The 288,358-nt window shown below is 41.2% G+C and overlaps 4 protein-coding genes across 7 annotated transcripts; 2 read left to right on the top strand and 2 right to left on the bottom strand.

Annotated features, from left to right (window-relative positions):
• Nucleotides 1-42,066: 42,066 nt before the first annotated feature.
• On the bottom strand, nucleotides 42,067-47,515 carry LOC112649450 (uncharacterized). The gene is made up of 2 exons (XM_025431779.3): nucleotides 47,451-47,515; nucleotides 42,067-43,972 (listed from the first exon to the last, which is right to left on the bottom strand). Exons 1-2 carry the CDS (start codon nucleotides 47,513-47,515, stop codon nucleotides 43,318-43,320), a joined length of 720 nt encoding a protein of 239 aa, XP_025287564.2. The 3' UTR covers nucleotides 42,067-43,317.
• Nucleotides 47,516-56,535: 9,020 nt separating this feature from the next.
• Nucleotides 56,536-168,517, top strand: RAB9B (RAB9B, member RAS oncogene family). 3 transcript variants are annotated; one of them, XM_049107112.1, is made up of 4 exons: nucleotides 56,543-57,024; nucleotides 163,830-163,894; nucleotides 165,033-165,101; nucleotides 165,196-168,517. In XM_049107112.1, the coding sequence occupies exons 1-4, from the start codon at nucleotides 56,633-56,635 to the stop codon at nucleotides 165,678-165,680; spliced, it is 1,011 nt and encodes a 336-aa protein (XP_048963069.1). In that variant the 5' UTR covers nucleotides 56,543-56,632; the 3' UTR covers nucleotides 165,681-168,517. The 3 variants fall into 3 exon arrangements, with proteins under 3 accessions (XP_035567963.1, XP_048963069.1, XP_025287363.1); XM_025431578.3 differs by lacking the exon at nucleotides 56,543-57,024 and adding an exon at nucleotides 158,767-158,980 and having other exon boundaries at nucleotides 165,033-168,517; XM_035712070.2 differs by lacking the exons at nucleotides 163,830-163,894; nucleotides 165,033-165,101; nucleotides 165,196-168,517 and adding an exon at nucleotides 83,702-83,853 and having other exon boundaries at nucleotides 56,536-57,024.
• Nucleotides 168,518-189,357: 20,840 nt separating this feature from the next.
• PLP1 (proteolipid protein 1) lies at nucleotides 189,358-206,017 on the bottom strand. 2 transcript variants are annotated; one of them, XM_025431579.3, is made up of 7 exons: nucleotides 205,871-206,017; nucleotides 196,216-196,402; nucleotides 195,234-195,495; nucleotides 193,998-194,166; nucleotides 193,430-193,503; nucleotides 192,582-192,647; nucleotides 189,358-191,469 (listed from the first exon to the last, which is right to left on the bottom strand). In XM_025431579.3, exons 1-7 carry the CDS (start codon nucleotides 205,872-205,874, stop codon nucleotides 191,398-191,400), a joined length of 834 nt encoding a protein of 277 aa, XP_025287364.1. In that variant the 5' UTR covers nucleotides 205,875-206,017; the 3' UTR covers nucleotides 189,358-191,397. The 2 variants fall into 2 exon arrangements, with proteins under 2 accessions (XP_025287364.1, XP_025287365.1); XM_025431580.3 differs by having other exon boundaries at nucleotides 195,339-195,495.
• Nucleotides 206,018-256,627: 50,610 nt separating this feature from the next.
• Nucleotides 256,628-282,950, top strand: LOC112649363 (glycine receptor subunit alpha-4). Its single transcript, XM_025431583.3, has 9 exons — nucleotides 256,628-257,014; nucleotides 259,829-259,959; nucleotides 260,238-260,305; nucleotides 260,934-261,157; nucleotides 261,289-261,371; nucleotides 265,360-265,500; nucleotides 268,450-268,664; nucleotides 273,613-273,762; nucleotides 279,947-282,950. The coding sequence occupies exons 1-9, from the start codon at nucleotides 256,944-256,946 to the stop codon at nucleotides 280,235-280,237; spliced, it is 1,374 nt and encodes a 457-aa protein (XP_025287368.1). The 5' UTR covers nucleotides 256,628-256,943; the 3' UTR covers nucleotides 280,238-282,950.
• Nucleotides 282,951-288,358: the final 5,408 nt, after the last annotated feature.

Here is a 288,358-nt window from a genome sequence, read left to right as displayed (position 1 = left end):
TATACCATCACCCACCCACCTCCCTCCATTAGCCCTCAGTTTGTTCTCTATCCTTAAGGGTCTCTTATGGTTTGTTACCCTCTCTCCTTTTGTTCCTTTTCCTCTTCCCATGTGTTCATCTGTTTTCTTACTTAAATTCCACAGGAGTGAGATCATATGCTGTTTGCCTTTCTCTGACTGACTTAATTTCACTTAGCATAATACACTCTAGTTCCATCTGTGTCATTAAAGAAGGCAAGATTTCATTTTTTTTTTGATGGCTGAGTAATTGTCCATTATCTCCTTTTTATCCATTCGTCAGTCGAAGGACATCTGGGCTCTCTCCATAGTTTGGCTATTGTTTATAACGCTGCTAAAAACATTGGGGTGCACATACCCCTTTTTTTTCCCTTTGAATCTGTATTTTTGTATCCTTTGGGCAAATTCCAAATATGCAACTGCTAGATCTGAGGGTAGCTCTCTCTCTAACTTTTTTAGGGACCTCTATCCTGTTTTCCATAGTGGCTGCACCTGTTTACATCCCCATCAACAGTGCAAGAGGGTTCCCCTTTCTCCACATCCTGGCCAACATCTGTTGTTTCCTATGTTGTTAATTTTATCCATTCCGACAGATATGAGGTGGTATCTCATCGTGGCTTTGGTTTGCATATCCCTGATGGTGAGTGATGTTGAGCATCTTCTCATGGGTCTGTAAACCTTTCGGGTGTCTTCTTTGGAAAAGTGTCTATTCATATCGTCTGCCCATTTCTTAACTGGATTTTTTGGTTTTGGGTTGTTAGTTTGGGAGTTTCTGGAAACTTGTCCATTTCTTCCAGGTTGCCCAGTTTGTTGGTATATGATTTTTCATAGTAGTCTCTTATAATTGTTTGTATTTCTGTAGTGTTGGTTGGGATCTCTTCTCTTTCCTTCCTGAGTTTATCTATTTTGGTCCTTTCTCTTTTCCTTTTGTCAAGTATGGCTAGGGGTTTATCAATTTTATTAATTCCTTTTTTAAATGATTTTATTTACTTTGTCATGAGAGACACTGAGAGAGGCAGAGACATGGGCAGAGGGAGAAGTAGGCTCCTTGTGGGGAGCCTGACACAGGACTTGATCCCAGGACTCCGGGATCATGGTCTGAGCCCAAGGCAGATGCTTAACTGACTGAGCCACCCAGGTGCCCCCTAAACACACTTTTATCACATGTCACCTATTAAGGAATTCATCTAAGTACATGACTGAGGATACAGACACAGTATGGAAGTAGCTAAATCAAAATGATAAAAAAAAAAAAAACAATACCTACTCCAGTCTCTCTGGAAACTGAAGTTACTGTTATAACTAGTTTGTATTTCTCTGATTCTTTTCTTTTCCAGGCTATTATCCTTTGTTTTTGAAAGGTAGACCTTCATGGCCGGCAGTTATGCATCATTAGAATGATGGCAGGTTCCACTGAGGGCAGCCAAGTCTCACTCTCCTCTGAGCTAATGAACAACTTTCAGGCCCTTACCCGCAGCCATTGACCTAAAGTTTGAGTAGGTGGACCTTGAGATGAGCCCATAATAGACTTCCTGGTGTTCATCCTTGGAGATCAAAGAGTAGATTGGTATGTTTCTTTGCCTGTTACTAGCTTTTCAAACTCTTATCACTTGTTTGCTTTTAATTATAGTGATTCAAACCCATGTTTCCAAGACTAAGGTGGACGTGTCTCCTGTCTTCTCCATCAAACTAAGAAAATGATAGAAATGAATTAAGAGCCATAAGGTGATTTGTACCTGCCCATCTTTTTCTTCAAGCTGTCTGAAGTTGAATTAATTTTTCTTTTCTTTTCTTTTCTTTTCTTTTCTTTTCTTTTCTTTTTTCTTTTTCTTTTTTTTTTTTTTTACCTCAGGTGCATGAGCATTAATACACAACCCACCCCATTGACTTGGCAGGATGAAAACCCAGTTGCCCAGTTGACTAGATCTGGGCCAATAAGATGCAGTTAATCCTAGTTTCATGAAGACAGGGTATCACTGAAGAAATGGGGAAACAATCTCTGTTTCTCATTGTAATCTTCATTACAAATGATTAAGTTTCCATAAACTAAAGGCTCCTTTCCTGAGATGCAACCCACCACTTGCTCAGGTCACCGTTTGGTTCCTCTTCACATTCTCTGGTGGAAATAGGGTTTGCGAAACCAATGCAAAAATCCTAGTGCCCTGGGGTACCTGGAGTGGGTTAAGCCTCTGACTCTTGGTTCTGACTCAGGTTGTGATCTCAGGGTCCTGAGATGAAACTGGGTTGGCTCCAGATTCAACAGGGAGTCTACTTGAGATTCTCTCACCCTCTGCCCCTCCCCCTGCTTGCTCTGTCTCTTTGTTAAATAAACAAATAAATCTTTAAAAAAAAATGGGGTTGGTCCTGATTCTGGATCCATCGTAGCCTTCCTCCTCTTTGATCATGGCCTGTCACTCTTGGATAAGAGCAGAATGAGTGTTAGGAGGGGAGGAGAAAGCTTGAAAAAGTGGCCACTTACTCTTTCTTCTTATTATGAGGTACTTTAAAAACAAATCCAGGATCACAGGTGGGTTTTGGTCAGTCCATGAGAGGACATTAGTGGGACAAGAGAGCACTAGGACTCATCTCCACAGGGTCATCAATTCAGTCCTTGCCATGCTGTCTGGCAACTATCTGAGGGTTGTGACATGGTCAGACTTGTCCCTCACAGCCTCTGTTGTAACCCATGATTCTTGTGAACATGATATCCAGAAACCTGTCCACAATTTAACTACCTCTGTCTCTAAGATCTTACTACAAGAGGTAATAGTGAGCAGCCCTTGGGGTACCGCAGTTAGATGGGGACCATAGGACCATGTGTGGACTCGATGCCAGACCAGGTATTTTGTCATACACAACTGGGAATTTTTGTTTTAGGAATGAATATCGTATGCATTGTCTTTGTGCTCATTAAAATAATGGACTGGCTTAGTGAATTCTATCCCTTCTAGGGATTCAAGTGGAGTCTTCCCAGAAAAGTGAATGGCCTTACCCAAGATCACATAGCAACTCTGGTTGCTGGTCCATCAGATGTGTTGAAAGCCTTTGAGTGTTTGATCCTATCAGGGGTTCACAGAAACCCTTCTTCTCTGGATTAACCTGCTCGACAGGAAATACATAAATATAAAATGAAATGCAGCATTGATTACTTTACCTACCTCAATTTCCATTGTGTGATTAATTCAAATCAAGATTTGTAAGCAAGTGCTTGCCTTGAACAAACTCCAGAAGATTGGGATGGCTTATGTATGGGGCTGCTTATGCTTCCCCGCTCCCCTCCCTGAACTCTTCCTGTGGCCTTAACCCTGCCCTATTTATAAGTCTCTGGATATGTGCTTTTGTAGGCATATGGAGAGGGATGGAGTACAGTTGAAATGTCAGGTTTTAGGGTATTCCTAAAGGAATACCCTACGCAGGCACTGTGTCTCAGATTGGAGGGATCCACTACATGGGCCAGGGGCAAGAGGAGCAAGAGGAAAGGAAAACAATTCCAGAGTTTACCACTCTGGAGTAGGGAACCAAAGACTTTGTTGTATGGGCATGCCCAGTGTGTGGCCCCCAGCAGCATCTCGAGAAATGTGTGTTGCATGACGCTACGTGTCAGGTTCAGGAATCCTGCTGAGTCCTTAATACTTCCCACTGAGATATCCTGTGTGTTTTCCCTGCCCCTGCTCTTGACTCTGGGTGGGTGTGTGATTGCTTTGGCTAATGAAACAAGGTGGAAGTGATGCTGTACAAATTACAGATCTACTCTTTAAGAGGAAAAGTGTCTTCTGTCTTCTTTTTTTTAAGATTTATTTATTTATTCACGAGAGACACACAGAGAGAGGCAGAGACAGAGGCAGAGGGAAGAGAAGTAGGCTCCTCACAGGGAGCCCAATGTGGGACTTGATCCTGGATCCTGGGATCACGCCCTGAGCCTAAGGCAGATGCTCAACCACTGAGCCACCCAGGAGTCCCTCCTTCCTTGTTTCTTGAAGGCTCTGAGCTTCCATATAGCAAGTTTGCCTATCCTGCTGGAAATATAATTACGGAAAGGCTCTGAGACTCTCTGAAGAGGGACAGAGGCCCAGCTGAGCCATCCCTCTAACCAGCCCCTCCAACGCAACAGGCATGGGAGTGCAAGTTGTCTCAAACCTTGCAGATCAGCTTTGACATCATCTGACTACTGCTGAGTGACCCTGGTCTGATTTATACACTTAAGGGTCACTAACACTTTTCATTTGGACACTATATGGAATAGACTAGTGAAACAACTCCCATTCCAAACAAACACAAATACTTAAGAAAGATTATTATAAACATCATTTTAACTACTTGGATGAGCTGGAAAAAAGCCAGCAAATAACAGACAAAGGAGACTTTTGTATCAGTCCCTGATGCTTGTTAAACAAGGCCTTCAATGAATAGCTGGCCTTTTTTTTTTTTTCTACAGGGACAGGGAGATGACAAGGGCACATGTATCTCTTGGCCTTGGGTCTGGCTGAGGTGTGGCAACGTTCCTTTGAGAACCTGAAATCACAATTCTGCCCACATGTGGCTTTGGAGTCCCAACAAACACTATCAGTATGGCTCAACGAATTCTGGCAGAATCCCAGGCGTAAGGCGAATGCAAGTCAAATCCTTTCTGGAGGAACCCACCTTTAATGGAGGCTTCAAGAAGGTTCCCACAGATAAAGCCCTTTCTAACATGCTCATAATTAAAAAAAAAAAAACCACAGGGACACCTGGGTGGCTCAGCAGTTAAGCATCTGCCTTCAGCCCAGGGCATGATCCTGGGGTCCCCGGATCAAGTCCCACATCAGGCTTCCTGCATGGAGCCTGCTTCTCCCTCTACCTGTGTCTCTGCCTCCTTCTCTCTCTGTGTCTCTCATGAATAAATAAATAAAATCTATTTAAAAAAATAAAAATAAAACAAACAAACTAAACATGTACACCTCCAGAGACTTATCCCCAGGTGCCAACTATTTAAAAATGGTTTAACATGTTTGAGTAAAGGAGAGGATATAAACAATCTTTGGGAAGACACAACCAAATCTCAGAATCAAGTGAAATATCTGAAAGTGAAAAACAGAACCACTGGAAGAAAAGGTTCATGTCATTTTGCAAGAGCTGATTAGACCCACCAGAATAGAGAATTAGCATATGGAAAGAGATAAAAGAAATTATGGGTAATATCTCCTAGAAAGAGAAAGAGAAAGGTAAAAGAAAGGTGAAGTGACATAAGGCATGGACCAAAAATGTGAAAAGTATATCCTGTGGGAGTTTGTGAAGGAGATACAGGGCAAATTGCAGAAGAATGATATTCAAGGAGGAATTATCCAGTAATTTTCCGGGAGGGAGGAGAGCCATGGTTCCCCAGATTCAGGACACACACTTGGATGCATCACAGTAAAGCTACAGAACAATGAAAACATAGGTTCATAAAACAGGGGTATATAAAGGCAAACAGTGACTCTGAAACAGTTCCAATAATGGTGAAGGGTATGGGCCACGTAGAGGAGATTCTATGGCTTCACCACTTATTAACATTAGGAAGTCTTGACCAGGCATTTTACCAAAAGAGTAAGCATACAGGTACCAAAAAAAATTACACAGGAAGGGCATCATCTTCCAAGTAGTCTGAGAATTGTCAACTAAAACCACTATGAGATCCTATTTCACAGCATTGGAGCCACAAGGAATAAAAAGACTGACCATCCTAAATGTTGGTGAGGAAATACAGCAACAAGGACATCACATGCGTTGCTAGTTGGAGTGCAAGGTGGTCTGACTCCTTTGAAGAGCAACTGGACAATATTGATTAGTGTGCAGGAGATGGACACACTGCTGGCTGCAGCACTTGCACTCCAAGGCACCCAATCTAGAGACCTGAGTACAGGGAGACATGTATGAGAGTGTTCTTAGCAGCTTTGTAGTCATGAACCAGAAATTTAGAAAGCATCTCATGGTCATCAACAGTAAAATGGATGAGAAACATATTCATACAATGGAAGGCTATTCAGCAAAGAAAATAAGTGAACCAGAGCTATCAATATTGTTAGGGCTGCATCTCACACAACAGTGAGAGAAAACAGCATGTTAGAGAAAAACACCTCCATCGTGATATAATTTATATAAAGCTTGGAAACATGCAGTACAATGCTACCAGTACAATTGTTTAGCAATTAATATCTATGTGGTAGAAGTTTGTGGAAATGAGAAACATCAATGTAATCTAGGCGTCACCTCTGGGAGGGGGTTGAGGAGAGGTACAGGGGGTTTCAATGGTATCTATCCTATTTTATTCCTTAAGCTGGGTGGATGGTGGGTAGATGGATGTTTGGTTATATTTTTTCTATGTTTTCATTTATCCAGAATGTGCGTAAAGTTTTTCTAAATTGCAGTGATCACCGTCAACTCTGCTGTCCCTCTCTCCCCATGTCCAGTTAGTCACACTACGCTATCAGTTTTACTCATCAAGCAGTCCCTGAATCTTTCCTCTCCACTCCATCCCTACTGCTTCTTACCAGGCCTTCATCATTGTCACCTGGATTAAGGCAACCACCTCCTGCCTCCAGTCCTGGCCCTTTCAAGTCCAGCTTCTATATTACTGACAGAGTGATCAAATGAAAACACAAACCTGGCAGCCTGTCACTTCCCTGCAAGACTCCCCACTGCCTAGAGGACAAGGTACTGGTTCCTTAATATGGCACACCAAGCCCTTCATGATCGGGTCCCTGCCTGTCTCCCCAGTCTCATCTGCCACCACTTCCTATCTTGCATTTGAAGTCCCAGAGATGCTGAGCTACCTACAGTTCCTGCAAAGGTGACCAGCTCCTCCCTGTTTGCCTAGAGCTTTTCTGATCTCAGTATGGACAGTCCCGCATCATGGGAGCCCCTCATTCATAGGCAACATGGGATTGACCTGGTATTAAACCTGAAAGTCCTACATCCTAGGAAGCCCTTCAGGAACTGGCCCGCTGGGACAGTTGGTCGCCTTGTTCCCCAGCCTCCAAGCTGCTTCTTATAGCAGAAAGCTCCTGATGTTTTCACTGCTTGAGACGTGTCCCTTTCCTCTTGTCTCCTCATTCTGAAAACAGGACGTAAAGCAAACAACAAGCAAAGTATGATGTGAAACATGAAAAACACTACAAAACCCACATCATTTATATTTTACCTCTTCCAGAAAGAGTTTCCTAACTAGCCCCTGGGCTGGGTTCGATTCCCTTCCTCTGGGTTCCTGAAATAACCTGAACACCTCTCTGTTATATCATTTCATGTATTATAAATATCTGACCAAAGCGTCTGCTTCCCCCTTATAGACTCTAACCAGGTTATGGGCTCTCAGCTTATTCATCTGTGATTCTCAGCACCTAGCAGTGCCTGATGTAGTGGGGACTCAGCAAATGTCTATTGAATAAATGAACAGATGAATGCAGGCTGTGCTGTAAACCCTAATAGGAGATTTCCTGACCCTTCTTGAGGATAGCATGGCTAAAATATTGTGACTAGAGAACTGAAAATCACTTGAAAGTGGCTGTTCCAGGTTTTCCTCCCGCTATCCATCTTAAGGGGAAAAGGGAATTTTTATCCTGTTGCAGAGAACAACAAAAAATAGTGTTCCAGGTTTGAGGTGTACAGTTTAGCTGGATGACTTCCCACAGATTTGACAGTTTTATTGCATTTCTGACAGTAGATTTTCCTCCCTTCTGGGAAGCTGGTGTGTCTGGGCTTGGGGGCACATGATAACATCCTTTATGGATCTCTAAAACCCTATGAGGTAAGTACTGTGTCTAACCCGACAAAGTATAAACCCATTACTAGAAAGTTGAGTAAATTTGCCATGCCTCACATGGTGCAGGAAGCAGGTGAGCCAATATTAGACCTCTGTTCCACTTAACACCCAGCCTAGCTTCTTGCTGCTTCCCTGAATGGGGTAGGGGACAGGATGGAGTGAATAAAAGCAGATAGTGCAGTTGGATACTGCTGCAGTGGGCCAGTTGAGGCAGGGGGAGAGCCTGGATATCCCAGGCTCCCTCGCTGAGGCTTCCTGAATCCTAATACCTGGGAGCCAGGGTGGAGTAGAGTTGGAAGCCCTGGAGGTCAGCCAGAGAAGGGCTTTTCCCTCTGGCCCAAGTGAGGCCTCTGGAAGACACAGCTCATGAACCCCTGAAGCACTCACCTGTAGGAGGCCTAGCTCTACTGGACCTAGGTGAAGCCTGGCTAAGCACAGTCCCACGACCCTGAAGTGCTCAGGCCCCAGGGCTGGAGGTTTAGGCAGATTACTAGCCTTCTAGTCTGCTGTGTGAGGTCATAGCCACAGGTTTCCAGGTCGGTCTGAAGTCCTACCAGATTTAAGGTCTGCTGAATTAAATGGCCAATCCCCTCTGCTTTCCCCGTCATCACCCCCTGATGCTAGAGTGCAGCAGATCTTATCTCCACACCTAATCATAGGTCCCATGACTGGCATGCTATTGGAGTGAAATGCTCAGCCTTGACTCCAAGGGAATTCAAAAACTTCCTAGGTTAATAAGCCTCTTCAAAGACACGTCCTTATTCACTGCCACCACTGCTAATTTTTGGGATCTTGGAACCACTGTGGAATTTCTTGTGGTTTAGCTTGGCCCTTCACTCCACCCCCCACCTCTTTTTTCCTCAAGAGGGACCTTACCTGGGCTTGGGGACCCTCTGAATCCTGTATCTTTACTACCTATAGGTTCTTCTCAAGCAGGCCTCCCTCTGTTAAGTAAAAGTTAAAGGTGCAGGCACTCCTATTCTGGTCTCTACTTCTGTCTATCCTCCCATCCACCCATTTGTAGGCATTCATTCATTGGAGCACAGGAGTAATCTGTGCTAGTAATCTAGCACAGGAGTCAAAACTGGATTTGATTCCTGGCTAGGCCACTCAAGAGATATGTGAGTTTGGGCAGTGGATAACCCAACCTCTCTGTGCCTCTTCTCAACAGAAAAAGTTATGTCTGCCTCTCCTGTAAAGAAAATATGGGGGCAAACACACACACAAGAGCACCTGCCACACAGAATCTTATAGAGCTCAATTTAAAAAAAAAGGCTATTATGGTGATTTGTGTAGTGCTGGATACTAGAAGGTGAGGAAGGATAAGATGTGGCCCCTAACTTCTGTGACATTACAATTGAACATGGAGCTAGCACGGGCATACTCCCAAATGACTACCAGTAGAAGGCTGCATCTGGTCAAGACCAGGATGCACACATTATGGGGGAGAGGGGGGCGGGGGCAGGGCGAGGGTTCAGCGAGTAAGAAGAGACAGAGGCAGGTAAGCCCCCCAGGTCTGTACCAGACATTGTACCTGGCATGCTACATGTGTTCTCTCAGTCAGCCCTATTCATGGCCCTTCCATAAGGGCACAATAAAGAATACATCCTGTTCCACAGTTGGAGGTATACTACTGAGGCTTAGGGAGGGAGAAGTCACTGCAGGTTGGGATGGTCAGGTAATCTTCAGAGAGGAGGTAGGATCTAAGCCAAGACTTGCAAGGTGAATGGGCCTTGGAGAGGGAGAGGGTGAGTGGGAGTGAGGAGGAACAGTTTGCCAACAAAACCCTGAGTCATCAATGCCCAAAGCTAGCAAGGTAACAAGGCACTTTCCAATTGCTCCCTAGCAACTTCCCATCACAACTGGGAGCAGTGTTATCTCTGCAATTTTACTAACAGAGTCTCAGGAAGGAAAAGTCAACCTCCCTTATCTCATTGTCAGCCTTAAGCAAACAGATAGGGCCAAGGTAGCCAGGAGAGCAAGTCCATACAACTGTCTGACATCAAATCCTACCCCTACACCTCCAACTGCCTGAGGGCATGAATCTCAGGCCTGAGAATAAGTATAGCCACTGTTCACTGAGCACTATGCATTATCTCACTGAATCCTCACAACAGTCTTGTAGACCCTATTGTCCAGAGGAGGAAACTGAGGTTCAAAGAGGTCAGGTCACTTACTCAAGACACCACAGCTAGTAAGAGGCACAGCTGGGGTTTGAACCCAGGTCTAATCTGATTCCAAAACCTGTGCCCGTAATCACTCTTGCTGTAGAGTCTGGTCCCAGTAGCTCACAGCTCTTATAGGACCCAAACAGATGCCCATGTTGACCATGTTGCATCTCCTTTCCCTGTTAATGCAGCCTGGTAACACTTCTTGTCCCCAGAAAACTAAGGCACCCTAACTGCGAAGAGAATAAATTGTGAAAAAGGTGATGCATTCTCATTTTCCTCCTAACCTCTGTGCTCTACAAATCCCTAAGCCCCAAGAGATATCCTTATTCTATCCCCAGAACTTTTCCCTAGAAGGGTGTCCTCATGTCCTGATTTTGCCTGATGTCCCAGCGCAATTATGCATAGCATCCTTTTGACTTTCGAAACCACCTGCATCATTTGGAAAAGAAGTGATATGGTCACCCTACCTATGAAGAGACAAGAAGCCTCACACATCAGGTCCTTTTGCAACCCTGACACATGTGCTGGACAATCATCTGCTGGGTAAGGGTGGGGTCTGACCTTATGGGAGTAGTAGCCAGCCTCTCCTTGAGGAGGAAATAAGGAATAAACAAAGTTGGAATGTGATTTGCAGGGGATTCTGAACATAATCCAGCTTATTGGGGCTGGAGTGGTCAAGGAACAGAGGTAGAGTAATGCCTGGAATACGGAATGTTCCGTAGTTGGGGGCAGGCAGGGTTGAGCACAACTGGCTCTCACAAACACAGCTGTGCCTTACATACGAGGAGCATGGAGAGCGGGACACCCAGACATAAACAGGTAAAGGAAAGACTAACTAAGGGGTCAAGCCCATTCCACTAGTGCCTGGTTTGCCTTCTATGTCCGTCTAGGTTCTTGCTGCAAATGGAGCCCAAATAAGCCTTGGGCCCTGGCTGCTTCTGGGAATTTGAAACTCCTAGGACACAGTAAGACTTCAGAGACAGTTGAAAAAAGCAAGTGGCCAAGAGTGCAGAAGTCATGAGAAACCTGAGCTCTAGTCTGTTGCTGACTATACACAGGAACAAGCCCAGGAAAGGACCCAAATGATGTCTAGGGAAAGCTGTCCAGGAGGAAGGGATTTACTTCCAAGAATGCCAGCAGGATTTACTACCGGGAAATCCATAGAATACTATTTATGTGAATAAACCAAAAGACAAAATACACGTTAATCTCAATAGCTGCTAACCAGCATGTGTGAATGTTTTAGATACATTATGTAACCGAAAACACTTAGAAAACCAAAGAGGTTATCATGAACACATAGACCTCAGGTGAAAGCCCAATATCATGTTTGCTGATAAAATGTTACTGTCATTCCTATTTGAGTCAGGAAGGTGACAAGAAAGCTTTCTGTCAGCATTATGATTTGAAAGCCCCTCTTCCTTTTTTTTTTTTTTTTTGGCTGTACCTGTGAGATTTAATTCAATACAAAGGTGCAGATAAACTAAGATTACTCACTAATTACTCCCTCAATTTTGCATTAGTCCAAGGAGCCAAAGTCAACTGAGGATTATATAAAGTATATTTCAGTTAGCAATATGATTTTAAAGTTTTGATAAATATTTAGGCATTAGATTGTTTTGGAAAACTTGACCATCGAAAAGAGGCTATTTTCAGTTGATCAGATTGCACTGGAATGAGTAAATCTCTAGACTCATTTCTGGTCTCAGGACAACTTTACACCTCTAAAAATTAATAGGAAGCCAAAGAAATTTTGTGCCAGTTATATCTGTCAATGTTGACTGTAACAAAACACCAGAACAGAAATTTTAATCAATTTATTTTAAAATAATCTTTAAAAACCCACGACATCATGCTAGTATAAATTACAAACACACGTGAAAAAAATATGTTTTCTAAAAAATGTAGAGAGAAGATTGATGTTGTTTCAGATATCTGAAAAATCTCCTTAATATCTGGCCTAAAGGAAGGGGGCGGGGCAAGATGGCAGAAGAGTAGGGACCCCAAGTCACCTGTCCCCACCAACTTACCTAGATAACTTTCAAATCATCCTGAAAACATACAAATTCGGCCTGAGATTTAAAGAGAGAATAGCTGGAACTCTACAGAGAGAAGAGTTTGCACTTCTAACAAGTTAGGAAGGCGGGAAAAAATAAATAAATAAAAAAGGATCAAGTTGGGGAGGGGCCCTGTGAGGAGGTAGGCTAAAGCCGGGGGGTGAAAACCTCCAGGACAGGAAAGCCCGGTTCCGGAGAAGCGGGAACTTTAAAAATCTGCACCGGATTCTTCACAGACAGAACGGCACTCGCAAGGAACTCCGGCAGGATCCCAGGAGGGGAAATGGAGCCTCCAGGTTACCGGGATCACTAACAGAGGAAGTGTGCCCTGGGGCAGAGCACACCACACCCTGTGGGCAGAGTACGGTAAACGGCTGGAGGACACATCTGGCGGGGACTCGGGAGAAGCTCTGGCGGCAGCTCCAGGAAGAAGGGGCTGACAAGCCCCAGGAGTGTGATTCCAGCGGCACAGGACCCGGATCCCAGGGCAACGGGGGACACAGCCCAGGATCCGACGCTCCCCCAGGGATAGCCGGAGGCTGGGAGGGCACAGAACAGCAAGGACACATCTGCCGCCAGTGCCCCCGAGCTATGCAGATCAGAGACCCCACCCCCGGGAGCATCCAGGCCACTGCGGACTGGGAGACTGTGGTAGTTACTGCGGGAGCTGACTCCAGGGCTGGAGAGCTGGCCGTTGCCAGTATGGTTGTTCCTCCTGATGTCACCCTGTGCCTGAGATGGTGTGGGGCCAACAGGGAGCAAGGGCCTCACAGGATAAACATTTCTCACTGAGCCCGGCACCTGCCAGGGGGTGGGGCAGCTCCCTCAGGTGCACACACCTGAGAATCAGCACAGCAGGGCCCTCCCCCAGAAGACCAGATGGAAGGACAGGGGAAGACCATTCTTGACCAAGCAGTGCTGGGAAGCTCCAGGGGAAGTCCAGGGACTTACAGTATATAGAACCACAGGATACCCCTCCTTGTTTTTGTTGTTGTTGTTGTTTGTTTTTCTTTATTTTTCTCTTGTTTTTCTTCCTTTTCCAGTACAACTTTTTAGCCACTCTGCACTGAGCAAAATGACTAGAAAGAAGAATTCACCACAAAAGAAAGAATCGGAAACAGTACTCTCTCCCACAGAGTTACAGAATTTGGATTATAATTCGATGTCAGAAAGCCAATTCAGAAGCACAATTAGAAACCTACTGGTGGCTCTGGAAAAAAAGCATAAAGGTTCAAGAGACTTCATGACTGCAGAATTTACATCTAATCAGGCCGAAATTAAAAATCAATTAAATGAGATGCAATCCAAACTAGAGGTCCTAACGATGAGGGTTAATGAGGTAGAAGAATGAGTGACATAGAAGAAAAGTTGATGGGAAGGAAGGAAGCTGAGGAAAAAAGAGAAAAACAATTAAAAGTCCATGAAGAAAGGTTAAGGGGAAAAAATGACAGCATCAGAAGGAAAAATCTACGTTTAACTGGGGTTCCAGAGGGCGCCGAAAGGGACAGAGGACCAGAAAGTGTATTTGAACAAATCATAGTTGAGAACATCCCTAACTTGGGGAGAGAAACAGGCATTCAGACAGGAGATAGAGAGATCCTCCCTCTAAAATCAATAAAAACTGTTCAAAACCTTGACATTTAATAGTGAAACTTGCAAATTCCAAAGATAAAGAGAAAATCCTTAAAGCGGCGAGAGACAAGAGATCCCTAACTTATATGGGGAGCAATATTAGATTAACAGCAGACCTCTCCACAGAGAACTGGCAGGCTAGAAAGGGCTGGCAAGATATATTCGGGGTCCTAAATGAGAAGAACATACAGTCAAGAATACTTTATCCAGCAAGGCTCTCATTCAGAATGGAAGGAGAGATAAAGAGCTTCCAGGATAGGCAGAAACTGAAAGAATATATGAACACCAAACCAGCTCTGCAATAAATATTAAGGGGTACTCTGTAAAAGAAAAAGGAAATCGAAAGAAATAATCCACAAAACAGGGACTGAATATGTATCATGATGACACCAAATTCATATCTTTCAACAGTAACTCTGAACGTGAATGGTCTTAATGATCCCATCAAAAGATGCAGGGTTTCAGACTGGATAAAAAGCAAGAACCATCTATTTCCTGCCTACAGGAGACTCATTTTAGATGTAAGGACACCTCCAGCCAGAAAATGAAATGTTGGAGAACCATATACCATTCAAATGGTCCTCGAAAGAAAGTAGGGGTAGCCATCCTCATATCAGATAAATTAAAGTTGATCCCAAAGATTGTAGTCAGAGATGAAGAGGGACACTATATCATACTTAAAGGATCTATCCAACAAGATGACCTAACAATCATGAATATTTACGGCCGTAATGCGGGAGATACCAAGTATACCAATCAATTAATAACCAAAGTTAAGACATACTTAGATAATAAGACACTTATACTTGGAGACTTGAATACGGCGCTTTCTGCAAATGACAGATCTTCTAAGCACAACATCTCCAAAGAAACAAGAGCTTTAAGTGATACACTGGACCAGATGTATTTCACAGATGTTTACAGAACTTTACATCCAAACGCAACTGAATACACATTCTTCTCAAGTGCACATGGAACTTTCTCCAGAATAGATCACATACTGGATCACAAATCAGGTCTTAACCAATACCAAAAGACTGGTATTGTACCCTTCGTATTTTCAGACCATAATGCTTTGAAACTAGAACTAAACCACAAGAAGAAGTTTTGAAGGATTTGAAACACGTGGATGTTAAAGACCATCCTGAGAAAAGATGAATGGGTCAACCAGGAAATTAGAGAAGAATTAAAAAGATTCATGGAATCTAATGAGAATGAAGATACAACCATTCAAAATCTTTGGGATACAGCAAAAGCAGTCCTGATGGAGAAATACATCACAATGAAAGCATCCATCCAAAAACTGAAAAGAACTCAGATACAAAAGCTAATCTTGCACCTACAGGAGCTGAAGAAAAAACAACAAACAGACCCTACACCCAGCATCAGAAGAAAATTAATAAAGATTCGAACAAAACTCAATGAAATAGAGATCAGAACTGTGGAACAGATCAACAAAACCAGGAGTTGGTTCTTTGAAAGAATTAATAAGATAATTAGCCAGCCTTATTAAAAACAAAAGAGAAAAGAATCTAATTAATAAAATCATGAATGAGGAAGGACAGATCACCACCAATACCAGGAAAATACAAACTATTTTAAAAATTTATTATGAGCTGTTATACGCCAATAAATTAGGCAATGTAGAAGAAATGGACGCATTTCTGGAAAGCCACAAACTACCAAAACTGGAACAGGAAGAAATAGAAAACCTGAACAGGCTGATAACCAGGGAGGAAATTGAAGCAGTCATCAAAATCCTCCCAAGACACAAAAGTCCAGGGCCAGATGGCTTCCCAGGGGAATGCTAGCAAACATTTAAAGAAGAAACCATACCTATTCTACTAAAGCTGTTCCGAAACATAGAAAGAGATGGAATACTTCCAAACTCATTCTATGAGGCCAGCATCACCTTAATTCCAAAACCAGACAAAGACGCCATCAAAAGGGAGAATTATAGACCAATATCCCTGATGAACACAGAAGCAAACATTCTCAACAAAATACTAGCCAATAGGATCCAACAATACATGAAGATTATTCACCATGACCAAGTGGGATTTATCCCTGGAATGCAAGGCTGGTTCAAGACTCGTAAAGCAATCAGTGTGATAGATCATATCAACAAGAGAAAAAACAAGAACCGTATGATCCTCTCAATAAATGCAGGGAAAGCATTTGACAAAATACAGCATCCATTCCTGATCAAAACTCTTCCGAGTGTAGGGATAAGGGAACATTCCTCAGCATCTTCAAAGCCATCTACAAAAAGCCCACGGCAAATATCATTCTCAATGGGAAAACACTGGGAGCATTTCCCCTAAGATGAGGAACAAGACAGGGATGTCCACTCTCACCACTGCTATTCAACATAGTACTAGAAGTCCTAGCCTCAGGAATCAGGCAACAAAAAGAAATAAAAGGTATTCAAATTGGCAAAGAAGAAATCAAACTCTCCCTCTTCAATGATGACATGATGCTGTACATAGAAAACCCAAAAGACTCCACCCCAAGATTGCTAGAACTCATACAGCAGTTTGGCAGTGTGGCAGGATACAAAATCAATGCCCAGAAATCCTTGGCATTTCTATATACTGACAATGAGACTGAAGAAAGAGAAATTAAGGAGTCAATCCCATTTACAATTGCACCCAACAGTAAAAAATATCTAGGAATAAGCCTAACCAAAGAGGTAAAGGATCTATACCCTAAAAACTACAGACCACTTCTGAAAGAAATTGAGGAAGGCACAAAGAGATTGGAACAAATCATCTTCAGATTTGTGTGGAAACAGAAAAGACCCCGAATAGCCAGGGGAATATTTAAAAAGAAAACCAGAGCTTGGGGCATCACAATGCCAGATTTCAGGTTGTACTACAAAGCTGTGGTCATCAAGACAGTGTGGTCCTGGCACAAAACAGACACATAGATCAATGAAAACGAATAGAGAATCCTGAAGTGGACCCTCAACTTTATGGTCAACTAATATTCGACAAAGCAGGAAAGACTATCCACTGGAAAAAAGTCTCTTTAATAAATGGTGCTGGGAAAATTGGACATCCACATGCAGAAGAATGAAACTAGACCATTCTCTTATACTATACACAAAGCTAAACTCAAACTGGGTGAAAGATCTAAATGTGAGACAAGATTCCATCAAAATCCTAGAGGAGAACACAGGAAACACCCATTTTGAATTTGGCCACAGCAACTTCTTGCTAGATACATCCATGAAGGCAAGAGAAACAAAAGCAAAAATGAACTATTGGGACTTCAAGATAAAAGGTTCTGCACGGCAAAAGAAACAGTCAACAAAACTAAAAGACAACCTACAGAATGCGAGAAGATATTTGCAAATGACCTATGAGATAAAGGGCTAGTATCCAAGATCTATAAAGAACTTATTAAACTCAACAGCAAAGAAACAAACAATCCAATCATGAAATGGGCAAAAGACATGAACAGAAATTTCACAGAGGAAGACATAGACATGGCCAACAAGCACCTGAGAAAATGCTCTGCATCACTGGCCATCAGGGAACTACAAATCAAAACCACAATGAGATACCACCTCACCCCAGTGAGAATGGTGAACATTAACAAGTCAGGAAACAACATATGTTGGGGAGGATGTGGAGAAGGGGAACTCTCTTGCACTGTTGGTGGGAATGTGATCTGGGACAGCCACTCTGGAAAACTGTGTGGAGGTTCCTCAAAGAGTTAAAAATATATCTGCCCTATGACCCAGCAGTTGCACTGCTCGGGATTTACCCCAGAGATACAGATGGGACACCTGCTGGAATACCTGCACCCCAATGTTTATAGTAGCAATGTCCACAATAGTCAAACTGTGGAAGGAGCCTTGGTGTCCATCAAAAGATGAATGGATAAAGAAGATGTGGTATATGTGTACAATGGAATATTACTCAGCCAGAGTAATGCCTGACAGAATATGAGAGACTCCTAACTCTGGGAAACGAGCAAGAGGTGGTGGAAACGGAGGTGGGCGGGGGGTTGGGGTGACTGGGTGATGGGCACTGAGGGGGTCACTTATTGGGCTGAGTACTGGTTGTTATGCTATATGTTGGCAAATTGAACTCCAATAAAAAGATATTTAAAAAAGATGATGTGGTATATATGTATATAATGGAATATTACTTAGCCATTAGAAATGACAAATACCCACCATTTGCTTCGATGTGGGTGGAACTGGAGAGTATTATGCTGAATGAAGTAAGTCAACGGAGAAGGAAAAACATAATTTGGTCTCATTCCTTTGGGGAATGTAAAAAATTGTGGAAGGGAATAAAGGGGAAAGGAGGGAAAATGAGTGGGAAATATCAGAATGTGTGACAGAACATGAGAGACTCCTAACTCTGGGAAACAAACAAGGGGTGGTGGAAAGGGAGGTGGGCGGGGGGTTGGGGTGACTGGGTGATGGGCACTGAGGGGGGCACTTGGCGTGATGAGCACTGGGTGTTATACTATATGTTGAACTCCTATCTGGCCTAAAGAAGTCAGATGTATTATTATATCTACTTCTGCATGTTATTTGTTGCCATGTCAGACATAGTGAACTTCTTGAAAACTCCACCATACACTAGTGAGAGATTGAGAGTGAAAAGGGTAAATACCATTATGAGAATATCCCCATAAAGTTGACTTACAGAAATAACTAACAGAAATGACCATTGAGGAGAGCCATGAAAATCAATGTGGATAGGAAAATTCCAATTTTCCTCAGAAAAAATTGCACTACAGACATATATTAAAGTTGAATGGTAAAGTTTGTTAATGTTTCGTTGATGGTACAAATGAGTTAAAGACCAGCAGAATGGCCCAGGTCCAGTAACTGAGAGAAATGGCACTTTAGGCAAGTAAATGAAAGCAATGTAGTTAAAGTAAATCGATGATTTTGCTTGGAACAAATTGCACTAAAGAGACACAATAAAGTAGAGCGGATACATTTGGTAATGTTTAATAAACGGTAAACATGCTTTAAGGATGGGCAGAATGGCATAGGGCCAAACGCTGGAGTACGTTGCACTGTGGAGAGCTACAGGTCTTTTCTCACCAAATGAGGTAGCTCTGAAAAGAGCCTTTGGTTTGTGGGGTGGTCAGAGGGCCCTGAGGCAGGTGTTCATTGGTGGTGTCCAGTGTACCGGATAATGGCCTTGGAGGCCTGGGACATGGTGTGTTTGCTAATCCCCTGTGCCACCCCACCCCCCGCCCCGTACTCCCGGCAGCATCAGGTGCACAGCGGTCTGGATCTCCCTGAGGGTGATGGTGGAGTGCTTGGTGGAGCAGGCCAGGTGAGAGGCCTCGTCAGCGATGCGCTCAAAGATATCCTTAAGGAATGAATCCGTGAATCTCAGGGCCTTCTGCGAGAGGCTCAGGCCCTCGTGAACCTGCTTCAGAATCCTGGGGGAGTAGGTGGCAAAACCATCTGAGCAGGGACGGCAGCAGTGGCAGTGGCGGCAACGGCGGTAGCAGCAGAGGTGGCAGCGGTGGCGGCAACAGCAGTGGTGGTGGCAATGAAGGAGGCGGCAGTAGTGGCATTGGCGCCTTGGCTGCTCCTGCTGAGGGCTCTCCTGATAGGCTGTCACCTAGCTCCTCTGTACCCAGGCTTTCCTCCCAAGAGGTCTCACAGCTGGGCTCAGCCATGTGGGGCTCACCTCCCCGACAGCTCAGAAGAAAGGGCACTGGCAGCAGCTGAAGGGCAAGGGCTCTTTTATAGCCACTGCATGGCCCGATGTCACCGACAGCTCCTCTCTGATTGGACAAAATGCAAAGCCAGGAAGTGAGCAGGTCACTATGCCAGGCCATGTCACATGTGCATATGATTGCATACCCTTCTGCATCCCATCAACCAATCACAATGGGATTCTGGCTTCCTCTAAACTTCGTGTTGCCTCTATCAGAAAGATGCCAGATAGAGTTAAAGGTCATCTGGACCACAAAATGATTTTGCCGGCCGCAGGGAACAACAAATTCTACCCCTTTTGGAGTGGCTTAACATTAATTGAGGCTTTAACAATATTCCTATAGATTAAGTTCTGAACAAGGACATAATCCAAAACCATGTCACTATCAGTAGTATCAATAAGCCAAACGGGGCACCTGGGTGGCTCAGTCCGTTAAGGTCTGCCTTCAGATCAGGTCATGATCCCCAGGTCCTGGAATGCAGTTCCGCATAGGGCTCCCTGCTCGTCAGGGAGCCTGCTTCTGCCTCTCCCTCTGCTGCTCCCCCTGCTTCTGTGAGCTGGGTCACATTCATTCTCTCTCTCTCTCTCTCTCTCTCTCTCTCTCTCAAACAAATAAATAAAATCTTTTAAAATAAAAATAAAAATATAAATAAAATAAATAAAATAATAAAATAAAACTATCTAGTAATGGCTTATTATCAGACACAAACTATTAAAAATGTGTTTAACATATATAAATAAATGATACGATACATAAAACATGAGGAAGAAATATCTAATTACTTAAAGAAGCAAATTATTTTTCTAGAAACAATTATGTTGTAGACCAGAACATCATAACCACTGGAAGAAAAGATTGAAGAAATTTTAGACAGCATATGATACACAGCTGGATAGAGAATTGGTAAGTTAGAATAGACGGAAGCAATTGTGCAGAACACCTTATAGAGAGACAGAGAGAAAGGAAACTTTAAAGAGAGTCCAAGAGACTTAAGAAATGGACTGATAAGTCACAAAGTACATGTCCTAGGAATCCCAAAAGCAATAAACTGGGTGAATTTTGGAAAATGTCATACAGAAAAAGGTCATCTGTCACATTGGCTGATTTATGCCTACACCATTTGCACTTTAAGATGTCACCCAAAGCAACCAAATTGTAATTATTTCAGTTTCAGGTCCTGGAGAGAGTCAGGGCCCCATAACTAAAGTTCCTACTGCCACCAGAATGATTCTGTCATGGCCCACTGCTGGGTCATTTTCATCGCTCCCAACACCTACTGGGTGTTTTTGTCTGTGCCGAGCCACTCTGGTTTGAGCAGGAATACTCTTACCTGGTCAGCAACTGCTCTTGGAAAATCATGTGACATAACTGATGAACCATTGCCTCCAGTTCTGATAAAAAATGGATCAGAAAACAAGAGAATGGTAAAATCCATTTCCTTCAAAGGCAGAATTCAAATAGAAATGGTGATCCTTATAAAATCTTTAAAAAATATAAAAATATTTAAATATTTACCTAAATTTGAAATTGTTTTTTAAAATTAGTTTCAGAGGTAGAATTTAGTGATTCATCAGTTGCATATAACACCTGGTGCTCATATAATATCAAGTGCCCCCCATTAATGCCCACCCATCACCCAGTTGTCCCTTCTCCTCACCTACCTCCTCTCCAGCAACCCTCAGTTTGTTTTCTAGAATTCAGCGTCTCCCTCTCAGTTTTCATCTTTTTTTTAAACCATGTACCTATTTAATTTTTTTATTTGTACCATTTTTTTCTGTCACATTTCTTAATTTAAATTCAATTTGCCAACATATAGTATAACATCCAATGCTCATCTCATCACAATTTTCATCTTATTTTTCCTCCCCTTTCCCTGTGTTCATCTGTTTTGTTTCCTAAATTCCACATGAGTGAAATCCTATGGTATTTGTCTTTCTCTGACTTACTTATTTTGCTTAGTATAATCCTTTCTAGTTCCATCCACATCATTGCAAATGGCAAGATTTCATTCTGTATGATGGCTGAGTCATATTCCATTGTGTGTGTATCTATATCTATCTATATCTATATCTATCTATATCTATATACATATACATACCACCTCTTCTTCATCCATCCACCTGTTGATGGACATCTGGGCTCTTTCCATATTTTAGCTATTGTGGACATTGCTGCTATAAAAATTTGGGTGCATGTGCTCCACCCTATCACTATGTTTGTATTCGTTGGGTAAATACCTAGTAGTGTAATTGCTGGGTTATAGGTTAGCTCTATTTGTAACTTTTTGAGGAACCTCCATACTCTTTTCCAGAGTGGCCGCACCAGTTTGCATTCCCACCAACAATGTAATGTTCCCCTTTCTCTGCATCCTTGCCAACATCTGTTGTTTCCTGAGTTGTTAATTTTAGTCATTCTGACTACTGTAAGGTAGATTCTCATTGTGGTCTTGATTTGTATGTCCCTGATAGTGAGTGATGTTGAGCATTCTTTTCATGTGCCTGGTGGCTATTTGTAGGTCTTCTTGGAGAAATGTCTGTTTTTGTCTTCTGTCTATTCCTTCGCTGGATTTTTTGGTTTTTGGGTGTTGAGTTTGGTAAGTTCTTTGCAGGATTTGGATACTAGCCTTTTATCTGATAAGACATTTGCAAATATCTTCTCCCATTCCAGGTTGCCTGTTAGTTTTGTTGACTGTTTGCTTTGCTGTGCAAAAGCTTTTTATCTTGATCAACAAGGAAAGAAGGGCTTTGAATGACATACTGGACCAGATGGACATAACAGAGACATTCAGAGCATTTCATCCTAAAGCAACAGAATACACATTCTTCTTAAGTGTACATGGAACATTCTCCAGAATAGATCACATACTGGGTCACAAATCAGGTCTCAAATGGTATAAAATTATTTTCTGAATATTACTTAGGTCCCCAAAGTTCCCCCATATACTTGAATTGGTCGATAAATACAAGAGGTGTTGTTGAAAAAACAGGTTGGAAAAAAATGACTACCCTAATTCTCAAAGAAACCACCATAGGAGGAGAAAAGTAGAGTCAATAAATGGGAAATACTTTTAAAATTTAAGGCACATTCTTTCAAAAACATAATAATACAGGTAAAGGCATTTCTTAAATGTATTCACATACAAATACATTACAGAAACTGAAACAAAAAAAAGGGACTTAAGAAGAATTGAAGAAATTGGGGGGGCCACTGATGTGTTTTGATCCCAAATGGTCAGGCAACCAAAGTCATTTCCATTTGGACCTTTAATGAACAGCTAATTCTACTGCAAATAGCACAGTTCCAATTATGAAGGGGGGAGGGGAATCTCATTTTTTTTTTAATTAGGAAACACAATATGACAATAAAGCCAGTAAAGAAATCTTGCTATTCCTTATTTTTATAGAGTCCCATTTACACAGGAGGATACGCAAATTTTACTTAAATTATTAGCAGTCAAATACTTCACTTAACTGGATGCAAGGGAAAACAGATATGTCCACTACAACCTATGAATTTATATCATTAAATCACGATGATCAGAAGCCAGCTAGCAAACAAAGGACAGAGAAGGAGCCCTGTCAATTTCCTTCACAATCCTCAAGACTGAACCTCCTAAGAATCCTCTCATTGGCTAATCTTGAATCACCTTCCCAATCTTTGGGCCAATGGCTGTGGCTCAGGGGAGGTAAATGTGTCATAGGTTGAGCCAGTGAAGCTTAAGGTATGAATTGTTCTCATCACCATCTCCTTAACCGTATTCTTTAGATGCTCCTCTAAAATGGTATCAGATGAAACACTGTTCTCAAATGTCTTTTCTTCTGAGTCCAGTTTTTAAAGTAGCCAGCATTGAGATAGGGTTGGGTGTGCAGGGCATTTAGTCAGGATTGATAACTGAGGAAGGCACCAGACATGTATTAATGACCTTTCCTTAATCAGACATAAAATGTGGCCATCGGAGAAGTCCCAGAGCTTGGGCCAGGCAGCTCTCTGTAGCTGAGGAAATGCCTGAAAGGTGTAATGGTTATGGACTTCCAGCTGACCGCATTCTAAGAGGCCAAAGCAGAAAGTCTTCATTGAAGAGGGTTCTGGGTAGTCCATCTTTAAGTCTCTCACAGCCTCATTATTAAATGATACTTTGGCGAAGTATCCAACTGCAGGTTGACAGGCATTTTCTCTCACCACATGCTTTTCTTGATTTAAAAAAAGGAGGTATACTGTCACACTGTCTAGTATTCTGTTTTCAGGCATCATGTCCTTTTGTCTGCTATTGTGCTCTCTATGCTTACATCGTAGCCTTACAATGATGTTTCCAGGTGTGCTTCCTGAACCTAGAAATTCATGATTTCCCTAAATTCTGGGGAACATACAAGACATTTGTCTTTGAATATATTATTTTTCCAAAATTCACTCAAGTTTCTGCTTCTGGAATGCCTATGAGATGCACTTCATAACTACTTACTCCATTCCCTAAGCCTCTTTGCCTCACTTTCATCCTATTTTTCTCTTTATCCTCCTATGGGGCGTTCTGTGTTATTTTGTTCACCTTTTAACCAATTCTCTCTCTCCAGTAGGTCTCCTTTGTCATATAAACTTTCGTGGATCTTCTAATCTAGCGGTTACGATTTTCAAGACCAGGAAACCATTTGACAAAATTTTTGCTAAGCAGACACTTCTTACTCATATTTTACATGTCTTGTAATTATTTATATAAATGCGCTAAACATTTTTTGAAGTTGGCATTTGGTAATAATACTTTAGAGCTTTTCAGTTTGGTTTCTTGTTTGATTTTGATGAGGGTGGCTTGTTTTTGGATTGTATGCTTGCATAGGAGGACTCTATCTGCAGGAAACTTGTAAAAACCTCAATTAAGGTTACTCCTCCAGAAAGGATTAGATGTGCATTTGCCATGTGCCTGGGTTTGTGACCAGAAACGGTTTTCATCATGCTGGTAGTGCCAACCTGAACCCCAGAACTACACCAGGGCACTTGCATGGCTGTACATTCTCAAGGAAATGCTTATTTCCTCCCTCACTTGGAACTAAGCACTGGCAAAAGAATTTTCCTTGGCATCTCCTTTCCCCAGGAGGAAACAGTCCAGTTTTCTCACAGGTTATAGCACCACTCCACACAAAGCTGAGTATGTAATGTGATGGGTCTTATTTGCCCAGGCCCATGGAGCCAGAGGTAGAAAACAAAACACAAAACCAAACTTGAACATTCAAATAGCCGGAGTTAAAAATACATGGTCAGCATCAAGGTAAATCATTTTAATGCTATTAATCTGAACAACTCTCCTCTGACCTGAATGGAAGTGGTGACCTGAGCTGGACTCATATCCTTCTCATCATGTTTAAAAGCATACAACTAGTCAAAAAAAGAAACAAACAGCAAGCAAAGTATAATACTGGATTCCCCCTTAATCTCAGAGGCTGAGTACCCAGTAAGACTCTTACTGGTTCAGCCTGAGACACCCAACTACACACTGGGCCCATGCCTGTGAGTCAGCAGTTGCATGTCCCTGATTGGCTAACTCAGAGCTGAGTGAGGCCTAAGCAGCTTTGACTGGATGCCTCCATCATCCCCATGAAGCAGATGTGCAATTCCTGAAGGTTTGCATTTTCCACTTGGAAGAAATACAATCGGATAAGTAGGAGCGACTTAAGAGTTGTCGCCAGTTAGTAGGGAGCCTGGTTTAGGTATTCTTTCTTGAACTCTTTCTTTAGAGACTTCTGTACTAAGTTTGGGTTCTCCCTCCTGTTTTTCAATGAATTCTATAATGAGGATAATGTTGAATAAGTTTGATTGAGGTATATTTGCCTTACTAATACTATTTTTTCATAGGGTTGTGGCTTACAATGTGTTACTTAAGCAACGAATCCATTTCACTCCAGTAGTTTCTTTTTTTTAATTTTTTTAGATTTTTAAATTTATTTATTCATGAGAGAGAGAGAGAGAGAGGCAGAGACACAGGAGGAGGAAGAAGCAGGCTCCATGCAGGGAGCCCGACGTGGGACTCATTCCCTGGTCTCCAGGATCACGTCCAGGCCGAAGGCAGCGCTAAACCACTGAGCCACCCAGGTTGCCCCACTCCAGTAGTTTCTACTATTAAGTATGCTGTTAGATAATGATGCTCACCAGGTGCTCTTTGCCCCCAATCACCTTCTGAAGTGAATAATCAGATGTGCTCACTTTCCATCCCTGTCTTCAACATCAATCTTTTCTCTCTCCACCCTAGATTTTATATCTGTCACTTACCGCCACTCTCCCAGCCTTTAGAGCCTATGTGGTGCATCTTCAACCTTGTTTTATTCATGCGTCTATTCAATTTCTGAGAATACTGATGCAAAACCCAAATGAAGTACAAAAAACTCCACACAGATTCAATTTCTTAAGACGATTTCTCACATAAAACTATATCTATATCTATCTATACCTATATCTATCTATATCTATATCTATATCTATATCTATATCTATATCTATATCTATATCTATATCTATATCTATATCTATCTACACGACCAGTAGGTCAGACCAAGATTGGCAAAGCACTGGTATGTCACATGGACAAATGCTGAGATTTTGAAATAGCAGCAATGAGCATGATAGAAATTAAGTGGCTTAGTGAAATGCTGTTTATGCAAAACCGCTCAACAATACTATCTTTCGAAATGAGCATGGTTTGTAAACAGCCTTTGGCATTCCAAATTTTGTTTCCTATGTGTATGGCAATTTGAGGCTCTACCAAGGGCCGTTTACTTTTAGTTGATTTTATGACAACTTTTCCTGATTTCCCTGCATACATCCTTTTTCTCAAATCCTTAATGATATCTTTCAAATATTTCAGAATAATAATACATAATAACCATTATGACGATGTGTCCCTATTCTAAATCCTTACTCTAATGATCCTAAGGTGAACTCTGACATTATAATGGCTCAGCAGAGATATTCCACATTGAACCAAAACAAAACAGAAACAAGACTTTGTACCCAGTACTAGAGCAGGCATTGCACACCTTCACCCCTTTGCTACTCAGAAAAGCCCTCTCTAGTATCCTTCCCTGCCCACCATCTTTCTCATGAACTTGTCTTGTTCTGATGGTACTAAATAAACTTTGTGATCTATCTCTCTGGGGGCGGAGGGGGCAGGGTTCCTATCCCTCTTCTGATAGGTTAAAAAATTGTTTTGTTTTGTTTTGACTTTGAGAAATGGCTGTCCTTGTTATCAACTGGCAGACCATTTGGCTGAATCATGTTCTAGTGTTTCATGCAGAGTAGAACTCTTACGTGATAAACTGAGACTGTAAGCTGAGGAGATTTCAAAGCACAAGGTTCCAGAAACAGCCCAGTTTATCCTTACTGCTATAATAAATGCCAGGGGAGATCAATTAAAGAAGGGACCTTAAAACAAAAAAAATGATCACATAATATTTGCAACCTTCTCAGCCTATCTAGGTAGCCTGCTTTAGGAAAAGGGCCAAGGGTGTGCCTGGAAAACCATTAGTTGGGAGCCTAGGTATGTGACACGTGGGTCCAATTGACCATCTCAGCAGAAGCCAGGAATAGAGATACAGCTGTCCAAGAAAGATGTGTGGAGGACCTTCCTGTGTGATGGCTTGAAACCTTTGAATCTAAGGGGAAGCCAACAGGTGTTTTATTTTGTGAATTTAATGCCAGCATAAATGTGGTCAGCTTGGATTGAAGGGGAAACAGATGGGACAACATGAAGGAAGACTGTTGGACTGCTGGGATTCTGCAGTCAAGAAAAGGGCCCACAGATACATCTCACTGGGAACATGCACTTTCTTCAGGAAAAGGGGCAAATGACCCCACAGAAGCCTCAGAGGCTGTCAGGGCTGCCACTGCCACTACAGACCCAGAGGCCCAATGGCAAGGTCTGTAGAGCCACCTTCTCCATGATTCCTGAGACCAAGGCCACCTCCTGGGTTCCAAAGGTTCAGACCACCTGTGGTGTTCAGAAGAATGTACTGTAGCAGCCCTGGACAGGTGGGAGGTCACGGCAGAGAATGTGGGGCTGTCACCCTTGTGGGATCAGAGGTCAAAGCCTAGATTCAAGGAGGATTCTTTCCAGTCCTTAAAGTCTAATATAATTTTCCCTACTCGTTTTAAACTTGTTCTGGACCAATGAGCCCTTGTTTCCTTCTGATTTCTCAATTTTGGAATAGTGATGTCTATCCTGGACCTGTCCAGTCACTGTGTGACAGAAGACAAGAAGTTATCTGCTTCCGATATACATTCTCAGTTGGAAAGGGATGTTGCCTCAGCATTAATCAGAGATGGAAGCAGACCCTTATCTGACGTACAGAATATTTAGATGATATTTCACCTTAGCATTGATGTTGGGCTGGGTGAAGCCTTTTGGTGATATTTGCATGGGATGAATGTATTGTGTATAGAGAACATGAATTTTGGGGGTCCAGAGGCTGACTACTATGGATTGAATTTTGTGCTCCTAAAATATGTATGTTGTAATCCAGATGACCACCACCACCACCACCCACCCCCAGTCCTTCAAAATGTGAGATTATCTGGTGATAGACAATTTACTGAGGTATTCATGTTCAAGTGAAATCATTAGAGTAGGCCTCATCCAACATTACCAGTGTCCTTATAAAAAGGGAGCATTTGGGGATCCCTGGGTGGCTCAGCGGTTTGGCGCCTGCCTTTGTCCCAGGGCACGATTCTGGAGTCCCGGGATCGAGTCCCACATTGGGCTACCGGCATGGAGCCTGCTTCTCCCTCTGCCTGTGTCTCTGCCTCTCTCTCTCTCTGTGTCTATCATAAATCAATCAATCAATCAATCTTTAAAAAAAAGAGGGGGGGAGCATTCGTGGAAAACTGTGTGGAGGTTCCTCAAAGAGTTAAAAATAGATCTGCCCTACGACCCAGTGATTGCACTGCTGGGGATTTACCCCAAAGATACAGATGCAATGAAACACCGGGACACCTGCACCCCGATGTTTAAGATACAGATGCAATGAAACACCGGGACACCTGCACCCCAATGTTTATAGCAGCAATGTCCACAATAGCCAAACTGTGGAAGGAGCCTTGGTGTCCATCGAAAGATGAATGGTTAAAGAAGATGTGGTTTATGTATACAATGGAATATTACTCAGCCATTAGAAATGACAAATACCCACCATTTGCTTCGACGTGGATGGAACTGGAGGGTATTATGCTGAGTGAAGTAAGTCAATCGGAGAAGGACAAACAGTGTATGTTCTCATTCATTTGGGGAATATAAAAAATAGTGAAAGGGAATAAAGGGGAAAGGAGAAAAAATGAGTGGGAAATATCAGAAAGGGAGACAGAACATGAGAGACTCCTAACTCTGGGAAACGAACAAGTGGTTGTGGAAGGGGAGGTGGGCGGGGGGTGGGGGTGACAGGGTGATGGGCACTGAGGGGGGCACTTGATGGGATGAGCACTGGGTGTTATTCTATATGTTGGCAAATTGAACACCAATAAAAAATAAATTTATAAATAAATTTTAAAAAAGGAAAAAAATTAAGAGGGAGCATTCGGAGTTGGAGACATGCTCAGAGAAAAACAAAAACAAAAACAAAAACCAAACAAATAAAAACCATATGAATACACGGCTATTTCAAGCCAAAGAGTGTGGCCTGTAAAAGATGCTTGCTTCATAGCCCTGAGACTCGCCCATACATCTGACCCATGATTTCGGACTTCTAGCTTCCAGGGGTATGAGGCAGTAAATGATATGTTATTTGAGTTGACCAGTCCCTGCTATTTGGTTTAGCAGCCTTAGAAAACTAACATAATATAACTAGAAAACTAATATAATATCCTTAAATTTCCATGATTAAAAACCTATAACTAATCAAAGAACAGATAGCATGGAAAGAATCACAGATGCTTAATTAATTTATAACATAGGAGGCAAGAATATACAACGCAGAAAAGATAGTCTTTTCAGTCAATGGTATTGGGAAAACGGGAGAGCTACAGGCAAAAGAATGAAACTGGACCACTTTCTTATACCATGCACAGCAATAAACTCAAAATTAATTAGAGAGCTAGGTGTAAGACTTTAAATCATAAAACTCCTAAAAGAAAACATAGGCAGTAATCTCTTGGACATTAGCCTTAGCAACATATTTATGGATACGTCTCCTCAGGCAGGGAAAACAAAAGCAAAAATCAAAAGCTTTTGCACAGCAAAGGAAACCGTTAACATAACAACAGGTCAAACTAGTGAGTGGGAGAGGATATTTACAAATGATATATTTGTAAAATATATATATTTAAGTGGTTAAAATCCAAAATATATAAAGAACTCAAACAACTGAAAAGCAAAAACACAATCTGATTAAAGGATGGACAGAGGACCTAAGTAGACATTTTTCCAAAGAACACATACGGATGGGCAACAGACACATGAAAAGATCCTCAGCATCATTACTCAACAGAGAAATGCAAGTCAAAACCACAATGAGATATCACCTTACACCAATCAGAATAGCTAGTATCAAAAAGCCAAGAAATAACGAGTGTTGATCAGGATATAAAGAAAAGGGAGCCCTTGTGCACTGTTCTTGGGAATAAAAGGTGGCACAACCACTGTGGAAAACAGTAGGGAGGCTCCTTAAAATATTAAAAATAGAACTATCATAAGATCCAGTAATTTCACTACTGGATATTTACCCAAAGAAAACCAAAGCACTAATTCGAAAGGACATATGCATCCCTATGTTTATTGCAGCATTATTTACAATAGCCAAGATATGGAAGCAGCCCAATTGTCCTTCAATAGATGAATGGATAAAGAAAATGTGAGATATATATATCACATAGAATATTGCTCAGCCATAAAGAAGAATGTGATATTGCCACTTGCAACAACATGGATGAACCTAGAGTGTATTATGCTAAGTGAAATAAGACAGAGAGAGATACCATATGATTTCACTTATATATGGAGTCTTTAAAAAGGTGAGATAAATGAACAAACAAACAGACTCTTAAATACAGTGAGCAAACTGGCTGTTGCTGGAAGGGAGGTGGGTGAAGGATGGGTGAAATAGATAAAGGAGATTAAGAATTACAAACCTCCAGTCACAAAATAACTAGGTCATGGAGGAGAAAAGGACAGCATAGGGAATATACTCAATAATAATACATTGAGTATATTATATTGTATAATATATTGAGTATATCATACAAATAATGTTGTATGGTGACAGATGGTGACTACATTTGTCGTAGTGAGCACCGAGGAATGTACAGGATTGTCAAGTCAATATGTTGTACACTTGAAACTAATATAGCACCATATGTCGATTATACTTCAGCAATAAAGAAAAAGATGTTCACTCTCACACTTTTACTCCACATAGTACTGGAAGTCCTAGCCACAGCAGTCAGACAACAAAAAGCAATAAAAGACATTCCAAATCGGCAAGGAAGAAGTCAAACTCTCACTCTTTGCAGATGCCATGATATTATATATTGAAAACACGAAAGACTCCACCAAAAACTGCTAGAACTGATACAGAATTCAATCCAGTAAAGCCGCAAGATGCAAAATCAACATATAGAAATCTGTTGCATTTCTATACACCAATCATGAAGCAGCAGAAAGAGATATTAAGAAAACAAATCCCATTTACAATTGCACTCCAAAATAATAAGACGCCTATAAATAAACCTAACCAAAGAGGTGAAATACCTGTAACCAGAAAACTATGAAACACTGATGAAAGAAATTGAAGATGACACAACGAAACAGAAAGATATGCTATGCTCATGGATTGGAAGAATAAATATTCTCCTTACTCTGGGAAACGAACAAGGGGTGGTAGAAAGGGAGGTAGGCGGGGGTGGGGTAACTGGATGACAGGCACTGAGGGGGGGCACTTGATGGGATGAGCACTGGGTGTTATGCTATATGTTGGCAAATTGAACTCCAATAAAAAAATTAAAAATAAAACGAAAAAAAAAAAGAAAAAAAATGTCCTGCCGAAAGCAATCTACACATTTAATGCAAAATACCTATCAAAGTACCCTATCAAAATACCACCAGCGTTTTCCACAGACCTAAAACAAACAATCCTAAAAAATTGTATGGAAACACAAAAGATCCCGAATAGCCAAAGCAATCTTGAGAAAGAAAAGTAAAGCTGGAGGCATCACAATTCCAGACTTCAAGTTATATTACAAAGGCGTAGTAATCAAAACAGTATGGTACTGGCACAAAGACACAAAGAGCTAATATTACACTCTATGTTTACTAACTGGAATTTAAATAAAAGCTTGAAAAAGAATAGACACATAGATCAATGGAAGAGAATAGAAAGCCCAGAAATGAATCCACAATGTTATGGTCAATTAATCTTCGACAAGGGAGGCAAGAACATGCAATGGGAAAAAGCCTCTTTAACAAATGGTGCTGGGAAAACTGAGCAGCTACATGCAAAAGAATGAAACTGGACCACTTTCTTATACCATACACAAAAGTAAATTCAAAATGGATTAAGACCTAAATGTGAGACCTGAAAGCATAAAAATCCTAGAAGAGGGCACAGGCAGTAGTTTCTCTGACACTGGTGATAGCAACATCTTTTTAGATAGGTCTCCTGAGGCAAGGGAAACAAAAGCAAAAATAAACTACTGGGACTACATCCAAATAAAAAGCTTCTGCACAGCAAAGGAAACAACCAACAGAACTGAAAGACAACCTACTAATGGGAGAAGATATTTGCAAATGACATATCTGATGATGGATTGGTATCCAAAATATATAAAGAACTTATAAGACTCAACACCTGAAAAGCAAATAATCCAATTAAAAATGGGCAGAAGCCATGAACAGACATTTCTCCACAGAAGACATACGGATGACCAACAGACACATAAAAAGGTGCTCAATATCACTCATCAGGGAAATGCAAATCAAAACCACAATGAGATACCACCTCACATGTGTCAGAATGGCTAACATCAAAAACTCAAGAAACAACAGGTGCTGGCACAAATGTGGAGAAAAAGGAACCCTTGTGCACTGTTGTTGGGAATGCAAATTGGTGCATCCACTGTGGAAGACAGTATGGAGGTTCCTCAGAAAATTAGTAATAGAACTACCCTACAATCCAGGAATTACATCACCGGGTATTTACCCAAAGAATACAAAAACACTAATTTAAAGGGATGTATGCGCCCCTATGTTTATTGCAGCATTATTCACAATAGCCAAACTGTGGAAGCAGCCCAACCATCCATCGATGGATGAAGGGATAAAGAAGATGTGATATAGGGGCACCTGGGTGGTGTAGTCAGTTAAGCATCCAACTCTTGGATTTGGCTCAGGGTGTGACATCAGGGTTGTGGGATTGAGTGCCACAAGGGGCTCTGTGCTCAGTGCAGAGTCTGTTTGGGATTCTCTCTCCCTCTCTTTCTGTCCCTCCCTACCCCACGTGCTCGTGCTCTCTCTTGCTCTCTCTCTCAAATAAATAAATCTTTAAAAAATACAGAAGATGTGAAATAAAGATATAGATAATGGAATATTATTCAGCCATAAGAAATAACAAAATCTTGCCATCTACAACAACAACATGGATGGATCTACAGAGTATAGGCTGAGCAAAATAAGCCAGTCAGGGAAAGATAAATACCGTATGATTTCACTGATATGTGCAATTTAAGAAACAAAACAAATCAGCAGAGAAAAAAAAATGAGAGAGAGAGAGACAGAAAGAGAGAGAGAAAGAGAAACCGAGAAACAGACTCTCAACTGTAGAAGACAAAGGGATGGTTACCAGAGGGGAGACGAGTGGGGGATTGGTGAAATAGGTGAAGGGGATTAAAAGTACACTTACCCACTAAGGGGTGCACCTGATGGGTGAGCACTGGGTGTTATGCGATATGTTGGCAAATTGAACTTCAATAAAAAATATGCAAAAAATAAATGAAAAAATAGAGTACACTTACCTTGATGAGCACTGAATAATATATGGAACTGTTGAATCACTATATTGTACACCTGAAACTAATATAATGCTGTATTTTAACTATACTGGAATTAAAGATTTAAGAAAACAAAAAAAATTAACAATTAGCTGAAAATGGGTCAATGACCAAAATAGGAGTTTAAAATATAAACTGATTAGGAGGAAACATAAAGGTAAATCTTCATGATCTGGGATATGGCTATAGAATTTTAGATATGATACCACAAGCAATAAAAAAAATAGATAATGTGAACCTGATTGAAATGTAAAAAGCCCATGCTTCAGAAAACATCACCAAGAAAGTGAAAACCCACAGAATGGGAGAAAATATTTACAAATATATGTGCATATATCTGATACGGGACCTGTCTCTACAATAAATGAAGAACACTTAAAACTCTGTAAGAAAGTGACAATAACCAAATTAAAAATGGACAAAGGATCTGGATGCACATTTCTCCAAAGAAGATGCACAAATGTCCAGTAAGCACATGAAAAGATGTTCAACATCATTAGTCACCGGGGAAAGACAAATCAAAACCACCGTGAGATGCCACTTCACACCCACTAGGATGGCTACAAGCAAAAACACAGACAATAACAAAGTGTTATTGAGGATGAGAAGAAAGTGGGACTGTCATTTGTTGCTGGTGGGAAAGTAAAATCACACAGCCACTTTGTAAACCAGTCAGGCAGTTCCTCAAAACCTTAAACAGAGAGATAACATACAACCCAGCAATTTCATGCCCAAATATATACCTAAGAGAAATAAAAATCTATGTCCACATAAAATGATAGAAAAGAATGGTTATAGCTACATTGTTTGTAATATCCAAAGAGTGGGGGGAAACCCAAATGGCAATCAATTGATGAATGGATAAATAGAAGTGGTATGGATGGAATATTATTCAGCCATAAAAGTAAATGAAGTACTGATACATGGCGAAACATGGACGAACCTGAAGACAACATCCAAGTGAAAGGACCCAGTCAGAAAACACTAAATATCGTATGATTCCATTCATGTGAAATGTCCAGAACAGGCAAATCCATAAAGACAGAAAACAGAATAACGGTTGCCTATAGTTGGGGATATGTGGAGAATGGGGAGTGATGTCTCCATTGCTGTGTCTGAAGGACTGCTACTACCCACCTCAAGGACCTCCTTTTGTCCATGGTTACAGGGGAAGAAAAGCTTCAGGTAGGTTCAGTGGCAGGCTCGCAGGGGGAGCAAGTCTTTCTGTACCTGGAGTAAGAAGACCTGGGTTTGATCCCCTCCTCAGATGCTCACAGCTAGCATCTTTCAGGCAATCGCTTCATCTTCCATCATATTGCTACTCAAAATGCGTCCCCCCTCCCCCGGGCTGGTGCTGATCCACAAACTGTTACCCTCTCACAACAGCGTAAACGCAAAAATGGAAAGAAGCATTTAAAAACCTCAACAGCGGGAGCAGCTCGGAGGGGCTCGGGCAGAGGAAGAGGCTCCGTGCGGAGGGGCCTGCGCGGTTCCAGGAGCAGCTCGGAGGGGCTCGGGCGGCGGCTCCGCGGAGGGGGCTGCGCGGCCCGGGAGCGCGAATCCAACAGCGCAGGCCCCGGAGCACAGGGCGCCGGGACACAGCCCAGGATCCCGCCTCCCCCGGGACAGGCAGAGGCCGGGAGGGCCCAGGACAGCGAGGACGCTCCTGCCCCAGCTGAGCAGATCAGCGGCCCCGCCCCGGAGCCTCCAGGCCCTGCAGACGGAGTTCCTGCCGGAGCTGAATCCAGGTTTCCAGAGCGGCCCCGCCACTGGGGCTGTTCCTCCTGCGGCCTCACGGGGCAAACAACCCCCACTGAGCCCTGCACCAGGCAGGGGCACAGCAGCTCCCCCAACTGCTAACACCTGAAAATCAGCACAACAGGCCCCTCCCCCAGAACACCAGCTAGACGGACAACCTCCAGGAGAAGCCAAGGGACTTAAAGTACACAGAATCAGAAGATACTCCCCTGTGGTTCTTTTTTTGTTGTTGTTTTGTTTTTGTTTTGTTTTGCTTTTTGATTTGTTTCCTTCCCCCACCCCCTTTTTTTCTCCTTTCTTTTTCTTTCTCTTTTTCTTCTTTTTTTTTTTCGTTTTTTTTCTTCCCCTTTTTTTCTCTTTCTCTTTTCTTTCCTTCTTTCTCTCCTCTCTTTTTCTCTTTTTCCCAATACAACTTGCTTTTGGCCACTCTGCACTGAGCAAAATGACTAGAAGGAAAACCTCACCTCAAAAGAAAGAATCAGAAACAGTCCTCTCTCCCACAGAGTTACAAAATCTGGATTACAATTCAATGTCAGAAAGCCAATTCAGAAGCACTATTATACAGCTACTGGTGGCTCTAGAAAAAAGTATAAAGGACTCAAGAGACTTCATGACTGCAGAATTTAGAGCTAATCAGGCAGAAATTAAAAATCAATTGAATGAGATGCAATCCAAACTAGAAGTCCTAACGACGAGGGTTAACGAGGTGGAAGAACGAGTGAGTGACATAGAAGACAAGTTGATAGCAAAGAGGGAAACTGAGGAAAAAAGAGACAGACAATTAAAAGACCATGAGGATAGATTAAGGGAAATAAACGACAGCCTGAGGAAGAAAAACCTACGTTTAATTGGGGTTCCCGAGGGCGCCGAAAGGGACAGAGGGCCAGAATATGTATTTGAACAAATACTAGCTGAAAACTTTCCTAATCTGGGAAGGGAAACAGGCATTCAGATCCAGGAAATAGAGAGATCCCCCCACTAAAATCAATAAAAACCGTTCAACACCTCGACATTTAATTGTGAAGCTTGCAAATTCCAAAGATAAGGAGAAGATCCTTAAAGCAGCAAGAGACAAGAAATCCCTGACTTTTATGGGGAGGAGTATTAGGGTAACAGCAGACCTCTCCACAGAGACCTGGCAGGCCAGAAAGGGCTGGCAGGATATATTCAGGGTCCTAAATGAGAAGAACATGCAACCAAGAATACTTTATCCAGCAAGGCTCTCATTCAAAATGGAAGGAGAGATAAAGAGCTTCCAAGACAGGCAGGAACTGAAAGAATATATGACCTCCAAACCAGCTCTGCAAGAAATTTTAAAGGGGACTCTTAAAATTCCCCTTTAAGAAGAAGTTCAGTGGAACAGTCCGCAAAAACAAAGACTGAATAGATATCATGATGACACTAAACTCATATCTCTCAATAGTAACTCTGAACGTGAACGGGCTTAATGACCCCATCAAAAGGCGCAGGGTTTCAGACTGGATAAAAAAGCAGGACCCATCTATTTGCTGTCTACAAGAGACTCATTTTAGACAGAAGGACACCTACAGCCTGAAAATAAAAGGTTGGAGAACCATTTACCATTCATTCAAATGGTCCTCAAAAGAAAGCAGGGGTAGCCATCCTTATATCAGATAAACTAAAATTTACCCCAAAGACTGTAGTGAGAGATGAAGAGGGACACTATATCATACTTAAAGGATCTGTTCAACAAGAGGACTTAACAATCCTCAATATATATGCTCCGAATGTGGGAGCTGCCAAATATATAAATCAATTATTTACCAAAGTGAAGAAATACTTAGATAATAATACAGTTATACTTGGTGACTTCAATATAGCTCTTTCTATACTCGATAGGTCTTCTAAGCACAACATCTCCAAAGAAACGAGAGCTTTAAATGATACACTGGACCAGATGGATTTCACAGATATCTACAGAACTTTACAACCAAACTCAACTGAATACACATTCTTCTCAAGCGCACATGGAACTTTCTCCAGAATAGACCACATATTGGGTCACAAATCGGGTCTGAACCGATACCAAAAGATTGGGATTGTCCCCTGCATATTCTCGGACCATAATGCCTTGAAATTAGAACTAAATCACAACAAGAAGTTTGGAAGGACCTCAAACATGTGGAGGTTAAGGACCATCCTGCTAAAAGATAAAAGGGTCAACCAGGAAATTAAGGAAGAATTAAAAAGATTCATGGAAACTAATGAGAATGAAGATACAACCATTCAAAATCTTTGGGATGCAGCAAAAGCAGTCCTAAGGGGGAAATACATCGCAATACAAGCATCCATTCAAAAACTGGAAAAAACTCAAATACAAAAGCTAACCTTACACATAAAGGAGCTAGAGAAAAAACAGCAAATAGATCCTACACCCAAGAGAAGAAGGGAGTTAATAAAGATTCGAGCAGAACTCAACGAAATCGAGACCAGAAGAACTGTGGAACAGATCAACAGAACCAGGAGTTGGTTCTTTGAAAGAATTAATAAGATAGATAAACCATTAGCCAGCCTTATTAAAAAGAAGAGAGAGAGGACTCAAATTAATAAAATCATGAATGAGAAAGGAGAGATCACTACCAACACCAAGGAAATACAAACAATTTTAAAAACATATTATGAACAGCTATACGCCAATAAATTAGGCAATCTAGAAGAAATGGACGCATTCCTGGAAAGCCACAAACTACCAAAACTGGAACAGGAAGAAATAGAAAACCTGAACAGGCCAATAACCAGGGAGGAAATTGAAGCAGTCATCAAAAACCTCCCAAGACACAAGAGTCCAGGGCCAGATGGCTTCCCAGGGGAATTTTATCAAACGTTTAAAGAAGAAACCATACCTATTCTCCTAAAGCTGTTTGGAAAGATAGAAACAGATGGAGTACTTCCAAATTCGTTCTATGAAGCCAGCATCACCTTAATTCCAAAACCAGACAAAGACCCCACCAAAAAGGAGAATTACAGACCAATATCCCTGATGAACATGGATGCAAAAATTCTCAACAAGATACTGGCCAATAGGATCCAACAGTACATTAAGAAAATTATTCACCCTGACCAAGTAGGATTTATCCCTGGGACACAAGGCTGGTTCAACACCCGTAAAACAATCAATGTGATTCATCATATCAGCAAGAGAAAAACCAAGAGCCATATGATCCTCTCATTAGATGCAGAGAAAGCATTTGACAAAATACAGCATCCATTCCTGATCAAAACTCTTCAGAGTGTAGGGATAGAGGGAACATTCCTCGACATCTTAAAAGCCATCTATGAAAAGCCCACAGCAAATATCATTCTCAATGGGGAAGCACTAGGAGCCTTTCCCCTAAGATCAGGAACAAGACAGGGATGTCCACTCTCACCACTGCTGTTCAACATAGTACTGGAAGTCCTAGCCTCAGCAATCAGACAACAAAAAGACATTAAAGGCATTCAAATTGGCAAAGAAGAAGTCAAACTCTCCCTCTTCGCCGATGACATGATACTCTACATAGAAAACCCAAAAGCCTCCACCCCAAGATTGCTAGAACTCATACAGCAATTCGGTAGCGTGGCAGGATACAAAATCAATGCCCAGAAGTCAGTGGCATTTCTATACACTAACAATGAGACTGAAGAAAGAGAAATTAAGGAGTCCATCCCATTTACAATTGCACCCAAAAGCATAAGATACCTAGGAATAAACCTAACCAAAGATGTAAAGGATCTATACCCTCAAAACTATAGAACACTTCTGAAAGAAATTGAGGAAGACACAAAGAGATGGAAAAATATTCCATGCTCATGGATTGGCAGAATTAATATTGTGAAAATGTCAATGTTACCCAGGGCAATATACACGTTTAGTGCAATCCCCATCAAAATACCATGGACTTTCTTCAGAGAGTTAGAACAAATTATTTTAAGATTTGTGTGGAATCAGAAAAGACCCCGAATAGCCAGGGGAATTTTAAAAAAGAAAACCATAGCTGGGGGCTTCACAATGCCAGATTTCAGGTTGTACTACAAAGCTGTGGTCATCAAGACAGTGTGGTACTGGCATAAAAACAGACACATAGATCAGTGGAACAGAATAGAGAATCCAGAAGTGGACCCTGAACTTTATGGGCAACTGATATTCGATAAAGGAGGAAAGACTATCCATTGGAAGAAAGACAGTCTCTTCAATAAATGGTGCTGGGAAAATTGGACATCCACATGCAGAAGAATGAAACTAGACCACTCTCTTTCACCATACACAAAGATAAACTCAAAATGGATGAAAGATCTAAATATGAGACAAGATTCCATCAAAATCCTAGAGAAGAACACAGGCAACACCCTTTTTGAACTCGGCCATAGTAACTTCTTGCAAGATACATCCACGAAGGCAAAAGAAACCAAAGCAAAAATGAACTATTGGGACTTCATCAAGATAAGAAGCTTTTGCACAGCAAAGGATACAGTCAACAAAACTCAAAGACAACCTACAGAATGGGAGAAGATATTTGCAAATGACGTATCAGATAAAGGGCTAGTTTCCAAGATCTATAAAGAACTTCTTAAACTCAACACCAAAGAAACAAACAATCCAATCATGAAATGGGCAAAAGACATGAACAGAAATCTCACAGAGGAAGACATAGACATGGCCAACATGCACATGGGAAAATGCTCTGCATCACTTGCCATCAGGGAAATACAAATCAAAACTACAATGAGATACCACCTCACACCAGTGAGAATGGGGAAAATTAACAAGGCAGGAAACAACAAATGTTGGAGAGGATGCGGAGAAAAGGGAACCCTCTTACACTGTTGGTGGGAATGTGAACTGGTGCAGCCACTCTGGAAAACTGTGTGGAGGTTCCTCAAAGAGTTAAAAATAGACCTGCCCTACGACCCAGCAATTGCACTATTGGGGATTTACCCCAAAGATACAAATGCAATGAAACGTCGGGACACCTGCACCCCGATGTTTATAGCAGCAATGGCCACGATAGCCACACTGTGGAAGGAGCCTCGGTGTCCAACGAAAGATGAATGGATAAAGAAGATGTGGTTTATGTATACAATGGAATATTACTCAGCTATTAGAAATGACAAATACCCACCATTTGCTTCAACGTGGATGGAACTGGAGGGTATTATGCTGAGTGAAGTAAGTCAGTCGGAGAAGGACAAACATTATATGTTCTCATTCATTTGGGGAATATAAATAATAGTGAAAGGGAATATAAGGGAAGGGAGAAGAAATGTGTGGGAAGTGTCAGAAAGGGAGACAGAACGTAAAGACTGCTAACTCTGGGAAACGAACTAGGGGTGGTGGAAGGGGAGGAGGGCGGGGGGTGGGAGTGAATGGGTGACGGGCACTGGGTGTTATTCTGTATGTTAGTAAATTGAACACCAATAAAAAATAAATTTTAAAAAAAATAAAAAATAAAAAAATAAAATAAAAAAAATAAAATAAAAACCTCAACAGCAATCAGACAGAGTGGCTTTATGTCTGCTGAATTGAATAATAAACACGTTGAGCTCATTAAAAAAAAAAAAAGAAAGAATCGCAGATGCTTCTTCCTCAATTTCCCATGTGGAATAACCAAGGAAGACACGTATTGGCTCATCTTGAGACACTGCCTCATATATAGAGCCAATGGCTGTGGGTCAGAGGCTGCAGGTCCATCAGAGGCTGATTCAGAAGCGTGGGGCTGCACTGATTGGACGCTCCATAAGACCTGTAGTGTTGTAAGTAATTAAGTTCTGACTTTTCAAGAACAAAAGTTTATAGCCTGAAAAGAACAAAGTCAGATAAATCTGAATGGGTTAACAGTGGCAGCTTTAGTTGGGAGGGGTCCTGAATAGGTGTTGTTTTTTGAATTTTTGGATTTAGACATTTATGTACTGAGTTTGGGTCCTTGCTTATGGCTTTTCAAAGAACTTAATAATATGAATACCATTGAAAAAGTTTGATTTGGGTATGCCTGTCCTATTAATGCTATTTCCCCCCATGTTGTTGCTATAATTTGTTAGTGAGGCAGTAGCCATTCTTTTATTTCATCTCAGTAACCACAGCATTACATCATGATTAGTCACTAGGTGCCTTTCTCCTCAATTACTCACTCATAGGAATAATCAGATGTAGTCAATTCCCACTCTGGACTTCAACATCAAATGGCATTTTCCTTTCTCCTTCCCAGATTTCATGTGTGTCTCTCACACTTCCACTCCAAGTGTCCCATCCACAGCCCAATTATGGTGCATTTTAATGTTGTTTTACTAGCACTCCCATTTGATTTCTGAAATTACAAATGAAAACCACACACATACACACACACAATCCTAATGAATCCAGGTTCTTAAATAACTGTTTACATAATACAACGTGTATGAGGCCAATATGCATGAATAACTTTGAAAAACATCTGCATGTCATATTGACACATGGATTGTGAACAGCAATAAGCATGATAGAAATTAGACTTGTTGAAATGCAGTTTTCTTTTTCTAAATGGTCCACAGTTCTTTTCTGAAAAGGCAACGGCTCCGCAAAGAACCTTTGGCTTCTAAAATTTTCTTCCCGCTGTATATGGAAATTTCTAGGTACCACCCACGAGAATTTATTTGCACTATATTTTGTGGTAGCTTTTCTTGGGATTTATGAAGCAAGCACTTTGTGTCCCCGCTCCAAATACCTTTGGCTTATTCTGTCTTTTAGTGGGCGCCAGAAAAAGTTGTATTTCCATAGTTTACCCAGCTTATGTCTCACTGCTAGGTGCAGAGTAACATTCTTTACAGGTTTCTACATTCAAATAAAAGGTCATTTAGAATTTATTTTAAAAGTTCACACGGAACACATAGCAAACTTGATGAAATCGTGAGTTTTAATGCAACTCCTAACACATTTCAAAGGATTGAATTCTGTCCCCCCCGCCCCGCGTGGGTTTTCTCTCCACAGATATAGGAAGCTAGGAATCAATGAAATAAAACGTACTTGGATAATCACGAACTGCTTTGAAATTCAGCATGTACCTATAGGAAAAGGAAAAAAAGGGGTGGTGGTGGAGAGCCCGTGCAAGAAGGAAAAAACACAGTGGGTAGTAAAGCGCATTACCATTATCCTAAGTCCTCCGACCCATCAGATCACTTGAGGTAGAGGAAGGAATCATCTTAGTTCCCTTAATTTCCAAACAGCCTCTGCCTATCTGGATGCAAAAAACGATAGGGACTTGTCCCACCGTGACATCTGGATGTTTATACTCCAACCACACTGGTTCAAAGCAAGAGCTTGACCAGAAACCCCCAGGCAGACAATCATGCCACCTTCCCCCTTCAATCTCCAGGCTGGGTGTCCGAGGAAGGCTGTTATTGGTTCAGCCCTGGTCACCCCACCACCCTTTGGGCCAATGGCCACGGATCATGTGCTGCCAGTTGCTGATTGGCTGCTGCTAGCAGCGGCTGGGAGCACAGCTGCTCTCATTGGACGATCCCATCAGCCATGCGTAGTCGTGGTTCAGGAAGATTTGGGGTCAAAAGTGCAAGAGTATAGGCTACCAAGGAACGGAATCAGATAAATGTGAGTGCAGTAAAATCGGCCTTTCCCAAGGTGGGGAGCTCGAGTAGGCCACGATTCGAGGTCGTTTGATTGAGTTTTCGGCACAGTGTTTGGGTCCTCTTGTATGTGTGTAGTTGAATTTGGACGAGAGGCTCTGTTGGGGGAGTGTGAATGCGCTATGTGTCAGTTCGGGATCTGCTACAGCACTTCACTCATTGCTGTATCACAAACTCAAACAAATCTCTTGATGATACCACTCGACACAAGAGGGAGAAGGAGAATACTTAAGGCAAGTCAAATCACTGTGGACACACAGCTGTGACCAAAAAGATACCAGAAGAGGCTGGCCTGAAGGAACGGGCCATTTAGGAAAGTGACAAAATGCAACCCGGCCAAGGAAATCCTAACGGTCCACACCACACACGTATATTAAAGTGGACTTGACAACATTTTGTCATGTTCTGCCCACGGTGAACGTGCTTTAAGGATGGGCAGCATGGCATAGGGCCAAACGCTGGAGTAGGTGGCGTTGTGGGGAGCTACAGGTCTTTCCCCGACAAGTGAGGTAGCTCTGAAAAGAGCCTTTGTTTTGTGGGGTGGTCAGAGGGTCAGCTGTTCATTGGCGTCTGTTCATTGGCGTCTGGCGTACCAGATGAAGGCCTCGGAGGCCTCAGACACGACATGCTTGCCAATCCCCCCTGGCAGCAGCAGATGCATGGCGGTCTGGATCTCCCTGGAGGTGATGGTGGAGTGGGCCAGGCGAGAGGCCTCGTCGATGATGCGCTCGAAGATGTCATTAATGAACGAATCTGTGACTCTCAGGGCCTTCTGCGAGAGGCTCAGGCCCTCATGAACCTTCTTCAGAACCCTGGGAAATAGGTGGCGAAACTGCCTGAGCAGCGGACCCGGCGGCGGAGTTGGTGGTGGTGGCGGTGGTGACTGCAGCGGTGGCGGTGGTGACGGCGGCAGCGGCGGTAACGGCATTGGCGCCTCGGCTGCTCCTGCTGAGGGCTCTCCTGATAGGCTGCCGCCTGGCTCCTCCGTAACCAGGCTTTCCTCCCAAGAGGTCTCACAGCCAGGCTCAGCCATGTGGGGCTCACCTCCCCGATAGCTCAGAAGGAAGCGCACTGGCAGCAGCTGAAGGGCCAGGGCTCTTTTATAGCCACTGTATGGCCCGATGTCACCGGAAGCTCCTCTCTGATTGGACAAAAGGCAAAGCCAGGAAGTGAGCGGGTCATTCAGCCAGGTCTTGTCAGATCTCGTGGCACACCTTCGAGCTTGGCATCTCCTCAGTCAGAGCGGGAATCAGGCAGCCTCTAAGTTTCCCATGAGGGCTGCCAGAAGGACCTCTAAACATTCCACAGGAAGCCGTTGAGTACCTCTAGATTTCCAACATGAAAATTTTCTGGAGAGGGAGAGAGTAGGAGAGAAGGGGGAGGAGCAGAGAGCGAGGGAGAGATTTCAAGTAGGCTCTACACCCAGCGTGTAGCCCGAAGTCTGGCTGTATTTCACAAAACCTGAGATCATGACCTGAGCCAAAATCAAGAGCCAGATGCTTAACAGACTGAGCCACCTAGGCACCCTTTTGCAATACTTTTTATTCCATAGTAGTCCTCATCTCCACCTTACCGTTGCTGTGATTATAAAAGAGGGGCACACAATGGGATGCCTGGGTAGTTCAGCCATCTGCCTTCTGCTCAGGGCGTGATCCTGTGTCCGGGGATAGAGTCCCACAGGGGGCTCCCTGTGAGGAGACTGTTTCTCCCTTTGTCTGTGTCTCTGCCTCTCTCTGTGTGTCTCTCACGAATAAATAAATAAAATCCTTAAAGATAAATAAAGGTCGGGCACATTGATTCCAGAGCATCAGAGTATTTGTAGCACATCCTAAGTCAATCACATTTACCGCTTATAAGAAATGATGCACTAATGTGGAATCAAAATTATTCCAATAAAACTACCACTCTTCCACGTTCCGTTATGTTGGAATGCAACATGTTGGAAATCTGGAGTTACTCTATGCCTTCACGATTCTAGGTTGTTTGATTGAGTTTTTGGCACATTGTTTGGGTCCCCTTTTATGTTATTTGAATTCAGATAATGGGATATACTAAAGGGGTGTGAATGGGGTAAGTGTGATTGTTATATCTGGTATTGCACTTAAATTGTTGCTATACCACACATTTTGAAAAAACAAAAATCTCCGGATGACACTATTGGACACAGGTAGGAGAATAAGAATAGGTGAGGTAAATAAAATTATTTTGGAAATAGTTTTGACCATTAAGATCCCTGAAGAGGCTAACCTAGGGAAATACCTAATAGAAATGACCATTTAGCAAAGTGATGAAATGCAGTATGGTTAAGAAAAATCATAGCCAATAGCACTAAAGACATAGAAAGTCGAGCTGATACTGTTTTTTTTTAAACATTTCTTTCACACTAAGAATTTATAAAGATCGACAAAATGACAAAGATCCAAACACTAGAGTAGACTGCACTCTGGAGAGCTTCAGGTCTTTTCCTGCCAAGTGAGGTAGCTCTGAAAAGAAAAGGCTCTTGCCTTTGCTTTGCGGTGTGGTCAGGCGGTCCTGAGGCAGCTCATTGGTGTCTGGTGCACCGGATGACGGCCTTGGTGGCCTCAGACACAGTGTGCTTGGCAGTCTCCCCAGGCGGCCACTGACATATGGCTCTCTGGATCTCCCTGGAGGTGATGGTGGAATGCTTCCTGTATTGCTATGAGGTGCTCTCCTTGGACACAACCCATCATCCAAGTGATTCGTAATACTGTATTTAGTTCCGTCTTGTTAACTTTTTGCTTTAAGTCGCCATAATCATTATAAATATTTTATGCCATCGATATTTCATTTACTTCTATTTGCCAATTCATTCTATTATCATTCCTCTGGCATCTCAGATCATTTTCCATCTTCTAAGTTACATTCTTTAAAATCTCCTTTCATATGGTGTTCAGTGGGTATAAGTACTGAGTTATCATTTTTCTTAAATGTCTTTACTTCTGAGTTAAAGTCTTAAGGTAACCATAATTGAGATGGAGTTAGGTATGCAGGGCACTAAAGAGGCCTTTAAATCCTGAAATCCTGAAAGCTGTCAATTAGGTACCTACCCTCCTCTTAGGGGAGGTAAGATAGTACCTCCAGCTTCACTCCAGCAGAGGAGTGATATTCCTGCAGAGGCAATGGTGAACAATGTTAACCCATGGGAGATGTAGTTAGATAGGGACCATATTGCTTTAGGTGTCTTTGGTGCTTACCCAGGTGTATTGTCACACATCACTGGGAATTATGTTTAAGAAAAATCATGTGCATAATTACTTGCTGAGTATAATAACTGGACTGGCCTCATGAATATTATTCCCCTTTTATGACAGGAAGTTTCTCAGACTTTGGAGAAAAATAGGGATGTGGGAGTCTCCACTTCCCCATTCCTTGACAGCATCAATGATTAGATGGTGGTCCATGAACAAAAACAGTCTGGGAGACCTCTACATTCCACTTAGGAGGCTCTAGCAATAGTGTCAAGCAAACAAACAAGCAAAGCATAATTGCACAAGAAGTGAAGGAAGACAACATCCTTCTCCCTGCATCATTCCATCCCTCAAGCCAGCATTGTTCTGGACCAGGAAAAAAAATTTCCCAACTAGTAAGAATTCCTCTTACTAGGGAAGGAAAAAGTAGAGTGAGTGAACAACTTGTCTAGACTGTCCTGGCACTGCATGAAGGTCTAGCTTCAGTTTCACCCCACTCATAACAGCAAAGACTTGACTAGGAAGAAGGAATAAAAGCAGAGGCTATTATCAACACATATGCAGCAGGAGTGATTTCAGTTTACAGAGAATTTTGTGGCATACAACTCAGCAGCTTCCACCAACGATGAAGTCACTGCCTGGGTGCATAGATCCTGACAATGGTCCTAGAAGTATTTAAGTTTCCTAGAGCCAGCCATTCCTCAGTACCCACCCCCAGGCCCCAGACCACCCTCCTGCCAACACCCCTACCAAAACCACACCCTTCCAGAGCCAGGACCCACATGAGTAACCATTCAAATACTCTGTGGCTGCACAGGTGTAGAACACCAGCCACCCTGGTCCCTTCCTACCTCCACCAAGACCCAGGAGTTAAGCTTACAGCCAATCCGGTTTTCTCGTAGGTGTGCAAGAGCAAGACACCAGCTTAAGTACCCTGGGCTGACGCACCAGCTTGCCTGCACTTGGGGGCACAGATAGCCCCTCTAGCCATGGCCTGATCCTATCATTTGCATCTGCTACAGCGGGTACACACACAGAGGAGAGTGTGCAGTGATGGGTGAATTCTCTGACAGCCAGGCCCCCAGCAACAGCTGCTTATGGAAAGCATGCTCAGCCTTCTGTCACTGGCCTGCAACACCATGCCCACCTATAGATAGCATCTCCAGCTTCACTCCAGCAGGACTCTCACCACTGGCCCTCACTATACTGCATAGGCACAGGGGAAAGATCGTGTGGCCACAGGACAGCATACTGACACCTAGGGCCCCCTGATGTCCTTGTGAGTCTGTATCAGGCCCAGTCATTTGTCCCTGGCCAGCAACACCACACTCACCTATAGATAGTCCCCGCAGCTGTGAACCTGTGAAGCCCTAGCCTGATTCCCATCACTGGCTTTCAAGTCCATATGCATGCCTAGGGGAAGAAAGTGCAGCTGTACAAGAGCACACCATCATCCAGGGCCCCCTGTAGCTGTCTGTGGGCTCAGATCAGGCTCTACCTCCTGTCACTGGCTGACACCACCATGCCCACAGGTGGCTGGTTCCTCTGGTTGTGGACCTGCATGACCCCCAGCCTTACCCCCATCACTGTACTCCACTGCAGTCTGCATACCTATGGGTAGAGTGTGAAGCCATAGGAGAGCACACTGGCACCCAGGTCCCCCACAGATTCCAGTGAGTGCATAGATGGCCTTGGCCTCTGTTACCCACCCTGACCCCCATCACCACAAGTGTGTCTGCAGGTGACCACTGCTGCCACATAGACACCTGCACTAGGCCCTCACAGCAGAGTATGTGTACACCACTGGCTCTGGCCACCATTACTGCCTGCCCTGGTCCCTAGCTATGGGTCCTGGAGTCACCACTCAGGAGCCCAACAGCCCTTGCAGCCACTGCATTCTCTCCACCATGCTCACCAACATACACACGGTTGTTGATACTGTGGACCTCAGTGGCCTGAACTGAAGAGACATTACAGCCTCCTTGGACCCACTGCTGCCGTGTGCCCCTGCCCTTAGTGCCCTGCACCAGTAGATGCAGGGTCATAGCACAGCCCAGTGTGCTGCACATCCACACTGCAGAATCACTCCATAAAGTCTGGAAGAGGTGACTGCTCCTTGAAATGCATAGATACCTACACAAGGCAACAGTGATCCGAGAATCAGGGAAACGTGTTCACCAAAGGAACACAGCAAACCTCCAGTTGTGGGCCCCAAAGAAATGGAGATCCAGGAATTTTCTGACAAAGAATTCACAAAAAAAAATTGTTCTACAAATGCTCAGAGGGTTATAAGAGAACACAGATAAGCAAATTAATGATATCAGGAAAACAATACAAGAACAAAATGAGAAGCTCAACAAAGTGTCAGAAAACATAAAAAAGGACCAACCTGAAATTTCAGAGCTGAAGAATACAAGCAACTGAATAATTCAATAGAGAACTTCAACACCAGACTTGAACAAGCAGAAGGGAGAATCAGTGAGCTAAAAGACATTATCTATTGAAATTATACAATTAGAAGAGCAAAAGGAAAAAAAGAACGGTGAAAAGGAATCAAGAAAGCCTATGTGAGTTTAGGGACACCATCAAAAAGCAATAATGTATGAATTACTGCCACCCCAGAAGGAGAAGAGAAGGACAAAGGATTACAAACTTATTTAAAGAAATAATGGCTGAAAACTCCCCAAAGATGTGGACATCTAAGTTCATGAAGCTAATAGGTCACCTCAAAATTACAATCCAAAACATGCTTCACCAAAACACATACCAATAAAATTGTCTAAAACCAAAATCGAAGGGCAGGCTGGGTGGCTCAGTGGTTTAGCACCGCCTTCGGCCCAGGGCGTGATCCTGGAGACCGAATATCGAGTCCCACGTCAGGCTTCCTGCATGGAGCCTGTTTCTCCCTCTGCCTGTGTCTCTGTCTCTCTCTGTGTCTCTCATGAATAAATAAATAAAATCTTTAAAAAAACAAAACAAAACAAAACAAAAATCGAAGAGAGAGTTTTAAAAGCAGCAACAGAAAACAATTTTTCTCTCATACAAGGGAAGCTCCATAAGGCTATCAGTGGGTTTTTTGGGAGGGACCTTAAAGGCCGGGAGAGAATGGGATGATATATTTAAACTGCTAAAAGAAAGAAATTGCCAACCAAGAGTTCTTTACCCAGCGATGCTGCCCTTCCAAATTGAAGGTGAAATAAAGACTTTCCCTAGTAAACGAGAGCTGAGGGAACTCGTTGTGACTAACCCTATGTCACAAGAAATGCTGAAAGGAGTTCTTCAAGCTGAAACTAATTGGTAACACCAAAACATATGAAAATACACAACACGCTGTTAAAGGTAAGCATACAGTCAGACTCAGAATACCCTAAGACTGTAACGTGGTGATGTGCTGACTAGGTAACTTTAAAATAAAGAATAAGAGACAAAGGTATTGAAAACAATTTGTTAACGGACACACACACACACACACACACACACAAAATATAAACAATGATGTAAAAACAGTAAATTTGGGTGGGGAATAATAGGATAGAGTTTTGGTATGTCATCAAAGTTAAGCTGTCAGCATAAAATAGACTGTCATACCTACAGGATGTTGTGTGTAAACCTCATGGGAGCCAAAAAGTAAAAACTACCTAGATACACAAAAGATAAAGAGAAAGTAATCAAAGCATACCACTACGAAAAATATTCCATTTACAAAGGAGGGCATCAAGAAAGGAATAGTGAAAAGTGGAACTAGAGAACAGCCAAGAAACCAGTAATAAGGCGACATTAGTAAGTCTTATCAATAATTACTCTCTTAATGGATTGAATCCACCAATCAAAGGGCATAGAGTGGTTTAGTGGACAAAAAGCAAGATCAAACTATGTGCTGCCTACGAGGGACTCACCTCAGCTCTGAGGACATACATAGATCCAAAGTGAAGGGATGACAAAAGCTATTCCATGCAGGTGGAAACCAAAGAGAGTGGGGTTAGCTATACTAATGTCGAGCAAAATAGACTTTAAGCTAAAATGGTAACGAGAGACAGAGATGGTCGTTAGGTAATGATGAGGGGGGTCAATTCTTCAGGAAGATGTAACAATCATAAATATGCACTCAACACTGGAGCACCTAAATATATTAAGCAAATACTTAAAAAACTGAAAGGAGAAATAAACAGCAATAGGATAATACAGGGAGACTCCAGCACCCCACTTTCAATATTGCATGGATCTTCCAGACAAGAACATCAACAAGGAAGCACTGCACTTGAGCCATACTTTAGACAAAACGGACTCAACAGACATATATAGAACATTTCATCTGGCAGCAGCAGAATACACGTTCTTCTCAAGTGCGCATGGAACATTCACCAAGATAGATCACAAAACAAGTCTTAGCAAATTTAAGAGCATTAAAATCATACTATCTTTTTTGACTGCAAGAGTATGAAACAAGGTATCACTAGCAGGCAAAAAGGTAGAAAATTCACCAGTATGTGGAGATTAAACAACATGCTTCTGGATAACACTTGGGTCAAAGAAGAAACCAAAAGGGGAAATCCAGACACAAATGCAAATGGAAGCATAGCATATCAGAACTGCTTTTGCAGCAACCTATATGTTTTGTTTTAAGAGGGAAATTTACAGTGACAAACACCTACATTAAGAAACAAGAATGATCTCAACCTAAATTTTCACCTCAAGGAGCTAGAAAAAGAAGAACAAACTAAGCACAACGTCAGCAGAAGGGAGGAAGTAACAAAGATCCGAGTGGAAATAAATGTGCCAGACACCAGAAAAAATGATAGACAAGATTAATGAAACTAAGAACTGGTGATTTGGAAAGATAAATAAAAGTGATGAAACTTCAGCTAGGCTACCTCAGGAAAACAGAGAGAAGACTCAAATAAAACCAGCAGTGAAAGAGGGGACATTACAACTGACACCACGGAAATACAAAGGACCACGAGAGATTACTACAAATGGTTATATGCCAACAAATGGATAACCTAAAAGAAATGGATGTATTCCTAAAACACACAATCCACCAAGACTGTGTCATGAAGAAACAGAGAATCTGACAGGCTAATATCAAGTACGGAGATTGAATCATTACTTAAAACCTGCCAAAACAGAAAATCCCAAGAACATATTATTTCACTGGTGACTTCTACCAAACATTTAAAGAACTAGCACCAAAAAAAAGAAAGAAAGAAAGAAAGAAAGAAAGAAAGAAAGAAAGAAAGAAAGAACTAGCACCAATACATCACAAATTCTTCCCAAAAATTGGAGAGGAAGGAATACTCCCAAACTCATTTTACAAGGCCAGCATTACTATGACACAAAAGCCAGGTAAGAACGCTACAAGAAAAGAAATTGACAGACTAATATCCCTGATGAATACAGATGAAAATATTCTCAAAAAAAAAAGAAAAAAACATGAGCAAACTGAATTCAACAGCACATTAAAAATAAATCATCCACCATGATCAAGGGGGATTCATCCCTGTGTTGCAAGTATGGCTCAACATAGATCAAGGGGGATTCATCCCTGTGTTGCAAGGATGGCTCAACATATGCAAATCAATAATTGTGATACACTGCATTAACAAGACACAGGATAAAATCATAGAATCGTCTTAGTAGATGCAGAAAAAGTATTTAACAAAATTCAATATTCGACTCTCATTTAAAAAAAAAATCTCAAGAAGTGGGAATGGAGAGGACACACCTCAACATAGTAAAGGCCATGTGTGACGAGCTGACTCAATGGTGAAAAGCTGAAAGCTATTGCTCTGAGATCAGAAACAAGACAAGGACGCCCACTTTTGCCACTTTTATTCAACATACTATTGGAAGTCCTAGCCAGACCATTTAGGCAAAACAAAACAAAACAACCACGGAGAAGAAATGAAAAGGCATTCAAGTTGTAAGGGAAGAAGTAGAACTGTCACTATTTGCAGATGACATAATATTACTTCTAGAAAGCCCTGGAGACTCCACCAAAAGACAGTTAGAACCAATAAATGGATTCAGTAAAGCTGCAGGAAACAAAATCAAAATTCAAAACTCTGTTGCATTTCTGCACACTGCTAACAACCTATAAGAAAGAGAAATTAAGAAACCAATCCGTTTACAATTGTATCAGAAAGAAGAAGATAACTGAGACTAAATTTAACTGAGGAAGTGAAAGATCTGTACACTGAAAACTATAAGACAATGATGAAAGAGATTGAACAGATGCAAATAAATGGAAAGATATTCCATACTCAGGGAGGGGAAGAATTGGTATTATTAAATGTTCATCCTACCCAAAGCAATCTAGAGATCAGTGCAATCCCTACTGAAATTCAATGGCATTTTTCACAAGAATAGAAGAAACAATCCTAAAATTTGTATGGAACCACAAAAAAACACCCCCCCCCAAAAAAAAAACCCCAAGTAACCAAAACAGTCTTGAGGAAGAAGAACAAGGCAGGAAGCCTCATACTCCCTGATTTTGAACTATTTTACAAAGCTATAACAATCAAAACAGTATGGTATTGGCATAAAAACAGATGCATAGATCAACAGATGAGACTAGAGAGCTCAGAAATAAACACAGACATATACAGTCAATTAATTTACAAAAAGAGCCAAGAATATACAACAGGGGAAAGAACAGTCTCTTCAATAAATGGTGTTGGGAAAACTGGACAGCCACATGCAAAAGAATAGAACGGGATCACTGTCTTACACCACAGGCTAAAGACTGAATGCAAGACCCAAAACCATAAAACGCTTGGAAGCAATCATAGGTGCTAAGCTCCTTGACATCAGTCTTGGAGATTGATTGATTGATTGAGTTTTTGGATCTGACACCAAGAGGAAGGATAACAAAAGCAAATATAAACAAATGGGGCTACATCAAACTAAAAAGCTTCTGCACAGCAAAGGAAATCCTCAGCAAAATGAAAAGCCAACCTACCGAGTGGGAGAAAATATTTGCAAATCATGTATGTGATAAAGGGTTAATATCTAAAATATATAATGAATTCCAAAAACTCAAAGGCAGAAAAAAGAAAAATCAAACAACTTGATTAAAAACTGGGCAAATGATCTGAATAGACAGACAATTTTCCAAAGAAGACATACAGATGCCCAACAGGTACATGAAAAGGCCTTCCATATCACTAATCAGGGAAATACAAATCAAAGCCACAACAAGGTACAACTTCGCACCTGTTAGAATGGCTATAATTAAAAAGACAAGGAATAACAAATGCTTGTGAGGATGGAGAGAAAAAGGAAGTCTCATGCACTGTTGGTAATATAATGTATGGGATGTAAATTGGTGCAACCACTGTAGAAAACAGCATGGAGGCTCCTCAAAAAACTAAAATAAAAGTACCATATAATCATCTAGTAATTCCACTACTGGGTATTTATCTGAAGAAAATGGGTACAATGAACGGGCACCACCATGTTCATTGCAGCATTATTTACCATAGCCAAGATATGGAAACATCCTAAGTATCCATTTCTGTTGGCATGATATGGCCTTTTTTTTTTATGTTTAGGATTTTCATTTTATTAGCTTTTTTTTTAAAGATTTTATTTATTCATGAGAAACAGAGAGACAGAGAGTGAGAGACAGAGACACAGGCAGTGAGAGAAGGAGGCTCCATACAGGGAGTCTGATGTGGGATTTGATCCTGGGACTCCAGGACCATGCCCTGGGCTGAAGGCAGGCGCTAAACCGCTAAGCCACCCAGGGATCCCCCATTGTCAGCTCTTACATTTAGGTCTTTGATCTATTTTGAGTTAATTTTTGTATATGGTGCTAGGTCAGAATCCAAACTCCTTCTTTTGCATACGAATATCCAGTTTTCTTAGCTTCATTGGTTGAGAAGTCCATCTTTTCTATTGAACTCTTTGGTGAGACATCTGTCTTGAACCAAAGTATCCTCAAAGAGGGCTGATAGCTGAGGGGTGTCTGCTGGCAGCACATTTGATATGCTTTGAAGTCAGACCCACCTGGGTACAAATCGCAGCTGGTAAATAGTAATATTTACCAGTTGTGTGGCGTTAGGGAAGTTCTCTGAGCCTGTGTTTTCTCATCTGTAAAAAGGGAATGATAGTATTATCCACCTCATAGGGTTGTTGTGAGCATTAAATGAGATGACGGAAGTAAAATGCTCAGCACGACAAATGTAACAAGCACTCCGTAAATTTAGGCTGTATCATTTCCTCCCACATGGCACAGGAAGTCAGCTCATTTGCCCAACCCTGGCCTTTGTCTCCACAGTCTGGTTAATTGTCTTCAACTACGTACCTGTGACATGATTGTAACAAGGGCTTTGTTATAACCTGCTAAGCACCCTCATACACTCCTTTTTCAGTGAGGTTTTAGCCTTGGCAGTAAATCGGACATGGCTTGCTTTTGCACTCCTTGCCACACATGTTTTACTGACAACTGCTGTGGGTTGAGATCACTGACATGTTTTTTAAGGATCCAAAACTATCTTGCCACCTCCAAGCATAAAATAATTTTAGGGGATCCCTGGGTGGCTCAGCGGTTTAGCGCCTGCCTTCAGCCCAGCATGTGATCCTGGAGTCCTGGGATCAAGTCCCATATCAGGCTCCCTGCATGGATCCTTCTTCTCCCTTTGCCTGTGTCTGCCTCTCTCTCTGTCTGTGTCTCTCATGAATAAATAAGTAAAATATTTTTTAAAAATTTTAAACTTGGCAAATCCTGATGAAAACATTAAAAATCTTGCTGTTTTTATCAGTATGACTTCTTTGTTGTGCTATGTTTGGAGACTGTGGCTTTTGCAATTTTTCCTGAGGGTCTTAGTCAGAACTTGGGGCAGCTGCTTGTTAGTTATTTCTCTTGATTTGCACCAGCACTCTGCTGGCCATGTGAGAGTTCCTGCCCAAGCTACAGTGGCTTAGCCCAGGACAACAGTCCATTCTGATTAGTAGGAGAAATGGTCCCAATTTGGACAGTTGTTCCCCTGGAACTATAGGCTTGTTATATAGAGATCAGACTCCCTCAAAAAAGCCAAAGTTGAAAGGTCTACAATTTTTGGTGCTTCTGGTGAAGTCTTTCCAAAGCTCCCCTGTTGGGACATCAATGAACAAACATTGGTTGACCTTTCTATGACTGGTATGTTTTTGTAGTATTTCTGAGACAGGCAACAGGAAGCTTAATACCAACTTTGATTAGTTGACATGATACCTGGAAAGCCAGAGGAGGGCAAAGGATCTTCAGAGGGACCCATCTGTGGTAGCTACAGGTTCCAGGCTGTCAGTCCCTCTGGGGCTGGTCCTTCTCCCTCTCCCTTCCTGTAGTGGCACCTGTTGGGTTAGGCTGAGCATCTGACAGTGATGGTAGTTGCTTGAAAATGTAAGCAAACTGGTCCTGAAAAACTGGCCAGTGTGCCCAGATCTATTCTGATTTATTTGTTAGTAGTGGTTTTGCCCTCTGCTAAGATTGTCATCTGGTTGCTTGACAAGAAAGAAAAAAGGTATTCTAGTGACTGACTGAATGGAGGCTTCTTGGGGACTCTTGGTTGCTTGTGTTTCTCTCCATTCTATTCTAGGCACTAGATGTGTCTTGCCCCACCAGGGCAGGCCAGGCATGCACATGAGAGCTCTGCTTGAGAATTTCTGGCATCTCCTGTTATCTCTTGTGGACAAACCTTAAGGTTCACAGGGCACCAGGCATTTTCAGCAGATCCACAGCCAACTACCCCAATCTCATATCCTCACCTCTTGCTTTGTGCAGAAAACATGGGGAAATAAGATTCAGCTCTGGGATATCCCATTCTGCAGGTCCTTCCCTATAGCATTTACAAAGTAGCACCACGAGTCATCTGTGCGTGACTATCATAAATAAATAAAAAAAAGGGGGGGGAAGGTGCTCAAGAAGTGCTACATCCTGTTATACATTCGTTAACTATTTAAACACAGGTGTCATTTTCTTCCTTGTCTCCCTATGTGCTCCTGTGTTTCTATCACCACCACTTTACCTTTGCTGCCATTTTAAGGGGTATACACATTGACTCTGGGTCTCCAGAGCATCCTGGTTTCTAGCGCATCCTGATCCAATGGCACTTACTGCTTATCAGAAATAAGGTGATGATGTGGAATATGAAGTATTCTGATAAAAACACGACTCTTCTAAGATCTGTTACTATTTTTTTATTTTATTTTATTTATGATAGGCACACAGTGAAAGAGAGAGAGGCAGAGACACAGGCAGAGGGAGAAGCAGGCTCCATGCACCGGAAACCCGACGTGGGATTCGATCCCGGGTCTCCAGGATCACGCCCTGGGCCAAAGGCAGGCGCTAAACCGCTGCGCCACCCAGGGATCCCAAGATCTGTTACTATTTTGATGTTGAAAAACAGCAGACAAAATGCACAATGAAATGGAATGGTTGAAAGTTTTTCTGACCGAGGTACCAAGAAGTTTAGAGGACACTGGATTCCCTCTCTAATTGTCTGATGTGATGTCAAACTCGAGGGCATGCAATCATAAGTGACACAGCCTGGCATAGAACCCCACTTCCCTGTATTGTATTTTGTCCAATCAGATACAGAGGTTGCCTGTGACGTCAGGAAATGCAGCGACTATAAAGGGGCCAGTGCCCCTCAGCAGCCGCCATTGTCCGTCCTTCTGAGCTGTTGGGAGGGTGAGCCCCACATGGCTGAGCCTGGCTGTGAGACCTCTTCGGAGGAATGCCTGGGCACTAAAGAGCCCAGGGAAGCCGAACCAGAGACCCCGAAGAGGAAGAAGCCAAGGCGTCAATGCCACCGTCGCTGCCGGCGCAGCCGCTCAGACAGTTTCGCCATCTACTTCCCCAGGGTTCTGAAGCAGGTTGACGAGGGTCTGAGCCTCTCACAGAAGGCTGTGAGCATCATGGATTCGTTCGTTAAGGACATCTTCGAGCGCATCGCTGACGAGGCCTCTCGCCTGGCCCGCTCCACCAAGCGCTCCACCATCACCTCCAGGGAGATCCAGACCGCCGTACGCCTGCTGCTGCCGGGGGAGATTGGCAAGTACGCGGTGTCTGAGGCCACCAAGGCCCTCATGAGGTACACCTTTAGCAAGTGAGCTGCCTCAGGACCACCTCACAAACCAAAGGCTCTTTTCAGAGCCACCTCACTTGGCAGAAAAAGACCTGTAGCTCTAAAAAGTGGGACAAACTCTAGTTTTTGTTCTTGTGGCATTCTGCAGATATTTAAAGTATTTTTTACCATGAACAAAACATGATCAACTCTCCTTTAAAATATATTTGAGTGCCGTTTATTCCTTGGACAATTGTGAACTCTCCTTAACCATGCTGCATTTCTTGGCTTTCCCCAACAGTCATTTCTGTTAGATATTTCTGTAGGTCAGGCTCAATGGGGTTTTTTTTCCAGTTGTAATGATGTTTACCCTTTTCTCTCTCATTTTCTCATGAGCCTATGGTGAGTTTCCCAGAGGCTCATAATCAGTGATACGGCAAGAGATAAAGTGCAGAAACTGATATAAGAATCCATCTGACTTCTGTTAGGTGAATTATTGAGGAGATTTTTAAAATCTGAAACGTCTCTCTCTTCTATGCTTTTTTTTTATTTTTATTTATTTTTTTTTCCTCTATGCTTTTTTAGAAAAATTTTTTCATATGCACTTATAATTTATGTTAACATGATGTAATTATGTTAAAATAAAATACATAATTTTATTACAATTTTAAATGGATCCTGCAATAAATTTCTTTAAATTTCTGTTATAATGTTTTGTACAGCGAATATTGGCAGATATGATTGACATAATAGCTTCAGCAGTTCCTGTTTACTTTTAGGAGTGTAAGGTTTCCCAAGACAAAGCTTTTCTAGATATTTACTCATTTGCAGTGCAATCAGATTAACAAAACTATTTAGGCCCTTTTTTAGTGTTTGAATCTTCTTAAAATTTAATTTCCAAATATTCACAAATACTTTTAAATCGTAATGCTGATTAAAAGCTTTCTTTTCATTTGCTGGCTCTAATAAGAATGATAGTAGCATTTCATCAGCAAAGGTGATATTAAGATTTTGTTTGAAATCTATGTGCTCAGAACAACAATTTTAGTTTTCTAAGCCATTTAAGGTAACTTACTAGGTATCAAAAGCGCCCTCTTGGTAGCTTTAGCAGCCATTGAGAACACTATTTTCTCTTGATTTATTTAAGTAAATTATAGCATTTCCAATATTAAAATTTCCTTAGATTTGTGTAAGGGAACCCCTTAATTGGAGGCACTTTGAAGTATCAGAGATACGTATTGTGTGATTTGTTTCCTGATGTTTAGGCCTACCTTCCTTGATTGGAAGTGATCTGAAAGCTGTAAATTAATCTGAGCTCTTTCATTACTCCCAATTTTATTGGCATTCATGTCTCTTTCTTAACCTGATAGAAATGCAGGCCGTACACAACTTGCCCTACTTCATTCTCCAACTCATTCCTCTTTCTTAAAAAGATGTTGTTGTCACAATACCCGAGTGATTGATTTTGCATCTTCTCACAATAAGGGCTCCAAGATCCCTGACTAAAATGAAGAGTTTCAATGTGCTGCCTGGGGTTTTCTGTTCTAACTACCTTTAGAAGGTGCTCAAACAGGTTCACCCTGATAACAGTTCTGTAAGTATGACCATAATGTGACCTGCTATTAGTCATATTCTCCATCATTGAGTAAACTGGTTTTGAGAGCACTCAGCAGATTCAATTTTTTGTTTTTCAAAATCACATGAGTTTGTGAAATAAGAGTATGCTCAGTGGAAGTACCTCTTTTTATTGGCAGTCTACTGATGATAAATCAAAGTCAACCTACTGGGTTGTTCTTTCTCTTCACCCTTTCATTGTATGCATACTCTAGAATTTTCATTTTTGCCCAAATGTCCTGTAATTGAATTAGGTTCAACTGGATTTCAAAAGTTGTTTGCTTTTAGGTTTTTTTCCTCACATTATTTTACATTCTTGTCATATTTTAAAATTCACATGTGAATTACTGTTTAACTGATCTTCATGTTCAATGCCTATTCGAAATTTTTAATACAGTCGTTTTAGGATCTTATTTTCCTTTGCTTGCTACTTCTGCATTGAGGTCTTCCTGACCACCTAATCTAGTACTGCTCTCTCCCCCATTATGTATGTGTGTGTATATACTTAGTTCTTTGTAGAATTATTTGGTTCAGATATCCGTTTCCTTAACTATTATCTTTAATTCACACTGGATAGTGAACTTCCTGATATGAGAGTCCTTGTCTCATTTGCTGTCATATATCAGGAGTAAGAACCATATTTGGCACTTGTTACAATCATGTCACAGGTACGTAGTTGAAGACAATTAACCAGACTGTGGAGACAAAGGCCAGGGTTGGGCAAATGAGCTGACTTCCTGTGCCATGTGGGAGGAAATGATACAGCCTAAATTTACGGAGTGCTTGTTACATTTGTCGTGCTGAGCATTTTACTTCCGTCATCTCATTTAATGCTCACAACAACCCTATGAGGTGGATAATACTATCATTCCCTTTTTACAGATGAGAAAACACAGGCTCAGAGAACTTCCCTAACGCCACACAACTGGTAAATATTACTATTTACCAGCTGCGATTTGTACCCAGGTGGGTCTGACTTCAAAGCATATCAAATGTGCTGCCAGCAGACACCCCTCAGCTATCAGCCCTCTTTGAGGATACTTTGGTTCAAGACAGATGTCTCACCAAAGAGTTCAATAGAAAAGATGGACTTCTCAACCAATGAAGCTAAGAAAACTGGATATTCGTATGCAAAAGAAGGAGTTTGGATTCTGACCTAGCACCATATACAAAAATTAACTCAAAATAGATCAAAGACCTAAATGTAAGAGCTGACAATGGGGGATCCCTGGGTGGCTTAGCGGTTTAGCGCCTGCCTTCAGCCCAGGGCATGGTCCTGGAGTCCCAGGATCAAATCCCACATCAGACTCCCTGTATGGAGCCTCCTTCTCTCACTGCCTGTGTCTCTGTCTCTCACTCTCTGTCTCTCTGTTTCTCATGAATAAATAAAATCTTTAAAAAAAAAGCTAATAAAATGAAAATCCTAAACATAAAAAAAAAAGGCCATATCATGCCAACAGAAATGGATACTTAGGATGTTTCCATATCTTGGCTATGGTAAATAATGCTGCAATGAACATGGTGGTGCCCGTTCATTGTACCCATTTTCTTCAGATAAATACCCAGTAGTGGAATTACTAGATGATTATATGGTACTTTTATTTTTAGTTTTTTGAGGAGCCTCCATGCTGTTTTCTACAGTGGTTGCACCAATTTACATCCCATACATTATATTACCAACAGTGCATGAGACTTCCTTTTTCTCTCCATCCTCACAAGCATTTGTTATTCCTTGTCTTTTTAATTATAGCCATTCTAACAGGTGCGAAGTTGTACCTTGTTGTGGCTTTGATTTGTATTTCCCTGATTAGTGATATGGAAGGCCTTTTCATGTACCTGTTGGGCATCTGTATGTCTTCTTTGGAAAATTGTCTGTCTATTCAGATCATTTGCCCAGTTTTTAATCAAGTTGTTTGATTTTTCTTTTTTCTGCCTTTGAGTTTTTGGAATTCATTATATATTTTAGATATTAACCCTTTATCACATACATGATTTGCAAATATTTTCTCCCACTCGGTAGGTTGGCTTTTCATTTTGCTGAGGATTTCCTTTGCTGTGCAGAAGCTTTTTAGTTTGATGTAGCCCCATTTGTTTATATTTGCTTTTGTTATCCTTCCTCTTGGTGTCAGATCCAAAAACTCAATCAATCAATCAATCAATCAATCAATCTCCAAGACTGATGTCAAGGAGCTTAGCACCTATGATTGCTTCCAAGCGTTTTATGGTTTTGGGTCTTGCATTCAGTCTTTAGCCTGTGGTGTAAGACAGTGATCCCGTTCTATTCTTTTGCATGTGGCTGTCCAGTTTTCCCAACACCATTTATTGAAGAGACTGTTCTTTCCCCTGTTGTATATTCTTGGCTCTTTTTGTAAATTAATTGACTGTATATGTCTGTGTTTATTTCTGAGCTCTCTAGTCTCATCTGTTGATCTATGCATCTGTTTTTATGCCAATACCATACTGTTTTGATTGTTATAGCTTTGTAAAATAGTTCAAAATCAGGGAGTATGAGGCTTCCTGCCTTGTTCTTCTTCCTCAAGACTGTTTTGGTTACTTGGGGTTTTTTTTTTTGGGGGGGGGTGTTTTTTTTGTGGTTCCATACAAATTTTAGGATTGTTTCTTCTATTCTTGTGAAAAATGCCATTGAATTTCAGTAGGGATTGCACTGATCTCTAGATTGCTTTGGGTAGGATGAACATTTAATAATACCAATTCTTCCCCTCCCTGAGTATGGAATATCTTTCCATTTATTTGCATCTGTTCAATCTCTTTCATCATTGTCTTATAGTTTTCAGTGTACAGATCTTTCACTTCCTCAGTTAAATTTAGTCTCAGTTATCTTCTTCTTTCTGATACAATTGTAAACGGATTGGTTTCTTAATTTCTCTTTCTTATAGGTTGTTAGCAGTGTGCAGAAATGCAACAGAGTTTTGAATTTTGATTTTGTTTCCTGCAGCTTTACTGAATCCATTTATTGGTTCTAACTGTCTTTTGGTGGAGTCTCCAGGGCTTTCTAGAAGTAATATTATGTCATCTGCGAATAGTGACAGTTCTACTTCTTCCCTTACAACTTGAATGCCTTTTCATTTCTTCTCCGTGGTTGTTTTGTTTTGTTTTGTTTTGTTTTGCCTAAATGGTCTGGCTAGGACTTCCAATAGTATGTTGAATAAAAGTGGCAAAAGTGGGCGTCCTTGTCTTGTTTCTGATCTCAGAGCAATAGCTTTCAGCTTTTCACCATTGAGTCAGCTCGTCACACATGGCCTTTACTATGTTGAGGTGTGTCCTCTCCATTCCCACTTCTTGAGATTTTTTTTTTAAATGAGAGTCGAATATTGAATTTTGTTAAATACTTTTTCTGCATCTACTAAGACGATTCTATGATTTTATCCTGTGTCTTGTTAATGCAGTGTATCACAATTATTGATTTGCATATGTTGAGCCATCCTTGCAACACAGGGATGAATCCCCCTTGATCTATGTTGAGCCATACTTGCAACACAGGGATGAATCCCCCTTGATCATGGTGGATGATTTATTTTTAATGTGCTGTTGAATTCAGTTTGCTCATGTTTTTTTCTTTTTTTTTTGAGAATATTTTCATCTGTATTCATCAGGGATATTAGTCTGTCAATTTCTTTTCTTGTAGCGTTCTTACCTGGCTTTTGTGTCATAGTAATGCTGGCCTTGTAAAATGAGTTTGGGAGTATTCCTTCCTCTCCAATTTTTGGGAAGAATTTGTGATGTATTGGTGCTAGTTCTTTCTTTCTTTCTTTCTTTCTTTCTTTCTTTCTTTCTTTCTTTCTTTCTTTCTTTTTTTTGGTGCTAGTTCTTTAAATGTTTGGTAGAAGTCACCAGTGAAATAATATGTTCTTGGGATTTTCTGTTTTGGCAGGTTTTAAGTAATGATTCAATCTCCGTACTTGATATTAGCCTGTCAGATTCTCTGTTTCTTCATGACACAGTCTTGGTGGATTGTGTGTTTTAGGAATACATCCATTTCTTTTAGGTTATCCATTTGTTGGCATATAACCATTTGTAGTAATCTCTCGTGGTCCTTTGTATTTCCGTGGTGTCAGTTGTAATGTCCCCTCTTTCACTGCTGGTTTTATTTGAGTCTTCTCTCTGTTTTCCTGAGGTAACCTAGCTGAAGTTTCATCACTTTTATTTATCTTTCCAAATCACCAGTTCTTAGTTTCATTAATCTTGTCTATCATTTTTTCTGGTGTCTGGCACATTTATTTCCACTCGGATCTTTGTTACTTCCTCCCTTCTGCTGACGTTGTGCTTAGTTTGTTCTTCTTTTTCTAGCTCCTTGAGGTGAAAATTTAGGTTGAGATCATTCTTGTTTCTTAATGTAGGTGTTTGTCACTGTAAATTTCCCTCTTAAAACAAAACATATAGGTTGCTGCAAAAGCAGTTCTGATATGCTATGCTTCCATTTGCATTTGTGTCTGGATTTCCCCTTTTGGTTTCTTCTTTGACCCAAGTGTTATCCAGAAGCATGTTGTTTAATCTCCACATACTGGTGAATTTTCTACCTTTTTGCCTGCTAGTGATACCTTGTTTCATACTCTTGCAGTCAAAAAAGATAGTATGATTTTAATGCTCTTAAATTTGCTAAGACTTGTTTTGTGATCTATCTTGGTGAATGTTCCATGCGCACTTGAGAAGAACGTGTATTCTGCTGCTGCCAGATGAAATGTTCTATATATGTCTGTTGAGTCCGTTTTGTCTAAAGTATGGCTCAAGTGCAGTGCTTCCTTGTTGATGTTCTTGTCTGGAAGATCCATGCAATATTGAAAGTGGGGTGCTGGAGTCTCCCTGTATTATCCTATTGCTGTTTATTTCTCCTTTCAGTTTTTTAAGTATTTGCTTAATATATTTAGGTGCTCCAGTGTTGAGTGCATATTTATGATTGTTACATCTTCCTGAAGAATTGACCCCCCTCATCATTACCTAACGACCATCTCTATCTCTCGTTACCATTTTAGCTTAAAGTCTATTTTGCTCGACATTAGTATAGCTAACCCCACTCTCTTTGGTTTCCACCTGCATGGAATAGCTTTTGTCATCCCTTCACTTTGGATCTATGTATGTCCTCAGAGCTGAGGTGAGTCCCTCGTAGGCAGCACATAGTTTGATCTTGCTTTTTGTCCACTAAACCACTCTATGCCCTTTGATTGGTGGATTCAATCCATTAAGAGAGTAATTATTGATAAGACTTACTAATGTCGCCTTATTACTGGTTTCTTGGCTGTTCTCTAGTTCCACTTTTCACTATTCCTTTCTTGATGCCCTCCTTTGTAAATGGAATATTTTTCGTAGTGGTATGCTTTGATTACTTTCTCTTTATCTTTTGTGTATCTAGGTAGTTTTTACTTTTTGGCTCCCATGAGGTTTACACACAACATCCTGTAGGTATGACAGTCTATTTTATGCTGACAGCTTAACTTTGATGACATACCAAAACTCTATCCTATTATTCCCCACCCAAATTTACTGTTTTTACATCATTGTTTATATTTTGTGTGTGTGTGTGTGTGTGTGTGTCCGTTAACAAATTGTTTTCAATACCTTTGTCTCTTATTCTTTATTTTAAAGTTACCTAGTCAGCACATCACCACGTTACAGTCTTAGGGTATTCTGAGTCTGACTGTATGCTTACCTTTAACAGCGTGTTGTGTATTTTCATATGTTTTGGTGTTACCAATTAGTTTCAGCTTGAAGAACTCCTTTCAGCATTTCTTGTGACATAGGGTTAGTCACAACGAGTTCCCTCAGCTCTCGTTTACTAGGGAAAGTCTTTATTTCACCTTCAATTTGGAAGGGCAGCATCGCTGGGTAAAGAACTCTTGGTTGGCAATTTCTTTCTTTTAGCAGTTTAAATATATCATCCCATTCTCTCCCGGCCTTTAAGGTCCCTCCCAAAAAACCCACTGATAGCCTTATGGAGCTTCCCTTGTATGAGAGAAAAATTGTTTTCTGTTGCTGCTTTTAAAACTCTCTCTTCGATTTTTGTTTTGTTTTGTTTTGTTTTTTTAAAGATTTTATTTATTTATTCATGAGAGACACAGAGAGAGACAGAGACACAGGCAGAGGGAGAAACAGGCTCCATGCAGGAAGCCTGACGTGGGACTCGATATTCGGTCTCCAGGATCACGCCCTGGGCCGAAGGCGGTGCTAAACCACTGAGCCACCCAGCCTGCCCTTCGATTTTGGTTTTAGACAATTTTATTGGTATGTGTTTTGGTGAAGCATGTTTTGGATTGTAATTTTGAGGTGACCTATTAGCTTCATGAACTTAGATGTCCACATCTTTGGGGAGTTTTCAGCCATTATTTCTTTAAATAAGTTTGTAATCCTTTGTCCTTCTCTTCTCCTTCTGGGGTGGCAGTAATTCATACATTATTGCTTTTTGATGGTGTCCCTAAACTCACATAGGCTTTCTTGATTCCTTTTCACCGTTCTTTTTTTCCTTTTGCTCTTCTAATTGTATAATTTCAATAGATAATGTCTTTTAGCTCACTGATTCTCCCTTCTGCTTGTTCAAGTCTGGTGTTGAAGTTCTCTATTGAATTATTCAGTTGCTTGTATTCTTCAGCTCTGAAATTTCAGGTTGGTCCTTTTTTATGTTTTCTGACACTTTGTTGAGCTTCTCATTTTGTTCTTGTATTGTTTTCCTGATATCATTAATTTGCTTATCTGTGTTCTCTTATAACCCTCTGAGCATTTGTAGAACAATTTTTTTTTGTGAATTCTTTGTCAGAAAATTCCTGGATCTCCATTTCTTTGGGGCCCACTACTGGAGGTTTGCTGTGTTCCTTTGGTGAACACGTTTCCCTGATTCTCGGATCACTGTTGCCTTGTGTAGGTATCTATGCATTTCAAGGAGCAGTCACCTCTTCCAGACTTTATGGAGTGATTCTGCAGTGTGGATGTGCAGCACACTGGGCTGTGCTATGACCCTGCATCTACTGGTGCAGGGCACTAAGGGCAGGGGCACACGGCAGCAGTGGGTCCAAGGAGGCTGTAATGTCTCTTCAGTTCAGGCCACTGAGGTCCACAGTATCAACAACCGTGTGTATGTTGGTGAGCATGGTGGAGAGAATGCAGTGGCTGCAAGGGCTGTTGGGCTCCTGAGTGGTGACTCCAGGACCCATAGCTAGGGACCAGGGCAGGCAGTAATGGTGGCCAGAGCCAGTGGTGTACACATACTCTGCTGTGAGGGCCTAGTGCAGGTGTCTATGTGGCAGCAGTGGTCACCTGCAGACACACTTGTGGTGATGGGGGTCAGGGTGGGTAACAGAGGCCAAGGCCATCTATGCACTCACTGGAATCTGTGGGGGACCTGGGTGCCAGTGTGCTCTCCTATGGCTTCACACTCTACCCATAGGTATGCAGACTGCAGTGGAGTACAGTGATGGGGGTAAGGCTGGGGGTCATGCAGGTCCACAACCAGAGGAACCAGCCACCTGTGGGCATGGTGGTGTCAGCCAGTGACAGGAGGTAGAGCCTGATCTGAGCCCACAGACAGCTACAGGGGGCCCTGGATGATGGTGTGCTCTTGTACAGCTGCACTTTCTTCCCCTAGGCATGCATATGGACTTGAAAGCCAGTGATGGGAATCAGGCTAGGGCTTCACAGGTTCACAGCTGCGGGGACTATCTATAGGTGAGTGTGGTGTTGCTGGCCAGGGACAAATGACTGGGCCTGATACAGACTCACAAGGACATCAGGGGGCCCTAGGTGTCAGTATGCTGTCCTGTGGCCACACGATCTTTCCCCTGTGCCTATGCAGTATAGTGAGGGCCAGTGGTGAGAGTCCTGCTGGAGTGAAGCTGGAGATGCTATCTATAGGTGGGCATGGTGTTGCAGGCCAGTGACAGAAGGCTGAGCATGCTTTCCATAAGCAGCTGTTGCTGGGGGCCTGGCTGTCAGAGAATTCACCCATCACTGCACACTCTCCTCTGTGTGTGTACCCGCTGTAGCAGATGCAAATGATAGGATCAGGCCATGGCTAGAGGGGCTATCTGTGCCCCCAAGTGCAGGCAAGCTGGTGCGTCAGCCCAGGGTACTTAAGCTGGTGTCTTGCTCTTGCACACCTACGAGAAAACCGGATTGGCTGTAAGCTTAACTCCTGGGTCTTGGTGGAGGTAGGAAGGGACCAGGGTGGCTGGTGTTCTACACCTGTGCAGCCACAGAGTATTTGAATGGTTACTCATGTGGGTCCTGGCTCTGGAAGGGTGTGGTTTTGGTAGGGGTGTTGGCAGGAGGGTGGTCTGGGGCCTGGGGGTGGGTACTGAGGAATGGCTGGCTCTAGGAAACTTAAATACTTCTAGGACCATTGTCAGGATCTATGCACCCAGGCAGTGACTTCATCGTTGGTGGAAGCTGCTGAGTTGTATGCCACAAAATTCTCTGTAAACTGAAATCACTCCTGCTGCATATGTGTTGATAATAGCCTCTGCTTTTATTCCTTCTTCCTAGTCAAGTCTTTGCTGTTATGAGTGGGGTGAAACTGAAGCTAGACCTTCATGCAGTGCCAGGACAGTCTAGACAAGTTGTTCACTCACTCTACTTTTTCCTTCCCTAGTAAGAGGAATTCTTACTAGTTGGGAAATTTTTTTTCCTGGTCCAGAACAATGCTGGCTTGAGGGATGGAATGATGCAGGGAGAAGGATGTTGTCTTCCTTCACTTCTTGTGCAATTATGCTTTGCTTGTTTGTTTGCTTGACACTATTGCTAGAGCCTCCTAAGTGGAATGTAGAGGTCTCCCAGACTGTTTTTGTTCATGGACCACCATCTAATCATTGATGCTGTCAAGGAATGGGGAAGTGGAGACTCCCACATCCCTATTTTTCTCCAAAGTCTGAGAAACTTCCTGTCATAAAAGGGGAATAATATTCATGAGGCCAGTCCAGTTATTATACTCAGCAAGTAATTATGCACATGATTTTTCTTAAACATAATTCCCAGTGATGTGTGACAATACACCTGGGTAAGCACCAAAGACACCTAAAGCAATATGGTCCCTATCTAACTACATCTCCCATGGGTTAACATTGTTCACCATTGCCTCTGCAGGAATATCACTCCTCTGCTGGAGTGAAGCTGGAGGTACTATCTTACCTCCCCTAAGAGGAGGGTAGGTACCTAATTGACAGCTTTCAGGATTTCAGGATTTAAAGGCCTCTTTAGTGCCCTGCATACCTAACTCCATCTCAATTATGGTTACCTTAAGACTTTAACTCAGAAGTAAAGACATTTAAGAAAAATGATAACTCAGTACTTATACCCACTGAACACCATATGAAAGGAGATTTTAAAGAATGTAACTTAGAAGATGGAAAATGATCTGAGATGCCAGAGGAATGATAATAGAATGAATTGGCAAATAGAAGTAAATGAAATATCGATGGCATAAAATATTTATAATGATTATGGCGACTTAAAGCAAAAAGTTAACAAGACGGAACTAAATACAGTATTACGAATCACTTGGATGATGGGTTGTGTCCAAGGAGAGCACCTCATAGCAATACAGGAAGCATTCCACCATCACCTCCAGGGAGATCCAGAGAGCCATATGTCAGTGGCCGCCTGGGGAGACTGCCAAGCACACTGTGTCTGAGGCCACCAAGGCCGTCATCCGGTGCACCAGACACCAATGAGCTGCCTCAGGACCGCCTGACCACACCGCAAAGCAAAGGCAAGAGCCTTTTCTTTTCAGAGCTACCTCACTTGGCAGGAAAAGACCTGAAGCTCTCCAGAGTGCAGTCTACTCTAGTGTTTGGATCTTTGTCATTTTGTCGATCTTTATAAATTCTTAGTGTGAAAGAAATGTTTAAAAAAAAACAGTATCAGCTCGACTTTCTATGTCTTTAGTGCTATTGGCTATGATTTTTCTTAACCATACTGCATTTCATCACTTTGCTAAATGGTCATTTCTATTAGGTATTTCCCTAGGTTAGCCTCTTCAGGGATCTTAATGGTCAAAACTATTTCCAAAATAATTTTATTTACCTCACCTATTCTTATTCTCCTACCTGTGTCCAATAGTGTCATCCGGAGATTTTTGTTTTTTCAAAATGTGTGGTATAGCAACAATTTAAGTGCAATACCAGATATAACAATCACACTTACCCCATTCACACCCCTTTAGTATATCCCATTATCTGAATTCAAATAACATAAAAGGGGACCCAAACAATGTGCCAAAAACTCAATCAAACAACCTAGAATCGTGAAGGCATAGAGTAACTCCAGATTTCCAACATGTTGCATTCCAACATAACGGAACGTGGAAGAGTGGTAGTTTTATTGGAATAATTTTGATTCCACATTAGTGCATCATTTCTTATAAGCGGTAAATGTGATTGACTTAGGATGTGCTACAAATACTCTGATGCTCTGGAATCAATGTGCCCGACCTTTATTTATCTTTAAGGATTTTATTTATTTATTCGTGAGAGACACACAGAGAGAGGCAGAGACACAGACAAAGGGAGAAACAGTCTCCTCACAGGGAGCCCCCTGTGGGACTCTATCCCCGGACACAGGATCACGCCCTGAGCAGAAGGCAGATGGCTGAACTACCCAGGCATCCCATTGTGTGCCCCTCTTTTATAATCACAGCAACGGTAAGGTGGAGATGAGGACTACTATGGAATAAAAAGTATTGCAAAAGGGTGCCTAGGTGGCTCAGTCTGTTAAGCATCTGGCTCTTGATTTTGGCTCAGGTCATGATCTCAGGTTTTGTGAAATACAGCCAGACTTCGGGCTACACGCTGGGTGTAGAGCCTACTTGAAATCTCTCCCTCGCTCTCTGCTCCTCCCCCTTCTCTCCTACTCTCTCCCTCTCCAGAAAATTTTCATGTTGGAAATCTAGAGGTACTCAACGGCTTCCTGTGGAATGTTTAGAGGTCCTTCTGGCAGCCCTCATGGGAAACTTAGAGGCTGCCTGATTCCCGCTCTGACTGAGGAGATGCCAAGCTCGAAGGTGTGCCACGAGATCTGACAAGACCTGGCTGAATGACCCGCTCACTTCCTGGCTTTGCCTTTTGTCCAATCAGAGAGGAGCTTCCGGTGACATCGGGCCATACAGTGGCTATAAAAGAGCCCTGGCCCTTCAGCTGCTGCCAGTGCGCTTCCTTCTGAGCTATCGGGGAGGTGAGCCCCACATGGCTGAGCCTGGCTGTGAGACCTCTTGGGAGGAAAGCCTGGTTACGGAGGAGCCAGGCGGCAGCCTATCAGGAGAGCCCTCAGCAGGAGCAGCCGAGGCGCCAATGCCGTTACCGCCGCTGCCGCCGTCACCACCGCCACCGCTGCAGTCACCACCGCCACCACCACCAACTCCGCCGCCGGGTCCGCTGCTCAGGCAGTTTCGCCACCTATTTCCCAGGGTTCTGAAGAAGGTTCATGAGGGCCTGAGCCTCTCGCAGAAGGCCCTGAGAGTCACAGATTCGTTCATTAATGACATCTTCGAGCGCATCATCGACGAGGCCTCTCGCCTGGCCCACTCCACCATCACCTCCAGGGAGATCCAGACCGCCATGCATCTGCTGCTGCCAGGGGGGATTGGCAAGCATGTCGTGTCTGAGGCCTCCGAGGCCTTCATCTGGTACGCCAGACGCCAATGAACAGACGCCAATGAACAGCTGACCCTCTGACCACCCCCACAAAACAAAGGCTCTTTTCAGAGCTACCTCACTTGTCGGGGAAAGACCTGTAGCTCCCCACAACGCCACCTACTCCAGCGTTTGGCCCTATGCCATGCTGCCCATCCTTAAAGCACGTTCACCGTGGGCAGAACATGACAAAATGTTGTCAAGTCCACTTTAATATACGTGTGTGGTGTGGACCGTTAGGATTTCCTTGGCCGGGTTGCATTTTGTCACTTTCCTAAATGGCCCGTTCCTTCAGGCCAGCCTCTTCTGGTATCTTTTTGGTCACAGCTGTGTGTCCACAGTGATTTGACTTGCCTTAAGTATTCTCCTTCTCCCTCTTGTGTCGAGTGGTATCATCAAGAGATTTGTTTGAGTTTGTGATACAGCAATGAGTGAAGTGCTGTAGCAGATCCCGAACTGACACATAGCGCATTCACACTCCCCCAACAGAGCCTCTCGTCCAAATTCAACTACACACATACAAGAGGACCCAAACACTGTGCCGAAAACTCAATCAAACGACCTCGAATCGTGGCCTACTCGAGCTCCCCACCTTGGGAAAGGCCGATTTTACTGCACTCACATTTATCTGATTCCGTTCCTTGGTAGCCTATACTCTTGCACTTTTGACCCCAAATCTTCCTGAACCACGACTACGCATGGCTGATGGGATCGTCCAATGAGAGCAGCTGTGCTCCCAGCCGCTGCTAGCAGCAGCCAATCAGCAACTGGCAGCACATGATCCGTGGCCATTGGCCCAAAGGGTGGTGGGGTGACCAGGGCTGAACCAATAACAGCCTTCCTCGGACACCCAGCCTGGAGATTGAAGGGGGAAGGTGGCATGATTGTCTGCCTGGGGGTTTCTGGTCAAGCTCTTGCTTTGAACCAGTGTGGTTGGAGTATAAACATCCAGATGTCACGGTGGGACAAGTCCCTATCGTTTTTTGCATCCAGATAGGCAGAGGCTGTTTGGAAATTAAGGGAACTAAGATGATTCCTTCCTCTACCTCAAGTGATCTGATGGGTCGGAGGACTTAGGATAATGGTAATGCGCTTTACTACCCACTGTGTTTTTTCCTTCTTGCACGGGCTCTCCACCACCACCCCTTTTTTTCCTTTTCCTATAGGTACATGCTGAATTTCAAAGCAGTTCGTGATTATCCAAGTACGTTTTATTTCATTGATTCCTAGCTTCCTATATCTGTGGAGAGAAAACCCACGCGGGGCGGGGGGGGACAGAATTCAATCCTTTGAAATGTGTTAGGAGTTGCATTAAAACTCACGATTTCATCAAGTTTGCTATGTGTTCCGTGTGAACTTTTAAAATAAATTCTAAATGACCTTTTATTTGAATGTAGAAACCTGTAAAGAATGTTACTCTGCACCTAGCAGTGAGACATAAGCTGGGTAAACTATGGAAATACAACTTTTTCTGGCGCCCACTAAAAGACAGAATAAGCCAAAGGTATTTGGAGCGGGGACACAAAGTGCTTGCTTCATAAATCCCAAGAAAAGCTACCACAAAATATAGTGCAAATAAATTCTCGTGGGTGGTACCTAGAAATTTCCATATACAGCGGGAAGAAAATTTTAGAAGCCAAAGGTTCTTTGCGGAGCCGTTGCCTTTTCAGAAAAGAACTGTGGACCATTTAGAAAAAGAAAACTGCATTTCAACAAGTCTAATTTCTATCATGCTTATTGCTGTTCACAATCCATGTGTCAATATGACATGCAGATGTTTTTCAAAGTTATTCATGCATATTGGCCTCATACACGTTGTATTATGTAAACAGTTATTTAAGAACCTGGATTCATTAGGATTGTGTGTGTGTATGTGTGTGGTTTTCATTTGTAATTTCAGAAATCAAATGGGAGTGCTAGTAAAACAACATTAAAATGCACCATAATTGGGCTGTGGATGGGACACTTGGAGTGGAAGTGTGAGAGACACACATGAAATCTGGGAAGGAGAAAGGAAAATGCCATTTGATGTTGAAGTCCAGAGTGGGAATTGACTACATCTGATTATTCCTATGAGTGAGTAATTGAGGAGAAAGGCACCTAGTGACTAATCATGATGTAATGCTGTGGTTACTGAGATGAAATAAAAGAATGGCTACTGCCTCACTAACAAATTATAGCAACAACATGGGGGGAAATAGCATTAATAGGACAGGCATACCCAAATCAAACTTTTTCAATGGTATTCATATTATTAAGTTCTTTGAAAAGCCATAAGCAAGGACCCAAACTCAGTACATAAATGTCTAAATCCAAAAATTCAAAAAACAACACCTATTCAGGACCCCTCCCAACTAAAGCTGCCACTGTTAACCCATTCAGATTTATCTGACTTTGTTCTTTTCAGGCTATAAACTTTTGTTCTTGAAAAGTCAGAACTTAATTACTTACAACACTACAGGTCTTATGGAGCGTCCAATCAGTGCAGCCCCACGCTTCTGAATCAGCCTCTGATGGACCTGCAGCCTCTGACCCACAGCCATTGGCTCTATATATGAGGCAGTGTCTCAAGATGAGCCAATACGTGTCTTCCTTGGTTATTCCACATGGGAAATTGAGGAAGAAGCATCTGCGATTCTTTCTTTTTTTTTTTTAATGAGCTCAACGTGTTTATTATTCAATTCAGCAGACATAAAGCCACTCTGTCTGATTGCTGTTGAGGTTTTTATTTTATTTTTTTTATTTTATTTTTTTATTTTTTATTTTTTTTTAAATTTATTTTTTATTGGTGTTCAATTTACTAACATACAGAATAACACCCAGTGCCCGTCACCCATTCACTCCCACCCCCCGCCCTCCTCCCCTTCCACCACCCCTAGTTCGTTTCCCAGAGTTAGCAGTCTTTACGTTCTGTCTCCCTTTCTGACACTTCCCACACATTTCTTCTCCCTTCCCTTATATTCCCTTTCACTATTATTTATATTCCCCAAATGAATGAGAACATATAATGTTTGTCCTTCTCCGACTGACTTACTTCACTCAGCATAATACCCTCCAGTTCCATCCACGTTGAAGCAAATGGTGGGTATTTGTCATTTCTAATAGCTGAGTAATATTCCATTGTATACATAAACCACATCTTCTTTATCCATTCATCTTTCGTTGGACACCGAGGCTCCTTCCACAGTGTGGCTATCGTGGCCATTGCTGCTATAAACATCGGGGTGCAGGTGTCCCGACGTTTCATTGCATTTGTATCTTTGGGGTAAATCCCCAATAGTGCAATTGCTGGGTCGTATGGCAGGTCTATTTTTAACTCTTTGAGGAACCTCCACACAGTTTTCCAGAGTGGCTGCACCAGTTCACATTCCCACCAACAGTGTAAGAGGGTTCCCTTTTCTCCACATCCTCTCCAACATTTGTTGTTTCCTGCCTTGTTAATTTTCCCCATTCTCACTGGTGTGAGGTGGTATCTCATTGTAGTTTTGATTTGTATTTCCCTGATGGCAAGTGATGCAGAGCATTTTCCCATGTGCATGTTGGCCATGTCTATGTCTTCCTCTGTGAGATTTCTGTTCATGTCTTTTGCCCATTTCATGATTGGATTGTTTGTTTCTTTGGTGTTGAGTTTAAGAAGTTCTTTATAGATCTTGGAAACTAGCCCTTTATCTGATACGTCATTTGCAAATATCTTCTCCCATTCTGTAGGTTGTCTTTGAGTTTTGTTGACTGTATCCTTTGCTGTGCAAAAGCTTCTTATCTTGATGAAGTCCCAATAGTTCATTTTTGCTTTGGTTTCTTTTGCCTTCGTGGATGTATCTTGCAAGAAGTTACTATGGCCGAGTTCAAAAAGGGTGTTGCCTGTGTTCTTCTCTAGGATTTTGATGGAATCTTGTCTCATATTTAGATCTTTCATCCATTTTGAGTTTATCTTTGTGTATGGTGAAAGAGAGTGGTCTAGTTTCATTCTTCTGCATGTGGATGTCCAATTTTCCCAGCACCATTTATTGAAGAGACTGTCTTTCTTCCAATGGATAGTCTTTCCTCCTTTATCGAATATCAGTTGCCCATAAAGTTCAGGGTCCACTTCTGGATTCTCTATTCTGTTCCACTGATCTATGTGTCTGTTTTTATGCCAGTACCACACTGTCTTGATGACCACAGCTTTGTAGTACAACCTGAAATCTGGCATTGAGAAGCCCCCAGCTATGGTTTTCTTTTTTAAAATTCCCCTGGCTATTCGGGGTCTTTTCTGATTCCACACAAATCTTAAAATAATTTGTTCTAACTCTCTGAAGAAAGTCCATGGTATTTTGATGGGGATTGCACTAAACGTGTATATTGCCCTGGGTAACATTGACATTTTCACAATATTAATTCTGCCAATCCATGAGCATGGAATATTTTTCCATCTCTTTGTGTCTTCCTCAATTTCTTTCAGAAGTGTTCTATAGTTTTGAGGGTATAGATCCTTTACATCTTTGGTTAGGTTTATTCCTAGGTATCTTATGCTTTTGGGTGCAATTGTAAATGGGATGGACTCCTTAATTTCTCTTTCTTCAGTCTCATTGTTAGTGTATAGAAATGCCACTGACTTCTGGGCATTGATTTTGTATCCTGCCACGCTACCGAATTGCTGTATGAGTTCTAGCAATCTTGGGGTGGAGGCTTTTGGGTTTTCTATGTAGAGTATCATGTCATCGGCGAAGAGGGAGAGTTTGACTTCTTCTTTGCCAATTTGAATGCCTTTAATGTCTTTTTGTTGTCTGATTGCTGAGGCTAGGACTTCCAGTACTATGTTGAACAGCAGTGGTGAGAGTGGACATCCCTGTCTTGTTCCTGATCTTAGGGGAAAGGCTCCTAGTGCTTCCCCATTGAGAATGATATTTGCTGTGGGCTTTTCATAGATGGCTTTTAAGATGTCGAGGAATGTTCCCTCTATCCCTACACTCTGAAGAGTTTTGATCAGGAATGGATGCTGTATTTTGTCAAATGCTTTCTCTGCATCTAATGAGAGGATCATATGGCTCTTGGTTTTTCTCTTGCTGATATGATGAATCACATTGATTGTTTTACGGGTGTTGAACCAGCCTTGTGTCCCAGGGATAAATCCTACTTGGTCAGGGTGAATAATTTTCTTAATGTACTGTTGGATCCTATTGGCCAGTATCTTGTTGAGAATTTTTGCATCCATGTTCATCAGGGATATTGGTCTGTAATTCTCCTTTTTGGTGGGGTCTTTGTCTGGTTTTGGAATTAAGGTGATGCTGGCTTCATAGAACGAATTTGAAGTACTCCATCTGTTTCTATCTTTCCAAACAGCTTTAGGAGAATAGGTATGGTTTCTTCTTTAAACGTTTGATAAAATTCCCCTGGGAAGCCATCTGGCCCTGGACTCTTGTGTCTTGGGAGGTTTTTGATGACTGCTTCAATTTCCTCCCTGGTTATTGGCCTGTTCAGGTTTTCTATTTCTTCCTGTTCCAGTTTTGGTAGTTTGTGGCTTTCCAGGAATGCGTCCATTTCTTCTAGATTGCCTAATTTATTGGCGTATAGCTGTTCATAATATGTTTTTAAAATTGTTTGTATTTCCTTGGTGTTGGTAGTGATCTCTCCTTTCTCATTCATGATTTTATTAATTTGAGTCCTCTCTCTCTTCTTTTTAATAAGGCTGGCTAATGGTTTATCTATCTTATTAATTCTTTCAAAGAACCAACTCCTGGTTCTGTTGATCTGTTCCACAGTTCTTCTGGTCTCGATTTCGTTGAGTTCTGCTCGAATCTTTATTAACTCCCTTCTTCTCTTGGGTGTAGGATCTATTTGCTGTTTTTTCTCTAGCTCCTTTATGTGTAAGGTTAGCTTTTGTATTTGAGTTTTTTCCAGTTTTTGAATGGATGCTTGTATTGCGATGTATTTCCCCCTTAGGACTGCTTTTGCTGCATCCCAAAGATTTTGAATGGTTGTATCTTCATTCTCATTAGTTTCCATGAATCTTTTTAATTCTTCCTTAATTTCCTGGTTGACCCTTTTATCTTTTAGCAGGATGGTCCTTAACCTCCACATGTTTGAGGTCCTTCCAAACTTCTTGTTGTGATTTAGTTCTAATTTCAAGGCATTATGGTCCGAGAATATGCAGGGGACAATCCCAATCTTTTGGTATCGGTTCAGACCCGATTTGTGACCCAATATGTGGTCTATTCTGGAGAAAGTTCCATGTGCGCTTGAGAAGAATGTGTATTCAGTTGAGTTTGGTTGTAAAGTTCTGTAGATATCTGTGAAATCCATCTGGTCCAGTGTATCATTTAAAGCTCTCGTTTCTTTGGAGATGTTGTGCTTAGAAGACCTATCGAGTATAGAAAGAGCTATATTGAAGTCACCAAGTATAACTGTATTATTATCTAAGTATTTCTTCACTTTGGTAAATAATTGATTTATATATTTGGCAGCTCCCACATTCGGAGCATATATATTGAGGATTGTTAAGTCCTCTTGTTGAACAGATCCTTTAAGTATGATATAGTGTCCCTCTTCATCTCTCACTACAGTCTTTGGGGTAAATTTTAGTTTATCTGATATAAGGATGGCTACCCCTGCTTTCTTTTGAGGACCATTTGAATGAATGGTAAATGGTTCTCCAACCTTTTATTTTCAGGCTGTAGGTGTCCTTCTGTCTAAAATGAGTCTCTTGTAGACAGCAAATAGATGGGTCCTGCTTTTTATCCAGTCTGAAACCCTGCGCCTTTTGATGGGGTCATTAAGCCCGTTCACGTTCAGAGTTACTATTGAGAGATATGAGTTTAGTGTCATCATGATATCTATTCAGTCTTTGTTTTTGCGGACTGTTCCACTGAACTTCTTCTTAAAGGGGAATTTTAAGAGTCCCCTTTAAAATTTCTTGCAGAGCTGGTTTGGAGGTCATATATTCTTTCAGTTCCTGCCTGTCTTGGAAGCTCTTTATCTCTCCTTCCATTTTGAATGAGAGCCTTGCTGGATAAAGTATTCTTGGTTGCATGTTCTTCTCATTTAGGACCCTGAATATATCCTGCCAGCCCTTTCTGGCCTGCCAGGTCTCTGTGGAGAGGTCTGCTGTTACCCTAATACTCCTCCCCATAAAAGTCAGGGATTTCTTGTCTCTTGCTGCTTTAAGGATCTTCTCCTTATCTTTGGAATTTGCAAGCTTCACAATTAAATGTCGAGGTGTTGAACGGTTTTTATTGATTTTAGTGGGGGGATCTCTCTATTTCCTGGATCTGAATGCCTGTTTCCCTTCCCAGATTAGGAAAGTTTTCAGCTAGTATTTGTTCAAATACATATTCTGGCCCTCTGTCCCTTTCGGCGCCCTCGGGAACCCCAATTAAACGTAGGTTTTTCTTCCTCAGGCTGTCGTTTATTTCCCTTAATCTATCCTCATGGTCTTTTAATTGTCTGTCTCTTTTTTCCTCAGTTTCCCTCTTTGCTATCAACTTGTCTTCTATGTCACTCACTCGTTCTTCCACCTCGTTAACCCTCGTCGTTAGGACTTCTAGTTTGGATTGCATCTCATTCAATTGATTTTTAATTTCTGCCTGATTAGCTCTAAATTCTGCAGTCATGAAGTCTCTTGAGTCCTTTATACTTTTTTCTAGAGCCACCAGTAGCTGTATAATAGTGCTTCTGAATTGGCTTTCTGACATTGAATTGTAATCCAGATTTTGTAACTCTGTGGGAGAGAGGACTGTTTCTGATTCTTTCTTTTGAGGTGAGGTTTCCTTCTAGTCATTTTGCTCAGTGCAGAGTGGCCAAAAGCAAGTTGTATTGGGAAAAAGAGAAAAAGAGAGGAGAGAAAGAAGGAAAGAAAAGAGAAAGAGAAAAAAAGGGGAAGAAAAAAAACGAAAAAAAAAAAGAAGAAAAAGAGAAAGAAAAAGAAAGGAGAAAAAAAGGGGGTGGGGGAAGGAAACAAATCAAAAAGCAAAACAAAACAAAAACAAAACAACAACAAAAAAAGAACCACAGGGGAGTATCTTCTGATTCTGTGTACTTTAAGTCCCTTGGCTTCTCCTGGAGGTTGTCCGTCTAGCTGGTGTTCTGGGGGAGGGGCCTGTTGTGCTGATTTTCAGGTGTTAGCAGTTGGGGGAGCTGCTGTGCCCCTGCCTGGTGCAGGGCTCAGTGGGGGTTGTTTGCCCCGTGAGGCCGCAGGAGGAACAGCCCCAGTGGCGGGGCCGCTCTGGAAACCTGGATTCAGCTCCGGCAGGAACTCCGTCTGCAGGGCCTGGAGGCTCCGGGGCGGGGCCGCTGATCTGCTCAGCTGGGGCAGGAGCGTCCTCGCTGTCCTGGGCCCTCCCGGCCTCTGCCTGTCCCGGGGGAGGCGGGATCCTGGGCTGTGTCCCGGCGCCCTGTGCTCCGGGGCCTGCGCTGTTGGATTCGCGCTCCCGGGCCGCGCAGCCCCCTCCGCGGAGCCGCCGCCCGAGCCCCTCCGAGCTGCTCCTGGAACCGCGCAGGCCCCTCCGCACGGAGCCTCTTCCTCTGCCCGAGCCCCTCCGAGCTGCTCCCGCTGTTGAGGTTTTTAAATGCTTCTTTCCATTTTTGCGTTTACGCTGTTGTGAGAGGGTAACAGTTTGTGGATCAGCACCAGCCCGGGGGAGGGGGGACGCATTTTGAGTAGCAATATGATGGAAGATGAAGCGATTGCCTGAAAGATGCTAGCTGTGAGCATCTGAGGAGGGGATCAAACCCAGGTCTTCTTACTCCAGGTACAGAAAGACTTGCTCCCCCTGCGAGCCTGCCACTGAACCTACCTGAAGCTTTTCTTCCCCTGTAACCATGGACAAAAGGAGGTCCTTGAGGTGGGTAGTAGCAGTCCTTCAGACACAGCAATGGAGACATCACTCCCCATTCTCCACATATCCCCAACTATAGGCAACCGTTATTCTGTTTTCTGTCTTTATGGATTTGCCTGTTCTGGACATTTCACATGAATGGAATCATACGATATTTAGTGTTTTCTGACTGGGTCCTTTCACTTGGATGTTGTCTTCAGGTTCGTCCATGTTTCGCCATGTATCAGTACTTCATTTACTTTTATGGCTGAATAATATTCCATCCATACCACTTCTATTTATCCATTCATCAATTGATTGCCATTTGGGTTTCCCCCCACTCTTTGGATATTACAAACAATGTAGCTATAACCATTCTTTTCTATCATTTTATGTGGACATAGATTTTTATTTCTCTTAGGTATATATTTGGGCATGAAATTGCTGGGTTGTATGTTATCTCTCTGTTTAAGGTTTTGAGGAACTGCCTGACTGGTTTACAAAGTGGCTGTGTGATTTTACTTTCCCACCAGCAACAAATGACAGTCCCACTTTCTTCTCATCCTCAATAACACTTTGTTATTGTCTGTGTTTTTGCTTGTAGCCATCCTAGTGGGTGTGAAGTGGCATCTCACGGTGGTTTTGATTTGTCTTTCCCCGGTGACTAATGATGTTGAACATCTTTTCATGTGCTTACTGGACATTTGTGCATCTTCTTTGGAGAAATGTGCATCCAGATCCTTTGTCCATTTTTAATTTGGTTATTGTCACTTTCTTACAGAGTTTTAAGTGTTCTTCATTTATTGTAGAGACAGGTCCCGTATCAGATATATGCACATATATTTGTAAATATTTTCTCCCATTCTGTGGGTTTTCACTTTCTTGGTGATGTTTTCTGAAGCATGGGCTTTTTACATTTCAATCAGGTTCACATTATCTATTTTTTTTATTGCTTGTGGTATCATATCTAAAATTCTATAGCCATATCCCAGATCATGAAGATTTACCTTTATGTTTCCTCCTAATCAGTTTATATTTTAAACTCCTATTTTGGTCATTGACCCATTTTCAGCTAATTGTTAATTTTTTTTTGTTTTCTTAAATCTTTAATTCCAGTATAGTTAAAATACAGCATTATATTAGTTTCAGGTGTACAATATAGTGATTCAACAGTTCCATATATTATTCAGTGCTCATCAAGGTAAGTGTACTCTATTTTTTCATTTATTTTTTGCATATTTTTTATTGAAGTTCAATTTGCCAACATATCGCATAACACCCAGTGCTCACCCATCAGGTGCACCCCTTAGTGGGTAAGTGTACTTTTAATCCCCTTCACCTATTTCACCAATCCCCCACTCGTCTCCCCTCTGGTAACCATCCCTTTGTCTTCTACAGTTGAGAGTCTGTTTCTCGGTTTCTCTTTCTCTCTCTCTTTCTGTCTCTCTCTCTCTCATTTTTTTTTCTCTGCTGATTTGTTTTGTTTCTTAAATTGCACATATCAGTGAAATCATACGGTATTTATCTTTCCCTGACTGGCTTATTTTGCTCAGCCTATACTCTGTAGATCCATCCATGTTGTTGTTGTAGATGGCAAGATTTTGTTATTTCTTATGGCTGAATAATATTCCATTATCTATATCTTTATTTCACATCTTCTGTATTTTTTAAAGATTTATTTATTTGAGAGAGAGAGCAAGAGAGAGCACGAGCACGTGGGGTAGGGAGGGACAGAAAGAGAGGGAGAGAGAATCCCAAACAGACTCTGCACTGAGCACAGAGCCCCTTGTGGCACTCAATCCCACAACCCTGATGTCACACCCTGAGCCAAATCCAAGAGTTGGATGCTTAACTGACTACACCACCCAGGTGCCCCTATATCACATCTTCTTTATCCCTTCATCCATCGATGGATGGTTGGGCTGCTTCCACAGTTTGGCTATTGTGAATAATGCTGCAATAAACATAGGGGCGCATACATCCCTTTAAATTAGTGTTTTTGTATTCTTTGGGTAAATACCCGGTGATGTAATTCCTGGATTGTAGGGTAGTTCTATTACTAATTTTCTGAGGAACCTCCATACTGTCTTCCACAGTGGATGCACCAATTTGCATTCCCAACAACAGTGCACAAGGGTTCCTTTTTCTCCACATTTGTGCCAGCACCTGTTGTTTCTTGAGTTTTTGATGTTAGCCATTCTGACACATGTGAGGTGGTATCTCATTGTGGTTTTGATTTGCATTTCCCTGATGAGTGATATTGAGCACCTTTTTATGTGTCTGTTGGTCATCCGTATGTCTTCTGTGGAGAAATGTCTGTTCATGGCTTCTGCCCATTTTTAATTGGATTATTTGCTTTTCAGGTGTTGAGTCTTATAAGTTCTTTATATATTTTGGATACCAATCCATCATCAGATATGTCATTTGCAAATATCTTCTCCCATTAGTAGGTTGTCTTTCAGTTCTGTTGGTTGTTTCCTTTGCTGTGCAGAAGCTTTTTATTTGGATGTAGTCCCAGTAGTTTATTTTTGCTTTTGTTTCCCTTGCCTCAGGAGACCTATCTAAAAAGATGTTGCTATCACCAGTGTCAGAGAAACTACTGCCTGTGCCCTCTTCTAGGATTTTTATGCTTTCAGGTCTCACATTTAGGTCTTAATCCATTTTGAATTTACTTTTGTGTATGGTATAAGAAAGTGGTCCAGTTTCATTCTTTTGCATGTAGCTGCTCAGTTTTCCCAGCACCATTTGTTAAAGAGGCTTTTTCCCATTGCATGTTCTTGCCTCCCTTGTCGAAGATTAATTGACCATAACATTGTGGATTCATTTCTGGGCTTTCTATTCTCTTCCATTGATCTATGTGTCTATTCTTTTTCAAGCTTTTATTTAAATTCCAGTTAGTAAACATAGAGTGTAATATTAGCTCTTTGTGTCTTTGTGCCAGTACCATACTGTTTTGATTACTACGCCTTTGTAATATAACTTGAAGTCTGGAATTGTGATGCCTCCAGCTTTACTTTTCTTTCTCAAGATTGCTTTGGCTATTCGGGATCTTTTGTGTTTCCATACAATTTTTTAGGATTGTTTGTTTTAGGTCTGTGGAAAACGCTGGTGGTATTTTGATAGGGTACTTTGATAGGTATTTTGCATTAAATGTGTAGATTGCTTTCGGCAGGACATTTTTTTTCTTTTTTTTTTTCGTTTTATTTTTAATTTTTTTATTGGAGTTCAATTTGCCAACATATAGCATAACACCCAGTGCTCATCCCATCAAGTGCCCCCCCTCAGTGCCTGTCATCCAGTTACCCCACCCCCGCCTACCTCCCTTTCTACCACCCCTTGTTCGTTTCCCAGAGTAAGGAGAATATTTATTCTTCCAATCCATGAGCATAGCATATCTTTCTGTTTCGTTGTGTCATCTTCAATTTCTTTCATCAGTGTTTCATAGTTTTCTGGTTACAGGTATTTCACCTCTTTGGTTAGGTTTATTTATAGGCGTCTTATTATTTTGGAGTGCAATTGTAAATGGGATTTGTTTTCTTAATATCTCTTTCTGCTGCTTCATGATTGGTGTATAGAAATGCAACAGATTTCTATATGTTGATTTTGCATCTTGCGGCTTTACTGGATTGAATTCTGTATCAGTTCTAGCAGTTTTTGGTGGAGTCTTTCGTGTTTTCAATATATAATATCATGGCATCTGCAAAGAGTGAGAGTTTGACTTCTTCCTTGCCGATTTGGAATGTCTTTTATTGCTTTTTGTTGTCTGACTGCTGTGGCTAGGACTTCCAGTACTATGTGGAGTAAAAGTGTGAGAGTGAACATCTTTTTCTTTATTGCTGAAGTATAATCGACATATGGTGCTATATTAGTTTCAAGTGTACAACATATTGACTTGACAATCCTGTACATTCCTCGGTGCTCACTACGACAAATGTAGTCACCATCTGTCACCATACAACATTATTTGTATGATATACTCAATATATTATACAATATAATATACTCAATGTATTATTATTGAGTATATTCCCTATGCTGTCCTTTTCTCCTCCATGACCTAGTTATTTTGTGACTGGAGGTTTGTAATTCTTAATCTCCTTTATCTATTTCACCCATCCTTCACCCACCTCCCTTCCAGCAACAGCCAGTTTGCTCACTGTATTTAAGAGTCTGTTACAACATTTTCTGGAGCCTATCAGTGAGACGTAAAGCAAAAGGGATGTTTCAAATGGGGAGGTGGCTTTCTTCATAAATACTGAAGATAATCTTCCAAAATATCCAGGGAAGTAAATCCATCTGTGTGGTGCCTAGATCTACCATATATATCAGGAAGGCAGTTTTGTAACCAAAGCCCTTTGCAAAAACATTTGCCTTCTTAGAGGATGAACTGAGATCTATTTAGAAAAACAAATCTCCATTTCATCCAGTCACTTAATTTCTATCATGCTAATTGCTGCTAGTTCAATATTCCCATGTTTGTCAATATGACATAAAGTTGTTTTTCTATTATTCATGCATTTTGGTGTCATTCCTGTCATTTTATGTAGAAAGTTATTTTGAGGATATAAATCCATTAGGATATTTGTGTGGGTTGTGGCACATGCACCCGTGTTTGGTTTTGGATTTTTTTTTTGTTTTGGTTATTTTTGTTTTTTGCATTTGTAATTTCAGAAATCAAGTGGGAGCACTAGAAAAACAAGTTAAAAATGTACTATCCCTGGGCTGTGGATGAAGACTGGATGTGGAAATATGAGGGACATGTATGAAATTTGCAAAGGAGAAAGGAAAATAAAGTTTAATGTTGAAGACCAAGCTGGAAATCGAGTGCATCTGATTATTCCCTTCAGTGGGTGATTGAGGAAAAAGGTACCTGGGGAGCATCTAATGCTGTGGTTATTCAGAAGGTGATATAAGAGAATGGATCCTGCTTCACTAATGAATACAAGCAACAATGCAAGGAAAATCATCTTAATAGGACAAGCATACCCAAGTCAATCTTTTTTCTACGCTATTCACATTATGCAATTCACTGAAAAGCATCAGGAAGGACCCAAATCCATTACAGAAATCTCTAAATCCAAAAGTTCAAAACAAAGTTTATTCAGGCTCCCTAGAATCTGTAGGTACTATTCTATCCTATTTAGATTTATCCGACTCTGTTCTTTTCATAATGTGTTTTTTTAAAGCTCAAAATTTATGACTTGCCACCTCAGCATAGGGATGATGGGAATGTCAGTTCAGAACATGTCATACCCCACACCCTTCTGAGGCATCCAATGAGGCCCTTACAGACTCTGAGCTACAGTTATTGGTCACTGTATGAGGAAGTATCCTTAGGTAAGCCATTAGGAGACTTCTTGGTTTGCCCCATTTTGGAAATTGAGAGGAAATCAACTGTGATTCTTACTGTCTTTTCTTTGTTTGATTAACAGCAGTTTTTAAATTATGGTGAATTCAGATATTTCTATATTAGTTTTCTAGGGTGATTATTCCAGTTACCAGGGACTGGTGAACTTAAGTAACATGTACTTCTTCGCAATTCTGAATGCTAGAGTTGAAAATCATGTGTCAGACACTTAGATGAGTCTGAGGTCTATGTGCAAAACATCTTTTATGGCCCACTTTCCTTATTGTCTTTTTCCACTTAGAATGGTACACTATTTCTCTTATACCACCCAGGGAGAGTCCAGAGAGATAAATTGGAGAGCAATGAATGTGTCCCACTTTTCTCTACATGTGGCTCTTCCCAATTGAGATTATCTCTATATATGGTATGGGGGAGTATAAGTATATAACCAATTTATTCCTACTATGCATTCATATGTAGAAGCAGCGATTATAGTACATTGAATTGGCCAAAAAGGTCCTATCCATGATTTTACATTAGCTTCCCTGCCTCACTATGAGCCCTGCCCAAATCCCATTAGCTGAATCCATGCACTTTTTTCCCAGAGGTCCAGGTAAGATAGTAACTTGAGCACCTATACCCAATAAGACCATTAAAATTTGAGTTCCACCCCTCCATCAAATTCTTTAGCATACTCATGTGAATGCGATGGCTTTCCCCTCTAGGCATCAGCCCCACTTCTGTTTTCAACTTTGAAACACCGAAGTTCGGCATGCATGGAGAGGTATTACAGACATGGAGGGAGAGAGTTCTATGCCATTAAACAAGACTTTGCATTACTTTCAGTTTTGACTGGCATGACAGCAGCTCATAACTCAACCAGATGTTTTCAGCATGCTTAATGCCTATATTGAGTGAAAAAGTCATCATGGTGGCACCTTTTATTTTAGCCTTGAGATCCCAGTCACTCAACAACCACAGCCATAGACATCCTGCTTTCTGGCTGAGGCTGTAAGGTTTCCTTGTTTTGGCTGCCTTGGGCTTCATTTATGTAGCAACAAATTGTTTTTAAAGAGTCCACTTTAATCTGGGTCATCTAATGTGCCATTGTCATAACATCTCCTAAATTGGGGTCCAGTTTCAACATTAGAGCTGAGAGTTTTCTAGGAAAACAATACTGATCACAAGAATTTATTTAGCTTCTTTTTGTCAGTTTCTCATTGTCCAATGGGTCACCCCACTGAAACCCAATCCAAGGCAATAAAAGCCAGTAATACAGTACTAGTCAATTCCTCACCTATGGCTTTTCATGGGAACTTGTCTGTCTCAAGAAAATCTCCCTGAGAATACCTAAGCCAAATCTAGAAGTGCCTTAGTGGCTCAGTGGTTGAGCATCTGCCTTTGGCTCAGGTCATGGTCCTGGGGTCCTGGGATCGAGTCCTGCATCAGCCTCCTTGCAAGGAGCCTGCTTTTCCCTCTGCTTATGTCTCTGTCTCTCATGAATAAATAAAAAAATAAAATCTTTTTTTTTAAATGCAGCCAAATCTAAGGTTGAAACAATAGACTGGATAGGATTGATCTAAAAGAACAGTGATTGCTATTTTTCTTTAATAAGCATTTCATATCCCACAAATCTCATCTCCTTTACTATCAAAGTTTTAAAAATTCACCCAGTTTCTCCCCATTGCAGTTGTGTAACTGTTGTCTGAGAAGGAGATCTTCCAGGCTGAATTCTAGTGCTATAGTTGTTACAGTGGGATAGACATTAAGGTAACCACCAAATGGGGGAAGACATCTGCTTTCTGTAGGGTAGTTAACAACTAGGGCACCATTCAGGAAGGCATCTTTGAGCTTACTTCCCACTTATCAGTTGGTAACTACCTCCTCAATTTCTCATTAATAGTAATTAGGTGGAGGGCCATTTATTACATAGCTACTTATACAACTTGGTCAATAGATTGCTATTGATTCACATGAACATTCCCAAAATCTCATTAATTAGCCTGTATGGACCCAACTCTTCCTCTTCTAGAAAATTTTATCTTGGTCAGCATCATTGCCACATAGTCACCACCTCATTGCCAAAATTTTCAGGAACTGTGAACTATAAAAGTTAGTTTGCCACAGTTTTATGCATGCTGATAGAAAACACGGGACTTCTGGAGCAGAGATGAAGGACTATTTAATACTCAAAGCAGTAGCAGTAGCCGGAGTGTCAGCATTTTGCATTGGTTTCTTGAGCCACAGGGAATAGAAATAGGGCAAGATGACATCTTTGCCTGCAATCAATTGTGTTAAAAGAGAAAACCTGAGCTTAGAAGGCACAAATATTTCATAATGTAAGCATGCCTGCCTTTTGTTCCAGAGGAAAGCACTATCTCTATTTTTCAGGTCTTTATGCAAGTTGTCCTTCACTCTTATGGGAGACATTATTTCTGTATTCTAAGGATTTCCCCTATATAGACATCCTTGAAAAGATTGCCTGGAGTAAAGGGCAGGTTTTTGCTTGCAAAACATGCAGAAACAAGAGAGACCCATGGAGAATTGTCTTTCAACACGTTTCTAGTGTAAAACAAAATGTAGGCTGTAAATGTGTTGTTTGATGCACAACAAATTGAAGTCTTAGATGAATTTGCATATACAAATGTTATAAATGGGTATGAGAGAAAGGGAAATTATTTAGAAACTATAGAAAATCCTCTATATTTTTGATGGTCAGTTGAAAAGTGTTTCTAAAATAAAAACAGGCAAGTTGAAAAAAATGAATATGGTCTTTGCAAAATTGCTTTCTATTTTGAGGTCTGTATTATGAAACATGTTATAAAATTGTGAAAAAATACCTTTGTGCTTGTCGGTAGGGGAAGTTAAGTGACACAGCTGTTGACATGCAGGGAAATCACTTTTATCTGATTGGGAAAATAACAAGGATAAGACACAAATGAAAATACATGCATGGGGGTATATAGAGATCATTTTTATCCATCCTTCCCCTGCTATCCTGGAGTCACTAGGCCTAGACCATGAGGTTTATTACCTAGGGAAGGGAAGTGTGGCATCAAATATCATGGAGTAGGAGAAAAGAAAATATGACACAAATAAATTTTCACATGACATAAGAGGAAATAGAAAGCTAGGTAATTTCTAGGAAATTATGTACAATTTAACCTGTCATTCCCATAACAATAAACATAATTAATACCCAGGTCTTGGTTTATAAAACCATTTTTGCAATTAAAGAAACCAAGATGTCTTCCTGAGGAATGAGTGGTACAAGCCCATATTGGGCACCTCAGCCTTAGTGTCTTGTACCAGGAATACAAGTCCCCACAATGTCTAACTTTGAGAATCTCTATCTCTAGGAGAATTAGAGGGTTATAGAAAAACCAAAACTCTGCTCTAAATCCCAGTGGAGAGGCAGGAGTTTGAAAAGTGCTTGGGGCCATATGTGAAGATCTATTGTCTAATTTTAAGGTGTCTACTTGAGGGGCAGAGATATGTAGTAAATTTCTCCAGGAAACAAAAATGGTGGTGGGAGCCATTTAAAAAAATTGCCTTCTAAAAAAAATTGCCTTCTACCTAGATGGCCCAGTGCTGGTAAGCACCATTTCTGACACTCTATCTACCTTGCTAACAGTGCTTGTCCCACCCCAGCATATCCCTGTGGACCCACTCCATGGATAGGTCCAAATGCCTACCCTAGCAGGTGCCACTCCAAGGCAGTTCCTGCCCATTTGCACGTACTACGTAGCCTCTGTGAGGACCAGCACCCCACCAAAATGTTGCCCATCTTGTCAGAAATATAAGGAAGCCTTGGCCAGACCTGCAACCCCCAAAGCAGCTTCTACACCAGCATACCTGGTGGGGACCTCAGTCTCAATCAGCATCCTTAACACTAGGGGAGCCAACCACACCAGCTAGTGTATCCACAATAGTTGTAGCTCAGCCACAATAGGAAACCACATGTATTCAACACAGGATACTCTTGCAGCACCAGGTTCTGATGACTAGGTGTATTGCACTTCTGGGACCCACAGGATACCTTCTACACAAGGTCACTCCTTTAAACTGGGAGACATAGTTGATCTTCCTAATACATAGAAACATACAGAGTCAAGCAAAATGAGGATATAGAAGAATATGTTCCAAAAACAGAACCATACATATTGTTTTCAAGTGCACAAAAATATTCTCCAGGATAGATCACATGTGAGGCCACAAAACATGTCTCAAAATGTAAGAAGCAGTTTACTGCCTGCCTTTGGCCCAGGGCATGATCCTGGAGTCCCGGGATCGAGTCCCACATCAGGCTCCCTGCATAGAGCCTGCTTCTTCTTCTGCCTGTGTCTCTGCACCTCTCTCTCTCTGTCTCTGTCTCTCTCTCATGAAAAAATAAATAAAATCTAAAAAAATGTAAGAAGATTGAAATCATATTGAGCATATTTCTTAACCATAACAGTATGAAACTAGAGATCAATCACAAGAAAAAAAAAAACTAGGAAAAAATGCAAACTATGGAAGCCAAACAATATGCTACTAAACAATGGATCAATGAAGAAATCAAAAAGAAAAATTTTAAATCTCTCTAGTCAAACAAAAGTTGAAATAAAACATCCAAAATTCAATGAAATACAGCAAAAGCAGTTCTAAGAGGGAAGTTTATAGTGATACAGGCCTATCTCAAGAAATAAAAATCTCAAACAGTCTAACCTCACACCTAAAGGAACTAGAAAAAGAGCCCAAAGTTAGTAGAAGGAAGAAAATAATAAAAATCTGAGCAGGAATAAATTAAATAGAGACTAAAAATACAATAGAAAAGATCAGGAAAACTACGAGTTGGTCTTTTGAAAGATAAACAAGATCAATAAGCTTTTAGCAAGACTCATTAAAAAAAAGAGGGCCCAAATAAAATTAGAAATGAAAGAAAATTTACAACTGACACCACAGAAATACAAAGGATTATAAGAAACTACTATGTACAATTATGCCAACTAATTGGACAACCTAGAATAAATGAAAATTTCCTAGAAACATATAATCTCCCAAAACTGAATCAGGAAGAAATAGAAAATCCGAATAGATCAATTGCTAGTAATGAAATTGAATTATAATTAAAAAAAAAAACCTGCCGACAAAACAAAAGTCAAGGACCAGATATATTCACAGGTGAATTCTAAAATTTAAATTAAAACATTTAGGGGTCTCTGGGTGGCTCAGTGGTTAAGTGTCTGCCTTTGCTCAGGGCGTGATCCTCAGGTCCAGAGATCAAGTCCCACATCGGGCTCCCTGCAAGGAGCCTGCTTCTCCCTCTGTGTATGTCTCTGCCTCTCTCTTTGTGTCTCATGAATAAATAAATAAAATCTTAAAAAATAAAATAATATTTAGAGGTGCCTGGGTGGCTCAGTGAATTGAGTGACCAACTCTTGATTTTGGCTCAGGTCATGATCTCAGGGTCCTGAGGCCAGGCCCCCATTTGGGCTGTGTACTCAGAGGGAAGTCTCCTTGAGGATTATCTCTCTCCCTCTCCCTCTGCACCTACCCCTGCTCATTCTCTCTCTCTCTCTCTAAGATAAATAAATTTTTTAAAAATTAAAACATTTAAAGAATTAATACATATTCTCCTCAAACTATTTCCAAAAAATAGAAGAGGAAGGAAAATTTCCACATACATTCCACAAGGCCAGAATGATTTTGAACCCAAAATCAGACAGACTATTAAAAAAGAAACTACAGTCCAATACCCCTAATGAACATAGATACAAAAATCCTCAACAAAATATTAGCAAACCACATTCAACAATACATTAAAAGAATCTTTTATCATGATCAAGTGGGATTTACTCCAGGGATGGAAGGATAATTCAATATTTCCAAATCAACCAATGTGATATACCACATTAACCAAATGAAGGATCAAAATCATATGATCGTTTCAACAGATGCAGAAAAGCATGACAAAAATCAACATCTGTTTATGTTAAAAATTCTCAGCAAGTTGGATTAAGAAAGAATATACCTCAATATAATAAAGGCCGTATATGACTACACGAATAACATTATACTTAATGGTGAAAAACAGAGCTTTTATTCTAACATCAGGAATAAGACAAAGATGTCCACTCTTACCACTGTTATTGAACATGGTACTGGAAATACTAGCAACGGCAATCAGACAAGAAAAAGAAAAGGCAACAAAATTGTAAGAAAGAAGTAAAACTGTCACAATTTCCAGACAGCATGATACTAAACATAGAAAATGCTAGACTTCACCAAAAAACTATTTAGAAGTAAAAAATGAATTCGGTAAAATTACAGGATACAAAATTAATATACAGAAATATGTTGTGATTTTATACACTAATAATGAAGTAACAGAAACAGAAATCAAGAAAACAATTCCATTTAGTATTGAACCAAAAATAACAAAATACCTAGGAATAAACTGAACCAAGGAGATAAAAGACCTAAACTCTGAAAACTATAAAATACTGATGAAAGAAACTGACATAAGTAAATGGAAAGATATTCCTTGCTCATGGATTAGAAGAATTAATATTGTTAAAATGTCCATATGAGAAAAATGTAGATTTCATCAATCTACAGATTTTATGAAATCCATATCAAAATAACAGTAGCATTTTTCACATAACTAGAACAAATAATCCTAAAATGTGTATGAAATCACATAAGATCCAGAATTGCCAAAGTAAAAATGAAAAGTAACAAAGCTGGAGGTATAGTACTTTCATATTTCAAACTAACACAAAGCTATAGTAAAACAATATGGTACAGGCACAAAAGCAGACACATAGGTCAATGGAACAGAATAAAGAGCAGAGAAATAAACCCACACTCATATGGTCAATTAGTCTACAACAAAGGATGCAAAAATATACAAAGGAGAAGAGACAGTGTTTCCAATAAATTGTGGGAAAACTGGACAGGTACATGCAAAAGAGTGAAACAGGATCACTTTCTTACATCAAAAATATACTCAAATTGAACAAAGATCTAAATGTAATTAATACATGAAACTAGGGAGGCCAGGCAAGATGGCTGGATTCTCCAAGTCACCTGTCCCCACCAATTTACCTAGATAAATTTCAAATCATCCTGAAAACGTACGAATTCAGTCTGAGATTTAAAGAGAGAACAGCTGGAATGCTACTGTGAGAAGAGTTCCCGCTTCTATCAAGGTAGGAAGATGGAAAAAAATAAAGAAATAAAAAAGCATTCAAGGGGGAGGGGCCCCCCAAGGAGCCTGGCTAAGGCCGGGTGGCGAGTGCCCCCAGGACAGGAAATCCCAGTCCTGGAGAAGCAGAAACTTTACCAATCTTCCCAGATGGAAAGGCGCTGGCAGGGAACTCGGGCAGGATCCCAGGAGGGGCAGGGATGCCCTCAGGCTCCCACGGGCACTAACAGAGGAAGTGCGCCTGGGGAGAGAGCACGCCACACACTGCAAGCCAAACACTCTAAAGGGGTGGAGGGCGCGCCAGCAGGACCTCGGGAGCAGCTCAGGCGGCAGCTCCACGCTGAGGGGAGTGTGCGGCCCGGGAGCACGATTCCAGTGGTGCAGGCCCCGGAGCCAGGGGCGCTGGGGACACAGCCCAATATCCAGCGCTCCCCCCAGGACAGGCGGACACCGGGAGGGCCCAGGTCAGCAAAGACACTCCTGCTGCTGGGAGCCCCAGAACTGCGAAGATCAGCACCTCCGGCCCCCGGAGCATCCAGGCCCCTGTGGAAGGGGAGCTGTGGTAGTTACTGCAGGAGCTGACTCTAGAGCTGAAGAGCTGGCCACCACCACTGTTGTTGTTCCTCCTGGTGTCACCTTGTACCTGAGACTGAGCAGGGGCCTCACAGGATAAACAGCTCCCACTGAGCCTGGCACCAAGCAGGGGGATGGGCAGCTCCTCCAGGTGCACACACCTGAGAATCAGCACAGCAGGCCCCTCCCCCAACAACCAGCTGGAAGGACAGGGGAAAAGCAAGTTATTGACCAAGCAGCGCTGGAAAGTTCCAGGGGAAGTCGAGGGATTTACAGTATATAGAATCAGAGGATACTCCACCCTTGTTTTTTGTTTTGTTTGTCCCCCCCCCTTTTTTTCTCTCTTTTTCTCCTTTTTCCTCTATAACTCTTGTTTCTGGCCACTCTGGGCTGAGCAAAATGACTAGAAGGAAAAACTCACCACAAAAGGAAGAATCAGAAACAGTCCTCTCTCCCACAGAGTTACAAAATTTGGATTACAATTCAATGTCAGAAAGCCAATTCAGAAGCACAATTATAAAGCTATTGGTGGCTCTAGAAAAAAGCATAAAAGATTCAAGAGACTTCATGACTGCACAATTTAGATCTAATCAGGCTGAAATTAAAACTCAATTAAATGAATTGAAATCCTAACTAGAGGTCCTAATGATGAGGGTTAATGAGGCAGAAGAATGGGTGAGTGACATAGAAGACAAGTTGATGGCAAGGAAGGAAGCAGAGGAAAAAAGAGAAAAACAATTAAAAGATCATGAGAATACATTAAGGGAAATAAACGACAGCCTCAGAAGGAAAATCCTACGTTTAATTGGGGTTCCAGAGGGCGCCAAAAGAGACAGAGGATCAGAAAGTGTATTTGAACAAATCATACCTGAGAACGTCCCCAACTTGGGGAGTAAAACAGGCATTCAGATCCAGGATATAGAGAGATTCCCCCCTAAAATCAATAAAAACCATTCAACACCCCGACATTTAATAGTGAAACTTGCAAATTCCAAAGGTAAAGAGAAGATCCTTAAGCAGCAAGATACAAGAGATCCCTAACCATTATGGGGAGAAGTATTAGGTTAAGAGCAGACCTCTCCACAGAGACCTCGCAAGCCAGAAAGGGCTGGCAGGATATACTCAGGATCCTAAATGAGAAGTACATGAAACCAAGAATACTCTATCCAGCAAGGCTCTCATTCAAAATAGAAGGTGAGATAAAGAGCTTCCAAGACAGGCAGGAACTGAAAGAATATGTGACCACCAAACCAGCTCTGTGAGAAATATTGATGGAGACTCTGTAAAAGAAAGAGGAAGTCCAAGGAAATAATCCACAAAAACAGGTGAATAGGTATCATGATGACACTAAATTCGTATCTTTCAATAGCAACTCTGAACGTGAATAGGCTTAACGATCCCATCAAAAGGCGCATGGTTTCAAACTGGATAAAAAAGCAAGACCCATCTATTTGCTGCCTACAAGAGACTCATTGTGGACCTAAGGACACCTCCAGCCTGAAAATGAAATGTTGGAGAACGATGTACCATTCAAACCTAGTGGTTTAGCGCCGTCTTCAGCCCAGGGACTGGAGTCTCGGGATCGAGTCCCATGTTGGTCTCCCTGCAGGGAGCCTGCCTCTCCCTCTGCCTATCTCTCTCCCTCTCTCTGTGTCTCTCATGAATAAATAAAATATTTTAAAAAACAAAAAGGAACAGAACAGTACCAGCACCCTGAAAGCTTTCCAAAGTACCCACGCCCAGTAATTACTTTGTCTAAGGATAACAAGAAACCTCATTTCTAACAGCACTGATTAGTTTTGCCCACTTTTTTGTTTTGTTTTCAAATTTTTAAAAATTTTAATTCCAGTATAGTTAACATGCATATTAGTTTTAGGTATACCACTCAACAATTCCATATGTCACCCAGTGCTCTTCACAAGTGCATTCCCTAATCCCCATCATGTACTTTATTCACCCACCCCCTCCCTTCTGGTAACCATCACACCTGTCAGAATGCCTAAAATAAACACACACACACACACACACACACACACACACACACACACGAAACAACAGCTGTTGGCAAAGGATATGGAGAAATAGGAACCCTTGTGCACTATTGGTGGGAATGCTTACTGGTGCAGTGACTCTAGAAAACAGTATGGAGTTTACTCAAAAAGTTAAAAACAGAAATACCTTATGATCCACTAATCACACTATTGGGTATTTACCCAAAGAATATAAGAAAACAATCAAAGGGATATATGCACCTCCGTGTTTATAACAGCATTATTTAAAACAGCCAAGATATGGAAGCAGCACAAGTGTCCCTTGATTGAAAAATGGATAAATAAAATTTGGTATTATATATATATATATATGAAATACGAATATTATTTAGCCATTAAGCCATGAAAAAGAATGAAATCTTGCTGTTTGCAATGACATGGATGGAGCTAGAGAATATAATGCTGAGAGAAATAAGTCAGGGAAAGACAAATACCATATGATTTCGCTCATATATGGAATTTAAGAAACAAAACAAACAAGCAAAGGGACTAAAAAGAGAGAGAGAGAGAGACAAACCAAGAAACAGACCTTTAATTTAGAGAACTGATGTTTACCAGAGGGGTGGGGGGGGTTGTTTTAAATAGGTGATTGGGATTAAGGAGTGCACTTATTGTGATAAGCACTGAGTGATACATGGAATTGTTTAAACACTATATTTTACACCTGAAACTAATAAAACATTGTATGTTAATTAACTGGAATTAAAATAAAACCTTAAAAAGTAAATTTAAAAAGTTTATTGCTTATGTTTTCTTTAAGGAGCTTTATAATTTCAAGTATTTATTTTTATTTTTTATTGGAGTTCAATTTGCCAACATATAGCATAACACCCAGTGCTCATCCCTAGTGCCCCCTCACTGATCATCACCCAGTCACCCCAAACCCCCACCCACGTCCCTTTCCAGTACCCCTTGTTCGTTTCCCAGAGTTAGGTATCTCTCATGTTTTGTCACCTTCGCTGATATTTTCATTCATTTTCTCTCCTTTCCCTTTATTCCATTTGACTAAATTTTATATTCCCCAAATGAATGAGACCATATAATGTTTGTCCTTTTCCAATTGACTTATTTCACTCAGCATAATACCCTCCAGTTCCATCCACGTCCAGCAAATGGTGGGTATTTGACATTTCTAATGGCTGAGTAATATTCCATTGTATACATAAACCACATATTCTTTATCCATTAATCTTTCGATGGACACCGAGGCTCCTTCCACAGTTTGGCTACTGTGGACATTGCTGATAGAAACATCGGGGTGCAGGTGTTCTGGCATTTCACTGCATCTGTAACTTTGGGGTAAATCCCCAGCAGTGCAATTGCTGGATCGTAGGGCAGATCTATTTTTAACTCTTTGAGGAACCTCCACACAGTTTTCCAGAGTAGCTGTACCAGTTCACATTCCCACCAACAGTGCAAGAGGGTTCCCTTTCTCCACATCCTCTCCAACATTTGTTGTTTCCTGTTTTGTTAATTCTCACTGGGGTGAGGTGGTATCTCATTGTGTTTTGATTTGTATATCCCTGATGGCCAGTGATGCGTAGCATTTTTTCATGTGCTTGTTGGCCATGTCTATGTCTTCCTCTGTGCAATTTCAGTTCACGTCTTTTGCCCATTTCAGGATTGGATTGTTTGTTTATTTGCAGTTGAGTTTATTTTTTTTATTTTTTTTTTTTTTTAATATTTTTTATTTATTTATGATAGTCACACAGAGAGAGAGAGAGAAGCAGAGACATAGGCAGAGGGTGAAGCAGGCTCCATGCACCGGGAGCCCGACGTGGGATTCGATCCCGGGTCTCCAGGATCACAACCCGGGCCAAAGGCAGGCGCCAAACCGCTGCGCCACCCAGGGATCCCTGCAGTTGAGTTTAATAAGTTCTTTAAGATCTTGGACTCTAGCCCTTTATCTGATGTGTCATTTGCAAAAATCTTCTCCCATTCTGTAGGTTGTCTTTCAGTTTTGTTGACTGTTTCTTTTGCTGTGCAGAAGCTTCTTATCTTGATGAAGTATCAATAATTCATTTTTGCTTCTGTTTCCCTTGCCTTCATGGATGTATTTTGCAAGAAGTTGCTGTGGCTAAGTTGAAAAAGGGTATTGCCTGTGTTCTCCTCTAGGATTTTGATGGATTCTTGTCTCCCATTTATATCCTCCATCCATTTTGAGTTTATCTTTGTGTATGGTGTAAGAAAATGGTCTAGTTTAATTCCTCTGCATGTGGCTGTCCAATTTTCCCAGCACCATTTATTGAAGAGAATGTCTTTTTTTTCCAGTGGATAGTCTTTCCTGCTTTGTTGAATATTAGTTGACCATAAAGTTGAGGGTCCACTTCTGGATTCCCTATTCTTTCCCTTTGATCTATGTGTCTGTTTTTGTGCCAGGACTACACTGTCTTGATGACCACAGCTTTGTAGTACAACCTGAAATCTGGTATTCTGATGCCACCAGCACTGGTTTTCTTTTTCAATATTCCCCTGGCTATTCGGGGTCTTTTCTGATTCCACACAAAATTTTTTAAAGACACACACAGAGAGAGAGAGAGAGAGAGAGGCAGAGACACAGGCAGAGACAGAAGCAGGCTGCATGCAGGGAGCCTGATGTGGGACTCGATCCCGGGACTCCAGGATCACGCCCTGGGCTGAAGGTAGGCGCTAAACCGCTGAGCCACAGAGGGATCCCTGATTCCACACAAATCTTAAGATGATTTGTTCCAACTCTCTGAAGAAAGTGCATGGTATTTTGATAGGGACTGCATTAAATATGTAAATTGCCCTGGGTAGCATTGGCATTTTCACAATATTAATTCTTCCAATCCATGAGCATGGAATATTTTTCCATCTCTTTGTGTCTTCCTCAATTTCTTTTAGAAGTGTTCTGTAGCTTTCAGGGTATAGATCCTTTACCTCTTTGGTTAGGTTTATTCCTAGGTGTCTTTTGCTTTTGGGTGCAATTGGAAATGGGATTGACTCCTTAATTTCTCTTTCTTCAGTGTCATAGTCAGTGTATAAAAATGCCAAGGATTTCTGGGCATTGATTTTGTATCCTGTCACACTGCTGAACTTCTGTATGAGTTCTAGCAATTTTGGGATGGAGTCTTTTGGGTTTTCTATGTACAGCATCATGTCATCTGCGAAGAGGGAGAGTTTGACTTCTTCTTTGCCAATTTGAATGTCTTTTATTTCTTTGTGTTGCCTGATTGCTGGGGCAAGCAATTCTAGTACTGTGTTGAATAGCAGTGGTGTGAGTGGACATCCCTGTCTTGTTCCTGATCTTAGGGGAAAAGCTCCCAGTGATTTCCTATTGAGAATGATATTTGCTGTGGGCTTTTTGTAGATGGCTTTGAAGATGCTGAGGAATGTTTCCTCTATCCCTACACTCTGAAGAGTTTTGATCAGGAATGGATGCTGTATTTAGTCAAATGCTTTCTCTGCATCTATTGAGAGGATCCTATGGTTCTTGTTTCTTTGCTTGTTGATATGAACTATCACATTGATTGCTTTACTAGTGTTGAACCAGCCTTGCATCACGGGGATAAATCCCACTTGGTCATGGTGAATAATCTTCTTAATGTAGTGTTGGATCCTATTGCCTAGTATTTGTAGAGAATTTTTGCATCTGTGTGCATCAGTCATAGTGGTGTATAATTCTCCTTTTGGGTGGAGTCTTTGTCTGGTTTTGGAATTAAGGTGATGTTGCCCTCATAGAACGAGTTTGGAAGTACTCCATCTCTTTCTATCTTCTGAACAGCTTTACTAGAATACATATTGTTTCTTCTTTAAACGTTTGTAGAATTCCCCTGGGAAGCCATCTGGCCCTGGACTTTTGTGTCTTGGGAGGTTTGTGATGACTGCTTCAATTTCCTCCCCCGTTATCAGCCTGCTTAGGTTTTCTATTTTTTCCTGTTCAGTTTTGGTAGTTTGTGGTTTTCCAGAAATCTTCTAAATTGCCTAATTTATTGGCGTATAGCTGCACATAATAAGATTTTTTAAATTGTTTGTATTTACCTGGTATTGGTGGTGATTTGTCCTTCCTCATACATGATTTTATTAATTTGAGTCTTTTGTCTCTTCTTTTTAATAAGGCTGTCATTGTCCCTTTCTCCCTTCCCTTATCTATCTTATTAATTTTTTCAAAGAACCAACTCCCAGTTTTGTTTATCTGTTCCACAGTTTTTATGGTCTCTATTTAAATGAGTTCTGCTCAAATCTTTATTGACTCTCTTCTTCTGCTGGGTGAAGCTTTTATTTGCCATTCCTTCTCCAGCCCCTTTGGGTGCGAGGTTAACTTTTGTATTTGAGTTCTTTCCAGTTTTTGGATGGATGCTTGTATTGTGATGCATTACTCATTTAGGTCTGCTTTTGCTGTATCCCAAAGATTTTGAACGGTTGTATCTTCATTCTCATTAGTTTCCATGAATTTTTTTTTTTATTTATGATAGTCACACAGAGAGAGAGAGAGAGAGAGGCAGAGACACAGGCAGAGGGAGAAGCAGGCTCCATGCACCGGGAGCCCGACGTGGGATTCGATCCCGGGTCTCCAGGATCGCGCCCTGGGCCAAAGGCAGGCGCTAAACTGCTGCGCCACCCAGGGATCCCCTCCATGAATCTTTTTAATTCTTCTCTTTTTTCCTGGTTGACCCTTTCATCTTTTAGCAGGATGGTGTTTAACCTCCACGTGTTTCAAATCCTTTAAAACTTCTTCTTGTGGTTTACTTCTAATTTCAAAGCATTATGGCCTGAAAATACACCGGGTACTATCCCAGTCTTTTGGTATCGGTTTCGACCTGATTGGTGACCCAAAATGTGGTCTACTCTGTAGAAAGTTCCATGTGTACTTGAGAAGAATGTGTAACATTTGCATTTAGATGTAAAGTTCTTTTTTTTTTGAAGCTTTATATATTTTTTATAATAAATTTATTTTTTATTGGTGTTCAATTTACCAACATACAGAATAACACCCAGTGCTCATCCTGTCAAGTGCCCCCCTCATTGCACGTCACCCATTCACCCCCACCACCTGCCTTCCTCCCCTTCCAGCACCCCTAGTTCGTTTCCCAGAGTTAGGAGTCTTTATGTTCTGTCTCCCTTTCTGATATTTCCCACACATTTCTTCTCCCTTCCCTTATATTCCCATTCACTATTATTTATATTCCCCAAATGAATGAGAACATATAATGTTTGTCCTTCTCCGAGTGACTTTTTTCACTCAGTATAATACCCTCCAGTTCCATCCACGTCGAAGCAAAAGGTGGGTATTTGTCGTTTCTAATGGCTGAGTAATATTCCATTGTATACATAAACTACATCTTCTTTATCCACCATCTTTCGATGGACACCGAGGCTCCTTCCACAGTTTGGCTATTGTGGACATTGCTGCTAGAAACATCGGAGTGCAGGTGTCCTGGCGTTTCAATGCATCTGTATCTTTGGGGTAAATACCCAACAGTGCAATTGCTGCGTCGTAGGGCAGGTCTATTTTTAACTCTTTGAGGAACCTCCACACAGTTTTCCAGAGTGGCTGCACCATTTCACATTCCCACTAACAGTGTAAGAGGGTTCCCTTTTCTCCGCATCCTCTCCAACATTTGTGGTTTCCTGCCTTGTTAATTTTCCCCATTCTCACTGGTGTGAGGTGGTATCTCATTGTGGTTTTGATTTGTATTTCCCTATGGCAAGGGATGCAGAGCATTTTCTCATGTGCTTGTTGGCCATGTCTATGTCTTCCTCTGTGAGATTTCTCTTCATGTCTTTTGCCCATTTCATGATTGGATTGTTTCTTGGGTGTTGAGTTTAATAAGTTCTTTATAGATCTTGGAAACTAGCCCTTTATCTGATACGTCATTTGCAAATATACTCTCCCATTCTGTAGATTGTCTTTTAGTTTTGTTGACTGTATCCTTTGCTGTGCAAAAGCTTCTTATCTTGATGAAGTCCCAATAGTTCATTTTTGCTTTGGTTTCTTTTGCCTTCGTGGATGTATCTTGCAAGAAGTTACTGTGGCTGAGTTCAAAAAGGGTGTTGCCTGTGTTCTCCGCTAGGATTTTGATGGAATCATGTCTCACATTTAGATCTTTCATCCATTTTGAGTTTATCTTTGTGTATGGTGAAAGAGAGTGGTCTAGTTTCATTCTGCATGTGGATGTCCAATTTTCCCAGCACCATTTATTGAAGAGACTGTCTTTCTTCCAATGGATAGTCTTTCCTCCTTTATCGAATATTAGTTGATCATAAAGTTGAGGGTCCACTTCTGGGTTCTCTATTCTGTTCCATTGATCTTGGTGTCTGTTTTTGTGCCAGTACCACACTGTCTTGATGACCACAGCATTGTAGTACAGCCTGAAACATGGCATTGTGATGCCCCCAGCTATGGTTTTCTTTTTGAAAATTCCCCTGGCTATTCAGGGTCTTTTCTGATTCCACACAAATCTTAAAATAATTTGTTCTAACTCTCTGAAGAAAGTCCATGGTATTTTGATAGGGATTGCATTAAACGTGTAAATTACCCTGGGCAACATTGACATTTTCACAATATTAATTCTGCCAATCCATGAGCATGGAATATTTTTCCATCTCTTTGTGGCTTCCTCAATTTCTTTCAAAAGTGTTCTATACTTTTTAGAGTATAGATCCTTTACCTCTTTGGTTAGGTTTATTCCTAGGTATCTTATGCTTTTGGGTGCTATTGTAAATGGGATTGACTCCTTAATTTCTCTTTCTTCCATCTCATTGTTAGTGTATAGAAATGCCATTGATTTCTGGCATTGATTTTGTATCCTGCTACACTACCAAATTGCTGTATGAGTTCTAGCAATCTTGTGGTGGAGGCTTTTGGGTTTTCTATGTAGAGTATCATGTCATCAGCGAAGAAGGAGAGTTTGACTTCTTCTTTGCCGATTTGAATGCCTTCAATTTCTTTTTGTTGTCTGATTCCTGAGGCTAGGATTTCCAGTACTGTTTTGAATAGCGGTGGTGAGAGTGGACATCCCTGTCTTGTTCCTGATCTTAAGGGAAAGGCTCCCAGTGTTTCCCCATTGAGACTGATATTTGCTGTGGGCTTTTCGTAGATGGCTTTTAAGATGTTGAGGAATGTTCCCTCTATCCCTACACTCTGAAGAGTGTTGATCAGGAATGGATGCTGTATTTTGTCAAATGCTTTCTATGCATCTAATGAGAGGATCATATGTTTCTTGGTTTTTCTCTTCCTGATATGATGAATCACACTGATTGTTTTACGAGTGTTGAACCAGCCTTGTGTCCTGGGGATAAATCCTACTTGGTCATGGTGAAAATTTTCTTAATGTACTGTTGGATCCTATTGGCAATTATCTTGTTGAGAATTTTTGCATCCCTGTTCATCAGGGATATTGATCTGTAATTCTTTTGGTGTGGTCTTTGTCTGGTTTTGGAATTAAGGTGATGCTGGCCTCATAGAACTAATTTGGAAGTACTCCATCTCTTTCTATCTTTCCAAACAGCTTTAGGAGAATAGGTATGGTTTCTTCTTTAAACGTTTGATAGAATTCCCCTGCGAAGCCATCTGGCCCTGAACTTTTGTGTCTTGGGAGGTTTTTGATGACTGCTTCAATTTCCTTCCCGGTTATTGGCCTGTTCAGGTTTTCTATTTCTTCCTGTTCCAGTTTTGGTAGTTTGTGGTTTTCCAGAAATGTGTCTATTTCTTCTAGATTGCCTAATTTATTGGCATAAAGCTGCTTATAATAAGTTTTTTAAATCGTTTGTATTTCCTTGGTGTTGGTAGTGATCTCTCCTTTCTCATCTGTGATTTTATTTATTTGAGTCTTCTCTCTCTTCTTTTTAATAAGGCTGGCTAATGCTGTATCTATCTTATTAATTCTTTCAAAGAACCAACTCCTGGTTTGGTTGATCTGTTCCACAGTTCTTCTGGTCTTGATTTCGTTGAGTTCTGCTCAAATCTTTATTAACTCTCTTCTGCTGGGTGAAGCTTTTATTTGCCATTCTTTCTCCAGCCCCTTTAGGTGCGAGGTTAGCTTTTGTATTTGAGTTTTTTCCAGTTTTTGAATGGATGCTTGTATTGCGATGTATTTCCCCCTTAGGACTGCCTTTGCTGCATCCCAAAGATTTTGAACGGTTGTATCTCATTAGTTTCTATGAATCTTTTTAATTCTTCCTTAATTTCCTGGTTGACCCTTTCATCTTTTAGCAGGATGGTCCTTAACCTCCACGTGTTTGAGGTCCTTCCAAACTTCTTGTTGTGACTTAGTTCTAATTTCAAGGCATTATGGTCTGAGAATATGCAGGGGACGATCCCAATCTTTTGGTATCGGTTCAGACCCGATTTGTGACCCAGTATGTGGTCTATTCTGGAGAAAGTTCCATGTGCACTTGAGAAGAATGTGTATTCAGTTGCGTTTGGATGTAAAGTTCTGTAGAAACCTGTGAAAACCATCTGGTCCAGTGTATCATTTAAAGCTCTCGTTTCTTTGGAGATGTTGTGTCTGGAAGACCTATCGAGTGTAGAAAGTGCTAGATTGAAGTCACCAAGTATATGTGTATTATTATCTAAGTATTTCTTCACTTTGGTTATTAATTGATTTATATATTTGGCATCTCCCACATTCGGGGCATATATATTGAGGATTGTTAAGTCCTCTTGTTGGATAGATCCTTTAAGTATGGTATAGTGTCCCTCTTCATCTCTCACTACAGTCTTTGGGGTAAATTTTAGTTTATCTGATATAAGGATGGCCACCCCTGCTTTCTTTTGAGGACCATTTGAATGGTAAATGGTTCTCCAACCTTTTATTTTCAGGCTGTAGGTGTCCTTCTGTCTAAAATGAGTCTCTTGTAGACAGCAAATAGATGGGTCCTGCTTTTTTATCCAGTCTGAAACCCTGCGCCTTTTGATGGGGTCATTAAGCCCATTCACGTTCAGAGTTACTATTGAAAGATATGAGTTTAGTGTCATCATGATATCTATTCAGTCCTTGTTTTTGTGGATTGTTCCACTGAACTTCTTCTTAAAGGGGAATTTTAAGAGTCCCCCTTAAAATTTCTTGCAGAGCTGGTTTGGAGGTCACATATTCTTTCAATTCCTGCCTGTCTTGGAAGCTCTTTATCTCTGCTTCCATTTTGAATGAGAGCCTTGCTGGATAAAGTATTCTTGGTTGCATGAGGAAGTTCTCATCTATGATTTGTTCAAATACACTTTCTGTGGCAGCCCCAGTGGCTCAGTGGTTTAGCACTGCGTTCAGCCCGGGATGTGACCTGGAGACTCAGGATGGAGTCCTACGTCGGGCTCCCTGCATGGAGCCTACTTCTCCCTCAGGTGCTCGCTCTCTCTCCCTCTCATGAATAAATAAATAAAATCTTAAAAAAAAATACACTTTCTGGTCCTCTGTCTCTTTTGGCGCCCCCTGGCACCCCAATTAAACGTAGATTTTTCCTTCTGAGGCTGTCATTTATTTCCTTTAACCTATCCTCATGATATTTTAATTGTTTTTCTCTTTTTTCCTTAGCTTCCTTCCTTACCATTTATTTGTCTTATAAGTCACTCACTCTTTCTTCTACCTCGTTAACCCTTGTTGTTAGGACCTCCAGTGTGGATTGCATCTCATTTAATTGATTTTTAATTTCGGCCTGATTAGATGTAAATTTTGCAGTCATGAAATCTCTTGATTCCTTTATGCTTTTTTCCAGACCCACCAGTAGCTTTCTAATTGTGCTTCTGAACTGGCTTTCTGACATCGAATTGTAATCCAAATTCTGTAACTCTGTGGGAGAGAGTAGTGTGTCTGATTCTTTCTTTTGTGGTGAGTTCTTCCTTCTACATTTTGCGCAGTGCAGAGTGGCTAAAAACAAGTTGTACTGGAAAAAGGGAAGAAAAAAAAGGGGTGGGAGAAACAAACAAAAAACAAAAAACAAGGAGTGGGAAACAAACAAGGTGGGTATCCCCTGATTCTATATACTGTAAGTCCCTCGAGTTCCCCTGGAGCCTTCCAGTGCTGCTTGGTTAGGAACCTGCTCTTCCCCTGTCCTTCCAGCTGGTCTTCTGCAGGAGGGGCCTGCTGTGCTGATTCTCAGGTGTGTGCATCTGGTGGTGTCGCACTGCTCCAGCTAGGTGCATGGATCTGTGGGAGCTGTTTATCCTGTGAGGCCCCTGCTCCCTGGCGGCCCTGCTCAGTTCCAGGCACAATGTGACACCATGAGGAACAACAACAGTGGTGGCGGCCAGCTCTCCAGCCCTAGAGTCAGCTCCCGCAGTAACTACCACAGTCTCCCAGGGGCCTGGATGCTCCAGGGGCAGGAGGCGCTGATCTGCACAGCTCAGGGTGACCGGTAGCAGGAGTGTCCTCGCTATCTTGTGTCCTCCCAGCCTCCGCCTGTTCAAGGGGATCACCAGATCCTGGGATGTGCCCCCCCGGCGCCTTTGGCTCTGGGGTCTGCGCTGTTGGAATCACACCCCCAGGACTGTGCAGCCCCCTCTGCGCAGAGCCGCCGCCTGAGCTACTCTCAGGGCCACGCAGTCCCCTCTGTTCAGAGCCGCCACCTGAGTCACTGCCTGAGCTGCTCCAGGGCCCCAGGTGTTGTGTGTTCCAGCCCTTTTGGGAGCTGGGCCCATGGTGTGTGACACACTCTGCCCTGGTGCGCACTTCCTCTGTTAGTGACCCCGGGAACCTGGGGGCTCCACTGCCCCTCCTGGGATCCTGCCTGAGTTCCCTGCCAGTGCTTCTCCGTCCGGAAAGATTGGTAAAGTTCCTGCTCCTCTGGGGCTTGGCTTTCCTTTCCTTGAGGCTCTCGCCGCCCGGTTTTAGCCCGGCTCCTCGCGGGGGCCCCTCCCCCTTGGATGTTTTTTTCTTTATTTTTTTTCCGTCTTCCTACCTTGATAGAAGCGCGAACTCTTCTCACTGTAGCATTCCAGATGTTCTCTCTTTAAATCTCAGGCTGAATTCGTAGGTTTTCAGGATGATTTGAAAGTTATTTAGGTAAGTTGGTGGGGACAGGTGACTTGGGGAATCCTACTCTTCCCCCATCTTGCCCCGCCTCCTAATGATCCTTTTTAAACAATAAAAACTCATTGCATTATACTCCACCTAATACAAAATTCAACCTCTTTCAGTATATATTTCAGTTGTTTTTAGAATATTCCCTGAGTTGTGCAACTACCATTGCTATCTCATTTCAGAATATTTTCATCACTCTGAAAAACTCCATACTCATTAGCAGTTGCTCCTGATCTCCCCTCTTTGCAGCCCCTGGTAACCATTAATCTATTTTTTGTCTCTATACATTTATCTATCCTGGACATTTCATTTAAATGGAATTATTTTGTGTCTGCCTTCCTTCATGTAGTGCAATTTTTCAAGGTACATCCATATTGTAGCATGTTTGGTAGTTCGTTACTTTTTATAACTAAATAATATTCCCTTGTATGGATATACTACATTTTGTTTATACATTTGCCAATTAATGGGCAACTGGGATGTTTCTATGTTTTGCCTATTGTTAATAATACTGTTATGAATATATATGAGTTTATGTGTGGATATATTTTCTAATTTCAGTATAGTTGACACACAATGTTACATTAGTTTCAGGTGTACAACATAGTGATTCAATATCTTTATATATTATGTTATGCTCACTACAAGTGTAACTACCATCTGTCACCATACAACATTATTACAGTATCATTGACTGTATTTCCTATGCTATATATTTTTTTTAAATTTATTTATGATAGTCACAGAGAGAGAGAGAGAGAGAGAGACAGAGACACAGGCAGAGGGAGAAGCAGGCTCCATGCACCGGGAGCCTGATGTGGGATTCGATCCCGGGTCTCCAGGATCGCGCCCTGGGCCAAAGGCAGGCGCCAAACCGCTGCGCCACGCAGGGATCCCCCCTATGCTATATTTTTATTCCTTTGACTTATTCATTCCATGAGTGGAAGCCTATATCTCCTACTGCTCTTCACCCATTTTACCCATCTACTACCCTCTTCCTCTGGCAATCATCATTTTGTTCTCTGTATATATAGGTCTGATTCTAGTTTTTGATTGTTTCAGTTTTTAGATTCCACATATCAGTGAAATCATATGGTATGTGTCTTTTTCAGTCTGACTCATTTCATTCAGCATAATACCTTGTTGGTCCATCCATATTGTTGCAAATGAGAAGATCCTATCTTTTTTATGGCTGTGTAATATTCTATTGTGTGTGTATATATGTATATAGTATACAGTTGTGTGTATTTTACATATATATATATATATATATATGCACACATATACTTACCTCCTTTATCCATATATATGGTCTTTATTCATCTACTGGTGGACACTTGGGTTGCTTTATTTTTTAAACTTTTTATTTAAATTCAATTTAGTTAACCTATAGTATATTATTAATTTCAGTGATAGAATTGAGTGATTTATCAGTTTCATATAACACTCAGTGCTCATTACTTCAAGTGCCCTCCTTAATGCCCACCACTGAATTATCCCTTCCCTCCACCCCCCTTCCCTCTGGTAACCCTCAATTTTTTCTCTAGAGTTAAGAGTCTCTTATGACTTGCCTCCCTCTCTGTTTTTATCTTATTTTGTTTTTCTTTCCCTTTCCCTGTGTTCACCTGTATTGTTTATTAAATTCCACCTGTAAGTAAAATCATATGGTATTTGTTTTTCTCTATTTCACTTAGCATAATGCCCTCTAGTTGCATCCACATCATTGCAGATAGAGGATTTCATTCTTTTTGATTGTTGAGTTATATATACATATATAATATGATATATATCATATATATATATATCACATTTGCTTTATCCATCTGTCTATCAATGCACATCTGGGCTCTTTCCATATTTTGGCTATTGTGGACATTGCTGCTATAAACATTGGGTTGCTTTCATATGTTGGCTACTATAAATGCTGCAATAAACATAAGGGTGCATATATCTTTTTGAATTACTTTTTTTTTTTGTTTTCTGTGGATAAATACTCATTAGTGGAATTACTGAATCATATGGTATTTCTAACTTTTTGGAGAAGCTTCCATACTGTTCTCCACTATGGCTGTACCAATTTACATTCCCATCAACAGTGCATGAGGGTTCCGTTTGCTCCACATCCTCACCAACACCTATTATTTCTTCTTTGTTTTATTCTAGCCATTCTGATGGATGTAAGGTAATATCTCATTGTGGGGTTAATTTGCACTTCCCTGGTGGTTCGTGATGCTGTGTGTTTGCTATCTCTATGTCTTTAGAAAAATGTCTGTTCAGGCTTTCTGCCCATTTTAATTGGATTATTTGTTTTTCTTGGTGTTGAGTTGTAAAAATTCTTTACATATTTTGAATATTAACCTCTTATCAGATATACCATTTACAAATATCTTCTCCCACTCAGTAGGTTACCTTTTGTTTTGTTGATGGTTTCCTTCACTGTTGTGTGGACATGATATGTTTTCATTTCTCTTGGCTATATAACTAGGAATGGCACCAGTGGGTTACATTTTGAGGAGCACTCAAACCTTTTTCCAAAGTAGCTGTACCATTTATAATCCTAACAGCAATGTTTGAAAGTTCAGACTTCTTCACATCACTGCTAACACTTGATGTCTTTTGTCTTAGCCATCCTGTGAAGAGTGAAGAGGTATCTCATTGTGGTTTTGATTAGAATTTTCCTGATGACAAATTAGCTTGGACATCTTTTTACTTTTTCATTTTTTAAAGATTTTATTTATTCATGAGAGACACACAGAGAGAGGCAGAGACACAGGCAGAGGGAGAAGCAGGCTCCCCTGACATGGGACTTGATCCCAGGTCTCTAGGATCACACTGTAGGCTGAAGGTGGCGCTAAACCACTGAGCCACCTGGGCTGCCCTGAAGATCTTTTTTATATACCTATAATCCATTTGTATATCTTCCTTAGAAAAATGTCTGTTTGTACAGTTTGGTATTTTTTAAATTGGGTCATTTGCCTTTTTATTGTTCATTTGTAAGCATTCTTTATGCACAAGTTTTTTTATGATAAATGATTTGCAAAAATTTTCTTCCATTCTTCAAGTGTCTTTTCATTCACTTCATGATATACTTTGACTTTGAAGCATAAAAGTTTTAAATTTGGATGAAGTCCCATTTAACTTCTTTTTATTTTATTGCTTGTGGTTTTAGTGTCAAATCTTGTCTAATCCAAAGTTAACGAAGATTGACTTCTGGGTATTTTTCTAATAGTTTTAAAGTTTTAGGTCTTATAATGAGGCCTATGAGTTATTTTTAGCTAATTTTTGTATATATTTTATGTGAGGAAGGGTGTCCTCAACCAGTGGCTGCAAGACAGTTTGCCCTATCTCTCAATTAGAAGATTTTTTTCCTTGTAGCCAGCTATTCCATTTGTGCCTTACATATTCTTACAGCACACAATGGGCTGCTTCTTACTAGCAGCACTAAATCCTTTTCTCACCAGTTATTTTGTCAAAATATGGCTGAACTAGAATTGAATGACCTTAGTTTGTTTCTGTCTTTTTTTAGAGGAAGAAAGAAAAGCTTCTGAGGTCAAATGTTGCTGTGGTACCACTTTCCTACTTATATGAGAAATGGCAGTTACATGGTTTGTTGCTGCCATCTGCTGTTAAGCATAGTTCAAGCAACAATTTGGTAGCCCCAAGAGTTAGTTGACAGGGTTAACAAACTTAAATACTTCAGTGGTTGGGTAGGCAGTAGGAGTGTGTGCAAGATACTGGTTAGGAAGTATGAAAACTGCTAGCACCAATCCATAAAAAAATAGGCAGCAGATCCTCACCTCCAGGGAATTGGTCTAGTAAGGCCAGATCTTTGGATTTTTTTTTTTATCAAGAAAATCCAGAAATCTAGATATTTAAGTGTGAACTTTCCAAATTTTAAACTAAAAGTTAAAGAAAATTTAAGTGCTATGCTGGCCAAACATAACAGGTCCCTAAGATAATAATTTGTAATCTCTTTTTCTCCTGCCACAGTCCCAAAGACTATTTGAACAAATAAAGGAGTCAAAATTAAAAGCAATTTTCTCTAATGAAATTTAAGTCACATTAATGATGTCCCAGCCTTCATAGGCTGCCTGACTTATTTTGGATATGAAGAACTGATATTCCTTGAGGGCAGGGACCAAGTCTTCTGCATCTTTGTATCATCATCAATGAGTTCACTGCCCTGGATGGAGTAAGTGCTTAACCAATAAAGAATAAGTCCATGCTTTGACCCTGACACTGAACAGCTCTATAATCTTGGGTGACTCAAATAGCTTCTCTGAATGTTGCTTTCCTCATCTGTAAAATATGCATTCTGAGGATCCATTTTTATGAAAGTGGATAAAGACAAGCTGAATAAAGAAATGTTTAAGTTCTTTAGGAAGAAGTTCCTAAGCATAAACTGAGTGAGCCACAGCCAAAAGGTCCTTAGATTTCTGGGAAACCAATGTCATATTAAAAAGGACCCTGATGAAAATCAGCCATAGAACAATGTGACACAGACTAAGAAAATGGAATGTTTCAACTTGAACATAAGTTGGATGATTAATGCTAAGTCCACAACTTTGCCTTCATACACTACTCAAAACTCTCTACCTAATTAATTTCTTGAAATACAAACATTTCCAATCTATATAATTTTTTAGTTTTAAATTATCATTCCAGTATACTTAACATACAGTGTTATATTAGTTTCAGGTGTACAATATAGTGATTTAACACTTCCATACATCATCCAGTGCTCATCACAACAGGTGTACTTCTTTTTGAGTGTGTGAGAGTACAGAATTCTGTTTTATTTATTTCATTTTAATTTTATTTTTTTCCTTTATTAAATAGCCTCCATGCATAGCATGGACCCCCAATGCATGGACCGAACTCACAACCCTGAGATCAAGACCTGAGCTGAGATCAAGAGTCGGATCTTAACTGACTGAGCCATCTGGTGCCTTATTTTGTTGTTGTTTTTTTAGTTTTTGTTTAAATTCCACTTGGTTAAAATACAGTATTATATTAGTTTCATGTGTGCAATATAGTGATTCAACACTCCCATATGTCACACTGTACTCATCACAAGTGCACTCCTTAGTACCCATCACCTATTTAACCCATCCCTCCCACACATCTCCCCTCTGGTAACCTACATTTGGTTCTATATAATAAAGAGTCTGTTTCCTGATTTGTCTTTTTATCTCTCTTATTTTTCCCTTTCCTTGTTTGTTTTGTTTCTTAAATTCCACATGTGACTGAAATCATATGTTATCTTTCTCTGACTGATTTATTTCACATAGCATTATATTCTCTACCTGCATTTGTGTCATTGCAAATGGCAAAATTTCATTCTTTTATGGGAGAAGATATTTGCAAATTACCTATCAGATAAAGGGATAGTTTCCAAGATCTATAAAGAACTTATTAAACTCAACAGCAAAGAAACAAACAATCCAATCATGAAATGGGCAAAAGACATGAAGAGAAATCTCACAGAGGAAGACATAGACATGGCCAACAAGCACCTGAGAAAATGCTCCACATCACTTGCCATCAGGGAAATACAAATCAAAACCACAATGAGATACCACCTCACACCAGTGAGAATGGGGAAAATTAACAAGGCAGGAAATCACAAATGTTGGAGAGGATGTGGAGAAAGGGGAACCCTCTTGCACTGTTGGTGGGAATGTGAAATGGTGCAGCCACTCTGGAAAACTGTGTGGAGGTTCCTCAAAGAGTTAAAGATAGATCTGCCCTACAACCCAGCAATTGCACTGCCGGGGATTTACCCCAAAGATACAGATGCAGTGAATCGCCGGGACACCTGCACTCCGATGTTTCTAGCAGCAATGTCCACAATAGCCAAACTGTGGAAGGAGCCTTGGTGTCCACTGAAATATGACTGGATAAAGAAGATGTGGTTTATGTATACATTGGAATATTACTCAGCCATTAGAAAGGACAAATACCCACCATTTGCTTCGACGTGGATGGAACTGGAGGGTATTATGCTGAGTGAAATAAGTCAATCAGAGAAGGACAAACATAAAAAATAGTGAAAGGGAATAAAGGGGAAAGGAGAAAAAATGAGTGGGAAATATCAGAAAAGGAGACAGAACATGAGAGACTCCTAACTCTGGGAAACGAACTAGGGGTTGTGGAAGGGGAGGTGGGCGGGGGGTGGGGGTGACTGGGTGACGGGCACTGAGGGAGGCACTTGATGGGATGAGCACTGGGTGTTATTCTATATGTTGGCAAATTTAACACCAATAAAAAATAAATTTATAAATAAAAAAAGAATAAAAAATTTTCCTTTTTTGTGACTAATATTCCATTGTGTGTGTGTGTGTGTGTATATATATATACTACATCTTTATATCCATTCATCTGTAGATGGGCACATGGCATGCTTCCATAGTTTGGATATTGTAGATAATGCTGCTATAAATGTAGAGGCACATGTATCCCTTTGATTAGCGTTTTTGTATACTAAGGGTAAATACACATTAGTGCACTGCAGGATCATAGAGTAGTTTTATTTTTAAACTTTTGAAGAATTTACCAGATTGCATTCCCACCAAAAGTGCATGGGGGTTCTTTTTTCTCATCTCCTTGCCAACACCTGCTGTCTCTTGTGCTGTTGATTGATTTTAGCCATTCTGACAGATGTGAAGTGATATCTCATTGTTTTGAGTTCCATTTCCCAGGTCAGAACTAATGAGGAACATCTGTTCATGTGTCTTCTGGCCATCTGTATGTCTTCTTTGGTAAGATGTCTGTTCATTTTTTCTGCCAATTTTTAAAAATTGGATTATTTGTTTTGGGTGTTGAGTTGTATAAGCTCTTTATATATTTTGGATAGTAACCCTTTATTGGATATGTTGCTTGCAAATATCTTCTCCTATTCTATAGTTTGTCTTCTGGTTGGGTTATCTGTTTCCTTAACTGTGCAGATTTTATTTGGATATAATCTCAATAGTTTATTTTTGCTTCTGTTTCCCTTGCCTTAAGACACACATATAGAACAAAGTTGCTATTGCTGATGTCAATGAAGTTACTGCCTATGTTCTCTAGGATTTTGATGGTTTTGAGTCCCACATTTAGGTCTTCAATCCATTTTGGGTTTTTGTGTTTGATGTAAGACAGTGGTCCGGTATCATTCTTTTGCATGGAACTCCAGTTTTCCAAGCACCATTTGTTGAAGAGACTGTCCCTTTTTCATTGGATATTCCTTCCTGTTCTGTTGAAGATTAGTTGACCGTAATTGGTCCACTTCTGGATTTTCTGTTCTGTTCCATTGATCTCTGTTTATGTTTTGTGACAGTACCCTACTATCGTGATCACTACAGCTTTGTAAAATAACTTGAAGCCTGCAATTGTGATGCCTCCAGCTATGCTTTTCTTTTTCAAGATTGCTTTGGCTATTTGGGGTCCTTTGTGGTTCCATACAAATTTTAGGGCTGTTATAGCTCTGTGAAAAATGCTATTGATATTCTGATAGGGATTGTATTAAATGTGTAGATGGCCTTGGGTTATATATATATTTTAACAATATTTGTAATTCCAATCCATGAGTATAGAATGCCTATCTACTTCTTTGTGTCATCTTCAATTTCATTCATCAGTGTTATACAGGTCTTTCAGCTCATTGATTAGGTTTATCCCTAGGTATCTTATTATTTTTGGTACAATTGTAAATGGGATTAATTCTTTGATTTCTCTTCCTGCTGCTTTGTTATTGTTGTATAGAAATGCAACAAATTTCTGCATGTTGATTTTTGTATCCTGCGACATTAGTGAATTCATGTATTCATTCTAGCAATTTTTTTGATGGGGTCTTTTGAGTTTTCTACATAGTGTATCATGTCATCTGCAAATAGTGAAAGTTTGACTTCTTCCTTGACGATTTTATTTCTTTTTGTTGTCTGACTGCTGAGGCTAGGATTTCCAGTACTATGTTAAATAACAATAGTGAGAGTGGACATCCCAGTCTTCCTCCTGACCCTAGAGGGAAAGCTCTCAGTTTTCCCTCATTGAGGATGAAATTAGCTGTGGGCATTTCATATATGGCCATTTTGATGTTGAAGTATGTGCCCTCTATGCCCACTTTGTTGATGTTTTTTAAATCAAGAATGGGTATTGTACTTTGTCAAATGCTTTTGTTGCATCTATTAAGAGGATCATGTGGTTCTTATCCTTTCTTTTATTAATGTGGTGTGTCACATTTATTGATTTGCAAATACTGAACCACTCTTGCATCCCAGGAGGAAATCCCACCTGGTCGTGGTAAATGATTTTTTAAATGTACTATTGGATTTGATTTGTTAGTATTTTGTTGAGAATTTTTACGTCCATGTTCATCAGGATATTGGCCTGTAGTTCTCCTTTTTAGAAGTCTTTGTCTGGTTTTAGAATCAGGGTAATGATGGACTCATAGAATAAGTTTAGAAGCTTTTCTTCCACTTCTATTTTTCAGAATAGCTTGAAAAAATTGGTATTAACTTTTCTTTAAATATTTGGTAGAATTCTCCTGTGAAACCATCTGGCCCTAGACTTTTGTTTTTTGGGATTTTTGATCACTTATTCAATTTCTTTGCCATCAGTCCATTCAAGTCTTCTATTTATTCCTGTTTCAGTTTTGATGGTTTGTATGTTTCTAAGAATTTATCCATTTCTTGCAGATTGTCCCATTTTTGTTGGCACATAATTTTTCATAATATTCTCTTATTGTATATCTGTGGTGTTGGTAGTTATTTCTCCTTTCTCACATGTGATTTTATTTATTTGGGTCCTTTCTCTTTACTTTCTAAGTCTGGCTGGGGGTTTATAAATTTTATTAATTTTTTCAAAAAACCAACTCCTGGTTTCATTGATCTGTTCTACTGGGGGTTTTGTTGTTGTTGTTGTTTCTATATCATTTATTTCTGCTCTAATCTTTATTTCCCTTCTTCTGCTGGCTTAAGGTTTCATTTGTTGTTCTTTCTCTGGCTTCATTAGGTATAAGATTAGGTTGCTTATTTGAGACTTTTCTTGCTTCTTTAGGTACACATATATTGCTATATACTTCCCTCTTTTGGTCACTTTTGCTGCATCACAAAGGTTTTAGACCATCGTGTTTTCATTTTCATTTGTTTCCATGTGTATTTTTAATTTCACCTTTAATTTCCTGGTTGACCCATTCATTGTTTAGTAGGATATTTTTTAACCTCCATGTAATTGTAGTCTTTCCAAATTTGTTTATAAATGACTTCAAATTTCATAGCATTGTGGTTAGAAATGATGTATGGTATGATTTCAATCATTTTGCACTTGTTGAGGCCTGATTTGTGACCCACTATGTGATTTATTCCGGAGAATGTCCCATATGCACTTGAAAAGAATGTGTATTCTGCTCTTTAGGGTAAAATGTTCTGAATATATCTGTGAAGTCCATCTGGTCCAGTGTGTTATTCAAAGCCATTGTTTTCTTATTGATTTTCTGCTTAGGTGATCTGTCCTGCTGTGAGTGAGTTGTAATAATCCCCTACTATTATTGTATTATTATCCTTTATGTTTGAGTTTCTTTACGACTGTTATTAATTGTTTTACATATTAGGTGCTCCCAAATTGGCTCATAAACATTTATAATTGTTATATCTTCTTGTTGGTTAGTCCCCTTTATTATGATAGAATACCCTTTTCCAACTCTTCTTACAGTCTTTGGTTTAAAATCCAGTTTGCCTGAGATAGGTATGGCTACTCCAGCTTTCTTTTGACATCCATTTGCATGATAAATGTTTCTCCATCACCTTAATTTCAATATGCAAGTATCTTTAGGTCTAAAATGATACTCTTCTAGGCAATATATAGATGGTATTTTTAAAATCCATTCTGATATGCTATGTCTTTTGATTAGAGCATGTAGTCCATTTGCATTCAGAGTGATTATTGATAGATATATATTTAGTACCATTTTGTTACTTGTTTTGTTATTGTTTCTGAAGATTTTCTCTGTTTCTTTCTAGTCTTTGTCATTTTTTATCTTTCTTTCCCACTCAAAGAGTCCCCTTTAATATTTCTTGCAAGACTGATTTAATGGTCACAAGCTCCTTTAGTTGCTGTTTGTCTGGGAAATTCTTTATCTCTCCTGTATTCTGAATGATAACCTTGCTGGATAAAGTATTCTTGGCTGCAGATTTTTCCCATTCAGCACTTTGAATATATCATGGCACTCTCTTCTGGCTTGCCATATTTCTGTGGAAAGACCTGCTGCTAATCTTATTGATCTTTCCTTGTAAATTAGAGACTTCTTTTGTCTTGCTGCTTTTAGGAATTTTTTTCTCTATCTCTCTATTTTGCATATTTAACTAAAGTATGTCTTGAGGCACCAGAGTGGCTCAGTGGTTGAGCATCTGCCTTTGGCTCAGGTCATGATCCTGGAGTCCTGGGATCAAGTCCCACATCAGGCTCCAGTAGGGAGCCTACTTCTCCCTTTGCCTATGTCTCTGCCTCCCTCTTTTTTTCTCTCTCTCTCTCTGTCTCTCATGAATAAAAAAAAAGAACACTACAGTATGTCTTGGTGTTAGCCTGCTTTTGTTGATTTTCATGGAACTTCTCTATGCCTTCTGGATTTGAATGTTTGTTTCCTTCCCCAGATTAGCAGTTTTCAGCTATAATTTCCTCAAATAAATTTTCTACTCTTCTCTCTCTCTTCTTATGGGACTCCTATGTTACAAATGTTATTACACTTTATGAGGTCACTGAGTTCCCTAAGTCTACTTTCATCACCTAATGCTTTCTTCCCCTCCTCTTTTCAACTTCATTATTTTTCCATAATTTTATCTTCTCTCTCACTTATTTGTTCCTCCGACCCCCTATTTTATTTATTTATTTATTTATTTATTTATTTATTTATTTATTTGATTTATTTGATTTTATTTATTTGACAGAGAGTGAGAGCAAGTAAGAGCACAAGCAGGGAGAGTGGCAAGCAGAGGGAGGGAGAGAAGCAGGCTCCCTGCAGAGCAGCAAGCTCAATGTGGTGCTTAATTCGAGGACCCTGGGATCATGACCTGAGCTAAAGGCAGATGCTTAACCAACTGAGCCACTCAAGTGCCCCATGTTCCTCTGCTTCTTCTATTCTTGTGGTCATTACATCCAGTCAGTTTCAAATCTCAGTTATTGCATTTTTCATCAGCCTGATTCATTTTTAGCTCTTTTATCTCTGAAGTAAGGGTCTCCCTGATGTTTTCAGTTTTTCTTCAGCCCACCTAGTATCCTTATTGCTTTTAATTCTGGATGAGGCATATAACTTTTATCTGTTTCAATTAGATCGCAGGCCATGACCTTTTCTTGTTCTTTCTTTTGGGATGAATTCCTGTCCTGTTATATTGTATAGGTCTGTCTTCTTTTCTGTGTTAAGAAAGCCTGTTATGGTTCCTGCTACAGGGAGTAATGGCTTTATCAAGAAGAGGTCATATAATGTCCAGGACCTGGTGATTTGGGAATTGTCTCTGGTGTGTACCACGTACACTCTGCTGCTGTATTATGGCTGCTCCATTACTCAGGTCAGTTCTCTGCAGAGTTTCTCCTTGTCTGCAGTGTGGAGTGTTCAGACCTTGGCCAGAGTGTGTTGAGTTTTCATTAGGTGTGCTCTGGTCAAATTGTTAAGAGACCTGATGCTATTTCCACTAGAATTGAAGTTTCCCAGAATTCTATGGTCAGTAGACATGGTGCATGTAGGGGTTTGTACTGGTCTTCTGGGGAAGGGGCCTACTGCACTGGTTGCTAGGCATACTTGCCCTAGAAAAGCAGTACCAGCAGAGCACAGTGGGGCAGGACTTGGTGTAAGCAGGTCAGGCAACCAGTGTTGGCACTCTGCTATTTACTGAAGTTGGTTTATGCTGAGGGGTAAAGAAAGGAAATGGCACCAGCCTACTCCTTTGTCCCTTGAGAGAGGAGTCCATGCTTGCTGCTCTCAGGGAAGCAGTTTCGGAGTAAATAATTTCCCTCCATACATCACAGGTGTTTTTCAGACCGCTAATTTCATACTATCTCTCTGGGTTGTTTGCCTGCCTGGAGCAGCACAGCACAGCACACCTTGAGTTCTACTCTATCCATGCCTGCTGATTTTTAAATTTCCAAACTTCAGGGACCTAGATTGGTGAGGACCTGCACTGGTCCTCTGGGAAAGGGTCTCACCATGTTAGAACTGCTGTAGGTTTGACACAGAAGGGAAATTGCACCAGAGGACAAGAGTATGGAGTTTGGAGCAGGTAAGCTAAACAGGAGTGTCCTGGTTAGCTTCTCTTAGCAGGTGTATCTGTGCCAATGCTGGGGGCAGGGAAGGGAAATGGCAACTGCCAATTCTAATTGTTCCTGGAGAGGCAATGCCACCTCTCACAGATGCACTCCCAAAGGTATGACCAGTCTCTCCTTGTGCCCCTTAGGCAATCTTCAGATAGTGCAGTCTGTTCCAGGGTTCTTTGCCTGCCTCCACTCTCAGAGTAAGGCAGTGTTCTCAAGTTCCTATCACAGCCAAACCTGGGGACCTCTGAAATTCCAGTCTTTGAGCCCTGCTGTTACAAAAACTCACAAAATTCAGCTCCTCTCTTTTCCCCAGCCAATGGCTTTGGGGGAAGTGTTTGCCTTGTACTTATCCCTGTGCAATCCACTCTCTCTCACCTTTCCCTGAAAATAGGTCTCTTTCCCCTCTGCAGCACCTGCAATCTGTTTCTCCCCCAAACCATGCCTCCATACTTCTTACCTCCCTCCAACTGGCCTCTTCTCCCTTTAATTGTGCAGTTTGTTCTGTCAGTCCTCAGGTTGATTTCTTGAGTATTCAAAAACAAGTTATCTAGTTGTGTTCGAGGGATAAAACGAACCTAGGGTCCTCCTATTTTGCTGCTAACTTAGCTCCCTCCCCAACACTTCTCCCAACTGATATTTTAGAGAAATATTCATTTTCCCTGCTTTTGTGTTTCCTACTTTTATACTGTCATATTTGGTCTGTCCTTTACACTCAAGGAGTCCTCTTAATAGTTCTTGAAGAGCTGGTTTAGTGGTCATGAACTCCTTTAGTTTTTGTTTATCTGGGAAGATCTTTCTCTTTCCTTTAATTCTGAATGATAGCCTTGCTGGATAGAACATTCTTGGCTGAAAAATTTTCCTACTCATTATTTCAAATATGTCATGCCACTCTCCTATGGCTTGGAACATTTCTGCTGAAAAATCTGCCTATAGCCTTACAGGGTTTCCCTTGTATGTAACTATCTTCTTTTGTCTTGATGCTTTTAAATGTTTTTCTTTATCACTATATTTTGCCATTTTAATTATGATATGTTTTGGCATGAATCTATTTTTGTTGATTTCGGTGGTAGTTTTTTGTGCCTTCTGGATTTGGATATCTGTTTTCTTCCTCCAGATTAGGGAAGTTTTCAGCTATTACCTCTTCAAATAAATTTTCTGCTTCCTTTACTCTCTTCTTCTTCTTCTGGGACTCCTATAATGCAAATGTTATTACATTTGATGGAGTCACTGAGTTCCCTAAGTTTATTCTCATTTTGCATAAATCTTTTTTTACCTCTTTTGTTTAACTTGATTACTTTCCATTACTTTGTCTTCTAGGTCTTTAATTAATTCCTCCGTTTCTTCCAGCCTACTGTTCATTCCACCAAATGTGTTTCTCATTTCATTTATTGAGCCCTTTATCTCTGCTATGTTATTCCTTATCTCTGTGTTAAGGATATTACTCATGTCTTTCACTTTTTTCTCAAATCCAGATAGTATCTTTATGATCATTACTTTAAATTCTCTATCAGACAAGGCACTTCTATCTGTTTTGCTTAGATCTCTGGCCATGGACTTGTCCTGTTCTTTCATTTGGGACAAATTTTTGTCTTCTCATTTTGTCTAAGCCTCTGTGCCTGCTTCTATGTGTTAGGAAAGTCAGCTACTTCTCCTGTTCTTGAAGGTAATGACCTTATGAAGAAGAGGTCCTAGAGTGCCCTGTGGTTTGGTATACCCTATTTCCCAGGACCTGGCACTTCCAAGAGTGTCTCCAACGTGTGCTACTTACGCTCTGCTGTTGTGTCTGGGCCACTTTATCTTTCAGGCCAGTCATCTGTAAAGACTCTCTTTGCCTGTTGTGGGTAGTGTTTGGTCCTGGCCTGAAAGTGACAAGTTTTAACTACATATGGCCTAGTCCGCTTGTGAGATGAGCCCTGTTGTCACCACTGTCAGAACCAAGGCCCTGTAAAACTCCTGGGTCAGGAGACATGTTGTGAGTAGGGATTTACTCTGGTCTTCTGGGGAAGGTGAGTTTCATTGGGACGGAGTCAAGCATAACAGGGAAGGGCAGTTCCATTGGAGCACAGAGGGGGAAAGGTCTTGGTAAATAAGCTAGTGAGTGTCAGTGTTGTCCTGGTTCCCACAGGTGGCCCTCTGCTTATGCTGAAGGTTGGGGAAGGAAAATTAGTACCTGCCAGTTCTTTTGCTCCTGGAGCGGTCTTTCCTTGGATTCTGCCTCTCTGGGACATGCTCCAAGGTGAGCAAATAAACCCCCCACTGTGTCCTAGGCACTCTTTAGATTACTGATTCTACACTATATGTCCATGGGCTGTTTGCCCTGCCTTCTCTCCAAGAGGCACCCCAATGCCTTCTGGGCTCTCCTTAAGACAAGCCCATTGACCTTTAGAACTTTAGGATTTAAGCCTCACTGGTTGGAACAACTCACAGAATTTGGCCCCTCTAGCTTTCCAAGGCAATTGCTGTGAGGACTCATTTTCCCCATGTGGTCCCCTGTCTCTCACTCTTCTCCATAACTACAGCTCCCTTCCCACAGCAGGGGCCTGGATCCACTTTTCTCCCAGGCCACATGTCTGCACTTCCTAACTTCTTTGATGTGGCCTCTTCTCTACTTTTATTTGTGGAGTTGTTCTGCCAGCGTTCAGGTCAATTTCTGGGGTATTCAGAATGATTTTATAGTTACCTAGTTGTATTCATGGAACAAGGCAAGCCTAGGGTCCTCCTACTCTGGCACCATCTTCCCCTCCTATACTGATTATACTAAGTTTTGAAATCAAGTAGTATGAGTCTCTAACTTCATTTTACTTTTGCAGGAGTGTAACTATTTCTGGTCCTTTGCATTTCCATATCAATTTCTGGCATCAGCTTATCATTTTCTGTAAAAAAAAGGCAGCTATGATTTTGATTCTATAGATCAATTTGGGAGTACTGCCATCTTAATAATATGGTTGACCCTTGAACAATGTGATGGTTAGGTGTGCTGACCCCCCTGATGCAGTGGAAAATGTATGCATATTTTTTTACTCCACTAAAATTTAAATTTAACTACTAATAACCAACTAACGACTGTAAGCCTTACTGGTAACAGTCAATTAACACATGTTTGGTTTGCTATATGTATTATTTACTGTATTCTTACAATAAAGTAACCTAGAGAAAATAAGATGTTATTAAGAACATCACAAAAAAAAAAAAACACAAGGAGGAGGGGCAAGATGGCGGAAGAGTAGGGTCCCCAAGTCACCTGTCCCCACCAAATTACCTAGATAACCTTCAAATCATCCTGAAAATCTACGAATTCAGCCTGAGATTTAAAGAAAGAACAGCTGAAACGCTACAGTGAGAAGAGTTCGCGCTTCTATCAAGGTAGGAAGACGGGGCAGGGGGGAATAAAGAAACAAAAGGCCTCCAAGGGGGAGGGGCCCCGCGAGGAGCCGGGCTGAGGCCGGGGCGAGTGTCCCCAGGACAGGAGAGCCCCGTCCCGGAGAAGCAGGAGCGGCACCAACCTTCCCGGGCGGAAAGGGGCTCGCAGGGAGTTGGAGCAGGACCCAGGAGGGCGGGGATGCCCTCGGGTTCCCTGGGACACTAACAGACACCTGCGCCCTGGGTAGAGTGCGCCGAGCTCCCTAAGGGCTGCAGCCCGCACATCTGGACCCGGGAGCACCTCGGAGGGGCTCGGGTGGCGGCTCCGCGGAGGGGGCTGCGCGGCTCCGGGAGCAGCTCCGCGGCGGCGGCTCTGGCAGAGGAAGAGGCTCCGTGCGGAGGGGGCTGCGAGGCTCCGGGAGCAGCTCGAAGGGGATCTGGCGGCGGCTCCGCGGAAGGGGGCTGCGCGGCCCGGGAGCGCGAATCCAACAGCGCAGGCCGGGAGCACAGGGCGCTGGGACACAGCCCAGGATCCGGCCTCCCCTGGGACAGGGAGAGGCCGGGAGGGCCCAGGACAGCAAGGACACTCCTGCCCCGAGCTGAGCAGATCAGCGGCCCCGCCTCGGAACCTCCAGGCCCTGTAGACGGAGACCTCCGGAGTTACTGCGGGGGCTGAATCAAGGTTTCCATAGCTGGCCGCTGCCACTGTGGTTGTTCCTCCTGGGGCCTCACGGGGTAAACAACCCCCACTGAGCCCTGCACCAGGCAGGGGGCACAGCAGCTCCCCCAAGTGCTAACATCTGAAAATCAGCACAACAGGCCCCTCCCACAGAAGACCAGCTAGACGGACAAGTTCCAGGGGAAGTCAAGGGACTTAAAGTATACAGAATCAGAAGATACTGCCCCGTGTTTTTTTTTCTTTTTGATTTCTGATTGCTTCTGCCACCCTTTTTTTTACCTTTCTTTTTCTTTCTCTTTTTCTTCTCTTTTTTCCTTTTTTCTTCCTTTTTGCTTTTTTTTTTTTTCTCTTTTCTTTCCTTCTCTCTCTCTCTTTTTCTCCTTTTCCCAATACAACTTGTTTTTGGCCACCCTGCACTGAGCAAAATGACTAGAAGGAAAACCTCACCTCAAATGAAAGAATCAGAAACAGTCCTCTCTCCCACAGAGTGACAAAATCTGGATTACAATTCAATGTCAGAAAGCCAATTCAGAAGCACTAGTATACAGCTACTGGTGGCTCTAGAAAAAAGCATAAAGGACTCAAGAGACTTCATGACTGCAGAATTTAGATCTAATCAGGCAGAAATTAAAAATCAATTGAATGAGATGCAATCCAAACTAGAAGTCCTAACGACGAGGGTTAACGAGGTGGAAGAACGAGTGAGTGACAAAGAAGACAAGTTGATGGCAAAGAGGGAAACTGAGGAAAAAAGAGACAGACAATTAAAAGACCATGAAGACAAATTAAGGGAAATAAATGACAGCCTGAGGAAGAAAAACCTACGTTTAACTGGGGTTCCCGAGGGCGCCGAAAGGGACAGAAGGCCAGAATATGTATTTGAACAAATCTTACTGAAAACTTTCCTAATCTGGGAAGGGAAACAGGCATTCAGATCCAGGAAATAGAGGGATGACCCCCTAAAATCAATAAAAACCGTTCAACACCTCAACATTTAATAGTGAAGCTTGCAAATTCCAAAGATAAAGAGAAGATCCTTAAAGCAGCAAGAGACAAGAGATTCCTCACTTTTATGGGGAGAAGTATTAGATTAACAGCAGACCTCTCCACAGAGACCTGGCAGGCCAGAAAGGGCTGGCAGGATATATTCAGGGTCCTAAATGAGAAGAACATGCAACCAAGAATACTTTATCCAGCAAGGTTCTCATTCAAAATGGAAGGAGAGATAAAGAGCTTCCAAGACAGGCAGGAACTGAAAGAATATGTGACCTCCAAACCAGCTCTGCAAGAAATTTTAAGGGGGACTCTTAAAATTCCCCTTTAAGAAGAAGTTCAGTGGAACAATCCACAAAAACAAGGACTGAATAGATATCCTGATGACACTAAACTCATATCTGTCAATAGTAACTCTGAACGTGAATGGGCTTAATGACCCCATCAAAAGGCGCAGGGTTTCCGACTGGATCAAAAAGCAGGACCCATCTATTTGCTGTCTACAGAGACTCATTTTAGACATAAGGACACCTACAGCCTGAAAATAAAAGGTTGGAGAACCATTTACCATTCAAATGGTCCTCAGAAGAAAGCAGGGGTAGCCATCCTTATATCAGATAAACTAAAATTTACCACGAAGACTGTAGTGAGAGATGAAGAGGGACACTATCTCATACTTAAAGGATCTATCCAACAAGAGGACTTAACAATCCTCAATATATATGCCCCGAATGTGGGAGCTGCCAAAATTTAAACCAATCAATAACCAAAGTGAAGAAATACTTAGATAATAATACACTTATACTTGGAGACTTCAATCTAGCTCTTTCTACCCTCGATAGGTCTTCTAAGCACAACATCTCCAAAGAAACGAGAGCTTTATTTTTTTTTAATTTTTTTAAAATTTTTTTTAATATTTATTTATTTATTTATTTAATTTATTTATGATAGGCACACAGTGAGAGAGAGAGAGGCAGAGACACAGGCAGAGGGAGAAGCAGGCTCCATGCACCGGGAGCCTGACGTGGGATTCGATCCCGGGTCTCCAGGATCGCGCCCTGGGCCAAAGGCAGGCTCCAAACCGCTGCGCCACCCAGGGATCCCAAGAAACGAGAGCTTTAAATGATACACTGGACCAGATGGATTTCACAGATATCTACAGAACTTTACATCCAAACGCAACTGAATACACATTCTTCTCAAGTGCACATGGAACTTTCTCCAGAATAGACGACATACTGGGTGACAAATCAGGTCTGAACCGATACCAAGAGATTGGGATCGTCCCCTGCATATTCTCAGACCATAATGCCTTGAAATTAGAACTAAATCACAACAAGAAGTTTGGAAGGACCTCAAACACGTGGAGGTTAAGGACCATCCTGCTAAAAGATGAAAGGGTCAACCAAGAAATTAAGGAAGAATTAAAAAGATTCACGGAAAGTAAATAGAATGAAGATACAACCGTTCAAAATCTTTGGGATGCAGCAAAAGCAGTCCTAAGGGGGAAATACATCGCAATACAAGCATCCATTCAAAAACTGGAAAGAACTCAAATACAAAAGCTAACCTTACACATAAAGGAGCTAGAAAAAAAACAGCAGATGGACCCTACGCCCAGCAGAAGAAGAGAGTTAATTAAAATTCGAGCAGAACTCAACGAAATCAAGACCAGAAGAACTGTGGAACAGATCAACAGAACCAGGAGTTGGTTCTTTGAAAGAATTAATAAGATAGATAAACCATTAGCCAACCGTATTAAAAAGAAGAGAGAGAAGACTCAAATTAATAAAATCATGAATGAGAAAGGAGAGATCACTACCAACACCAAGGAAATACAAACGATTTTAAAAACATATTATGAACAGCTATACGCCAATAAATTAGGCAATCTAGAAGAAATGGACGCATTCCTGGAAAGCCAAAACTACCAAAACTGGAACAGGAAGAAACAGAAAACCTTAACAGGCCAATAACCAGGGAGGAAATTGAAGCAGTCATCAAAAACCTCCCGAGAAACAAGAGTCCAGGGCCAGATGGCTTCCCAGGGGAATTCTAACAAACGTTTAAAGAAGAAATAATACCTATTCTACAAAAGCTGTTTGGAAAGATAGAAAGAGATGGAGTACTTCCAAACTCGTTCTATGAGGCCAGCATCACCTTAATTCCAAAACCAGACAAAGACCCCACCAAAAAGGAGAATTACAGACCAATATCCCTGATGAACATGGATGCAAAAATTCTCAACAAGATACTAGCCAATAGGATCCAACAGCACATTAAGAAAATTATTCACCATGACCAAGTAGGATTTATCCCCGGGACACAAGGCTGGTTCAACACTCATAAAACAATCAATGTGATTCATCATATCAGCAAGAGAAAAACCAAGAGCCATATGATCCTCTCATTAGATGCAGAGAAAGCATTTGACAAAATAGAGCATCCATTCCTGATCAAAACTCTTCAGAGTGTAGGGATAGAGGAAACTTTCCTTGACATCTTAAAAGCCATCTAGGAAAAGCCCACAGCAAATATCATTCTCAATGGGGAAGCACTGGGAGTCTTTCCCCAGGATCAGGAACAAGACAGGGATGTCCACTCTCACCACTGTTATTCAACATAGTATTGGAAGTCCTAGCCTCAGCAATCAGACAACAAAAAGACATTAAAGGCATTCAAATTGGCAAAGAAGAAGTCAAATTCTCTCTCTTCGCCGATGACATGATACTGTACATAGAAAACCCAAAAGCCTCCACCCCAATATTGCTAGAACTCATACAGCAATTTGGTAGCATGCAGGATACAAAATCAGTGCCCAGAAATCAATGGCATTTCTATACACTAACAATAAGACTGAAGAAAGAGAAATTAAGGAGTCAATCCCATTTACAATTTCACCCACAAGCATAAGATACCTAGGAATAAACCTAACCAAAGAGGTAAAGGATCTATACCCTAAAAACTATAGAACACTTTTAAAGAAATTGAGGAAGACACAAAGAGATGGAAATATATTCCATGCTCATGGATTGGCAGAATTAATATTGTGAAAATGTCAATGTTACCCAGGGCAATTTACACTTTTAATGCAATCCCTATCAAAAAACCATGGACTTTCTTCAGAGAGTTAAGACAAATTATCTTAAGATTTGTGTGGAATCAGAAAAGACCCCGAATAGCCAGGGGAATTTTCAAAAAGAAAACCATATTTGGGGGCATCACAATGCCAGATTTCAAGTTGTACTACAAAGCTGTGGTCATCAAGACAGTGTGGTATTGGCACAAAAACAGACACATAGATCAGTGGAACAGAATAGAGAACCCAGAAGTGGACCCTGAACTTTATGGTCAACTAATATTCAATAAAGGAGGAAAGACTATCCATTGGAAGAAAGACAGTCTCTTCAATACATGGTGCTTGGAAAATTGGACATCCACATGCAGAAGAATCAAACTAGACCACTCTCTTTCACCATACACAAAGATAAACTCAATATGGATGAAAGATCTATGTGTGAGACAAGATTCCATCAAAATCCTAGAGGAGAACACAGGCAACACCCTTTTTGAACTCAGCCACAGTAACTTCTTGCAAGATACATCCACGAAGGCAAAATAAACAAAAGCAAAAATGAACTATTGGGACTTCTTCAAGATAAGAAGCTTTTGCACAGCAAAGGATACAGTCAACAAAACCAAAAGACAACCTATAGAATGGGAGAAGATATTTGCAAATGACGTATCAGATAAAGGGCTAGTTTCCAAGATCTATAAAGAACTTATTAAACTCAACACCAAAGAAACAAACAATCCAATCATGAAATGGGCAAAAGACATGAACAGAAATCGCACAGAGGAAGACATAGACATGGCCAACAAGCACCTGAGAATATGCTCTGCATCACTTGCCATCAGGGAAATACAAATCACAACCACAATGAGATACCACCTCACACCAGTGAGAATGGGGAAAATTAACAAGGCAGGAAACCACAAATGTTGGAGAGGATGCGGAGAAAAGGGAACCCTCTTACACTGTTGGTGGGAATGTGAAATGGTGCAGCCACTCTGGAAAACTGTGTGGAGGTTCCTCAAAGAGTTAAAAATAGACCTGCCCTACCAGCCAGCAATTGCACTGTTGGGGATTTACCCCAAAGATTCAGATGCAATGAAACACCGGGACACCTGCACCCCGATGTTTCTAGCAGCAATGGCCACGATAGCCAAACTGTGGAAGGAGCCTTGGTGTCCACCGAAAGATGAATGGATAAAGAAGATGTGGTTTATGTATACAATGGAATATTAACTCAGCTATTAGAAATGACAAATACCCACCATTTGCTTCAACGTGGATGGAACTGGAGGGTATTATGCTGAGTGAAGTAAGCCAGTCGGAGAAGGACAAACATTATATGTTCTCATTCATTTGGGGAATATAAATAATAGTGAAAGGGAATATAAGGGAAGGGGGAAGAAATGTGTGGGAAATATCAGAAAGGGAGACAGAACGTAAAGACTGCTAACTCTGGGAAACGAACTAGGGGTGGTGGAAGGGGAGGAGGGCGGGGGGTGGGAGTGAATGTGTGACGGGCACTGGGGGTTATTCTGTATGTTAGTAAATTGAACACCAATAAAAAATAAATTAAAAAAAAAAGAAGATGTGGTTTATGTATACAATGGAATATTACTCAGCCATTAGAAATGACAAATACCCACCATTTGCTTCAAGGTGGATGGAACTGGAGGGTATTATGCTGAGTGAAGTAAGTCAATTGGAGAAGGAGAAACAGTGTATGTTCTCATTCATTTGGGGAATATAAATAATAGTGAAAGGGAATATAAGGGAAGGGAGAAGAAATATGTGGGAAATATCAGAAAGGGAGACAGAACATGAGAGACTCCTAACTCTGGGAAACAAACTAGGGGTGGTGGAAGGGGAGGAGGGCGGGGGGTGGGGGTGAGTGGGTGACGGGCACTGAGGGGGACACTTGATGGGATGAGCACTGGGTGTTATTCTGTTTGTTGGTAAATTGAACACCAATAAAAAATTAATTTATTAAAAAAATCACAAGGAAGAGAAAATACATTTATATTACTGTACTGTATTTACTGGGAAAAATCTGCATATAAGTGGACGTGCACAATTCAAACCCTTGTTTCTCAAGGATCAACTATATTATATCCCTGATTTATGAAAATGAGGAGTCTTCCAACTTATTAAAATGTTTAATTCATTTTAATGATGTTTTGTAGTCTTCTATATATGGTTTTTGCAAAATTTATTTCTAAGTATTTTATTCTTTTGATACTATTGTAAACAGAGTTGTTTTCTTAATTTCCTTTCCGGATTGTTCATTGCTAATGTATAGAAATTCAATTGATTTTATATCGTGCAACTTTGTTGAACTTGTTTATTAGTTCTTATAGTTTTTAATGGATGCCTTAGGATTTTCCTTTTTAAATTTTATTTTGAGAATGAGAGAGGGGCAGAGGGAGAGAGAAAATCTCAAGCAGACTCCATGCTGAGCACAGAGCTGGATGTGGGGCTCAATATCATGACCCTGAGATTACAACCTGAGCTGAAATAAAGAGTAGATGCTTAACTGACTGAGCCAGCCAGGGGCCTCTGGATTCCTTAGGATTTTCTGTATTTAAAATCATGTCATCTGTGAACAGAGATCTTTTTACATCTTTTGTTTTCCAATCTGGATGACTTTTATTTCATTTTCTTATGTATTTGTCCTGATGACAACCTTAAATACAATGTTAAGTAGAAGTGATGACAGCAGACATTTTTATGCTGTTCCTGATATTAGGTGAAAAGCTTCGTCTTTTACCATTAAGTATGATACTAGTTGTGGTGTTTTTCTGGATGATCTTTATCAGGTTAAGGAATTTCCCTTCTACTCCTAGCTTATTAAGTGTCTTTTAACAGTTAAATATGAGAATCTGTCTTTTATCTGGAGTACTTAGGCCAGAAGTCAGCAAATTATGGCCTGTACACCAATTCCAGCCCAACCCACTGCCTGGATTTATAACTGTTACTAGAACAAGGTCAAGCTCATTTTTTAATGTGTTATATATAGTTGTTTTCATACTGCAATGGCAGAGTTGACATTCAAATTTCCATGGCCCTCAAAACCTAAAATATTAGCTATCTTATCCTTTACAGAAAAGTTCACTGACCATTGGTTTAGGCAACTTAAATTTAATGTCATTATGAATATAGTTGATTTTAAATCTTGCTATTTATTGTTGTATTTTATTTATTCTATCTGTTCTGTTTTCCTTTTTTTTCTTTTCTTGCATCCTTCTGGATTAATTGAATTTTTCTTAGTTATTCATGTTATCTCCACAATTGGCTTATAAACTTTATTTCTTTGGTACTTCCTCAGTAGTTGTTCAAGGACTTACAATATGCTCTTTATCACAATTTAACGTATTACAGTTTACTTTCAAATAAATTTTTACTATTTAACATATAGTGCAAGAAATTTACAACAGTATATTTTATTTTTCCTACTTTTGTCCTTTGTACTATTGTCATATGCTTTACTTTCACATACATTATAAATTTCACAATATATTGGGGTCTTTGCTTTAAAATATCTTACTTGGTGTTTACATTTTTAAATTCATTTTTAAACTTATATCCGATTAAATTTTCTTTTTCTGGAGTATACTTCTATGAATTTTGAGCAAAAAAATAAATAAAAATAAAGTTGTATAGCCTCCACAAAAAACAAGGTTCAGAACATACCATGGATGCTTCCCTGTCATGCTTGATCTTTATAGAAAGGACTTATTTTTTGTCATTCTTGTACCTCCCAATTATTTTCTCACCAAATTGGAAGTTGAGCAGTGAAATGATTTACACATTTCTTGAGCACTGGATGGCAGTGCTGTATAACTGAGAAAACAAATTCTTTTTTTCTAAAGTCCTATAGGTACCTCCTGAAAATAATTCACTAATATATTTGTTCTCATAAGCAGATCAGGAGAAATCACAGGTCTTTATTCCCAGGATAGCTCAGACTAGTTTTTTTCAAACTTTAAAATGCATCACAGCTAACTGGAGGGCTTGTTAACATGCAGAGTGCTGGATTCCACACAAAGAGTTCAGTAGGTCCCACATAAAAAGTTCAGTGGGTCTGGAGAAAGGCCAGGGGATTTGCATTTCTAACAACTTTCCAAGCAAGGCTGATGCTTAGCCACAGTGGAGTCACAATTTAAGAACCATTGGCTGGGACACCTGGGTGGCTCAGTGGTTGAGCGTCTGCCTTTGGCTCAGGTCATGTGGGATCAAGGCTAGCATCAGGCTCCCCACAGGGAGCCTGCTTCTCCCTCTGTCTATTTCTCTGTCTCTCTTTCTGTGTCTCTCATAAATAAATAAATTTTTAAAACAGAAAGTTAAAAGACAAAAATCAAGCTTAACTAAAACTACAGTGATTTGTTAGTTAATGCATAAAACAAAAAGTATAAAAAGTGACATCAAAAATATAAAATGCAGGGAGGGGGAAATGTAAAGTGTTGGTATGTGTTCAAAATTAAGTTGTTATCAACTCAAGGCAGACCACAAGGGAAAAGAGGAAGAGAGGAAAAGACAAAAAAGGAACTACAAAAATAGTGAGAAAAAATTAACAAAATAACAGTAAGTACAACCTATCAATAATTACTTTAATATAAATGGAATAAACACTTCAATCAAAAGACAGAGTGGCTGAATAGATTTTTAAAAATAAGATCCATTTATATACTGCCTACAAAACACCTACTTCAGAAGTAAGGACACACACACACAGACTGAAAATGAAGAGATGGAGAAAGATATTTTATGCTAATTAAAATGAAAACTGGTGTGGCTATTCTCATAGCAGCAACATAGACTTTGAAACAAAGACTATAATAGACAAAGAGGGGCATTACATAATGGTAAAGGGGTCAATTCAACAAGAAGATATAACATCTATAAATATATATATGCAGCCAACATAAAAACATTAAGCTATATAAAGCAAATATTTTTTTTAAAATTTTTTTAATTTATTTATGATAGTCACACACAGAGAGAGAGAGAGGCAGAGACATAGGCAGAGGGAGAAGCAGGCTCCATGCACCGGGAGCCTGATGTGGGATTTGATCCCGGGTCTCCAGGATCGCGCCCTGGGCCAAAGGCAGGCGCCAAACCGCTGTGCCACCCAGGGATCCCTAAAGCAAATATTAATGTACCTAAAGAGATAAATTGAAAACATTACAATGATAGTAGGGGATGTTAACACCCCACTTACATCAGTGGATAGGTCATCAAAATAGAAAATTATTAAGGAAACATCAACCTTAAATGACACACTAGGCCAGATGGACTTAATAGATATATAAAGAACAATCCATCCAAACAAACATAAAACATATTCCTCTCAAGTGCACATAGAACAGCATAGATTAATTTTAGGCTACAAAACAAGTCTCCATAAATTTAAGAAAATTTAAATCACATCAAGCATCTTATATAATCACAATGATATAAAAATATAAATCAATTGCAAGAAGAAAATTGGAAAAACCACAAAAATGTGGAGATTAAACAACATGCTACTGAAAAAACAAAGCATCATCAAAGAAAAAAGCAAAACAAATAATAAAAAAACCTAAAGACAAATGAAAGTCTTTGCACCAAAAATCTTTGGAATGCAGCAAAAGCAATTCTAAAAGATCATGGCAATGCAGGCCTACCTGAAAAAAAAAAACAAGAAAAATTTCAAACACACAGTCTAACTTGACACAAAAAGGAGCTAGAAAAAGAAAAAGAAATGAAGCCTGAAGCCCAAGGTCAGTAGAAGGAGGGAAATAATAAAGATTCATGCAGAAATAAATGAAATAGAGACTAGACAAGATCAGTCAAACTAAGGGCTTGTCTTTGAAAAGATAAAAAATGACAAACCTTTAGCTAGACTAACCAAGAAAAAAATGAGGGGGCTCTAATAAATCATATAAGAAACAAAAGAAGTTACAATTCACACCACAGAAATACAAAGGATCATAAAACACAAGTATGAACAATTATATGCCAACAAATTGAACAATCTAGAAGAAATGGATAAATCTTAGAAATACACAATTTTGCAAGATTGAATCATGAAGAAATAGAAAATGTGAATATACTGATTATTAATAAGGAAATCGAATCAGTTAACAAAAACCTCCCAACAAACAAAAGTCCAGGACTAGATGGTTTCCCTGGTGAATTCTACCAAACATTTAAACAAGGTTAATACCTATCCTTCTCAAACTTTTCCAGAAAATTGAAGAGGAGGGAAAACTTCCAAACTCATTTTATGACGCCAGCGTTATCCTGATACCAAAACCAGACAAAGACATCAGAAGAAAGAAGATGAAGAAGAGGAAGGAAGGAAGGAAGGAAGGAAGGAAGGAAGGAAGGAAGGAAGGAAGGAAGAAGAAGGAGGAGGAGGAGGAGGAGGAGGAGGAGGAGGAGGAGGAGGAGGAAGAAGAAGAAGAAGAAGAAGAAGAAGAAGAAGAAGAAGAAGAAGAAGAAGAAGAAAAAGAAAAGAAAAGAAAGAAAAGAAAAGAAAAGAAAAGAAAAAAGAAAGAAAGAAAATTACAGGCCAATCAATATTCCTGATGAACACAAATGCATAAATCCTCAACAAAATATTAGCAAACTGAATTCAACAATATATTAAAAGGATTACACACCATGACCAAGTAGGTTTTATTTCAGGGGTGCTTAGATGGTTCAAAATCTTCAAATCAATCATCATGATTTTCCACATTAACAAAATAAAGGATAAAAATCATATGATTATTTCCTGTAATGCAGAAAAAGTATTTGGCAAAGTTCAACATTCATTTCTGATAAAAACTCTCAACAAAGTAGATTTAGAGGTAACATAACATAATAAAGGCCATGTATAACAAACTCACAGTTAACATCATATTCAATGGTGAAAAGCTGAAAAGATTTCCTCTATGATTAGCAACAAGACAAGGAGGCCCACTTTCACTACTTTTATTTAACATAGTATTGTTCTAGCTATAGTAATGAGGTTGTAAAAAGAAATAAAAGCCATCTCATTTATAAAGGAAAAAGTAAAACTGTCACTGTTTGCATATGACGATACTATATAAAGAAAACCCCAAAGACTACCAAAAAATGTTAGAACTAATAAATGAATTCAGTAAAGTAGCATGATACAAAATAAACATACAGAAATCTGTGTTCTTTTTATATATTAATAACAAACTATCAGAAAAAGAAATAAAGAAAACGATTCCACTAACAATTGAACCAAAAAGAACAAAATACTGGGACGCCTGGGTAGCTCAGTTGTTGAGCATCTGCCTCTGCTGAGGGCGTGATCCTGGGGTTCTGGAATCATGTCCCACATCTGGCTCCCAGCAAGGAGACTTCCTCTCCCTCTGCCTATGTCTCTGCCTCTCCCTCTGTGTCTCTCATGAATAAATAAATAAAATATTTTTAAAAGAACAAAATACCTAGAAATAAACTTAACCAAGGAGGTAAAAATACTGTAAAACTGTAAAAATTTCTAAAACTGATACTGATGAAAGAAACTGAATAATACAAATAAATGAAAAGATATTCTGTACTCCTGAATTGGAAAACGTAATATTGGTAACATGCCCATATGACACAAAGAAATCTACAGATTCAATAAAATCTCTATGAAAATTCAAATGACGTTTTTCATAGAACTAGAACAATTCTAAAATTTATGTGGAACAACAAAAGATCCTGAATTAGAATGTATTATGCTAAACTAAATAAGTCAGTAAGAGAAAGACAAATATCATATGATTTCACTCATGTGGAATTTAAGAAACAAAACAGATGAACATAGGAGAGGGGAACGAGAAATAAAATAAGATAAAAACAGAGAGGGAGACAAATCATAAGACACTCATAACTATAGAGAACAAATAGAAGATTGTGGGGGATGGGCTAAATGGATGATGCGCATTAAGGAGACACTTGGGATGAGCAGTGGAGGTTATATGTAAGTGATTAATCACTAAATTCTACTCCTGAAACCAATACTTACTGTATGTTAATTAACCTGAATTAAAAATAAGATCCTGAATAGCCAAAACAATCTTGAGAAAGAATAAAGTTAGAGGTATCACACTCCCTGATTTTAAGCTATACTACAAAGTGATAGTAATCAAAACAGTTTAGTATTGGCATAAACAACTCAGAAATAAGCCCACACATATATGAACTCAGAATAAACAACTCAGAAATAAGCGAACACATATATGAACAATTCATTTATGACAAAAGAGCCAAGAACGAAGGAAAGGACAGTCTCTTCAGTAAATTGTGCTAGGAAAACTGGACAACCACATACAAAAGAATGAAACTAGGGGGCGGGGCAAGATGGTGGAAGAGTAGGGTCCCCAAGTCACCTGTCCCCACCATCTTACCTAGATAACTTTCAAATCAACCTGAGAACTTACAAATTCAGCCTGAGATTTAAGGAGAGAACAACTGGAACGCTACAAAGAGAAGAGTTTGAGCTTCTATCAAGGTAGGAAGACGGAAAAATAAAGAAATAAAAATGAATCCAGTGGGGGAGGGACTCCGCGAGGAGCCGGGCTAAGGCAGGGCAGCCAGAGCCTCCAAGAGAGGAAAGCCCAATCCCAAAGACACAGGAAACTTTAGAATCATCCAGGACAGAAACGAGCTCTCAGGGAACTTGGGCAGGATCCCAGCAGGGGCAGTAGAGCGCCCTAGTTCCCAGAGTCACTAGCAGAGAAAGTGTGCCCCAGGGGAGAGCGTGCCACACACCCAGGTCCACCATGGTAAAGGGCTGGAGAGCTCGCCTGGTGGGGCCTCGGGAGCAGCTCAGGAGGCGGCCCCAGAAGCGCGATTCCAGTGGTGCAGGCCCAGGATCCCAGGGCACCAGGGGATACAGCCCGGGATCCTGTGCTCCCCCAGGGAAAGGCAGAGGCTGGGAGGGCACAGGACAGCGAGAACACTCCTGCCGCCGGGCTCACCTGAGCTGAGCAGATCAGCACCCCCGCCTTCAGAGTATCCAGGCCAGCACGGACTGGGAGACTGCAGTAGTTACTGAGGGAGCTGACTCCAGGACTGGAGAGCTGGCCGCCACCATTGTTGTGCCTCCTGGTGTCACCCTGTGCCTGGGACAGAGCGGGGCTGCCAGGGAACAGAGGCCTCACTGGATAAACAGCTCCCACTAAACCCTGCACTTTGCAGGGGGCGGGCAGCTCCCCCAGGTGCACACAACTGAGAATCAGCACAGCAGGCCCCTCCTGTAGAAGACCAGGTGGAAGGACAGGAGAAGACCAAGTTCTTAACTGAGCAGCACGGGAAAGCTCCAGGGAAAGTCGAGGGAATTACAGTATATAGAATCAGAGAATACCCCTCCTTGGTTTTTTTGTTTTGTTTTGTTTTGTTTTGTTTTGTTTTTTCTTCTTTGTTTTTTTCCCTTTTTTTCTTTTTCTTTTTCCTTCCTTTTCCAGTACAACTTGTTTTTAGCCACTCTGCTCTGAGTGGAGAAAGAACTCACCACAAAAGAAAGAATCAGAAACAGTACTCTCTCCCACAGAGTTACAGAATTTGAATTAAAATTCGATGTAAGAAAGCCAATTCAGAAGCACAATTAGAAAGCTACTGGTGCCTCTGGAAAAAAGCATAAAGGAATCAAGAGACTTTATGACTGCAGAATTTACATCTAATTTGGCTGAAATTAAAAATCAATTAAATCAGATGGAATCCAAACTGGAGGTCCTAATGCCGAGGGTTAACGAGGTAGAAGAACAAGTGAGTGACATAGAAGACAAGTTGATGGCAAGGAAGGAAACTGAGGAAAAAAGAAAAAAACAATGAAAAGATCATGAAGAAAGGTTAAGGGAAATAAATGGCAGCCTCAAAAGGAAAAATCTATGTTTAATGGGGGTTCCAGGGGGCACCGAAAAGGACACAGAACCAGAAAGTGTATTTGAACAAATCATAACTGATAACTTCCCTAAAGTGGGAAGGGAAACAGGCATTCAGATCCAGGAGAAAGAGAGATCCCCCCTAAAATTAATAAAAACCATTCAACACCTCGACATTTAATAGTGAAACTTGCAAATTCCAAAGATAAAGAGAAGATCCTTAAAGCAGCAAGAGACAAGAGATCCTAAAACTTTATGGGGAGAAGTATAAGGTTAACATCAGACTTCTCCACAGAGACCTGGCAGGGCAGAAAGGGCTGGCAGGATATATTCAGGGTCCTAAATGAGAAAAACATGCAACCAAGAATACTTTATACAGCAAGGCTCTCATTCAGAATGGAAGGAGAGATAAAGAGCTTCCAAGACAGGCAGGAACTGAAAGAATATGTAACCACCAAACCAGCTCTGGAAGAAATATTAAGGGGTACTCTGTAAAAGAAAGAGTAAGTCCAAGGAAACAATCCACAAAAACAGGGACTGAATAGGTATCATGATGACACTAAATTCATATCTTTCAATAGTAACTCTGAACGTGAATGGGCTTAATGACCCCATCAAGAGGTGCAGGGGTTCAGACTGGATAAAAAAGCAATAACCAACTGTTTTCTGTCTACAAGAGACTCATTTTAGACCTCTGGACACTTCTAGCCTGAAAATGTGAGTTTGGAGAATGATTTGCCATTCAAATGGTCCTCAAAACAAAGGAGGGATAGCCATCTTCATATCAGATAAATTAAAGTTTATCCCAAAGACTGTAGTCAGAGATGAAGAGGGACACTATCTCATACTTAAAGGATCTATCCAACAAGACGACCTAACAATCATGAATATTTTTATCCCCCGAATGTGGGAGCTGCCAAGGATATCCATCAATTAATAACCAAAGTTAAGACATACTTAGATAAGAATACACTTATACTTGGTGACTTGAACACAGTGCTTTCTACAATCGACAGATCTACTAAGCACAACATCTCCAAAGAAACAAGAGCTTTAAATGATACACTGGACCAGATGGATTTCACAGATATTTACAGAACTTTACATCCAAACGCAAATGAATACATATTCTTCTCAAGTGCACATGGAACTTTCTCCAGAATAGACCACATACTGGGTCACAAATCAGGTCTGAAACGATACCAAAAGATTGGGATTGTCCCTTGCATAGTCTCAGACCATAATGCCTTGAAATTAGAACTAAATCACAACAAGAAGTTTGGAAGGATTTCAAACACGTGGAGGTTAAGGGCCATCCTGCTAAAAGATGAAAGGGTCAACCAGGAAATTAGGGAAGAATTAAAAAGACTCATGGAAACTAATGAGACTGAAGATACAACCATTCAAAATCTTTAGAACACAGCAAAAGCAGTCCTAAGGGGAAAATACATCACAATACAAGCATCCATCAAAAACTAGAAATAACTCAAATACAAAAAGAGCTAACCTTGCACCTAAAGAAGATGGAGAAAAAAGCAGCATAGATCCTACACGCAGCAGAAGAGAATTAATAAAGATTCGAGCAGAACTCAATGAAATAGAGACCAGAAGAACTGTGGAACAGATCAACAAAACCAGGAGTTGGTTCTTTGAAAGAATTAATAAGATAGATAAACCATTAGCCAGCCTTATTAAAAAGAAGAGAGAAAAGACTCAAATTAATAAAATCATGAATGAGAAAGGAGAGATCACCACCAATACCAAGGAAATACAAATGATTTTAAAAACTTATTATGAGCAGCTACACGCCAATAAATTAGGCAATCTAGAAGAAATGGCCACACTTCTGGAAAACCACAAACTACCAAAACTGGAACAGGAAGAAATAGAAAACCTGAACAGGCTGATAACCGGGGAGGAAATTGAAGCAGTCATGAAAAACCTCCCAAGACACAAAAGTCCAGGGCCAGATGGCTTCCCAGGGAATTCTATTAAACGTTTAAGGAGGCGGGGCAAGATGGTGGAAGAGTAGGGTCCCCAAGTCACCTGTCCCCACCAATTTGCCTAGATAACTTTCAAATCATCCTAAAACCTATGAATTTGGTCTGAGATTTAAAGACAGAACAGCTGGAATGCTACAGTGAGAAGTTTGCACTTCTATCAAGGTAGGAAGATGGAAGAAAAAAGAAAGAAGAAGGAAAGAAAGAAAGAAAGAAAGAAAGAAAGAAAGAAAGAAAGAAAGAAAAGAAAGAAGTATCCAAGGGGGAGGGGGCCCCCCCAGGAGCCGGGCTAAGGCTGCCCGGCATGTGCCCCCAGGAAAGGAAAGCCACATCCCGGAGAAGCAGGAGTTTTACCAACCTTTCCGGAGGGAAAGGCGCTCACAGGGAGCTCGGGCAGGATCCCAGGAGGGGCAGGGATGCCTTCAGGCTCCCAGGGGCACTAACAGAGGACCTCCGCCCCAGGGGAGAGCGCGTAACACACCGCAGGCCGATTTCCCCAAAGGGCTGCGGCGCGCGCCCGGCAGGGCCCTGGGAGCAGCTCAGGTGGCAGCTAAGGCGGCTTGGTGCAGAGGGGGCTGTGCGCCCCGGGAGCACGATTCCAGCAGTGCAGGCCCCAGAGCCCAGGGCACTGGGGAACACAGCCCAAGATCAGGCGGTCCCCCTGGGACAGGCAGAGGCCGGGAGGACACAGGACAGGAAGGAAGCTCCTGCCACCACCGGGCGGCCCCAAGTTGTACAGATCGTCGCCCCCCGCCCCCAGAGCATACAGGCCCCTGCAGACTAGGAGCTGTGGTAGTTACTGTGGCAGCTGACTCCGGAGTTGGAGAGCTGGCCACGGCCACTGTTGTTCCTCCTGGTGTCACCTTGTACCTGGGACTGAGCAGGGACCTCACAGGATAAACAGCTCCCACTGAGCCGTGCACCAAGCAGGGGGATGGGCAGCTCCTCCAGGTGCATACACTTGAGAATGAGCACAGCAGGCCCCGTCCCCAAAAGACCTGCTAGGACAGGGGAAAAGCAAGTTATTGACCAAGGAGCACTAGAAAGTTCCCGGGGAAGTCGAGGGATCTACAGTATATATAATCAGAGGATACTCCTCTAGTTTTTTGTTTTCTGTTTCCCCCCCACCACCACCACCTTTTTTTACCTTTTTTTCCCCTCTCTTTTTCTCCTTTTTCCAGTACAACTTGTTTTTGGCCACTCTGCACTGAGCAAAGTGACTAGAAGGAAAACCTCACCAAAAAAGAATCAGAAACAGTCCTCTCTCCCACAGAGATAAAAAAATTTGGATTACAACCCAATGTCAGAAATCGAATTCAGAAGCACAATTAGAAAGCTACTGGTGGCTCTAGAAAAAAGCATAAAGGATTCAAGAGACTTCATGACTGCAGAATTTAGATCTCATCAGGCAAAAATTAAAAATCAATTAAATGAGATGCAGTCCAAACTGGAGGTCCTAACGATGAGGGTTAATGAGGTAGAAGAACGAGTGAGTGACATAGAAGACAAGTTGATGGCAAGGAAGGAAACTGAGAAAAAAAGAAAAAAACAAAAGATATGAGGATAGGTTAAGGGAAATAAATGACAGCCTCAGAAGGAAAAATCTACGTTAAATTGGGGTTCCCGAGGGCGCCAAAAGGGACAGAGGCCCAGAAACTGTATTTGACCAAATTATAGCTGAGAACTTCCCTAACGTGGGATGGGAAACAGGCATTTAGATCCAGGAGATAGAGAGTTCCCCCCTAAAATCAAACATTTAAAGAAGAAACCACACCTATTCTACTAAAGCTGTTTGGAAAGATAGAAAGAGATGGAGTACTTCCAAATTTGTTCTATGAGGCCAGCATCACCTTAATTCCAAAACCAGACAAAGACCCCACCAAAAAGGAGAATTATAGACCAATATCCCTGATGAACAGGGATGCAAAAATTCTCAACAAGATACTAGCCAATAGGATCCAATAGTACATTAAGAAGATTATTCACCATGACCAAGTGGGATTTATCCCTGGGATGCAAGGCTGGTTCAACACTCATGAAGCAATCGATGTGACTCATCATATCAGCAAGAGGAAAAACAAGAACCATATGATCCTCTCAAAAGATGCAGAGAAAGCATTTGACAAAATGCAACATCCATTCCTGATTAAAACTCTTCAGAGTGTAGGGATAGAGGGAACATTACTCAGCATCTTAAAAGCCATCAACAAAAAGCCCACAGCAAATATAATTCTCAATGGGGAAACACTGGGAGCCTTTCCCCTAAGATCAGTAACAAGACAGGGATGTCCACTCTCACCACTGCTATTCAACATAGTACTAGAAGTCCTAGCCCCAGCAATCAGACAACAGAAAGAAATAAAAGGCATTCAAATTGGCAAAGAAGGAGTCAAACTCTCCTCTTTGCATATGGCATGATACTGTACATAGAAAACCCAAAAGCCTCCACCCCAAGATTGCTAGAACTCATACAGCAATTTGGCAGTGTGGCAGGATACAAAATCAATGCCCAGAAATCAGTGGCATTTCTATACACTAACAATGAGACTGAAGAAAGAGAAAGTAAGGAGTCAATCCCATTCCCAATTGCACCCAAAAGCATAAGATACCTAGGAATAAACCTAACCAAAGAGGTAAAGGATCTATTCCCTAAAAACTACAGAACACTTCTGAAAGAAATTGACGAAGCCACAAAGAGATGGAAAAATATTCCATGCTCATGGATTGGAAGAATTAATATTGTGAAAATGTCAATGTTACCCAGGGCAATTTACACATTTAATGCAGTCCCTATCAAAATACCATGGCCTTTCATCAGAGAGTTGGAACAAATTATCTTAAGATTTGTGTGGAATCAGAAAAGACCCCGAATAGCCAGGGGAATTTTAAAAAAGAAAACCATAGCTGGGGCATCACAATGCCAGATTTCAGATTGTACTACAAAGCTGTGGTCATCAAGACAGTGTAGTCCTGGCACAAAAACAGACACATAGATCAATGGAACAGAATAGAGAATCCAGAAGTGTACCCTCAACTCTATGGTTAACTAATATTCGACAAAGCAGGAAAGACTGTCCACTGGAAAAAAGACAGTCTCTTCAATAAATGGTGCTGGGAAAATTGGACAGCCACATGCAGAAGAATGAAACTAGACCATTCTCTTACACCATACACAAAGATAAACTCAAAATGGGTGGAAGATCTAAATGTGAGACAAGATTCCAATCAAAATCCTAGAGGAGAACACAGGCAACACTCTTTTTGAACTTGGCCACAGCAACTTCTTGCAACTTACATCCATGAAGGCAAAAGAAACAAAAGTAAAAATGAACTATTGTGACTTAATCAAGATAAGAAGCTTTTGCACAGCAAAAGAAACAGTCCACAAAACTAAAAGACAACCTACAGAATGGGAGAAGATATTTGCAAATGACCTATCAGATAAATGCCTAGTATCCAAGATCTATAAAGAACTTATTAAACTCAACAACCAAGAAACAAACAATCCAATCCTGAAATGGGCAAAAGATATGAACAGAAATTTCACCAAAGAAGACATACACGTGGCCAACAAGCATATGAGAAAATGCTCCGCATCACTTGCCATCAGGGAAATACAAATCACAACCACAATGAGATGCCACCTCATACCAGTGAGAATGGTTAAAATTAATAAGACAGGAAACAACAAATATTGGAGAGGATGTGGTAAGGGGAACGCTCTTGCACTGTTGGTGGTAATGTGAACTAGTACAGCCACTCTGGAAAACTGTGTGGTTCCTCAAAGAGTTAAAAATAGATCTGCCCTACGATCCAGCAATTGCACTGCTGGGGATTTACCCCAAAGTTACAGATGCAGTGAAATGCCAGAACACCTGCACCCCGATGTTTATAGCAGTAATGTCCACAATAGCCAAACTGCGGAAGGAGCCTCATTGTCCATCGAAAGATGAATGGGTAAAGAAGATGTGGTCTATGTATACAGTGGAATGTTACTCAGCCATTAGAAATGACAAATACCCACCATTTGCTTCGACGTGGATGGAACTGGAGGGTATTGTGCTGAGTGAAATAAGTCAATCGGAAAAGGACAAACATTATATAGTCTCATTCTTTTGGGGAATATAAAAATTAGTGAAAGGGAATAAAGGAAAAGGAGAGAAAATGAGTTAAAATATCAGTTAGGATGACAAAACACGAGAGACACCTAACTGGGAAATGAACGAGGGGTAGTGGAAGGGGAGGTCGGTGGGGGGTTGGGGTGACTGGGTGATGGGCACTGAGGGGGGCACTTGGCAGGATGAGCACTGACTGTTATGCTTCATGTTGGCAAATTGAACTCCAATGAAAAAAATTTTTTAATGATCTAAGTATTCCACTTCCTGGTGTGTATTTAAAAACAAAAATGCTGATTCAAAAAGATATATGCACCCCTATGTTTATTACTGTATTTTTTTGTACCAAGCTTTATTTTTTTTAATTTATTTTTTATTGGTGTTCAATTTACTAACATACAGAATAACCCCCAGTGCCCGTCACCCATTCACTCCCACCCCCCGCCCTCCTCCCCTTCTACCACCCCTAGTTCGTTTCCCAGAGTTAGCAGTCTTTACGTTCTGTCTCCTTTTCTGATATTTCCCACACATTTCTTCTCCCTTCTCTTATATTCCCTTTCACTATTATTTATATTCCTACTGTATTATTTATAGTAGTTAAGATATGGAAACAACCTAAATGTCCACTGATTGATAAATATGTGTCTGTGTGTGTGTGTGTGTGTGTTTTGGGGGGGGAGGGAGGAAGGGAGGGAAGAAGAGAGTGGGCAAGAGTAGAATACTACTCAGCCATTAAAAAGAAATCTTGTCATTTTCAACAACGTAGATGGATGTTGAAGTTATTAGGCTAAGCGATATAAGTCAGATAGATAAAGATAAATATTGTATGATTTCACTTATGTAGAATCTTAAACTGAACTAAACAAAAACAATCTCATAGATACAGAGAACAAATTGATCATTACCAAAGGGAAAGGGAATGAGTGTGGGTGAAATGGGTGAAAGTGGTGATTGTATAGTGATGGATGGCCGCTAAACTTTTAGTAGTGATCACTCTGTAGTGCACAAAGATGTCAAATCATAATGTTGTACACTTGAAACATATATTATACCTTTAAAAAATCTGGCTAGGATGGACACCATTTTATTTTTTATCTCTTTTAGAACTGGGTCATTAAAACATTTATGAGTTTAAAAAAAATAAACTCATCTTTTATAGACTTAGAACACAATGCCTTCTTTAAGAAAAGTTGAATAAGCTTACTTTGGATGTTTTACACATTAGCCAACATAATTTTCAAAATGTTAATTTTCATACAAACCATCATATTATGACTTATATTTTCATCTGAACAATGTTTTGCATAATTTGCATCAATTTTTAAATAAAAGAGCTGTAATGTTCTCAAAGAAAGTGAAATATTGAATCTTTCAGCCTTGGAAAATTCTTATCCTTCAAAGAGAAATTGCTAGTATCTTAGTGAACAGTGACTTCTTGCACAGAAATGTTGAGCATAGTATTTGCTTTGAGTTTTTTCTTTTAACCTGCATTCTTGCTGGCACGCTATGTAGTTTTAGAAGCTACTCACCATCCTCAAAGAAAAAAACCTTGTATTTCTGATATTTTTTCCTTAGGAGATTCTTCTACAAAACTACCTGCCATCTCTGAGGTTAAAACTAGTATCAAAATGGGGCTTAGAAGCCATAGATTTCATCATTTCATAAAGAAAACTTTCTAGCAAAGTAAACTAATGGAAACTAGTTGCTTGTGAAGTCATTATTCAGAGGCTGAATGACCACAAGTTAGGGAATTACAGAACAGATTTGTGCACTAGATGAGATGCTAGAAGTATTTTATAATTCTTGTACATGGGCCAGCTTATCAGAATCCCCCAGAGAACTTGTGAAAAACTCATTCCTGAGCCCACTGCAGAATTCCAATGTTAGGGACTTGGAATCTATACTTTTGATAAATCCTCTTTGTGATTTTCATGTGCAGCTAGGTTTGGGATTCAATGGATTAGATAATTTTTAATATCCCTGCCGAGACCAAGAATCTATATACTAAATTCTGAAGACATCGGGGAGAGGGGGATTTTTCTATTAAAGGAGAACTTCAAAGGGCAGAAAGGCTATGGTAAATGGACAACATATAGGATATTATCTTTAGTGTTCCAGATTCCAGAAACGTCAAAGAATACCAAAACATGCCAATCAAACTAATGATAGCCATATGTTAGTTTATCCACTTACCTTAGATAAATTGTATATTTGTAAAATATCCATATAGATTTTAGGATCAGCTTATAAATTTCTACAAAGGAGCTATCTGGGATTTTAGTAGGGATTGCATTGAACATGTAGATCAATTTGGAACATACTCCAATTTTAATAATATTAAATCTTCTGATCCACAAACATAGCATACCTTCCAATTATCTAGATCTTCGTTCTTTGTATTTAAATTCAATTAGCCAACATACAGTACATCATTAGTATCAGAGGTAGTGTTCAATAATTCATCAGTTGTGTATTACACATAGTGCTCATCAAATTTCTTTCAAAATTTTGTTGCCTTTAAGAGTACGAGTTTTGCACTTCTTTTAAAAATTTACTCCCAAATATTTTATCTGTGAAGCTATTATAAATGCAATTTTTCTTACTTTCATTTTCAAATTTTCTCTTGCAATTTATTTGTTGAAACCATGCTGTTTTCTGTAGAGTTCTCCCGAACATCCCCACTCTAAACCCAAGTCTAGATATTCTTTTCTTACATCCTTATGATGTTATTTAACATCATTGTCCTCATATTTTCCTAAAAATTCACAGTTCCATCTAGAGGCTTGATAAGATGCGGATTCTATTTTTCAGCAAAAAGACTTCATAGATACTGCTTTGTTTTTCCATTAGCAGTCATGTGATATTTTGTTATTACTCTTTGTAATGTTAGTAGTGATGGTGATCACTGCCTAGATCCATTAATTCATTAACCATTGTAAAATTCTATCATTATTTCTTAATTTATCAGCCAGAAATCTTCTACTAAAACATTTTGCTCACAAACAATTAGGTTACACAGAGGAAGAATGTGTATATAAAAAGGCAAGTTAAATGTTTGGTTCATTATTTTATTTACCAGTTTCAAAATAATGAGCTAGTTTCCTAGCTTTCTCCAAGTTTACCAATTACATTTCTAAGTATCATTAACTCAGATATTTAAATATATTTGATACATTTCAATCCATTGTAATTATTTTATTTGCAGATGTTAAAATTGCTTCATATATGGACAGTAAAGTCTCTTTAATTTGGCTCCCAAATTCTTCCTGACACAACCCTAGTAGTTTTCCTTTATAGGGAAAAACCCAATTGCAAGTCTAAGCTGTTACCACTGCTTCTGACCAATTAGCTATAAATCAGAGCTTCCCATGACCGCCCCCCCCCCATTTAGATTCCATTAATTGCTTAAGTAGCTCACAGAACTCAGGGAAATGCTTATTTACAGTTACCAGTTTACTAATAAAGACTCAGATGAATAGGCAGATGAAGAGATACATACAGCAATTTCTGGGAGTGTCCCAAGTGGAGGAGCTTTTGTCTCTGTAGAGTTGGGGTGCAACATTCTCCCAGTACCTAGATGTGTTTAACTACCTGGAAGCTCTCTAAACCCCATACTTTTGAGATTTTTATGGAGGCTTCCTCACCTCACATAAACAGAATCAGTTATCAATTCCATTTCCAGTCCCTCTCCCCTCTCCAAAGAAATAGGGGACAGGGTTGAAAATTTCAGGTTTCTAATTATGGCTGGATCTTTCTGGTGACCATCCCCCATTGAGAAGCCCTCCAAGAACTCACCCAGGGTCACCTAATTAGAACAAAAGATGCTTCTATCACCAAGTAAATTCCAAAGGATTTAGGAGACTTGTGTCATGAACTGGAGTTAAAGACTAAATATTATGAAGAAGTTAAGATGGTGGAGGAATAGAGGGACCCTGTTTGTCTGGTCCGTGGAACATCACTAGATAGTTACCAAATCATTCTGAATACCTGAGAAATCAGAGATCTGAGAAAACAAATTCTACAAGTCTACCAGTAGAAAAGTGACCACTGTTTGGAAAGTAGGAGATGCAGTGACTTAAATCTGGTGTGATATAGCTAATGACATGGTGCTTAAGGAGGCTACCACAAAGCATTATAAGCAGTGGAGTGCAAAATCAGAACTTTTAGAAGTCTGCTGTAGTGGGGAATGTGCCTGGCTTAACGATGTTCAGATGGTGAAGCAGAGTGGAATCCCAGGAGTGACAGCATGGCTGGAGGATTTCCGGAGTTGCAAGAAGAATGGGTGGGCCTGAGTGTGGCAGAGTTCCCAGGCATATAAGTGGAGAAGCTGGCTGAGAACAGCAAATCTAGGTGCTGGCTTTCTGCTCTATGTTGCCATAAACTGTGAACCACTCCATGGGTGTGCAAATGCTTTCCTGGGAGGGGTCCAGATAAAGGCAGAAGCGCAGTGAGACACCCTTCTTCCCCAGAGAGGAACTGCTTGGGTCCACACCATGGAAGTCCATAATATTTGGAGTTTTGAAACTCAGTCCACTGCCAGAGATAAATACATTTGGTCACAGATCCGGTGAACACAAAGTTCTTATGGAAACTGGGGAGAAAATAGAGATTGACTGTTTTTCTGTGAGGGCTCAATGAAGGGGGGGCACAAATTTTCGGCTCAGGGGCTAGAGAGCAGGGCATCACCATATTCATTGCATCATGAATCCTGAAATCCTTCAGGGAGCAAAACATTGCCATCTAGTGGAGTCAGGCAGGAGCCACTTACAACAAGCCCAGTCTGTTCATTGGAGGTGTTTTTCCACTAGGGCAAGCTCACCTGAGAATCAATGCAAAAGGCCCCACCGCCAGAAGACCAGCAAAACAACTTCTCATCAAGCTTACTGATCATAGGTGGCTGCAAAGTTTCAGCTCTTGAGGAAAACAGTATATAGCATTCGTTATATTTTTATTCTTTAGGCTTTTCGTATTGTTTTTCAGTTATTTTCTTATTTTCTCAATTCTTTTTAAATTCTTTTTTAATTTTATTTTTTAAAGATTGTATTTATTTATTCATGAGAGACACAGAGAGAGGCAGCGATATAAGCAGAGAGTGAAGCAGGCTCCCTGCAGGGAGCCTGATGCTCAACTCAATCCCAGGACTCCAGGACCACAACCAGAGCCAAAGGCAGACACTCAACCACTGAGCCACAGAGGTGCCCCTTAATTTTTATTTTTACATATACTTTATATATCTTTAAATTTTTGTTTCCGTTCATTGTATTTTATTTTATAAATATATACCTATATACCTTTATATACCTATTTATATATTATATATGTTATTTATGTTATATATATTTATATATTTATATATTTGTATATATACAAATAAACATATATGCTTATTTATGTATCTCATGAGGCAAATAAAAAATATTTAGTGCAGCCTTCCCCTGTTTACTCATTGTTGTTCTTTAATTCTTACACTCTGTTCATTTATAATGAGGATGTGTTTTTTAAGATGCTTACAAAATTTTTCTAATAGTATGCAAATTTGTGCAGGATAAGTGATGTAATTTACATGGAGTTTTTCCCACATTTACTGACTAGGGTTTCCCTCTTGTCAGAGTTTCTATGTCTTTTTTTTTAAGGATAAGGGACCACAGAAGTCTTTCCCACACTGCTTACATTTAGAGTTTCTCCCCACTGTGAATTCTCACATGTCTTTGTAGGGATGTGAGTCTACTGAAGTCTTTACCACATTCCTTCACTCATAGGGTTTCTCTCTACTGTGGGTTCTCAAATGTCTTCGAAATGATGATGACCAACTGAAAGCTTTCCCACATTGCTTACATATATAGGGTTTCTCTCCAGTGTGAATTCTCACATGTGTTCTAAAGTACAAGAGACTGCTGAAGGCTTTTCCATGTTCATCACATGCATAGTGTTTTTCTCCTGTATGAGTTCGCAAATGTCCCTTAAAGGATGAAGGGGAACTGAAGGATTTCCCACATTGTTTACATTCATAAGGCTTTTCTCCAAAGTGTGTTCTCATGTGAATCCTAAGGTCAGAGGGCCAACTGTAGGCCTTCCCACATTCCACACATTTATAGGCTTTCTCTCCAGTGTGCATTCTTGAATCTATGATCAGGTAAAAAGAATGAAGAAAGGCTTTCCCACATTCCTTACATTCATAGGCTTTCTCTGCACTGTGAACCCTCCCATGTTTTCTAAGAGACGAGGGAGAAGAGAAGGATTTCTTACATTCTCTACAGGCATAGAGTTTCTCAACAGTATGAGTTTCCCTATGTGTCCAGAGGTTTGAGGGAGATCTGAAGGTTTTCCCACACTTTTCACATTCATAAGGCTTCTCTCCAGTGTGGGTTCTTATATGAACCCTAAGTTTGGAGAAGTATATAAAGGCTTTTACACATTCCTTACATGTGTAGGGTTCCTCTTCAATGTGAGCTCTAATGTGTTCCCTAAATGATGAGTAACAAATAAAAGTTCTCCCTCATTCCTTACATTGATGGGATTTCTTTCCATGTGAAATGATGTTATGGAACTCTTTAGGGATGTAGTATCCATGATGGCTTTTTCAAACTTAATGTATTCATAGGATTTTACTCGAGTAGAAAGTCTCTTATGCAAAATAAAATTTGAAATCTGGTTGGTTTCTCCACATTGATTAGTTCCATTATTTTCTGAGAGTATCTCCACCACATGACACCTCATACATGTCCCCTGGTTCTTGTGCTGATCTTCAATGCCATGGCATTTCCAGTTTCACCCACTGAGGTCAGGTTCCTGCAGGTCTCTAGCATCACATCTCTGTAGAGCCTCCTCTGAGCACAATACAGTAAATCCCACTCCTCCGGGGTGAAGTCCACAACAACAACCTCAAAAAATGTCACTCCGCCCTCAATTTCATCTACAGATTCGACGTGATCCCAACTCATTGTCCTGGAGTCTGTCCGGCAGTGCTGACCCTAACCCTCACTTTCTACATTTGAGAAATTCAGTCCCCCAGGCACCAGAATACATCCGTTTCATCACCGAATGTCTCTTGGGTACCTACTCTGCCACACCTTCTCTCTGTGTCTGTAACACCGGCCGTGACAGGACACCGGGACCCCACCCCAACGGGGGGCAGAGACTCTGGTCGGTACCTCCGAGAGCGGGGGACACACGGGCTGTGGCCGCCTGTAGCCGGTTCAAGTCAGCCCCTCCAGATCTCGGCCCGGGCTGCACGTACTCACCATCTCCAGGCTGCTCTGGGCTCCGGGGGGCCCTCCCCGTACTTCCAGCAGGTGAGAACAGTGCACCTATAATGAGGATATTTGTAAAGGTGTTGTAAACTTTGAGAGCCTTAGAAATTGTCACCATTTGTTCTTTTTCTAATCTTCTTTTCAGAAGAAACAATACTAGACTGTCTACTGTCTACAAAGTGCTCCTTTTTTTCTTTCACTATCATAATCATAATATATTATGATATATAATATATATCAAATAATATAATAGATTATATATCAAATCATAATACACTTATATATTGTTATTTATTTGTATTATATAATATACTTACATATTATATAAGAAAATGTATTTCTTTCATATCTTAGTTTCTTTTAATAAGCAGACCAAAACACATCCAGGATCTAGTGGGGTTTTTTGTTCTTGTTTTTCTGTTGTTGTTGTTTTTGTTGTTTTCTCTTCCTTTTTTCTTTTCTGGACAAAATGATGAGAGAGAGAAATTTATCCCAAAAGAAAGAACAGGAGGTGGTACTGCCAGGGATTTAATCAATGCAGATATAAGTAAGATATCTGAACTAGAATTTAAAACAATTTTTATAAAGATACTAGCTGGGTGTGAAAAATGTATAGAAGGCACTAGCAAACCCCTTACTATAGAGATAAAAGAACTAAAGTGTAATCAGGCAAAAATTTAAAATGCTATTTCTGAGATGCAGTCCCAAGTGAGGACCATAAAAATGAGGATAAATGAAGCAGAAGAGAAAATCAGTGCTACAGAAGATAACATGATGGAGAATAAGGAAGCTAAAAAGAAGAGGGAAGGAAACATTTTAGATCACAGAGGTAGACTGAAGGAACTCTGATGCCATAAAATGAAATACTATCCATATTATAGGAGTCCCAGATGAGTGAGAGGAAGGGGCAGAAGGTTTATCTGGGGAAATTATAGCTGAGAACTTCCCTAACCTGAGGAATGAAACAGACATTCAAGTCCAGGAGGCACAGAGAACTCCCTGCAAAACCAACAAAAATAGATCAACAGCTCAACATATTATAGTGAAGCTTGAAAATTACAAAGATAAAGAAAAAATCCTGAAAGCAGCTTGGGATAAGAGGTCCTTAACCTTCAAGTGTAGACACATAAGGCTTGCAGCCTTAATGTCCATCACCAAGTTACCTCATTCCCCTACTCCTCTCGCCTCTGGCAACCCTCAGTGTGTGTCCTATGATTAAGAATCCCTTATGGAAAAAAAAAAAAAAAAAAAAGAATCCCTTATGGTTTGTCTCTCTCTCTGGTTTCATCTTGGTTTAATTTTTCCTCTCTTCCCCTATGATCCTCTATTTTGTTTCTTAAATTTCACATATGAGTGAGATCATATGATAATTGACTAGATTTTAAGCCAAATACTTTAATAAGAGAGGAAGAAGGACACTGTATCATAATAAAGTGGCCTAAAGAATAAGATCTATGAATTGTAAATATTTATACCCCCTAACTTGAAAGCAGCCAAATACATAAACCAATTATTTTTTTTGTAAACCAATTAATAAAAAAATTAAAGAAATTCATTGATAATAATACAATAACAGTAAAGGACTTTAATGCCCCACTCAGAGCAATGGACAGATAATCTAAGCACAAGATCAACAGGGAAACAGGGCTTTGAATGACACACTGGACCAAATGGACTTCACAGATATATTCGGAGCATTTCATCCTAAAGTAGCAGAATACACATTCTTCTCCAGTGCATATGGAATATTCTCCAGAATAGATCACATACTGGATTACAAATCAGGTCTCAACCAGTACAAAAAGACTGAGATCGAGGTACCTGGGTGGCTCAGTCAGTTAAGCATCTGCCTTTGGCTCAGGTCATGATCACAAGATCCTGGGATTGAGCCCTACATCAGGTTCCCTGCTCAGCAGAGAGTCTGCTTCTTCCTCACTCTCTCTGCCCCTCACCCAGCTTGTGCACACACACTCTCTCTAAAATAAATAGATAAAATCTTTAAAAACATCCCCCAAACTGAGACCACACCATGCATATTTTCAGAACAAAATGAGATGAAACTGGAAGTCAACCACAAGAAGAAATTTGGAAGGACCACAAATACATGGAGGTTAAAGAACATCCTACTAAAGAGTGAATGGGTCAACCAGGAAATTAATGAAAAATTTTTAAAAATTTTATTTATTTATTCATGAGAGACACACAGAGAGAGGCAGAGACATAGGCAGAAGGAGAAACAGGCTCCCTGCAGGGAGCCTGACATGGGACTCAATCCTGGGGCCCTAGGATCACACCCTGAACTGAAGGCAGATGCTCAACCACTGAGCCATCCAGGTGTCCCATTAATGAAGAATTTTAGAAATACATGGAAACAAATGAAAATGAATATACAACAGTTGAAAACCTTTGGGATGCAGCAAAGGCAGTCCTAAAATGGAAGTAGATAGCAACACAAGAAATAATAAAGGTCTCAAACTTATAACCTAAACTAACACGTAAAGGAGCTAGAAAAAGAACAGGAAATAAACTCTAATTCCAGCAGAAGAAGGGAAATAATAAAGATTACAAAAAAAATTCAGTGATATAGAAATAAAAAATAAACAGTAGAACATAGCAACAAAACTAGAAGCTGGTTATTTGAAAGAATTAATAAGATCAATAAACTCCTAGTCAGACTTAAAAAAGAGAAAGGATCCGAGTAAATAAAATCATGAATGAAAGAAGAGAGATCACAACCAGTACCAAAGAAATACAATCAGAAGAGAATATTACAAAAAAATCATGTGGCAACAAATGGGACAATCTGGAAGAAATGAATAAATCCCTAGAAACATATAAACTACCAAAAGTGAAATTGGAAAAAATAGAAAATCTGAACAGACCCATAACCAGCATAGAAATTAAAGCAGTAATAAAAAATCTCCCAACAAACAAGAGTCCAGGGCCAGATGATTTCACAGCAGATTTCTACCAAATACTCAAAAAAAGAGTTAATACCTATTCTTCTCAAACTATTCTGAAAAGTAAAAATTAAAGGAAAACTTCCAAAGTCATTCTATGATCAGCATATAATGACCAGCATTACCTTGATCATAAAACCAGACAAAGACTCCACTAAAAAGGAATATTACAGACCAAAAGCCCTGATAAGGATGGATGGAAAAATTCTCAACAAGATATTAGCTAATAGGATCCAATCGTACATTAAAAGGATTATTCACCATGAACAAGTGGAATTTATTCCTGGGGTGCGGGGATAGTTCAATATTTGCAAATCAGTGTGATACACCACATTAATAAAAGAAAGAATAAGAACTATATCATTCTCTTAATAGATGCAGAAAAATCATTTGACAAAGTACACTATCCATTCATGATAAAACCCATCAACAAAGTAGAGATAAAGGAACGTACTTCAACATCATAAATACCATATATGAAAGACCTACAGCCAATATCATTCTCCATGGGGAAAAACTGAGAGCTTTTCCCCTAAGGTCAGGAACAAGACTGGGATGTCCACTCTCACCATTGTTATTTAACACAGTACTGCAAATCCTAGCCTCAGCATTCAGACAACAAAACAGAAATAAAAGGCATCCAAATTGGCAAGGAAGAAGTGAAAATTTCACTCTTTGCAGACAATATGATACTGTATGTAGAAAATTCTCCCCCCAAATTGCTAGAATACGGAAATTCAGCAAAATTGAAGGATATAAAAACAATGCATGGAAGTCAGTTGCATTTCTTTTTTTTTAAGATTTTATTTTTTTATTCATTAGAGAAAGACAGAGAGAGAGAGGGAGAGAGAGAAAGAGAGAGAGAGAGAGAGACATAGGCAGAAGGAGAATCAGGCTCCCTGTGCAAAGCCTGATTTGGGACTTGATCCTGGAACCTCAGGATCACACCCTGAGCTGAAGGCAGATGCTCAACCATTTAGCCACCCAGGCATCCCATCAGTTGCATTTCTTTATGCTAACAATGAAACTAAAGAAAGAGAATTCAAGGAATCAGTCCCACTCACAATTGCATCAAAAACCATAAGATCCTCAAAAAAAAAAAAAAAAAAAACCATAAGATACCGAGGAATAAGCCTAACCAAAGAGGTAAAGGATCTGTACTATAGAATACTTGTGAAAGAAATTGAGGAAGACACAAAGAAATGGAAAAACATTCTATGCTCATGGGTTGGAAGAACAAATATTGTTAAAATGTCTATGCCACCCAAAGCAATATACACATTCAAAGCAATCCTTATTAAAATACCAACAGAATTTTTTAAGGAACTGGAACAAATAATCCTAAAATTTGTATGGAACCAGAAAAGACCCTGGATAGCCAAAATAATGTTGAAAAAGAAAACCAAAGCTGGAGGCATCACAATTCTGGACTTCAAGCTGTATTACAAAGCTGTAATCATCAAGGTAGTATGATACTGGCACAAAAACAAACATACAGATCAATGGAACAGAATAGGAAACCCAGAAATAGACCCTAAATTCTATGGTCAACTAATCTTCAACAAAGCAGGAAAAAAAATCTAATGAAAAAAAAGTCTCTTCAACCAATGATGTTGGGAAAGTTGGAAAGCCAAATGCAAAAGAATCATACTGGACCACTTTGTTACACAATAGACAAACTCAAAATAGATGAAAGACCTAAATATGACACAGGAATCCACTCAAACCTTAGAGGAGAACACAGACAGAAACCTCTTGGCCTTGGCTGCAGCAACTTCTTGCTAGACGTGTCTAGGCAAGGGAAACAAAAGCAAAAATGAACTATTAGAACCTCATCAAGAGAGAAAGCTTTTGCACAACAAAGGAAACAGTCAACAAAACTAAAAGGCAACCTACAGAATGGGAGAAGCCATTTGCAAATGACTAATCAGATAAAGGGTTAGTATCCAAAATCCATAAAGAACTTACCAAACCTAACACCACAAAACCAAAAAATCCATTAAAGAAATGGGAATAAAGCACGAATAGACATTTCTCCAAAGAAGTCATATGAATGGCTAACAGACACATGAAAAATGCTCAACATCACTCAGCATCAGGGAAATACAAATCAAAACCAAAATAAGAGGGGCTCCTGGGTGGTTCAGTCAATTGAGTGTCTGCCTTTGAATCTGGTCATGATCCCAGGGTTCTCAAATCAAGCCCAGCATTGGGCTCACTGCTCAGTGAGGAGTCTGTTTCTCCCTCTGCCTCTCACCCTGGCTTGTGCTTTCTCTCTATCTCTTAAATGAATAAATAAAATCTTTAAAAACACACACACAAAATGAGCTACCACCCCACACCAGTCAGAATGGCTACAATTAACGTCTCAGGAAACAACAGATGTTGGTAAAGATGTAGACAAAGGGAAACCACTGTTGATGGGAATGCAAACTGGTAGGTATAGCCACTCTTGAAAACAGTATGGAGGTTCCTCAAAAAGTTACAAGTAGAACTACCTTGAGATCCAGTAACTGGGGATCCCTGGGTGGCTCAGCGGTTTAGCGCCTGCCTTCAGCCCAGGGTGTTATCCTGGAGTCCCGGGATCGAGTCCCACGTCGGGCTCCCTGCATGGAGCCTGCTTCTCCCTCTGCCTTTATCTCTGCCTCTCTCTCTCTCTCTCTCTCTCTCTCTCATGAATGAATAAATAAAAATCTTTAAAAAAGAGAGAGGTGGGATCCCTGGGTGGCGCAGCGGTTTAGCGCCCGCCTTTGGCCCAGGGCGTGATCCTGGAGACCCGGGATCGAATCCCATGTCGGGCTCCTGGTGCATGGAGCCTGCTTCTCCCTCTGCCTGTGTCTCCACCTCTCTGTCTCTCTCTCTGTGACTATCATAAATAAATAAAATTAGAAAAAAAAAGGGAGAGAGAGATCCAGCAATTACACTACTAGGTATTTATCCAAAGGACACAAAAATAGTGATTTAAAGGGGTACATGCACCCCAATGTTTACAGCAGGAATGCCCACAATACCCAAACTATAGAAAGAGCCCAGATGTCCATCAACAGATGAATGGATGAACAAGAGGTAGTGTGTGTGTGTGTGTGTGTGTGTGTGTGTGTGTATACACATACAAACTATAAGAGACTCTTAACTCTAGGAAACAAACTGAGGTTCCTGGAGGGGAGGGGAGTTGGAGGATGGGGTAATTAAGGGTGATGGGCATTAAGGATGGCACTTGATGTAATGAGCACTGGTTGTTATGTACAAACTGATGAATCACTAAATTCTACCTCTGAAACTAATAATACATCATGTTAACTGAATTGAATTTAAATTTTAAAGAAGATCAATTATTAGATCAAAAGATGCTCTCAATGGTCTAATCACTTAGGAATTTATATGGGATTTAGGAGCTCTGTGCCAGACACTGGAGACAGAGACCAATACATTATTTTCTTTTATCTCACAAGTCCTTAACTTCTTTGATATCTGATATGACAAGATATTCCAGGTTCATCCTGGACACTTCTTGCCATAGAACTAGAATCAGGGATCTCTGGGTGGCGCAGCGGTTTGGCGCCTGCCTTTGGCCCAGGGCGCGATCCTGGAGACCCGGGATCGAATCCCACATCGGGCTTCCGGTGCATGGAACCTGCTTCTCCCTCTGCCTATGTCTCTGCCTCTCTCTCTTTCTCTCTCTGTGACTATCATAAATAAATAAAAAAATTAAAAAAAAAGAACTAGAATCAGCCATTTCTCTAAGAAATTTTGGTTCCTCTCATCAGAGAATGGTATTTAGAATCTCAGTCTGTGTACTAGAGGTGCTCTTTGACACCAAGCTTTTCATTGTTTCTAAGTGTTTTTTAGTAAACAGGGCTTGAAAATACATGTTTTTAAAAAAGAAAACTGAATTCATACTGAGGCTTTCAATAATTGAATAGTCTTCAGAGATTTTCCCTTCAAGCTATGGAAAAACTTGCAAAGTATCCCTGTTCCACTCAGGCAAGTAATAAAAAAATATTGTCACTAGTGATGTACTATATGTTGGCTAATTGAATTTAAATAAAAAATATCATGTCACCAGAACCAGTGGCTTGCTTTAGACAATGGTTGGTAAATATTGGCAAATTTTACTGTCCAATTTCCTTTTTACATACCTATGGCTACTATATTTTCTGAATAAAACATCAAATGGTGCTATAAGTATTACTGTAGATATGGGGACAAAAGAACAAAATATTCAAAATCAGAACTATCTGGAAAATATGAAAAGTATAGTTGCCATATAAATACTCTAGGCCAAGGATGACAAACACATTGCTTCATCCATGGTAATCATTACTAATTAATCTGTCTTTCCTACTGAGCTGGATTCACCTTATTGATTATTAGAATCCTTCACAGCACAATTCTCCAAAAAGCCACTACAAACCAATTTGAGTGGCCAAGCAAGATGACATATATTACCATCCATGTTTAAGGCAAAGTGATGACCTTTTATCACATTATAACACTGTAAAATTGCTTAAGACAGCAGTTGCCAAATTGGGTTCTGAAGTGTACTAGTCCTGTTACCAGGTGTTCCATAAAAAAAAGGAATCTGTGATCACAAATATTTGGGAAATGTTTTCTTTAATGCAAAATTCCAAGAGTCTTTAATGTTCTAATATGCATTGTAATCCTTTGGGAAGGGAAAAATATGCACTGTTTATTAATTTGTTTGAACCGTTCATGGAACTCTTGCTTGTATGCATCTTGTGAACGCTGAATCAAGCTTTTCTTTTATATTGATTACATTCCAGTTATGTCTTCTTTAAACCCAGGTCAATGTATTTAAAATTGAATCAGGATTGTGGACTTTTGGAGATAATAAATTCCATACATTGAATGCTGATTTTTGCATGTGTGTGTCACTCTACAAAAGTAAGCTTTTCCCCAGTATATAAAGGCAATTATGGTTTAGGTTACTATGTAACCAAAATATGACCATAATATGATTCTATTTTTGGTAGAAAAGTGATGTGTGTGTGTGTAATTGTGTCACAAAGATGGACTAAATTATTTCATTATGCATGGAAGCATTCATTATTCATGGAGGACATGGTTTGAGAGGTGGATCATTTGGAATACTCTAGTTGAGAGTCACAAAACCTACAGCAATTATTTGAAACTTTGAGCTGTCCATTTGGTGCTATCTCCTCGTTAACTAATGGTAGTCACATTGTTTCTGTTCCCATAAATGGTAATTGCTTTTCAAATGGCTTCTAAAGATTCTTTTAGTGCAGGATTTGCAGTTAGGAATCTTTGGGCTGACAGGATTTCACTTACCCCTAAGGGTTCCCACATTCTGCAAATATGTAATGCTTTCAGCAGTATGAGCTTCTGGCTACAGAATTGGGTGTCCAAGCCTAAAAATTAAAAGTTCCTTAAATCTTGCACTTAGGTTTGGAGGATTCTCAAAGATCATTAAACTTTGGAAAATAGCATCTATGAGAAAAGGACGAAAGAGTCTAGATTCGCTTAAGGATGAGAGACTCTAATATGAAGAATTGTTGTTTTGAGCAGTTTACAAAATTATTTATTTAAGTGCAGAAAGACAACATTGAGGCATCAAGGTACTTGTTTTTTCTTATTATTTTTAAATTTCTGTGTTGGAGTATTTTTTGTTTCTTATTTAAATTCAATTTCCCAACATAAAGTATAACACCCAGTGCTCACCACGTAATGTGCCCTCCTTAATCCCTGTCACCCTGTCAGAGTATTTTAATGTGTATGTATTATAAGGTATACATAATGTAATAAAGTATATATACACAGTGGAAATGTATATAACTTATAAATACATATACATATATAGAGACCTATGATCAAAAGTTTTCTTTTATTACAGATAAGAATATGTGAGTAAAAACTGATTTGGAGGATTAAGTACATCTCTTTATCAGAAGTGTGTTTTAGGGTGTTTTTGTGGACGGCAAGACTGGTTTAAGTTAGAAGCACAAGGAATTCAATTAGATCCATTAATCTTATTTTAAAATAACAATAATTGATGATATAACATTCATTCATATTAAATATTTTCCGAGCATGTCCTATGTAATAAGATTGACCTAGGCTTTGAGGATATGATAATAAATCTAAACCATTACAATCCTTGACTTTCTGGTAAAACATAGTTTAGTGGAGGAAGGCAGTTGTCAGTTAAATAATCATACATTTAAATAACTATTCCTAAATGGATACATATTATGAAGAAAAATACAGCAGGCTGGCTACAGGAGACCACCAGAAAGTAAGTCAGAGCACTTTTTCTATTCTGGGGTTATTGAGAAAGGTTACCTTAAGGAAATGATAGTTAACCTGGGGCCTATGAGATTTGATTGAATGGCTGACTTGTAAAGAGATAGTGGTCTAGATGGACAGCCCTGAGGGGGCACACGATGAGTGAGGGATAGCACACAGGCACAGATTCTCATACATCAGGGAAGCTTCGGAGATGAATCTGCCTGACAGAGAGTTGGAGTGCAGGCTAAATGACCTCAGGTAATACTCTCTGTGTGGCTGTCTAGAAAGGTAGCTGTTAAAGGATAAAGGGCAGTTTGTCTTCCAGGCCTGAGCTATCAATGTGAACCTTTCTGTTTGGATTGCCTAGAGAATTTCATGAGCAGTGCCCAGCTAGAGGGCCTAGTAATGCGCTGTGATCATGTATTTCCCTGAGTTATTTGAAACCAGAGGGTGTATGTGCTATCTTCTACAAAAGTAGAGGGTTTGGAGGAAAGGTAAATGAGATAGGTTGAAGGGTTATTGCAGAAAATGGGGCGAGGCCCCCCAGGCAGCAGAGGAGCGAAGTGGGAGAGCAATATCTGACGGTCCATTGTCATTGTGCCTACTAATCGGAGAAGAGAGGAGAGGACAGGGTTGGACCCTGAGCGTGAAAGAAAAGCGAGCAAGCCAGGGAGCGCTCTTTACAAGCGAGGGCGGGAGGCGCGCCGGGTCTCTAGCACCAAGAAAGGGGCACAAGGAGGCGGCGCGGGCCCCGCCCCCTCCCTTGGCGGGCGCGGGCGCGAGACGCTGCGCGGCGGCCCTGGCGGGCGCGAGCGGCAGCTGTCAGGCCACCGACGTCCGAGCTGCTCTTGCTGCCCCACCGAGGACGAGGAGGCAGCAGGAGCGGTGACCGTGTCACTGAGGAGCCGGACTGCCGGCACGCAGAGCTGACCTGCCTGGCCCCCTCCCATCGCTCTCCCATTGTATTGGGTAAGGTACCGGTGCGTGGGCAGGGAGAGGGGCTCGCTGCCAGTGGACGCGGGAGGCCGGGAGGTGGGGGGCCTGTTGGAAGACGGAGAAAGGGAGGTCTCGGTGATCCCCCGGGGTCCTTGCACCTTGGGAAAGAGGCCTAGGCACTGCAGAGGTCCGAGTTGGGGAAGGAAGGTGACGATAGAGGGGGGCGTTGCTGAGTAATTCGGAGCTGCTGCCAAAGCCCCGCAGATGGACGCAGGGCTCCGTTGGGAACGGGTGTGGCTCAGTGCGCATGCGCCACAGCCGCTAGTTCTGAGAGATGGGGGTGAGGTGAGCCCACCTTGGTGGATGGTAGTAGGAATTGTGCTTAACATCTCACTTTCCAGATCCTCAATGCTAACAGTGACCCTGTCATAGAGATGACAGCATTCCCGGTCTCCTAAGGAAGCTTCTTTCCCCTGTACTCCGTCACTCAAACCTCACCTACCTGTCCCCTGGCAGCCTACTTGGGAAGAAGTGGCCTGGGAACAGTGCCAAATTGCTATCTAGTGTGTCTTCGGGCTCATAGCCCTAGAACTGTTGTGAGGAGTGAAAGGTTAGAGATGAAATTCCACATTGAACCCTTCTGGTTGCATATAGGATATAAATATAGTCATAAATGTGGGGGACTGTGTTTCAGTGGCATGACAGCTGTGGCATTTAGACTCAGAGCAGGAATGTAGCGGATAACTTGTTTGCTCTGCACAATGAATCCAGTGCGTCAGTGGGCTTCCCCGCTACAGAACCCCCCCTCCCCCATAAGCATCAGGTTGTACTGGAAACAACCTACACCATTTAAGATAGAGGGTCTCAAAGACACAATAATTTCTTATTTGTATTGATTTTTACATAAGTTAAAGCAAGCCCTGCCCTGTTCCCCAGCGCAGTATTTTCCAAATACTGTGCCAGGAATCAACAGTGAATTTAGTGGCCCAACCAGTATCACCAAGATTGGCTTTCCCTACAGCTTCAACCATGGCTCCTCCTCTGTGCAGATTGCTATCAGGGGCACTCTCATCCACTGCCTAGCTCTCCCCTGTTGCTTCTCCCCCACCCCCAGCCCTGCAGTACCACATCCCTCTTAACACTTGCTCCCAAACAAACTGCACTATGGATTTGAGCATCATTTCACCCATGGCAACTGAACTGATGTTGCCAGTTTGGTTTTTTGTTTCTCTTCTTTACATCATCACACTAAAATGTACTGTTTTCAAAGGTTTAACCTCTTTCTTGTCATTGTACTGCTTCCTTCCACACCCCCCCACACACACTCCTAAACCTCCCCAACTAAATACAATAATTTTAATAAACTGTGTGGGTGCGGGCACAGCAGATTCGAAAGTTTTCAAGTGTGCTAAAGAACAAAGAAAACTAGGGAGTATCAGTCATGTGAATTTCTAATTTACCTTATTGTCTGAGACTTAGACTCTAAATGGGGAAAAAAGTGAATATACCATTCTTAGAAAATTCTTGCTAATTGTGGGAAATTGGTTAGAAAGGAGAATTGCACCTCTAGGATATTTGAGTTGTTTAAAGACAGATCTTTCTTGGAATAGGACCATAATCAGATTAAACATTTTAGTCAAAATCCTAAGCTAATAGAGGACCCATATAGGATGCATAAGGGATTTGACTTTCCTGTTACATGTACTTAGGGTTATCAAAGAATTCTATTGCCTACTTAATGCTATCTCCTTTTAAGGTTTGACTTTAACTTGGCATATTCTGGGGAAGGAAAAAAATTGGTTTGCTTTTATACTATGCTAGTCCTTTTTGAGTATGTACTAAAGGAATCACACTTATTTTCAAATGATGGTGATGATAATGATGATAAGGATGCCAGCATCCGGGATCCCTGGGTGGTGCAGCGGTTTAGCGCCTGCCTTTGGCCCAGGGCGCAATCCCGGAGACCCGGGATCGAATCCCACATCGGGCTCCCGGTGCATGGAGCCTGCTTCTCCCTCTGCCTATGTCTCTGCCTCTCTCTGTGTGTGTGACTATCATAAATAAATAAAAATTAAAAAAAAAAAGGATGCAAGCATCCGCTGAAAACATGACGTAGAGATAATTATACTGCTCTTATATTTGGTGGGGACAGAGAAATTTATATATTTATCTTAAAAATGTACGGGGAGGGGAACTAGAGTATTTCCATCGACTTTCAACAGGTGAAATTCCTGTTAAGTCTCATCTAGAAAGTGACCCAGATAAGTCCATAACTTCTGCTCTTTAGTCACAAATAAATAATAGTATTTGAACATCTTACAGAACTGCAGATCTCTTGTACCTTGACATCATTTTGGAGGCACTGGTTCTGAGCACCGACCTAAACAGTTAATTAATTAGCAAATATTATTGATTATCCATATGAAGGACCCTGGTGCTTGCTGCATGCTGGAGAGACTTCAAAGACAGATACAAACAAGAGTATTACCATCCAGGAATTTAAAATTTGGTTGTATAGGAAAGATATACTTAGAAAAAAAGGTTGTTTGACAAAATAAGGCAGTATAATGATACCATTTCAACTGCAAATCATGAGATCTGAACCTAACATATTACTTCATGAATTCCTTGAGGGTAAGACCTTGCCTTAAAAATGTATGCATTTCCAGTAATGTCTACACCCAATGGGTGCTGAAGTGATGAAGTTTACCAAAGTAGATAGGGAGAAACCAGAGGCAGGGAGAGAAGAGCCAGGACGTTTTCACAATAGATGCAAGGAGATGTGGGCCAAAGTGAGGATGGTAGCAGAGGACTGGAAAAGAATATTCCAAGGAAAACTCCACAGGATTTAGTGACTGAAGGCAAGAAGACATGTCTAAATTGTATTCAATTCTACCTTCAGGAAAGAAATGGGAGTTGGAGACAGTGGATGAGAGCGGAGGGTTACTTTTTAGTAAGGACACAGCACACAATCGGAACTCAAATGTTTTCTCAAGCATCAGTGGCAGGATTGGACAGGAAGACCCTTAGGGTCCCTCCAATGCTGAGATTCTGTGGTATACGCAGATACTCAAAATTGTTGGGGAACAAGGCCTTCTCAGATATTGAAGAAAGAGAATAGTATCTTCCTACTGGCAGGCCTTTTCTGAGAAGGGTTAATACTGAGTCACAAGGCCCCCAACGGTGAATGAAAGGAGGTGGAGGAGCAAGAAGAACAAAAATCTCAAACCAAAAATTTCAATAAATGCTTCCAAATCTTTGCAAACTTCATAAGTTATTCATTTTTCCTCAAATCCTGTGAGTTAAATAGGGCAGGGATTACAAATCCATATTTATATAGGAAGATATTGAAACACAGCAAGATTAAATAACCTGCTCAAGTCCATAAAATAAATGAATGGCATAGTAGTGATGAAGACTTTTGTCTCCTGACTGCTGCCAATCCAGTGCACTTGACACGGAGCCACATTGCTTTTCCTCCCTTTTCCCTGGTATAGAGCTTATGTACCCAGAAGTTATTTGTGCAAATGACCAGATAGGGAATGCACAAGCAACTGCAGCGTTATCTGACATAGTTATTAATACTTCATAATTATTCCTGGAGTTGAGTATTTGGTTTCCACATTCACTCAGTCCTTGACCCATCATTTGAGTTTATCCACAGCCAGGAAAGTAGAGTTACTGAGTTGTTTAATGATGTGAACACCTGTTTGCTAGGAACTTGAGGAAGCTCATTTGTCATGGACCCTTAATACTATTAGTATTGTTACCCATGTTTGTACTTCCTCTGTTCCTTTTTTTCCCTCTGTTCCTTTTTAAAGTGAACATTCTGTAACATTATCCTACAGACCAGTATAAAAAGTAAAGAAGTGTGCTAAGACTTGTATATTTCCATTTAAAGAAATGCTTGTTACTTGAGCTAGTTCCAAAGACAACAATTTGAGAGCAGGAAAAAAGAGGACAAAAATCAGAAATGGTAGAAAACTTGAAAAATGTCTAGAGTAGATATAGACCAAGGAGGAGGATAAAGCCTATCAATTTAGAAGACATTATTTAAATTCATAATTACCAATTTAGATTTCTAATGAGTTCCTTATTATATGCTTTATCTATATTTGAAAAAATAACATGAGATTATTAGGCAATAGAGATTTCTTACAATCTTTATTCCTCAGTAAAGAATACTCAACAAATCTAAGAACTGTTTTTCTCTTTAAACCAGCACTCTCGATGCTGCTTAAATAACACTCTTGCCATAATTAACTATAATGTTAAGTGAAGTTGTTTGAATTTAATAAAGCCAGCTAAATACTAAAACCTGTGTTCAAGACAGATGATCAAAATTAATGAATAAAATAATTAGCCAAGAGAATATATTGTAAACAAGGAATCTCCAAACATGATTTCTTCTCTAATCTTGTGGAATCAATTGCAGAGACAACCTCGAGGCAGATTGGTGAATGCATTAACTTTTTTGGAGATAGGAACATCGGTAAACATAAAGGGAAGGAGTTTCATCTCTGACTTAGGATTTCAACATGTCTTAGACTCCTCTGTGCTTTCTCTTTCCTGAATATTGTCTATTGTGAATATCGTCTACTTCCTTTGATTTACCTTTACTTTGCATGGAGAGACATACAAAACTTTAAAAATCATATGAGTATACTCATTAGGACAAGTTAAGTTTTTTTGCAATAATATTATTTTGTCCATGTTAAGCATTTATAGCATTTTGAACTCTTAAGTATATTTGTGAAAAGCATCCTCCATAGGTAAGTTGAGGTGGGTCTGTTTCTTTCCTGACTTGAGTATATTTACATAAAGACTTAACTTTATTTTATTATAGATTTTTAAAAATAACATTTCCCAATCCATTTTCTAGAACCCTAAAAAGAATAAAACAACAAGGAAAAGAAAAGACTAAAATTGTGGCAAAGACCCAACTGGGTAGGTATATATTTTATTTTTTTCATTTGACATCTTAAAAAGGAATATTTAGAAATATATAATTATTACACATGCACCAATATAATACTAAGGACTAATGAAGCTTTTGAAAATTACATTTCAAATGCATTTGCCTACAGAAGCTCTTTTGCATGTGCTCTTGTGATTAGTAACTGCTTTTCATCTCTTTGGGTCTCTTGCATAAATAACACCCAATTAACATCATCATTGTTTTGTTCCCAAATGACTCTAGTGTGAAAGTACCTAACAAAATCTAGTACAGATTAGTTGTTCAGTAAACATTTGATCTTTTATTTTAAGATGCATTCTAGATATTACATATACAGACATGTTGTGGAGGTAACAGGAAGGGAACTGCATAATTATTAGCACTTTAAAGTTTACAGTATATTTTCATTGGTGCTATTATGGAATTAGAACCTAAATCTAAATATTAATAAGCCATTCAAGATTTCTTCCTAAATGATAGCTGTTATAATGATACCAGTCAATAATCATCAACTTACATGAAGAAAAGATTATGAAAGATCCTTTATTTGTGAGGGTATCTGTATGAATGCAAGTATAATGAGGCAAATGCCCAAAGAAACTTGACCTTTATCTTTCTTCCAAGTTCTGAGGTCCGGTCTAATTGTAGCCCCCAAACTCTACTGATGAAATTAAAATTTTAGCTTATACAACTTTCTCTCCTCAATAATTCTTGGGTCCATCATGAACAGACTTCAAATTCCAAATCAGTTTTGTACTATTTGCCTCTTGTTTGGAACTGTCAAATTGGAAACTAATAATATGGTTGTACATTTGAGTGGTATTCCTTTTCTAGACTCTCTCCCCTAGAATAGGGTCAGAACTAACCAAATTATAACACCATCTGCTAGTCCATTTACCCATGGCATTCAGCCATTTTCCTGGCACAGGCAAAAGACCTCAGAAAACCAAGACCTAGTTTCCTTTGTATGCAAAGGGATTTTATTCCTTCTACTGTACTATATAATTAATGAGCATGAATCAAGAGAAGTTAAACTAGTAGGCCATATAATTCAGAGAAATTTACTATGAAGTTAATTTCAGTTTCAAGTTTAACTGTTTTCCCTCCTACTTTTTATTTTATTTTCAGGTTCTCTAGGTTATAAACTCCTTCCCATCTGGTGCTGCAACAATGAGTGGGAAATCCTTGCTCTTAAAGGTTATTCTCCTGGGTGATGGTGGAGTTGGGAAAAGCTCACTTATGAACCGTTATGTAACCAATAAATTTGACTCCCAGGCTTTTCACACCATAGGGGTAGAGTTCTTAAATCGAGATCTGGAGGTGGATGGACGTTTTGTAACTCTCCAGATCTGGGATACTGCAGGGCAGGAGCGTTTCAAGAGCCTTAGGACACCCTTCTACAGGGGAGCAGACTGCTGCCTCTTGACCTTCAGCGTGGATGACCGGCAGAGCTTTGAGAACCTTGGTAACTGGCAGAAAGAATTCATCTACTATGCAGATGTGAAAGACCCTGAGCACTTCCCCTTTGTAGTTCTGGGTAACAAGGTAGACAAAGAGGACAGGCAAGTGACAACTGAGGAGGCACAAGCCTGGTGCATGGAGAATGGGGATTACCCTTATCTAGAAACAAGTGCCAAAGATGATACCAATGTGACAGTGGCCTTTGAAGAAGCTGTCAGGCAGGTGTTGGCTGTAGAGGAACAGCTGGAACATTGTATGTTAGGTCACACTATTGACTTGAATAGTGGTTCCAAAGCAGGGTCCTCATGCTGTTAAAAGTAGGAAGCCTTTTAAAAAGTGGGCCCCAAATTGTTCAGTCAGTAGTGTCAGAATAACTGTGCCCCTCTAAGAGTGCACATATACAAACAAGAGGGTAAGATAGAAGGTTGTGATCATGTATCAGAGCCTTTCAAATTAAGGTTATAGAGTGATTAAAAAAAAAAAGCTTTATCAAGCCAAGTGTATTTTGTGTGATTTCTGCTGTTTCCTTCTTGTGTGTATCAGGACATTTCAGAAAGCTTTAGTCCTGAGAGATTTAAATATTTTCAAATAACAGTTTAAACTTAGAACCCAGCAGCATGAAGGAGTTAAAGAGCTACAGCTATCTCTTAAAGTGTTCCATTAGTCAACTAACAAATGTCACCATGGACTCTTGGCAAGCAGTTTCTGACATTTCTGCCAAAGGAAAAAAATAAGACTGAGCTGTGTTACAATTTAAAAAATAATGCAAACAAGGATTCCTAAGCTTCAATTATAAAAAGGTTGTGATAATTAGGTATACAAGAGTTTAATGGTGTACACTGCCTTGTTTGAATCTTTATATATGGTTTGTTCCCATTTGAGCTTTTCAAAAAATATCTCAATAAGAGATACACTGATGACACTGGAAGTTGATTATCTCTTTGTTTTTGAAGTTACAGGGTACTAGTGACTAGATTATGCTTAAATATGCCAACAACCCTTGCAAATAGATGGTTGGTCTGCTTTTACTCCGTAAGTCCACTTTTGCTGCATAGGGATGTTGCTTCTCTGACAACCACTTATCAATTTAGCGATGCTGCTTCGTATATGGCTTTGGATGCAGTGCTCTCTGCTCATAATTTTGATGGTCCTTTGGTCCACCATGCTCTGCTCTCAGAGGAAACTTCAGGAAAGATTTGGGGATAATGAGCTTTTCTCACAAGGTTCCTTCATTCAAATATTTCTTATAGAAGGAACTAATATCTTGAATGTTGCACTGTTATGTTCAGCTGGCCAAACTAGGACATTGAAAGTAACATGAGAGCAGACTTTAACCCAGTGGTAGAATGAGTTTCTCATAGAGTTGCCCAACAGTGGAATGGACTGCCTTAATAATGAACTCTCTTCCAATGAAAATATTCAAGAAGATACTAAGTGACCATCTGTTAAAACACCATAAGAAGAATTTCTGTGCTGCCTAGATATTTGGTTTAAAATCCCTTCCAGGTCTAAGTTCTATGTATCTGGAAGGTACAAACTATGTTTCAGTGCCATGTTATCAGTAGATGTTTCTTAAGACAACAGCTAAGATTTTGGAGATGGACTTTTAAAATTCTCAAACTATTTTGGGATCAGCATTTAACAGCAACTACACAGCTCTTTCTTTTGCGCCATGGCAGGATAAATTCTTGGGCTCTGAGTAGTCATTATGTGCCCTGATATAAATATCCTAAAAGGACCATATTAAAAACAAAAAATGGTTTGCCAAATTTTGATTACCATGACTGCTAGCTATATACTGTATTGCAAATATGCAGTCTAGTTCTTGTTGGTTGATCTGTTTGTCCTGCAAAGCTTTTAGCCTGTACTTTTTAAACATCTATGATATAAAATAGTGACCCAAGGCAGTGAGGGACAGTTAGAAATGGCCCCCCAAAAGAGATGTAGGCCAGGGAGGAAGCAGGAGCTTTCACAGGAATATAGCCTAGAACTCTCCGTTGTAGCCACATATGGAATCAGCCTTACACATGGGACCTTATGTGCTTTAAGAGCTCTGGGACTTTTTGGCTACATAGACAAGTGGAAGAAAGTATCTCAATCCAGTCATACTCAATATTTCCCATTTAAATATAGTCCTGACCCCATTGTCAAAGTAATTTTGATGCCAGAAGTCTAAGCCAGAACTGGGACCCCACAGCTCTTAAGTATTGGTCCCTATCCTGCCTATGCCTATAGCCAGCCACACTGGTTTCCAAGTTCTATGATTGTTTTGCTACAATCATGTTAGGGTGAAAATCTGTACATCAGAACTGTTAAATGCTAATTGTTTTTAAGTGCATGAGACCTGGGGCCTTCTCTTTCTACTTGCACTCTGCTTATAATAGTTTCTATTTGTAGATCTCAGGCTTACATAAAGACCTCCATCCACTTACAAAAGTACTTGTCACTGTTAAGATGACATGTGGTCATTTAAGTAAAAAAATTACATGGGTATCCTATTCATAGACCTCCTGTCTGACCAAGGCAAGTGTTAATTTTATTGACAGATCATCTGAAGCCCCTTTCCTCTTAGCCATAACCATTTTTTTCTGCCAAATCACTACACAATATCTCAATGAAAGCAGTAAACATTAAGTGACAAAACCAGTGGCATTTTGGTGAGTAACACTCAGTGGGATGCTGACATATAGTTTAGGTAAGATTATAAAACACCAAAGGCTGAAATCTACGAGTACCAGGAACTGTGCATATAGACTTAGAAATTGTAAACACTAGAAGGTGGAGTGAATATTTTCAGTAAGTTTTTTTAATGAACACTGGAGTTTTTGAATAAGATATTTCTAATTGGAGTTATACTGTTTTACAATACTCCATTAAAACCTCATGCAGAATATTAGTTTATTGTCATGCATTGGGCTAACATTCAGGGGGCCTCAGATTCCATATGTCTTCAGTGGATTGGTGAATTTCAGGTTAATTTGTGCCTGCCTCAGCCATCTCTCCTTTACCTTGAGGTATTCCATGATCCTCTCGTTGCAGGTGCTGCCAAAAACTCAAAATTATGTATCAAATATTTCGTTTCAACTGTAAAAAAAAAAAAGTCGTCTGTGTTAAAGTGAATAAATAGTGCATTTTGAATAACCAGGATACAATGTTTGTGCTGCTTTTCTCCCTTTCTCTTTTTGAGCAACTGTGGGCATGACAGACAGTACTTAACAATCAAATTATCCTGAGACTGCACTTCATGTGGCCTCTGGATGATGTTTTCACTGTGGTACCCCAAGTAGCCACAATCTAATGATCAGAGAGATAGGTTCTAATGACTGGGAAACAAACTCAAGAGATTAATGTGGGGAGGTTCCCTTTATTTTATGCCACTTTTTAATGCATGAAGAACATTGAGACTGGAAATTGGATCTTGACTCTCCACTTTCCTTCTTCGTTATAATTTAAAACAAATGTTAAACCATCACAAAATATAAACAGAATGTACATAATCCTTTGATCTTCTTGACTGGTAGACTGTCCAGATCTTAGGAAAACACGGAAATACAGGTGAAACAGATCAGAAAACAAAGTATGGTTTGTGAAATAACTCTGTTCTCTTGCTTCTTACATATTGGACTTTAAAGATACTTGCATTAGCACCAAATGTCTTAAATATCCATAGTGATGACTTGTAAATTATGGACACTTGTCTCTCTGCAGCACATAGATTCATTACATTGGTTCCATCTGTCACAGATTTAGACTTCTCTCATTCCTCTACTTTTGCCTATTGGGACTCTGGGCAATTGAAATCACGGGGGCAGGGGCGGGGGAGCAGATTTCTTTTTTCATTTTCTTTTCTTTTCTTTTCTTTTCTTTTCTTTTCTTTTCTTTTGCCACATATACTGTTTCCATCTCTGAGAATAATTATTTAACAAATTATCAGACCATGCTTCAAATACAGCACCTGAAATCCTTTTGATTAGGCTATAAAGAATGATGCAGCTTTTAGGCTATAGAAGATCAGAGATTTATAAGCCTCTTAAAAAGGATTTGGTTATCCAAAACTGATATTTTGAAAGCGGAAAACTAGCTTTCTGTCCTTGCTGTTTTTCTGCTTGATTCATAATCCACTGGAAAAACTCCTTCTCTGAATGTCTTAACAAATAGTATAGACCCTCATTTTTTTTGGAAATAGCTTGGCTATGATCTTTCCAGGAAGTAGAGGATGTGGAATAGATAGATTTCTCTTCAATTCTGTAATTGAATTTTAAAACACTGGAAAATCAAGACAGCAATTTGAGTAAGGTCAGGATGGGAATTGGGGTAGGAATCTCTACTTTCATCTGAACTACCTGAAGTAGTTCTAATTGCAACAATTTTTTTTTTTACCTAAATGATCCTGATAAGATCACTTTCACTTTTTTTTCTCTCCTTGCTATGGAGTTGTAGTATTCATTACAGTGGAGTGCTTTTCTTACATTTCATTTAGGGGCAGGTAAACTGTGATACACCCTTTGATAAAATGTTAATGTATTTTTTCAAAACTAGTCTTTGGGGGGCACACAAGCTAATTAACATATCCATCACCTCACCTTTCCTTTTGCTCTTTTTAATTATTTCAAGTTACCATCGCCAATGAAGTCCTAATTCTTTACTCCTTTCTCTTTAAGAGAAGGAAAGGATAATGATAGAAGCTAGTAATATTTCAAGAATGAAAGAAATTATTAAATGTCCCTTCATTGGTATGTTTCCAAAATTGTTTTGCTTCTGGAGGAGGTGATGTTTGTGTGAGTTTTTGGGGGGGGAGGTGAAGGGTTACCAAAGTGCGTTCCCAGTGAGAATAAGCATCTTCACAGCTCAAGATGTGAGGGAATTGTCATCTTTAGTCAAATAGGGACTGCTGCAATGATCTATGTCTTTATAAATTGCTTAGGTCTTCTCCAAAGCAATAAAGAGAATTTTGATTCAGCCATATTTAAGTGATTTCTTAAATGGTGGGTTTTGTGAGTGCAAGTGTGCATATTTTTTAGTGATCTGTCAATTCCTTTCATGCTTTATGAATTACAGGTAAATGTGTAATGAGTTTCACTCTAGCCCCCCTGAATTATCCAGACAAGCCACGCTGTGCTTCTACTTAATTGATTGATCAAATAGGATTGAAGAATGCTGCCTTAATGAAAGAAATAGCTCTTAATTCAACATTAGCTGTATTGATTAGAGTAAAAATACAAATCATGCCTTCATGTAGTACATTCGTGAGGAAGCAAGAGATAGGCTTATCTCTTCTTTTTTCTCTTTTATTGTTCCTGGCTGCCTTAAAAACAGCATACCCAAAGGTGTGTTCTGTAATATATTGTTCAATATAGAGTCTTCTTATAGATGTACAAGAGTTGGTATAAACTTTGAATCATCTCTTCTTTTTCCATTTGTTCCCAATGAGAAAACAGTCTCACCAGTAAGAACTTTAAAAACTTGTCTTAAAAAAAAAAAAAAACAAAAACTTGTCTTTAGGGTTTTTTTTTTCTGATTACAGAAGTTATATATATCCATGGTAAAAAAAAAAAAAGGAACAAAAGAAAAAAAGCAAGATAAAGAAAATAAGTTATCTGTAATCCTGTTACCTTGAGGTAACCAGATCTTAATCCTATATGTTTATATAATAAAAGTGATATCATTCTGCACACACTGATCATAATGTTTCATTTAATATATACTGGAATTTCCTCTTAGTCACTACATATTCTTTTAGGAACTGCACTTAATGCTTACATAATATTCTACTGAAGGATTTATCATAATATATGTAATCAAACTCTTATTGCTAGACATTAAGATTGTTTTCAAACAGTCTCCTTTTTAAAACAGCATTTAATGTCCCCATATTAATCTTAATTCATGTCTATATTTTCTATATGTAAAATTTTGGGTCAAAGATTATGACTATTTGTATGGTTTTTAATATATATTGACTAATTGCCATCTAGAAAGTTGTACCAAATTACACAAACACCAGGCCTGTTTTTCTAAACACTCCATCATTCATCAAATATTACCTTCCTTTCAAACCACATTTGCCCAATTTGATGGATGAAAAGTGATCTCATGTTTTTATTTGCATATTTTTCATCCTTTGAGAGTAAATAGTTGCTCATGCATTTATTGACCATTTTTATTGTTTTCTTGAGTTATACCCCATTCTGGTCTTAGCCCATTTAGGGTGGGAAACATTCGTTATTGTTTCTTACTGATTTCCAGAAATTTTTTTTTCTATATTATAGGTATTAACGTTTACTCTTATCCATACTGCTGGTTTTCTGCAATCCTCTCCCATATGTCTTCTCTTTTAATTTTGTTTACAGTATTTTAAAAAACACTGACAGGTTATTGAAAAGGTCATGTTTTAGTAAGATAGAAAACTAGGGTGGGTAGGGGATAGAAAAATATCTATTTGATCTATTTTTTGTTCCTGACCACATGAGACTATGTACTTATTTTTATTTCGAAAAGTTATGAGTAACCTTGTGTCACCATGATAGAAAAAATAGTAGAAATCAGACTATTCATCCATCCAGCTTTTTTGTCTGCATGATGCCAAATGACTGGTTTGGTTTGGATTTAGTGTTATTTTACTTACTTATTTTTTCATGTTTTTTAAAAATTTTTTATTGGAGTTCAATTTGCCAACATATAGCATAACACCCAGTGCTCGTCCTGCCAAGTGCCCCCCTCAGTGCCCATCACCCAGTCACCCCAACCCCCCACCCACCTCCCTTTCCACTACCCCTTGTTCGTTTCCCAGAGTTAGGTGTCTCTCATGTTTATGCTGAGTGCTGTTATTTTAATAAGGTGATTATTCTGAAATCTCATACAAATACAGTGATAATTACAGTTCATCTTTTACCCACAAGAGGGCAATGAAGACCAGATAATACTCTGCCATAGACCGTAAGTAGAGGACAGCTTGAAAGAGTTGAAAGGGTGCCTAGAAATCATCCATGTAGTCCACCTTTCCCTTATTTTATAGACGAGAAAACTGAATTCTGGAGTAGTGAAATGACTTGTTTCGGGGCACAGAACTGAGTCCTAGGCATCTTCCAGTTTACCATACTGTTAGTTAAATTGACACAAACTATAAACACAGACTATCATGACTTAAAATGGCTTGACATATGATTTTTTTTTACTTTACACTTGTGCAGAAGAGATACACAATCAGTAGAAACCATACTTTGAATTTTGAATTTTGATCTTTTCCCAAGCTAGCAATATGTGATAGACACTGTCAATGAGCTGGGCAGTGGCTGTGACCCAGGACTTCCAATCCGCCATGAGATCGTGATGGTGAACAACCCATATGCTGACAACCATTCTGTACCCTATAACCATTCTGGGTTTCACATTCAATACTGCATTCAATAAGTTACATGAGATAATCGACACTTCATTTTTTTTAGTATTTTATTTATTTATTCATGAGAGATACAGAGAGAGAGACAGAGACATAGGCAGAGGGAGAAGCAGGCTCCACGGAGGGAGCCGGACGTGGGACTCGATCCTGGGACTCCAGGATCACGCCCTGGGCCGAAGGCGGCGCTAAACCACTAGGCCAGATTCCAGAGCAGATTTTTTCTCTTTTCATGACGATTACTGCATTATTTACATTGAATTTTAAATGTGCTCAGAGTTTAATAATTAAAAATTGTTAAAAAGAACTTCACAGCACAGGTTCTTGGGACAAAGTTAGCAGATGATTACAGTATTTAATAGATGCAAAGGTTCCCTTGAAAACAAACAAGAGACTTAGAGGAATTTTGCAAAATGGAAAATGATTCCAGTGAGATGCACAAAGCATGATGATGTGCATGCTACTTTGGGTAAAATTTTGAAACTGACTCTAATATAAGGTAATCCAATCCCCTCTTTTTATAGATAATAAAACTGAGGACCAGAGAAGTTAGACAAATTCCTGAAGTGACAGATCAAGTCTTAGAACACTCATCTCCTACTTCTCAGTCCAGTGCTATTTTCAGGACACCTCACTGTCTGGAGCCAGGATTTTTTTTCATTTTCCCCTCAGCTTTATAGAGATACAGTTGACATATAACATTGTGTAAGTTTAAGGTATATGATGTGATGACTTGATACATGTATATATTGCAAAAGGCTTAGTACAATAAGGTTAGTTAACAATCCTTCTCTTGACATAATTATCATTTTGTTATTGCTGCTGTTGCTATGTATGATGAGAACATGAAAGCTCCACACTCTTAGCAACTTTTAAGCATAACATACAGTACTGTTGGGGCGCCTAGGTGGCTCCATTGGCTAAGCATTCAGCTTTTGGTTTCAGCTCAGGTCACGATCTCAGGGTCCTGGGATCAAGCCCAGTATTGGCTCCACACTCAGCAGGGAGTCTGCTTGAGATTCTCCCTCTTCCTCTCTTCCCCTCCCCACAGTTTTGCATACACACTCTCTCTAAAATAAATAAATAAAATATTTAAAATACACTATTGTTAACTGTAGTCACCATGCTGTACAATAGATCCCCAGCACTTATTCATCTTACGTTGTCTGAGACATGCAGAAGAGATAGGGATTGGAGGATAGGGATTGAAACCGGAGGGGCAAAGAAAGGAAAGGTCCTAAGCAAAGCAGGGTTTAGGCTTCAGACAGTGGAAGGGGAAGAAGTGAAGAGTAGCAAGCAGCTCTTGCCTGGGAGAAATGTCTTTATAGTCCATCATTTCTTTATCATTCCTCTCCAGGAAGGCACTACTGAGAAGGTATGCCTCCCCAATAGCCTTTGCCTTACTGAATAAACAAAATCTACTGAAAATCATTGAAATCAGAGCAGTTAGCTATTGTTAGCATCCCAAGTCTTTAAAAAAAAGTCAGATTAAAAATTACTCAAATGACTAAAACCTAAGTGTCCCTAATAAAAAGAACAAGGAAAGAGATACCTGACAGAAAGATTTTTAAAATTCTGTTCTTCAAGCCCATATTCTCCTTGTTCCTTTTATGTGAAAATGCAAAAAGAAAAATAGTCATTGGCAATCACTTGTGAGAATTGCTGTTAAATTATATAGCAGTTGTTAGCTTTTGTTATTAGCTAAATCTGAGTGAGCCAAGTGAGTTTTCTGATCTGTAGCGTTATTCTTTAGACTGTCATGGCTCTTTGTCCCAGTGAAATTTTTTATAACACATTAACTTGAGCTAGAGAGTTATTGTCTCTCTGCATGAATTTTATTGGTTTTTGTTTTATTTTTTATTGTTTTTTATTTTTTCTAGAACACTTCTTTAATTATAGTAGTAAAAGCTGATTTATCTAAAATTTTAGCAGATTTTTAAAAATATTTTATTTATTCATGAGAGACACAGAAAGAGAGGCAGAGACACAGGCAGAGGGAGGAGAAGCAGGCTCCATGCAAGGAGCCTGATGCAGGACTTGATCCCAGGAATCCAGGATCACGCCCTAAGCCAAAGGCAGATGCTTAACCTCTGAGCCACCTGGGTGTCCCAAATTCTGGCAGATATTTCCTAACTGACACTTGCACATTTCAATATTATAATGAGAAGTAATGTTTATGATGATAACCCATAGACATTGTAAGAGGCTAAATTACTTACTGGATCATAAAAGAAAGAAAATAAGGGATATTACCTTCTGGTCCATTTCTATGCTATAGAAAACAGGTATTCCATTTATGATGTATATAGATATACTGTGCGTGATAAAATAGACCCCAATACTCTACTTCTCTGGAATATAGAGTTCATTTTCTTTCCTTTTCCCCTTTACTTTTATTTCCCCCACAGAATCTTATTTCAAGAATGGTAGGTTATTTCTTCCAAATTCCACTCCATGCTTATATACTTTCACCAAATACCTGCCAAATGATGATTGAATCAATGCTGGAATACTGCAGGTGACAAAAAACTCAACATTTTACAGTGCAGATGACTACATCTTAGCAAATACAGCACACCCTTCCTTATATGGAATCAAATTCTGACTTCTTATGACTTCTATTGATTGGTCCTAGGGCCATTCAAAACAAGTGTTTCACATGACATAGATCTTCCAGTATTTGAAGACAGCTTTATCTCTCATAGGTATTATTTTCATGACTTGAAATGTCCCAGGTCCTTCAGTGAAATACATTTTTAAGCTCATCATTTTCATAGCAGTAAATCAATATCTGTCCAGTATCTACCCTGCATCAAACATTATTTGAGGTAAAGAGATGAAAAGGGCAAATGGGAAGCAGCAAGAACAGATGTTGAGGAAGAAGCAAAAACACAAAGAACCATTTAATCCCAACTAAGGAACATGGACATATTTTGAAAATAATATGAAGTAGGAGAAGGGTTTTTAAGCAAAGAGGTTGGAAGTTCACGTTTTTGCTATAGTATGATTACTCCAGTGATGTGGAAGATGGGTTGTGACAAGAGTGGAGATGAGCAGCCTAGATATAAGTGACCAGTGACTATAACAATAGACATGGCAAATGCAAGGCATCTAGACTTTGTCCTGCCAACATTTTCCAAGAAAGGTCCACAGAGCAGCAGACCACCTATGGCAGAAACACCTGTGGGCTTTGTTAAAAATGGAAGTTCTCATGCTTCAAGGCAACTGCTAAATCCAGGGCTCTGGTAGGGCAGTACAGCCCAGGCCTCTACATTTTACTGGGTTCTCTAGCCAGCTCTGATGCACATGGTCTGAAGGTTGGTGTTGGAAAGACTCAATGGCAGCTGTCAGAGAGTCTGTTCAACATGTGAAAGCCAACAAGCATCCAGATCTCAGAGAGCCTGACTCCTCCAAGGTAAAAGGGTTTGGAAACACCCTGGGCCTGGGGCAGGGACACACCTCGACCATCCTGCACCCATCTCCCCTGCACTCTTTGCCTGGCTGGTGCCTTCTCTCTCTCGGGGTCAGGCCTACACACCACCGCCTTGGAGTCCTTTCCTGGCCTGCTACTTGATCATATAGGCATGCACAAGGTCCTGCTCTTTATGGATCTGTCTAGGCATGGTAGACTGGAGGTGAAGATAGAAGACCAAAGCTAAAATTAAGCCTTTAAGAAACCTCTTGCAGCTTCAGCCACTGAAAATGTGCTCCAGTGCTGACAGGGGCCAGGCTTCAGTGGACAAAGCCAGCTAGAGTCCAAGCTTCTCCCCAAAAGATGCAGTCTGATTTCCACACCCTGAGACCACAGCCTTTGTTCCCTCAGGCTCACCAAGCCCAGGGAGCTGGCCACCATTCAGAAAAGAAAAGGAAAAAAAAAAAAAGAAAAGACAATTTAGATGTAATGGACAATTCCTAGAAAGGCACACACTATTGAAACTTACTCAGAAGAAATAGAAAATCTGAATAGGTTTATAATAGGTAAAGAGATTTTTTTTGTTTGCTTATAAAAAAAAAGAGATTAAATTAGTAACCAAAAAAACTTCCCACAAAGAAAAGCCCAGATGGGGCGCCTAGGTGGCTCAATCAGTTGAGCATCTGCCTTTGGCTCAGGTCATGATCTTGGGGTCTGGGGTGGAGCTCCTCGTGGGGCCCCTGCTCAGCAGGGAGTCTGCTTCTCTCTCCCCCTGTGCCCCTCCCCCCTACTCATTCTTTCTTTCTCTCTCTCTCTCTCTAATAAATAAATAAAATCTTAAAAAAAAGACTACAGGGGAGCTTAAAAAAAAAGAAAAGCCCAGAACCAGATGGCTTTACTAATTAATTCCATGAAACTTTCAAAAAAGGATTAACACCAATTCTTCTCAGATTCTCCCAAGAATAGAGGAACAGGAAATACTTTGCAACTCATTCTATAAGACCAGTATTATCCTGATATCAAAGTCAGAGAGATATGAGAAAAGAAAATACAGACTAATAATCCTTATAAATATATATGCAAACATTCTCAACAAACTACTAGCAAACTGAGTTAGGCAATATATAAAAAGGATTATACTCCATGACCAAGCGAATTTATTCCAGGAATGTAAGGATGAACATATACAAATCAGTGTAATATACTATATTAATAGAAAAGAGGAAAAAAAACACATGATCATCTTAATAGATAACAAAATTAAACACCCTTTCATGATAAAAAAAAAAACACTCAACAAACTAGGAATACAAGGTAATTTTCTCAATCTGGTAAAAGACATCTATGAAAAACCTACATCGAACTTCATATAAAATGGGGAAAAACTGAATGCTTTTTCCCTAGTTCAGGAACAAGACAAGATATTCACTTTCTCCACTTTTATTTACTATTGTAATGGAAGTTTTAACCAGAGAAATTAGGCAAGAACAAGAAACAAAAACATCCAAATCAGAAATAAAGAATTAAAATGATCTTTGTTCACAGATGACATAATATTATATATTTAAAAATTAAAAAAAATTTAAGGAGACCCCTCAAATTATTAGAGCTAATAACAAGTTCAACAAATTTGCAGACTACAAGATCACCACACAAAAATCAGTTTTATTTCTATATCCTACCAATGAAAAATCCAAAAAGGAAATTAAGAAGATAATTCCATTTATAATAGTATCAAAAAGATTGAAATATTTAGAAACAAATTTAACAAAAAAGCGCAAGACTTGTAGAAGCTACAAAACTTCACTGAAAGAAATAAATGGAAAGATATTATGTGTTCATGAATTGGAAGGCTTAATATCGTTAAACTGATCTACAAAATCAACACAATTCCTGGCAGAATTCCAGTTGTCTTATTTGCAAAAATTGGCAAGCTGATGCTACAATTGATATGGGAGTTCAGAGGACCCAAAAAGCTAAAAATTCTTGAAAATGAAGAACAAATTTGGATGACGTACTTCCCAATTTCAAAATTTACCACAAAGCTACAGCAGTCAAGACAGCATAGTAATGGTGTAACAATGGACATATAGATCAATGGAATAGAATTGAGAACTCAGAAATAAATCCTTACACTCATAGTCAATTGATTTTTAACAATAGTGCCAGTATAATTTAATGGGGAAAGAATAGTCTAACAAATGGTCCTGTGACAACTGGATATCCAGATGGAAAAAATGAAGTTGCACATCTGTCTAAAAAAAAATACCAAAATTAACTCAAAATTGATCATAGACCTAAATATAAGAGTGAAAACTATAAAAAGTCGGGACACCTGGGTGGCTCAATGGTTGAGCATCTGCCTTCAGCCCAGGGCGTGATCCCGGGGTCCTGGGATCAAGTCCCACATCGGGCTTCCTGCATGGAGCCTGCTTCTCCCTCTGCCTCTCTCTCTGTGTCTCTCAAGAATAAATAAAATCTTTAAAAAAAAAGGAAAACTATAAAAAGTCTTAAGAGAAAACATGAAAATTTGTGACCTTGGATTATGCAATAGTCTCTTAAATATGATAACAAAAACAAAAGCAAAAAAAGAAAAAATAGATAAATTAGACTTCTTCATAATTAAAGACTTTTTTGCTACAAAGTTATAATCAAGAAAGTGAAAAGATAACTCACAGAATGGGAGAAAATATTTTAAAATAATGTAACTGATAGGGACTTGCAGCTAGAATGTGTAAAATACTTTTATAATGCAATAATTAAAAAAAGAAAAAAAACCCAATTTTAAAATGAGCAAAATATCTGAATAGATATTTCTCCAAACACATATGAAGGAATTCAGAACAAGTCTCCCCAAAATGTGCCACTTTGGCATGTGAGCTATCTTGAGATAAAGGCAATAGAGACCCCGCAGGCTCAAGAGAAACTTTGGTCTCTCCCTTAACTATTTAGAAGAATTTAAATTGGCATTTTTCTCAGAATAAGAGTCATTACCAGAGATAAATTTATCTAAGTGATCCATCTGTATGGTATGGCAAACATCTAATTACCAAACATCTACTCTTCTTCAATTGCCCTGTGAATTGCCCTCTTCTCCTTTGAGGCTCCAGGCCTCTATCTCATTTCTTTTTTTTATTAAGATTTTATTTATTCATGATACAGAGAGAGAGAGAGAGAGAGAGAGAGGCAGACACAGGCAGAGGGAGAAGCAGGCTCCATGCAAGGAGCCTGATGTGGGACTCGATTCCGGGACTCCAGGATCATGCCTTGGGCCAAAGGCAGGCGCTAAATCACTGAGCCACCCAGGGATCCCCTCTTTATCTCATCTCATTTCTTAGCTTAGAATGGCATATATACTTCATTTTACCTTTCTATCTTTGAAATGCTCATGTATGTAGGTTTCCCATATGTACAAAATTAAATTTTACTTTCTTCTGTTAATCTATCTCATGCCAATTTAATTTTTAGGCCAGCCAGAAGAACTGTAGAGGAATAGAGGGAAATTTTTCCTTCTCAACATATCCAAAAGGCCAATAAACACAAGAGAAGACATTCAATGCCATTAATCATCAGGGAAATGCAAATCAAAACCATAATGAGATACTACTTTACATCCGCTAGGGTAGCAATAATAAAAAAGTCAGATAATAACAGGTGTTGGTGAAGAGGTGGAGAAATCAGAATTTTTACACACTGCAGTTGGAAATGTAAAATGTTGCAGTCACTGTGGGAAACAATATGGTAGTTCCTCAAAACATTAAACATAGAATTACTAAATGATTCAGCAATTCTACTTGCAGGTATATACCTAAAAGAATTGAAAACACATGTCCTCACAAAAATTTGTACAGGAATGTTTATTGCAGCATAATTAATAATAGCCAAAAAGTGAAAAAACATCCCATATGTCCATTGACTGAAGAATATATCAAATGAGGTCTATCTATATAGTGGAATAAGTATTATTTGGTAATTGGATATACCTCTGAATATCTGTGTTCAACAACTGAAAGACATATTATTGCAAATAAATAGGAACAAAGTACAAATATATGCCACAAGGTGGATGGACCTCAAAAATATTATGCTAAGGTTGAAAAAAATTATGCTAAGGGAAAGAAGCCAGTCATAAAACATGACATGTTTTATGATGCTATTTATATGAACTATCCAGAACAGACAAATTCTTAGAGAAAAAAAGTAGATTAGTGATTGCCTGAAGCTGAGGGTAGTGGTGAGGGAATGGGTAGTGACTTCCAACGGGTACAGAGTTTCCTTTTAGGGTGATAAAAATGTTCTAAAATTGGGACGCTTGGGTGGCTCAGCGGTTAAGCATCTGCCGTTGGCTCAGGGCATGATCCCAGAATTCGGGATCCCACATCCAGCTCGTTGCGGGAAGCCTGCTTCTCTCTCTCCCTGTGTCTCTGCCTGTGTGTGTGTGTGTGTGTGTGTGTGTGTGTGTGTGTCATGAATAAATAAATAAAATCTTTTTAAAAATGTTCTAAAATTGATTGCAGTAATGGTTGCACAACTCTGTGAACACAATGAACGGTACACTTTTAAATGGGTCAGTAAAATTATTAAAAAGTAATCTATCACACACTGATAGCCTGAAGTATAAGTTTATTTCCACAGCTAACCATAAAGAGAAGAAGAGGCAAAAAACAGCCTAGTCATTTCCCAGTAAAGACTACATCAAGGTTCATTCCTACACAGCTACCTCCTAGGTTTTAGTCTTGCTTGCCCTTGTACATCCAACCAGAAAAATAATGAGGAACTTCAAGAGCAAAGAATTCCACTGCAGAAAAAAAAAAAAACTTTATTATTTAATTTGGACCTCAAGTGGCTGAGAATTGGATTGATCCTACTCCTTGGTTCTTAGTAAATTTTCGTTATCTTGGGCAAGGCCTCTCTCTCACCCCTTGTCTCTCTGTTTTTCCTTCTTCTGTGATTCTCCTCTTCCACTCCAGGTTCCCACTGTAGTGTACTTAATATAGTCTGTAAATATGCTGGTATCCCCGTGAATTACGTGCCAAAGTTTTATGTAGTATGTATTTTTTTAGCTGTTTATTTTTTGATAAAATTTGTTCTGCACGTTGTGGCTACATAAGTTTACACAGTGGCATTTATGCTGCGGGACTATTTTACATTGTGGGGACTAGGCGTCCCAAGTTCTGATTAGCTTGTTCCAGCCCTTGGCATCCTGTTCTCACTAATCTTATTTTGTCCTCAACATACCGTCTTCCCAGGACAAACAGGATAGTTTTGCTATACAAATGTCTTTCCTACTTTCAAAGTCCTTCTCCCTTAAGGTAAGAGGATGTGTTCCCTATCCTGTGAGGACCATAGAGCAGTGGTTAAATGCGGACACTCTAGAATCTACCTACATTTAAATCTTGCCAGGAGCTGGGAGGAGGTAGGAAGAAATGGGGACGTTTTGGCCAAAGGGTACAAAGTTTCAGTTATGCAAAATAAATAAGTTCTGGAAATCTACTTTACAGCATAAGGCTTATGATTAACAATACTGTATGGTACTCTTAAAATTTTGCTAAGAAGGTAGATCTTGTGTTAAGCCTTCTTACCACAAAAAGAAAAACAAAACAAAACAAAAAGGGGCAGAAGGAAATTTTCAGAGCTGGTAGCTAAGTTTATGGCATTGAGTGAGTCATGATGTGACCCAACATAGAGGGTCACACTAAAACCCAGTCCTGAGGACATTATTGCACCCAAATGTAAGCCCAGGAAGGCAGAGGAAGAGGAAATGAGATAAAGCCTACAATGGATCCATTCTTTTGGTAACCCTGTTTTAAAGTAGTAATCCCTAGATATTTTAGAATTGAAAACGATTGCTTCTTTTATTTTAGTTTATCTCATTATCTTTTCCTTAAAATGTATGGCACATGCATTTAAAAATTGAACTACACTAAAATCTTATTTGTATCATTTTCTTGATACTCATTGGAAAAACTGGAGAAGGAGGTAATGAGGCACTTATAAAAGCCTCCTTTACCTGTGAAAGTAAAAGCATTGGGCGTAGAGCTATTTTTATTCAAATTTATATCTATTTCTAAATTGTTTCCTAGATAGGATATCTTTCAGGCTGATGTATTAAAATGACAAAAAAAAACTTAAGTTCTTATTAGAGTTGAACTATCAAATATGCTCAGATCTGGTTGAGAGATGTCAATTCACCATATTTGAATACATACATTAACTCACTGGCAAAATCACATCTAATCCCAGTGTTGTAAAAGTTTCTGAATTCTGGAGTTTGAAGTCAGGGCTGGCGAAAATCAGATCCACAACTGTTTTCTTTCTTTGTCTCAATCCTGACCATCCTGTGCACTTCTGCAGAGATGAGAGGGAAAAGAGGGAAAGGAAAAAACCCCAACAAAGCAAGAGGTTGTTTTGGAACAGTTCCAACAACTCAGAAATGGATGAAATTATTAAAGTGATCTATGTGTTCCTGACAAAAAAAAAATCCAAAATACAACATCAATGAGGCACCGGGGTGGCTTTGGCTCAGATCATGATCCCTGGGGTCCTGAGATGGAGTTCTGCATCAGGTTCCCCACAGGGAAACTACTTCTCCCTCTGCCTATGTCTCCGCCTCTCTGTGTCTCTCATGAATAAAATTTTTAAAAAATACATCAGTAATCATAAGGAGTCTGCTTTACTCCGCCATTCAAATAAAGCATGACTATTTTTGATACTGAGACTGCAGAGGCCTTCTGGATAAATATAGTATAATAAATGACACCCACAAAAATACACCCATAGTAAACAGTCACTGTTGCATAAGGCCACTTTTTAAAAACACCCCTTAATATATGTCACTGACATCACAGAGCAATTTACTAAAACAGAGCAATTGACTAAAAATAATTCCATGGGGACCAATATGAAGCTATTCAAGTATGTCGCCGCCTGTCAATCTGACTTAAATCAAGAGATTTTTAGACTCTAAAGTGGAGCAATTCCCAAGGCTTTGTCCTTCTATATGCTTGTAGGTAGCATAGAAAATGGAGGCATTTCTGCAAAGAATCAATCACCATATCCATATGAATACCAAACATATCAGTAAAATGAATGAATGATCTATCTTTATGTGTGTGGATAGCAATAACCATTTTAAAGTGTTATTTTTTTTAAAGTGTTAATGAATATTTATTGTTGAAGTGGAGTGATTGGTACATGGAATTGATTGTGCCATTCTACACTTTTGTATGTGTCTGAAATTTTCTGTAAGAAAAAGTTTTAAAAGGGCATTACTGAATTAGTAGATTTTAAATGTTTTCTCAACCATAAATACAAAAAGTACAGATACTATCACGGTGGAGGCCTGAGAAAAGTTTTCTGGAGATTTTTGGGGTGCCTGGGTGGCACAGTCAGTTGAGCGACTGGCTCTTGTTTTTAGTTCAGGTCATGATCCGGACTCCTGGGATGGAGCTCCATGTCCCTTCAGAGCTCAGGGCTGAATCTACTTGTTCCCCTCCCTTCCCCTCTGCTCTCCCCACCTCCCCACCTTTTCTCTCTTTCTCACAAATAAATAAATAAATAAAATCTTTAAAAAAAAAGACAGAGATTTTCATACTCAAAATAGTTTGGAAAAATTGCTACACAGTATGGTCTCTAATGTAGGTTGTGTGTACTGCGTGAGACAGCAATATGATCCATTAGTGCTAGTGTTTATATTAATTTTTAATATTAAAATAAGAAAGAAATAGTTATTAATATCTAACATAAAGATGGACTCTAGTGTCATCACTCAGTTTGTCAAGGAATGATGCCTTTTTCACAATGATTGGGAAAAGCAAGTGCTTTTCAAAGAAATATGCCATAGAGAGAGCATTTTGAAAACAAATATTTGAAAATGTTTTCATCATCTTGTGATTTTTATGCTGAGAACTGTGTGTGACACCAATTTACTCAGTTGTAAGAAAAAAATGTAATGTGACATCTAAAATTGGCCTAAAATGTCTATTCCAATAGCTTGAGCTCATTTGTAAAAATATTTTTTCAGGCTAGAGCCACTGACTGATGTCAGGGAGAGTGGAAATTTAATAGCCAAATTTTAACAAAAACCTTTGCATAACTGCAGAATGAGACTGAAAAGTTAGTAATGTGCTTTACTGAGCACAGCTAATGTCAGTCATATTGCAGCCATTTAGATCTCTGAATCTTTGTGAGGTATCATTTTCAGCTATGACATCCATTGGAGACAAGCAGTAGTTTAAAATGAACTCAGTATTCTAAAATGTTAAATCATCATTTCAAAATTAATGAGGCATAGTCTATCACATTGTTCTCACTAAAATATTTATCACAATATGCTTCAAATAAGAGATAAATTTATATATAATCTATAAAAGAACATTTATTTTAAAGTACTATTCATATTTATCTCATCTCATACTTTTAAATATTCTGTTCTGCATGCTTTATACTACATATATTATGAATGTAACATTAATTTTTAAACATAAGTGTATTATACATTTTAATGTATTCTTATGTAATTACTTATAAACAATCTCAAGTTTTAATGTATACACATATCATCCTGGGACCTTATTAAAGTACAGTGTTCTGATACAGTCATTCCAGGGCAGGGCATGGGATTATGCATTTATAATGAATTCCCAGGTGATCTCGATGCTGCTTGTCCTCAGACCACTCTTTGAGAAGCAAGGTCATGGGGTGGAGGGGCAGAGTGGGGGGAGAGAAGAAGTGTGGGTTCAACATGTTTTACTATATTTTACAAAATCAAAGATGTTTGGAAATAATTAGGAAATGAATAGGCTATACCCCCTTTAGGTTATCCTTTGGAACTACTGCTTCTCTCAGTGGCATTTCTGGTGGGGACTGAGCTACAATGACTGAGCTTCTCATCCCAGACAAGCACCTGGATGTAGCTCATCTCTGCAGTTTAGCAGCCAATTGAAGTGGGGTAAGATTGACAGCCTCAAACTTAAACTGATGTGACCAATAATGGCGCATGCTCTAGTCTGGAGCTGAGGACTGATATAAGGATTCAGTGAGATAAGATGTCAAAAGTACTGTACTTTGTGGAGAGTTCAATAAATTATCACTATGACTGTTGGAGGTATGGCTGCTTGTGGACTGGGCCAAGATTTTTTTCAGTTATTCTGGGTCTTCTTTACCACTAAAATAAATAAACTGTCAACCCTCAATGTCAAAAGCATGACATTTTAAAACATTTTAACCTAGAAATATTTTTAAGTGGTAGTAACAGGGCACCTGGGTGGTTCAGTTGGTTAGGCGTCTGCCTTTAACTCAGGTCATGATCCAGGGTCCTGGGATTGAGTCTCGCATCAGACTCCCTGCTTAGTGGGGAGCCTGCTTCTCCCTCTCCCTCTGCCTGCCACTCTCCCTGCTTGTGCGCTCTTTCTTGCTCTCTCTCTCTCACTCACTCTCTCTCAAATAAATTTTTAAAATTTTCATTAAAAAAATTGTAACAACCTGAGCTACTAAATCCAAACAAACAACAACAACAACAACAACAACACACACACACACACACACACACACAATGTTCATTAAACACCCATAAACCACCTGGCTTTGAGAAATGTAATTTACTTGTGTGTCCACCCATATAAAAACTAATTGCAGAATATATCCTGTGGTACTTGCTCCATAGAAGTATTTACATTATTCACCAACAAGAAGTTGGAAATACATACTGAAAATGTAAATCTGATTTTAGGAAAATTGGTATGTAGGCTTTCTTTCCAACAATAATTAGCTGAGCCATTTGTTTACTAAATCCACTCCTAGCTTGTGATAATAATATCATCTGCATATAGGAGAATGCTTATGTTTCCATTCAGACATATTTTTTGTTTATGAGGACTGATATAAGATTTTAAATGAGATTTTTGCAAATTCTTATCTGGTACATTTGAGGTCATGGAAGGGAGCTTTGATTGCAAGAGCCATATTTCCCTTCTTTTTTTAAAGCCATTCCACATGTTATCTCAAGTCATCAAATAGAATTAGAGCCATCTACAAATTTTCAATTATCAGCTGATTTGTTCAGTTTTAATATTGTAACCCTCAGAATCCAGCTTTGTGATTTTCCCTTTTCGTGTTTGAAAGCCAGGGTTTCACATAACACATGTAGTATCCATGAAGTTAGTTCTTTGGAGCCCAGAGCTGGCTTACTGTCCATACTGGTCAGCAAAAGAGTACAAGGCCAAGTAGCATTTTTTGACCTTAAATATTGTCAGCCCTCTTTCTCTAGATGCAGACTTGCATACCTACACTTCTTTTACTTGGCCCTTTGTTTCTAAGAGGACTCTACAAGTTTCTTCCTGATTCTATCTTTTCCACTTTTTGTCAAAGAATGTTAGTCTCATTCTTTACCACAAATCCTATTTCCCTCTCTAACCCTTTTGCCTTTAAGTTGAGTTCTATGAGGCCAAAGACTACTCATTTTATTCACTGTTGTATTACTAGCACCTAGCATAATAGTTGGCACAGAGAATTTGTTAAATAGATATTTGTGGAAGGTTTGAATAAAATGCTAACGTTGTATATATTTTGGTTATTTCATAATCTGGAAAATATTAATTTCTTTATCTTATTTTTCTTTCCTTTGTAATAAAGTAGATCAATTCAAAGGGTACCAGAGCAAGAACACACAAACACCAAACTTTGGAGGACAATAAATATTATGAAGAGCATGGTTTCTTGTTTCAAAGTGAACAAGGAAAATTATCTCAGCTTATAGATACTGCTTTGAATTCCTTACCTGTTTATTGATGTAGGAAAGGGCAAAGTATTAATTTTTAATGTAATAATGAATATTTCTTCCATTTGTTATTGAACTTTCATCAAGGTAACTCTTTATGTCAAAATAGACATTATCTGTGCTCATACTAAGAAAATTCAGAAAGAAGTACCTTGTATCTTATATTACTCTTCCATGGCTTCTCAGACTTATCCTGGGCAAAAAGGAAAAGCCATGCTGAATAGCTTGTGTTTTTATAAATCCAGATCCATGTGCTCTCTGACTCCCCAGATGACTGAGTGGGTGGAAGCATGCATTGTGACAGTGTGTGCATAAATACCGTCACATGTAAGGTCAGAAGCAGGGTGACAGGGAGGGAGCAAGTCACAAGTTGTCAGGACTCTAAATTGAAGTTTTGTTTTTATCAGGGCCCTAGAAAACCAGAGCCACGTGAATTCATGGCCCTTAACCACCACCTCTCCCACTTACTGAGGGGAGAATTCAGATGTCCACTGCAGTCAGCCAGTCAGATTGCTTCTTGAATACTCCCTGCTTCGACTCCGCTTCACCCTAGAAGACCTCTCTTTTGTGGTTGAGGCTGAATGAGATCCTTGAATGTAAGATCATAACTTTATTACCTTTCTACTCACACCACCCCCAAATATAAAATTCCCAGAGTTTTGCAAAAGCTTAGTAGGTGCTCAATAAATGTTTGTAGATTGAATTAATGAATGAACAATCGTTGCTTTAGCCAAAGCTGCAGCATCCACATCCTGCATAACTGCACTCAGTGCTGACCCTGAAGATAGGAAAAGTAATACAACTGACGCTGTAAGAAAATGTTTCTTGTTTATACTGCTGCATCTTGTTCTTTGGCTGATCTAAGCACAAAGAGAGCTCTTTCAGTTCAGAGAAAGGAGGTTTATGGTATGTGGGAGAGCTAAGAACAATGGACTCGATTGATAGACTGGAGATGCACTCAGCTTCTGAGAGCCTGGAAACTCCATCTGTAGATCGGTCCCAGAGGGCAGAGCCAAATAAGGGCAGATGGAGAACATGGCTTTCTTGGGAACTGGCTTTCTGCTGCTCTGAAGCAAAAATATATTCACTCTATAGCACCCTGAATCAATTCTCCAAAATATGGTGCTGTAGCCTTGTTTGCCAGTGTCTAAAAATAAGTCCTTGTCATATTTTCATGCTTTTTGTCTTAAAGTCATCCAACTAGACTTGCTTGCAGAATATTAATTGTGCTGAAGCAGAAATCATGAGATTAAACTGAAACTGGGATCCCTGGGTGGCGCAGCGGTTTGGCGCCTGCCTTTGGCCCAGGGCGTGATCCTGGAGACCCGGGATCGAATTCCGCATCAGGCTCCCGGTGCATGGAGCCTGCTTCTGTCTCTGTCTCTCTCTCTCTCTCTCTCTCTCTCTGTGTGTGTGTGACTGTCATAAATAAATAAAAAAATAAAAAAATAAAAAAATAAAAAAAATAAACTGAAACTACTTTTCAACAGGGCTCCTTAACTGACAACTGACTTGTTGCCCCCAGGTAGTCTCCTTTCTTTACAATCATGCCCCTTGCCAGCTACAACTATGTGATAACAACTCTATTACTAATTTTAAGGCAGCTTTCTTTGAGTCAGTAGAATGCTGTCCAAGAGTGTGATATTCTAGCTTAGGGCTTAAAAAGGGAGTAAATGCGGTGTCCTAAGTGGGCTAGTAGGCTGGCCATCCAAGGTAACAGATATCACTAACTTACTTCAATACTGCCTCTGCTGCTCACTGTGTAAATTTACATTGTCCTTATCATATCTACTCTGCCCCTACCTTAAGCCTCTCATCCAGTACTTTTCAGATAAAACTAAGTATTATTTATGTATGAAGCATTAAGGGCTCATTAATGGAATATCCAAACAATTGAAAGAGAAGGTAGCAATAACTTAATGCTCAACACACCAGGACTGGGGTTCCATTATCATATTAAAGTAACTATATTGGAGTCTGAATGAGCAGAACACTCTGAAACCCAACTTCTAAGAGAAAAGAAACCTTAAAACAGGCATGTCCAGGTATATAGGCATTTGCTATATATACTTGAGTAGAAGTTCTCAGGTACTAATACCTGAGTTCTACCAAAAAACAAACAAACAAACAAACAAACAAAAATGAACAAAAGAACCCACCTGAGTTCTAGCCTAAGCTCAGGTATGTGCTTATTTTCTTGAATAATTTACTGTGACTCTATTTCTTGGTGTTCTAAGCTATAAAAAAATAGAAGTGATTTATCTATTCTTTTTCTCAGAAAATTGTTGTGAAAATGATGGATGACCTGAAACATAAATAAGCTCCTTGAACAAAGCACAATAAAGGTCTAATTATTCGAGTTTTTATTGTGGGGTTAAACAAAACAATTCACTCAAAGGACACGATGTTTGAGAACATTCTTAATTTTATTTTTCTTTAATTTTATAAAATTCATTTTGTAAGATAAGTTCCTAAAAGTTTATCCTTTATGTGTGTTAAAATTGAAATTCTATATCAGAAATGAAGGAAACACTTTCAGTTAACTCTCCTTGTGTGTGTATATGTGTGTATGTATGCATGGGAGGTTTTCAGGGAAGGGTTGGTTATTTGTTATGTTATTAAATCAAAACAAAACACAAGATATGGATTATTCCACTTTCCTTGATCTTGATTGGTTTCTTATAGATCCTTTTCCATCTCCTCCCTCTATGTATCCTGGAAGCTTATCTTGTATATTGGTCTAAAAACAAATATTAAGTACCTTTTTGTAAATATCTTACATCTCCTTAAATACTGCTGAAACCACTTTGGGGGGATAAGAAACAAAACAACTCTTTACAACTAAAGAGTCACACCTACAGTCATATCCGTAAAATCTTCCTTTCAATAAAGACCAATCAGCCTCTTCTTTTTTAACCCAAAGCTAACAAATGCAGAAAGAAAAGTCTTAAACCTGGGAATTATTCAGGTTTCCAACTCTTTCCACCTTTCCATTTCCATGGAAGCTTACCAACTGAATAGCTGATGGCTGGGGCATTCCGTTATGTGGTCTATACTAAGAATAACCTGTATGTTAAATCTGACTTTAACACACCAAGTTAACACTGCTAAATAAAATCACCCCCCCCCCACTAGCTTAAAAAGATCAATCAAATAGGTTATTCCAATTGAGGTTCAAATTCATCAATTCTGTTTCTTCAAAGAGCAGAATAATTTGGAGAAAATCTAGTAGATGTATGGAACTAGCCAATTTTAAATGTTATTTGCAATGTTTAACGTTCAATATTCCTTTGTTAGAGAATCATAATCAAAGAATCATTCTCTAGACCCTTCTGGTACAACCCCAAACAAGTGATAACCAAACTGGAAAATGTGAAATATGCATCATTCTGAAACAAATCAAGATCTTCAAATCATCTTCTGTAACTGAATGGCTAATACCCCATGAAAAGAGCACCATTGTGAAGATATGACAGAGGCCAGAGTATACAACTAATTAACAGAAAAAAGACATGCTATCCAAAGAGTTATCTATCCTGTGTCTACCAGAGGGCTGGGTCAGTTTACACCATTAGCAACTAACAACTGCTGTTCCTTAGGCCAGTCTTTTTTTCATATGAGCTAATTTCTCTCCATTCTAAGCTCCTTGGAAACCACAGGGTTGTCATGGTAGCTGTTATCAAGGAGAAGGGAGTGAGAAGATGCTGACAATACCCTGCTTCTCTTCTTTAATAAGGTGTAAGGCCAGCTGCCCCCTTGGTCTACACAGACACTATGGTCCCTTATGCTATAAAGTAGGCTGAGTTAGGGCTTAAATAGTCCATCACCATCAGGGTCAGTGCTCTCTTTCTATGTGTGAAAGATCCTTGCTTTGACCCCCTTCTCCCAGCTGCAGTAGGTAGATTTGGGCAAATGCTCTTATTGTTTTGTTAGCATTCTTTTTTTTCTTCTTCTATCTTCAGTGGTAATAGGGAAAAAGGAGTAGGTTCTCTGTTTTGTACACTAAGGAGTATATATTTGGCCCCAACAGATGTCAAGGGGACCAGATACATCCCTTCTCTCTACCTGAGCATCTTTCTTTCCACTTTGTTTCCATCAGTGGAAGTGCCCTTTGAGGAGAAAACACTTCCTGGTCCTCAGGAGATGCTTGAAAATTGAATTAGAGCCTCCATTCCTTTGTGACTTGCAGCTGGGGAGTCACCATCTGAAGCATTTCCCATTTCTAGCAGGAACCAGCTGTGAAGCAAAATGACTAAAAGAGGTATGTAAGAGGGGAGAGTCCACAGAGAGACATTAATCACCACAAGACTCTCCTTTCTTGTTACACTCGTCAAGTAAGAAGAGGGCCAATCAGTGGCAAAGGCAAAGAGTTAACATGGGAGACGCAGCATTGTAGGCTGTGTGGTTAGAGCCTCGCTATTAGAGAAAGGGACATTTCTACAGGAGATCAGAACTTGGTGCCTCGGCCCATGAGTTTAAGGACGGCAAAGTTGTAAGTGGCAGCAATCATGAAGGTGAGCTGTAGAAACAGAAGAGAAATATGAGTGAGAGTAGAAAAGAAAGCTCTCCCTCCTCCAAAGCTTTTGGGAATGAGGAAGGGTAGAAATAAAATCAGTTAAAGGTAAAACCCCTGATCTGCAAAATGCAACATGTTCCAGGTTTTCACCGTACATATTTGACTAGAAGTCCTCTCTGAGACATTTCCTTCTAATGTCTCAGACCCAGAGAATCAACCTGACAAGGATTTATTCCACACTCATGCTAAGCCTGGCACTGGGTTTTCTCAGGAAAGTGATCAATGCATGGGCTCTGCCATCATCCTATCCACATGTCTGAGTGACCTGAGTTATCCACAAGCTGCTTGCTGCATACACACAGCCACAATGTGCATCACAGCCCTCTCTGCTGAATGCATCAATTTATTTTACTGAATGAAGAACAGTTCAAGTTTGTATAAATGCCTCAGCAGTAGGGGCCATGAGTTCTGCGAGCTCATCCTTATCACTACTGATTTAATGACTAAAGATAAATTCCTTCACCCTTCAGTGCCCTAGGTCTTTAATCTGAACAATGAATGTACCCCCCACTGACTGCACTGTAACAAGGTCAGCAGGACCTGGAGCATAGCATCACGTGTAGTGATAACAATTCTAATAATGCTAGAAGGTCCTCCTAGTGTTCTAGGAGAGTAAGTAAATCCCCTGGAGAGTGCTCAAGGTGGATTCATATTGATAGCATATAGAATTCCAGGCTTTGGCAAATCACATTTAGTCATGTTTCGTTGTTCCTGTCACTCATCTGGCCAGGATGTGTTGAGAATTAACTGCAATGTATGACTGCAAAGCACTTGGCAATATTAGATGCTCTGCAAATGCTAAGTATTCTCATGTCTGACTATTAATCTCTCACCTTCTCTTTTCTCACACTACTTTTCTTGTTACTGTCTAATTCCTGAAGTTTTTCTGCCTTGCCAACCCAAAGTAGCAGTTCACAGTCTACATTTTGTTGTCTCTTCCCAGGTGCTTCTCTCCAGCACTGCAAGGTTAGGAATCTTTCTTTTTGCTTTTGAGCATAGCTGTACCCAAGCTATCCCAGGACCATTTATTTGCCAAGATCATTGAGACAACTCACCAGGGAAACCAGTGTGGCTGCAGCCCCCACGAATGCAGCAATAAACAGGTGGAACGTCATTTGGAACTGTAAAAAAATGCAAAAGGGAGAAGAGTTTCTTGCAACTGCAAAAATATGCTCTGCTATAGATCATGCATGCAGCTTTCTCAATGTGTTGATATCTTTCTGTGTGTTAATTCTGCCTCTTTAAACTGTCACTTCCCTGAGTGTAGGCCTCCTGCTCCTGTATGTTACAGCACCTAGCCCCATAGCACCCAGAACACAGGCTACTCATAAAGCACTCATAAAATATTTCTAATCAACTGGTTCCCTATGGTTGTACCCAGGATCTCCAAATTTAAAGTCACAGTTTAAAGTTTTAAATGTTTAAAGTTACTGCCTTCTTCCTCAGGATTACTCTTATTCCCCTGCCTCATGTGTACATGACATCCATTCCCAATATAGTATTTTCCTCTTTCAAGAGTACTTTTTGTTTTGCTTCTCATTAGAGATGGAGAGATTCCAAACTGAAAATGTTTTGTAAAACCTATGAGTGTCTCTACACACAAATCATTTTCTTGATGAGGTTTTTAACTAAAAGAATAATTTTTTTCATTTAGGGGATTTTGTCATTAAGCTCTTTCTTTACCTAAACCTACAAATTTCCCCTTTAAGGAAGGAAGTCTTGGAATGGAAGGATTTCTATGCAGCTCCAGGGAAAATAGATGTTTTAACATCTATGCTCAAAATCCAGCAAAAAATAAAAACACATAAAAAACCAACTCTGATTTTTAAAATTAAAGGCCATGGGTAGGAATTTGTATGGTACTAGCCATTCCATTGTAGAAGAACTCAAATGACCCACTCACCTCAGCTGTTTTGCAGATGGACAGAAGGTTGGAGCCACACACTTTGCCTGGGAAAGCATTCCATGGGAGAACACCTGAGTAAGACATACAAGTTTACCAGGGTGAGCTTCAAGAAGTTGTGGGCTCCATGGAGATTTTCTTTGAGAGCCCTTCTTCCATCTTTAATCATCTTGGCTGAAAAGTGGGATCCTACTAACAATCGGGATCCTCTTTTATAAAGATTTGCAAAGAAGAAGCAAGAGGAGGAGGAGGAAGAGGAGGAAGAGGAGGAGGAGGAGGAGGAGGAGGAACTGAACAGTTGTGTAATCTTGTGTTTGTTATTGAAATGTACTGCTTCTCAACCAGGCTAGAGCAGTGTGGACAGCCAAGAAAACTCCTACCACTTCCAAGAGAAGTTCCATACCAAGGGAAGAAATCTCTCCAATTTCAGTGGGGAGGGATTAACAAAGTAAGATCCAGGCATCCATAATATTTTTCTCTATAGTTATCACCCTTGTCATCCTAAGAAACAAATATATAGTGCTTTCATAGGAGGTAGGGAAGGTAAGGCCCCAATACCCTAACTCACCATACATTCTGGCATCAGCACAGAGACTGCCTATACTGGCAGAAGTCTTGCTGGGGAAGGCAATTGACTGGCAGGTGGTCCAGGTATTGAAGTAAATGTACACAGGCACAGCAGAGCAGGCAAACACCAGGAGCCACACAATGGTCAAGGCATAGGTGATGCCCACAAACTAAAACAATTGACATGGAGTGGTTAGAAATCAGCATTGGCCTGTAGACATTGAAACACAAACTGGGAGATCCTGGAGTGGTGTGTGCCAGATATGAAACCAGGTTCCAGGGATCTCCACCAAATGAAATTAGTAATTAGGACACCACTGCCAAATGTCATTGGCAGTATCTACTAGAAAACTGGCCCCAAGTGTGATGGAGGGTGGGGGGAATGGGTGGGGGTTGGAGTGAGGAGGATCCCTGGGTTAGAGAGGCTTCAGGAGATTTTGTTTTGGGCAGATAAGATGTAAAGAAATCAAAACAGATCTTGAAAGAAAGTCGTGCCATTTCTTGCCTTAAGCTGAGCTTAGAAAATGTTCCTTGGCATAGGGGACAGTCACTGAGCAAAGCCAATAGGAGGTTTAAATTTCAGATCCCAAAACCATTCTAAGCCAACTGCTGGCCACAAAAAATATCACCATAACCCACAGATATTCAATCCCCAGAAGATCTTAACTCTAGAGACTGAAAAGCAATGTATGCCTCACCAGAAGCATGGATAACCCTCAGACAAAGATGAAGCATTAAATATGTAGATCCATGCTAGTTTCCTCTGGGACCTCCAACAGTGCAGAATCCCAGAATATTGTGAATTCCACCTTGGAGTGGAATTACTTAATCTCCATGATCTACCCTCCCTCTCAGATCAGGTGCCTGCATTTCAATCCCATGAGTAGCATTTAGGCTCTTAGGTGGTCAAATCTAATTTTGTTGTGGTCCTTGCTAAGAGGAAAGTAAAGGAATACCAACAGATGGCTTAGAAATAGTCTGATTTTATGAAGTGTTCACAAAACTTATGCTTTTAATTTTTTGAGATGAAATTTTCTAGGGAACTTTTGAAAGGTGAGGCTAAGCCAGCTGGGCACCACGTTCTTCCTGACCTTCTCGTTCGGCTGTAGCCATCACTTCCTCACTCAAAAGCCAGGCCCCTAGAGAGGACCCAGCCTTGGGTGGGGATGAGGCCACAGACTCACGCCCAATTGTCCCCCACCCCTTGTTATTGCCACAAAATCCTGAGGATGATCACCTTGTCGGGATGTCCTAGCCATTTTCCCAAACAATGACACACCCGCTCCAAAGAATGAGCTTGATGTTGGCCTCTGGAACCCCTCCCCTTCTGGCCCCCTGTTACCGTTGCGCTCAGGCCCTTGCCGCAGATGGTGGTCTTGTAGTCGCCAAAGATCTGCCTGACTGCACCGGTGGTGTAGAAGCCCTCAGCCAGCAGGAGGGCCCCATAAAGGAAGAAGAAAGAGGCAGTTCCATAGATGACATACTGGAAGGCATGGATCCTGCATTAACAGATAAACAAAAGATATCAGGAAATCATACTAATTGAGGACAGTTCCCTTCCTGCATAAGTAAGGTGGACACTTGAGTGAGCACCCAAATGAGGCTAGGGATTCTTTAGAGGAATCGCTAGGTTCCTCCGCTCCTTGCTTACCCTGTGACCTAAAGAACTGAGGTCCTATTCTCCTTGGCCTGACCCCTCAGAGATGTTCCCTCAGAGAAGAAAGAAGAAAGAAGCTACACCAGGAGGAAGAGGAATGAAGGAATAGGGGCCTAATGTGCTAGGAACACAAAAGTCTCAGTATGGAGTCTGAGCAGACTCAAATGGTATGTCAAACCAAGAGCAGCAGCCCCAATCTGTCTAGTCATTGTACCTTCCTTGAATTCTCCATACCTATCACTGCAGAGGCTCCAACTCAGTCAATGTTACCCTATGGGCAGAAGTTAGAACATGTGGTACTAAGTAAGTGTAGTGGGAGGCAGGCAGTGAGAAGTGGGCTGGCAGGCAGATAGATCTCCCCTTTCTGATTTTGGCACTTTCCCCTCATTCAGGACCTCAGATGGGGCATAAGTGAAATCTGCAAACAGAGGGGAGACTCAAGAATCCTGTCTGGCTCCACATTTAATCCCCTGCTAATCACTAAGGTACTAATGAATTCTATATGTCTTCAGGGAGAGAGAAAAAGAGAGGATAGGATAGGGGTAGGATAACAGGTACTTACACATTGATGAGATACTCATAGTCCTGGTAGTTTTTGGAGAAATAGGTCTCAATTAGCTTTTCTGTACCAGTTAATGCTTCATGTCCACAGCCACAGAACAGTGCCACCCCAAAGAAACATAATCCAGTGGCCACCAAGGAAGCAAAGGGGGCCCCTACAAGACATCTTGCACAGCACTCTAACAAGCCTGGGGAAGAAGAAGAGAAAAAGTCAGGGATGTTCCATTATTAGCTCATGCCACTCATACCTCTCTGTGGAACCAATCAAGCCCTGTGCTCATGTGCACAGATGGAGTAGTCACCCCTGAGTCCCAAAGCAGGAGAGTCTCCAACTTTAGGCTTCTGGAATGTGAGATTGATCCAAAAACCATTACTTTGTTCCATTCTTAAAAATAAGTCCTTACTTTTAATTCCCAGAATGTATGTTTTTTTTTTTTAAATCAGTCATCAAAGTAACAAGCTAGGGAGATGATGCAATCATCCTCTCCTTTCTTATCATTCTGATTTGTTTTAGTCATTTATCAGCTCTTATGGAGTATTTACTATATGCCCAGCATTGTGCTAGGTATGATGAGAGACATGAAAACATAAAAGACATAGACTGCCTTATGTGAATCTTTTGTTTACTGAGAAGAATGAGCTAGGTAGACCTAATATTTTTAACTAATGATTTCAGGCAGACAAATAAGTGGTTACAGAGGTTAAATGCAATAAAAATTCCACAAAGGGATGGATGCAGGATAGAGATACTGGTATTGTCAGACAGGATTTGAGCCTTGGAGAGCACTCCAGGTGGGGGAAACTTTGAAAATTGCATGCTCCTGGGTATTCCTGAACATTGTGTATATTTGTTGCATGGAATGCTTGCTTCTTTTTCATGCAGAATATTATATGGAGAGCAGTCCAAAGTGAAGGAGGAAACTGGTAGACAGCAGGAGATGGTAATGGGAGGGTGACTATTATTCACAGTAATAAAAATGCAAGCTTAATGATTTTTTAACACTTTGTATGGCTGATTTGTGCCCCTATATTGCAGCTTGGCCAATGTCTGCACCCATGGGTTTTCACTGGAGTTCTGTCAAAACAGATACAGAAAGACTCTATACAAAGTCAGCAAAGCATGAAACATCTTTCTGGCATGACAAAAACACACCAGAGCCTGGGAACACAGGTGTCTCAAAGTGCTAAGGGTCTCTGAGATATCAAGACCTGTTATCCCAGGCCCCATGCCAGTGCCTCTGAGAAACAGGAAAGGCACACAAGAACTCATAGATTCTAAGAACAGCTGTGCCCCAAGTACCAGCCTCATGCCGTAAGTGCCACATGGAGCAAAACTTAACAAATGTCAAGTAGATGGCTGACTAGATGAGGAAAGGGTGGCTTCCTCAGTCCACTTGGCCAGATCCCAAATATATATGCATATATATTGTGTGTAAATGTGTGTGTGTGCTAACTGATTTTATTCATCAATTCATGTATCATATATGTGAAATATTTTTATATATAATATGTATATATTAATTATATGCACATATACAGCTGATGTGCTGAGAAGTTCCTTTTGTTTATTTTTTATAAATTTTTTTTTGTGTTCAATTTGTCAACATACAGAATAACCCAGTGCTCATCCCGTCAAGTGCCCACCTCAGTGCCCATCACCCAGTCACCCCCACCCCCTGCCCACCTCCCCTTCCACCACCTAGTTCTTTTCTCAGAGTTAGGAGTCTTCATGTTCTGTCTCCCTTTCTGATATTTCCTACCCATTTCTTCTCCCTTCCCTTATATTCCCTTTCACTATTATTTATATTCCCCAAATGAATGAGACCATATAATGTTTGTCCTTCTCCGATTGACTTATTTCACTCAGCATAATACCCTCCAGTTCCATCCACATCGAACCAAATGGTGGGTATTTGTCGTTTCTAATGGCTGAGGAATATTCCATTGTATACATAAACCACATCTTTTTTATCCATTCATCTTTCGATGGACACCGAGGCTCCTTCCACAGTTTGGCTATTGAGAAGTTGCTTTTGGAAAAGCATGTTGGAACTCTTTATAAAAAGAAAGCAAACTGTACTAATTTCTAGGTTTGAGTTTTTTTTTTTTTTTACGATAGTCACAGAGAGAGAGAGAGAGAGAGGCAGACACACAGGCAGAGGGAGAAGCAGGCTCCATGCACCAGGGAGCCCGACGTGGGATTCGATCCTGGGTCTCCAGGATCGCGCCCTGGGCCAAAGGCAGGCGCCAAACCGCTGCGCCATCCAGGGATCCCTAGGTTTGAGTTTTTATCCAAAGCTCACTTGTCCATACCACAGTAGCAAAGACTAGGGGAGTCCTTTGCCTGACCCTCTTAATACCAGTACAGTTTCTTTTTAGCCCTGTGTGCTTAAACATCTGTTGATTTGTGTGGCTGATGCAATATGAACAGATCTTGAAGGGCCAGAGTATCTCTACGAAGGAAAAGTTGAGGTAGAAGCATTCATCACTGTTTTCAGAGTCACAGAATGACTGAATTCTATTACCCATCATCCCCTAAAATGACAAGCCCTTCTTTGGTCCTCAAAGAGCCTCTTCCTCAAGGATTCTGGTATGTGACACCAGACATGGGGTTCAGAAGCTCAAGGCAAGCAGAGTAAATAGCTAATATTTGCAGCAGAACTGAATTTTCATCCTTTTCCAAGAACTGAAGAACTGTTGTCAGATAATTTGCCCTCTATGGAAAGTAATCCGTTTGTAGCTATGCTGCTGTAGTGGAGGCAGAGTTTACTTAGTATGAACTTTGCACTAGTGCTTAGTAAGGGTGCTTCATCAGAGCTGGTCCACAGTGCATAGTGTGTGTGTATGTGTGTATGCATGTGCATACATGCAAGCATGCAAATGTGTACATGCACACATGTATATACTAGAAGGAAAAACACAGCAGTTGAAATTGATTATTGTTCTCAGGAAACATTCCAGAAATTGATCTTCCTCTTTCTCACAGGTTAAGATATGAGATGCATCCTGTAAGTTAAAAGGAGCTTGGAAATAAACAGTGCTGCCATTTTCCTACTCTGTCTATCCAACTTTTCCCTACCCCCAAACTCTTAAAGTCTTCTAGTAAAGAAGGTTTCTGAAGCCTGAGGGTGGGGGGAGGAGAAGGTCAGTGACCCCTCTGTTCCTTCTCTCCCCAGCACAGGGTCAGGGCTTGGTCAGAGACCTCCATAGCTCCGCTGCACAAAGAAGCCTTGTTTTTCCCTGAGATCCCAGGAGCCTCATTGGTATTCTGCAGGGGCCTGCAGGCCTGGGGGTGGGGAGGGGGTCAGACCCAGGGAACAATGGCAGAACTGTTTATTTAGCCCAGAGTAAGGACAGCCATCCATCCTAGCAAGTGACCGTCCTGTGCCACTTACCCCAGCTTTTTCACCCTGGGAAGAGCTAAATGGCTCAGGTGTGATCAGGGATGAAGGAACTTGAACTCTTGCTAGCCAAACAGGGAATTCCACTATAAGTTTTAGCTGGTGTCCTCTCCAGGGTTGTAAAGATAAGGAAAAATCCTCTTTAGTGTATCTGATCCCTTGATCATCATCCAAATAACTAGAGAGTGTCATATGTAGTGTCCTTACTGGGTGATAAAGGGCTAAGCCTTGGAAGCAACTCTGGATTATCAACTGATATGTTTTCTTTTTACATGCATGTTTACTCTATTTTCTTAGACCTCAAATAATTTAGCACCCCTTTCTGTTGCACTGCCACTCAAAGCAAGGGACAAGAAAGACATAGGTTTTAATGAGTCTTTAACATGGAGTTGAAAATAAATGGCCCCGGATAAATCATTCTGGAGCTCTACATAGTTCAATATCAGTATACACATTACATGTATATCTCTTCATAAATGAAATGTTGGTTCTGGGGGGTATTTAAATTCAGCAGAAGTGAAGAATCTGTCAGTCTGACTAAGCAAAAAAATCAACTTTTGGATTCCAACTGGGAAAACCTCAGAACATGAAAAAAAAAGTGTCTTGGTGTTATTCTATATGTTGGCAAATTGAACACCAATAAAAAATAAATTTATAAAAAACAGTGTCTTCATCAAAGTAGTTGACAATTCAAACATTCTGAGAAAAGTCCATTGGGCCCACTTTGATTTTTCACAGCCCAAGAAATGTCCTTGAGAATGTGTGAACCATAGCTTAAAGATACAAACTCTCCATTTCAGCACCCTTCATGGTTGAAAGGGTATTGGTTTGATTCAGGAAGGCTGTGAGGAATAGTGGACTTCTTTGGCTCTTTCAAGAGACATGCTCACATTTCCAGGCTAAATACAACAGTCACATGGTAGAGTTGGCATAAAAGAACTACATAGTAATAATATTACCCAATGCAATTCAATTGGATTAAACTGCCTGACTTGGATGAGAGGTCATAGAGAAAAATAATAACCCTTTCCAGTGTTTTCCTTTCATTTATTTTGATGTGGATTCAGTGCAATTATTTTTTTGAGATTTTATTTATTTATTCATGAGTGACACAGAGAGAGAGGCAGAGACATAGGCCGAGGGAGAAGCAGGCTCCTTGTGGGGAACCCAATGTGGGACTCAATCCCAGGACCCTGGGATCACGATCTGAGCCAAAGGCAGATGCTCAACCACTGAGCCACCCAGGTGCCCCTGACTCAGTACAATTATTAAGCATATTTGTAGTAAGCTGGGCACTATGAGAAACAAAAGGGAATTATAATGCCAAATTCCTTTCTTCAATGACCTTTCAGTCTTGTTGGGGAGAACAAACTTATGTCTGTGAATCAAAGACCAACCAAAGCTACCTATAACTTATGTTAAAATGTATATGACCAAAAAATATATATATGACCAAGTCCTGTGGGCAAAAGCAAGCAAAGGGGTTTATTATTATTATTATTATTATTATTATTATTAAATAATTATTAAACTCTATCCCTGACATATTGTCTTCATCTTGCCCAATTATGCAGAGGTAAAAGAGAAGCACCTGACAATAATACTCAGTGTTGGCTAGATTCATCTGCACACTTCCAAAATGAGTCTAATCAATTTGTGATAGAACTTCAAGCCCTTCTGACCAATGCTCTTCACAGAAATCTGACAAAGATCAACAGGACCATTGTTAGTCTTATCCAGATCCCTGTCCATCCAAGGCACTATGTTGATCCTGATGCTGTCTCTTTAAGCAGGAGCCAAGAGCTCCCAAGCCCTCCCTCCTTTCCCATGCCCTGGGAATGCCTTAAGGACCAGCTCCATGATGGAAATTCAGTGTGAATCTGGGAACTTATCAAAGGGAGGAGAGGAAGGGCTTTCATCGAAAGAGATGGTAGAAAGAGACTAATTGTGCCTTGCACAATTCCCAGCCTGTCCCTTGAATCCAGCTGACAAAGGATGAGATAGAAGAACCTTATACAATAGAGCTAAACAACAGGCAGGCTCATTGAGTGAAAAACTGGCCCCATCTCCCTAAGTCTCTAATCTGCACTACAGTCTTACCCTCCTCCCAGAATCCACCCCTTAACCTCACTCCATGAACAGAGGCCTCCTTGATTGGGGCCTATACCAGTTGACAGGGCCAAGATGCTAAAGCAACCGTGACTGGTACTGGGGATAGATGGGGATCAGTGGGTGGGTTCTAGGAGTAAAACAACAATCATCAGGAGGTACCAGAGACAAAGACTTTTGCTTCTGGCCTTATTCTGGTCAGACAAAGCCCTGCCTGTAATATTGTCCTCTCTATGTGAAATCAGCACTTATACCACATTCAAGTGGTGGAAAGGGGCCCTAGAGCCACTAGGACATGGGAATCCAAGCCTGATGGATAGTCAAGTCCTATGGATAAATTTAAATGAAAAGGAATCTCAGCCTATTCGTTGTACTGATATTATTATTACTATAACAACAGCATTTGGGCCAACTTGTTTCCTATACTCCCCACTTCACCCCAAACACACACACACACACACACACACACACACACAGATGCCAATATATACCCAAACATTGAGAGGTTTGAATAGAACCTTGATTATTAAACTCTATCCCTGACATATTGTCTTCATCTTGCCCAATTATGCAGAGGTAAAAGAGAAGCACCTGACAATAAGCTAAAAGACAACATTTTCTATACCTTCTTCCTTAGGTCACTCTCTTACCATTTCCTTCTCTCTCCTTGTTTGCAGTGTGAAGCTGATCTGGGAAACCTTGTTCTCTTCCTTGGGATGTCACTGATTCTTTTCCAGAGCTCTGCCTAGCAGAGAGCTCAGAGGCAAATACAGAGCTGAGAGATCACTCTTAGGACCATTTTCAAATAACCAAGGAGGAATTAATTAATCAGTACTTGCAGAGTGTTTGAGGTAAGTTTGGCACTCGGGAGGCCCTAACAATGGGAAAGAAAGGAAAATCTACTCTGTTTCCCTTCCATGCTGACGTGACCTTATCTGATCGTGCCACTGCCCTGACTTGATCTTCTCTAGATCTGAAGTTCTGTAGGCAAGGAGGGCATTTCTACAGTTGCTTTCTTTAAAGACCAAAAACTACACCCTGGGGATGGTTTTCAGGGCTTCAAGATAACACAAAAAAAGGCAACGAGGGGAAAAGATGCCACTGGCTGGGTGCCAGTGCTTTGATGGATTTAAACACTATATGTCCCTTCCCACCCATCTCTCAGGGGTTCTTAGACCTTATTACTACTCACATAGTTTTGATAGAGTAGTTCTAGTAATCAAGCTCTTGAGTAAACTTCCAGGTTTCATAGCCCAGAGCCAGGGCAAAAGCTCCTCTAAGCAGAGCAAGCATTTCAGTCTGCCTGGCTCTCTAAGAGTTTCTCTGGCTCTGCAGAGCCAAGGTGGGGAATGGGGTGGGGAAGGCTGTCAATATCATTTTAGTCATTGTCTGTAGGAAGAGTGAGTATGCTGTTTTGGATCTGGTATTCTTGTGGCATTTTCTGCTCTTGGCATTCTTGTGGCATTCTTGCCATCCTGGTGGGATTCAGTTAGTCTGCCAAAATTTTGTAAAACTGGACCCCTGCTTTGTATCCACACTTCTTTCTTTTCTGGGCTACCCTCACTTAGTCTGTACCAGACAAAACTACACTGCTCAGCAAATAGCCACCTTTAGAGGGAAGCATCACAGTCTGGTTACCAGGGTAACAGCCACTGTTCTCAGACAACAGGCTTGCAGGATCCAATGTTTTGCTGTTCAGTAATGGCATTGTGTTACTGAGCAGAGAATAATCAGATACTGCTCTTTAACTCTTTTTCAGTTCCATTGTTATCCCAAAGGCTCATTTGGAACATCCCCTTCCCAAGTCAGGACAAGGTTTAATGAATTATCATTTCCCCCATAAACCTTTTATATAGACAATACTGAATTCAGTGTTCCTCTCTGCTTCCCATCCTACAGGATTCTATGTGGTTGAGGTAGTGAGCTCTCTGTTTCTGGGGGTGATTAAGGAGAGGCCATAGGAACATTTAATTGGCTGCTATAGAAAAGAATTTTGCCTTGAGAGTTGGCTGAGGCAGCTTCTAAAGTTCCTTCCAGGGATCCCTGGGTGGCGCAGCGGTTTGGCGCCTGCCTTTGGCCCAGGGCGCGGTCCTGGAGACCCGGGATCGAATCCCACATCAGGCTTCCGGTGCATGGAGCCTGCTTCTCCCTCTGCCTGTGTCTCTGCCCCCCCCCCCCGTGACTATCATAAATAAATAAAAATTTAAAAAATAAATAAATAAATAAAGTTCCTTCCAATCCCAGATTCCATGATATAATTTGTCTACTACAATCGTTAAACAGCCATGTGCTCCATGTTTGGAGTGCACTCCTTGTTAGATATGTTCTATTATTTACAAAGTACTTAAGATACTTTGTTACCAAATAATTGAAAACTCAATGACTACACTCTCATGTGCACCTGGCCCAAAGATTGTCCACCTCCAAAATCTGGGATCCAATATACAATCTCAACTGTGCCCTTATCTGTGGCAATCTCCCTTGGAGATTCCCCTGGAAACAATCATCCAGCCTCCATAACAGGGAACTGTCCCTGTGGTCACCTCATTTGTTCCTGCCTTTTCCTCACAGCTCTCATCCCCTGAGGAAGTAATATTCAGCATCGTTCTCTACTCCCTCTCCATTTTTTTAAATTCACAATCTACTTAATCAGCTGCCCTGACATTACATAGGGTTCCTGATGTCACCAAGCGTAGGAACTTAGTTCCTCTAACATTCACCTCTCACCTGGCTACACTCGGTCAAATGATTTTTACCCAAGTGCACAAAATATACACAAAGAAAGCCCAAACCACTTTGGAAAGATTAAGAGTCAGCTTATACATGTGTTATTGTATAATGATTGGTATTATCATTATCTAAAATTGTTATAGAGTTTTCCCATTTTTACATCCACATCATTATTACTTGATTTTTACAACCCTGAAAGTAGACAAAGCAACTATTTTTATCCCCATTTTCCATATGATAAAGTGATAATTCACTGTGACCTACCCAAGGTCATGAAGTTCATAAGTGGCAGATCTGGGATTTGAACCTGGTTGTGTTGATTCTAATCCAGTGCCCTCCTCTCTTAATTTTCCATGCAAAACACATGATTCAAAGATCTCCCTCAGGATGAAACAATCTAAAGGCTGACACCAGCTTAATATAATCAAAAACCTTTTTCCATGGATGTTGCTGGAGTCTTCTGGGTACTACATATGATGGTGAATACACAGGACAATTAATTCTCACTTCATTTAGGATGCATTCAAGCTGCTATTCTTTTGCCAAATGTGAGTGTTGTCTACATGTCTCCATGGCATCCTGTGTGGACAAAGATCCTTGTGCTCTGTATATCTTACTCTAAGTAGACGCTACCAAAGACCAGACCTTATAGCTTCTGTCTTTGTTCATAGAACCTGGAGAAGCCTTCAGTACTCAACCAAGTCGGTAAGAGTGCTAATGTCCCAGCAGCTTCCTTGTCATAGGAGGAATTTAGAGTCTGAATCATGTCCTTTGAAAGGCTAAGTCTGTGATTTTTGCTAGATATGGTCACCCATATATGTATGTGTGCGTTTGCATGCACGTACACATATGCTACCCATATTGACTCCCCATGGTAAAGCCACTGAGGCCTTTATTTTCATTTCCTGGACCTGAGATTGGCCTTCTCACCCATAGCCAAGCCTGAGTTCCATCTTGCCCAATTCCCCAATTTCCTTCTGATGCTAAACAGGGTCCAAATTTTTTATCAAGCAAGCAGTTATTTTATACATCTGAGGGCTAGCCAACACTCATTTGTCTCCAGAAGAACCAGGGTTGTCAGCTGACCCAGCCATTACTAGGGCCTGAGAACAGGGGAAAAGAGAAGGTAGAAGTGAGGGGGTAGGAGGACACATGACCACATCCAACCCTCTGGGCACTCTCTCCAAGGACCTATGGTACTCTCCACGTGCTGCTGGAGTTCTTTGGCAATAAAGCTACATTCTCAGTACAGCAGAGAAAGGGTTAACCTAATTGAGTGCTAAAGAATTAAATAAAACAAGTGCCAAAAACACAACTCATTGAAACCATTGGAAACCCCAAGCCCTAGAGTTGGAAATTCTCTTGCAAATTTCTGTGCCTGCTTGAATCTTCCATGCTAAAGTCTTTGAAACTCACCCATGTCTTTGGAACTCTGACTCCAATTGTAGCCAGCTGGCTAGTCTGCTTTGCTGCTGACTTTGTTCAGCTGGAAGGATCCTGGTCTCTCCAGTCTCCTTCTTCGGTCCTCTACTTTTTCTCTCTGAGTATCTTTGTCCTCTTCTCCTGCAATGAAAAGGGCTTTCTGATTGACAGCCAACCCCCTTAAAGAGACAGGCCTGCTTTCCTCCTCCTCTCCTCCTCCCCTTCTCCTCCCCTTGTCCCCACCTCCTTAGGGATACTCCCTTCTCTAAGGGCTCCATCTTCTTTTTCTGCTTTTAACTGAAAATTGTTTCATTTTCTGTTTTTCTCCTTTTCTCTAAGCCTTGTCTGTGTGGAATTTCACTTTGCTGCAGAGACATCTGGAAATGTGGTTTGGGGTAAAAATAAAAAAGAGGTCCTGGAAGCCTCCAACTGATGCTTGGGTCTATTTGGTATGGGATATGACAGCACAAGTGTCAGAAGCCATGGAAGTTGTAGCCCTGGCCAAAGGGTCAGGGTCAGAAACCTAGCTGTTATTCCCAGAGTCCTTCCAACTCTGCCCCAACCCCACCCCTCACTCTTAGCTTCTCTTGGCCCTGTCCACCTTTCTCCTCCCCCTACTTCTTGGCAAAGAAGCATCCCTCACCCTACCCAGCAATAGAATCACAATAGAGAAGAAAAAAATTGTCTTTTAAAATAATTCCTTCCAAATCTTTCTTGGTTTCAACTGAATGAGGACAAAACACAAGCTGTTGATTCCATAAACAGATTTTGACCACGCTGGGGGAGGCTACAATTGTAAAAATTGTATAGATAGAATAACAGAGACCCAGAGAGAAGACAAGACCTATGCATGTTCACAGAATAAGGTAAAGAGGTCATTTAGGGATGTGGGTGATTTCCAAGGAGTTTAATTGACTTTGAGACAAATCACTAACACAATCTGGGAATCAGGTAGTCAATATCCCATCCTGAGACTGTAGTGTCATAAAAGAGCTAAGGCCAGGCTGGTGAGAGGCAGAGAGCAAGTTGGGGTGAGGCAGCAGCTGTCAATGAAGGTGGAGAGAAGGGGAAAAGAATTAAAGTGCTTGCCTCAGAGAAAAAAAAAACACTAAGAAAAAATGGCCAAAGAAGCAAAAACAGGGGAACAATATATGAAATCTGCCCTGACAATAATACATGTTTCTAAAGACTGTGAAGATATTTGAGTGCCTAATATTAGGTGAGATTAGCCAGGGAAGGTTTTCTAGAAGAGGTGAATCTTAACCAGTGTCTATGTAGGCTCCTTGTTTGTGTTCCCTTCCCTTCAAGTGCCTCAGAGGAACACCATTCTCTCGATCCTGAGGGCCATATTCTCCCACAGGTAGCCTATAAGGAAACTGGTTGGCATATAATTTAAGGAGTACTTGTTGGAAGACTCTGGGGAAGAAGATATGACCCCTTCCTCATCACCATCAAAATTTCCCTATAGCTTTGCCTTGGGGATAGAGAGGAGAAGAAGGAGATACTGAACAGAGCCTACAATCATCCTGGGGGAGGGGGGAGAGGCAAGATTGAATCTTACAGTTTTCTCTTTGGGCTGTGACCTTGGACCATGTTTCTGGCTTGGGCATTGCTATTAGGAAGTGGTTGAGTCTTCTATAGATGCCCCTGTGGCTTCACCCAGGTCCTGAATCCCACCCAAAGAGAAAGGGTCCTTGGAAATGCCTCTTTTGCAGAAGTATATAGTGGCAGTTTTGCAGATCAGACTAGAATAAGACCACATGACTGATGGTAGAAGCTCCCAGGACTCCTGACCTCGCTATACCTGCTCTCCAGTCATAGACTCTGCCTGTTGAGGAAGCTGGGCTGTAGGATTTTGCCAACAATTAACTTCTGGATGATCATTATCAGAATAGCCCTGGAAGAGAGGGAGGACCAAAAGCAAGAAGTCACCAAATGGGTGCCCTCAGCTCCTCAGATGGCAGAAGGAACTGAGTCCAAACTTTGGGATTCTGATTTAGGCAATGAGAGAGATGGTTTTTCATGGCTCAGATAGAAAAGACAGCTCTGCATGCAGGGGAAATTGCTCAGGCTGAGCCTCCTTACAAATCTGCCCTTGAACTTTCAGCAGCAGCTCTGGGGAATGTTAGGCTACTTGGAAGAAAATATTTGTTCCCAGTAAACTCACAAACATCAATTTTTCAACCACATTTTTCTTCTCTTTTCCTTCATCTCTAGCACTTTACTTTAGCATTCTGTCCTTTCCCCAAGTCTTAATCTCTCCATCTCTGCTGTTTGACTGCCTGTCTCTCTGTCTCTCTTTTTCTCTCTCCACACTCTTTGATGGACTATGTCTTCCTGTCTCCACCTTGCTTTTAGGTCCAAGGATGGGAAAGGGGCTCAGCCTGGTCATGCTCACAGTACCTTAAGGTTCCACCTCCCTAGGATCTAGTATGTTGTAGTCACTCCGGATGTCTTGACACAGTGCTTTAGCACCTGTCTCTTGAGCCTTCCCCCACAGACTTTATAGGGTTTCTTTCCAGGTTCCCAAGGTTTTTGTTTTGTTTTGTTTTGTTTTTTGTTTTTACCTACCTACTCCCACCTATTTCTTCAGTTCTGCTTCTATTGGTTCCTGGCAAAAGTTCTCAAGTCCAGCTGGGTCCCTGGCAGTGCCCAGAGATTCCTCAAGAGGGCACTGCCAGCCTTCTTGGTAGCAGCCTGCTGTCTGCACTGGGTGCTTGTGGGGAACAATGCAGGATTGTATGAAACAAGTAAACAGTTTGTTTCATGAAATTCTGATGGTATCTCAGAGGATCTGAGCCCCCTCAATCATAACTTGCTTTGGTTGTGCATCTTTCTTGCAAATAATTCCAAAATACTTTGATATTACTTCCACTCTCTGTGGAGTGATCCCATCGTACCAGATTCTTAAAGGCCACTGGGCAAGTGGGTTTTATTTAGTACATTGAATAAATTGAACACTGAAAAGCATTCCAATGAAAGCAAAGGCCAGTGAATTTCTCCCAGGAAACTAAGCAAGGTCTCAAGTGCCCAATGTGGCAGTCCATATCTCCCACCATGTCCACAGAGAAGACTGTAAAGAGGAACAGAGAAGGCAGAATTCCAGTGAAAATCTGGGGTTACCTGCTATCATTTAGGCTTCTGGTGCTGAGGCTCTGCTTCTCCTCTCCCAAGATAATGTCCTTCCAGACAAAATTTAGGAAGGCAAGTGGCTGCTTCTTACAGCCTTTCTAGCCCTGGCACAGAGGTCTGGCTGGTTAGCAGGCAATATATTATGTCCTATGTACTTGTGACTAGAACTTTCCACACCCAACTTCATGCCGATTGGCTTGGCCATGCCTTTTTGGCCAACAGAACTGTGGGCTGAGGGCCAGAAATGTCACATACTTTGAGCTGGCATGGAGTGAGGGGGAAAAGGAGAGAGTTCTTCCCCTCCTGAAGATTCAGGGATTAGTGCAAGAATGAATGAGAGCAGGGGATGTATTGGTTGTGGATTGTGGAGATGCTGATGGCTTGGGGATGGAGTGAAAGGTAGCCTGGAAGCCAAAATAATCAGATGAATAAACTCAGGAGTGCCTGGGGGCGGGGTCCCAAATAGCTACTAGCAAATGGAGAAACCAATTATCCATATAACCCACCTCCACCAACACAAAAACTTAGCCAGCTTTGGCACAGTGGTCCCTGCAAAAAGACTGCATGTTTGATATGATCTCTGAGTGCAGCAAATATACTACTACTATCTTTGGCTGTAAAATACTCACCTAATTGCTAAGAACCAATGGTATTTGTTCCCTTTTACTGATGCAGTACAGAGAAAGCTTTCCAAATGCCATCCTGCAAGTAGAAGACAGAGGCATCTCTAGAGAATGCCTCTCTCCAGACTCTCATTCCTGGAAGTTGCCCAGAAGATTGTTCTGCTCCAAAAGGGTGTTCAAACAGCAAGAACAGCCAGGGGGAGAATGGAAAGACCTTAGGCTGCTATGGCCCAAGTCTCCAACCTTCTGTACTTCTCAGACTAAGCCAGATGTCCATATTAGAAATCCAGACAGGGTAAGTTGCAGGCAGTTTGTAGATCAGTGGAATTCAGAATCAGCCAGTGAGGATTACTAAGGACTTTGTTGTATTTGTTAGGTATGATAATAGCATGATGATTATGTTTTTTAAAGGGTCTTTATCAGTTAGAGATGCTGAAAAATATGTATAGATGAAATGTCATGATGCCTGCGATTTTTCCTCCTCCAGACAATTACAAGGTTAGATAAAAATAACATTGGCCAAATGCTGAAAATTGTTGAAGCTGGTTAGTGGGTATATGGAGGCTTATTATACCATTTTCTCTACTTTTGCATGGTTGAACTTGAGGTCAGAAAAGAGGAGTCACTAAAGTTAAGACTCAAGCTAATCCAAAAGAAAAAATAGAACATTTTCAAGGGAAATCTCTGATCTTTCTGGGAAGATGCACATAGCCTGCCTGGTAAGAGTGGTAACTTCTGGAGAAAGGGATGAGGGCATGGAGTGAGAGGGAGACTTTTTCACTCTATGCCTTTTAGTATGGTGGGAATTTGTAATTATATGCACTTATTACTTTTTCTGAGAAATCTCATTGGAAAAATCTTTCAGGTAGATGAAGGGACAGCAGTGTGCAGGCCCCTTGAGTCTGCTCCACGGTGGCAGGTATATCTTGAAAGTGAAGCCCTTGCTGTGTCAGGTTGGCCAGCTCCCACTCCCTCTACACCACCCACACTGCCCATACCCTTCTTTGTTCACGTCCCTGAAACACTGACCTCTTCCTAAACAAGGGCTGCCCCCATTGACAGGAAAGGACTCCCAGGGCTCTCTTCCAATCACAGCTAGATGGAGAAGAGGGGTTGTTCTTGCCCTGGTACCCATGGGAGGAGAAGACATAAGCCCTTGAAAGCAAATAAGGTCTTCGATCTGCTTCCTCTGCCTTCCAGGGAAACAGAGTCCCTCCCTGCCCCTCTGTTGGTCCCACAAACAATAAGGGCTACATCTGCCTCCCTCTCAGGCAATTTCTCAGGCCTCTTTCAACACTGCTGCTCAGGACTGCCTTTTTAGAGATATGATTCTACCCCCTCCAAAAACAAATAACTATTATTTTATATACACACAATATTTTTAAGTGTGCTGTCCCTTTCAGAGAAATCAGGCCAAGCCCTTCAGCTGTGACTGCTTGTTCAGGTAAAAGTCACTCTGGGCTATAGATGACACTTCCTATGGAGCAGATTGTCTACCCTCTGGGGCTGGGGTGCCTTCCTTGGGAAACTGTGCCAGCAGCCAAGATGGAGAAGAAAGGGAGCCTCAGCTTTCAAGCTGTGAGTGGGGCACTCCAGGTAAACACATGTTGCTACAAATCATGGTGCCAGAAATTAAAACAAATGACCCACACAGGGAGATAGCCCTGCCCTAGTCTGTTAGGATCCTGAGACTTGCTTTCCCCCTCTTTTCCCCTAACCCTGGCCAAGCCCAGGAGGGCTGGGCAGCTACTCTCCCACTAGTATGAGCTCCTCTTGCCATCTAGTAGTATGGGGCAGGCACCCCTACCCTCCAGCTATTCCTCCCCTGAGAACTCCATTTCTGTGGGACTTTCTCTATAACATCCAGGAGGACACGAGGGACACTGAGCCCCGGATCTGAGACTGTGGGCAGACTCTATGGAGCTGTGCCCACCTCCAGCCCCTAAAGCAAGGAGAGGTTAATGCACTCCTCCATCCTTGCCTGCCTCTTCCTAGGCAATAGACACCCTGGTCCCAAAGGAAACCTTGGTGTCAACGGATGAACTGGTGTCATCTAGCTTTAGGTAAGATTGAGGCAAGGCAAGATGGGATGAGGCCTGAGGCAGGCTGCATAATGTAACGGTCAGGAGTTTGGGTTTTGTAGCAAGCCAAACTAAGTTCATGTCCCACCCCAGTCTAGGGCATAGCACAATAAGTGGCAGTTGTCAATACTTAGAGCCTGACCTTCTCCCTGTTTATTTTCTCTCTTCCTTCTTATCCTGTATCCAGTACTTTGCCAGGCTTTGAGGGTAATACAAAAAAATGGGAGCCTTTCTAGACACACTCCTAGCCTGAAGAAGCCTACAATCATGTCTGGAAAGCATATTAAAGACATTAACTAAATGAAGATTCAGACACAACTAGTATGGAGTACCTACCTGTGCCTGCCCAGCGTTAAGTAAGCCAGATCCAGTAAGCAGAGGGTCAGCCTATCCTTTCACAGTCAGGTGAAAGGTTTCTAAGAATTCTGAGGGAGCTCAGAATCCTATGGCCAATGTGGTTCTGATTTTAGGCTCCTAATGAGCTTCTGATTCATCCCCAGTTCATCTTCCATGGCCACTTTATTCTTTCTGCTTTTCATTATACCAAATTGGGAATGCTGCTTTTCTTCCTGGATTTCTTTGAAAATCTCTCACGTGAAGCATTTATGCAAGTAACAGAATTTATCAAAGTTTGAGTAGATGAAGGGGCATATGTTACAGCAATACAAACAATTAAAAATTGATTACTAAACATTCCTTCATTTAAAAATCCTTGGCTAATCTATGAAAAGCCCACAGCAAATATCATTCTCAATGGGGAAGCACTGGGAGCCTTTCCCCTAAGATCAGGAACAAGACAGGGATGTCCACTCTCACCACTGCTATTCAACATAGTACTGGAAGTCCTAGCCTCAGCAATCAGACAACAAAAAGACATTAAAGGCATTCAAATTGGCAAAGAAGAAGTCAAACTCTCTCTCTTCGCCGATGACATGATACTCTACATAGAAAACCCAAAAGTCTCCACCCCAAGATTGCTAGAACTCATACAGCAATTCGGTAGCGTGGCAGGATACAAAATCAATGCCCAGAAGTCAGTGGCATTTCTATACACTAACAATGAGACAGAAGAAAGAGAAATTAAGGAGTCAATCCCATTTACAATTGCACCCAAAAGCATAAGATACCTAGGAATAAACCTCACCAAAGATGTAAAGGATCTATACCCTCAAAACTATAGAACACTTCTGAAAGAAATTGAGGAAGACACAAAGAGATGGAAAAATATTCCATGCTCATGGATTGGCAGAATTAATATTGTGAAAATGTCAATGTTACCCAGGGCAATATACACGTTTAATGCAATCCCTATCAAAATACCATGGACTTTCTTCAGAGAGTTAGAACAAATTATTTTAAGATTTGTGTGGAATCAGAAAAGACCCCGAATAGCCAGGGGAATTTTAAAAAAGAAAACCATATCTGGGGGCATCACAATGCCAGATTTCAGGTTGTACTACAAAGCTGTGGTCATCAAGACAGTGTGGTACTGGCACAAAAACAGACACATAGATCAGTGGAACAGAATAGAGAATCCAGAAGTGGACCCTGAACTTTATGGGCAACTAATATTCGATAAAGGAGGAAAGACTATCCATTGGAAGAAAGACAGTCTCTTCAATAAATGGTGCTGGGAAAATTGGACATCCACATGCAGAAGAATGAAACTAGACCACTCCCTTTCACCATACACAAAGATAAACTCAAAATGGATGAAAGATCTAAATGTGAGACAAGATTCCATCAAAATCCTAGAGAAGAACACAGGCAACACCCTTTTTGAACTCGGCCATAGTAACTTCTTGCAAGATACATCCACAAAGGCAAAAGAAACAAAAGCAAAAATGAACTATTGGGACTTCATCAAGATAAGAAGCTTTTGCACAGCAAAGGATACAGTCAACAAAACTCAAAGACAACCTACAGAATGGGAGAAGATATTTGCAAATGACATATCAGATAAAGGGCTAGTTTCCAAGATCTATAAAGAACTTATTCAACTCAATACCAAAGAAACAAACAATCCAATCATGAAATGGGCAAAAGACATGAACAGAAATCTCACAGAGGAAGACATAGACATGGCCAACATGCACATGAGAAAATGCTCTGCATCACTTGCCATCAGGGAAATACAAATCAAAACTACAATGAGATACCACCTCACACCAGTGAGAATGGGGAAAATTAACAAGGCAGGAAACAACAAATGTTGGAGAGGATGCGGAGAAAAGGGAACCCTCCTACACTGTTGGTGGGAATGTGAACTGGTGCAGCCACTCTGGAAAACTGTGTGGAGGTTCCTCAAACAGTTAAAAATATACCTGCCCTACGACCCAGCAATTGCACTGTTGGGGATTTACCCCAAAGATACAAATGCAATGAAACGCCGGGACACCTGCACCCCGATGTTTCTAGCAGCAATGGCCACGATAGCCAAACTGTGGAAGGAGCCTCGGTGTCCAACGAAAGATGAATGGATAAAGAAGATGTGGTTTATGTATACAATGGAATATTACTCAGCTATTAGAAATGACAAATACCCACCATTTGCTTCAACATGGATGGAACTGGAGGGTATTATGCTGAGTGAAGTAAGTCAGTCGGAGAAGGACAAACATTATATGTTCTCATTCATTTGGGGAATATAAATAATAGTGAAAGGGAAAACAAGGGAAGGGAGAAGAAATGTGTGGGAAATATCAGAAAGGGAGACAGAACGTAAAGACTGCTAACTCTGGGAAACGAACTAGGGGTGGTAGAAGGGGAGGAGGGCGGGGGGTGGGAGTGAATGGGTGACGGGCACTGGGTGTTATTCTGTATGTTAGTAAATTGAACACCAATAAAAAAAAAAAAAAAAAAAAAAAATCCTTGGCTACAGGGATCCCTGGGTGACGCAGCGGTTTGGCACCTGTCTTTGGCCCAGGGCGCGATCCTGGAGACCCGGGATCAAATCCCATGTCGGGCTCCCGGTGCATGGAGCCTGCTTCTCCCTCTGCCTCTCTCTCTCTCTGTCTCTCTCTCTCTCTCTCTCTCTCTCTCTGTGACTATCATAAATAAATAAAAATTTTTTAAAAAATAAAAAATAAAAATCCTTGGTTACATTACTACTTGGGACTTCTCTGTGCAAACCATTCTTCTGCCATGGATTCGTTCTTGCATCTTTCTCCCTTCTCCTATTCCTTTTTTTTTCTTCTTTGTCCCATCACAAATTCATGTTTGTTTCTTATGAGGGGCAGTTTAGCTACATACATGTTATCTTCCAGTCCTTTCCATCAGAGTTTCTCCTTCTTCCTTGCAATTGGCATATTGGAGTATTTTCCTTAAAAAGGAGTGTCCTCTTCTTAACATAAACCTTGGTGTCAACTGATGAAAGAATAATTTTATCACCTCACTCCTCTTACACAAACACAATCTCTGCTAATTGTACAACACAAGAAGTAGGGTTTTTATACCCATTTTACCCACGAGTACACTGAGACTTCTGAAGCCCACAGCTAGCACTGGAAGAGTTAGGATTGAAACCCAGCTTTTCTCACTCTGAGTCTAGTCTTCTTCCCACTACCCAGTACACTACAATTAGAGGACAAATATGTCCAAGATAGGGTTGGAGAAATTTCTCTCAAATGAACGGTTCCCTAACTGGGGGAGTAGGGCATACTGCAAGATACAAGCCTCACTCTAAGGCCAACTCCAGAGCCAATAGAGCAGTACTCACTGCTCACTCAGCAGCAAAACACAGGCACCCAGATTCACTAGGCCACTAGGTTCCTGAGCTACTTAGTCTAGGCACCAATTGAGACCCAACCTATCACTTTTGTTTTGTTTTGTTGTTATTTTTTATTTTTAAAGACTTTATTCATTTATTTGAGAGAGAGAGAGCGTGTGAGCAGTGGGGAGGGGCAGAGTAAGAGAAAGAAAGAGAGAGAGAAGCAGACTCCCTGTTGAGCCTGATGCAGGGCTTAATCCCAGGACCAGGAGATCATGACACAAGCCAAAGGCAGATGCTTTGGCCACCCAGGCACCCTTTTTTTTGTTTCTGTTTTTTAAACAAATTTTACTTTTAGGTCTTAGAATAGCCAAAAGAAGTAGATACTGGTACTATGTTATAATTTACAAATAAGCAAACTGAGTATCAGAGAACTTGTGATTTGCTTAAGGTCATACAGTAAGTAAGTGGCAGAAGCTGAAATGTAGACTACCTGATTTCATGCACTGTCAATGCCCTTCAGCCAAAGACCACCAGGACATGCCTGGGGTTGATCAAATTGGAATTATTGTTCATTTCAACAAAGAGAGACACCTCAGCATCCCCACTATCTCCCTTGTGTTTGTCTTCATGGCACAAAGCAAGAAGCCTAATTTGTTCAAACCCAGGTGCACTCCTTGTGGTCTTTGGCTGGAGGGCATTGACAGAAACCGAGGGTCACTGAAATTCACTTGAAACAATGCCTTGGACCCAGCTCTTCCACTTAGTAATAGTGACCACATCTTAGACTCCTCATGTCTACCTGTTTGAGGTACCAACCTGCCCATATCTGGGATGTAAATTCATGCTGAATTGAGCTCTGATATTTCATTGAAGTTCTTCAGCTTTGGGTTTATTTTGATTTTTTAGAAATGAGATCCCTTGGGAGTATTTTTGGCTATCTAATCAGAATTGGTATTGTTCCTTGATGAAACTGTTTTCTAGCCTTTTTACACATGCTCCTATAGTCTGTCTGCTTGTGTAGTGTCTTTAATGTTGCTTATAAGAGGAAAGGTCTATAGGGAAAGAGTGACATAGATTCAATAAGCTTTTCCTTGCACTGGCCCCAGGAACTGAGACATTCAGAAAGTCTCCTCAGACCAGTGTCTTTTAGACAAACTTTATCTCAGTTTATCATTTCAAAACCTTATAAAGACTTCTCAATCTTGTCTTTGTGTCCCCGAGACCTGCTTTCTTTAGCTTCATTTACCCAGACTCAGAGGGTTTTGCTTAGCCTTGGATTGGTGATGTTTGCCTTTGACCAAACTCTGAAGGCAAAGTTCATTACCACCATCTTTACAAATTGTTGAGTTCTCACAGGATTTTCTCAGTCTAAAAATGCACCCCTTCCTGGCTAAACATCTGCTTCCTTCATGTTTGCTCCCCATTATGCTAAATTGTATGCTTATCCCTCCAACTAGTACAGTTTCACGAGGAATATTTTAAAATTGCAGTGTCCCCTTTGAGGAGCTTTGGACAAGAATAAGAGGCACTTTAGAACAAAAAGCAAAAGAAACCCTCATGATTATCTTGTTTGTCTAAAAGGGAGATCGGGTTTTTTTGTTGTTGTTAAGTTAGGAGATATCATCTCCTTGGTCTCCACATTTAGGAGATTAATAAATGTTGCCTTTTTAATTATACAGCTTGAAAAACTTGTCAAGGATCCATGTTATATCAAAACCAGTTACATGCCACTCTTTTTGTGTGTGCATACCTCAAAATCTGTATTTCTACAGATTAGCTTTCTTTCTTCACCTTGCAGAGGAAACTTAACCAGCCCTTTATAGTGATAATTACATATTTGACTGTAGTTGGCTCTCTCTTTCCTTTTTACTTTATTCTGTCCCACTTTCTTTATCCTCTCTTATGAAACTTTAAATATTAATTTTCCACAAAATAATTTAGTTGTCTTGTATGTACCCTAGGAATATCTAGTTCAAATAAAGTCAAATTTGTCTAAAAGAAAATTTTAAAAATTACTAAACCATGTTACTTTTTGTGTGCACTGAAAAGTATATTTACATAATAGCCTTGTTCTATAGCTGTAATAAAATAAGAAGAGGCTTTAGTTTCAGGATAAAGGAAGAATTTGAGGGGAACCTAGGTGGCTCAGTTGGTTGAATATCTGATTCTTGATCTCAGGGTCCTGAGCTCAAGTCTGTGTTGGGCTCCATGCTGGGCTTGGAGCCTACTTAAGAAAAAAAAAAAGAATTTTGATGTGATTCGTTATCTTTAGTTCACTATTTTGGTTTATTCAAGACTAGATTTAAATTTTTTGTAATTCAAACTTCCTAAATAACTTATCACTGATAAGGGAGTAATACTTTGCTAGATGGAAAAACAACCTCAGCTGGACAACAGCAAGGTCTCCAGTATCCTGAGGCCCTTCTTTAGTGTATGAAAGTCCTTTTGGACACTTCCCTTTTTCCTTACCTTCCCCAATTCAGCCATTCCTCACTACCATAGTGTATTTGCTCTTTCTGCCCATGAGTCTCGTCCCCATGCTTTAATAAAATCACATTTTTTGCACCAGAGATGTCTCAAGAATTCTTTTTTGGCCATTGGCTCCAGACTTAACCAACGCTCCCAAACCTACATCACTATTGTGCCCAAGATTGCGAATCCAAGAAACCACCAAGGAGCTGACACCGATGCCAGCACTCGAGGGTTTATTTGCAAGCTCGATCTTGGGTCCAAGTGCACCCGACACAGTGGAGCAGGGACTTGGACCCCGAAGTGGGTTACAGCTGGGTTTTTTATAGGCTGGTCTAGGGGATTTTCAGAAGGGGTGGAGGAATTTCTCAAGTTCTGTTTACATTCTGATATGGTGCTTAAGGGCATTGAGCTCTGTTCTCATTCTAATATGGGACTTTCTACTACGGGGCATGGGCTCTGTTGTCTTTCTGATATGGGATTCCCTGCCAAGGACATTGAGGACATTCTTCAGTTTTTCCTGTAAAGTTCAGCTCTTATTCACAGGGGTCTAAGATGGCTATACTTGTGCTAATACTAAACTTTAGGTGGGATGGCCTTAATTTTTCTCAGCCTCCACAATCACCACTGTTTCCAAATGTGTTTAATTTGAAATTAGGAGTAGAAAATTGTATTCAACTAAATAGAATAGTAATAATGGATATCTTTTCAAAAGTTTAATAGTATGAAATTCTTAAAATGCTATAAATCATAAGAATTCAGTATGTTAGCTAAATTATAATTTCTAGATTCTTAGATAATTTTAAGATATTAGACCTAAGTTAATTACAAATAATCTTTGGATATCTGGATACTTTCAAAAAGAAAAAAAGCAAACCAGATACAAACATATTTATTCCTGCTTTTTTATGGCAATCAACTAACAAAATATGCAAATACTTTTGAATATTTTATATATATTTGGCTTCCTAAAACTGTTAAAATAAGAAATAATTACTCATGGAGTAAAAATAGCTAAATAATTCTTTACTTTCTGTTCTGTAGTTGTCCCTTATGTTTAAAGAAAGAAAAGTTAGTTCTTTTGATTGAAGATAAGAATTAATATAAATGGTTAGTTGTACTTGGTACAACAATTATAGGGAAACAGAAATATGCATTTAAGATAATGGATATTATTTTCATTTTACTCATTAAAAAAGTTGTCATAAAAATAAAATAAAGTTGTCATAGGTATTTAATATAACGTATATTTTCTTTAATATACCGATAAGTTGATTATATTTAAAACTATAATTAAAAGCTTGAGATTATTGCCCATTTCATATTTATGTATCTGTGTATGCATAAGTAAAGATACATGAATAAATCCTTTACTACAAATTATTACACGAATAACGTCGCAAAGGAGTAAAATTAGAATGTGGGTCTTTTTTATGTAGGATGACTAAGTCTATGATCAGATTAATAGAGGTTCCTTTTTGTCACCAAATTATTCTGTTAACCGTCAAAGCTTCGGGCCATATTCTAAAATTGTGTTTTAAACAATCCCTTACTTTTTGGGGGCACCTGAGTGGCTCAGTCTTTAAGCGTCTGCCTTTGGCTCAGGCCAAGATCACAGGATCCTGGGATCCAGCCATGTGTCAAGCTCCCTGCTCAAGCTCAAGTGGGGAGTCTGCTTCTCCCTCTCTTTCTGACCCTCCCCCCCAACTTGTGTGCTCTCTCTCTCTCTCTCAAATAAATATGTGTTTATTCCTGAGAGACAGAGGCAGAGACACAGGCAGAGGGAGAAGCAGGCTCCACGCAGTGAGCAACAATGTGGGACTTGATCCTGGGTCTCCAGGATCAGGCCCTGGGCTGAAGGCGGTGCTAAACCACTGAGCCACCAGGGCTGCTAAAATATTTTTTTAAAGCAATTCTTTTTTTTTTTTTTTAAAGATTTTATTTGAGAGAAAGCACATGAGCAGGGGGAGGAGCAGAGAGAGGGAGATATGCTGACTCCCCGTCAAGACCTGAGCCAAAGGCAGATGCTTAGCAGACAGAGCCACACAGGCGTCCCCTAGCCACACTTTAAATACTTCATTGTCAAGGGCCATTTCTATCACTGCAGAAAGTTCTATCAGACAGTGCTATGTGAGATCTGACAGGAGGGGGAATTCAGTACTTCACAAATCAGGACACAACAGCAGCTCAGCTGAAAGGTCTCACATTTATTACTGAACCAACCTACTGGTATAGAGGCATAGTAACAGAGAAAATCATTCCCTTGATAAGACATGTCTATTGGCCAGGTAGGAAGGATGTTTCCATATTGATAGGATAGGAACATGTGATCTTCATGCACCTTAAATATGTGTGCCAATTATGTTTGCTATTTCATGATGTGCGATGCTTCCTCATAGACACAACTTGGTTCTTCTCCAGTGTCTCCTCTTGGAGTTGTACCTGATTTTATTATCAGTTTTCATCCAAATCCACTGGGGAATAGGACGATTCTGCTTTTGTTTCTTGACCAGGAATCGCTTGATTCTGAAGGACTTGTGAGAAGACATGGCGATCACAGTAAACCACACGCAACCAGGATGGCGGCAGAAAGGCTAAAAAAGCAATTCTTAAACCACATCTTCTTTATCCATTCATCTTTCGATGGACACCAAGACTCCTTCCACAGTTTGGCTATTGTGGACATTGCTGCTGTAAACACAGGGGTGCAGGTTTATGTATACAATGGGATATTACTCAGCCATTAGAAATGACAAATACCCACCATTTGCTTCGACATGGATGGAACTGGAGGGTATTATGCTGAGTGAAATAAATCAATTGAAAAAAAAAATAAAAATAAAAATAAAAGAAGTCAATCGGAGAAGGACAAACATTATATGGTCTCATTCATTTGGGGAATATAAAAAATAGTGAAAGGGAATAAAGGGGAAAGGAGAAAAAATGAGTGGGAAATATCTGAAAGGGGGACAGAACATGAGAGACCCCTAACTGGGAAATGAACTAGGGGAGGTGGACAGGGGGTGGGCACTGAGGGGGGCATTTTATTGGATGAGCACTGGCTGTTATTCTATATGTTGGCAAATTGAACACCAATAAAAATAAATTTATTAAAAAAATAAAAAAGAAGTAAAAAAATGAAAAATAAAAAAGCAATTCTTGGGATGCCTGAGTGGCTCAGAGGTTGAGCATCTGCCTTTGGCTCAGCCCCGGAATTGAGTCCCACATCAGGCTCCCTGCATGGAGCCTGCCTCTCCTTTTTTTTTTTAATAATAAATTTATTTTTTATTGTTCTATTTGCCTACATACAGAATAACACTCAGGGCTCATCCCGTCAAGTGCCCCACTCAGTGCCCTTCACCCCTTCACCCCCCGCCCGCCCTCCTCCCCTTCCACCACCCCTAGTTCGTTTCCCAGAGTTAGGAGTCTTCATGTTCTGTCTCCCTTTCTGATATTTCCTACCCATTTCTTCTCCCTTCCCCTCTATTTCCTTTCACTATTATTTATATTCCCCAAATGAACGAGACCATATAATGTTTGTCCTTCTCCAATTATTTCACTCCGCATAATACCCTCCAGTTCCATCCACATTGAAGCAAATGGTGGGTATTTGTCGTTTCTAATGGCTGAGGAATATTCCATTGTATACATAAACCACATCTTCTTTATCCATTCATCTTCTTTATCCACCGAGGCTCCTTCCACAGTTTGGCTATTGTGGACATTGCTGCTAGAAACATCAGGGTGCAGGTGTCCCGGAGTTTCATTGCATCTGTATCTTTGGGGTAAATCCCCAACAGTGCAATTGCTGGGTCATAGGGCAGGTCTATTTTTAACTCTTTGAGGAACCTCCACACAGTTTTCCAGAGTGGCTGCACCATTTCATATTCCCACCAACAGTGCAGGAGGGTTCCCTTTTCTCCGCATCCTCTCCAACATTTGTGGTTTCCTGCTTTGTTAATTTTCCCCATTCTCACTGGTGTCAGGTAGTATCTCATTGTGGTTTTGATTTGTATTTCCCTGATGGCAAGTGATGCGGAGCATTTTCTCATGTGCATGTTGGCCACGTCTATGTCTTCCTCTGTGAGATGTCTGTTCATGTCTTTTGCCCATTTCATGATTGGATTGTTTGTTTCTTTGCTGTTGAGTTGAATAAGTTCTTTATAGATCTTGGAAACTAGCCCTTTATCAGATAGGTCATTTGCAAATATCTTCTCCCATTCTGTAGGTTGTCTTTTAGTTTTGTGGACTGTATCCTTTGCTGTGCAAAAGCTTTTTATCTTGATGAAGTCCCAAAAGTTCATTTTTGCTTTTGTTTCTTTTGCCTTCGTTGGATGTATCTTGCAAGAAGTTACTGTGGCCGAGTTCAAAAAGGGTGTTGCCTGTGTTCTTCTCTAGGATTTTGATGGAATCCTGTCTCACATTAGATCTTTCATCCATTTTGAGTTTATCTCTGTGTATGGTGAAAGAGAGTGGTCTAGTTTCATTCTTCTGCATGTGGATGTCCAATTTTCCCAGCACCATTTATTGAAGAGACTGTCTTTCTTCCAGTGGATAATCTTTCTTCCTTTATCGAATATTAGTTGACCATAAATTTGAGGCTCCTGCCTCTCCTTCTGCCTGTGTCTCTGCCTTTCTCTCTGTATCTCTCATGAATAAATAAATAAAATCTTTTTTTTAAAAAAAAAAAGCAATTCTTTACTTTAAAAAAAAAGTTAATTTCCTGATAGACGTTGTTTATTACTAGGTAATTTTATAATGTTAACAATAAATATTTCTTCCTTTAGTTATGATTTACATTGTCCTACTAACAACTATTCTCTATTTTTAAGATTCTTTATGTTTTTGAGAGAGAGTGCACATGCACGTGCTTGTGTGCCTGCGAGCACTAGTGGGCAGAGTAGAGGGAGAGCATCTTGAAGCCAAGTCCCTGACAAGCAAGAAACCTGACATGGGGCTCTATCCCAGGACCCATGAGATCATGACCTGAGCCAAAACCAAAAGTCAGATGCCCAACCAACTGAGCCACCCAGGTGCCTTTAACTATTCTTAATTTTGCCTTTCCCAAATGCAGAATAACAAAACTATTAAGATGACTTTTATGCCTAAACCATATTTGAATTTTCTAAAATGGACACTAAGTAACAAAAAGATATGCCTATTCACCTCATAAATGAAAGGACAATAAGAACAATTAAGTTTCTCTAAATTTCCCTAACTTTTGAGTCACACTATTATAAGAACTTTATCGGGCAGCCCAGGTGGCTCAGCGGTTTAGCGCTGCCTTCAGCCCAGGGTATGGTCCTGGAGACTGGGGATTGAGTCCCATGTCAGGCTCCTTGTATGGAATGGAGCCTGCTTGTGTCTCTGTCTCTGTCTCTCTCTCTCTCTCTCCTCTCTCTCTCCCCCTCATGAATAAATAAATTAATTTTTTTAAAAAAAGATCTTTATCTACCAAACTTAGTATTAAAGTAATCTGTATGAAAAATGGAGTTTATCTTTCAGATATAAGCAACTACTGATATCTTTCTGTGTTGAAAATTTTTCAAGTTAAATATATTTAAGCACAAAGACTGATAACAATACATCTCTACCAAAAGATTTTTCCAGGATTTTAGATTCACAACCTTGCTTTTTCTTTTTGTTATAAACTTTCTGGGTAGGCACAGAGGTACTAACTTAATTACATGGGAATGGTCAAAGGTATATTTCTTATTTCAGTCCTTCATTAGATCCAGTAGCTAAGACAAAACACCTTGTCTAAGAGCTATAACAAGCAAGAGCAAAACATAAAAACTTCAATTAGCTTAGTTCTAGATCTCCACTAAACCCAGTGGTTCCTTGTGCTGTACAAATTTTTATGGACAAAAAACATTCACCAATTTTCAGCTAGTGGCCTAACCCCCTAGGAAATATTGCTTTCCCCTTCACACTGTCAGTTGCTACAGCACTCAAAACCCAATTAGGTTTCTTCATTTACTTGAAGAAGGAACAACTTTCTGCTTATTTCTCTTAGGGAATTCTCTACATCCTACGCAGACCTTCAGAGATCCTTCAGCCTGCTCTACAAGAACCGTTCAACTTTACTCAAAAAACCCTGTTAATTTAGGGGATCCCTGGGTGGCGCAGCGGTTTGGCGCCTGCCTTTGGCCCAGGGCGCGATCCTGGAGATCCGGGATCGAATCCCACATCAGGCTCCCGGTACATGGAGCCTGCTTCTCCCTCTGCCTGTGTCTCTGCCTCTCTCTCTCTCTCTCTCTGTGACTATCGTGAGTAAATAAAAATTAAAAAAAAAAAACCCTGTTAATTTAGAAGGACATAAAAACAAGCTCATTGCTATTGTCATAAATGATACTTTTGCTCCCGATATAGTCTATACCCCACTAGGGTACAGCTTCATTTGTGGATATCAGACATCACACTAATACTGTGTATTCAGGGTAATTCTTAGAGACTTTCAGATATTTAAATTACCACTCCTTCAGAGGATCATGTTTCTCTAGAAATCATTTTAAAATTACTCTCAAATTACCCAATTACCTCCCAAATGGGGCATACACAGCTACCCTGGAGAATTCCCCAGAAGGAATAACTGACTGCTTCTTCATGGATACTATTCAAGCTATGGTTCCCACATTAGAGATAACACAACTGAAAAAGATGGTTCAACATTTATTCTGACTCTAGAAAAAGTCATAAATAACATAGCCTCGGGACACCTGAGTGGCTCAGTAACCTTCGGCTCAAGGCATGATCCTGGCATCCTGGGATTGAGTCCCACATCAGGCTCCCCACAGGGAGCCTGCTTCTCCCTCTGCCTATGTCTCTGCCTCTGTGTGTGTGTGTCTCTCATGAATAAATAAGTAAAATCTTTAAAAATAAATAAGTAACATAACCTCTACTCAGAAAGCCCAAGAAACTAATCTAAATTCACTAGCCAGGGCTGTTATGGATATATAAATACATATATCAATATATCCCATTACCTTTTATTCCCTTTTAACTAGTCAAGGGGAATTTTACCCTATAGCACGTACTTCTTGCTATGCCTCTTTACATAAGATAAACAAAACAATCAGGGAGCAGGGGAAAGCCACTTGTTTCCTTGACTAATTATCATCTTGTTTCTGATAATTGTTAGTATTACAGTTGGTAGATTCAAATGCTACTGCAACCAGTATCACATTGCAGGACTAAACAACTCATCCTGCAGCATAAGGAGCAGAACAGATTAACACTAGGCTTACTACAGACTAGGTTCTCTAAACAACCTCCAGGTCAGCAAAATCTTGGCAATGGTGAAAATCTGGATATCACTGATTAGTGTCTTACAGCCAGATTTCATCTGCCCTTGGCTATAAAGGAGGCACTAAGAAAGAAACAAGCAGCCCCTGACAAGGACCTGGCTTAGTAGTATCATATGGGCCTTATTTTTCTCCTGCCAAACAATGTCATAGAACATTAATATCAAACAGGCCATTCTGTGACCATGATGGATCCAGACCAAAAAGGACCACTATGGGGGCTGAAACAGCTCAATTGGGAGAGGATTAAAGTGGAAAAAAACACTGTGTAATCAAATCTGAACACAGACAAAATATGAACAGTATTAAAGCCATAGATATGACCAAACTTCTCCCAATTCTGGCTAATCCAAGTGACTCCTACTTCTTAAATTACATCTTTATCTTAGCTCTAATCTTCCCTCTTTTTAGATAAGGTTTTTTGAGATATCCAATTATAGACATACTTCTGCTTCCTGACAGTATCTAATTCAGAGTGAAACCCTACTTCTTTAAACCCTCTCCCAAACCCCTTACATCCAAATCCTGAAACACCCCATGATTCCCTACCATGTGCATTCTCCCTTGATACAGAGTAATACACATATTATTTTACAAAGAAGAAATTATTAACATCACCATTTTTGTAGATAATGAAACTGAGACTCTGAGAATTTAAATAACTTTCCCAAGACTACCCAGTTAGTAAGCAGAGAAACCCACATAAGAACCCAGGGCTTGTTCCCTGCATTATGTCATGCTGCTTTTTTTAAAAAATATTTTTATTTATTTATTTGAGAGAGAGATTTGAGAGAGAGTGAGTGAGTGAGCGTGAGTGGGGGAGGAACAGAAGGAGAAGCAGACTCCCTGCTTAGCAGGGAGCCTGATTTTGGGGGGTGAGGGGCTTGATCCCAGGACAACCAGAATCATGACTTAAGCAGAAGGCAGACACTTAAATGACTGAGCCACCCAAGTGTCCCTGTCATGCTGCTTTTAAAAGAGTGTTTTAAGGGAGATTCTAGGTTCCTAGCAATCGTTCTTAAAAAAAAAAAATCCATTTTCGGGTAAGTTGCATCTTACTCTTTGTTGACATATTGATATATCATTCCCTCTAGGATTGTTCCCAGCCACTTCAAATACTTTCATTAAGCTTGCACACAGTGGTTGCTCATCAAATCGTGCATGTGTGAGTATGTGTGTGTTGTGGGTAGGTGGGTGATGATGTATTTTGATGTGTCCTGTGATACGTCCAAGCTCTGCACCTGATTACTTGAATCACCCAACCACATTTGCACAGAACAAAACCAGGCAAACCTCCTTCTTCAGGCCCCTTCCAGGCTGAGCACTGGGGAGCTGAGGAGCTCATGGGCCAGCAGAGCCAGTCTGGTGAGGCTGCTAGGTCAGCACTAGGGTTGTAAGGGAGCATGAAGGGAGGAGCCAGAGCTGCCACTGTGGAACTTCTATTTAGTGCTGACAGCAGAAAATTGGCTGTCAGTAACCCAGCAAGGATGAAGTGAATTCTTACTGCTGTCAGCCTCCTGCCCACCTTGTGTTGAAGTAGTGGTGGAGGAGGGGGTTCAGAAAGGGTATAAGATATGTCCTTCATACCAAAGAGCTTACTTTAGCCTCCCTGAAATGACATTACCTACTGCCTCCCCTTCTCTCCCTCCCATCTGGTACCATGTGTTGAGATGCTAAAGGAAACACTCTTAAGAGGAGGGGGCAGATGTGCTGGCTGATGTGGGCATGAGTCACAGCTGTGAGAGCCCTCAGATGAAGAAGTGTGAGTATTCACTGACCTAGGCTTGTCTGCTTTAGGATAATTACCAGTCAAGAAAGTCTCAAGGGTGGTGAAGAGATAAAAAAAAGGAGGCAGGCAAAGAAGAAAGTTCTAGCCATTTTTATGTAGCTGCGGTTTAAGGACAGCGATCTTCAAGTGTGTGTTAAGAGAACAGGGCAGTTTACCTGGAGACCGTCTCTGACTAATGGTACTTTATTTGGATTATACTTTCATTTAGTGTGGCTTGGTGAGCAGGTGGCAGCCTATAGCAGTAAGAGTAGAGCTAAAGCTGCTATCAGTCATCCCTGGTTTCAGGTGTGATAAGAAGGGCTCCTTTTCTGGGCCAGCAGGAAAGGAGGAAGCCAGAGAGACAGGACCAAGGAGGAGGGTCTAGAGTCTTCAGAAAGGGACAGTAGGGGCAAACTATTTCAAATACAGTGGATCCTTCCTGAGAATCGGCTAGTACAGTGGCTGCTTCTGAGCTGCCTAAGCTCATGTTCAGGGCCTTCCCACAGGGCACTGTGGCTAGCAAAGGCAGAGGGTATGCTACATATAGCCCATGTGTAAGAGTTCTAGGGACCAGCTCCAGCTATCCTCTCTCCACAAAGCCCTGGCCTAGTATGGTGCCTTATTCATGGATGGTCTTTATTAAATAATCAGAGAACATTTCCCCATCTCCACTCATAGATTTAAGAGGGGAATAGAATCATTGGAATAATCCATGATATTCTTGAGATGGGTATTCATGGAAGGGTAGAATGGAGAGCTGACTTTGTCCATCTGGACTTCCATTCTCTTGTTTATCCCACAGCCACCAGAGCCACTAGCTGAATTTCCACTCTTCCCCTTAGAAAGCCCCAGCCTCAACAAAGACACAATGCCTCTTTCCCTGTTTCCAGCAGCATAGCTGATACAGGCAGGCATTTTTTAAAAAAGAGCCTCCAACTATCCCCTCTCCAAAGAGGAGATAATGAATAGGAACGAAAGTATCAATAACATCAAATGGAAGCATCTCCAAAGCTCCAAAATATTTTATTGGAGTCTCAGCTGGAAGGAGAGTGGAGTTTCCCAAAGCAGGTTCCAGAGGATGTCAGTTAGTTCCACTGGATATTGAAAGGTATAATGTTAAAAAGAAGGTTCTGCAGGGCTCTGTTGAGAAAAGGCTGGCTTAACCAAAGTTGAAAATAATAAGTGTTTCTACTTCAAGACTTCTCAGAATCTCCAATATGGTTATGTGGATATAAGGTCTCTAAAAGATGAAAAGAATAAAGTTTCCAGCTAGAAGCCATTTATCAAGCATTTGTTATGCACTAGGCTCTGAGAGAAGTGCTTCACATGTATTAATCCTTATGCAATCTTCATTATATAATAGATACTACTATTCTCTGCATTCTGTGATTAAGGAAATTGAGATACAGAGAGGTTAAGTAACCCATCCAAAGTCACAAGCTAGTAATCAGCACAGCTGATACTTCAGGGGATTATACTAGAGTATCGGATCAGTGTGACAGAGACTGTACAGATCCCACCGAACCCATTTTCTCATCGTACAGCCCACCAGCAAGTTACATTTCCAGGATTCCTTGCAATGAGGTGGTCATCCTTATTTTGGAATGTGAGCAGAAGTGATGTGTGTCTCCTCCAGGCTGTGGCAATTAAGAATGGGTATGCCTCCTCTACCTTCTCTCTTTCCCCTCACTTGTTAGCACAATGCAGAGAATCCAGTAAAGGGCTTCAGGGACATAAAGGTGGCCAAGCCATACTATGAAATGAGCATGGGTCCCTGAATGACTATGTAGATCAGTGCTCACCAGTCCAACCCATCATTACTCTCTCCAAGCAGCATTGGACTGTGACATGGATAAAAAATATTTGGTGGTTGCATTAAACCATTGAGATTTGGAAGATATTCATTTATAATATTTATCCTATTCAGGCAGCCCAGGTAGCTCAGCAGTTTAGTGGTGCCTTCAGCCCAGGGCGTGATCCTGGAGACCTGAGATCGAGTCCTGCGTCAGGCTCCCTACATGGAGCCTGCTTCTCCCTCTGCCTGTGTCTCTGCCTCTCTCTCTTTCTCTGTGTCTCTCATGAATAAATAAATAAAATCTTTAAAAATATTTATCCTAACCTATCTTGACTAATACAATCAAGAAATTCTTTTTTCCTAGAGAATTTCCTAGGACAAAGATTCTGAGGGTTTTACACTGAGGAATGCCTAAGTAGTATGAGCACCAGCTTCAAAGTCAGTCAGAAGTAGAATCAATTCTCAGTTCTGTACAAGGCATGCAATTTTGGGCAAGTCACTTAATTTTTCTGAGCTTCTGATGCCTAACTGAAAAGTGGAGATAATAATGCCAAACTCAGAGAGTAGTTGTAAAGATTAAGTAAAATCATGTACAAGAAGTACGTGACACATAGTAGGTGCTCAATAAAAGTTAACTATTATCATTATAGGAAAGCCATGGCACTCTGCCTGACACATAATCATGGAGGCCTAATACATCGTAGTTCTCTTTCTTTAATTCCTTCCTACATCCCCATAGACTAAGGGCTGACTTGACTTGGCAAGCACCTTGTCTAGATTCTACACTCCCAACTTCCTCCTAGCCAGTGTCTTCTTGGCAGCACATTCTTACCTAACCCTCAGGAGTAGGACCATACTGCAGCCCTCATCCTATCCCAAACACCAAAGCCCCAAGTGAGATGACCCTCTACTAAGGATCGGCCTCTTTAAAGGACTTTGTGGTATGAATACTGTTTTTCTTCCAGACTCAAGCCTTCAGCTCCAACCTCCTCTGGAGTCCTCTAAGCTGACTTCATTGGCTGGGGGCAAGGGTCAGGGCTATGCTGCCACCCTCACTCACAATGTCCAATCTAAAGCTACCTTTAGTACATATGGAACAAATTTAAATCCAAGTGTCAGCCAACATCGTGCCACCGAATCCTGCAAAGGGGTATGCCCAGACCCTGGGAAAGCCAGAAGTAGCAGCAACTGTGTGCAGAGGGCTGGTAGGGAGGGTGGGAGGCCAAGGTGTTCCTGCTGCAAAGAGAATTGTAGCGCCAAGGGGATCCTTAATCTATAGTGATATGTGATCACTCCAGACATCGATGCAGAAAATTGAATTCACAAGCACTCATCTCTTCCAATAGCAAGCAGAACAAATGTTTCTTGCATCCTGTCCAGATTCAGCACCCTCCTAATTCCCCTGACCAAAAGAAAAAAATGAAAAGCTCAGCTATTTATAATTCTCTGCTTCTTCAAAGTTGGCCTGGATCTCTAAACTATTTTTCCTCTTCCCTCTGTGCTAGAATTTTCATTGATTTTGTTGTGCCCAAGATTGCGAATCTGAGAAACCACCAAAGGAGCTGACACCGATGCAAGCGCACGAAGGTTTATTTGCAAGCTCGAGCTTGGGTCCAAGTGCACCCGACACAGCGGAACAGGGACTTGGACCACGAAGTGGGTTACAGCTGGGTATTTTATAGGCTGGCCTAGGGGATTTTCAGAAGGGGTGGAGGAATTTCTCAAGTTCTGTTTACATTCTGATATGGGGCTTTCAAGGGCATTGAGCTCTGTTCTCATTATAATATGGGACTTTCTACTACGGGGCAGGCGTGGGCTCTCTTGTCTTTCTGATATGGGATTCCCTGCCAAGGACATTGAGGACATTCTGCAGTTTTTCCTGTAAAGTTCAGCACTTATTCACAGGGACCTAAGATGGCTGTACTTGTGCTAATGCTAAACTTTAGGTGGGATGGCCTTAATTTTTCTCAGCCTCCACAGATTTGAGACTCTCTTATACCCTTAGGCTGATCAAGTTCCTGAGGTAACTTCTTTGAGGGTTGTATTGGGTGGGTGTCAGTGAGGAGCATGCTCTTGCTAGGGGTATGGATGGCCTTCCCTTGGCTTCTGTAGGCCATGACCTGCTCCCCAGCTCCCTCTGGCATTTCCAGCTGTTCTTGATTAAGGAGGCTTGGGGCACCTATTGCCAATCCCAATCTAGACCATTCTGTTCTCGGTGTGAGGTAGATCCTTACACCCTCAAGGAATGAGACTGTTGGAACTCACATAGGCAGCACTTTAGAGGTCTTCAAGGCTTGAAAGCTGATTACACTGGGCTGAGGCTGAGCCAAGGATCCTTAGAAAGAAACCTTGAGAAGGTGCCATGGCACCTCATCAGTGCAATTATCTAATATGAATCCCTGGCAGCCTGGGAGTTGGGAACAAATCCTCCTGAGCCTATTCCCTACAAGGCAAACTAAAACAACATCAATAGCAATTGTATTGGAGTGGGGGGGATAACACGTTCTCAAAGGTCAGACAAGCTCCAGCCTTGGAAGAGCAAGACTGATCAAGGAAGAGTCCATGATCTACCTCATCCTGCCTTGACTATTGATGGAAGGTAGAGAAGGGAAAACAATTACAGTTAATAGTTACTGAGTGTTTAGTATGTGCCTAGCACTGTTCTAATTGCTTTATAGACCATAATGCATTGAACCCATAAAACATCCCTATAAGGAGGGTATTATTATTATTATTATTATTATTAATCCCCCTTTTAGAGGCCAGGAAACTGAGATACAGAGCTGTTACACAGCTGGTGGGATAAAAACCAAGGTTTGAATGTAAACAACGTACCTCCATATCCCATGCTCCTAACCCCTATGCACACTGCCTCGCTAGTGTGCTTATGTGTAGATGAGCCTGCTCCCGGACCCTCTACTCCCTGATTCAGTCCTTCTCCATTCAGAATCTGGTTCCCCGTGCCTGGGGGCAAAGAAAAAATCCTATGGTATTGCTTTAGTAAGGCCCTGGGTCAGTGTGGCCTTAGGGCACAGAGCAGGGAGCCCCTCCTAGGAATCTGAGAAGGGTCAAAAAAAAGAGAGGAGGAAGCTTAGCTCAATCAGATGTCTGGAGAAGGAGGTAGCTAGTAAAGTAACTGGAAAGTGGGAGAGAATCCCCTCTTCAGGCAATGCAGCTGTTCTGCCAGCTACCCTTACACACATACACACACACACACACACACACTCATATACACATACTTCTGTGCTCAATTATTCTAGCAGAAGGGCTAAGCAGGGCTGCCAGAGAAGAGATTGCTTGTTAGTTAAGGTACTTGGCAAATGTGCCCTCCAGCTCTGCCTTTGAAAGAAGCCATAGTACTGGGGGCTGGGGTACATGCAGAGCTCCTGGGGTTCAGAGAGCATTCCTAGTTAGGGCAGATGCTAAGACACTGGGCTGTCCTACAGTACTGGCTTATTAAAAGCTCCATGAACCAAATGTTGTGGATACCATCTTGGACTAAGGCTCCTATAAAAATCCTAAGGCTCCATTCTGGAACCTCCCTAAGGCAGATTCAACAGAAGATATCCAGACAAAGCTTTAGTCCCTTCTCTCTGCTTATCCTGCAGTACCCCTCCATCTTCTCAACCCGTGGAAGACCTAAGAACAGGGCTCAGGCCCCATGAATTCCCTAAGCTTTGACTCCTCTGTATAAAAAACAGTCCTGGTAACTGGCCCCCTCAATTCTCTGAGAATAAGCTTGCTAAACATAAAACAAGGCCTTCGCACAATGCTTCTCTCCCAGTGGCTCGCCACCTTGTGTCATCAGAATGTGTCCACCTTACATCATTGAACATCTCCGCAATTGCCACCTATTTTTCTATTCCTACTCTTCAAAGTTTACAGGCATCTGGTCTCACATGTGCTTGAATGACTCAGTTTGCTCATCTGTAAAATGAATATGATACTGACCTGCATATCTCCTGGAAGTTTTGAGAATCTAATGCAATTATATTCTGAGTGCTCTTGTAAATACACAAAGTGCTACATGTACTAGGAGACACATTTGGGAGTCCAAGTGGGAGGAGGCAGGCCGCTGATAACAAAATCCGAGAAAGTGAGCCTTGGAACACATGACCACCAGCCTATAAACTTCTCATATACCTGATTATTCCCTTCCTAGTGCTCAGCAGAGTATTTTGCACATAACAAATACCCAACAAATTGGTGCTTCGTGATATGACTGGAAGTGCAGCATTTTAGGACTTCAAATGACAGTCAAGCCTCTGTTATTGTGAGCCATTTCACAACTTAAGCCTGGGACTAGGTCTTCCCACATCTCCAATGGCAGCATCAGATGACACGAAGTGAAGCCAATGTCACTCATTTTTCTTCAGAGGGGTCCAGTGGGAGTAGGGCTGTGCTGGGCTATAAGAAGGTGGGGTCAAGGCACAGTCGTTTCTCCCATTAATGACAAAGAAGTAGCAGGGATGGTGACACCTGGGACCAACACCATTTGGTAGAGAGTGAAAGGGGGACAGCAGGAGACATAGACACTGTTTGGGTTCTCACTCTGTTTCCATTTCAAATCATTTCAGAGCCAGTCACTGTGAACACAGTGAAGGAAGAAGGCTGAATGGAACAATTTCACTCTAGCAGCAGGCAGACACTGGGCCTAAGACTTGAGAGAGAGGAAATGATCATAGCCATAGACCTGAATGGGGCCTTTGAGTTTACCTCCTTCATTTTACTGTTGAGACCCAAACCCAATGTAATTCACCCAAAGTCACAGTACCAGAGAGGGTCACAGCCATGACTGAAACCCCAGCAGCCCAACTCACAGACCAGCATTCATTTTGTTCCTCATTCTCCCACAAGGGGGTGTGGCTTTTTAATCTTTCATATCCCCTAGCCCATTTGATCTTCAGGGCAACCCCAGAGATTAGGCAGAACAAAGGCTGTCATTCTCATTTTTACCAAAGAAAATGGATGCCTAGGAAAGTTTTCACATTAACAGCCACAAATATTGGTGATACGGTCAGGAGCATAACCTAGGGCTCTTGACAGGGCAGCCATATGATTAAGGGCAATACAACTGGAGTCAAACACACCTGGCTTTGAGTCTCATCTCCACAGAGACCTTGGGGAAGTTATCTATCATCTCTGGGTCTCAGTTTTCTCGACTATAAACTGAGGAATGATAATAGTACTGACCTCGGAGGCACATGGTAAGTGTCCCATAACTCTTAGTAATTCTTCCTTTCTCTGCATCCTCCCCTCCAACCTCAGTGCCTATCTCTTTGAGAGTCCAAGTGGGAGGAGGCAGACCTTTTGCCGATAACAAAAGCCAAGAAAGTGAGCCTTGGAACACATGACCTGCAGTGTTCCCCAATCACCTGGCCCCAGCCCCTCCTCCCTCCCTCAATCTGCCAAAGATGCTCGACAAAGGAGTACTCCAAGTGGACTGGCACTCCCCATGCTGCTTGCATTCCTGGGCAGGAAGCCTGCAAAATCTTTAAATTCAAACTTATAAAAAAATAAATCAGCAAATCCCAATTGCCTGACCTTGAAAGCAAAGAGACAGAAAGATAGACAACAGATGTAGAGGAATGAGCCAGGAGGACTGAGGGCTCTACAGCTTGGAAGTGGAGGAGGAGGTGGAGGTAGAGATACAATGAAGGCAAGGATATAAGTGGGCATAAATATTGATGCTCAGCACATGGCCGAGTCCTTTTTTCCCCAGACAGACAGCAAAGCAGCTCTGTGGCCTGGTAGGACCAAGCCTCCTTCTTCCTTAGCAGAACCAAAGCTAAGGTCAATGTCAAGTCCTAACACTGGCCCAATAAGAATCCCAGCAAGCAGGAGCTTGGTTCAGAAGAGAAGGAGAGTAAATGATAAATAATTGCTCTTTCCAGAAGCCCTTCCTTTTTATGCCCCCATGTATACTTATCTATTCCTTTCTCACCTATACTGTAGGGGCCAATGTGTGGGGACTGCCTCAAAATGTGCCACTTTGGCATATTGGTTATTTTAAATAAAAGTTGCTTAAGAGACATCCTGTGCAAGAAGGATGCTCAGACTCTCCTCTATCCACCTGAAATCAGGAAATAAGTCTTCCATGTGAAAGGCCCCTTCCTTGTCCAAGGAGGTAAAGAGACATCCTTATCACCAGAGTTAGGATATTCAGGGCTGAGAAGGCTATAGAAACAACTCCTGTTATTTTTTTTACTAATTCACTACCCCAGCCCAAATTCTGTTTAGAATCCCTTACTAATATAAGCTCCCAAAGTTAAGTCCTCTTTGTACTATCAATTCCTCATACATTTATTGTCTCTTTGTCTAAAAAGTACAAAAGCCGCCGCCTTGTCATTTCTTTAGGTCTCGATTTCTTCATTGGGTTTCCATGTGCATGTAGACAAACTTTGTGGGTTTTTTTTTTTCTGTCAATCTGCCTCATGTTGATTTAATCCTTAATCAGCTGGGATATCTTGAAGGATAGAGGAAGAATTTTTCCTTTCCTACAATACCATTCTAGTGGTTCTTAGAACAATGGCCTGGTTCTGTCTTGGGACCTCTATGAGGGAATAATATCTCTCAGCTACAAACTAGTTCAAAGTCAGACTGGAGACTTGAGGCATTCCTGTCTGGTTGCTCCATTGTAACAACTCATGTCTCACAGATTGCTCTTCCTAAATCATGCCCTTGGAAGCAAAGCTTTTTCCACTTCCTTCCTTTACTTCTCTACTTTGGTGGTATGCTCCTGAAGGCTAGTATCTCCAGAACTGGCCCTATTCAGGCTGTGCCAGGCTGGGCTAACCTGATCACCCTCCAGCAGAGATGGAGGCTAAGGCAAATGAAAAGCAGGTTTTCTGAGCACCTTTCTGCTAGGGACTCTTTAGCTTAGTATGTGGGCTAAGCCTCTTTAACGGCATCACTTCTTTTAGTTTCACTTCCTGTGTCCCTATATGGGAAGGGCAGTTTCCTTGAACTAGCTGTCAGGTGTCTTGGCCATGGAGCCCATTTCTCAGAGCAGCCAGAAGTTCTCTGGGCAGGTGTAGTGTTGGCTCAGTCAGGAGAAAAGGAAAAGCTTCTCCCTACTATTGAGTGAACAGGATCCAGGACTGCTGGCCTGGCAACCCTACTGATTGGGGTCTTTGGATTAAGTTCTCAGTACAAAGATAGTAGGGCTGGGGACATAAGGGACAGAGATAGCTCACATCCCAATGAAAAACATTTAGGACGTGGAGGCCTCTTGTTGGTCTCTAACCACATGCCCTTGTTTCACATTTGGTGTCCTCCAGTAGGGACACCTCTTCCAGGTGGACCAATTGGCATCCATGGACAGATCCAAATGCCCAGGTGTTTGGCTCTTAGTACTCCCTACTCACCATCGCCTCCCTCTCAAAAGAAAAAAAAAAAAGATGAATCAGGAAAAAGGAAACTCACATTTGCTGAGCAAGTATTGGTTGCTAGACATGGCTTTGAGCACTTTCTTATACCTTCTCTTATTTCTTTCTATTTTATTTTCCTTTTTGGTGGGCAGGGAGTTTTGACTCACGTACAAAGAATGGCATTTCATTAGAATTCTGTCAGAGTTCCACTATCATTAGTTCATGCATGACCCACTTTGTTTTATTTTATTTTTATTTTTATTCATCTCACTTTCTTTCTTTCCCTTTTTATTGCCTTTCCCAATCCCATCTCTTTTCCAGATGGACACCCACTCTTGTGTGTTTGTTTTACATAAATGATATTATTTTGTACATCTTTTTCTTCTTCTTTATTTCATGCAGTTTCATAATTATAGAGAGCTTATTAGGTTTTCATCTATGGATCTAGTGTGTTCACTTTGCTGCATAGTATTCCATGATTTGTATATTTTACATTTTATGTATCCATTCCCCTATTGATGGGCATTTAGGTTATTTCCAATTCCTCTCTATTGCAATATTGTGATGAACATTTTCATACAAGCTACTTTGTGTACCTGTGAGAGTAGTTACTGGAGGATAACTACTCTCTCATGGGGCATGTAAAAGAAGTGGAATTGCTCTCTCATGGGTCATGAAAAATTTAAATTTTCTAAGCACGTCCAAATTCCTCCCCAAAATGGTTATATTAATTCACATAATTCCTAGCAATGCATGAGGATCCCTGTTTCCCTACATTGTTACCAACACTTGCTATTATCTTACTCTTTTTAAATGTTTTGCCAGTCTGATGGGTACAAAAGGGTATCTCCCTGCTCTTTTAATTTGCCTTTCCCAAATTATGAGGTTGGCCATTTCTTCAGATAATCATGATCCACTTATTTGAGCCTCCCCTTCTGTAAGTTGCCTATTTGTATGTTTGCTGTTTTCTTTATCAGATTTTCCACCTCTTTCTTACCCTACGTATTCTGGATATTAACCTTTTTTGTTCATATACTTTACAAATATTTTCTCGAAATCTGTCACCTATGATTTGCCCATTGTGTCCTCTGTAGAAAAGAATACTTTTAATGGATGTTAATCAAATCCATCTACTTTTGTCTTTATGATGTATGTGCTCTCCACATGGTAAGAAAACCTTTCTACCCCAATGCTGCAAAGATTTCTTTCTACATTTTTTACTTTGCCTAGTTTTGCCTGTCATATTTAAATCTTCAATACCTCTAAAGTTTATTTTTATATGACATGAGATGAGTATTTAATCTTATTTTTTACATAATAAGCAGATTTTCCTGCTATTGCTACATTATTCTGGTTTTACATAGCATGGACCTTTTGTGTGACCCTTGGTTCTTGAGCAGTAAGCCAAGACCCATTTACCAAGCTCCTCTGTGTTCCAAAGTCCTGAAGAGGGACCATAGTGGAGTTTTTGACATAAAACTAGTCTGCATGAAACATGCCATCTAGCTGGGAGAACAAAGACTTGAGAGTATTCACACAACACCACCTAGGTGAAGATAAATAAAGACCTTGGTGCTAAGAAAAAAGTTTGGAGAGTTAAAAAGGGAGCAGGGTCCTTATTCTCAAGTTAGTATGGATGAAGAGTCTGGTCTAGGAGTAAAGGGATGCCATTTGATACCTTCACCCTGAGATGATTATCCAATCAAGCTAGCTTTATGCAGTTGCCACAGGATGAAAGAGGACATAGGAGCCACTGAGACATCACCATTTGCCATGATCTGGCCTTGCTGGTGCACTCAGGGTTTCCTTCCTAGCTCTCCCTTCATATAGCTTCTCAGCCCCGGGGTGCCAATTAAGAAGGAAGCAAGGTCACTTTTGACTAGAGTCCAGGCACCCAGACCACAAAATCTCTCTGAATCAGCTGTCTTCCTTCTCAGAGCAATTAACTGAATTGGAGGGAACTATTTCTAGAACAACAACAATATAATACCTTCAAAGCCCTTTTGAAATCCACATTTTCTCCACAAATATGCTCTACATTGTTCACCAGTGGGAAGGGAGGGAGATGTGGACTGGATGCTTGGACTCCAGATAAAAAGGATCTTGGGGGTGTGAGAAACACTGGATAAAAGCTCCCTAATGCCAGAACTGAGCTGCTTCCCTGTTTCCAGAAGCCTCCCTCCACTCAAACTCCTGGCTTTGAGTTTATCTATGCCTTTCCTATTCTGTGGCCAGAAAGGAAAAACTCTGGAGGTTTCAGAGAGCTCCAGCAAACCCTCCTACCTCACCAGTTTTCCCCTCTGCCTCAGAATGCTGCACCACGCTACAAATGTGAAATATCTTGGGATCCAAACTTGGCCCTCCCAGGAGTCCTCATTGCAAAATATGCACTGATTTTTCTTAGCAGAGCCTGCATCAGGCTCTGATTTTGCTCCTAGTAATATCCTTCTGCTTTAGAGATTTGAGAGTTTGGAGGGGTTGGGGGGAGGGGAATGAAGGGGAAGCAGGGTTGGGAAAGAAAAGCAAACAGAACTCATCAAAACCAACAAACAAAAAAGCTCAAACTCCCAGCTCCTTAATCCTCTCAGGGCCTGTTCCTCACCATAGCAACCAGTAAACCTCCAGGCCTCCTCAATCCTCAATCCAGTTGTTAGTAAAGAGCAGAGGCTGACAGTTTTGCCTGGGATGATTTCAATACTAGGCAAATTAAACTGGTCCTAGGGAAATGTGGAAGTTGAAGGAGGGGGAAGCAGCAGAGGGAAGAAAGGGAACACTGAGGTAAGGGATGGCAGGTTTTCATTAGGTAATATCTTTCCAGAACTCTCTCTCAGGAAGGTGGTAAAGAAAAAAAAAAAAAAAAAAAAGGAAGGTGGTAAAGGCTTCCAGTGCCAACTTGGATTAACCCTCAAAGGTCCTGGTGAAGGCCAGCCCTCCCCACTCTTTTCTCTAATCCCCTCAGACAAGCCTCTATAGTATGAGGGATCCTTTTGATATGTGGGGGTAGCAGTCAGCCCTTTGCAATCCAAAGTGATTTGCTCCTTCTTTGGCCAAAAGCAGAAGGAGAAAAAAAGTAAAAGTCAGTAGGGTATCCACTTTCACCTTGCCCAGGTGGTGGTGGGAGGTTATTGTAGCTGGTCATTGGTGAGCATATAACTCTCCCCAGAAACATGGAGTACACTCCTTAGGAAAAGTTCCTGGCAACTCAGCTCCTCTGACATCCAACTCTGCCATGTCAGGCTTCCCAAAGGTAACATTGTACTGCCTTTGTTTGGTTCAGTCTTTCCACAAAAGGGCATTGATCCCTGTGGACAGATAGCCAACTGCCAAAGTGAGCAGTCCTTCAAGTCGTATCAGAGGCTCGATAACTCTCACTGGTGACTACTCTGGCAACTACCTTTCCTAGGAAACTGAGGCTGAAGCTGGGTATGGAGCTAGGGTAGATTTACTGACTCCCATGATAAGCTGAGCCTTGCCTCAGAAATCAGACCTGAGGCTAGTCCTTAGGTAGTTCATACTGGTCCTACACCGCAGGAGTGTAACTGAATTCTGAGATCCTTTCCTAAATGCATGTTTTGACAAGGAAAGGGGAAACAGTAAGCTGGGGAGGAACTGCCTCAGGAGTTTTATTCAGGTCCACAGCTAGTGTTGTGTTACTCGTTCAATTCGTTCTTAGTAGGTTTGGTTGCCCCTATTGCAAAGGGAACTGGACACTTTCCTCCTTAAAAACATTATCTTTCTTCCTCTGTATGTCCTCCTGTGCCTGAAACCATCTGCACATACTTCCCATTCCTTTAGTGAGCAGCTGAGTCCCAGATTTTGGAAAAATGATCATTTCTCCTTTGGCTTCAACATCTAAGACCTTAATAACTTTGAATTATTAATTTCTGAGTCAGGGTGGAATCTTGCTTTCACTCACTCACTCATTCACCAAACATTATTAAAAGTCACTAAAATCCATGAGGACAGGCAGGTGTCACATCTGATTTTATTCACCATCATGTCTTCAATCCCTGCTTTGCACATAGTAGGTATTCAGTGAAGATTTCTTTGAATGATGCCTACTACGTGTATGATCTCAGAGTTTGTTAATCATTTAAAATAATAGCAGCAGCATCTGAAGCTTACCTTATTGAATGATTACTATGTACCAAGGCCTATGTTAAGTATTTCCTAGGCACACACTAATTTAAATCTTATGACAACACTAAGGGGTAGACACTATTATTAAATTTCATTACATAGGTGAGAATAATGAGGTTCAAGGACGTTAATTAACTATTCCAAATTCACATGGTTAATAAGAGGTGAAGTCTGGTACCTAACCCACATCAATTAGAATTCAAAGACTGCTTCTCTATACCTCTAGTGTTGGGGAAGTGCTATTGAGATTAAGGTCACTATTTGGCTTCCCCAAATGTCAGCTTTTCAGAGAGATAGTTCTTGGGCCACATACTTTATTCCCAACATTTGCAAATCAGTTTGTCAGAAGAGGCCCAGGTGAGAATATGGGTTGCTAAGTGTGCCTTTCTACTAATCAATATCCCTTACACAGATACAAAAATGTTATAATTCACAAAACACTTAAATCTCTCCTATAGTCCTCAAAGCAATCAAAAGAGGGTGTTCTATTACTATTATTTACTTTACAGATAAGGACACTAAGATTCAAGGAGGTAATACAAATTGCCTAAGATCCCACAACCAAGTAGTAGAGCTGGGCCTAAAATTCCCTACTTTCTGATTCTTTTTTAAAAAAATATTTTATTTATTTTAGAAAGAGAGAGAGTTTATGGGGGGAGGGGCAAAGGGAGAGGGAAAGAGAATTTCAAGCAAACTCTACACTGAGTGCAAAGCCCAAAGTGGCGCTCTTTCTCACAACCCTGAGATCATGACCTGAGCAGAAATCAAGAGTTGGACACTTAACAGGCTGAGCTACCCAGGAGCCCCAACTCTAAAACCCCAGAGTGTAAGCCACTGGGTCTCCTTAAAGCATTGGAAACTTTGTTTTGTGTGATGTGCTAATTCTCACTAAAGGACTGCAGCCTTCTATTCAAACAAGAATGATCTAGGGCCCTAGTGCTACATCCCAATTTGCTAACTGGGAGGAAGCTTGGCATCTTTCATGCGCTGCCAGAAGCACATCACCATGCAGGAAAATCTTTTGATGCCTTCTCCTCAAAGGTGCTATCTAAGAATTAGCCTTCCCTCTCCATGCTGCCACCCCCACACTAGGGAGGGATATGTGCTCATATTCAGTGCAAGCTGGCAACGGCATCTTTGAGTTTGTTTCTATTCCCTGGCACCTAAATGAGGACCAGAAATGCATGTCACTCATTCTACCCATCTGTTCTCTTTCCTTTCTGAACACTCTTAATCATTTTTAAAGTCCAATAAATAAAGAAAATAGGCCATCGCCCCTAGAGATTACAACCCTGCTCTCTGGAAGTAGGCACTGGTCTTAAAGAGATCACTGTTTAATGGGGCAAAAGGCAACAGATTACTAGGGATTTGCACCAGCCTCAGTAGGCTTAAAGTCTAAGTGGCAAAGTAGGGCAGCCTGGGTGGCTCAGTGGTTTAGCACCACCTTCAGCCCAGGGCCTGATCCTGGAGACCCAGGATAGAGTCCCACATCGGGCTCCCAGCATGGAGCCTGCTTCTCCCTCTGCCTGTGTCTCTACTTCTCTCTCTCTCTCTCTCTCTCTCATGAATAAACAAATAATATCTTAAAACATAAATGGCAGAGTGGCTTGGGTAAAGATCTTTAGGAATTCTGTTAGGGACTCCTGTGTAGCCTTTCTCCTCCTCTTCTTCCTTAGTACCACTGTCACCCCACCTCCATTCCTCCCATAATAAGATGCAGTCCTTCTTTGCCTCTTCCACTGTCAGGGGAATCTTCTCTTAAAGAATAACATTTCCTGGGATCCTTCACTGAATTATTCATCTTTGCTGCCTGGGCATGACAAAACTTCTCATTAAAAGCCTTGGGTGGGAGTGACCTGCCTGGCCCCAGCTCCCACAGCTAGCTGGAGACAGAGCCAAGCAGAGGAAGAGGTGCTGTGACAGGCGTAGGAGCTTTCTTTAGAGGGCCTGTGGCAGGGAGTCCCTGAGACCCATGGAGGCAGGAGGGTGAAGGGACACATGAAAGCTCTACACTGTGGGGTGACCACTGTGCTGGTCTGCTTATCCTCCTCAGGAGCTTTGGACAAACACAGAAGCCTGATTCCACCATGATTTCCAGCCTTAGAACCTTGCACTGATGAGGAGTCAAAGAAAATCTGGTCAAGGGATTGAAGAGAACTCAGTCTCTGTCTAGGCTCTTGCACTCTGCTTGGCTGGGTAAAGTAGGTCAAGTTATCTCTGTTGTACCTAGAGGGATGGGGCCATGTGGGGAAGAGAACCAGAGTGGAAGAGAAGAGGCCTAATTTCCAGTTTCAGCTCTGGCATTATCTGGCTGTGTGACCCTAGGCACATGGCTTGACTTCTCTATGTCTGAATCTTCACCTGTACAAAGAAGGAAGCATATACAGTTTAGTGATTCAGGGAATGGGCTCGGGAGCCAGACTGCCCCAATTCACACTCCAACTCTGCCTGTTCTGAGGTACATGACCATTAAAACCTGTTTAGCCTGAAAAAGCCTCAGTCTCCTCATCTGTCAAATAGGGACAACAATAGTGCCTGCCTTAAAAGATTGCTGCAAATGCATGTACAGGAGTCAGCACACAGCCTTAAGAAGCATTCAATAAATGGTAGCTATGTGTCTTCATCAGAGATCCTCATTCTCCAGAGTCTGATCTATTGAATGGTGACCTTTCAAGTCTTTCATTTGTCCAAGTGTTCAAGTCACTGAGCCTGGCTTTTTAATCTAGAGGGAGCATGACATTCTGGTGATGAGATGTGGTTTGCAGACTACCTGAGCCACCCCTTCAGAAAGTATGCAGATTGATACAAATTGCATGTGATTTCATGCAAACCCATGTGTGACCCTCTTCATTTTCCAGGCATCCTTGGAAATATTGCTGTAGAGAATGTTCCTAGGCTTCACAGCCACCTGCCCATGACTCGGCAGGGTAAGGGCTGTGGGAGAGGGAAAAATAATTTTCCCTCTACCCTTCTAGGTTCTTGGCTAAGACACCCCCCCAATAAAAATAGATTAACAAGAGAAAAATAGGGGATACCTGGGTGGCTCAGTGGTTGAGCATCTGCCTTTGGCTCAGGTCATGATCCCGAGGTCCCGAGATCAAATCTCACATCTGCTTCTCCCTCTGCCTATGCCTCTGCGTCTCTGTGTGTGTCTCTCATGAATAAATGAATAAAATCTTTAAAAAGAGAGAAAAATAAACAGACATTTAGTGACATGTATACCTCCTGCATACATGGGACAAAACCAGGAAAACTGAATGACTCCCCCAAATGGCCCAAGCCACCACCTTAATACCATCTTCAGCTAAAGACCAAGGGAGATGGTTTTTTTTTTGGGGGGGGGGGTCAGTTATGGTAGCTATCAGGCAAAGCACAGTTACCAAGGGTAAGGTTGTTGTTATGCAGATTGAGGTTGTTGTCTTCCCCATTGATAAGTTTCTAGAGATGTAGTCATCTTTCTCTTCCTGGTACAAGAGAGGGAGACACCCCTACAAATGGAGATTTCTCTTGTAAATGTCAATGTCTCTTACAAAAGGGTAACTTCTATTCAGTTTCAGAGCTTCTCGCGTCTGTTGTTTCTTAAAAATAATCAGCTAAAATAGTTCTCATGCCAAAGGGACATCTTTTGGGGTGGCAGATTCTCCTCCCCTTCAATGTCCACCCTCAGGAAGCCGGAGGCTAGGTAGGCAAAGGCCAGGGCTTGTCCTCCCCTGGCCTCCAGGTACCCAGCCCAGTAGCTGGAAATGTGGCACTTCCCCTGGCTTCTTGCTCCAGACCTGGCTGCCTGGGCTTCTCTGCTTTACATTTGGAGAGTGACCTAGGATTCTGCTAAGAGACTGAAACCTAGGAGGAAAGGGCCCAGGCCCTGCTTTGTCACCTTTCAAACCCATTAATGGTATGACAAGCAACCTTGCCAAGAGAGCAGTTAAGTCTGGCCCCAGGGAGGATTGCCACTCAGCAATGTCCTCTATGGTGGGGCTGTCACCAGTTGCCTCCCCATCTATACCTTCATTTATTCATCCATGCATTGAATTCCAACATATGCAGCTGCCGCTTACCCTGTGCCTGGCTCTGCACTAGGTATTGTGGGTACTCAGCAATGAGAAGAATAAGCATGGACCTGGACCTCATGGAGCTTACAGTTTAGTGAGGGGCCTGGGGAGGGTTTATGAAGAACCATACACATGGATGTGAGATTACAACTTGTCATGAGCAGAAGAAAATAAAGAGCAGGATGTTGTGTATGCCTATATGATCAAGTAGCAGGCCAGGAAAGGACTCCAAGGAGGTGGTGTGTAGGCCTGACCCTGAGAGAGAGAAGGCACCAGCCAGGCAAAGAGTGCAGGGGAGATGGGTGCAGGATGGTCGAGGTGTGTCTCTGCCCCAGGCCCAGGGCATTTCCAAACCCTTTTGCCTTGGAGGAGTCAGGCTCTCTGAGATCTAGATGCTTATTGGCTTTCACATGTTGAACAGACTCTCTGACAGCTGCCATTGAGTCTTTCCAACACCAACCTTCAGACCATGTGCATCAAAGCTGGCTAGAGAACCCAGTAAAATGTAGAGGCCTGGGCTGTACTGCCCTGCCAGAGACATGGATTTAATGGGTCAGATTCAGCCTGGGAATTTATATTTTTAACAAGGTCTCCAGGTGGTTTTGATGTTATTGGAACTTGAAAAACCTTACATAATATAGCATGGGGAAGATGGCTTGGTGGCCAAATACAAGCTATTAAATTATTGTCCATATTATGAGCCTAAGTTAAATAGTGACTTTCTCTCAGGAGCCTTCTGTGGTCCCTGCATGTGATTGTTTAATGTCAGGCTCTGAAAAATGTGGGTTCTCTTCATCTTGGACTTTCTGAATGGGTCTTTTCTTATGGTTACCAACTGTCCCTGTTTGTCTGAGGTTCTCCTCATTGTATAAATGATAATTCCATTCCCAGGAAACCCCTCAATGTTAGTAAAGCAGGATGACTGGTCACTTTAGTTTCTTAGAGAAATGTCCACCTAGATTACCTTGTAAAAGGAGGAATCACTACAAGTGCTCCCTACCTGCTAAACTCGCCTTCTCATCTATTTGGAAAAAGCTGCACAAAGTGCTTCTCCTCATAGCTTGCCAGTATGTGCCCTCTCCCCCTCCCCTTTTTTTCTGGACAGGTATCATATCAAGAAGAAACCATGACAACAAGCCAGCAGGTCCCACAGTCTGAGCAAGGTTCTAGAAATGGAAACACAAAGGCTTCACTGAGGACTAAGCCCTGGACTTAGAAAGCAGAGCCAAAAGGAAGTATCAGCTGCCAGATTCACAGGGTAATAGAAAAGAAGACATATAGCATCACCATGACAACCAGCCTCCAAAGGCCCTCAGCACCTGCTTCTTTCTACACAAGATTTCCCCAAACAGGGACATTTCTTACTTCCTTGTTTTCTTTTCAATAAAGATGTTAATTTTATTTCCCATTTGTGCTTAATGTTCCAGAGGCAATTTAGCCTCTCCTTACTCTCCATCCCTTGCCCATCTCTCCCAAACCTTTTCCCCCCTGTCTCCCCATCCCTCCTTCCCTCTCTTTTGTTGATTCTGCCTGTCCCCACAACTTCCTGTCCCCCTCCTCTTGAGCAATTTTTCTAAGCATCATCTCTCCCGAAGCTAAGCCCTCCCCCAGGATGTTTTATTGGTTGCAGTTCTAACAACCTAGTAAGCTTTGATCTTTGCTCTCTGGATGAGCATTATATGATACTCCCTCCAAAGTCCACATTTTCTGTTCTGCTATCCCCAAGCTGGGGTGGGGGGGGACACAAAGCAGTAAAACCACTTCAGTCCAAAGAGCAGATGAAAGGAAAAAAGGGCTCCAGAGTCAAGAATACTCAAGAATATCAAATGTGATAAACAGTCAGCATGTTTATCACATGCTGACTGTGCCAGGTTCTATTACCACATTTAATCTTCATGACAACCCTGATGGCACAAGTCTTATCTATTATCTCACTTAACAGACGGAGAAACTGAGGCTTAGACTGGTTAAGTGTCTTGTAAGAGGTTACACAACTAGTGAATGATAGAGCAAGGATTTAAACCCAGATAGTCTAGCACTGAAGCCTATTCCTTTTATGACTACTTTCAGAAGAGGTTTAGGGAGGAATTTCCTATCCTGACTCATTGAATGGGAATAGGGTCCAGGAAAACCCTATAATCAGAATTTTTAGAAGGTGTCTGGTAAAAAAAAAAAAAAAAGAAAGAAAGAAAGAAAGAAGGTCCTAGACAACAAACACATGCCTTTCTGCTTAGGGGCATGGGAACAGTGGAGGAGAAAAAGGAGCAAGGGAATTGAGGACCCCTCATCGTGAACCTCTTTTCTCTTCAGACACTCAGCTCATGCATTTACTTTCCTTTCTTCATCCAACACACATTCAGCAAGTATGTCTGCTCCTCCTAGCCATGGACACCTTGTTGTAGAAAGACTAGCTCTCCACTTGCCATATCTGAGCTTGTTCCTAAGGATAAAAATACTTGAGAGCTGATTAAAATCATGGTTATAGAAGTACCTGACATGGTGCCTGACACAAGAAGGGCCAACTTTGTAGAGGCCAAATCGCTGCTACACGGGAAAGTTCCACCTGAAACAACAGGGCGGGCATGGAATTCTAGAGATGGAAGGGGTCTGGGACTTCTGAGCCCCGTACCAACTCTCGTAGGAGTGTTCTTTCTCAAAACAAGAGAGACAGTGGGCTTTCATGACCTGTATTACTTGCCTTTTGTAGGATGCAGCTTCCTCTTTCCAAATTGCTTACTTCTTGTGGTTGAAGAAGAGACCCAGCCATCTGTAGAACACAGCATTTGGTTCTGACACCAATCTTCTATGCTGATGAAGTCTCTGGATAAATAAAGACACTGCTGAGGCAACATCATTTTTTGTCATTATCATTATTATAAGGGGACAACATGTGCCCAAAGGAAGTTGGCCTCACATAACAAGGATTAAAGAAATTGAGTAAAGAGGGGTGGGTAGCAAGATATTCTAAGGAAGTGCATTCATTTCTATTTCTCTTTCTTGCTCTCTCCTCTCTTCTTCTCTCATTTCTCTCCTTGGCTCTTTTTTGGAGGATGGTGGAGGAGAATGAGTTACTGAGTAAACAGTGGAGGAAGCAGTTTGTATGTGCATAACTTAACTGACTTGTGGGTTAATATAAAGGGACTCCCTTGGCCCAACTGCTGAACCCTTACTGCAAAGTAGCAACTCAGGAAGGCCAGATCACTCAGGCCTGTGCTTTGCTGAGAATTCATGGCTACCAGGTGCAGTGCATAATGTAGGTGTGCACATACTTGCCTTGTGGAGAGAGACATAGGGGAAATGTCACACAGCACAACACAAAGGACTGGTTTGAGCTTATGGTAGAAGGCAGTGATGTTATGGGGAACAGCGGCCTTGAGAGCCAAAGTTTCTGAGATCTACTCTCAGCTCTGCACCAAATAGCTAGATTATTTAAGCCTATTGTTTCATTCTTTTTGTCCTTTCTTTGGCTTTCAAAAAGAGGGTATTGGATTTTATCTCTAGTATACTAGCCATTTCTTTTTCTCTTCTTTTCTTTTCTTTCTTTGTCTCTTCTTTTTAGAGAAAGAGAGCATGTGAGTGGGGGTGCAGTGGGAGGCAAAGGGAGAGGGACAGAGAATCCCAAGCAGTCCCCACACCCAGTGCTGAGCCCTATGTGGGACTTGATCTCATGACCCCGAGATCATGACCTAAGCCAAAATCAAGAGCATCTGCTCAACTGACTGAGCTCCTCAGGCACCTCTATCCTAGCTACTTCTAATATTCAATGACTTGGTGGTTGTGCATGAGATTTTGAGGAGAATTCCAGCTTTTCTTCTTCATTTGCCGCATGCAAATCTCTCTTGTTGGATTTTAGCCACCCTTCCCCATTCTTCACCACACTAATACATTTCAAGCACCAAATGGAAGCCACAAGCACTTCAAACCACCTGAGAAGGTGGTCAAGGCTCCTACCATCTCTACTCATGGCAGGCTGGGCCAAGCTTCTGCATGAAAACATTAGAAGGAACTTGGGTATCAACTACATTTTCCTTCTACTCAATTCAGGCACAGAGCACGGTTAAAGAAGATAGGTGGCAGGAGGCAGTGGAGCATAGCAGAATCAAGCCCTTTGAGAAAAAAAATAACTGCTGTATTAATTTCATCCATGATTCTTCTGGTAGCTGAAAAGATCCCTTTACCACTTGGAGACTACTTCATCACTAACCACAGCAAAGTTTGATTTGGAAGGAAGTACACTGATTGTGGATTGATTATCCACTGTCCATTAATGTTTTAAGGATCCAGTTTGTTCTCACTTAACTAGAGCAACCACTCGAGGGATAGGCCTGCTAGGCTTTATCTCCTGGCTTTGTGGCAAATTTGTTTGGCCTTTGGGAAAAAGAGCCTATCCCATGGCCAAGCTCTGTGAAAGGCAAGCTGGAAAAAGTGCAGATTTTTTTCCTACAAAGGCATCCAGAGTGTCCTTTGATTCCTGGGAAACCGAGATGCTTGTCCTTCTCTACTCATCTCTAGAGACCAGGGGGTACTGCATGGCAAAATCAAGTCCCATGATGAATTAATCACTGTACTTCCTATTTCCTCCTTTCCCAAATGAAGAGAACTACCTTGATCTTCAGTGAGTATCAGTAAACTTCAGTTCATTTCTGGAAGATAACACTCTGAACGTGCAGGTGGGTAGACGTTTGAATAGATGCAGAGCATTAGAGAGGCCAGAGACTAAATATAGGATTAGATGTAAGATAGGCATCTAAACATTTCCTGGCTACTAACTGCAAAAACAATCCCAGTGTTATCTCTGCTTCAGGCTGTCTTATTGGTTGGCTTGATTTTCACCAACTTGTAAACATAATATAGTTATGTTGGGAAAGTAGAGGCAGAATGAGAGTATGGGTGCAGGATGTCAGGCAGAGAAGACAGAAATGAACAGTATTGTGGGTCTTCATTTTCCAGTCTGTAAAATGGATCTAGGAAAGATCAATAATAGATTAGATTGAAACTAACAGTTAAAGAAACTGCAATGTGCCTAATTATAGTTATGAATCCCATCAACTTGGAACAAAGAATCTTCTCTACCTCTGACAAGTTGAAAGCACTTGAATGCCAGAAACTTTTCTCCCATAGTAATGAGAACTTTTTTTCCAGTCTCCATGGGGACAAAAAAAACTCTCTCATAGTAAGGAGATGAGGAGGGTCCTTTGTGTCATTAGAGTTTATGATAGATTCAGTTCTATCCTAGGATTCAGTTGATGCAATTAACTTGAGCTAAGATTCCCCAAGCACTGGCTTTTTTTTCTGCACTGATTAACAGTACCTTCTCCAAGGTATAGTTTCTGGTCTGAGGTATATCTCTTTAGTTCAGCTTTCTCTAAGAATCTTCTGACTGCTGCTAGTTACTATCTGATCTTGAATAGAATCTCAGCAAACTTTTTTTGCAGGATCTGAGCCACCAAAAAAGAACCACTTCAAATTCTCTCCCTCTAGTAGCTCAGATAAGCTGAGTTCCCCTGTCCATGCTTCCAGTTTCCTCCTGGATGCTTCTCTAAGGCACAAAAATGTTCATCCTTATTCAGTGAACCTTCTAAATGGTTCTCTTCTACTCCATTTTACCATTTCATAGACCTGGTTCTGAACACGGAAAGTAATTCGGTCTCTCAAGTGCCTTTGCTTACAGTGATGCAACAGAGTTGACTTCCCTGGCGCTGTGCCACTGTTTGCCTGAAAATGTCAAGACCTCAGCATCCTATTGGTCTCTCCTGAAACTGGGCCATAATTGATGCTGGTTGAACTGGGTTTGCAGCTGTGAAACAGCACCTGCCTTTGACTCAGCAGTGGGCATACTGCTGTGGAAAGTGAGGGGATTATAGAACACATGGGATAAAGGCAATGTGAAGGTTACAGAAAGAAACTGACAATGGGCAGGAAAGTGAAGTCAGAGTTCTCAAAGCACTGCTCTCTCAGAGTTGGACGATGATGTTGCTGACAGTGCAGGAGTGGGTGTCAGCAAAAGCTGGTGTATGTGACCTGCTGAGGCTTAGAGTAGACTTTTGTCTGATTAGCATCTCTGGTGACTCTTTGGGAGTGACTGCCATTGATTAGAATCTGTTGTTTTGGGCCATATGCAGCATAAATATTGCAAAATTAATTAACTCACTCTGTACAAAGACACGTAGTTCAATTTGGCACCTTACCTAGGGATTCCAATTATTCTGCAAAAATGATTGTGTCTAAACAGGCTTCATTAGTACAGTACACATAGAAGCCATGGCCACAAAGCAATGGACAAGATTCATCTGCACTCAGGATGAAAAGGACTACTTATCACATCCCAATTTCATCATACCCCACAGTCACACTTTTGGATAATAACTGCTGGTTGCAAGGGCATCATCTTCAGATTTTCAAGAAGAGCTCTGTATGTATGTGTGTTCATCTGCATGCACACATGTGTACATATTCAGATAGGAGTGCAAGATTAAGCTAGTGCATTTTTCTTTTTTTTAAGATTTTATTCATTTATTCATGAGAGACACAGAGAGAGAAAGGCAGAGACACAAACCAAGGAGAAGCAGGCTCCATTCAGGAAGCCTGATGTGGGACTCAATCCTGGGACTCTAGGATCACACCCTGGGCCGAAGGCAGGTGCCAAATCACTGAACCACCCAGGGATCCCCAAGCTAGTGCATTTTTCTAATGTTAAATTTCGAAGTCTTGCCATATAAAATTTTCTAGTTTAACTATAACTATATAATTGGTATCATTAATGCAAATTAAGCTTTTTGCCTAATTCTATGTAGTCACCAACTAAACTTTTCCTTACTTCAGTATCCAGGGTCCTATTGCAGCAGACATTGAATTTATTCATGGTAAAACCAAAAAAAGGAAAGACAAAAAAAAAAAAGACAGGAAGGTGGACACAATAACAGGCTAAGGGAAAGAAAGGAAAGACAAAGGCAAAAGAGAGGCAGGGAAGAAAGAGAGAATCCTAAATAACTGGAGGCTACTTGGAGAAGCACCACAACAAGAGTCCTAAATGTGCTGTTAATTCCCCTATCTCTCCTAGCAAGGAGTACACTTATTAGCTAGCAGTCACGAACAAATATGTATGCACCATCAAAGATACTCATGGGGCTTGGACATGTGTATTCTGTTTAGGGTTGGATTATGGGAGGATAAGCTTCTTGGTGGTGGTGGGGGTGTCAAGCAGGTGATGACCTATGTGATGTTACTAGAAGACTGATTCTAGGATGGATGGAAATGAAATTCATTCCTGTCTGCTGAAAAGTAGTCTCTCTTTTTCCCAGGACATGGAATAAATGCCGAACTCAAATGCTATGAGAGGTACTCAGGCCCTGAGGCACTGCTGATGACCCATGCAGAACCATCTTTGGGAAGTAATTATATTACTACCCCATTAGGATGGAATCTACATAAGGGCATAGACTTCATCTGCTTTGTTCACTGCCGTATGTCCAGTACCTAGGACATCTGGTGTATGATTTGCACTCAATAAATATTTGTTGAGCACATGTATGAATTGGTGGGAATGTAATCTATCCCAAACAGTAAATATTTATTCATCTTTCCAAGTTCTGTTGCTTTTATGTTATGTAAAGGCTTTACAGCTTAAATGGCATGGGTGGTCACAATTTCCGAATATGTGAAGTAAAATATTCATGAACTTGATCACAAGCAAAAACCAATTTACTCTTGAGGAGAGGCATGACATGGTCCTGTTGTCCCTAAAAAAGAATGTTTCAGAGTTATGAGAGCCAAGAGACAAGGAGAGTCAATGCAAACTCTATGGAAACTTTAATGAAAATCTCCTGTATGCCTAGTGAATTGCTCTCAAGTGGCTGGTTGGGTGAGAAATGATTCTGAGGGTCCAGCAGGGGATAAATGGTGCCTACTTGGGTACCAGTCAATATACCTTCCCTGGCTGGAGCCCCACATCTCTGTTATCCCCTGGACACTAAACAGAAAGCCTAGCACAGAGGTGGTACCATTGCTCACTGGTGCTATCTTGGTGTTGATACCTGGTTTGTCTTTGAGAACTAGGAGGAGCTCAGTAAACCTCTCTACAGGCTCCCTCCAAGGTCAGATACCTCAGGCTTTGTCTGTAAAACTCATGTCTAAAATATTCCATAAAAAGAAGAAAGGCTAATCTTTGAAACATCAGACTTACACCCTCCAAAAGCCTTAAGAGAGCACACAACATGTCTAACACATCTGTATTTTGTTCTTCCTTCCTCCAGCTGAGTCAAGGACTGTGAAACTCCCAGGGCTACTACTACCCACATACACTATGCAAGTCTCCTTGAGTCTGAGGGTGAAAGGGCTTCCAACCTCGCCGACAGCGCTCCCTTAGCACCAGAAGGTGAGCCTCCACTTTTGAGTAAGCTGTCACATACTTGGAGGTTGAAAATGACCCTGAAAAGAAAAACTCACACACAGCAAAAAGATGCAGGCTTGCTCCTTGGAGATCCAACTGAAACACCCTGGTCCTTGTCAGCAGATTTTTAAAAAGGCATGTTTACCTTTTATTTCACACACACACACACACACACACACACACACACACACACACAGAGCACTACCACCACCACCAAAAAAACTTCTTCCTTCAATGCTTCTGAGAAGTACCTAATGCTCTCTGTGAGTTTCACCAGACTGGAGACAGATCTTGCCTTTTGAGGTACCCTTCAAACCAGTTTCTACTTCAGTAAGTAGGACAGGCATTGTGAGGGAGTTGGGTCCAGAAAGGTATGACAAATGACTCTCCAACTTTGTGTCCAAAAGTAAGCCCTAGAAATCACTGAATTAACCAAATAATACACATCCCAACAGATATGCTGCCACTCAGACTGAGGTTTCAGGAAGCCTGCTTGTCAGGAAGGCACAATTGCAATTTTCCTTGCATAGGGCTGAAATGTGACAGACCTTCCCTGGAATGAAACATTTATGAAAATGTGCTTAATCTGTTTTTAGGAGCTCAGTAGTTTTTTCATGATGAAATAATATTTTTCATCCTGAGAAGCATTTTGCCTATTGTAGCTTCTACACAACCTCAACATGACAGTACAGCCAGTTCTCTGGGCCAATGTGGCTGTCAGTTGCAAAACAGAAAAAGGATGTAATACAGTTTGGAATGTGGAGAATCATATCCATCATAGTTTGATGATGAGAAGAGAAAAGGATTATGGAGTAAGGCTGAACACAACTTTGTACCCTTCCAAGGCCAGGAAATGCTGAGGTCATCTTCAGAGAGCATGGCTTCCTGTTAGTGCAAGAACTCTTAAGTGGGCATCTCCCCTGCCTCTTATCAATTCCTAGGAGAAATTACCCAATTCTTTGCCACCTCTTCCTCTCTTCTTCTCCCAAAAAGTTTGTTTCCAGAATCCTAGGAAAGCTGTGCCCCTTCATCATGCCAGTCAGACATTTGATCATCACTGCAGCCTCTCTTAAGAAAGGATCTTTCCTCCCAGCAAGCTGATCCTGCTATGCTCTCACCATTCAGGGATCCCATGGGGCACACAAGAGGTGAGACTGAGACAATGCACCAGTCCCAAGGGGCCTATGACTTCCATTAGCCAAGAATTTCAGACTGAAATTCAGACTGAGTATGAGGCCACAGGCTAAGGGGCAAGGGAATAAAAACTGCTTCCTTATTTCTCATTATTACCATTATCTCATGCTGGCCCTCTCTCAGAGTGTCAAACTTATCATTCTAGTTTGACAAAGATGCAGAGGCACTGGCTCAAGGAAGCATCTCTGAGTGCCCAGGATGCATCTTGTAAGAAACATACACTAATTGCCTATAATGTGCCATGGTATGGGGTGAGCCCCAGGGAGTTGGTGGATAATATGCCTCTGCCCTCAGGGAGCTCATGGTACAACAGGGGAGGGAGGTAAGTAAGCAGGCAACTGTAACTAAGTGTGCCGGGTGCTGTGAAGGGGGAAGGCCAAGGTCCTGTGGGAACACACTGGAAGGTCTCCTAACCCAGACTTGGGGGAGGGTGGGGCACTTCAAGAAGTCTTTCTTGAGAAAATAACAATAAAGCTTAGTTTACAGGAATTGGTAGGAGCAGCAGAAAAGTGCTTTGGTAGAGGGAACATGTGAAACTACCTGGAAGCTGGAGAAACAGGTGACTCTAGACACATTAGGACAAGCAGAGTCACCAGATCATGCAGCACCTTGAACTTCAGCCTGAGAGCAGTAGGAAACAGGTGAGGCAGGGGAAATGACATGACTAGGTTTAGCACAAAGAATGAATTACACAGAGGAGACAAGTGCCTCCCCACACCCCACCTGCCCTTAGCTGCCTAATCAGGAGCTCTGCCAGGATAGGTTCCATAAGGCTTGCTTCTGGCCTGCAGCCCTCCATTGGGCATTGTGATGCTTATTAGAAACAAGGAGGGGGATCCCTGGGTGGCGCAGTGGTTTGGCGCCTGCCTTTGGCCCAGGGCGCGATCCTGGAGACCCGGGATCGAATACCACGTTGGGCTCCCGGTGCATGGAGCCTGCTTCTCCCTCTGCCTGTGTCTCTGCCTCCCTCTCTCTCTCTCTCTCTCTGTGACTATCATTAAAAAAAAGAAACAAGGAGGGAGGATGAACAGGTGAAAGGGCTGCTAAAAATGTTTTTAGGAAAATTAGTATTTTGGTTTTTGCACTCACTGTTCATATAAACATAAGTTGAGGTTTATAATATCCCTAGTCCCAATTCCAAAAGCCCAGCATCCCTGTCAACATTTCAGTGTGTATTGTTTAAAATAATCTTTCCCTGTCATTTGTAATTTCAAAATTCCTCCTCTTGAAAATAATAAACGCAGCCAAAAGGAGATGCAGTGCAAGTTCTGCCCATTGCTACCATGTCATCATTACTCCCTCAAGCAACACAACAGGCCTCTAGAAGAGCTTGTGACCCCCACAAAACCCTATCTGGTGATGCTGGGGGGGATCATTGCAGTCAGCTCTGGAACTGATCCCTGTAAAGTGTCACCAACTCTTCCCCTGTACACACTCAGAACTCAGCAGAGCTGGTGTGAGAGCTTCTGTTGAATTAAAAAATGAAACCCCTTAGCTTCTCACTGTTGTGATTTAGAAGAGAGTTAGAGAATGGAGCTAACAGGGAGGTTGAGAGATAAACTGGGAATGGAGAGAAAGTGAGGGCCAAAGAAGAGGAGGAAACAGACTCAGAAGGTGAGACACAGGGAAGAAACAAGGAGGGAGGTAGAGATGGAGAAAGGCTAGATGGAGGAAAGTAACAGGGAGAGTGAGGAATAGAGTGGAGAAAAAGTGAGAGAGAGAGAGAGAGAGAGAGAGAGAGAGATTAGGGGAGGTCCCAGAGCAGTTGATCTGCTGCCTGGGCAAGTTTGGGGAAGGGTCTAGCAAGAGACCTGTTGCTGCTAAAGCATCTAGATGCTATAAGAAAATGAGCAGAGGCCAGGGAGGAGATATACTTACCATCCTGGGCTCTTTCCTCCATCCAGGGCTTGGTCACCAGGTCATTGCTCTTGGACCCCTTGACTCCTCTGAAGCTTGCAAAGCTTGTTGTGTGCCAGTCCTGCTCTGGCCCTGCCAGGGACACCTATCCCTTCCCACAGCCAAGCTGGGCTGGGGAAAGGGTATCAGGGAAAGGAAGTTTCCAAGAGCTACAGAGGGCTGGCCAAGCTCACCAGAGACAACCTGAGAGAGGAAAGCAGGCAGGGAAAAGGATGTGCAACTACAAGGATGAAGGAGATGGGGCAGGCAGACAGATGGACAGACAGACTGACAGGCCGGCAGACCGCATATGAGGAAGATTCTGGAGTTCCTCTGTTTCATCCATGTCCTGCGCCTCCATCCAGAGGGTTGAGGAAAAGCTGCCCCAGCTCTTGGCCTCCCTCTTGCCTCCTCTCAAACCTGAAGCTGTGGGCTTGAGAAAACCCAGTGGCTCTGCCTAAATCCTCTCAGGTCTTTTTCTCCCTCACAAAAATTATTAGGACATTATAGCTCTGGCCCCAGCTTAGCTCCAGGCTAAAAGAGATGCTGCTGGGGAGCTGAGAACAGCGCAGCCTGCATGCACTCCTCCAACTGGAGAGTTAGAAGCTGGACAGAACACCTCCAGCCTGCTCCAAGTGGCAGCCCAAGCTCCTCCACAGCACACACAGATCCCAACACGCTCTGAACCCCACTCCAGCTGTCTGCGACTGTGCCTTTAAATTGCTGCTTTCCAAGGGTGCATCTGGGGGGGAGGTGGGAGGGAGGGAAACTTCTTCCTACAAGTCTCCCTCCTCCCCTCCAAGACTCTCCAGGGTTTGGAGAGTGCTGCCCAAAGAGAATCTCCTTCAGCTCCCTAGGAGGCAGGCTGAGGCCCTCCAGAACCCCAGGCGAGCTAGAGCAAGAGCCGGTAGGGTAGGGTTATCTGTGTCAGGATCATTTCCAGGGGAATAGTTCTGGCCCCTGACTGGTGAAAAGAGCAGAAGAGGAGAGAGAGCGCACAACTCTTAGCCCAGCCCCACGGGCTCCTTGTGAGCAGACCAAGTTGGAGGAAGGCTCTGTATTTTCTGCAGCGTTCCCCTTTGCTGAGATATCCCTCTCACCTTGGCAGCCAGGCTAAGAAACTGCTCCAGAGTCCCTGCGGAATGACAACTCTCGTTCCTGTAACCCTCTCCTTCCTTCTCCTCTGGACCCTGCCAGGGCAGGTCCTCTTCAGGTGAGCTGAGTTGGGGTGAGAAGGAGTGCATGCAAACACTGGCTGGGGGCAGCAGGGGCTTCTGGTACAGTTTCCTCTAAGTTTACAAAAAGCCCACAATCTGGAGGGCTCCAGGTCAGGCACACCCTCCCCCAGTCAGGACCCAGGGAGCCTTTCATGAGGAATGCCAAAGCCCCAGAGCTGGTGGGAAGCCTTCTGCATGGGTGAGAGCTTCCTGGGCCTGGGTAGGGGCTAGGTAGCTGAGCCCCAGAACGGACGCCATCTGTCTTGCCATCCTTTCCTGTCTTCCCACCAGCATGGCCACACACTGCTCAGATTCCTAAAAATGACACCAACATCTGTCAGCTGCCCACCAAAGAGGCTTCGGGTAGCAGGGGTTTGCCCTAAACTGTATCAGAATGAACCTGGGCTGAGGAAACCTTGTCTCCTGTGCAGTCACCCTGCCTGTGCACGCCTGGCTGCTTTCTGTCCTCAAAGGGGCACTGAGTAGAAGTCATATTCTGGGTTTTTGAGGGCAAGATATGCTTTGGGCTCCCTGTAAATGTCCCCCTACCCATTCCCACTTTCTCATGAGACCAGGAGCCAGTCTGGGTGGATGGGGTGAGTTGAAGAGGAAAGGTGACTGTGGTTTGGGCTGAACTGGTCTTAAGAAGAGTGCTTCCCAAGGTTGGGCTAGGTGCCACTGCAATATCCTCTTCCTCCTCTTAATTCAAAAAAGCACACCAGGACTACTTGTCTCCAAGGCACCTCCTGCCTCACAGCTTGCGAACACATTGGCTGGCAATATGTGTGGGGCAGCGAACTTCCTAAGAGTGAAAAGTAGCCCAAAGTAGAATGGCAGCTCAGCTGGAGTCAATAGGAGGATGCAGGCAGAGGGGGGAATGCAGCTGGGGCTCATTGGCCCTCCTGGAGGAGAGACTACCTCAAGGCCCTAGCTTTGGTGGTAGAATTCCCACCTGAGCAATTAGAGCAAAACAGGACTTTAGAAAGTCTGGAGTCAAGGTCCATCATTGTAAATATGGAAACTGAGTCCTAGAGATGGGTAGTGACCTGTCCAAGGTCTGCACCCACTAGCAGAATCAGAATTCTCCCCTACCTCACCCCAGGGCCTTGCATGAGCAAGATTTTCAGCTCCAGAACCTCCTGGGTCCTGCCAGTATTTGGGACTTTCCAGGAATGAAAGGGAGGAAAAAGGGGCTGCATCCAGTGACTCTCTTCTCAGGTCCACAGACAAGGTAGCCCCAGAAAAGCTCTGTGACAGGAATTGGGGCCCAAGACAGCTAAGCCCACAGCCTGTTACAGGGTCCTGGGGCTGGGACTACTGGGACAGGTGACCTGAGAATGGGGCTGAAGATGGTGGCAAGAAGAGTCTGGCTGCCCCATGTACAGCGCCATGTGGTCTCCCAGCAGGCAGGTGGCAGGCAGCCAGGAGAAGCACCTGGCCAGCAAGGACACCCTGTGGTGAAGTCACAGACTTCTGCTTGCTCTAGCACCACTGCCAGCCTCCTCGGATTTTCAGAGCCTGCTTAAGCCACCTGCTCTGGCAGCCCCTGCTTGGGGCCACAGTGGCCTTTGTTCCCAGGGTAAGGGCTTCTTCCTGTTCAGAGGATTCAAGGAGGCAGGATACTAGGAGGTCAGAATGTGGTTTCCACTAACCTTCCAGACTCTGGTTCCCTGGCAGCCCATGCTGGGCTGCTTGCATCATAGCATTGTGATAGATGGACTTAGTATTGAAGTTAATAGCTCTGGGTTAGAATCTTGGCTTTACCATTTACTAGCTATGTGATCACAAATGTCACTTTACTTGCTGACCCTCATCTATATAAGAGGGATCATAATAAGCCTTATCTGAGAGGACCAACATGAGGACTAAACTAGATAAGGTAAATAAAGTGTATAGCATGGTGCCTTAGCTATTTTTATTATTTTATTGCTCCTAGTGCATATGATCTATATGGCATGGTATATAGATGCATTGTTAATCAGGGGCCCATTGGCTCAAAGAGCGCTAGACCCAGAAGGACAGCATTAACCCTGCCTCCCAGCCCCAGAGTGTGGCAACAGTAGTGGCAGTGGGGGAGCTAGCTCTAGTGACTAGCATAAAGATGATGGCAGGATGGAGCAGGAGGAGTGGACCCAGCCAGGAGTCTAGCCTGAGCTTAGCCCTGAGCCCTATCCCACCATTCAAGGCTGAGCTCCTGATGCCTAATCTGGCTATTGGCTGGTAAGCAGATAAGCATGTGGAAGGGACTTTGCTGCTCTTAGAAGGAAAATTGTCAGGGAAAAAGGGCCAGCCTCTAGGTTAGGCCAAAGCACACTGGCCTCTTCCTCAAAATCAAGCTGTTGGGGGGAAAAGATGGAATTTGACCTTCTCAGCATAACCATCCTATTGGAGTCTTTCTCATACTCCTAGAGCCCTGCTTCCTCATCTATTTTGTTGCCAAAGTGAGTTTACAAGCCTGCTGCTGCCCCAACCATGAACTAAGGTCTAGGCCAAAACATAGCTTCCTGCTAGAGCAAACACCAGAAGCCAAGCTTCCCTCTCTAGAAGCTGGATCCCTATTTGCTAGCAGTTCAGTATGAAGGCCAAGCAACTGAAACCAACTCTCAGAGATGCAAATTGTCCTTGAGTCCTTCCCATCTTTGGTTAAGCCAAAATATTACAGCAGCCACATGGAACCCAGAGTCCCATTTTCTCCTATCTTCCTGCCTGATGGGGAGACCAGCCAGAGGTGTGTGGGGACAGGAAATGAGAGGGTCTGTGATAAATGTAGAATACAATTGTCCTCAGACTTCCTTATCTCTCCTGTCTAGGGTGGCCTTGGCAAAAGAGGAAATGAAATCTGGGACCAAGGGACCCCAGCCCATGTCCCCCTCTGATTTCCTGGACAAGCTTATGGGGCGAACATCTGGATATGATGCTAGGATTCGACCCAATTTTAAAGGTAAGAAGCAGTCCTCCTACAAAAACGCTTTCTTCTCCACTTCTTTTGGGAACACACTGCCATGCCAGGCCCTATTGGCTACCCCAAGGACAGGAGGCTGGACATACAGGGATAACGCTAACAGTTCAGGAGCTTCCCTTCCCTATTGCTTATGGGCCTATATAGCTGGCACTGTCTTCTAGCAGTGCCCTGGCCTCAAGCTCAGGGAGGGAGTCCTGGAAACTGCTTGCGGCCTTTTGGAGTGCCCTGCTGATATGGCTGTGTTCTGCGACCCTTAGGCCCACCTGTGAATGTGACTTGCAACATCTTCATCAACAGTTTTGGCTCTGTCACCGAGACTACTATGGTAAGAAGTCTCCCTATTCCCTGTTTCCATTCTTGTGTGAATGGAAGAAACCCACCAGATATCAAGACTTTCCTCCCTCTACTGTCCTCTCCCTGCTTTGTGGTCATGAGATGTCTGAAGTTGGTCACTGGGAGATATCTTTCCCCAGCCTGGGGTTTCAGTGGCTAAAGGCAGACTAGCCTAATGAACAGATGGTCAAGCATAGGAAGTGGCTTGGTACAGAACACAGACTTCAGAATCAGACAACCCTGTGTTCAAATTCTGACAACCATCTAATAGTTGTGTAACAGGTTGTTTAAATCTCCCCTTGTTTCAGTTTCCTCATCTGTAAAATAGGGACCATAACAGTACCCTCCTCACAGTGTTGGTGTAATATTTAAATGAAATGATGCCTATAAAGAAAGCCTTAGCAAAGAACCCAGCTCATAGTAAGTGGTTAATAAATGCTTTCCCCCTTCCCATCTTTGCCATATCAGCACAAAAGCAGGCTCCTTCTCCAGTGAAAAATGCCTACTGCCTCTGAGATGCACTCCCAGCATTTCTTCCTCATGGTCCTCCTTCCCATGTAGGCTTGCTGGGCTCCTGGAATAGTATTGCCTTTGATGGGCCCATCTGTACACCCTCCCAGGACTATCGGGTGAATGTCTTCTTGCGGCAACAGTGGAATGATCCGCGCCTAGCCTACCAAGAATATCCTGATGACTCTTTGGACCTCGATCCCTCTATGCTGGATTCTATCTGGAAGCCAGACCTGTTCTTTGCCAATGAGAAAGGGGCCAACTTCCATGAGGTGACCACAGACAACAAGTTACTGCGCATCTTCAAGAATGGGAATGTGCTCTACAGCATCAGGTGCACCTGATGAGGAGAGTTTGGGTCAAGGGGAAGCAGCCAGATAGAGGCTGAGGGGTGGGAAAAGGATCCCCTGTACCATACCAGGTCCCAGTAAGTTGATGTCATTTCTTTTTTGCTGTCCTTGCCAGGCTGACCCTCATTTTATCCTGCCCAATGGACCTCAAGAACTTCCCCATGGACATCCAGACATGCACCATGCAGCTGGAGAGCTGTAAGTGTCTCTAGAGAGTCACAGAGCAAGGTCTGGAATATCAGGTAGTTAACCCCATCCCATGATGTTCCAAATGAGAAAAGGGCAACCCAGAATCAGGACTTATCCAAGCACACACAGTCAACTGTTGGCATAGATGAGACTAGGAGCCAGGACTCACTAACACCCAACCCAATATGTTTTTCCATCCTCACACTATTTACTGGTTTGGCTATTCTGCGGGCCTGGGGAATGGGACAGCACCAGCTTTACATACAAATGTGCTTGTGCTGGTTGTTAGGGGAGGGGCATTTGAAGGACACCTCCTCTGCCTAAAGATATCCCCTCTCACAGTGCCTGAGATAATTCTACCTTTACTCTCTGTGAGTTAAGACATTCAAAACTACCTATAAAAATGCCAGAGTTGGCAGAGGGGGTACTCTTGAACTCTGGTTCCACATGAACACAGATAACTTTTGTAGAGAAGTGGGAGAAGACAGTTCTACGTATACAACAGTGCCCAGGGTAGCAAAGTCAGCAAAGGGCTACTCTGTGGCAGGGCTGCCAGCTTATGGGGGCTGCCCCAATTGCAGAGAAGTCAAAGGACAACAAGGCTGGACCATCACCTATGTGTACTCTTACCCCATCTCCTGAGTAAGGTGAGACTGTGAAATCAATACACATCCACTTAATCCTCAGAGATTTGTCAGGCTGTTTCCAACATATAATAATAGTGATGGGTAGAATGTGTCCCATGTTGTCAGCTCTTTCGAGTGCATAAGCCACTTTCACATTCAGGTTCTTTTTTTTTTAATTTATTTTTTATTGGTGTTCAATTTACTAACATACAGAATAACCCCCAGTGCCCGTCACCCATTCACTCCCACCCCCCGCCCTCCTCCCCTTCCACCACCCCTAGTTCGTTTCCCAGAGTTAGCAGTCTTTACGTTCTGTCTCCCTTTCTGATATTTCCCACACATTTCTTCCCCCTTCCCTTATATTCCCTTTCACTATTATTTATATTCCCCAAATGAATGAGAACATATAATGTTTGTCCTTCTCCGACTGGCTTACTTCACTCAGCATAATACCCTCCAGTTCCATCCACGTTGAAGCAAATGGTGGGTATTTGTCATTTCTAATAGCTGAGTAATATTCCATTGTATACATAAACCACATCTTCTTTATCCATTCATCTTCTTTATCCACCGAGGCTCCTTCCACAGTTTGGCTATCGTGGCCATTGCTGCTATAAACATCGGGGTGCAGGTGTCCCGGCGTTTCATTGCATTTGTATCTTTGGGGTAAATCCCCAACAGTGCAATTGTTGGGTCGTAGGGCAAGTATATTTTTAACTGATTGAGGAACCTCCACACAGTTTTCCAGAGTGGCTGCACCAGTTCACATTCCCACCAACAGTGTATGAGGGTTCCCTTTTCTCCGCATCCTCTCCAACATTTGTTGTTTCCTGCCTTGTTAATTTTCCCCATTCTCACTGGTGTGAGGTGGTATCTCATTGTGGTTTTGATTTGTATTTCCCTGATGGCAAGTGATGCAGAGCATTTTCTCATGTGCATGTTGGCCATGTCTATGTCTTCCTCTGTGAGATGTCTGTTCATGTCTTTTGCCCATTTCATGATTGGACTGTTTGTTTCTTTGGTGTTGAGTTTAAGAAGTTCTTTATAGATCTTGGAAACTAGCCCTTTATCTGATATGTCATTTGCAAATATCTTCTCCCATTCTGTAGGTTGTCTTTGAGTTTTGTTGACTGTATCCTTTGCTGTGCAAAAGCTTCTTATCTTGATGAAGTCCCAATAGTTCACTTTTGCTTTTGTTTCTTTTGCCTTCGTGGATGTATCTTGCAAGAAGTTACTATGGCCGAGTTCAAAAAGGGTGTTGCCTGTGTTCTTCTCTAGGATTTTGATGGAATCTTGTCTCACATTTAGATCTTTCATCCATTTTGAGTTTATCTTTGTGTATGGTGAAAGAGAGTGGTCTAGTTTCATTCTTCTGCATGTGGATGTCCAATTTTCCCAGCACCATTTATTGAAGAGACTGTCTTTCTTCCAATGGATATTCTTTCCTCCTTTATCGAATATTAGTTGCCAATAGGATCCAACAGTACATTAAAAAAATTATTCACCATGACCAAGTAGGATTTATCCCTGGGACACAAGGCTGGTTCAACACCCGTAAAACAATCAATGTGATTCATCATATCAGCAAGAGAAAAACCAAGAACCATATGATCCTCTCATTGGATGCAGAGAAAGCATTTGACAAAATACAGCATCCATTCCTGATCAAAACTCTTCAGAGTGTAGGGATAGAGGGAACATTCCTCGACATCTTAAAAGCCATCTATGAAAAGCCCACAGCAAATATCATTCTCAATGGGGAAGCACTGGGAGCCTTTCCCCTAAGATCAGGAACAAGACAGGGATGTCCACTCTCACCACTGCTGTTCAACATAGTACTGGAAGTCCTAGCCTCAGCAATCAGACAACAAAAAGACATTAAAGGCATTCAAATTGGCAAAGAAGTCAAACTCTCCCTCTTCGCCGATGACATGATACTCTACATAGAAAACCCAAAAGTCTCCACCCCAAGATTGCTAGAACTCATACAGCAATTCGGTAGCGTGGCAGGATACAAAATCAATGCCCAGAAGTCAGTGGCATTTCTATACACTAACAATGAGACTGAAGAAAGAGAAATTAAGGAGTCAATCCCATTTACAATTGCACCCAAAAGCATAAGATACCTAGGAATAAACCTAACCAAAGATGTAAAGGATCTATACCCTCAAAACTATAGAACACTTCTGAAAGAAATTGAGGAAGACACAAAGAGATGGAAAAATATTCCATGCTCATGGATTGGCAGAATTAATATTGTGAAAATGTCAATGTTACCCAGGGCAATATACACGTTTAATACAGTCCCTATCAAAATACCATGGACTTTCTTCAGAGAGTTAGAACAAATTATTTTAAGATTTGTGTGGAATCAGAAAAGACCCCGAATAGCCAGGGGAATTTTAAAAAAGAAAACCATATCTGGGGGCATCACAATGCCAGATTTCAGGTTGTACTACAAAGCTGTGGTCATCAAGACAGTGTGGTACTGGCACAAAAACAGACACATAGATCAGTGGAACAGAATAGAGAATCCAGAAGTGGACCCTGAACTTTATGGGCAACTAATATTCGATAAAGGAGGAAAGACTATCCATTGGAAGAAACACATTCAGGTTCTTATGGCTGCCTCAAAACAACTCTGAAAAGTAGGTGGAGCATTTTTCAGAAGGAAGAATGAGTTGCCCCGAGTCACATAGCTACTTTGAGTCAAGGCCCTACACTGGACATCTGTGAGCCTCAGTGTTTCTTCTCCCATTTCTACTTGACATGTGTGAATATGGTCATAAAATGGTAGGAGCTTTGACAAACTGCTAGCTATCTGTGAGCAACTTGGCATGTTCAGATGTTAACTCTCAATCTGCCCCAGTTCAGGGCCCTGGCTAGGAGTCTGTGGTGTGCACATTGTCCCATGCGTGACTGGCAGGGTATAAATAGCTCTTTCCTCCCTGGGGTGAGGTTGCAGAAGCCCTGACTCTGAGGCTGGCTCAGCTCAAGACATGTGGCCAGTACACATGCTTACTCCCCTGGATTTGAGATATGGCAGGAGGTTCCCAGCTGGGTTCCTTGACATCATTCCAACTCTTTCGACCTGCTTTCCTAGGTCTGCCAGAATAATTTCTCTCTGTGCCTTTTTAAAGCTTGAGAACTAGGTAGAAGAGGAGTCTGGAGTCTTTCTGATTTACCTACTTAGGATGGGTCCACTTGACCAAGTACCCTCTTCAGAAAGATTTCCCCTTCCAAGATGGGCATGAAGTTCCTAAAACCTAGGCCTTACCTCCTCATCTGTTCTTTTCTGCTAGTTCTAACCCTTTCCCTACCCCCACCCAGCACCACATTCTGCAGCCCTCTGCCATCTCTGTCACTTTTAGTTGGCTACACCATGAATGACCTCGTGTTTGAGTGGCTGGAAGATGCTCCCGCTGTCCAAGTGGCTGAGGGGCTGACTCTGCCCCAGTTTATCTTGCGAGATGAGAAGGACCTAGGCTACTGTACCAAGCACTACAACACAGGTAAAAACCAGGATCTTTACTGACTGTGAGCCACAGAAGGGCCTCCAGATGGGAGGGAAGGGGGCAAGACAGCCAGTTTTTATTGAAAGTGCCAGATGTGCTAAGTGCTTTATATGCCTTATCTCATCATGGTAGGAATTATCAGCCCTATTTTAAATCAATTGCCCAAGTCACACACCTAGAAAACGGCTGACTTAGAATTCAAATCCAGATCTAATTCCAAAGCCTGTATTTTAGTCCCTTTCACATGCTGCAGAGGAAATGGGCCTATCCCAATAAGTGGCAGGAGTGTCTCACCTGTCCTGGGCCCAGCCTGTGGAAGGTGGGGAATCTACATCTGGGAGTAGCCAATGGCTGAGCTAAATCACGAAGCATTAGACTTTAGGGCACTGGCAGGTTTACTATCCACATCTCAAACCACAACCACCATTGCCCAATTCTTGAACTGGCTGTTTTCCCAGGTGTGAAATGTGGGCCAGGAAGTGGAGAAAGGTTGCTTTTCCAGCCTAAACATCTGCTCCCTGTAGCTTCCTGAAGAGCTACTTGTTCCTCAGTTCCCCTGGCAACTTGGAAACAAAGTGCTATGACCCTGAGATAGAAGCCAGAGGCTCAAGAGGGGAGATCCTGGATACCTACTTCCTATGGCATGCTGACATGCTTTGGGTGCCACCCTCTCAATATGTGTGTTGGTGTATATAGTGTGTGCAAAGTAGGGAGAGGAACAGGCCATGAATTTAGAAATGCTGGTGGGAGTGGAAATTGGTAGAACCTTTATTGGGGAGAAAAATGGCAATTTGTATATAGGTCAGTGGTGTTCAAACTCTGCTGTGCATTACATTTTCCTGGGGACCCTGTTAAAATGTTGATTACTGGGCTCTGCCTCTCAGAGATTCTGATTATATGCACTTGGAGTGATGCCCAGAAATCTGCATTTGAACAAGCATCCTTAGGATTCTGATGCAGATGGTCCAGGGGGGCATACTTTGAAAAACTGTAAAAGCTAAAAATTTTTCCCCTACATGTTGATCTAGGAATGTTCATCCAGGAATCCCACTCCTTGGAACTTATTATAAGGAAGTATTCCAAAATACTAGATCACTGCTTATACTAGCAAAAACTTGGCACTGTTCTAAATATCCACTAACAGGACGGAGGTTAAATAAATGACACAGTGTGCTTGGTGGAATATTATCCAGATGTTAAAAAGGATACTTGCAAAATGCTTATATCAACATGGAAAGTACAAGTGGAAAAGGCTAAGATTCACACTTGTATACACAGAATCATTATATTGTGGTAAAAGAAAAAAAAAACAAAAATATGTGTTTAAAATCCTGGGAGGAAATAGCACTAAATGTTGCTAACTTTGAGTGATACAATGGATAAAACCAAGAACTTTGGAATTAGATAAAGCTGAATTTGAATTATAGCTCCACTATCTATAAGTTGGGTACCCTTGAGAAACATAAGTTAATCTCTTTGAGCCTCAGTATCCTTATATGTAAAATGGGAAATAATGATTTCACCTGCTCCAAATAGTTGCTATGGAATTTCAATAAGATAAACTATATAAAGTCAGGGCACTTAGTAGGGCTTGATAAATGTGAGCTTATAAATATCATTGAACTTATAAGCATTATTTTTCTCTAATTCTCACTTTTTTCTTATACTAAATAAGTTTTAATTTTGTAATTAAAATAAAACCACCATAGGGTAACTGTGTGACAGGCATTAAGGATGGCACACAATAAGATGAGCACTGGGTGTTATACTTTATGTTGGCAAGTTGAATTTAAATAAAATTTAAAAGATAAATAAAATAAAACCACCACTACCAAAAATAGATAGGTAGATAGATAGATGATAGATAGGTAAAATGAGGGAAGGAAGAAAGGAAGGAAAGAAAATATGGATACCTAGCAAAGATATGTCATAACAAGAAGCCTGGAGTGAGGTGGACTCAGGGAAGAGTAGGAGATCACAGCATCACACAGTATGTAAAAGCCATAATCAACCATTGATGAAATTACTAGCCTTGAGGAATCAGATCTGATAAGAGTAAGCCTAGCCCAGAATAAAATAGCAATATACACATTCTCTGCTTTTGGCTTTGGTTATCCTATACCCCTGCCATGGGGAGAAGCTCTGAGCTAGGTTTTCTTAGCCTCAGGGCATAGGAATCTAGGTAAAATGAAGATGGCTGGCAGAGGAGGCAGAGCACTGGTACATGTGCTTTGGACCAATGCACTTTTTGGTGGTGGAATAGAATGCTGCTGTCTCACATTCTCTGGGCACCCTCTGCCCACTGTTGAGATCTGGTCTCTGTTAGACACTCCAGATATTTCCTATCCAGCTTTTATCGCTTGCTTGAGACACAGGCCGTGTTTATTTCAGTGAATCATTGTTGCTAGAGCTTCTGGGGTAGCAGCAAGCTCAAGCAAGGCTGCTGAGATTTAGGCAGAGTCTAAATTCATTGCTTTATTAATAATGATAGTATCAACTACCTAAATGTTCAACATCCCAGATACATTATTTAATTCCTACAATGATGGAGTTGATATTGTTGTTGTTCTGTTTTACAGACAAGGAAACTGCAGCTCATATAGCCTGGGTGTTTGTCTGTCACACAGCTAGTGAGTGGAAGGTTTCAGGATTCAAACCCAGGCAGTCTGGCTCTGGAGCCCTTCTGTTCTTAATCCTCTTGCTGTATGGTCAAGTGGAAGGCACACTGCTGGAAACTAGTGTTTAGAGCAAGAGGTCAAGTCTGAGAGCTTCCTCAGAACGTACATCTGATGCTCCCTGGGGCCATTTTGAAAGGCCCTTTTTTTGCCCAGTTGAGGTACCCAGAGGCTAGCCCACAGAGATAGGGATGCCCTAGTCAGTCCTGCCCCTCGTGCTCAGCTCCAGGCTGGGGACCTGAGGCCTGATATCTCACCTCTTTCCTTGCAGGGAAATTCACCTGCATCGAGGTAAAGTTTCACCTGGAACGGCAGATGGGCTACTATCTGATTCAGATGTACATCCCCAGCCTACTCATCGTCATCCTGTCCTGGGTCTCCTTCTGGATCAACATGGATGCTGCCCCTGCCCGTGTGAGCCTAGGCATCACTACTGTGCTCACCATGACAACTCAGAGCTCTGGCTCTCGGGCCTCTTTGCCTAAGGTGAAGAGACATGCAAGGAACTTGCTTGCTATAGAGCTTCCCATTACCCATTCATCCTTTGTTCTCTTCTGCTATTTGCCTTAGATTTAAGGTAGAGGAGAGCCACTGAGCAAGAGAAGGTGGCCAGAGTTTTCTCTTCCCCTACAGTATACTGCTAATGATATTGCTAATGTTGTGGAAGCTGGGGTTGTGGGTATTGTCTGGCTAGGGAATGACGGAGACAGTGTCTGACTTACTTTGACTTTCATCAGGAAATGCTAGCATGTCCAAATCAAAAGACTCTTAGCAAGTAGAAATTCCCATTCTCTCATGGTATTGATGAGGTGAATACAGCCCAAAGGGCATGACCCATAGGAAACAAAAAAAAATACATAAGGATTTTATTTTATTTTATTTTATTTTATTTTATTTAAGAGTTTATTTTTGCAAGAGAGAGAAAATGAGCACAAGCCAGGGGAAGGGGTAGAAGAAGAAGCAGAGTCCCTGATGCAGGACTTGATCGCAAGACTCTGCAATCATGACCTAAACCAAAAGCAGATGCTTAACTGACTGAGCCACCCAGGCACCCCAAAATATAAGGATTTTATTTTTTTAAAGATCGTTTATTCATGAGAGACACACAGAGAGAGGCAGAGACATAGACAGAGGGAGAAGCAGGCTCCAACACAGGGAGCCTGATGTGGGACTTCATCCTGGGACTCTGAGATCATGCCCTGAGCCAAAGGTAGACACTCAACCACTGAGCCACTCAGCGGGACTTATAAAGGCCCAAATATAAGGATTTTAAACCAACATCTGTCTCTTATTATGTCAGAAGCTGGACACTATTATGCTCTCTAGAGATCTAGAGATAATGCCCATTCTTTTGGAGTGAGGAAATGGCAGTTAAAGTCAATGGATTCTAAATGTCTGTGGCCTGGCGATGCTTTGATTACACAGAGAGATTTGTGCTTATGAGACTGGGCCCAGATTCTCCCTGCCTTGTGTCTTCATGTAGGGAATTTAGAGGCCACCTCAATGTCCTTACAGTCAGCAAGGCTCTGAAAATTTAGGAGTAAGCTGATTCACTCATTTAATAAATACTTATTGAGCATATACTATGTACCAGACACTGTTCTAGGCCATGGAGAAATAATGGGAAGCAAATGCAACATAGTTACTTGTGGATCTTACTGTGAACATATGCCCTCTCATTTTGATTTGATGGGAACTAGGCCCTGTGATCTCCCATCTCCCAGTGTTTATGCCTAAGAAGATATTTACAGGGGACTTAAACAGGAGGTAATGGAGCATCCATAGTGAATTTACAAATTTGCCATGCTGGTGATGTAGTGGTTAAGAGTAGGAGATAGGAGTCAGGCAGATTTTGGTTTAAGTCCCAGCCTCATCATTTACTGATGGCAATCTTAGGTAATTCCTTAACCTTTCAGTCTCTTTACCTGTGACATGGGAATAAGAATATTATATCTTCCATAGGGTTATTGCAAGAAAAAAGATAATGTATTAACATAGACAATTATAATTGTTAGGTATCTGGGTGAAAAGAATGGAACGGTGGACCTAGGGCTAAAACAGCCAGTGATGTTCCCAATTGTTTTTGAGTTGCTAGAAACCTTTTGAGGTAATCCAAAGGCCTTTAGTGATAAACGATAACAAAACTCTGATTAGAATCAGGTGTCTCAGGGGAAGTTGTCAGAAAGTATTTCCTATAAATGTGTTTCCTAAATGGACAGGCGTATTGGAGAGGCTGTGTAAGACAAATGGAGCAAAGGACCAGGGGGGCTGTGATGGCCATGTTGTGGTAGTAGCCTTGTAGGAAGACCAGAGGCAGGAAAGTAGTTCAGACCTTAGAAACCTGCCCTAGTTTATTGCAGCTACCATGCAAGGAGATTCTTCTCTAACCCAGGGAGGTTGCAATTAGTGCCTTATTCTTGCCAAGAGAACTTCCTTTTCCAATCCCCTCCTGTGAGCAAGTACAATCTGTCTGCTCCTAGGACTCACTTAGTGTCCTGATTTGGAAAAAAATGGACTTTGTTGGAGGGTTGTTTGTTTGCAGTATTTGATGTCTTCTCATCAGATTTTGATGACTTTTTGTGGCCTCACTGGCTAGTAAGCAAAATATGTAGGCATTTACCCCAAACTAGACTCATTGGCCAGCCCACAAAGCAATGGACTGAGAAAGCTCCCTTGAGTTTGTGCAATGTTAGATTTAGTGGGAGCCCTAAGGAAAGAGATGGGACAAATTCAGGGGCTTCTAAAAGGCACAGCAATTTCACTCCCAATACAACTCTAGTGTCCAGGATGAGAGAAGCAGAAGCTCACTTGTAATGGAACTCAGCAGGGATGGTCAGTCCTCATGCTCCCAGGTAAACCACTCCTTCCTTGCCTTTATGGGGGCTCCCAAAGGTATTGATGACTATCTCTTTGGCAGCTCTTAGTCTACACAACTCTGGGTAGCTCAAAACAGGATGGAAGGGCTCAATGGAAGTTTCTGCCAGAGACTGACATATTAGACCTAAAGTTGCAGCAGGGAGGAGGGACACAATTTTCTTGAGAACCTATGCCCTAAATGGCCCACTGCTTCAGGGGCAGGTCATAGTGAGGAGGGCCAAAAGAGCAAACTGAAGCCCACAGAGACAAATACATTGCTAAAGCATCCACTCATCCATCCATCCATTCAAAAAATATTTGCTATGTGCCGGCCACTCAACTAGGCCTGGGGATAGAAGAGTGAACACAGTAGAAACAGTCCCTGCCATCAAACAGCTCACAATCTAGTTAGGGAAATGGCCAAGTGTATTTGATGGATGCTAAGAAGGTGTAGGTAACTTGGGCAACCAACATATAGCAAGGGCAACCAGTCCATACTGGTATGATTAGGGAAGGATTCCCACAGGATGTGGTATCTAAAGTGAACATTTAAAAGTTATCAAGTTAAAAGAGACACACAGAGAGATTGTTTCCTTGGGAAATTACGGAAATAATTTGTCATGGCAGCATACAGACTGCAAGAGGCAAGATGAGGCTGAAGAAGTAGGCAGGGGCTAGAGGTCATGCTAAGGGGAGCATAGACTATATCCTAAAAATAATGGAGAGCCATGAAGGGTTGTAAACAGAGGAATGATATAATCAGATTTACATTTTGAAAACAAAACTCTGACTGCTGTCTGGAGAACAGATTGGAGGTGGCAAACATGGATGCAGGGAGACCATTTGGGAAAGTGTTTGAGTCATTCAAATGAGCTAGGATAGTGAGTGGACAGATTCCACAGATATTTAAAGTGCATTATTGACTCATTCCACAGATATTTAAGGTGCATTATTGACTCATTATTAATAAGGTTTTATTCTTGCAGCTCAAGGTGTCCTTTTCTTTTGATGGTCCAAAGCCTTTATGGACCTCCCTTGTCATTACCTCATTATAGATTTTCATAGCACTTACTCGAAATCCCTGGGGACACAGTGGGACTGGGAGATGGTGAATGAAATAGGATGCCCTCTTAATAGGTGGCAAAGTGGAAACACTAAGGGATACTTAATCAGGGATTCCTAGAAACCCACCACTACCACCTAACTGGAATTGCCTTAAAAGAGATAGATAGGGCAGGTTTTCTCAACCTTAGCACTATTGCCATTTTAGACCTTATAATTGTTGTGTGTATGTATGTATATATGTGTGCCGGGGGAATTACTGTGCATTGTAGGATGTTTAGCAGCGGATCTGCCCTCCATCCACTAGATGCCAGTAATAACCCTTGCCAAAATTGTGCAACCAAAAAATGTTTCTAAAAATTGCCAAATGCCACTTAGGTGAGGAGGTGAGGTGGAAGGGGGCATCACAGGTTAAGAACCACTAAGGTTATCCAGTGAGACCTGCTCCTTACCTGGAAACTGTAGTACCCTCACTGTTCAACAAAACTGGTGAAAGAGGTTGTCTGTCATGAATCCTACTCCTACTGGGGAGCCCTATGAGGTGGGCTCAGCAGCTCAAAACTATGTAAGGAATCCATCTGGCTGAGGTGGTGATAGGACTTCATAAACCTAAGTTCTATACTCCTCCCAGCCCCATCCAGCCAAAACCCCACTCTAGGGGAGGTAAGTGTTCAATCTTTATGAAGGAAATGGGAGGGGAAAGTACTTAAAGGCTTCCAAGGCAAGTAGTGGGAGAGCCCTAAGAACTGGATAGGTAGAGGCCAACAGTACCTTGAAAATTAAAGAAGTATCCATAGCCAGGGGTTGGATTGTACTTCCTTGGGCCACTGAGTTCAATTCTTCAGCAAGGCCTCTCATAAAGATCAACAGGAAAAACCATAGCCAAGAGAATTATGGAGGTGGAGGAAAAGGAAGGAATTCCTAGTTGGATATTGAGACTGCAGCCTCGATGAATGGTAGTGCCACAGAATTGAAAGCCCAGAACCTCCAAATCCTACTGCCACATTCTTACTGGGTAATCTTGGTTATGACTTTTCTTCTTTAGGTTTCAAGTGTCCTCACATGTTTCATGTGGGAATAACCAACCCTACCCAGTTTCCATCAGAACTGTGAGGACCCTAGGAGATAACAGAGGGCAAACAAATACACTGTTCATGTTCATTACTGTTTATTGAAGAAGAAAATTAGAAGAAAATAAGAATGAAAAGAATAATAAGCAGAATCAGGAACAGAAGTATGAAAAGAATAAAGAAAGAAAGGAAAAGAAGTATAGGGAGGAAAGGCAGATAGGAGTGGAGGGTGGAGAGTACAGAGAAGTGAATGATGATGGGTAGCCCTATCTCCTTGATATGGGCCTTCAGGCAATGGAACATATTGTGGAAATCTTCTTTAACAACCAGAAGAAATTCAGGATAAAACTGAAAAATAGCAGGCAGTTGATATGGGCTGGCAAACCACTGGATAGGCCATAGAAGGACTCCAAAAAGATTGATTGTTCTGTTGGTGGATGTTGCAGGTGTCCTATGTGAAGGCAATTGACATCTGGATGGCTGTGTGTTTGCTCTTCGTGTTCTCTGCCCTCCTGGAGTACGCTGCTGTCAATTTTGTCTCTTGTCAGCATAAGGAATTCATACGACTTCGAAGAAGGCAGAGACGCCAACGCATGGTAATTATAACTAGGGAGGGGCCCATTTCCTTTCTCCTTTGGACTCCTTCCTCCCTACTACTCCTCCCATAAACCAAGACTCCATATAGGGCTACAAGGACTAAACAATGATTGTCTAGGATTGTCTAGGATTGCCTAGTCCAGGCAATCAGGAACCCTGGATTCTAGTCCTAAACTGAACACAGATAGGCTAAGTACTTTACCCTCTTTGATTCCATTTCTTTATATGTCCAATGGGACATTAATCCCTGTAGAGCATTCTAGTAGAGTGATTAAGAGCATGGATACACAGGGCCCTGGCTGGCTCAGTCAGAAGTGTATGTGACTCTTGATCTTGGGGTCATGAGGTTGAGCCCCATGTTTGCTATAGAGATCACTTAAAAATAAATAAATAAACTTTAAAAGAGAGAACATGGGCACAGTGCCTGATACATAGTAACCACTGAAAAAAAGGTTAGCTCATATTAGAATAATATCAATTTAGTTAATATGAGATTATTTTGAGAATTAGTAATGGCTGCTCCTGGCTCTCCCCTCACCCAGGAGGAAGATAACCCAGATTGCCATATTTTGATTGGTGGTTAAGAATTCAAGAGTCAGGCATGGGGGCCTTTCTAGGGGACCATTATAAAAGGGTTCCTATAGCTAAGCTGGAATTGAAAAAAAAAAAAACAACACTACTTGCCTCTTCTGGCTGTTGGATTTCTTCACCTTGCTCTTCTTCTTCTTTTTTTTTTTTTTTTAAAGCGGGCTCCATGCAGGGAGCCCGATGTGGGACTCGACCCCGGGTCTCCAGGATCACGCCCTGGGCCGAAGGCGGCGCTAAACCGCTGAGCCACCCAGCTGCCCCTTCACCTTGCTCTTCAATGGGTGCATCAGAGTTGTTGGATGTATCAGAGTTGTTGGGTATAAGCTGTTGTTCTCCCTCACTCTTGTTAACCCCATTTCTTCTACAGTAGAATGATCACCTGGGGGAAATAGAGAGCTTGCGGCCCTGCACAACAGGTCATTTGCCCCTCCCCATTACCCAGACAATGGGTGCTAGATACATGGTCATGACAACAGGGGTGCTTAGGCTACTCTCAAAGAAGCAAGTGCCTAATTATGAGCAAAGTCAAAAGCCTTTGCTGAGCCACATACTGGCCCCTTAATCATCAGACACAGTTCTGGTCTACCTTGAGCTCTGACTCCTTGTTTTCTGCCCAATCTGGGGGATCTAAAGCCAGAGGAGATACACTATGACCTCTGAGGGGAGAGAAAATGATGATCTGACCCCAGTGGCTCCAGCCTACCTAGCACTAAGTCTTTTCTCTCTTTGTAATAACTATCCCACACCCCCGCTGCTCCTGGGATGCCCCGACTATATGTCCACACTAAAAATATCTTTAAAACTACCTCCGGGATCTCATATCCCTGGGAAGATCCCTTTCTGCTAAGAGCAGGGCTCCTGCCTTATCTATTGGTTTGTCGGAATGTATCAGTTCTTGCCTGAACTTTAGTCGGGCTCTGGGAAACACGCCCTCTAGTGGATTGATCCACAACTGCATCTCTTTGAGTAGGATTCCTTCAAGAGACTTAAAGCCTTTCCTATCCCATTACTGAGGATTAGAAAAAATATACACACTTGGCAGAAGGGAAAGAAAAGGAAATGCTCCCTTGGGGACCTGAGTGGCTCAGTGGTTGAGCATCTATCTGCCTTTGCCTCAGGTCACGGTCCTGGGGTCCTGGGATTGAGTCCCACATCAGGCTCTGCAGGGAGCCTGCTTCTCCCTCTGTCTATGTCTCTGCCTCTCTCTCTCTCTGTGTCTCTCATGAATAAATGGATAAAATCTTTTTTTAAAAAAAGAAAGAAAATGCTCCCTTTTCTAAGCAAACTCTCCACCTCACCCCCTTTAGCTGTGTTAAATCTGCCCGCAAGTACCAAAATCTTATTTTTGTAGGGACTTTGATTTTGATGCCTTCTGAATTCCTACCTTGCAAAAATATTAAGAGCAGGCTGCCAACCAGTTCCAGTGTCCTTTTGCTAACTAAATTGCCTGTGTGGATGTTTCAGCAACAGAAGACTGCTGTGTTTACTGTAGAGCTATTCCAGGTTGACCCTAGTCCCGTCCGCTTCCCTGCACCTCTCCAGCCCCCAACTGCACAGCCCGTCTCCTCCTGGTCATATATAAGTTGATCCTGATGTCATAATGGAGTCTGTCATAACCAGTGCTCAATTATTACAACGTTGTAGCAGCAGCCTAGGCCCTGCTTAGGCTCCTGGATCCTGCCAGAAAGTGGGTTGGGCTTAATATTAATGTAAATAAAACCTGAAAATCAAAACCTGTGCCTAAATTAGCCCATGTCCCTTTTTGAGTTCCATAAAGCCATTTCTATCCCAGCAAAACTGGTGCAAGAATCCTGGAGGTCACTGAGCAAGCTGAAAAAGTTGATGCAGTTTATATATTTCCAGAACCTCTCTCTGCGCCCTGCCATTGCAGGTAGAAAAGCAAAGGCCTTTGGTCTAAGAGGAGTCCTCTTAGGGAAGGGGAGAGCATCCATGATTTTCCGCGAGCCCTTAGCCAGGAGCAAGTTAGGAGTATTTTAGGAGCCAGCCAGCTCCTGGTTTAATCGTGCTCTTCTCTAATCTCTCCTCAACCACCCATCTCTACTGCATGGTGGTTTCCTTCCATGTCACTGTCTAAAGTAGTTTAATTTCTTTTCCATATATTTCTACTTTGTCTTCCAAGCTAGGCTTATACTTCACAGAGAAGAGCCTTTCTTTTTTATAACCTCAACAGGACCTAGTACCAGGCTCTGGACATAGCAGCCACATTGCCCATTCCACCAACATTTGCAGGCTGATTGGAGAGGGCTCTTTTTCAAGCTAGACAGAGAGGAAGCCTTGCCATTATCCACAGAATAACTTGAGAAATTGAAGAAATTTCAAAATACTGCCAAGTCCTCTCAGGGGTTTGGTCCTAGAACCCTACTTGCCTCTCTCCATCTCCCAGCACCCCCATTCTTCAGTCTCTTCTTTTTATTCACTCAATTATATCACTGAATACCTATCACTTTTTTCCCATCTACACACCTTACCTCCCACACTGTGTATTCCTTCCCCAATTTGGTTTTGGAATATCTTTACTGTCTAGTTCCCCAGCCCTCCTCCCCTATAGATAGCTGCAACAAAAATATTCTATTTCAACAGCCATGGAAGCCACAAAGTGATGTTTAAGTCTCTATTATCTCTCCCAACACACACACACACACACACACACACACACACACCACACACACACATACACACTCCTCATAATTTGGTTTAAATAGATAATATTCATATTTGGGACCCCCACCCTTGGATTTTAGGCCACTTGTCTTTGCTCCCCCAACTGCAAGTGGTACAATATGTTAAAATCAAAAAGAGCTAAGGGCAGCTTACTCTAGTAGTCATATTTTTTATCCCATGTGAGATGACTTTTTTTTCCAGCCTGGGAAATATATCCAAATAATTCTCTTTAGATTTACTATGATTGGAGAAAAGAAAAGGTAATTAAATCTATAGAAACAGAAATAGCTGTTGGATTCAACTTTCTCTTTCAGAACCTTTTGCAAACAAATATATTCTACCCTTTATCATCTAGCTTAGGGGCTGAGGAGAACAGAATGAGTAGTAGAAAACTGGGGGTGTGAGGGATCCTGAAATGGAAAACAAAAGAGCAAATAATTTTATTTACTCCCTCATTTTTCAATTACTTGGAAGATGTTTTGTTTACCTCTGGTTCTTCATTTCTAACATGGGTCCAGCATACACTATGCAGGAAAAGCGTGAAAATGAACTAGAAAATACAAGTTAGGTGAGCCAAGGCCTTTGGTGACAGGTTATGGAGGTAACTTTGAGCAGAAAGCTAAAGCTGCCCCACTATAACTCAGGGTCAAAACACAGCCACAGAAGTGAATTGCCTCTGGCTTATACACCTATAACTCTCTCCACAGAGACTGCAAAATTAAAAATTGAGTAGCAAAGCTCTCTGGTTGGCTGATTTAGAGAGATTCTTTCCTATGCCAAAAGTGCCACTTTTTCTAGACGCTGACGGGCATCAGGCCATTGTGCAGGGGTGGGGCAAGGAGTGATCATTTTTCCTGCCAAGCACTTTGTAACTGAGTAAGACTCTCTTCTGAGTAGACTCTTCAGTTTGAGACCCTGAAAGGATGCTGGCTTCATGAGAACAAAGCTATTTCCTGTCCTATATTCTGAAGCATGTGGCTCATCTGACCATTCATTCATTCAACTGATATCTACTGGGTGCCTACTAGATGCCAGGCACTGTGCTGGGGACATGGCAGTAAATAAGACCAATGCCCTTTCCGAGGTTTGTCCTATGAGCCCACAGGAAGCAGAGAAATATGGGATCTGTTGGTGAATCTGTGGCCTGAGGTTGCCTGCCCCTGATGCCCAGTGACAGGCTCAACTTTCTAGTGATGTAATAATCAAGGGCTACTGGGACCCACCACACCAATATCTCACCTACAAAGTCACTTTTCAATGTGTTACCAAGTTGTAGAGATCCCATTATAAAGACCCTATGATGTCTTACTAACTGTACAATGTGTGTAAACCTACTTCATCCACATTTTATGTGTATTGATGGTATATCTATTCAATAAACATGTACACTATTCTGTTTTAGCCCTGAATGTCCTGAGTCTCAGGAAGACCTCAGTCCTGGGCAAATCAAGAAGGTAGTTGGTATCATCCCACAAGGGGACATTTCACTTCAGGTGATTTCTTAGATAGCAGAAGCTTTTACTCCTGTGAATATCAACACTTTCAAAAATTGTAACCATCTTTGATTACAGTATTTTTAGGTTCTGGTATATACTTACCTGTCTTCTAATTTCCAGGCTGCAAACCATCACTTCTGATGGCAATGTGTGCTTTAGAAGTAGACAAAATTAGGCATGTCTGGGTTGTATATACACTAAGAGTAAATAGGTTCTGAATGGGGGCCTAAAGGGTTCTCATATGAGTAAAGCTCTCTCTCTCTCTCTCTCTCTCTCTCTCTCTATTGATGACTTAGGGGCTTTGGTCATTTTTTTCCCTCTTTATTTCCTTCTATGTCTCCCTCTCATTCTCCCTCTATTTCTATTTCCAGCTCTCTCTTTCTGTCCTTACTTCCTGGCTCTTCAGCTGTTACAGCTACTTATGGTTCTCAGCTGACTATTGGATAAATGAACGTTGTGTAGTCTGCTACATTTCTTTTTTTTATAGTTTTTTTTTAATTTTTTAAAATTTATTTATGATAGTCACAGAGAGAGAGAGAGAGAGAGAGAGAGAGAGGCAGAAACACAGGCAGAGGGAGAAGCAGGCTCCATGCACCGGGAGCCCCACGTGGGATTCGATCCCGGGTCTCCAGGATCGCGCCCTGGGCCAAAGGCAGGCGCTAAACCGCTGTGCCACCCAGGGATCCCGCTGCTACATTTCTTAATGCAGATATAAAATTTACTTCCCCAGTGGGAACATGTTCGTCATAATGCATATATTGTAAATAAATGGAATGTGCACTGGATAATAAATGTTATCCTAGATGTACTGACCCTTTGTCAAAATCTGCTGATTTGCAGAGAAGCACATATATTTATAATAATCAATTTTACCCTAATTTGGATGACCCACTAGGTTATTTAAAGCTTTTGTAATTTTCAGCTTTGAGTTGAGATAAACAATTTTTAAAGGTACTATATACAAGGAGAATTAATTTTGCAGCTTTTGAAAGTCATTAAAGTCAAGTTCACCAAGTCTAAATATCTTAGCTATCCATTCTAAAGGTTTTATTGTTCTATTTATTCTGTTGATTACCAGTCAGAGATAACTTGACATTGAGATATCCTTCTCACAGTGGGTTGGCACGTCACTGGGTTTTAAATGGCTCTAAATAATTCTATACATTTTAAAAAGGCAGCTTGGGGTTTGTCTGCAGCTTGGGGTTTGTCTATAATATATACCATATATACTGTGCATAGCTGCTTAGCATACATCTATCTCATGAATAGTATTGTGCCCATAAAAAAGCATGCAGTGGGCCTGTGTACCCATCCACCTGTCTGCATAGCATCACCTATGAGATATCTGTGTGTGGCCTAGTCTTTATTCCTCTGCCTTAGAGCTATAACCTCAAATTCTGTGTTTCATGTAATTCAGGAGGAAGATATCATCCGAGAGAATCGCTTCTATTTCCATGGCTATGGCCTGGGCCACTGCTTGCAGGCAAGGGATGGAGGCCTAATGGAAGGTTCTGGCATTTACACCCCCCAACCTCCAGCCCCTCTTCTAAGAGAAAAAAAAACCATGCGGAAACTCTATGTGGACCAAGCCAAGCAGATTGACACCATCTCCCGGGCTGTCTTCCCTTTCACTTTCCTCATCTTCAACACCTTCTACTGGGTTGTCTATAAAGTGCTATGGTCAGAAGATATTCACCAGGCACTGTGAATAGGGTGAAGGCTAGAGAGTGCAGCTGTTGGCTTCCTGCTTCCTCCTGAGTGGGCCTTCTCCCTCCATTAGATTCCATCAGGGGCTTGGGCAATTCATTTCTGATCTCCCACTCAAAACCTCAATGGCCAATCTCAAAGCTATGTGGGTCTACACTGCATGATGCCAATGGTGGCTGTACTTAGAAAGATGGCTTCTCTGCTCTAATCTGGTTCTTCTCCTTGTTATCCTATTTCTCACAAGAGTAAGATTTGGCCATGTTCCTGGGGCAGGGATGGTATTCTTCCCTTGCTGGAGCCTCTCTGTTTTCCAATTCTCCAATGGAGAATATTCAGACCATTGCTGCTATATTCTGGCATTTGTTATCTTAACTTGTATGATTCTTTGCTCTGCCACCTCCCACCCAGACTGACCTTTACTCTGCCTTCTGTCCCTCCCACCACAGACTCAAATAAGGAGTCTTTCCCATCCACAAGTGATGCCCTGTGTGACCCAGTTTTCCTTGACTGTGGGAGGAAAGCAAGGTGATAGGTTCCCTACCTCTCAGCAAGGTTGAAACAGTCATGGACTACTCTGAGGTAAGGCGTTGCTATATGACTCAACAGAGAGGTCTTCAATCTCACAGGATGCGCAACACTGTCAGAATTGGGGAAGGAATCTTGGACTCTCAAAAAAGCCACCATTCCAGATCCATCTGAGCTTCCAGTTCTCAGAAATATTTGTTTTATTCCCTAACTAGTATGGTGGCAAAGTGTGTTTGGCTTCTTGGGAGTGTAAAAAAAGAAAAATGCTTACTCTTTAAGAAACTTACTCAACAATGCTAGAAAACTTTCAAGAAAAGTGAGATTCAAGGTAGTAGGACCCAGTAGATGTAAAATATAGAAACTATTCTCAGAGAATCTTTTGTTGCCTGGGCTTTCATTTGTTTCTTCTTTTTCTCCAAAGTCTCTTTATTTCCCAGGACTCCTCATTTTCTGCTTGCTCCTTAATCTTCTTTCAGTGAGCAAATAATAGTGCCATCCAACCTTGCCTAGGATAAAGTAGGCTTCAAGCTTTCTGGAAAGAAACTAGGCATATAGAAGACCCCTATCCTGGACAAAACATTGGCTCTGCCAACCTCACGGTAGTAGTCGTAAAAGTTAAAGAGTTACAAGTTGTAGTTATTTCTTAACCCTTCTCTTATTCCCTTCTCATTCCACAGTGAAGAAGGGTAGCAGTCAGAGCTACCAGAAATGTCAGAATAGAGAAGGTGTGGAAGAGCCCATTTCAGGCCTAAAATACCACTGGGACATGGGGAAGCATGGGTCTGGTATTCTGAATCCTTTCAAGTGACATGAATATGAAGAATAAAAAGGGAATATTAAAGTACAGAGCTAACAGCTGGAAGACAGGTGATCAAATGACCTCTTAAATATCTTGTCCTTTTCTCTGGACCTAGAATAATTAACTATGTAAGTCCAATCTTTCTCCCTCCCTCTCCCTCCCTGTTTCCTTTCTCCATACCCTTTCTTCCCTCCCTCAATTTGTCAAAATGGTGTTCCAAATTGAAAGTCAATAAATCTAATGACCAAAGTAAATCCTATACTCAAAGCGAGAGCTCATCTTTCTTTCCCCCTTTTTCCTATTGAGCTTGTCTGCTCTTTCCTGTTCCCTGAGATACTCTTCTTGTCTGTCTCTTGGCTTTGAGGAGAGCATTCTGAGCTGACCAGGGCAGCTGGACCAGGAGTTAATCTTGCTGATGGTATTAATGATAACTCTGGTGCTAATGAGATTCAAAACTAAAGGACTGGCTTAAGGCAGGAGATTAAATTAAGAGGGCAGAGAGTTCCTGTTTTCCCATTTCTGTCCAGGTAGTGCCCATCAATGAGAGGCTACAAGCAATACCCCTTTGAAAGGAGCAGAGAGTATCTCTTTGATACTCTCCATGGCAGGGCTGGAGTGTCAGGCTACTGCAGCCCGAAGGCGGGGGTAGCGGGGGTGGACTATGGAGATGAGCTTACTGCACAGAGCTCTACTTGTTAAAGATCTTGTCCAGATGGGCCAAACTGCACAAATCTGCCCTGTTGGAAGTCTCAAGAACAATGCCCTGGAGACAGCCACAGCACTGAGCAATAGAGCCTGCCCAACTGGGACTCAGATCAGGCATCAGCTGGTGCTGGGAGCCAAAGAAGCCAAAGTACCAACCAACATAATAGCCCAAAGGAGTCCACAAAGCTACTCAGAGGCAATGCCAGGTGGAAGGTACTGTCCTTCTCTATCAGAGCCCCCAAGTGGAGAAGGGAGACACATGGTGTCAGCAACAAGTGCAAGTGGCTTTCATTTTCCTCACCCCTTCCCACACATATACAGAGGAAGGAAGATGGGAAAATCGGGTCCCACTGGAAACATCTGACACCTAGCAATCCATTTAATCATGACATTCTTGAACTTGGACTCTTTTCACCACAGTGAATTGGCAAGAGGTGATAGAAGAGACTCACCTGAAGGTCACTTCCTTTTACCCTCATAGTACTTACTCCTCCAGAGATCTGGAGGAACTACTGGATCCTACTTTCTGACTAAACCACATATGAAAGTGATTTTAAGTTTTAAAACAGCATATTTTTTCCTTTTTTTAAAAAGTAAGCTTCACACCCAACATGGGGCCTGAACTGATGACCCTGAGATCAAGAGTCATGCTCCACCGACTAAGCCAGCCAGGTGTCCCAAAACAGCATATTTTCTAAAGGAGAAAAAACTTCCTACATAAATAAAGTGCTTTGGTGTTTCATTAATTCATTGTTAATCTTTAATGTCAGTTAAATATTTTATACATATATTTTTCCAGAGAAAAGGCTTTATTCAGTTGTGGTGGCTATCTGCACCTCCATTTACCCTTCAGTTTGCCCTGCTCTTTGGAAAACCAGTGTTCTGTCTTCCTCTTTTCCCTCAATCCACTAACAGGGTCTCTTGCTCTCCCAGAATTCACAATCAAATCAAAAAGAGCTTTTCACATGGAAAAAAAGTAGTGAATACAATTTATTTATTTTACTTTTTCCTATAAGCCTTTTCCACCACCTATCACCAAAGATCTGACACTCTTTTAATTGAAATAATGACTCTTGAAATTATATTCTCTTTTCACTGAGCCATGCAAATATCACAACTTTGTCCAGAACCTTATCTCCTGGGAATCTTTATATGTATCCCCACTTGCCTCTCTCTATTCTCAATTTACTATTATCAACATTATTATTATTATTATTAATCTTATTTCTGGCTGTCAAAATCTTAAATTCAATCCACTGTGCTGATATTAAAGATCTTCATAGGCTCCACTGCTGATGAAAGACAAATAAGCCAAGCATGCGAACTATCAAGGGATTAGGAACCCAGGTAGTATTATCACTTGCTGGATGGAAGAAATGTAGAATAAGCTCTCTGACGGCAGGGACTGCATTTTACACAGCTTTTTAGTTCACACAGCTCCTGATATATAGCAATACTCAATATGTATATATATAATTGAAAGCATGACTTCTCACATGGTTTGTTATAGGCTACATTTTTTAAAAGATTTTATTTATTTATTAATGAGACACACACACACACAGAGAGAGAGAGAGAGGCAGAGACACAGGCAGAGGGAGAAGCAGGTTCCACGCAAGGAGCCGCACATGGGACTGGATCCCAGGTCTCCAGGATCAGGCCCCAGGCCAAAGGCGGTGCTAAACCTCCCAGCCACCTCAGGAGCCTATAGGCTACATTTCTATTCATTCCCTTTCCATTAACCTATTGAATGCAGAAAAGTAGACCTGGAAGGGGACTTATCAAATCACATAGAGTTCACACACACATGGGCACACACACACATACACACACACCCAAGCTGGTCTTTGGGTATAACGGAACCAAAGTTAAAAAAAATAAATAAAAATAAAAACAATGCAACAAATTGCATTGTTGAATAAAGAATGATAATGATCTGATTAAACTATTCCAAATATGAAGACTAGTATCAAGCTATATTTCAAAAACCAATCATCAGATGAAAACTGTCAATGACAAGTGAGTACAGAAGTGGGGATTTGGGCAGTACAATAATATGCCTCTCCCAATCCACATGCTGTTCCCACCAGAAAGCCAGTTATCCCTGAAGGGATAGCAATTAGGCTGTTCTTCCTAGCCCTACACTGCTTGCTCCATTATACTTGATATCTAGGATAACATTTACAACCTACAGACTTGGGCTAGTGGCATCAGAACAGCTTGTTAGTGAATCTCACGCCAAGAGGAAGAAGGATACCTGAACCAGGAGCTTTCTCATTCAGAGTATTCTCTGCATGGAGGGACAAAGTATGCCTGCTGAAAAAGTCACATGGAAACTCAGCTGTTGCCATTCTGCCTGAGTAGTTGTGTTGTTGTTGTTGTTTTTCCCAGTCTCTGCTTTCACCATGAGGCTTTCTATAAATGCCCAGGCTACATTATACTGTGTGATGCATTATTAAAAAGTACTTACTCTCATCATCAATTCCCTGGAATAAGGGCAATTCTTAGTACTACTTAAATTCGGGGAACATTTTTGCATCACAGAGCTGGATCTAGAAATATTCTCTGTTTAATAGCTTCCATTCATAACAGCATAGTGATTAAAAGCATGGTTTGGTACCAGACAGAGCCTGGGTTTGCATTACAGGTCCAGTTATCAGTAGATACGGGCTCTTGGGCAAGTGACTTCACCTCTCTCAGCCTCAGTTTCCTCCTCTAAAGGGTCATATGAAGGCTCTGAAAGATCCAGGACACAATAACTATGTGGCCTTGAACAAATCATTGAACTGATGATTTGTGATTCAATGTCCATGCCTGTTAAATGGAGGTGATAATAGTATCTACCTCATAGGGTTGTTGTGGGAATAAAAATGAGATAACTCAGGCAAAGTGCTTAACTTAGTGCTTGGCACATAGTATAAGTGCTTAATAAAGATTAGCTATTACATGATCAGACCACATCATCACATTTTGTCTTTATACCTGTTAAATTCCTAGCATACGAACCAGATTGAAACTTCAGATTTCCATTTTGTGTGTCTCATTTTACTGAGTCCACACTCACAAAAAGGGCCAAGTAAAATCACCTCTCTTTTATATTTTCAATCACTCCACTGTCACTGGGTTCTTCCTGCATACAACACGCTTACAAATTATGTATCATGACCAAATGCTTAACCTCTTTCTGAGCCTTAGCTTTTTCAGAGAGAGAGAAGAAGGAAGAGGAGGTGGAGTAGAAGGAGGAAGAACAAAGGGAGGAGAAAAGTAGGGATGAGAGGGAAAGAGAGGGCTGGGGAGTGAGGGAAGAGAAAGAGGGAAAATCTCTCCCATTTACAATGAAAAACAAGGGGGCACCTGGCTAGCTCAGTTGGTTAAGCACCCGATTCAAGATTTCATGGTCCTGGTCTCAGGGTCATGGGTTTCAGCCCTGCATTGGGCTCCCCACTCAACAAGGAGTCTGCTTGAGATTCTCTCTCTCCCTCTCCCACTGGCCTTCCCCCTGCTCTTTCTCTCTAAAAATAAGATAAAATAATCTTTTTTAAAAAATAAAATAAAATGAAAAACAGGGGCACCTGGGTGGCTCAATCCGTAAAGCATCTGGCTTTTTTTCATTTATTTATTTTTTTAATTTTTATTTATTTATGATAGTCACAGAGAGAGAGAGAGAGAGAGAGAGAGAGGCAGAGACACAGGCAGAGGGAGAAGCAGGCTCCATGCACCGAGAGCCCGATGTGGGATTCGATCCTGGGTCTCCAGGATCACACCCTGGGCCAGAAGCAGGCGCTAACCTGCAGCGCCACCCAGGGATCCCTCATTTATTTATTTGAGAGAGAGAGAGAGAGAGAGAAAGTAGAGGCCAGGGCGGGGGGGGGGGGGGGGGGAGCGGTGGTGGCAGCAGGACAGAGGCAGAGAGAATCCCATTGAGCCTGACACAGGGCTCAATCTCACAACACTGAGATCACGACCTGAGCCAAAACCAAGAGTTGGAAGCTCAACTGATTATGTCCCCCAGGTGCCCCATGCATCCAACTCTTGACCTCAGGTCAGGTCTTGATTGCAGGATTGTGAATTGAAGCCCCATGCTGGGCTCCACATGGGGCATGGAGGCTACTTAAAAAAATATAAGGGCACTTGGCTGCCTCAGTCAGTGGAGCATCTGACTCTTGATCTCAGGGTTGTGGGTTTGAGCCCCACGTTGGGTATAGAGATTACTTAAAGATAAAATCATTTAAAAAATGAAAAATTTGGGTGCCTGGGTGGCTCAATAAGTTAAGTGTCTGCCTTCAGCTCAAGTCATGATCCCAGGGTCCTGGGATGGAGCCCCATATCTGACTTTCTGCTCAGTGGAGAGTCTGCTTCTCCCCTCACTCTATGCACATGCTCTCTCTCTCAAATAAATAAATAAAATCTCTTTAAAAGTGAAAACTAAAATCAAAACCACCTTCATTTGACCCTGAATTTCCCTATAACCATCGATCTATTCCTCCATTTCTATTCATCACCAAGTTTCTTAAAAGGGGTATCCTTATTAGATGTTTCCACATGCTCATGACTATCATTTACACTTTAACACACTGTAATTTATCCTCTACTTCCTTCCCTTAACTCCCTCCTAAAAGTACTTTTCCCATGTTCTTCACTCTGTCTCCTTAATTGCTATATCAAGTCAATACTTTTCTGTCATAATCTTTCATGATTTCCTGTAAGGTATGTCAGAGTTCTCACAGCTTCTTTGAAATTCTTCTTCTGGCTTTCATTCTCCAGTTTCTTCTCTTCCTTCTCTGGTGACTGCTTCTTGCTGTTCCTTATTCTCCAGGATTTCAACTTTGGCTTTCACCTCTCCTTGTTGCCCACTTACCACGTGGCTGTTCTCAACTATTTCCTTGGCTGTGATAACCTGTATGCAAATGATTCTTGAATTTCTGCCTTCAGTTCAGACTCTCCACCAATCTAGTCCTATTTTCCAATTCTCTGTTGAATCTTTCCACTGGATATCCCACAAATACCTCAAATTCACATGCCTACAGCCAAACAATTCAAAATCTCTTTCAAATTTCTTCCTCCACTCACTCTGCCAATCTTACCAGTCTTGATCAGTGGGACTTCCACCTACCCAGTCCCTAAGCCAGAAACCTGGAAGTTGTCCTTGACAATCCCTTCTTCCATAGCCCTCAGATAAAATCAATCACCAAGTCCTGTTGAGTCCAACTTTCAAATATTTTGAAGTCTGTCCCTCCTGTATTCTCCTTGACTTCATCTTGGTTCAGTTTTTGATTCCAGTATGACTTTGTATCTTTCACACTATTGTCAACTTGACCTTTCTAAAACACAAATTTATTTATTCCTTGCTTTGAATCCATCAATAGTTCCTACTATCTTCAGAAAAAGCCCACATTCCTTAAATTGATGTCCAAGATATTTTCTGCTCTGGCCCCTGCCAGTTCCTCCAGCCTCTTCTCTCATCAATCCTCTTGCTCCCTAAATGTACCCTGCATTGGGCCATGCCGACTTACCCAAAGATCCCTGAACCCAATAATTCATTCTGTTTTATGTTCTGTGCCTTTACTGTTCCCTAGGCTTTTAAATGCCCTCCTATGACCTCTTCAACCTGAGCTCCTTACTCATATGTCAATACTAACCAGATAATCACATTCTCTGTGTAGCCATCTCAAACCCCTGTTACTCCAACATCCAGACAAATTTGGGTTCTCCAATAACACTCTGTATATATTTACAGTAAGATCATATATAGTATTTATATATACTTTATTTATATTATTTATTTATAGTAAGATTATATAGGGTTTTTTTTTTGTCTGTTTCCCTCATATATAAGTTTGAGGTCAAGGATTATCATGTATTTATCTTACAACTTTCAGAAGTAATTCGTTTAACAGGTCAAGGCGTGTTACAACAGTATTATTTGGATATTAGTATATAAGAAGACCTTGTTTTTTGAAAATAGTCCAATATGAAGGGCAGTCATGACAAAGAAATTGAGCAATTGCGTATCTTTCTGACTCTATGCTTGCCTTCAAATTATCAACCCACAGAAGTCCTGAATCTCTATTGACCTCCCTCCCCTTTCACTTA

Source organism: Canis lupus, chromosome X (assembly GCF_003254725.2).
Source record: "Canis lupus dingo isolate Sandy chromosome X, ASM325472v2, whole genome shotgun sequence".
Classification (NCBI taxonomy): domain Eukaryota; kingdom Metazoa; phylum Chordata; class Mammalia; order Carnivora; family Canidae; genus Canis; species Canis lupus.
This window is presented reverse-complemented; position numbering and strand designations above follow the sequence as displayed.

Coding starts and splice junctions, on each gene's coding strand:
- LOC112649450 (XM_025431779.3), bottom strand. CDS start 47,515: ATGCAGGTCCACAACCAGAGGAACCAGCCACCTGTGGGCATGGTGGTG. Junction 43,973..47,450: donor GTGTCAGCCAGTGACAGGAG/GTAGAGCCTGAT, acceptor CTGACTGAGGAG/ATGCCAAGCTCGAAGGTGTG.
- RAB9B (XM_049107112.1), top strand. CDS start 56,633: ATGGCTGAGCCTGGCTGTGAGACCTCTTCGGAGGAATGCCTGGGCACT. Junction 57,025..163,829: donor GCCACCAAGGCCCTCATGAG/GTACACCTTTAG, acceptor TCCATTTTCTAG/AACCCTAAAAAGAATAAAAC. Junction 163,895..165,032: donor TGTGGCAAAGACCCAACTGG/GTAGGTATATAT, acceptor TTTTATTTTCAG/GTTCTCTAGGTTATAAACTC.
- PLP1 (XM_025431579.3), bottom strand. Junction 195,496..196,215: donor TATGAGTATCTCATCAATGT/GTAAGTACCTGT, acceptor CTGTTAATGCAG/GATCCATGCCTTCCAGTATG. Junction 193,504..193,997: donor TGCTGATGCCAGAATGTATG/GTGAGTTAGGGT, acceptor TGTCTTACTCAG/GTGTTCTCCCATGGAATGCT.
- LOC112649363 (XM_025431583.3), top strand. CDS start 256,944: ATGACAACTCTCGTTCCTGTAACCCTCTCCTTCCTTCTCCTCTGGACC. Junction 259,960..260,237: donor GATTCGACCCAATTTTAAAG/GTAAGAAGCAGT, acceptor TGCGACCCTTAG/GCCCACCTGTGAATGTGACT. Junction 260,306..260,933: donor CTGTCACCGAGACTACTATG/GTAAGAAGTCTC, acceptor ACACCCTCCCAG/GACTATCGGGTGAATGTCTT.